The sequence below is a fragment of the Entelurus aequoreus genome, linkage group LG08, assembly GCF_033978785.1.
Source record: "Entelurus aequoreus isolate RoL-2023_Sb linkage group LG08, RoL_Eaeq_v1.1, whole genome shotgun sequence".
Classification (NCBI taxonomy): Eukaryota; Metazoa; Chordata; class Actinopteri; order Syngnathiformes; family Syngnathidae; genus Entelurus; species Entelurus aequoreus.
Genome location: NC_084738.1, coordinates 41,224,564 through 41,427,063, shown reverse-complemented (window position 1 = coordinate 41,427,063; position 202,500 = coordinate 41,224,564). Strand labels below are relative to the sequence as shown.

The 202,500-nt window shown below is 39.9% G+C and overlaps 11 protein-coding genes, 1 long non-coding RNA gene and 2 pseudogenes across 19 annotated transcripts in view; 6 read left to right on the top strand and 8 right to left on the bottom strand.

Moving 5' to 3' along the window:
- Positions 1-2,969: 2,969 nt before the first annotated feature.
- Positions 2,970-6,795, bottom strand: vps72a (vacuolar protein sorting 72 homolog a). The gene is made up of 6 exons (XM_062055012.1): positions 6,420-6,795; positions 5,319-5,471; positions 5,109-5,235; positions 4,566-4,742; positions 3,683-3,827; positions 2,970-3,538 (listed from the first exon to the last, which is right to left on the bottom strand). Exons 1-6 carry the CDS (start codon positions 6,534-6,536, stop codon positions 3,151-3,153), a joined length of 1,107 nt encoding a protein of 368 aa, XP_061910996.1. The 5' UTR covers positions 6,537-6,795; the 3' UTR covers positions 2,970-3,150.
- Positions 6,796-8,796: 2,001 nt separating this feature from the next.
- Positions 8,797-14,009, bottom strand: LOC133655896 (leucine-rich repeat and immunoglobulin-like domain-containing nogo receptor-interacting protein 1). 2 transcript variants are annotated; one of them, XM_062056500.1, is made up of 2 exons: positions 13,489-14,009; positions 8,797-11,938 (listed from the first exon to the last, which is right to left on the bottom strand). In XM_062056500.1, the coding sequence occupies exon 2, from the start codon at positions 11,927-11,929 to the stop codon at positions 10,097-10,099; it is 1,833 nt and encodes a 610-aa protein (XP_061912484.1). In that variant the 5' UTR covers positions 11,930-11,938; positions 13,489-14,009; the 3' UTR covers positions 8,797-10,096. The 2 variants fall into 2 exon arrangements, with proteins under 2 accessions (XP_061912484.1, XP_061912485.1); XM_062056501.1 differs by having other exon boundaries at positions 8,797-11,935.
- Positions 14,010-20,678: 6,669 nt separating this feature from the next.
- On the top strand, positions 20,679-26,335 carry LOC133656393 (cathepsin K-like; annotated as a pseudogene).
- Positions 26,336-29,694: 3,359 nt separating this feature from the next.
- LOC133655897 (procathepsin L-like) lies at positions 29,695-32,722 on the top strand. The gene is made up of 8 exons (XM_062056502.1): positions 29,695-29,827; positions 29,887-30,014; positions 30,923-31,045; positions 31,105-31,257; positions 31,316-31,540; positions 32,109-32,274; positions 32,346-32,448; positions 32,507-32,722. Exons 2-8 carry the CDS (start codon positions 29,895-29,897, stop codon positions 32,604-32,606), a joined length of 990 nt encoding a protein of 329 aa, XP_061912486.1. The 5' UTR covers positions 29,695-29,827; positions 29,887-29,894; the 3' UTR covers positions 32,607-32,722.
- A 2,307-nt stretch (positions 32,723-35,029) lies between these two features.
- Positions 35,030-64,070, bottom strand: LOC133655895 (synaptic vesicle glycoprotein 2A-like). The gene is made up of 13 exons (XM_062056499.1): positions 63,941-64,070; positions 52,845-53,542; positions 50,301-50,481; positions 50,079-50,230; positions 49,863-49,996; positions 49,684-49,773; positions 47,743-47,850; positions 47,374-47,462; positions 47,085-47,249; positions 46,872-47,005; positions 45,154-45,360; positions 44,876-45,035; positions 35,030-37,456 (listed from the first exon to the last, which is right to left on the bottom strand). The coding sequence occupies exons 2-13, from the start codon at positions 53,458-53,460 to the stop codon at positions 37,273-37,275; spliced, it is 2,220 nt and encodes a 739-aa protein (XP_061912483.1). The 5' UTR covers positions 53,461-53,542; positions 63,941-64,070; the 3' UTR covers positions 35,030-37,272.
- Positions 64,071-65,533: 1,463 nt separating this feature from the next.
- sf3b4 (splicing factor 3b, subunit 4) lies at positions 65,534-75,341 on the bottom strand. Its single transcript, XM_062055011.1, has 6 exons — positions 75,209-75,341; positions 72,006-72,134; positions 66,369-66,908; positions 66,162-66,320; positions 65,933-66,088; positions 65,534-65,859 (listed from the first exon to the last, which is right to left on the bottom strand). Exons 1-6 carry the CDS (start codon positions 75,240-75,242, stop codon positions 65,687-65,689), a joined length of 1,191 nt encoding a protein of 396 aa, XP_061910995.1. The 5' UTR covers positions 75,243-75,341; the 3' UTR covers positions 65,534-65,686.
- A 4,337-nt stretch (positions 75,342-79,678) lies between these two features.
- lix1l (limb and CNS expressed 1 like) lies at positions 79,679-93,317 on the bottom strand. The gene is made up of 6 exons (XM_062056498.1): positions 92,773-93,317; positions 85,145-85,308; positions 84,911-85,051; positions 82,918-83,013; positions 81,571-81,648; positions 79,679-81,084 (listed from the first exon to the last, which is right to left on the bottom strand). The coding sequence occupies exons 1-6, from the start codon at positions 93,119-93,121 to the stop codon at positions 80,833-80,835; spliced, it is 1,080 nt and encodes a 359-aa protein (XP_061912482.1). The 5' UTR covers positions 93,122-93,317; the 3' UTR covers positions 79,679-80,832.
- Positions 93,318-101,123: 7,806 nt separating this feature from the next.
- Positions 101,124-103,819, top strand: LOC133655892 (type-4 ice-structuring protein LS-12-like). The gene is made up of 4 exons (XM_062056497.1): positions 101,124-101,208; positions 102,398-102,469; positions 102,547-102,673; positions 103,466-103,819. Exons 2-4 carry the CDS (start codon positions 102,421-102,423, stop codon positions 103,677-103,679), a joined length of 390 nt encoding a protein of 129 aa, XP_061912481.1. The 5' UTR covers positions 101,124-101,208; positions 102,398-102,420; the 3' UTR covers positions 103,680-103,819.
- Positions 103,820-103,821: 2 nt separating this feature from the next.
- On the bottom strand, positions 103,822-127,833 carry LOC133655891 (polyadenylate-binding protein 1A-like). Of its 3 annotated transcripts, none has more exons than XR_009827061.1 (15): positions 127,423-127,833; positions 120,237-120,430; positions 120,046-120,161; positions 117,954-118,093; positions 117,781-117,875; positions 117,569-117,706; positions 116,233-116,328; positions 115,825-116,173; positions 111,908-111,994; positions 108,767-108,877; positions 108,554-108,696; positions 108,403-108,487; positions 108,069-108,173; positions 104,266-104,341; positions 103,822-104,179 (listed from the first exon to the last, which is right to left on the bottom strand). XR_009827061.1 is itself a non-coding variant. In XM_062056494.1 (15 exons), exons 1-14 carry the CDS (start codon positions 127,646-127,648, stop codon positions 104,276-104,278), a joined length of 1,977 nt encoding a protein of 658 aa, XP_061912478.1. In that variant the 5' UTR covers positions 127,649-127,833; the 3' UTR covers positions 103,822-104,179; positions 104,266-104,275. The 3 variants fall into 3 exon arrangements, 2 of the variants coding, with proteins under 2 accessions (XP_061912478.1, XP_061912479.1); XM_062056494.1 differs by having other exon boundaries at positions 108,069-108,199; XM_062056495.1 differs by lacking the exon at positions 111,908-111,994 and having other exon boundaries at positions 108,069-108,199.
- Positions 107,122-108,923, top strand: LOC133655893 (uncharacterized). The gene is made up of 3 exons (XR_009827062.1): positions 107,122-107,207; positions 108,062-108,208; positions 108,430-108,923. It is a non-coding gene; the product is annotated as an uncharacterized LOC133655893 (long non-coding RNA).
- A 6,792-nt stretch (positions 127,834-134,625) lies between the features above and the next one.
- On the top strand, positions 134,626-135,767 carry LOC133655890 (transcriptional activator protein Pur-alpha-like; annotated as a pseudogene).
- Positions 135,768-136,108: 341 nt separating this feature from the next.
- LOC133655889 (14-3-3 protein beta/alpha-1-like) lies at positions 136,109-158,526 on the bottom strand. 3 transcript variants are annotated; one of them, XM_062056492.1, is made up of 6 exons: positions 158,379-158,526; positions 152,672-152,983; positions 147,376-147,499; positions 143,485-143,648; positions 140,610-140,705; positions 136,109-137,409 (listed from the first exon to the last, which is right to left on the bottom strand). In XM_062056492.1, exons 2-6 carry the CDS (start codon positions 152,966-152,968, stop codon positions 137,281-137,283), a joined length of 810 nt encoding a protein of 269 aa, XP_061912476.1. In that variant the 5' UTR covers positions 152,969-152,983; positions 158,379-158,526; the 3' UTR covers positions 136,109-137,280. The 3 variants fall into 3 exon arrangements, with proteins under 3 accessions (XP_061912476.1, XP_061912475.1, XP_061912477.1); XM_062056491.1 differs by lacking the exon at positions 158,379-158,526 and adding an exon at positions 158,180-158,325; XM_062056493.1 differs by lacking the exon at positions 158,379-158,526 and adding an exon at positions 157,777-157,816.
- Positions 158,527-171,031: 12,505 nt separating this feature from the next.
- On the bottom strand, positions 171,032-176,909 carry znf706 (zinc finger protein 706). 2 transcript variants are annotated; one of them, XM_062055010.1, is made up of 3 exons: positions 176,753-176,909; positions 174,253-174,401; positions 171,032-171,865 (listed from the first exon to the last, which is right to left on the bottom strand). In XM_062055010.1, the coding sequence occupies exons 2-3, from the start codon at positions 174,388-174,390 to the stop codon at positions 171,770-171,772; spliced, it is 234 nt and encodes a 77-aa protein (XP_061910994.1). In that variant the 5' UTR covers positions 174,391-174,401; positions 176,753-176,909; the 3' UTR covers positions 171,032-171,769. The 2 variants fall into 2 exon arrangements, with proteins under 2 accessions (XP_061910994.1, XP_061910993.1); XM_062055009.1 differs by having other exon boundaries at positions 174,253-174,490; positions 176,753-176,840.
- Positions 176,910-189,066: 12,157 nt separating this feature from the next.
- grhl2b (grainyhead-like transcription factor 2b) overlaps positions 189,067-202,500 on the top strand; it is a 39,331-nt gene continuing 25,897 nt past the window's right edge. Inside the window, exons 1-6 of one of the 2 annotated variants that reach the window (XM_062055007.1) lie at positions 189,067-189,247; positions 199,443-199,632; positions 199,808-199,875; positions 199,950-200,346; positions 201,520-201,578; positions 201,678-201,834. In XM_062055007.1, the coding sequence (XP_061910991.1) occupies positions 189,228-189,247; positions 199,443-199,632; positions 199,808-199,875; positions 199,950-200,346; positions 201,520-201,578; positions 201,678-201,834 (891 nt within the window). In that variant the 5' untranslated portion in view covers positions 189,067-189,227. The remainder of the gene's footprint in view (positions 189,248-199,442; positions 199,633-199,807; positions 199,876-199,949; positions 200,347-201,519; positions 201,579-201,677; positions 201,835-202,500) is intronic. The other variant, XM_062055008.1, reaches the window with a different exon arrangement.

The window sequence follows — 202,500 nt, the reverse complement described above, 5'->3', positions numbered from 1 at the left end:
GACTCCTTCAGTTGCTGTACCCAATGCTTGGCGCAGGAGGAGGGAAAAGAAGATCCCAAACAGGGTGGGCGCCAGCACGCATCCCTGCTTGACACCACAGCAGATTTTGAAGGGGTCTGATGTGGACCCATCGAACTGGATGGTGCCATGCATGTCGGTGTGGAAGGACTGGAGGATGCAAAGGAGTTTGGGGGGGACAGCCTATTTGTTTAACCAGCTGAAAGAGGCCACTACTGCTCACAAGGTCGAAAGTTTTCGTTAGGTCAATAAATGCCATGTAGAGTGGTTTTCTCTGCTCTCTACACTTCTCCTGCAGCTGTCTCAAAGAGAAAATCATGTCAGTGGTAGACCTTCCTGCTCTGAACCCTGCCTGAGATTCTGGGTATATTTTCTCAGCGAGAACCTGGAGTCTATTCAGTGTAACTCTGGCAAAGAGTTTACCGGTAGTGCTGAGTAGAGAGATACCACGGTAGTTGTTACAATCACTCCTGTCTCCCTTATTCTGGTACAGGCTTATGATGGTAGCATCCCTCATGTCCTGTGGGACAGCACCTTCCCTTCAGCACAGACAGAGGAGCTTGTGAAGTTTGTCGAGGAGAGCAGGCTTTCCACACTTGAGGATTTCAGCTGCGATTCCGTCACTGCCAGGTGATTTACCGCATGCTAGGCTGTAAATCGCTTTGCTATGAAGCCACGCTGTTGTAACACGTGGCTTGGCATTGTCTTGCTGTAACAAGCAGGGGCGTCCATGATAACGTTGCTTGGATGGCAACATATGTTGCTCCAAAACCTGTATGTACCTTTCAGCATTAATGGTGCCTTCACAGATGTGTAAGTTACCCATGCCTTGGGCACTAATACACCCCCATACCATCACAGATGCTGGCTTTTGAACTTTGTGCCTATAACAATCCGGATGGTTCTTTTCCTCTTTGTTCCAGCGGACACAACGTCCACAGTTTCCAAAAACAATTTGAAATGTGGACTCGTCAGACCACAGAACACTTTTCCACTTTGCATCAGTACATCTTAGATGAGCTTGGGTCTGGCGAAGCTGGCGGCATTTCTGGGTGTTGTTGATAAATGGCTTTCGCTTTGCATAGTAGAGTTTTAAATTGCACTAACAGATGTAGCGACGAACTGTAGTTACTGACAGTGGTTTTCTGAAGTGTTCCTGAGCCCATATGGTGATATCCTTACACACTGATGTCGCTTTTTGATGCAATACCGCCTGAGGGATCCAAAGTCTGTAATATCATCGCTTACGTGCAGTGATTTCTCCAGATTCTCTGAACCTTTTAATGATGTTACGGACCGTAGATGGTGAAATCCCTAAATTCCTTGCAATAGTTCGTTGAGAAATTATGTTCTTAAACGCATTTTTTCACAAAGTTGTGACCCTCGCCCCATCCTTGTTTGTGAATGATGGAACATTTCATGGAAGCTGCTTTTATACCCAATCATGGCACCCACCTGTTCCCAATCAGCCGGTTCACCTGTGGGATGTTCCAAATAAGTGTTTCCCAGTCTTTTTTGCCACTTATGTCAGATTTTTTTGAAACATGTTGCAGGCATCAAATTCTAAATGAGCTAATATTTACAAAAAAATGTGTTTTCCAGTTCGAACGTTAAGTATCTTGTCTTTGCAGTCTATTCAATTGAATTTAGTTGAAAAGGATTTGCAAATCATTGTATTCTGTTTTTATTTACGATTTACACAACGTGCCAACTTCACTGGTTTTGGGGTTTGTACAAAATGTATCATAGTGCCCCCCTCACCCCTACGCAAGATCTATCCAACTGGCGGCCCGGGGGCCGAATGACGCTATACCGGACCCCTGAGTTCAGTTCAAAACTAGGGAGACAAACATTTTTGCAGCAAATTCCTAAAAACACTAGTGTTCCTGTTGTATACACAAACTTGTATTGACATTTTAACCTATAGCAAACACTGGGGTTCAATTTTGATTTACATAACTGAGGCGTTTCTCAAGGCATCCCTTTGAGTCCTCTCCGTTATGACAGTTACAATTGTTTTTGTAATGTGATTTATGTAATTAAGGTGTCGCTGGAGCTTGTTTACTTCAGATGCAGTCAGGCTCAGTAGTCCTTTGTTCAACTTCTTTGCTGGTTCCATTTCAGGTCCTCTATTTTTTCATCATTTGGGCTATACAACTGGTTCAGTTCAAAAAACTTGTGAGAGACTCACATTTTTGCAGAAGGTCATTACAAACCTCACAGCACACCTGTAACTCTGACAAAATAAATCAGACAAAAATCAAATGTCCACTGTAAATTCTTCGGAATATACAAAAAAAGAATAAGAGTGAAGGCAGAAGTCCGGCCCATCGGTCCTTAGCGTTCTGCAAATGTGGCCCCCAAAACATTTTTAGTTGAATATCCCTGCCCGACACCAATTTTTTTATGTATCTGAATGTCGCCCTAAGTGGAAACAGTTTTGACACCCTCAGTACTAAGGGCAAAGGGTAGCAATTAGAATCAGCAGATGGTGCTGTTTTTTCCTTTATACTTCATGTGTTTGTTATGTTCCTGCACAGCGCAATATATAACAATTTAACCTTTAATGCTCTATTCAACATGTGTCTATTCGTTACTGGTGACAACATACTGATTTTGCTAGATATAAAAGTTATAAGATCTCAGAGCAAAGCTGTGATGAACTGTGACAAGACGCTCTACTCGGGACCATAAAGGTGTAAGTGTTGGTCAACACGACTGCAGACACTTTGAATAAACCTTGGTTTTGTTTTGAATTTCCCAGAACATTTTTATGTAACAGACGCAGGCCGTTGGTCATTCTTTAAGGGGTCAAAGGTACTGTATTGGGTAAAATAGTCTATCATTTGTCAGTTATTTACCTACAGAATCAATGAAAGCAATTAAAACAAACCCAAGTTATGAAATGATAAAGAGGTTCAACACATACACTAAATATAAATTATTTGGCGTTTTATTTGTTTTAGAAATGTCATATTTTCACAATACAAAAGAGCAGTTTATTGAAAGAAAACCACAAAAAAAGTCCAAAAGCATTTTTTAATCCACTCTATGTGGATTTGCAGTTCTAGAAATCAATCTACAGAATGACGGGGGCAATTCCACTAAGTCCCGATTAGTGTGTACCAGCGTCTACGTAGCAACCGCGCCGTGCTTGACCGCCACCTTGTGGCGCGCGCCTCTTGTAGCCGAGTCGTGCCCAGTCGTCCCTCCCGACATGTTGGGAAAGCCGTGAGCGGCCACGTATTTACGGTACGCCTCCCGGATGATGCGGAAGGCTCGCGAGTTGGCGTAAGGGATGTCGGTGACCGGGTCACGGTACAGCGCCGCCTTGTGGGTGACGGGGCAGATTTCCTGCACGGGTACCTGAGGGGCCGCCTGGGCGCTGCGCGGGAAGGCGGCATCGAAGGCTTCGTCGTCGCTGAATGTCACATAGGTGCGCGAGCAGAGGCCGCCGGCGGGCTGCTGGGAAGGCGTGGCGGGATTCGCCGGAGCGGTCTGCGGGACATCCTGGTCCAACCTGAGGAGTAATTCCACAGTCAGCTTACATAAGCAGTAACAACACAATATTTCCTATGACATGGAAAGGATTAAACCAGGCTAGATTGTTTTTGCTGAACAGATTACACAAACAGTTCAAAGGTAAGACAAACTGCAAACATACCCTTCGACGTCGACGTTCTCCTCTTTGGGTAGCGATGGCGAGACGAGGGGCATGAGGACGGAATGGTAACGGACGGTCGGGCCCTCGAAGCGACGCTTCTTGTGTACTTGTTTCTTCTTGTCCGCTTCCAGGCGCTCGTAGTTTTCTACACCCAGAATCACATTTAAAAGCCTTAAAGCTGAGGGGTCCAATCTATTCTTGGACAAAAGATGCTAAAACCAATTCACTGTATGTCAATGTATGCTAAGCTAGCAGGACAAAACATCGTCATCTTAGCTTGGTGTTATAAAAAAAGCGAAATAGTGTAATATCTACCGTATTTTTCGGAGTATAAGTCGCACCGGCCGAAAATGCATAATAAAGAAGGAAAAAAACATATATAAGTCGCACTGGAGTATAAGTCGCATTTTTGGGGGAAATTTATTTGATAAACCCAACAGCAAGAATAGACATTTGAAAGGCAATTTAAAATAAATAAAGAATAGTGAACAACAGGCTGAATAAGTGTACGTTATATGACGCATAAATATCCAACTGAGAACGTGCCCGGTATGTTAACGTAACATATTATGGTAAGAGTCATTCAAATAACTATAACATATAGAACATGCTATACGTTTACCAAACAATCTGTCACTACTAATCGCTAAATCCAATGAAATCTTATACGTCTAGTCTCTTACATGAATGAGCTAAATAATATTATTTGATATTTTACGGTAATGTGTTAATAATTTCACACATAAGTCGCTCCTGAGTATAAGTCGCACCCCCGGCCAAACTATGAAAAAAACTGCGACTTATAGTCCGAAAAATACGGTAATATAATTCATTATTACTGAAAATGGCCGCCGGGCCTCGCATGTGAAAACAATACTGATACCCAGTGATCGAATGTTGAGTTCGGCGGTGATCTTGGCCTCGGCCAGCAGCTCCTCTTGGGTCAGAGGTCGGTCTCGATGGGCCCCTCTCCTGCGCCGAGGGGCGTCCTGGCGTTCCTGCAGGCGCAGATTAGTTTTCCGGGTGTGTTCGCTGGTGGACTGTCGCACGGACTTCCGGGCTAGAAGAGACACAAAGACGGCGTCACTTGTTGGGTGCGTTTCAATTGGCGCATTAATGGTGAGCGCGCAGCGATGGTGCCCAACAACGATCAACAGCACCTTCTTGGCTATGTAGCGGAAAGGGAGGGATAATTCAAGTGGATGCAATTCACAATTAAAAAGAAGAGAAGAGGAAGATATTGCATTTCCAATAAGCGCAGCACAAGTTATGAATTTTGGACAACACTACACTGCCCACAATCACACCCTCAGGAGCTAAGTGGACAGTGTATGCAAAAGTACAAGTACAGATGATGTGTTAAAATGTGTTCATAGTAACACAACAGGGGGGATTATGCATCTGTGGTAAAATGTTGCAATCATACGTTCGCATAGGTCTTGAAATTCTTGAGGAAGTCTTCGTTTGAGCTCCACTTTGGTTTTCTCCGCTTTCTTCGTCTCCTCTGAGGGTCTTTTTGGCTTAGGCTTAGGCTTTGCAACTTTGACAGGTTCCTTCGCAGCGAACACACAGGAAAAACAGCCATTAAAAAGAAGCTACAAAATGAAGCCAAATAGAAATAAAACCAATGAAGTACTTTATATGCTTTAGTAACCACACGACTTTTCCTCCGAGGCGCGTCTTCCTCCTGGTCGCTGTCTGGCTCGTCCCCTTCGTCTATGTCAAAATCGCTGTCCACCTCATCCTCTGTGTCTGAATGTTCTCCGTGGTACTCGTCATCTCCCGATTCCTGGAGAGGAAAAAATGAGCTAGTTTAGCTTCAAAGTACAGTGCCCAACAAAAGCAAACACTATAATATATATATATATATATATATAGGGGACGGCGTGGCGAAGTTGGTAGAGTGGCCGTGCCAGCAATCGGGGGGTTGCTGGTTACTGGGGTTCAATCCCCACCTTCTACCATCCTAGTCACATCCGTTGTGTCCTTGGGCAAGACACTTCACCCTTGCTCCTGATGGCTGCTGGTTAGCGACTTGCATGGCAGCTCCCTCCATCAATGTGTGAATGTGTGTGTGAATGGGTGAATGTGGAAATACTGTCAAAGCGCTTTGAGTACCTTGAAGGTAGAAAAGCGCTATACAAGTATAACCCATTTATCATTTATTTATAATTTATAATGATCCAACTGATCGCTAAGCAAACGCAACAGGGAAATGCTGCAAATTATGAATTCAACGTTGTTCTGTAAATTTACAGCATTTCTCCCATGCAGTTGTTTCAGATTACAATGTGCTTTGTTTTCTTAACTGTATCAAAGTGTTGGGAAACATATGCATGATCTAAGGCAGAGGTCTGCAACCTATACTATCAAAAGGGACATTGTACAGTTTATTTCTCTAAAAAAAAAAAAAAAAAACTATAGAGCCGCAAAACGTAACAGTTTATAAACTTTTTAAATATGTTCAACTTTTTATTTTACAGAAAAAGCAGTCTGTCCAACTCTTTTTTCTTTTCTTTACTGCAAGCATTCACGGTTAGCCTACCCAAGGGGTTCATATTTCACATTATAATCAGTATTGTTATCGTATCCAAATAAAGCAATTTTCTATACCTACTTGAACCGTTGCTAGGTAATTGCAAAATAATTACATTTCAAACCATATGATATGCATTTAGAAAATAGCCTGATGCTGGCTTTCCACCTCAATATACAGAAATGAAGCGATGAAACTTACATCGTTAAATCCTCCATAAGTGGTCTTGTAGAACTCGTCTTCCTCTTCTGCGTCCAGCAGCTTTGACATGCGATTCCCCGCAGTCTTCCTGGGCTCTCGGTGAACTGCTAGACTCATCTTATTATTATTAGCTTGGTAATGCTAACAACCGGCTGCCTAGCGGTACGCGAACGTCAAGAAAAGTGTGTTTATTACAAAGTCTGACCATAAAATTATTGTTTTCACTTTTACCAAATAATAAATCCCAAACAGAAAAATATGCCACTATGCTGCGTTTTAGTTACTAATCTCATACAAAAACGACGCTCGTTGTCTAACACTAGCCGCACTTTGAAGTTTTTTTCCGGGTTAGCGTATCAACTTCCGGCAAAAGCTATTTTCAAAATAAAGTGACATTCCGGGTTAGCGTATCAACTTCCGGCAAAACCTATCTTCAAAATAAAGTGACAGTCAACTCAGACCTACCAATGCTATGAACTTATGCCCAGCCACCCATCCATCTTCTACCGCTTGTCCCGGTCGCGGGGGGTACTGTAACCCATCCTATAATTGTTTTAATTGTTAATAATAATGATAATATTGTTCGTATACGTATACTAAAACGTTTTTGATTGAGAATTGTATTAGTAGATTGCACAGTACAGTACATATTCCGTACAATTGACCCCTAAATGGTAACACCTAGGGATGTCCGATAATGGCTTTTTGCCGATATCCGATATTCCGATATTGACCAACTCTTAATTACCGATACCGATATCAACCGATACCGATATCAACCGATACCGATATATACAGTCGTGGAATTAACACATTATTAAGCCTAATTTGGACAACCAGGTATGGTGAAGATGAGGTCCTGTTTAAAAAAAATTAATAAAATAAAATAAGATAAATAAATTAAAAACATTTTCTTGAATAAAAAAGAAAGTAAAACAATATAAAAACAGTTGCATAGAAACTAGTAATTAATGAAAATGAGTCAAATTAACTGTTAAAGGTTAGTACTATTAGTGGACCAGCAGCACACACAATTATGTGTGCTTACGGACTGTATCCCTTGCAGACTGTATTGATATATATTAATATATAATGTAGGAACCAGAATATTAATAACAGAAAGAAACAACCCTTTTGTGCGAATGAGTGTAAATGGGGGAGGGAGGTTTTTTGGGTTGGTGAACTAAATGTAAGTGTATCTTGTGTTTTTTATGTTGATTTAATTTAAAAAATATATATATATATTTTTAAACGATACCGATAATTTAAAAAACGATACAGATAATTTCCGCTATTACATTTTAAAGTATTTATCGGCCGATAATATCGGCAGGCCACATCTCTAGTAACACCCGAATACGTTTTTCAACTTGTTTAAGTCCACGTTCATCAATTAGTGAGACGTGAGAATTCATATTTGTCTCTAGTGTATGACGGAGCTTTATCTTCATTTTGGAAATCTAAGCTCAATACGTATTTTTATCCTTAGTATAAAATACTACACGGTCTAGCTCCATCCTATCTTGCTGATTGTATTGTACCATATGTCCCGGCAAGAAATCTGCGTTCAAATAACTGCGGCTTATTAGTGATTGATTGATTGATTGAGACTTTTATTAGTAGATTGCCCAGTACAGTACATATTCCGTACAATTGACCACTAAATGGTAACACCCGAATAAGTTTTTCAACTTGTTTAAGTCGGGGTCCACGTTCATCAATTCATGGTATAAATATATACTATCAGCATAGTACAGTCATCACACAAGTTAATCATCAGAGTATATACATTGAATTATTTACATTATTTACAATCCGGGGGTGGGATGTGGAGGGGGTTGGGACGGGGATGGACGGACGGGGACGGGGGACGGGGGCGGGGTTAGGTTTGGTTGATATCAGCACTTCAGTCATCAACAATTATATCATCTGAGAAATGGACATTGAAACAGTGTAGGTCTCACTTGGTAGTTTATGTACAGCGAGCAGTGAACAGTGATTCCCAGGCAAAGATTCAGTGACCACAGATGACGCGCTAGCTGTCCAAAGTCGGGACCCAGGGTGGACCACTCATCTGTGCATCAGTTAGGGACGACCCTGCGCTGCTGACTAGATCCACTATGGACTGGACTCTCACACTATTATGCTAGATCCACTCAACGTCCATTGCACCGGTCACCCAGGGGGGGTCCCCACATCTGCGGTCCCCTCCAAGGTTTCTCATTGTCATCCCATTGGGTTGAGTTTTTTCTTGCCCTGATGTGGTATCTGAGCCGAGGATGTCGTTGTGGCTTGTACAGCCCTTTGAGACACTCGTGATTTAGGGCTATTTAAGTAAACTTTGATTGATTGATTGAATACAGAACCACACAATAAACTGAGTGTACAGTACTTTATTTAATGAAAACATAAAACAAATAAAAATACAATAAAATTATGTGGAATCAAGATCAAACGTGCCAAAAGAACCTTAATATAAGGTTGAATGCATATTTTCTCTCGACATGCTGCTGACATGCGGCAGTTTGTCAGTAAAGTGAACATAAAATCTGTCCTAAATAAGTTTGTTTGCAGTTCACTCTGCATCATATCATTTAGGTCACATGCGTCAAATTCAAGGCCCGGGGGCCAAATCTGGCCCACCACATCATTGTATATAGCTCACAAATGCCTGGAAATAATATAGGTCAATAAAGTACCATATATTTTCTTACTAAATTTATTAATACTTTCCATTTTGAAAAAAAAAAATGTACAGCTTGAAATTACATACATTTTATACTTTAATGCAGCTGAGATAGGCTCCAGCACCCCCCGCCACCCCAAAAGGGACAAGCGGTAGAAAATGGATGGATGGATTGATGGATGATTCATGGACCATATTATTGCAACAAATATTATCATTTAGTCAAAAATAAATACTGATTTCAAAGCATGTTATTCATCAAATTGTAAAAATTTACCATATATATTTTTTAATAATCAGGGTTTTTAACCCCTATTTACTGTAGGTTGAAAAAGCCTATCGCTGTTTTTTATGGTAAAATTGAAATGACAGGGTCTGAGCTGCCAGATTGTTTTTTTTAAACGAAAGATTTACAGTTGTTGTTTTAAGAATGTATTACTGTAAATGGAAGAACAGTAGCCCAGTTTTTTACAATAAAAATCGGCAGCCCATTTGCCGGATTTCAACATAAAAGTGGGTCGTTTTTCCATTTCCAGTAATATGTTGTAAAAACACCATACATTTTACAGTAAAATTCTGACAACTAAGCTGCAAGTTTCTTATTGTAAAAAAAAAACAGTAGTACTGTTTTCCCATTTACCAAAATATGTTGTAAAAGTCACTGTATCCATCCATCCATCCATTTTCTACCGCGTGTCCCTTTCGGGGTAGCGGGGGGTCGCTGGAGCCTATCTCAGCTGCATATTTTACAGCAAAATTCTGGTGACTAAATTGCCAGTTGTTTACTGTAAAATCTACAGATTGTTTTTTTTTATAGTTTACATAAAAATACATATGCTAATCAAATGCATAGGAAAATTCATGATGGCAGTCATACATGCGATGTGGCGCTCATTGAAAACGAGTTTGACACCCTTGATTTAAGTAATACAAATGTATGCAAATATCGCCTAATGTTTTATTGTGCAACTTTTTTAAATCACTGAATTGTTTACATCAGTTTCATGGTAAACTTGCTGGTCTCCATGTAGTTGCCTGCGCTGCCATCTCTGCTCACCACGGCGCTGCGTGGCACGTACGCAATGGTGGCAGTGTGCTTCCTCTGCCCTTTGCCCTTATACCACAAGAACATGAAGACGAAGCACAAGCTCACCGAGCCAAAAAACGAAAGTAAGCCGATGGACGCCGCTATGAGCAGCGTCTTGACATCGATCGGGAGTTCCTGCGAGCCGCTCGCATCCCCGGGAGAGGTGGACGGAAAGGCCAGCCAGCTTTTAAGATGAAAAGGGTTGGGGGATGAGGAGAAACCTCGAACGTGGAGGGTGACAGGCCACGTGTCGTTTCCCGCCACGTTGGATGCCACGCAGCAGTAAGTGCCGCTGTCCTGAGGCTGAGCAAAGCGAACCTCCAGCGAGCCATTAGCGAGCGCACGTATCCTGCCCACTTCGCCGAAAACTCTTCGCTGTGGGCTCAACCAGGTGACAGATGGCGCGGGGTCACCTTCCGCACTGCAATAGAAAAGCACCGTGTGGCCCTGATCCGCCCTCACCTGCTGGAGTTGGCGTCTTTGGATGCGAGGCGGCCGGCACGTGAGCAGGGTTTCCGCTTCGGCGCACTCCAGGAAATTACGCCAACCCCACGAGCGGAGAGCGCTGCTGCACACCGGAGAGCGTCCGCCGAAGCTCAGTGAAGAGCGACGGCGGACGAGCCACAGCAGGCGGCAGTCGCAGGAAAGGGGGTTGGCGTCCAGGCCGAGATGTTGCAGGCCGTGCGGGGAATGAAAGACGCCCTCCTGTAGCGTGCTCAGGAGGTTTCCGGACACATTGAGGAGGTTCAGGTGCGTCAAACGAGCAAAAGCCATGAGTTGAATGTGCAGAAGACGTCCTCCGACGAGGTGGAGCTCTTGGAGCCTGGGGAGCTCGCCGAGTTGGTTGGCGTGGATGTAAGTGATGGGGTTATAGGACAGGTCAAGGTGGACCAGATAGACCAGATGATGCAAAGGGACATAAGGGACAGCGCTGAGGTTGCATTTTCTAATCGTGAGGGATGTCAAATTGAGGCCGACGAGGCTGTTTGCTGACAGCGCCTCCAGTCTGGGCCAATCCGTGACGACAAGCTGCTTGAGTTGCGCCAAGCCAATGAAAGCGTAGCTCGGCAGCGAGCTAGAGTCGAAACGCTGCAAATATAAACTTGTCAGCCCACCAACGTGTGCCAGCGCCTCTGTGGGCACAGAAGTCACGTTGCAAGCGTCTAGGTAGAGCTGGCGAAGGCCGCTTAGGCCGGCGAAAGCCTGGCGAGAGATGAAGACCAGGTCGTTTTGCAGAGCTTGGATCACACGCAGCCGCGCTACGCCTCTGAAAGTGAAATCAAGGAAGCCCAGGAGCTCATTGCTGCTCACGTCTAGCAGCTGCAGCTCCGACAAGCCGGAAAAAGCTCCAACTGGAAGGATCTTTAAGAGGTTACGAGCCAGGCGCAGATTGACGAGGCTTCTCAAACCAATGAAAGCGTCCACCTGGATGTACGCCAGCAGGTTGTCACTCAAATCCAAGTCTAAAAGTCGAGTCAGGGATCGGAAGCGCTGAGGCGCCAAAATCCTGATGGCGTTGTGGCTCATGTTCAGCTGGTTGGCGTCAGAAGGGAGAGTCTCGGGAACAGTGCTGAGGCCGCCGTAGGAGCAGTTGACCCGCCGTGTGGTCACGTCGCAGACGCATAAGTGGGGACAAGATGGCGACAGTGGAGGCGGAGCTTCTGACGTTAACGCCATGCCGGCTGCCAACATGCAGAAAGCCCCCAAACGCAGTCTGTGACGGCGAGCTGCCTGCATGGGAGACTGCTGGCGAGAAAGAGTAAATATTGGAAATAATTATCAGAAAATAGCAGCCCACAGCAAAGTCAAAATATTATAATAATTCAAACATTAAATTATTTCAAAACATAGCATTAAAACAAATAATACTTTTCCCCTTGTGTATTTATTGCAGTGCACTTCTACACCAGTGTAAATGCAGTAGTCTAAAAAAAATACATTTCAATCCACAGTCTCATTTACAAATATTTGAGTGGGAAATTATTTTTAAATATTATTATTACATATCATTATAAAGGGACTGGCTGCTTGTGTAAAGGAAAGAGCCCTGGAAGATCTCGATGACATGAAAGATTGAATAACAGCTCAACACGGTGGATCGCGACATCCTCAAGCGCGTTTTGGAGGAATTCTCATATAATCTTGATGTTGTACGTACAACACTTGTGTTCAAGCTAGGTTTTCTATTGTTTTTCATTTTTGAAATATCGAGTGATAATTTTGGCGTATTCTTTTTTAATCACGTGTACTTTCCCCCTTATTAATCTAGTGCAGTTCTACACCAGTGTAAATAGTCTAAAATTAATAATCTATTTAAATTAACAAACCAATTTAAAAACATTTAAAAATATAATTTTGACATTTAATTATAGTGGTAAAATAATGTTTCCGTTTGTGTAATTAGGTTCTACACTGGTGTAAAAATATTTTAAAAAGGATACATTTAAATTATTGAACCCGTTAAAAATATTTAAAGTGAAATTATTTTATTGTAATAATTGTAAAACATATCATATTATCTATTGAAGTATTATAAATAAATAGTTAATACTTCCCTCTTTGTGTAATGCAGAGCAATTGTTCACCAGTGAAAATAGTCTAAAAATAATTAACAAACCCATTTGGAAATATTTGAACATGAAATTCATTTAAAATATGATTACATAATATTGCAGTTATAAAATAATATCATATTTTTCCACTTGTGTAATTAAGTTCTACACCAGTGTTAAAATATTCCCCCAAAATGATACATTCTATATTTTAAAATTGAACTATTTTTGTATTTAATTCAAAAAGTGTTATGATTATAATAATAATAATAATTATTGATATTATTATCATTATAATTAGTATTATTGTCAATATTATTATTGTTATTATTAACTACAGTATAGTAAGTTAAAATTAATAAAATTAATAAGATGATAGTTTGTCTACTTGTGTAAAGAAGTTGTACAATATATTCTAAAAAATAATCATACATTTAAAGAATATTCCAAAATTATTCTTAAATATAATTGTTAAATATTATTATTAAATTATTACAACTGGTTTCCACTGGTGTAATAAAGTAAAACTAATTGAAACAGTGTGATGCTGTGCAATGTAAATTATACAAATATTAATATCCTAGTAATTGACAAAAACATGTCCAAATGTTCAATGTAAATATTATTAAATACTGTATTTTTTCACAATTGATAATGTAACCAAAACATTACAAATTCCGGTGTGCATTATAATCTGTAAAAAAGCACAAAATAATAACATTAAAAAAAGAAGCAAATTCTCACTTTTTATATGACAGGAAGTAGCTTTTCATAACCAGACAGCAGTTTGACAAGGATCTTGGTCCAACAAACATAGAAGAACTGAAACACAGAAATCTCATTATGTTTTAATAATTTCCTACAAACAAATTAGAAAGTCAGTCACCTGTTTTTCTTTTTGGATTTCTTCTAACACACCAAAAATCCCATATACAGTAACATCAAATATTAAATTAAAATAGCTTCCATATACTGTATAATTATTAATAAAAGGTTATTAATAGTAATTTATTCAGCACGTCAGCTTGAGGTAGAATCTCAGGTGAAGCATGGAAAATCACAACATTGCAGTTTTTTTGTTTACCAAAAAGTGATGTCATCTTAATTATTTGGCTATTTCTTACATGCTGACATGGTGCAGGATGCAACACAATATGGCCTGAATTATTTTTTTGCACTAAAATTCAGTCAATATGGTCATCTGTTGCATTAAATTTGATCATTTTATCTAATGCTGCAGAAATCCCTCTTAAGAGTAAAGAGGCACAGGCGTAGCCAACAATCATTTGAAAGCAAACCTGTCGGAAAATAAGACTTGTGACTCACCAGTTGTCATGCTCTGTCATTGTCACTGCTCCTTTTCTGGATTCAAAAATATGACATTTAGAAGGTGATATTTTCTTTCAACAAAGTTGAGCCACACAAAAAGGACCACGGACAGGATGTTTCAGGTCGCATTGGCGTCCTCATGGCAACAACGACGGCGGTGAGAACCTGGAGCAGGGTGCATGCTGGGGGATTATATGTGTTGCCTGGTGGCCTCGGTCCAAGGCTGAATGCGAGGAGGCAGGCGCAGGTCAGCCAAGTGCTGGGAGGCAGATGGAACAGAGAATCACCACGTTTGCACTTTTCTGCAAAAGCAGGAAGTGCTTTTTCAGCTTTATGATGCTGTACGAAGGGGCGATTTTCACCGAAAGCAAAAAACACTGCTTTGAATTTCGAAGTGCGGAAAAACATTTCCTGTAACTGCACTTGGCCCCGTGATGAGGTGGCGACTTGTCCAGGGTGTACCCCGCCTTCCGCCCGTATGCAGCTGAGATAGGCTCCAGCGACCCCCCGCGACTTTGAAAGGGACAAGCGGTAGAAAATGGATGGGATGGATGTAACTGCACTTTTGTTCAGATCTGCACCAATGTTTTAGTGTTTTTAAGCTTGACACCACACCTCGCCCTTCTACAAAGTTTGTCAAACTGCAGTAACTCATTTTCTGTGTAGTCCTGCTCTAACACAAACAAACTGGGAAGAAAACATCATGTAATTATCACTTAGTAGTTCACTAATGATCAAATCATCTTCCCAAAGGGCTGCTAAAAACATGCTTGTCCATCGTTTTAATCATGATTGATGTTGAGTGTGTTGCATCGAGGTTCTGAATGGTTGCTGTACATGTGTCGTCACCACGGAAGTAGAGAGACGGCGCCGAGTCAGGAACTCGGCCATCTGCTACCTCCGGGGGACCCGAGCTCATCAGCCGCTTTACGTCCAAGTCCGGCACATTGCGTAACAATAGCTGTCTTTATACTTTCATTTTTGGGGCGTTGCTGTGGTGACAGCCGGGATAGTTCCAGGTAGCTGTGAGCACACATGACTATATTTAGCTGGCCTTGCATGACAGCATTATAACACATTGAGCCCAGGAAGTGTACAATACTTGAGGTTAATTTTACATAATAAGCACTAACCGGCTGTTTGTTTTCCACAAAAAACCAATTTCTTTGTGCCTCTTCCACCTTCAGATTCTATTTTGGACGTCTGCAAAGTGGTTACAAAGTGGATTCACATGAAAGTTCATGATGTACTGAAAAGGAGAAGGACAATCAATAAGAAGCTTGTTTCATTTACCATGACAACAAAATAATCGAAAACTGGACTCCAACCAGGTAGATTGTTTTTTTTTTTCATTAGCATTTTATATTTGTTCTGTCAACAACACTTTACTCAGGCAAAAGAGTCTTCTAAAGTGTCTTCTTTTAAAGTTGGCAGCTGAAATTATAGCTGAACCACTGACTCACATTTTTAACCTTACTCTAATTTCAAATGAAATCCCCTTGGATTGGAAATCTGCCTTTGTAATCCCCCTATTAAAAGGAGGTGACACATGTAATCTAAATAATTACAGACCGATCTCTAAACTCTCTGTTCTGGCAAAAGTGCTTGAATCCCTTATCAGTGAACAGATAAAAGACTTTTTGGACACCAACTTTATTCTGTCACCATTTCAGTCAGGTTTTCGCAAAAATCACAGTACTGTTACTGCTGCTATGAAGTTTATAAATGATGTAACTGAAGCTGTTGACAAGAAGCAGTGTTGTCTGTCCCTCTTCATTGACTTTTCAAAGGCATTTGATACTGTTGATCATGTAATTTTAATCAGCTATTGGTTTTTCTCAGCAAGCAGTTGGATGGTTTGCAAATTATCTCACAAGTAGAACTCAGGCTGTTCAGATAGAAGGTTCCTCCTCGGACGTACTGCAAGTGAAAAAGGGTGTCCCTCAAGGTTCTGTGTTGGGCCCTTTATTATTCACTATTTACATAAATAATCTTGGACAGAATATTCCGAACTCAACTTTCCATTTCTATGCTGAGGATACTGTCATTTACTGCACAGCACCCACTCCTGCTGAGGCCTTTAAATATCTACAATATGGCTTTGACAGAGTACAAGAACAACTTTGCTATCTTCAACTGGTTTTAAATGCAGAGAAAACAACGTGTATGTTCTTTACCACATCAAAAACTGTAAGATCAGCACTGTGTGAAAACATTTTAACAAGAAATGGGCAACAAATTATGTTAGTATCTGCTTTTAAAAATTTAGGATTTTTAATTGATGACCACTTGAGTTTTAAGGAGCACATTCAGTATGTTGTAAAAAATCTGAAACTTTTACTGGGATTTTATTATAGAAACAAGTCTTGCTTTTCTTTTACTGTGAAACAGAAATTGGTGGAAACAACCTTTTTACCTGTTATTGACTATGGAGATGTGTTGTACATGAATGCTACTGGTGGTTGTCTCCACAAGCTGGATAGTGTATACCACGGGGCACTGAGATCCATCACCAACTGTGCTCCCCTTACTCACCATTGTGTGTTATACTCAATGGTTAACTGGACATCTTTATGCGCTCCACGCCTCAATCATTGGTATGTTTTCATCTACAAAACCATTCTGGGTATCACTCCATCTTATCTATCTTGTCTTTTAACAAAGAAACAAGGAAGTCACAATCTTCGTTCAATGAAAGTTCTGCAATTTGTCGTCCCCAAAGTAAGAACTGAACTGGGCAAGAAAGCATTTAGGTTTTCAGCACCAAAGGCTTGGAATAACCTACAATCGAATATTCAACTTCAAACCCTTGTTACATTGAATAAGTTTTTAGCTTCTGTGAAAGGACTGCAGTCTACCTTGTCTGTATGCACATGTGTCATGTGAGCAAGTTGTAATGTTGTAAATTTGATGTTTTATGTGTTGTTTACTGTTTTTAATATAACCTTGCTGCTGCCCTCTTGGCCAGGTCTCCCTTGGAAAAGAGATCTTTGATCTCAATGGGATTTTTACCTGGTTAAATAAAGGCTAAAAAAATACAAATAAATTCTACAGCTGTAGTTTGGTTTAAACAGGAAGATTTAGAAACAGTAGTCAGCTGTGTTCAAACTACAAACAAATTGAATTTCACTTTCAATTAATCAGGGATAGCTAGCCCCTTGAGAAGCAGCATCTTGTTTTCGAGGGGGTCACAAAAATGAACAAAATGTTACGGCGCACGCGCAGTCTGCTTCTCCCTCCTCTGCGGGAGCACCTAGAGGCTCCGCTGTGAGCTCCTGCAAGACACGCCCCCGCGCTTGCCACGCCCACGCTTCGCCGCAGCCGGAGACAATCTGCAATCAGCGCACCTGGACCTGATGAGAGGGAGCTGAATAAAGGACCAGTGGACCCAAGGATCCTGGTGGGACCTTAGTTTCTCAATGGTGTACAGTAAGCCTACTCTAGCTTGACGCTCTTTGTTTTCCCTCTGCGTTTTCCCTCCGTGCCTGACTTCCTTGTTTGTCCTCCCTCAGTGCCCTCCCGAGTTTTGCCCTTGGTGATTCTTCCGTTGTTTTCCCCTGTGGACTTTGGATTGCCTTCCTGGATCCTTGAACCTCGCCCAGACACGGACCTTGTCACTCCTCTACTGCCCTGGACCACCTGCCTGCCCCACGGACTGCCTCGTTCCTTCACTCGCAACACTTTGTAACACACACCTCAGCTAACTACACACATAGACTCACACACACACACACACTTGGGTTTTGACACTCTCCATTTCCTTAGTTTAGTTTATTAGTTAGTATTGTTTATTATTATTATATATGTATATATATTGACTATATATATATAATAAATTATTGAACATTACTGCCTCCTGGTTTCTGAGCCGACATCTCCCCTCTGTTAAACCATAACACAAAACTGTTATGGAAAATTCAACATAAGTATCAATGTTGTTCAACTCATACAGGTATATATGTATTTTTGTCATTTTCAGATATGGATTTTTCAAGATTTTTAGAATAAAAATATTTTTATTTTTTTTGCTTTATGTTTAGCCATAATATTTGATGTATAAATTATTTGAACTGGATACATTTGAACTACATCATATGTTGCTTAACATGATGCAGCATATTGTATTTGAGGGGGTCACAAAAACCACAAAAATGATAAAAAACATTTTTTTTAAAATAACACGAGGTTCAAATACAAACATGTATCTCCAAATTATGACATTTTTAGAGATAGGTTTTTTGAAAAACAAAAATGCTTTTTCATTTTAATTGTTACCATAAAATTTGTTGTCTAAATGCTTTTACAGGATACATTTAAAATATATCATACATAGCTTTTAGCGTAATACAGAATCCTGTTTGAGGGTGTCACAAAAACGAACAAAATTATTCAAAATAAGGATCAATGTTGTTCAAATAAAAACATGTCTCTTCAAATATTGTCATTTTTAGAAATATATTTTTCACACAAAAAATATTACACATTTAAAGGTTTGCCATAAGCTGTTGTGTCTAAATGCTTTTAAAGGCCTACTGAAATGAAATGTTTTTATTTAAACGGGTATAGCAGATCCATTCTATGTGTCATACTTGATCATTTTGCGATATTGCCATATTTTTGCTGAAAGGATTTAGTAGAGAACAACGACGATAAAGGTCGCAACTTTTGGTCGCTGATAAAAAAAAGCCTTGCCTATACCGGAAGTAGCGTGACGTCACCGGAGGAAGGACTCCTCACATTTTCCCATTGTTTACAATGCAGCGAGAGAGATTCGGACCGAGAAAGCGACGATTACCCCATTAATTTGAGCGAGGATGAAAGATTTGTGGATGAGGAAAGTGAGAGTGAAGGACTACAGTGCAGTGCAGGACGTATCTTTTTTTCGCTCTGACCGTAACTTGGGTACAAGGGTTCATTGGATTCAACACTTTCTCCTTTTTCTATTGTGGATCACGGATTTGTATTTAAAACCACCTCGGATACTATATCCTCTTGAAAATGAGAGTCGAGAACGCGAAATGGACATTCACAGTGACTTTTATCTCCACGACAATACATCGGAGAAGCTCTTTAGCTACTGAGCTAATGTGATAGCATCGGGCTCAAAGGCAGATAGAAACAAAATAAATAAATCCCTGACTGGAAGGACAGACAGAAGATCAACAATACTATTAAACCATGGACATGTAAATACACGGTTAATAATTCCCAGCTTGGCGAAGCTTAACAATGCTGTTGCTAACGATGCCATTGAAGCTAACTTAGCAACGGGACCTCACAGAGCTATGATAAAAACATTAGCGCTCCATCTACGCCAGCCAGCCCTCATCTGCTCATCAACACCCGTGCTCACCTGCGTTCCAGCGATCGACGGAGGGACGAAGGACTTCACCCGATCATCCGTGCGGTCGGCGGCTAGCGTCGGCTAGCACGTCTGCTATCCAAGTCAAAGTCCTCCTGGTTGTGTTGCTACAGCCAGCCGCTAATACACAGATCCCACCTACAACTTTCTTCTTTGCAGTCTTCATTGTTCATTAAACAAATTGCAAAAGATTCACCAACACAGATGTCCAGAATACTGTGGAATTTTGAGATGAAAACAGAGCTTTTTTGTATTGGATTCAATGGGGTACCAATACTTCCGTTTCAACGATTGATGCCGCGCACATACGTCATCATATATAGACGTTTTCAATCGGAAGTTTAGCGGGAAATTTAAAATTGCACTTTATAAGTTAACCCGGCCGTATTGGCATGTGTTGCAATGTTAAGATTTCATCATTGATATATAAACTATCAGACTGCGTGGTCGGTAGTAGTGGGTTTCAGTAGGCCTTTAACTTGATCAATTTTAAATATATCATATATAGCTTAGCATGATGCAGCATCCTGTTTTTGAGGGGGTCAAAAAACACAAAAATTAACAAATCAATTATAAAACGTTCAACATTAGTATAATGTAACCTTTAAAGATAGATAATTAAATGAAAAAAAGTTTTTTAGAAGATTTAAAAAAAAAAAAAATGTAGTTCACTTTAAGTTTTGCCATAAAATTTGATGTCTAAATGCTTTTAACTGGATACATTATAGCCAAGCATGATACACCAAGTCACGATGGTCACAATATGAGGCAGATGATGCAGCAAATTGCTTTTCGACGAGGTCACAAAAACATAAAATTCAACAAAATTATCCAAAAATATACATCAATATCAATGATCAAATAAAAGACTTATACCACCAAATGTTGTCACTTTCAGAGATAGTTTTTTCAAAGAAAAGAAAAATCATATTTGGATGTTTTAATGGATCCATTTTAAATATAGACTTGTCCAGGGTGTACCCAACCTTCCACCCGAATGCAGCTGGGATAGGCTCCAGCTACCCCCGCGACCCCAAAAGGGACAAGCGGTAGAAAATAGATGGCATTTTAAATCTATGATATAAAGCTTAAAATGATGAAATAATAACAATGATCAAACAAAAAAAAAAAGTAAAACTAATTTGTGAAAATAAACACATTTTTGTGATGATTACTACTAAAACCAAGTAATTACTTTTTTTTTTTTGGTGTCAATTCAGAACCTCAAAGCAGGAAATAAGACATGACTACGCCAAAGTAATTTGATATAGAAATGTAACTTTTGTGTGTTTGTTGCAGGATGCGTATTCTTTGCACTGTGCTTTTTTCGGGCCTCCTGGTCCTTAGCTGCTCTCCTTCATCTTTAAAACACATGTGGCTAAAGTGGACCTTCCGCGATGAAAAGGTTAATCAGAACCAGGTAAGATTATGTCCTGGGGTTGAATAGTGTGTCTAGCGTGCTTGAAAGTCTCTCTTATTGTTTTGCTTTTTAGACCGAGGCAGCCTTCAGGAGAGCCGTATGGGAGAAGAACGTGGAAGGGGTGCTGAGACACAACTAGGACGTTTTGATGGGTAAACAGAACTTCACCCTGGGACTGAACCACCGAGCAGACGTGGTTAGTTTCATAACTAAAGAACACTGACCTCTAGTGGGGGAAGGTGGTTCAAGCAGACAGAAATCCTCCACCATGACGCGTTTCTCTCTTGCTAAGACAGCAGTGGTCAACAGGAAGCTGAATGGTTTAAAGATGGAGGAGACGTTAAAGCCCGCCAGGCCCTAACGTTGCCTCGCAGTGTGGACTGGCGGACTTAACCAGGGCTCATGCGGGTCATGCTGGGCGCTTTGGGCGCCCTGCAAGGCCAGATGAAGACGAAGACGGGGGTCCTGGTGCCGCTCAGCCCGCAGAACCTAGTGGACTGCAGCAGCGGCGACGTCACTAATGCTTACAGATACATTGTACGAAACCGCGGCGTCGACTCGGAGTGCTTCTCCCCGTACGAGCACCAGGTCATCATCACAGTGCATACACTTTGTTCTGTACCTAACGATTTGATCCAATTCCTGGGGTGACGATTTGATTCAGAATCGATTGTCGATTCAACACCGCTTGTCCCTTCTGGGGTCGCAGGCGGAAGGCGGGGTACACCCTGGACAAGTCGCCACCTCATCGCAGGGCCAACACAGATAGACAGACAACATTCACACTCACATTCACACACTAGGGACCATTTTTAATGTTGCCAATCAACCTATCCCCAGGTGCATGTCTTTGGAAGTGGGAGGAAGCCGGAGTACCCGGAGGTAACCCACCAAGTCACAGGGAGAACATGCAAACTCCATACAGAAAGATCCCGAGGCCATGGATCGAACCCAGGACCTTCGTATTGTGAGGCACACGCACTAACCCCCGTACCACAGTGATGCCCTCGATTCAACACGACTCTCGCAATGTATTATTTGGTATAGTATTTATAATGAAACTATTTTAAAACAGACTACAGGTTAGAAAAGCTCCTTCTGGTTGCTTTGAGATGGCCTAAAACATATTTTTTTAAACTGAGTCTTATAAAATCCATCCATCCATTGTCTACCCGAGTCCCTTTTGGGGTCGCGGGGGGTGCTGGAGGCAAACTCAGCTGCATTCGGGCGGAAGGCGGGGTGCACCCTGGACAAGTCGCCACCTCATCGCAGGGCCAACACAGATAGACAGACAACATTCACACTCACATTCACACACTAGGGACCATTTAGTGTTGCCAAACAACCTATCCCCAGGTGCATGTTTTTGGCGGTAGGAGGAAGCCGGAGTATCGGGAGGGAACCCACGCAGTCACGGGGAGAACATGCAAACTCCACACAGAAAGATCCCGAGCCCGGGATTGAACTCAGGACTACTCAGGACCTTCGTATTGTGAGGCACATGCACTAACCCCTGTCCCGCCGTGCTGCCTGTCTTATAAAATAAATGTATTATTTATGTATTTTTTTAATTGATTTTTGAAAATTATAAATCAATTTAGAATCGGGATGAATAAGAATCGCGATTCGGATGTGAATCAATCTTTTTGTGTACCCCTACTCTGTACTATTATTAAGCATATAACACATGTGTACCTAATGAATATATGCTAAATTACACACATGAAGCTAGAAAACATGTTTTGCTTGGACTCAGCAGGTGTCGGGAGTGAAATCTACATGTTTGCACCTAACAGATGCAGCGTGATTGCATGAATTATGTGCATATTGAAGTACCTTAAGCTACGCATTCATACGAGATGTATGGATTTATGCATGGTCACTAATATGGAAATGATATTGGTACCAGCAGGATGGGCCGTGTCGCTATAATGTAAGGGGAAAGGCGGGCCGCTGCTCTAGCTTCCGTGTGCTCCCACAAGGGGGACGAGGCGGCGCTGCAGACCACCGTGGGGCCCGTAGCCGTGGCTGTGAACGCCATGCTGTCGTATTTCCATCTCTACATGGGAGGTGAGAATGACGGACAGATTGGGAATGTTTACTGTGAAAATCAGCCATATATTAATAAACCGTTTTCATACCTTTAACACTTCAGAATATTTTTTCAGAGTCTAATAAGTGGAATGAATGAATGAAGTGACTATAATGCTGAATACGACATCACATTACAATGCAACTATGCCCCCTAGTGGCTGTGATTAGTATAGCGGATGACATCGGCAATTAGTTTCTGTCGCTTTTGATTGTCTTGTAAAAAATGTCCTCTATCTTAAACAAAATGTGTTTGCACTCACAAAAATGCTTAAAATGTTGCTTACGTTTCACCTTTTTCATATCACACAGCAGCATTTTTTGGAAAACCATAATACCAGAGTCGTGCAGTCTACCAAAGCTAAAAACCGCCGTGACTTTTTTTTTTACCACTATCCGATATACTGATATGTACAGACCTTCATTTGCGATACCACTATTAATCGATATTGCTATACATACAGATCAGCTCTTCTCTCAAACTAAAGTCAGGTCACATCATGTCATGTCATAAATGAACACATTATGCTTCTTTTACTGTGATGTCCCTCAATGCATTTCACAAATAAACTCCGTTTGCGAAAAATATATTAAAAAATTGAATTACTAAGGGTGTCCTGATACAACTTTTCACTTCCCATTTGATATTGATATCTGAGCCTAGGCCGACGCCAATATCAATCCGATACGATATTAGCACGACTCATACGTACTTTGTTGTGTGGAATGTTAAAAAAGGCTTAAAGTGAAATTAGTCAAACGGATAACAATGGAAGGTATGAAAACACTAACCTATTTTTATTAACCATCTGAAATGGACTTATGCTGTCTTTAAGTTGAAGTGGTGTGGTGATTGTTTGTATGGCGACACCTAATGCTCACAATAATTTATCAAGTTAAGCTCATGACGCAGTAAGTTAAACGATGCGGACACGCTTGTTACTGGATACTTTTCAATACACTTCTGCCTTCTGCCCTATCTGTAAGTTATATGCAACTATAATTATTTGATAGTTGTTTATATTGTTTTAGACTGCAAAATTGTTCAACTAAGGACACATATTACGTATGTCTAGCTATTGTGTGCTTAGCTGTTGTGTAGCTGCTCCTAGTAGCCTACAGCCTACCATGTTTATCTTTTGTAAATGACTTCACTAAAATGCAATTAAAGACCAAGAGTGTGTGCTTATTGGAGGACATTTAGATGTTAGCTGACTGTCCAGTTTTGCACAAGTAAATGCGCTGCAGGACTGCTTGTATCGGAGATTATATCGGAGACTTTACATGCATAGAATAGAATAGAATAGAATAGAATAGAATAGAATAGAAATGCATAGTTTCTTTTGCGACTCTCGGGCTGATATTTAAAGGGGAACTGCACTTTCTGGGGAATTTTGCCTATTGTTCACAATCATTATGAGAGACAAGAATAGGGATGATACTCGAAACCGGTTTTCCCGGTTGTTCGATAAGAAAATAACCGAGTCCTCGGACTCGAATCCCTTTTTGAGAACAGGTACCCGTTATCGAGACCACTATAGTAAAGAAAAGAGTTGGTTCTTTATTCGAATCCCTCGTAACGAATCCCGTCCCGACCAGACATGCTCCGTGTGACATCACAATAAATCAGTCATGTAGCTCAGTCATTAGGCGCAGATAGCGAAAGCAGGAAAACAATGGACGGGAAAAAGCGCTCCAAGGTGTAATAAAGTTCAAAACAAAAGGTATAATCCAATGAATAACTTTACTGAGAGATTTGAGCAGGGTACAAACTCATGAAGAACACTTTTACGACCCACCGGAAACATAGCAACCAGGCTAGCAACGCACCTCCTTTACGGCAGCTGGCGCAACGTTCTTAAAGCAACCGCAGCACATACATATATATACAACACATCTCCCTTTTTTAACTTTTGTTTTTCACACTGTATATGTGTTGTCTGTCTAATTATAAATAATGCAGACGAGGCGTGTTGGCTGAGTTCTTGACGTTTACTTTCACGGGTGACGACATGCAACAACACTTTTCAGGGCTACCGCGCATGCTCGTCACTCCCGTTGCATGATGGGTAGTGTAGTTGTTATATTCCCTAGCTCGTAACATCTTTCCCCCTATAAAGAAATAATGTTAACTCAATAAAGTGTATTTCTTTTTTTAGCTTTAACTTTTCATTTTTTGGCATTGTAACCACATTTGCAAACAACTTTTTTCTTCATAGAATTTTCTTTCTTTCTTTAAAGTGCAAAAATGTCAAAGCATCATAAACATAGCAGCAGAATTGCACTTTTTGGAGAGCTGTATTATTTCCAGTTTTGTGCCCAAGGGACTGATTTTATTTAACACTATATTATTATTTATACACCTATAGTGATAACAGAGACAGGTTGTTTTTGTGTTACTGTATATATTTTTTTTATTTTATTTTTTTAGGGGGGTAACATTCAATATTTATTTATTTATTAGATTAAATTGTTTTCTTATATAATAAAAGTGAGCTTTTGTTAAACCAAATATTGTGTGTTTTTTTCCATATACAACAACCTATCTGGACTCGATAAGAGAATCGATAAGGAATCGGTTCGATAAGAGGATTCGATAATAGACTCGAACTCGATAATTTCTTATCAAACATCATCCCTAGACAAGAACACACATGTCTTTTTTGGGGGATTTTAAAGATGCTTAAAAAAACGCTTGCAAGATTGGGAGTCACTGTTGTAGCCTTCAAAGCCCTCTAAAACAATTTCAAAACCTTCCATCAACGTTTGATGTGACACTGCAAATCTATATATATAATGTAGTCACAGACACGATCATAACAATATGTAATATGTTCAATATTTACTGTATTTTGGTCATTTTATGCACAGTCGGAACTAATTATTCGGGTAAATGGTAAACGGGTTATACTTGTATAGCATTTTCTACCTTCAAGGTACTCAAAGCGCTTTGACACTATTTCCACATTCACACACACCTTCACACACTGATAACAGGAGCTGCCATGCAAGCCGCTAACCACGACCCATCAGGAGCAAGGTTGAAATGTCTAGCTCAAGGACACAACGGACGTGACTAGGTTGGTTGAAGCTGGGGATCGAACCAGGAACCCTCAGGTTGCTGGCTCAGTCACTCTCCCAACTGCGCCACGCCGTCGGGGCATTAATTTCCATTTTCATAGCAGCACACTTCTGACTTCCGGCTGAAAAAATGTTCCTACTTCCTGAATCAAATGCCAGTGTGTTTTCTAAACATGGCACACTTGGTATCAGACAACGAAAACTACTATTTTTTGACACATGAGGATTTAGTACCTTATCTGTTTCAAACTAAAGATACGGAGGATGAACTGCTGGTTATAGAAGCGAGCACGAAGAAGAGGCTGTAACTTTGGAGCAGACGGAAGCCGAGAGAGTGCGACATGGTCACGCTGCAAATGTGGAACTTTTGAGCCAAGCTATACCAAATTAATGGAGTGTCAAATTCCACAGGAAACGTCCCCTGCCAGCTTGACCAAACGGACCATCGAGTGAGACACTATTATATTGATCATGATACATCTAAATCTAGATCTAAAAAATATTTAAAATTTGATACTAAAAATATATATAGTATCTCTGCCTAAAGTGGCAAGCAAAAATCATCGTCTTTTTATAATGCAGTGCATCATGGCACTACAGCAGTGATTCTCATACTGTGATACAGCTACCACTAGTGGCAAAGTCGTGTAAAACGAGAGTATGGCCCACTAAACAACAGGCGCCATGACTGCTACCGACGATGTGGGCAATTGCTATCGTTTTAAAACCAAAATGATACGTCTATATATTGTTCTAAACATACTCCAGCTCATAAACTTAGAATAAAACATGCTTTTATTTTGTGAAAGTATAATTTTGCATCCGTATATGCCGCACTCTGCTGCTACATTCCTGCAATGTTTCGTGACCAGCAGGCACTCTAACATCCATCCATCCATTTCCTACCGCTTATTAGCTGGAGCCTATCTCAGCTACAATCGGGCGGAAGGCGGGGTACACCCTGGACAAGTCGCCACCTCATCACAGGGCGGCACTCATGTAAAAAAATACACAGAACGACCAACAAATACAACTTATTAGCTTCCTATTGCCAAGAGCTTCATTACCTTTCAACAATCACAAAGAAATTATGACATTTGTGTGAAGTACCGTATTTTTCGGAGTATAAGTCGCTCCGGAGTATAAGTCGCACCGGCCGAAAATGCATAATAAAGAAGGAAAAAAACATATATAATTCGCACTGGAGTATAAGTCGCATTTTTTTGGGAAATTTATTTGATAAATCCCAACACCAAGAATAGACATTTGAAAGGCAATTTAAAATAAATAAAGAATAGTGAACAACAGGCTGAATAAGTGTACGTTATATGACACATAAATAACCAACTGAGAACGTGACTGGTATGTTAACGTAACATATTATGGTAAGAATCATTCAAATAACTATAACATATAGAACATGCTATACGTTTACCAAACAATCTGTCACTCCTAATCGCTAAATCCCATAAAATCTTATAAGTCTAGTCTCTTACGTGAATGAGCTAAATAATATTATTTGATATTTTAAGGTAATGTGTTAATAATTTCACACATAAGTCGCTCCTGAGTATAAGTCGCACCCCCGGCCAAACTATGAAAAAAACTGCGACTTATAGTCCGAAAAATACGGTATGTTAACTGATAGGTTGATTGGCAACACTAAATTGGCCCTAGTGTGTGAATGTGAGTGTGAATGTTTTCTGTCTATCTGTGTTGGCCCTGCGATGAGGTGGCGACTTGTCCAGGGTGTACCCCGCCTTCCGCCCGAATGCAGCTGAGATAGGCTCCAGCACCCAATGTATTTGTAATCATTGTATGTAACACGATTTTTGAAGATATTCATGATGGCAATCGTCTCTAATTGAGCTTGCAGACAATGAATGTTGTCTGTCTATCTGTGTTGGCCCTGCGATGAGGTGGCGACTTGTCCAGGGTGTACCCCGCCTACCGCCCGGATGTAGCTGGATAGGCTCAAGCGACCCCCCACGACCCCGACAGGGACAAGCGGTAGAAAATGGATGGATGGATGGATGGATGTAACACTCATTATGTATTATTCTAACTGATCTTTCCTTTTTGTAACATGTATTTTTGTAATTATTTCCACATATTTCTGCACAAAAAATTAGATATGGTAACACTGGCGAGCAGTGGAGAATATGGAGGGAATTTTGGTCCAGAACATATTTTGCTTTATTAATTATTGACATACTTCTTGCTACTTCATGTTGTATATTTTTCATGAGATTTCCAGGTGTTTTGTTATCTATTATGACACCCAAAATGTTTTTTTTTTTAATCTTTCAATGTCTGTCTATTTGTATTTGTGTTTGCCTTTCTCTTCTAGTGCTACCAAATTGCATTAGGGTATTTTAGTTTTACTGAGATTCAAAGATCTCACACATCTCATTAATGTATTAGATTAGATTAGATTTAATGTGTTCTGTTATTATTTGTATTAGCTTCTGTGTGTTGTCTCTTGAACAAAACGCAGATGTTGTATCGTGTGTTTACCTGGCACAAGACGCTGTAATTGGTGGCTGCCCAATGTTAGCAGACCTTCACTTCCCATACTTGTCTTCTTTCAGGGTTGTGGGGAAAACTATGTAAAAGCTTTCCACAATTCTCGCAGGTGGGACAGCCCCATGCCGCACAACACAGCATTAATACACGTCGAAAAACTAACAAGGAAGCGCCGCAAACACATCAGCTCAAAGTTAGTAGCAGTCATGGCACCCTGTAGTCACTTGAGTGTATTTTGACCAATCATTGAGGAGATCGTCTGAAACCAAGTTAGCCATACTTTCTTCATACAAACTCCGCTTCTAGTGTGGCACGCGGGCTCCATTTAGTAGTACGCCAAAGAATCACTTTATTAAAGTACAGTGTTTTATTTTCCTAAATTTAAACACAGTGTTACTGTTCAAAATGTGTGTTATGTTACAGTGGCCAAAATATTGAATATACTTTTTAAATAAAATCACTGCCTTGTTTTTAATGAATACTTAGGCCTACTACGCTACTGTACATTAATGTTGTCATTATGGTGGTACTTGGAGAGCCAAGTTTTTTCTGAGGTGGAACTTGGTAAAAAAAAAAAAATGGTTGGGAACCACTGCACTTCATTATTTGACAATGTCAGAACAGTATAAATTTGTATTGAATCAAATATATTACTTTAAATATACATACTTAATGCAATTTTTCCATCTATTTTAAAACAAATTAATTTAAAAATGTTTATGTTTTAGGAAGTGCTGTCAAATGAATATTTTTTTAGTCAGAATAATCACATTTTGAATTTGGATTAATCATGATTAATCAAAGTATTATTTGTTTACATAATTTAAATCAACCTAAAAATTACCCTAGTGTGTGAATGTGAGTTTGAATGTTGTCTATCTGTTTTGGCCCTGCGATCAGCTGGCAACTTAAAAAAAACACCTCAATATTTGGACACAAATGCAAACTTTTTTGTGATTAATCATGAGTTAACTTGTTATTTTTATTATGTTATTTGTTTTCTGTGTGTAATATTTGGACCTCATTTTGGATTAAAAGTAGAACATGCATGTGAGAAACAAAACAATTATAGACATATTGTTCAGCACATACCTCAAAAGTGAGCATGATTGTTTATATTCGTTTGGCTCTTTCCTGTACAAGCCAATAAGAAGAGCGAGCTGTGATGATGTCATCAGCCTTTTATTGTCTGCAGGTGTGCAAAGCAGCCAATAAGATAAAAAGGAGGGACTGCTGTCTATAGTCAGTGTGCAGGTTTGCTGTCCTCTATTCAGGTGAGCAGTCGTTTATGCAGTTGTGTTAGACTCTTACCTTTACAAGTTTTGTTTTGCAGATCTAGAAATGTTTCGGAGCCTGCTGCTCGCCATCTTGTGGGGATTGGTAGAGGCCGACATCAGTCCGGCTCTGAATGACCACTGGGAGCTATGGAAGACAACGCACAATAAGGTTTACTTCCATCAGGTACTGTACTCCATGTGTTTTCATGTCTTTAAAAGATATGTAGCTGTTTGCCCAAGCCGAACTACGGTTTCTCCAAAGCCCAATAGTAAGATTGCTTGAATCAAATCTAAGAATGCTTAAAATTTACCTCTATCTCAAAAATTGAAAATTTGTTTTACCTAGGTAGAGGCAAACCTAGCATGGACACTTAACTGTCAGTGGTAGTACCAGCATTTTGTAAAAAGGGTGAGGTGATAGATGAAAGGTAAAAATACACTAAATCAATTTGTGGCAGCATATGAGAAACAAGTTTCACTGTTGCATCTGATTGCATATAATTGGTGCATTCAGGGACCCTCAGTTCAAGTTGGAAGCAGGTTTTAATGACCGTGGGAGGCTTAACCCCCAGAAGTTGCACTGATAATGTACTGTTATTCATAGTATCCACTGATTATGAATTGGACAATCCTACATTTAAAGGAAAACTTGGATTTTAAATTTAAGTAAATGACTGCTTTAAGAATTTATTCAAATTATTTGGTTGCAATTATATGGAATTTGTTGGCATTTTTTTTGTAAACCAAATATTTATGGTATTTAGATGTTAATCCCTCTTTTTTAAGTCAAAAACCCAAATGTGGATTTAGTTTTCAAATGATTGTTTCAAACAAATTCTTGCAATACTTGAGTGCATATAAATATGGGGGGAGGGGCAATGTTTGGTGATTCGCAACGTATACAATGTGGAGTGGGACAGGGCACAGTAAAGCTACAATGCTAACATTACATTGCAACATAATGCTGATGGGTAGTTTGTGCCAAGTGCTACTTTAATGTGAAGCAAAGCCTGCTCTTTTACTGGCCCATTTTTGGTCCTCATACAGAGTTTAGGAACACTACGGTTGAAATATAAGTTGCTGTGTTTGCAGCTAGAAGAGTCTGGTCGCAGGCAGATCTGGGAAGAGAACCTGCAGATGATAAACGTGCACAACTTGGAAACCTCCCTGGGCTTGCACACCTTCGAGTTGGCCATGAACCACTTGGGAGACCTGGTGAGTGGACAACCTTAGCATGCTCCACAATATACTCCCATGTTTGTGCCATATTGCAGACCAGAGAGGAGATTAGCGGCACCTTCACCGGCACCATCATTCCCTCAGATCTGGAAAGATATCGTTTTAACTTTAACTGGGACAAACGCAATCTGTTGCCGTCCTCATTGGACTGGAGGGAAAAGGGCCTGGTGACTGAGGTCAAAATGCAGGTAAGTGCCAGTGAAAGTCTCTTATTGGTAATGTACAAAAAAACAAACTCCCCTGCAGGGTTCTTGTGGTTCCTGCTGGGCCTTCAGTGCCGTGGGAGCTCTGGAGGGTCAACTGAAGAAGACAACGGGGGTCCTTAAGTCGTTGAGTCCTCAGAACCTGGTGGATTGTTCATTCGACTACGGCAACCACGGGTGCCATGGCGGCTTCATGGCAAACGCTTTTAATTATGTCAACCAGAACCAAGGCATCGACTCAGATGAGGCCTATCCTTATGTCGCAAAGGTGAACCCAACAATTTTATAATGCTTGTCCCCCTCGATCGTGGGGGGCCGGAGCCTATCCCAGCTGCCAATTACATTTATTTAGTAGGGGTGCATAAAAATCATGAAGCTTATTCATCCCAAGTTTAAAAAATACTTTTTCATAAAGAATAAATCTAAGCTATATTAGGCCATCTCCATGCAACCAGAAGCTTTCTAACCAGTTCTAGTTTCTTTATAATTATACTAATATATGTGCAAATTGGGTGCCCAAAGATTCACACTATTTCATATAATTGGGGGAAAATGTGTAAATTCAAACATGGGCATCTTTTTATGAAATACAATTAGTTTCCCTTCGCAATGAGGTGATCTTTTCTCAATGTATTTATCCCTATCAAAGCTGTATTTTTATTTTTTTTTCACATTTTAAAAATTGCAAATTTGGGTTTTTTTCCCCTTTTTTTTAAAAGTCTATGATGTAAAAATAAATTTAGACTATGGATGCATGGTTTATTTTCCCTTTTTTATAGTAGCAATATTTAGTATTTGTTAAAGGTTGCAATAATGGAATTTTAAATGTTTTTCAGCCTGGTGAGTGCAGGTATAAGCCGCAGGATCGTGCTGCCAACTGCTCAGGTTATGTGTATGTCCCAAAGGGGAATGAAAAGGCACTAAAAATGGCTGTGGCCACTATTGGGCCAGTTTCCGTCGCCGTGGATGCCTCACGACCTAAATTCCATTTCTACCGCCATGGTAAGTTGAGTAATATGCATGTCAAATTGGCTTAACATTTTTTTTGGGGGGGATGGGGGGGGTTTATCTAGGTGTGTACCAGGACATTATGTGCTCACACAAGATCAACCATGGCGTGCTAGCTGTGGGCTATGGCACAGAAAAAGGAAGCGACTATTGGCTGGTTAAAAACAGGTATATTTTAAGGTTTCAAGGTTAAATATTTTACTTAATTTTTTTTTTTTAATTTCAGTTGGGGCCTCCGTTATGGTGACGAGGGCTACATTAAGATGGCTCGCAACAAAAAAAACCAGTGTGGCATTGCACTGTATGCTTGTTTTCCGGTCATGTGAATGCTAAAGTCCAGAATTTTATTCAATTTCTAAATGGCCCTTGCTGGCCACAGTTCGTCTTGATACACAATGAAGTCAATGTTTTTCTAAAATAAAGTATTTGTATTGCCACTGAAGTATTTACATTATTGGATTTTTCTTTTCATTCCTGACAAGCTACAATACACTTAATGTTCACAAATGCATGCTTCATTCAAAGAGCGCACATGCTGTCTGGCTACTGTCATTATCTACATAAATATGCAGCTGCATCTACCTTCAAGCCTGCCAAAAGTGTTTTGGTACATTTAAGTTCAAAAATTCCCCTTAAAAATAACCCGATTCCTCACTAAACTTGTGAGGAATGTCAACAGGACTTGTTATAGTGAAGAATAATTTAATTGGAGACTTTCTTGTGGATGTACCAATTTGACCGACTTCTGCAGGACTAAGACAGCGCTGGAACATTTGTAACCAGTTAATTTTAAAAGCACAACTTAAAATTTTACATCTGACGAGATTAACTGGATACATAAATTACTGTACTCGTCATAAGCCCAGGTAAACTTGAGTGTGGTAAAAATTCTAAACTTCAGGTATTTTATTGGTACTATGGCAGTTGTGCTAAATTTTCAACTTAAAATTGCATTGGCACATGCACCCTTCTCTCCAATTACACCAGAGGAAGTTATTCCTGCAGAAGTGTGATAACTGCTGTAAATTAGCGCTACATTTCTTGCTGGCTTCCCAAACCGTTGGCATTAAGTACAAGACTGCTTACTGTATTTTTTTTGGACCATTAGGCGTAGTGTTGAGTGGGTCTATTTCCATATTAAAGGGGTCATTTGTTTCAGCATTTAAAACACTTGTGGTCTACCTACATAACATGTAATGGTGGTTCTTTGATCAAAATGTTGCATAGAATGTTTTACATACCTTCAAGCAGCTTTCTGACACTTCAGGATGCGCAGTTTTGTGGGTGGTCTTATTTACTTGGTTCCACTTCTTCCTGTCATTTTTGTTGTACCGGTAGTTTTTAGTGCATCCATAGCGAGTCTACTGACAGATGTTAAAACTGCACACAGATTTGTATTAGAAATGGCAACAGCGGAGGATGACAGAAAAGGAGCTTATTGACTACAGTGCGGACTACAATAGACGTGTGCAAAAATTTTAGATTCGAGATCCCAAATCCACATCAAGAACCAATATGTAGGAAAAGTTGGTTTTGCATAACTGGTCGAAACAAAAAGCCCAATGTCTCCTAAAAGGTGCCATTTCGGGGTCATTTTACACAACATAATCCTCGAATGTTGCAGCTCAGTTCATTTGACTCCGGTAGCCATAATGTGTCGACAATCCAAGCGGTGTGGCTTTGTAGCTTACCAAAGTCATACACCATTTTGACAGATTTTTGAGCGCCGTGTGTAATGTTCTATATTCTCATTGAAACTAATATTTGGGCTGGCTAGCGTCCTTTATTGAACAGGCATCAACTTGCAGTCCACATGTCTCATGTGTGACTGTCATCTACTGATCCCATTTATTATACCATGTACCAAATAAAATTGGTTTAAGGGCTGTAAGCACAACCAGAATTATTACGTACATCCGGCGCACTGTCGAATTTTGAGAAAATGAAAGGACTTTAAGTGTGCCTTGTAGTCCGAAAAATACAGTATTTACATTCCAAACAGTACGGCGTCAGATGGATCTTTTACTAGAGCCTTCGATGGCTTGCGTGCGATGTCAAAGGAACTGGCGTCCCAATCAGGTATTTCAAACTGGGTGGATCATTGGCTTAATCGACTGTTTGGGAAATAGAAGCATATTAATTGTTACGGTATTGATGAGTTGTGTCACGGTATCCACGCTTTTAGCCCTATGTGTCTGTTCGTAGCATCCGATCTTCATGTATTACTGCGGCGATACAAATTAAATTACTGAATTCACCACCTTACCAAATGATACAACTTGTTAATCCCGCCGGGTATGTAGAGTTGTGCCACCCTTCCACAGGAGCTGATGGGTGGACTGTACGCCGAGTACGGACGTAACTTCCAGGCCCTCCCTATGTCCATCTCTGGGACACCCCCTGACAGCGGTTTCCTCTGGTCTCTCTGGAAACCATTAGCTACTTTTGTTTGGAGTCTGTGGTCACCTCCAGCCTCGTCCGTTCTCAATACCACCCCTGCCTGATCTGTTTGTGGAGGCACCCGCTTACAGTATGTACGCAATCAACAGACTTCTGCAGGAGTAAGACCAACACTGTAAGATTTACCTGTGACCTGTTTTAAATACATTTTATAAATCTTACAGAGGACCCCGACCTCGGACTGTTGAACATCCTTCACAACATGAAAGTGACTCACACTTTAAATTTGCACATAAAATAATTACAGTACCTTGTTTTTTTTCCCCATGACGAATATATTCTCAATACCCAGAGTCAAATAGTGAATTTACCAACAATTTCATTTTTGCAAACAAAGACAACACACCACAAAGTTTTGTACACACTTTTTTTTTCTCATTTGCCAAACAGTTTTCCTGAATTTTCCACAAATTTCAAACTTGCACATACAGTACAAACATCTATTTTTTACACAGTTTACATAGATTTTTTTTTAACTTACATTTAAAGTCGTTTTTGTTCAACTAAAGATGGGAAAACAAAAATAGTCCAACTCTGCATTATTTCAGTTTGTCCAGATTTGGAACTTTCTGGCATCATGGATTTGTCCTCGTGTCCATTTTAAGACGGAAAAAGTCCTCCATCCTTTGATCTGATTGGAAAAAACTGACTTCAATTCGACTCCAAACGATAGGGACCCATTTGATAGATTTACATATACAATATATGTTTATTCTTCTACACATAACATTTAATAGTTTCCAAAGGGCACTCTTTAGATGACTTTCATGTTTAGGCTTATTGCCCCAATCAAAGATGGCCGACAGGCAAATTTCTTACCATCGCTATTACGTTACTCTTGTAATATGTATAGATATGTGTATGTTTGAAAAATAAATATAACAAAGGAGCACAGTCACCATTTTCAGAACACATATTCAACATTTCACCATTTAACCCCACTTTTTAATCAAGAACAACCACTGCAAGCAACGAATCGTTGTAGTCGTCAGACAATGAAAAACATGGCTTTTTAAAAGACACAAACTGGCTGGCATACAAGGACGTCCAAAAAGGTCAGACAATACGACACAAACATGCGTCACGCACGATGGCTTGACTTCAATTAAGAGTCAAGTCGTTTGTAAATTGAGGATTTTTCTTCTTTCCTTTTTTTAAATAACCCGGAAGAGCACCCCATGAGTCTCTGAATTCCCATGTTTAACTGCCACGCTGCATATATAAGGTGTGTTTCTCAACGTAAGCAGACAAAAAACAAGTTAAAAAATATGTGCCGAATGTTTTTAACGAAAACAGTTTCTAAAATATGGGTATTTATGTCGTCATTTATACTAATTTTTGCAAGGGAAACGCACATTCAAGTTGTTAGCCTTGCTTGCTTAAGCATACAAACCTGAAATAAGGGTAAGCAGCTAACAGTCAAAGTTGTGGATTTTATTAGAACATTTCTTTTAGATACATTTCCGAATTTAACACACTGGTTGTCTATTTTTGCATTATTTGCTTTACCCTCCGGTGTTTTAGTGGTTTCTCACTTAAAGCTAAAATCTGCTTGAAGCTAAGCTAACAGCTGCTTATGCTAGGCAAACTCCAAACACACAATGCATTCGTTGATTGTCTGCAAACAAACCAATAGTAAACATTATGGGGAATTATAATGCATATAAAGTATGAACCTAAATGTGTCTTTTAGTTGGCGTTGTTGGGACTTCTAACGTCCAGTTTTGTGCCTCATTACCTAATCAATAACCACACTTACATTGGTCTGTTTGTGCTTATGAGTATAATGGAGTTATAGCGCTAAAACAAAAGCATTGATCGTTTTAAAACAGCAGAACGTACGATTCAATTATGTAAACATAAGTGAAGCACTCACCTGCGGATCCTTATTGTCTAAATAGTGTAAACTCTGCTGATGCTGCTCGGTACATTCTGCTCTCCAAAACCAGAAGCTATCAATGTAATATATATATATTTTTTTAACGTTTAAATCTTGGAATGATGCAAGTTTTCCAACACACACACACACCCACGAACGCTCTTGCACTTAAAAAAAAAAAAGGCAACTCAACCGTCAACACGGGATTGAAGAAAAATGCCCAGCAGAGGGCGCTGTGCGGAGACACACAGGGAGGGCGGGACTAAGGTGTCCCCATTTTACATTGAACAGGAGAATCCTGGGAAATGTTTTTGAGGAGGAGATTAACGCAATTAAGACAAATGTGAGCAAAACTAATGAAATAACATGAAACAAAGCAGCCAGGCCATGAAAGAAGAAACGCACTTGGCGATGCTTCCTATAGGAGAATGGCTTGTTTTCTGTGCACCTGCGTGCTCTCCTGTCGATCACAATGACGTCATCCACATTTCAGAGGATTCTAGGCTTGACATTAAAAAAGAAAAAGAAAGGGGAGTTTGTGTGTGTGGTTGTTTGGGAGTGCGAGAGACAGGCGGCGCTGAAGCTCTGAAGGGATGAGGCCTCCCCCCCTCTGCAGGTGTCACGCCCTCGCACCGAGCTTTGGACGCCGGCTTCTACTGCAGCACCTGGCCCCGTGTTTCGGGCAACTTTGTGGCGAGGAAACTACCTGCGGCCAGGGCGCCGGCGGCGAAGAGGATGGGCACGGCCTTGGTGATGCCCACGAAGGACTGGAAGATGCTTATGCCCAGGACGGCTGCCAGTTTACACAGGGCGTTCAGAAAGCCAAAGGCCGTGGTCCTTGAAAGCAACACAACACAAAAACAGTCAAACTATTTGAACATGAAAATGTTACTTTAAAAATTGGACGCAAGTAGAAAATAGTATTTACTGTATTTGTATTACATTTTTTATACAATTTAGTAATGTTGCATGAGGCTTTGCCAATCAGTGACAACGAAACTCAACAGCGCGCTCTGATTGGTTAGTCTCATTTAGTGGTCAATTCTACTATAGTATTTATATGTATCCGGCAAGGACAAATCACAGATGGAAAAAATCCTCAGTGCCGAACTCTGTAGCATTTGCACCTGGCTCGCTGACAACAAGCTATCCATAAACTTAGGTAAAACGGAATCCATCCTATTTGGGTCCCAAATCAACCTTAAGAAAGTCAGTGACTTCACTATTAAAGTGGGTGACATTGTTATCACCAGGAAAGATGAGGTCACCTACCTAGGTTCCATTCTGGAGGCTAATCTTTCCTGTGATAAAATGGCAACCAAGGTAATCAAAAAGGTCAACCAACGAACGAGATTTCTCTACAGAATCTCCTCTCTGGTCAACAAAAGCACCATGAATATTCTAGCGGGAACTCTCATTCAACCCTTTTTCGACTACGCATGCACCTCCTGGTACCCCAGCACCTCCAAAACCCTCAAATCAAGACTCCAAACATCCCAGAACAAGCTAGTCAGGTTACTCCTAGACCTCCACCCCAGATCACACCTCACTCCTACCCACTTCTCCAAAGTGGGCTGGCTCAGGGTGGAGGACAGAGTAAAACAACTTGCACTGAGCCTTGTCTATAAAATTCGCTACACCTCCATGATACCGAAGTACATGTCAAACTACTTCCAGAACATAAATGACCGCCATAACCACAACACAACACCACAAACCACGTCAAACCCAGATTCCGATCTAACAAAGGTCTTAACTCATTCTCCTTCTATGCCACATCAATATGGAATGCACTCCCAACAGGTGTAAAAGAAAGTGCATCTCTATCCTCCTTCAAAACCTCACAAAAGAACACCTCCAGGCAGCTACAACCCTAGCCTAACACCCTCCCCCCACCACATCCCACCTCCCCGGATTGTAAATAATCAAATGTCAATAATCAAATGTATATACTTGTTCTTATGCTTTCTGAGCTCACTATGGTCACTGCTCGCTGTACATATCCTACCAAGTGAGAATGTCCATTTCTCAGATGATATAATTGTTGATGACTGAAGTATGCTTATAGCAACCCAACCTAACCCCCCCGTCCCAACCCCCTCCACATCCCACCCCCATATTGTAAATAATGTAAATAATTCAATGTATATACTCTGATGATTAACTTGTGTGATGACTGTATTATGCTGATAGTATATATTTGTACCATGAATTGCTTAACGTGGACCCTGACTTAAACAACTTGAGAAACTTATTCAGGTGTTACCATTTAGTGGTCAATTGTACGGAATATGTACTGTACTGTGCAATCTACTAATAAAAGTTTCAATCAATCAATCAATCAATCAATATTTTTTTGTTCATTTAGCTAGTTTTGTGGTTGAAAATGCTTTAAATATAGGTAAAATATGCTTTACAAAAATTCAGCAATAAAGTGAAGCCGCAAACTTACAATAGCAATTTAACTGTAACACATTTAATAACAATATACAGGTATATCAATAATACTCTATATTTATCATATTTAAAAATACAGCAATTAGTAAAGGTGAAGCGTCCATGAGCGAGAGGGCCGTTAGACAAAAGCATTTTTACAATAATAATCATATTTTTCATGATTCAATTGAAATACCATACATTTATAAAAGTTATATATATAAGTTACATCAGAAATATGATGTGTATTTGAGAAAATGTTACACTAATGCATTTGTATGATAATATTGAATTGCAACTATCTTATATCTAGAGGGAGCAGTCTGATGGTCACCAGAGCACCAGTCTAATCTTGTAACATCGCAATCTTGTTTACGTATGCAGTACCAATGGGGTATATAGCTATAGAATGATACCCTTATGGATACCATCTGATGTCTACTGGCGCACTGTATGCTGTGTTATGTGGACTTTGATAAAAACTGCTGCACTTTATATACTTCTGCACTTTAAATGAAGCTGCTTTTCAATTACAGCAAGGTGGTCTTGCCGCTGGGCCTTAGGCCTGTCGCACCTCTACCGGTGCCTGTGGTGGACTGTGCATGGCAGGGACGTCCTCTTCCCTGAGGCAGGCCTAAACCTGACCGCATACCAGAAAAGGTTTTGCTGCAGGGTCTTCAGCTGGGGACCACCTCTCATTGATGTTTCGCCCCTTAGCCCAGAACATCTCCCGGTGGCGGGGCAGTGAACAGGGACGTCTCCCTGACACCCCCTGCAGCAAAACCTACTTGGATGTTGCTCCCCAAGCCTTGTCGTGTCGTTTGAGCCAGAGCCAGTGGCTAGATTTCTCTGCTGCTTCTGAAAGCTCCTTGATGGATCTGCTCAGGGTGGCTCCACGTAGTCCCAGGTCCTTGAGCAGGTGTGGTGTTGTTCTGCCCACAAAGCCTCTGGCTCCCACTTCCACCGGATACAGTCTCACCCTCCATCCACTTTCTCTGAACTCCGTGACCAGGTCTGCATACTTTGCCTTCTTTCTCTCGTAGGCAGCTTCCAGTCCCTCCTCCCATGGCACTGTCAGCTCAATCAGTGCTACTGACTTCAGAGCTGCAGACCACAGCACCACATCTGGTCTTAAGGTGGTGCTGCATATCTCCTGTGGGAACTGGAGCTGCCTACCCAGGTCCACTTCCATCTTCCACGCCGCCCCTGGTGTTAATAGTTTGGCGGGTGGTCTCTTGCTGGAATGTGTCGCAGGTTCCCCCTGCCTTAGGAAGTGGATCCTGCATTGGCTTTCTGCTGAACTCTGGTTGTTTGCCTCGTGCCGACTTTTCTCTAGCACCTCTGCCAGCTTGCTGAGCACTTGGTTGTGCCGCCATCTGAGCCGACCCTGTGTCAGCGCCATTTTGCAGCCTGACAGAACATGCTGGAGTGAGGCATTGATGGTCCCGCAGAGGTCGCAGGATTGCTCTGTTCCAAGCCATTGGTGGAGGTTTTTAGGGCTTGGGAGGGTGTCATATGTTGCCCTGATGAGGAAACTGAGCCGAGCCTGTGGCAGTTTCCAGAAATCTGCCCAGCTGATTGCTCGGTTCGATACACCCTCCCAAGTTGTCCACCTCCCCTGCTGCCCCTGTGCCACAGACCTTACTCTGAGCTCCTCCTGCTCAATCCTGGTGACCTCAGCAACAACAAGGTCCTTCCTCTCTTTCCTGCCTGCCTTGGACCATAGGATGGGTGGATTGCTCCATCCAAGGCCTGCCCGGCCTGTCTGGACCATGCCCACGACTTCTTGATGTTGCAGTCTCCCCATCGCCTTCTGGACCTCCTCCTTGGCCTTCCACTTCCTTCCAGTCTCAACTCGGGCATTTGCATCCGCCACTGCCCTGTCAGAAGAGTCCCTTAGCTCCATCACCAGCCTTGCCTTCTCCTGCCTGTAGCCCAGGGTGATAGATTTCAGGGGTAGCTGGAGTGAGTTCCATCCATACAGGCCAGCAGCTGAGAAGCACCGTGGCAGGCCAAGCCATTTTCGGATGAAAGAGTTGGCTTTTGCTTCCATCCGGCTTACGGCTGATGACGTGACTTCGCACAGCTTCAGAGGCCACATCATCCTTGGGTACAGGGTGAAGTGATAACACCACACCTTGTACTTCCCAGGTAGCTGGCTTGCATCAATCTTGGACAGGCCCTCTGAAAGCTGCTGGTGGATGATTTTTCCCATGTCCTTGTCTGAGAGACCAGGTGTATAGAGTCTTCCCAGGCTACGGATGGGCTGATCCACGATGCGTGGAATGTCTTCTCCGCTGATGGTGAAGGTGACTCTGTCGTTTCTCTTCCCCTTTCGCATTGAGAGGCTCCTTGACTTCTGAGGCTTGAACTTCATCCTGGCCCAGGTGATCAGCTCATTCAGCCTCTTAAGTAGCCTGGATGTGCATGGGGCGGTTCGTAGCAGGCAGGTGATGTCGTCCATATAGCTCCTTAGAGGCGGGAGACTCTGGCCTGCGGGCAGCCGGACACCACCCACCACCTGCCTTGCCCCGATCAGGATGACCTCGAAAGCTGCCACAAATAGGATGGGGGAAATGGAGCATCCCATTGCGATCCCTAGCTCCAGCTGTTGCCAGCCAGTGGTCACCTTCTTCAGTGCAAAGCACATGTGCATGTCCTGGAAGTAGATCTTGATCATGGTCCTGATGTTATCTGGGATGTAGAAGAATTCCATGGCTTAGTCTACGAGCAGGTGTGGCACTGACCCATAGGCATTTGCTAGATCTAACCATATGACGTGCAGATCTTTCTTCTCCCTCTTAGTGGTCTGGATCCGTTCCCAAATCATAGAAGCATGCTCTACGCAGCCAGGAAAACCTGGAATCCCGGCTTTCTGGCAGCTGGTGTCAATGCAGTTGTTCTCCGTGAGGTAGGTAGTCATTCTTCTTGCCATCACAGAAAAGAAGACTTTTCCCTCCACATTCAGTAGGGCTATGCTCCTGAACTGCTCGATGGTCTTAGCGTTCTGTTGTTTGGGAATAGAAACTGCCACTGCCCTCTGCCATTCGGATGGTATGGTCTGCTTAGTCCAGGCAATTCTCATCAGGGTCCATAACAGCTTCAACACTCCTGGGCAGTTCTTGTACAGCCTGTACGGTATTCGGTTCGGGCCTGGTGTTGAAGCAGATCTTGCCCGCTGGATCACCTGCCTGACCTTGCTGAGCTTGGGTGGTGATGTATCAAACAGGGCTGATGGTTCTGAGGGTCTGGGCACATACCCTGGGGAGCCTAGCGGGTTGTTCCTTGCTGGGTCACTATACTGAGTGCGGATGTGCTCCTCCAGTTCTTCTTTGGAGATATCCAGGGTTCCACTTGTCTTCTCCTCAAGGAGCCCGCGTGCATGCCGGAATGGGTTCCTGAAGAAACTTGACCTTTCTTTCTCTTTCCTTTTTCTCTGTTTTCTGATACGTTCTGCCCTCCGGAGGTTAGCGAGGCGTCTTCTGATCTCATCCCAGAGAGCTTTCAGGCCCTCCTTCTCAGACTCCTCTGCCTTCCTCCAACGCTTGCGGAGCTGCCTTCTGTTTGCCACCAAGTCATCAATCTCTTTCTCCCTCCTGCTCTTTGGTCTTATTGTGGCCTCTCTGATGGTCACCTCGCCATACCTGTTGCTGCATTCTTCATAGAGGATTTCCGCAAACAGGTTTAGCTTGGCTACCACTGACCCGCGCAGCGCATTTTGCAGCAGCCCGCTGAGATGTTCATCCAACTTTCTCCACTCCTCTGTCTCGTTGGCCTTCGGCCACTTGATCTTGTTCCTTCGGAGTGGGTTCTTCAGGTTCCTGGCTCTTTGACTTGACTCTATTCTTGGGTCGCTTGGGGGTGCTACTGGGTTCACTTCTTGGGGCTTGTCGACATCCCTTTCTTCTTCCTCCCTCCTTTCCTCCTGCTCTACCTCTGCAACATTGGCACTGTGGTTGTCTACCCGGCCTTGGATCCCATTTGTCTGACCTGCCCTTATCGGGGCAGTGCAAGGTTGCATCAGACTCCCACCACCACACTTCATCTTTCCCATGTGGATGTGGAGTCCCCTTAAAGTTGTTGTTTTCTCCCAGCCGCACCCACACTTCCTTGGGATCTTCTCTTTTGCCGATATCCTTGCGGTCGTTACCGTGTGATCCGTCCTTGTTGGCCCTTCTTCCATCCCGCCTCTCGGAGGGCCTTCGGGTTGTTTTCTCTGTTTTGTCTTCGTAGTAGGTTTTGGGTGTCTTCCTCTTGGAAAACTAGAGGGTAGGGTTACTAGCCCGCCTCTCCCGGTGCAGTCTATCCTGCTGCCACCAGTCTCTCCTGGTTGTCCTCCAGTCTTCCCTGGACTCCAACTGCTCTATTCACAGTAGCCACTGTCTCCAGAAATGCATTTCAATTAATATACTGTAACTCGACCGCCCACTGATTTGTAACTCACATACTCTCTATGTATTGTACTTGTATTTTAAATTGCTTATCATTATGTAATTTTAATATTGTTGTGTATTTTCAATCCTGTGTAATTTAAAGGCCTACTGAAACCCACTACTACCGACCACGCAGTCTGATAGTTTATATATCAATGATGAAATCTTAACATTGCAACACATGCCAATACGGCCGGGTTAACTTATAAAGTGCAATTTTAAAATTCCCGCGAAACTTCCGGTTGAAAACGTCTATGTATGATGATGTATGTGCGTGACGTCAATGGTTGAAACGGAAGTATTCGGACACCATTGTATCCATTAGAAAAAGCTTTGTTTTCATCGCAAAATTACACAGTATTCTGGACATCTGTGTTGGTGAATCTTTTGCAATTTGTTTAATGAACAATGAAGACTGCAAATTCAAAAAATACATTTTGTAAAAATTTTTTAATGATTTTAAACAATTTGTTTTATATACAAATAATAAATAAAGACCTATACAAATGTATATAAAGTTGATACATACAGTACATGCATACACAAATATGTAATTTATTACTGATAAACAAAATATAATGACAAATATATTGAAATCGAAACTATACTGTTATCCTACAAAATAGTGTATATAGTTAAGCAGTATATTGTGATACTTTACAAAAAATGCTTTCCTTTTGTCTGAAAGATAGAGCTAATAATATCATGTACTGCAATAACATTATACTGTATTAAAATATTTGTGTAACATTTGCAAATAAATTGTTTATTAGAGGTGAGTCCTTTATTTGAGATTTTTTAAATAAAAATACATTTTACAAATAATTTTGATTATTATCAGATTATTAGTATTATATACAGTACATATATATATAAAGTTAAAGTACCAATAATTGTCACACAAACACGAGGTGTGGCGAAATTATTCTCTGCATTTGACCCATCACCCTTGATCACCCCCTGGGAGGTGAGGGGAGCAGTGAGCAGCAGCAGTGAGCAGCAGCAGTGGCCGCGCCCGGGAATCATTTTTGGTGATTTATCCCCCATTTCCAACCCTTGATGCTGAGTGCCAAGCAGGGATGTAATGGGTCACATTTTTATAGTCTTTGGTATGACTCACAACCTACCGATCTCAGGGCGGACATACATATATATACATATATATATATAGACAATGCGCTACACTCACGTATTGAGCACTGTTTGTATACATGTATGTATGTATATACAAACACGCGTATACAATGTATTATGAATCAACAATGATTAAAAAAAATAAATGTATTGAAAAATATATTCAAATCTAGAATAGACCCTATTTTTAAAAAGGATATTGCATATAGTTAAGCAGTATATTGAGATATTTTACAAAAAAAATAGTGCTTACCTTTTGTCTGAGGGGTAGAGCTCCACCGTTATGACATCCAGAGCATTCCATGAAGCGATGCTGATGCCGCCAAAGAGGCACAAGAGGGCTATCATCCCCGACTCGCTGTTTCCAAACATCAGGAAGAAGCAGCTAACACACGATATGACGCTGGACCCCGCTATGTTTATGCATGTGTGTGTGTGTTTGTGTGTGTGTGTGTGTGTGTGCAGAAGGGAGAAGACAATTAGCGCTGTAGACGGTGATAAAAGACTGATTGGATGCAGCAATCGGCCTACCCAGCATTCTTAGACGGCCTATTTTGTCCATCAGCAGAGCCGAGACGATGTTGCCGGGCAGGACGGCCAGTGTGCCGAGGAAGTTGACGAAGTAGATCATGTAGGCGTTGTTGAAGTCGTCGCTGAAGTCCAGCATGCAGCCCTCCTTGTTGTGGAGGAAGGTGCTGTTCACCAGCTTGCAGTCCACAAGCCTGTACTTGAACAAGTCTAAAAGACATTTCACAACATATCATAGCAATCTGGGGACACCTTACAATCACGCCCACTGGTGGTTGTGAGCAGCATAACGTGCTGCTATTCCATATTCATGTTCACTGTCGTTTTATATTTGCACTTCAACAGAGATCTGACAACTTAATTTTGTTTTCCCCATATTTTCATGTGAAAATGACAATGAATTACCTTTAACCTTAATATATAATCATAGCAATATGATTGGAAGTGAATAAAGACATTCTATAAATTGTACTTGTTGACGCACTGTTTACTCAAATACTGTAGTGGCCTCCACTGGAAAAGAGTGTTTGCTTCAATTCATATTCGGAGCTTTGTCCACTTTAATTAAAATAAACATCTCATCTCACTGCATTCTAGAATGAATTAATTGAATACATAATCAGTAAATGACAAAGAAATTCATTGACATAACATTTACTAAAATACACATTATATAATAATAATTCTCTTTTCACTTATATGTATTATTATCCTTATCATATATTATTAAATATTACTATAAAATACATTAATCGGAATTAAAGGCCTTATATAATAACAACTTTTAAGAATATATTTTGGACGATTATATTTACATTATTAATATTAATACTTACTAACAATGCTAATTGTTATTTTCTATTCCAATTGTAATTAGTAATATTATTAATTATTTTTATTTCAATAATCATTGTTATTGTAATTATTTTCTACTCCATTTATTATTATTGTTACTATTATTATTTTTGATATTATTATTACTATCATTTTCGTCTTCAATTATTATTAGTATAATTGTCATAATAATTATTATAATGGTCGGCTTCGTCCTCCCCAGAAATTCATATTATTATTTTCTACTTCAATTAATAATTTTTTTTTTTACTCCAAGTATCATTATTATTGTAATTATTTCCTACACCAGTTATTATTATTTTTGTTATCATGTCCTATTCCATTTTTGTTTCTACTCCAATTATTATTATTATGATTATTACTGTAATTATTTTCTACCCCAATTCTTGTTCTTCTTATTTTTTTCCTTCAATCATTAATATTGTTATTATTTTCTACTCCAATTATTATTACTATTATTATTAATATTAAAGGGTTACTTCTAATAGTGCCTCTTGTTTTTTGGAATTGATTGAATGAGTTAAGTCAAAAGTTGTTTGACTAAATACAAGATTTTGCCCAAAACATTCCAAATTTTTTACATAAAGCTTTAAAAATGTTGATTGTATTTTTTATTAGAATATTTGTTGATACTCTATCATGCCAAGTATCATTTTGATTCAAGTAAAAAGTCACCATTCGTTGAGCAAATTGCCATCTACCACTCGATGTCATCAAAAAAGGCTTCAATGGTGTGTTTATGTTGGCATGGTAACGCCTCTGGCAGCACTAGTAACCCTGGGTTACTGATAACAGACATCTCCACGGCGACCAGCTGGCCGAAAGTCTACTTCAAGCTGATTTAAATCCATAAATAGAGCAGTTACCTGTGTTGTAAAACAGGCTGGCGATGAAGGTGCAGTTCCTGAAGATGGTGTGCGTTGATGTGATGTCCTCAAAGTAGCATTCTTCAAAGATGGAGTCCTCAAACACCATAGACTTCATCTTTAGATAGAGGAACCTGAGGTAAAGAGCAGATGTATACTTGATCAGGTGCGTGTTCGATTGTGGCGCTCCTATGTCGCGTTGACGTCACCCACTTGTCGTTAAAGTAGTAGCCTTCGCGGTGCACTTGGTTTTCCAGGGTGAAGTTAAAGGTGACGTGCTCGACACGCTCCTTGCTGAAGGTCTTAGTGCGGGACTCGTACTCCTGCTTCTGGATGTATTTGATCATGTCGGGGAACCACACGGTCAGGCCGTAGTAGCTGCAAACAGGCGTTAGGACGATCCATACACACACAACACGCTGGTATACAACATCAATCAGAACGCATAAGTGGTATCGATACCACTGCTGTATCGATACTGTAATTGTTAGTTTGTGTTTACCTGAATGACATGGTGAACCAAACAGCCATGAGCATGAAAGTGGTCCGTTTGTATTCCGGGGTGAAGCAGGCAACAATATTATTCCGAATCTGCAATCACATTTTTTGTTTTAATCAACGTTTTTAAGGCTACATCTCCACAAAATACACATCAAAACCATAACCAGGGGCGGTCATGTGCATGTCAAAGCAACAGGTGGAACTCTAACCCTAGGTCATGTAACCAATCAGAAGCAAGAGGTAGATAAAATGCCTCTTGTGGTGTGAATTAAAAAAAATACATCCAGAGGTTGCTTACAGCCACAAATGCTAATGCCAATGTTTTTCAATGGCTCCTTTACAGTAATCAATCACTTTGACTTCTGCTCACCTGCTGGGAGAGGCTCTTGATTTTAAGTCTGTAGCGTTGCCAGACGGGCGTGTCGGTGCCACTGTCCACTAACTCATCCATCTGTTTCACCGTCTTGATGGTGGTGACCTAGGTGGAAAAGAAGGCTTCAATTAACAACCTAAATATCTATTTTTCTCTATTTCTACACTGCGTGCACAAAAATGGGACCAAAAAAACCTACTCAGAAAAGTCAAAATTGTCTTTCACAGAGAGGCACCACTCAACACCATTGCAAATATATTAGTAGCAATGTCTTTGTTATTTTCACTTTGAAAGATAAAAACAAGCGAGATGAGATTTTATTTATGTAGTTGCCTGATAACGGTACATGCTAATAGGCGTCTGTAACTGATAATCATCCACACTAATAACAATGGACACTATTAGGTGCCCAGTCATGGTGCCCACTAATGGGTGCCCAACTATTATAAACACAAATGGGTGCCCAACTATTATAAACACAAATGGGTGCCCAACTATTATAAACACAAATGGGTACCCAACTATTATAAACAAAAATGGGTACCCAACTATTATAAACATAAATAGATGCCCAACTATTATAAACACAAATGGGTACCCAACTATTATAAACAAAAATGGGTACCCAACTATTATAAACATAAATAGATGCCCAACTATTATAAACACATAATGTATATAAGTACCCAACTATAATAAACACATACTGTATAAAAGTACCAAACTATTATAAATACAAATAGGTACCCAACTATTAAACACAAAAAGATACCCAACTATTATAAACACATAAATAAGCACCCAACTATTATAAACACATCAATAAGTACCCAACTATTATAAACACATCAATAAGTACCCAACTATTATAAACACATCAATACGTACCCAACTATTATGAACACATCAATAAGTACCCAACTATTTTAAACACATCAGTAAGTACCCAACTATTATAACCATATCAATAAGTACCCAGCTATTATAAACACATCAATAAGTACCCAACTATTATAAACACATCAATAAGCACCCAACTATTATAAACACATAAATAAGCGCCCAACTATTATAAACACATAAATAAGCACCCAACTATTATAAACACATAAATAAGTACCCAACTATTATAAACATAAATAGGTGCCCAACTATTATAAACACAAATAGGTACCCAATTAATATAAACATAAATAGGCGCCTAATAATGGTGCACATGTATAAGTTAGGTACCTGATAATCATACATGTAAATAGGTGCCCAATTATTATATACATTAATAGGTGCACAATATTGGTGCACACTTACAGGTGCATAATAATTATAGAGGCCCAAAGATGCTGCACACTAATAGGTGTATGACATCTAGAGGGGCCCAATAATGGTGCATACTAAGAGGAACATGATAATTATAGGGGCCCAATAATAGTGCATACTAAGAGGAACATGATAATCATAGGGGCCCAATAATGGTGCATACTAAGAGGTACATGATAATTATAGGGACCCAATAATGGTGCATACTAAGAGGAACATGATAATTATAGGGGCCCAATAATAGTGCATACTAAGAGGAACATGATAATTATAGGGGCCCAATAATAGTGCATACTAAGAGGAACATGATAATTATAGGGGCCCAATAATGGTGCATACTAAGAGGTACATGATAATTATAGGGACCCAATAATGGTGCATACTAAGAGGAACATGATAATTATAGGGGCCCAATAATGGTGCATACTAAGAGGTACATGATAATTATACGGGCCCAATAATGGTGCAGGGTAAGATATTCTCCTAAGAAAGGCAAAGATTTCCCATCACTTCATCTTTGATTGTTAATAACATATTGGACTGACAGAGAAGATAGTAGTTGTTCCACATACGAAGGAATGATCACCAACACAAATGTAACTATCATGTTTGTGTACTCACAGTGAAGACTTTTTCCGGGTGTCCCTTGGCTCTCATGTTGGTGTCGTGAACTTGCTTCAGAATCATCCAGCCTTCATCGTGTTTTCCATTCTGTCAGGAAAGAAAAGACGTGTGATTCTCTCACTTTTCAAGTCTTACGTGTAATATGTTGTTGTTGTTAGCGCCTTATGTCAGCTGACCTCCAGGTAGAAGCGTGGGCTCTCTGGCATGGCGCTGAGGGCAGCGATGGCGGCTACGGAGGGGAAGGCACACACTAATACGAACACACGCCAGCTGTGGAACTGATAGGCCGAGCCCATTTGGAAGCTCCATCCTGACAGAACAGAACAAAACACAATCATTATTTGCAATGAGCATCTTAGTATAACTTGCATTCCTCAATGAGCTCAACCGACCATAGTGAGGGATGATGGCCCAGGCCATGGCCGACGCGTAAATCCCACCGATCATCCAGAACATGCAGAGCCAACTGAGGTGCTCGCCTCGCTTCTCTTGTGACAGAAACTCGGAGTAGTAGGAGAAGACGATGGGGATGGAGCCTCCGATGCTGCAGAGAAGGGACAAGACGTGACCCTTACCTGCTTTTTTCTTCAAGATTTTTTGGGGTTGATAATTACCCAACACCTGACAGGAGCCTGCAGAAGAGGAAGGTGCTGTATCCTTGCACGAAGGACGAGAAGAAAGAGAAGATGCTGTTGATGGACAGGGAGATGAGGAGAGACTGTCGGCGGCCGATGCGGTCGGCCAGAGCTCCCCAGAGGAACGCCCCCACCATCATGCCGAAATACACAATCAGACCTGAGAGACAACACAACACACTAGTATGCAGTTTGGTGCAGCATCTAATGATCAAAGAAATACTTGTACCGTACATAAATAATGCAATTCAAATAATTATATTTAGAAATGCAATTCAAATACTTATTTTGTTTAAAAAAATGTTGACCTCGATTGCATAATTTCCACTATAATATTATAAATATTATATTATGATAATATATTCTAAATAGGTTTAAAACAGTCTGCTATTGTAACATTCATGCTATTACTATCAAAAATTGGGTGTTTATGTTATGTTTGTCATTGTGGACCAATTCAAATTTGCTAATGCGAATTGTTATTTTATATTCCATATTACTTGTATTCCAATAATTATTGTTATTGTAATTATTTTCTACTCCATTTATTATTATTGTTACTATTGTTATTATTTATATTATTATCATTATCATTTTCATCTTCGATTATTATTAGTATAATTATCATAATAATCATTACAATCATTATTTTCTAATATATTTTTTTTTTTACTCCAAGTATCATTATTATTGTAATTATTTTCTACACCAGTTATTATTTTTGTAATCATGTCCTATTACGTTTGTTTTTCTACTACAATTATTATTATCATTATTATTATTGTAACAATTTTCTACTACAATTCTTGTTCTTCTTCTTATTATTATTTTCCTTCAATTATTAATATTGTTATTATTTTTTTCTCCAATTATTATTACTATTATTATTATTATTATAATAATAATAATAATTATTATTATTATTAAAGGGTTACTTCTAATAGTGCCTCTTGTTCTTTGGAATTGATTGAATGAGTTAAGTCACAAGTTTGTGCAAATTTGGTGCAAAACCAGATAAAGATGCACCTCCGTAACATTTGTTTTCCATGTTTCCCATTCCATCTCATATTTACATACAAATGGAGCCATATGCATCCTAATTTCAAACATTTGATCGTTTTTTCCTCTAATGGGTTTAAAAATGTCTGCCATAGTAACATTCATAATATTGATGCTAAATTTTGATGGACACTGTCAATCAAGTTGCCATTAAATGTTTCAATTTATTAATTTGATAAATCACTTATTTTGTGAAGATATTTAATCAATATGTTAAAATATACTCTAAGGTTTCTCATTGTCATCCCATTGGGTTGAGTTTTTCCTCGCCCTGATGTGGGATCTGAGCCGAGGATGTCGTTGTGGCTTGTGCAGCCCTTTGAGACACTCGTGATTTAGGGCTATTAAAGTAAACTTTGATTGATTGATTGATTGATTGAAATAAAGAAATTGAATTATCTAAATAAAAAGTAGAAAGTAATACTAGAATAATAGAATAATATTGCCAAAGTGTGTGTTTATGTTATGTTTATTATTGTGGAACTATTTCAATTTGGTGCAAACCCGGATAAAGGTGTGCTTCTGTAACATTTTTCATCCTTTATCAATAATTTCTCCTCATCTCTGGGTGCAAATGCAGCTATTTGTTGTTGCTGTTTCTAATATTTTAAGCAAATCATAGTGTTGCAATATTGCCAATATAATAATACAAATAGGTCTGCCATAATATTATTAATAATGTCAAAAAGGGTAACTAAAATACTAGAAACACCCATTCATACACCAATAAATGTATTATTATTCATTTATAAAATAACATATTTTGTATTAAAAAAATATATATATATATATATATATATATATATATATATATATATATATATATATATATATATACAAACAATAATTTGTTCAAACAATGGGTTTATTTGTGTAAATAAATAGAATGAGCTTGTCAAATTGTGTGTATGTTATGTTTGTCATTGCGGACCAATTCATTTTTGGTGCAAAACCGGATAAATGTGCGCTTCTCTAACTTTTTTTGCCATTTTTTTCAGATTTATTCTCACCTTTACATACACATGTAACCATATGCACCCTATATTTAAACATTTGTTAGTTTGGCCTTGGTGGAAGTCTGTCTGTCCTCTAATGGGGTTGAAAATGACTGCCATAGTAACATTGAAATTATTAATGCTATAATTTGAGGCACACTGTCACTCAAGTTGCCATGAAATAATTTGAATTATTAATTTGTGGGAAAAAAAAAAAGTAAAAATAAATATATATTATAATAATGGTAATAACAGGATAATAAAGTAATATTGACTAATTGTGTATCTATGTTATGTTTATGATTGTGGACTTATTCAAATTTGGTGCAAAACCGGATAAAGGTGAGTTTCTGTGACTTTATTTTTAATTTGCCATTTTCCCTACTTTCTCGTCATATATATGTACAAATACAATTTGTTGGTCCTCCATTAAAGACAAAATAAGTGATTCAGGCGTGTGTGAACATACCCAGCATGCTCTTGTTGGGTTCAGACAGACACATGTCCTTCTCAGCGCTGGGGAGGACAAAGCCGACCACAAAGATCTCCACGCCGTCGGCCATCAGCGCCAGGCCCAGCACAAAGTAAAGGGTCCACTGGAACTTTCCGTGTCCGCACTCCTGCAGGATGGTCTCGTACTGCTGGGCCAGCTCCTCCTGGTCTTTCCTCCTCTGCGCCTCCGACACGCCGATGTCTTGGAACTGCTGAGCGCCGGCCGCCACCGAGCCGGGCCCGCCTGCCAGGCTGCCCTTGCCCGAGTCGGCCCTGGGAATGCCCTGGTACTCGCCCTCATAGATCTCGTCGTCCTCGTCGTGGCCCTCGGTGGAGTCGCTGTGGCCGCCCTCGTCGTCCTCGTTGGCCGCTTGGCTGTCGCCGCGGTAGTAGCCGCCGCCGTCCTGGCCGCCCTGCGCCGGGTAGTCGTCATCGTCGTCCTCCTCGAAGCGGCTGTAGGAGCGCCGGCTGTACTCGTCGTTCATGCGGTCCACCGAGCGGCCCACCTTCTTGGAGGCCTGGCGCTTGACCTCCTTGGCGATGTCTTTGGCACCTTTGATGAAGGCGGTCCGGTTCTGATAGCCGTCCTCCATCTTGCGAGGTTAGGAGATGAACCGATTTGAGGATTCTGGCCACCTGGATCTTCTGTCTGACGGGTGAATCCCTCACAGAATCCTTGGGAAGACGATAAAGATTACAGCCTCGATCAGATATTGATATTGCATACAAGCAAAAAATCGGCTTAGATCAGCTTGTATCTAAAATATCCGATATAAGCACACATTGGTCTTTTCTTATATTTTATTTATGTCATTTACAAAAGGTAAACATAGTTGGCTAAAGGCTACTAGGAGCTACACAACAGCCAAGCACACAATAGCACACAAGCTAAACATACGTAATAAGTGTCCTTAATTAAACAATATTGCCACGTTTGTTGTTATGAACAAGTATCAAAATAGATAAACTGTAATAAGTATTAGAAAGTATCCAGTAACAAACGTGTCTGCATCATTAAATTTACAGCGCCATGAGCTTAAGGTCACAAATTATTGTGAACACCGGGTGTCGCCGAAAAACTAAATTACCAAATAATAATTAACTTGGAATTTCATGGCTGCAACACGTGCCAAAGTAGTTGGGAAAGGGCATGTTCACCACTGTGTTACATGGCCTTTCCTTTTAACAACACTCAGTAAACGTTTGGGAACTGAGGAGACACATTTTTTAAGCTTCTCAGGTGGAATTCTTTCCCATTCTTGCTTGATGTACAGCTTAAGTTGTTCAACAGTCCGGGGGTCTCCGTTGTGGTATTTTAGGCTTCATAATGCGCCACACATTTTCAATGGGAGACAGGTCTGGACTACAGGCAGGCCAGTGTAGTACCCGCACTCTTTTACTATGAAGCCACGCTGATGTAACATGTGGCTTGGCATTGTCTTGCTGAAATAAGCAGGGGCGTCCATGGTAACGTTGCTTGGATGGCAACATATGTTGCCATCCAAGTATGTACCTTTCAGCATTAATGGCGCCTTCACAAATGTGTAAGTTACCCATGTCTTGGGCACTAATACACCCCCATACCATCACAGATGCTGGCTTTTCAACTTTGCGCCTATAACAATCCGGATGGTTCTTTTCCTCTTCGGTCCGGAGGACACGACGTCCACAGTTTCCAAAAACAATTTGAAATGTGGACTCGTCAGACCACAGAACACTTTTCCACTTTGTATCAGTCCATTTTAGATGAGCTCAGGCCCAGCGAAGCCGACTGCGTTTCTGGGTGTTGTTGATAAACGGTTTTCGCCTTGCATAGGAGAGTTTTAACTTGCACTTAAAGATGTAGCGACCAACTGTAGTTACTGACAGTGGGTTTTTGAAGTGTTCCTGAGCCCATGTGGTGATATCCTTTACACACTGATGTTGCTTGTTGATGCAGTACAGCCTGAGGGATCGAAGGTCACAGGCTTAGCTGCTTACATGCAGTGATTTCTCCAGATTCTCTGAACCCTTTGATGATATTACGGAGCGTAGATGGTGAAATCCCTAAATTCCTTGCAATAGCTGGTTGAGAAAGGTTTTTCTTAAACTGTTCAACAATTTGCTCACGCATTTGTTGACAAAGTGGTGACCCTCACCCCATCCTTGTTTGTGAATGACTGAGCATTTCATGGAATCTACTTTTATACCCAATCATGGCACCCACCTGTTCCCAATTTGCCTGTTCACCTGTGGGATGTTCCAAATAAGTGTTTGATGAGCATTCCTCAACTTTATCAGTATTTATTGCCACCTTTCCCAACTTCTTTGTCACGTGTTGCTGGCATCAAATTCTAAAGTTAATGATTATTTGCACAAAAAAAATGTTTATCAGTTTGAACATCAAATATGTTGTCTTTGTAGCATATTCAACTGAATATGGGTTGAAAATGATTTGCAAATCATTGTATTCCGTTTATATTTACATCTAACACAATTTCCCAGCTCATATGGAAACGGGCTTTGTAACATTTCACACCACAAAATAATAAAAGTCTGTGATATTATTTGTGCTGATATCGAATCCGATTGATATCAGTATCGGCCAATACTTAAGATTGTATTATCGGTACCGTGTCGCAAGTGATACATTTACAAGGGACACATTTACAAAAGGTAAACATGGTAGGCTACATACTAGGTGCTAGCAGCTACACAACAGCTAAGCACACAATAGCACACAAGCTACACATACGTAATAAGTGTCCTTAATTGAACAATATTGCCACATTTGTTAATATAAACAAGTATCAAAATAAATATACTGTAATATTGCCCGTATCTGGGCTCTGTACCGAGGATGTCGTTGTGGCTTGTACAGCCCTTTGAGACACTTGTGATTTAGGGCTATATAAATAAACATTGATTGATTGACATTGATTGATAATAAGTATTAAAAAGTATCCAGTAACAAACGTGTCTGCATCATTCGATTTACAGCACCATGAGCTTAAGGTCACAAATGATTGTGAACACTTGTCGCCAAAAAACAAAATGACCACTACACTTCAATTTAAAGACAGCTAGTTAGTGTTTTTCGTACCTACCGTTGCTGTCTGAGTTATTTGACTTGATCCAACCTTTTATAACATTCCACACCACAAAATAATACAAGTATGTGATATCATTTGTGCTGATATCAAATCCGATTAATATCAGTATCGGCCAATACTTAAGGTTGTATCATCGGTATTTTTAAGATTAAAGATTAAAGTACCAATGATTGTCACACACACACTAGATGTGGTGAAATGTGTCCTCTGCATTTGACCCATCCCCTTGGGGAGCAGTGGGCAGCAGCGGCGCCGCGCCCGGGAATCATTTTGGTGATTTAACCCCCAACTCCAACCCTTGATGCTGAGTGCCAAGCAGGGAGGGAATGGGTCGTATCAGAAGTGATCAAATGTTGTATCGGGACACATTTACAAAAGGTAAACATGGTAGGCTATATACTAGGCGCTAGCAGCTACACAACAGCTAAGCACACAGGATAGACATATGTAATTAGTGTCCTTAATTGAACAATATTGCGGTAAAACACCACATTTGTCAATAAAAACAAGTTTAAAACACTGATAGTTACATATTACTTACACATGCCACGTCTCAGTAACAAACGTGTCTGCATCATGGACCATACTGCGTCATGAGCTTAAGGTCATGATTTACCAGCAATGGAAGGCAAATGAGCCAGGTGTTTCCGTCCTGGCTGCTCAATACAATATGGCGACCACATTAGTAAATACATTTTTTGTTAACCTATGTTTACACGTGTATGGCTGTTGAGAATGTAATAATAAATGATGAATGATAAATGGGTTATACTTGTATAGCGCTTTTCTACCTTCAAGGTACTCAAAGTGCTTTGACAGTATTTCCACATTCACCCATTCACTCACACATTCACACACTGATGGCGGGAGCTGCCATGCAAGGCGCTAACCAGCAGCCATCAGGAGCAAGGGTGAAGTGTCTTGCCCAAGGACACAACAGACGTGACTAGGATGGTAGAAGGTGGGGGATTGAAACCCAATAACCAGCAACACTCTGATTGCTGGCACGGCCACTCTACCAACTTCGCCACGCCGTATATATAATATAATAATAATAATAGTACCAAAGAAAAAAAACACACCCTTTTACTGTTTCGTCATACATCCGCAAATCTTCCAAGATTTTTTTCTTTGCTTCTTCTTTTTTTTTTTTGCAAAATAAGATGAAAAATGTCATATTAATAACCGTAGCCTTGTACAGTACAGCACTGTACTGTACGCACGTCTCTGTCCAGGCTGCTCAGTACACGATGGTGACCATAATGTACACTGCCAGAAAGTCATCAGTATTTGGTGGTAACGTACTGTAAGTGTCCGTCACTTCTTTTTACACTTGAATGACAGCTCAAATGGTCCCTGAAAAGTCCTGGACAGTTAGTTAAAGGTGACGGTTTAACCCTGGAACTGACCACATCTATATTTCCTGTGGAAGAAGATGTTCTGCCGTTGAGGCAGACTGAGGATAAATGTGTGCAGATTTGGAGTTTTGGCCGTGAAGGACTGCGTGAAAAGCTCCCAGCTAAGCGAGCGCTGACGTTGTTTACCCACCACCAACAAATGGAGGCACAGGACGCTGAAACAAGTCAGGCGTGAAATTGAGAAAAGTGATTTAGTCGCCGCCTGCAAACCCAACAAGCAGCATTCATGGCTTGGCTTTATGTGTAATGTTTGTGCTGCAGTGTCTTTCCTTGTTTTGGTCCTTGAGGGCCACCGTACTCATGCATGGAAAGTGTTGTGCTTGTCATTAAACCCCTGAACGCTGCAGCAAACACCTGCAGTTAATCACTTCCTGGGTTTGGCCAAAGGTGATTGGCTTAATCTGGCCCATGAATGACATCAGACATCAATCACAGCAGCCCACTCCTGTCATGTAGAGCAGTGTTTTTCAACCACTGTGCCGCGGCACACTAGTGTGCCGTGAGATACAGTCTGGTGTGCCGTGGGAGATTATGGAATTTCACCTATTTGGGTTAAAAATATTTTTGGCAAACCAGTAATAATAATCTGCAAATGTGCCTTTGTTGAGTGTTGGTGCTGTCTAGAGCTCGGCAGAGTAACCGTGTAATACTCTTCCATATCAGTAGGTGGCAGCAGGTAGCTAATTGCTTTGTAGATGTCAGGAACATGGTTTGTCGTGATCACAATATGCAGACGACAACGTGCAGTTAAAAAGGTGTCTAATGCTTAAACTAAAATTAAACAAAATGCAGGTTAGGGAAGGCTATGCAAGACGAAACTACTACTGAACTGGTTGCAAAGTAAACAAAAACAGAATGCTGGACGACAGCAAAGACTTACAGCGTGTGGAGCAGATGGCGTCCACAAAGTACATACGAACATGACATGACAATCAACAATGTCCCTGCAAAAGAAGGATAGCGACAACTTAAATAGCCTTGATTGCTAAAACAAAGCAGGTGCAGGGAATAGAGCTCAAGGAAGACATGAAACTTCTACAGGAAAATACCAACAAAACAGGAAAGGCCACCAAAATAGGAGCGCAAGACAAGAACTAAAACACTACACACAGGAAGACACCAAAAAACTCCAAATAAGTCATGGCGTGATGTGACAGTACTTTGAGACGAGAGCTTTAGTCATGCACATACTTGCCAACCTTGAGACCTCCGAATTTGGGAGATGGGGGGTTGAGGTGGGGGGTGGGCAGGGGGGACGAGGTTTGGTGGTAGCGTGGGTGTATATTGTAGCGTCCCGGAAGAGTTAGTGCTGCAAGGGGTTCTGGGTATTTCTTCTGTTGTGTTTATGTTGTGTTATGGTGCGGATGTTCTCCCGAAATGTGTTTGTCATTCTTGTTTGGTGTGGGTTCACAGTGTGGCGCATATTTGTAACAGTGTTAAAGTTGTTTATACGGTCATCCTCAGTGTGACCTGTATGGCTGTTGACCAAGTATGCCTTGCATTCACTTGTGTGTGTGTGAAAGCCGCATATATTATGTGACTGGGCCGGCACGCTGTGTGTATGGAGGAAAAGCGGACGTGACGACAGGTTGTAAAGGACGCTAAAGGCAGTGCCTTTAAGGCACGCCCCCAATATTGTTGTCCGGGTGGAAATCGGGAGAAATTCGGGAGAATGGTTGCCCCGGGAGATTTTCGGGATGGGCACTGAAATTCGGGAGTCTCCCGGAAAAATCGTGAGGATTGGCAAGTATGGTCATGCACGGTTGGTTATGGTTTGAATTCTTATCCAACACTAACGAGAACAACTTTTTATTGTCAATATCAGCTGCTGAGTTTCATTTTTTAATGTTTTCTGCTGGTGGTGTGCCTCCACATTTTTTCAATGAACAAAATATGCCTTGGCTCAAAAAGGTTGAAAAATACTAGTCAAAGATCCTCTATATTATAGAGGATCTTTGACTAGTGTTTTTGTTTTTTTGCAGTAAGTTCTAAAAAACCGCAGCGCACCCCTGCAATATAGAGCATCTTTGACTGGTGTTTTTTTTAGTACGTTTTTAAAAAAACAGCAAAGGACTCCTGTCTTATAGAGAATCTTTAACAAATGTTTTTACAGCAGGTCCTTAAAAACAACAGCGCACTCCTGTCATGTAAAAGATATTTGACTTGAGGTTGTTTTTTTTCAGAAAGTTGTTTTTTTTAAAGCAGTGCGCTCCTTTAATAGCGAGGATCTTTGACTTTTGTTCTAAAAAACAGCAGAGCACTCCTGCCACAGTGTTTTTAGTAATTTTAAAAAAAACAGAGCACTCCTGCCATTTAGAGGATCTTTGACTAGTGTTTTTGCAGTAGGTCCTTAAAAAAAACAGAGCGCCCCTGTCATATAGAGGAGTGGTCCCCAACCACTGGGCCGCGGCCCAGTACTGGTCCGTGAATTGATTGGTACCGGGCCGCACAAGAAATTAAAAAAATTTAAATATTTATTAAATCAACATAAAAAACACAAGATACACTTACAATTAGTGCACCAACCCAATAAACCTCCCTCCCCCATTCACACTCATTCACACAAAAGGGTTGTTTTTTTCTGTTATGAATATTCTGGTTCCTACATTATACATCAATATAGGTCAATACAGTCTGCAAGGATTACAGTCCGTAAGCACACGATTGGATTTTTTTATGACAAAAAACCGGTCCGCAGCTACAAAAAGGTTGGGGACCACTGCTATGGAGGATCTTTGGCCTGTGTTTTTTGCAGTAAATCCTTAGAAACAGCAGAGTGCTTCTGTCATTGAAAGGATCTTTCAGTAGCATTTTTTTTTGTCCAGTAAGTTCTGCATCCTCTCGTCATAGGGAGGTTCTTGAGCGGGTTTTTTGCAATATGTTCTTAAACACAACAGAGTGCTTCTGTCACAGACAGGATCTTTGACTCACATTTTTTTGACATAGGTTCTTGCAGTGTGCTCCTGTCATATAGAGAATCTTTGGCCTGTGTTTTTGGAGTAGGTATTTGGAAAAAAAGACAACACTCCTGTAGTATAGAGGATTTTTACTAGTTTTTGCAGTAGATTTTTAAAACATTAGAGCACTCCTGTCATTCGGAAGATTTTTTTTAAATAATAGGTTATTTTAAAACACAGAGCACTCCTGTCATATAAAGGATCTTTTCCCAGTGTTTTGGCAGTAGGGCCTTGAAAATAGCAGTGCGCTTCTGTCAGATAAAGGATCTTTGACTAGTTTTTTTCCTCAGTAAGTTCTCAAAAACAGCAGTGCACTCCTGTTATATAGAGAATATTTGGTCATTATTTTAGCAGTAGGTCTTTGAAAACAGCAGAGTGCACCTGTCAGATAGGGGATCTTTGACAAACTTTTTTTTGCAGTATATTTTTCTAAAGCAGTTGTATGGAAGGATCTTTGGCCTGCCTTTTTTGCAGTAGGTCCTTACAAAATAGCTGAGCGCTCCTGTCATGTAGAGGATCTTTGACTAGAGGTTGGGTTTTTTTTGCAGTATTTCTTTATGTAACTGAGCGCTCTTGTCATTTACAGGATATTTGTCTAGAATTTTTTTAAAGCAGGTCCTTAAAACAGCAGAGGGCTCCTGTCATATTGAGGATCTTTGATTAGCGTTTTCTTTTTGCGGTAGGTTATCAAAAACAGCACAGTGCTCCTATCATATAGAGGATTTCAGCATTTTTTTTCAGTATGTTCCAAAAAAAAAACAGCAAAGCGTTCCTGTCATGTAGACTTTGACGAGCATTTTTCTTTTCAGCAGGTCGTCAAAAAGGGGCCGGGTCCTCCTGCCATATTGAGGATTTTTTATGTAACTGAGCGCTCTTGTCATGTACAAGATATATGTCTAGAATTTTTTTGCAGCAGGTCCTTAAAACAGCAGAGGGCTCCTGTCATATTGAGGATCAATCAATCAATGTTTTTTTATATAGCCCTAAATCACAAGTGTCTCAAAGGGCTGCACAAGCCACAACGACATCCTCGGTACAGAGCCCACATATTGAGGATCTTTGATTAGCGTTTTCTTTTTGCGGTAGGTTATCAAAAACAGCTGCGTGCTCCTATCACATAGAGGATTTCAGCATTTTTTTCAGTATGTTCCAAAAAAATAGCAGAGCGTTCTTGTTGTGCAGAGGATCTTTGACGAGCATTTTTCTTTTCAGCAGGTCCTCAAAAAGGGCAGGGTCCGCCTGCCATATTGAGGATCTTTGATGAACATTTTTTTCTGGAGCTGGTCCTTCCAAAACAGCTGAGCGCTGCTGTGATATAGAGGATCTTTGACTAGAGGTTTTTTTTATTTTTGCAGTATTTTTTATGTAACCGAGCGCTCTTGTCATGTACAGGATACTTGTCTAGAATTTTTTTGCAGCAGGTCCTTAAAACAGCAAAGGGCTCCTGTCATATTGAGGATCTTTGATTAGCGTTTTCTTTTAGCGGTAGGTTATCAAAAACAGCAGAGTGCTCCTATCACATGGAGGATCTTTGGTCAGCATTTTTTTTCAGTATGTTCCAAAAAAAACAGCAAAGCATTCTTGTTATGTAGAGGATCTTTGACGAGCATTTTTCTTTTCAGTAGGTCCTCAAAAAGGGCAGGGTGCTCCTGCCATATTGAGGATCTTTGATGAACATTTTTTTTCTGCAGCTGGTCCTTCCAAAACAGCTGAGCGCTCCTGTGATATAGAGGATCTTTGACTAGGTTTTTTTTTATTTTTTTGCAGTATTTTTTATGTAACTGAGCGCTCTTGTCTTGTACAGGATATTTGTCTAGAATTTTTTTACAGCAGGTCCTTAAAACAGCAGAGGGCTCCTGTCATATTGAGGATCTTTGATTAGAGTTTTCTTTTTGTGGTAGGTTATCAAAAACAGCAGAGTGCTCCTATCATATAGAGGATTTCAGTATTTTTTTTCAGTATGTTCCAACAAAAACAGCAGAGCGTTCTTGTCATGTAGAGGATCTTTGACGAGCATTTTTCTTTTCAGCAGGTCCTCAAAAAGGGCAGGGTCCTCCTGCCATATTGAGGATCTTTGATGAACTATTTTTTTGAAATCAACATAAAAAACACAATATATACATTCTATATCAATATAGATCAATACAGTTTGCAGGGATACAGTCCGTAAGCACACATGATTGTATTTATTTATGTTAAATACACCCCCCCCCCCCCCCCCCCCACCGGTCCGTGGGACAAATTTTTAAGCGTTGACCGGTCCGCAGCTACAAAAAGGTTGGGGACCACTGATATAGAGGATCTTTGACTAGAGTTTATCAAAAACAGCAGAGTGCTCCTATCACATAGAGGATTTCAGCATTTTTTTTCAGTATGTTCCAAAAAAATAGCAGAGCGTTCTTGTTGTGCAGAGGATCTTTGACGAGCATTTTTCTTTTCAGCAGGTCCTCAAAAAGGGGAGGGTCCGCCTACCATATTGAGGATCTTTGATGAACTTTTTTTTTGTTGTTGCAACAATTCCTTCCAAAACAGCGGAGCACTCTTGTCATGTTGAGGATCTTTGATTAACGTTTTTTTTTTTTTGAGGTATAAAAAAAGCAGAGCGCTCCTATCATATAGAGAATCTTTGGCCAGCATTTTTTTCCAGTAAGTTCCTAAAAACAGCAAAATGTTCTTGTCAAATAGAAGATGTTTGACTCACATGTTTGCAGTGTATATATATTTTTTAAAACAGCAGAACACTAATTGTCAGAGGATCTTAGTCAATATTTTTGTCAGTAGGTCTTAAGCTGATTGCCTATGCGGAGGATCTTTGACTAGCGTTTTGTTTTATGGTATAGGTCTTCAAAAATAGCGGGGATGTTGTCACATACTTGGTCCTTTGACTTGCGTTTTATTTTTGCAGTCGACCCTTATAAACGGCACAGCCCTCCCGATGTATAGAGGATCTTTGACTGGCGTCTTTTCAGTAGCTTGTAGATCGTGTTATGTGAGGACATACAACACTGTTTGTGTGTGTAAAATGACACCAATGATCAGATCATAGAGTACAGTAATATGTCTCCTAATGTAATGAAGCAGGTGTGCGCGCTTTTCTTCTATTTCCTCCAACACTGCAGGAGCGACTCTGAAAGGATAATTGATCAATAATGAGCAACAGCTGAGTTTGCTCCATCATATTTGCATGTGCATTGTGTGTGTGTGGCAGGCAGGCAGCGCAGGTGCAAGAGTCATATTGTGCAAATGAAGCCTCCATAATGTCTCTCTGCTCCCGGGAAGGGGGAAAAAAGGCCGAGCATCGCAAACACACACATATATATATATATATATATTTTTTTTTCATGTGCAACACACACGCAGGTGGAAATAATGTGTGTGTGTGTGTGTGGCTATAAGAGCTAAATCCAGCTTGTCACGATCTGAATGAGAAGGCAGGCCCAACACACACACACAGGAAAACAAATGGTGCGTTAATTGTTGCATGGAAAAGAACACACCCATCGTCTCTCCTCCCCCCATTTGACGTGCGGGTGAAACGTCAATCAAGATACGGAAAAGAGGCGCCATGATTGGCAATATTGATATTTGGTAAATATGACGACTCACCCCGTGAAGCCTGCGACGTCTCAGCCCTGGTGAGGATGAGGATGGTGGCGGTGAGGAGGAGGCTGTTGCTGTGAAGCGAGTGATGATGCTGTGGAGAAGCCCACGCCTTCCACACACACACACACACACAGTCATCACGACCGTGCCTCCCCCCTCCCCCTCTTGACGCACACATTGTCGTTACATGCATCCCTTTTTTTTGTTTCCGTTACATATTGCGAGGCAAACGTCGTCACGTGATCACACGATCGACCGCACAGTCGCGCCAAATACGTGTGGACACGCACGTGCGGGCACACCTGACTCCCGTTGCCATGGCGACCACTCGCCGCACCAGTCCGACTAGAAGCTACAAGTGCCACGGCGGGGCGAGGTGATAAAGTGCAATGTAACTGTCACATGACGTCATTGCGCGTCACGTGTGAAGATGCAAATGAGAAGCTGGTGGATCCACCTGCTTGCTAACTGAACAGATTGCCAGATAAATATAATTGGCATTTGAATTGAGCAGTTATTACTATAGTACAGTTCTCAAACTGTGGTACGCCGAATAATTGCTTTTAATTTTGGCATATTCAAACACTTCGCTTGGAAAGGAGCCAGCTTAGGTGGTTCGGGCATCTCGTGCGGATGCCTCACGAGCATCTCCCTAGGGAGGTCCTCGTTGCACGTCCCACTGGGAGGAGGCCCCGCGGCAGGCCAAGGACCAGATGGGGGGATTACATCTCCTCTCTGGCCTGGGAACGCTTTGGGATCAGGATTCCCCAGGAGGAAGTCGCAAATGTTGCTCTGGAGAGGGAAGTCTGTGGGTCTTTGCTGGAGCTGCTGTCCCCGCGACCCGATTCCGGATAAGCGGTTGAAGATGGATGGATATTCAAACACAGTGTTACTGTTCAAACTGTGTGTAATGCTACAATTGTAAATATACTTATTAAATAAAACATCTGCCTTGTTTTTCATGAATACTTAGGCTGACTATGCTACTGTATTTTAATGTTGGTGATTTATGGGCAGTGCTCTGTGAAAAAAGTTTTGGGAACCACTGCTAAAGTACAACCCTGCAGGGTAGACCCCCACGACGTATCCACAGGGCATTTATTGTAGGTTTTAAAAATGTCCCAACGTTAAGAAAGTTGATAGAAAAATGCTGGTAAAAACCAGAGAAATCTGAACATGAAACATGAACTAATATAAATGTCAGCAGCAAACAAAATTGACCACAACTGGTAGAAAATTCTCACCAAGCTTGTTAATGACTAAAGTTATGGTTGGATCCAAAACTAAATTTTAAAAGATGTACAAGCATCACTTTATGATTTTGACAATTATTTATACTATACTTGATGCTGTTTAAATACTAACTTGTCATATTTTTAACCAATCAGAATCCGGAAATAGTTCAGTTTGTGTCAAATATTGTCTAAAACATTTTTTTTTTTAAAAACAGTTTACCAGTTAAATATTTCAAAGCTAAAATAAATAACCTAAGCTGCAAAGACATATTTTGCTCAAAACGTTTCAAACAGAAATTTTCCTTCAAGTAAATCGGAAAAAAAATACTTACCTGTGTGGTTTTAAGACGTGTAGCAAACGTGTACTAAAGATTTTATTCATCAGCGGTCTTTCATCTGTACAGTGACCCCGTAATACAAAGGCATCATTAAAATAAGCAACCTTACAAACTTGTTTTGATGTTTTCTTAAAAAAAAAAAAAAAGGAGGGATTTTTTTTGTAATATGTTAGGAATTAGGGTGGCATGGGTGCTCCTAAAGGAACCCGGGGCGGGGCAACGGGCGGCCTTGGCGGCATGAGGGGAGCTCTCTGGAAGCCAAAGGGAGGAGGGCGAGGGGGAGCGGCGCCGTAGCCTGGCGGGGGCATGGGAGGAGGGGGTCCTCTCATACCGGGGGGCACGGGGTGACCTAAAAGTGGCACAGAGAAAAATAATGTAAACTGTATAAAGTAAAAGACAGCGAGGAGTGGACGGTTGCGTACCCATGGGTGGTCCATAGGGGGCCCGGTGTGGCATGCCCATGGGCGGTGGGGGCATGCCGGGAGGTGGCGGTGCACGGCCTTGATTTGAGCCTGGAGGTGCTGGAGGTGGCGGCCCCATGCCAGGAGGCGCTGGAGGGGGCATTGGCATCTGCAGACCTAAGGGACACTGCAAGTGTTACACGTGCAAACATCACCATGGTAACACATTTCATACATGCTGAACATGTACCTGCATGCATGGCGCCGGGGAAGGGGGGCGGTCCGGGTGGATGCACGCCTTGTGGGCCTCCATGGTGCATCCCCATGTTGGGCGGCATGGAAGGCATGGACCCAGGAGGTGGCATGGGAGGGAATGCTCCAGGGGGGGGCATCCCTGCACGGAAAGAGGCTGCGGTCATGTTTAATAAGGAGCAACTTGATTACATAAGGCTTTTACCTGCAATCATCCCGGGCCCCATTGAGGTCAGGACCGGCGGCGGGACAGCCTGCGGCGGAGGGGCATCGGCGAACAGCTGATGAGGTCTGTCCGCCTGCGAGAGCGGGTTCTGGGCTGCGAGGAGTCGCTCAGCGGCAGAGCCGTGGCGCTCTCCTTTGGAGTCCTTTTTGAAGGCGTAGGACACGGTGATGGGCCTGTTGCACAGGTACTGGCCATTCATGGCCTCGATGGAGGCGTCTGACGCGTCGAAGCTGGCAAAATTGATGAAGGCGTAGCCCTTGGAGTTGCCCGTGTCGGGGTCGCGCATGATCTTGGGCGTCTGGAGGATGACACCGAACGCACTGAACGTGTCGTAGAGGAGCTTCTCGTCAATCTCCGGGTCCAGGTTGCCAATGAAGATGTTGGCGCCCACATCCAGGTTTTTATTGTGCGCCGACGCCTTATTGACTCGGATGGGTTTGCCATAGAGTTTAATCATGTTCATGATTTTGATGGCGTAGTCTGCATCTTCTTCACTAAGGAACTCCACAAAGCCATACCCTGAAACATGCAAAGATTGTCGTATCAGCTGCCAATTACATCTCATAGTAGTGATGGGCGGAATGGCCTAAAACAGGGGTGTCCAAACTATGCCACTGGCCTGCGATACATCACAAGTTTAACAAGAAGATTGGCCCACAGCCTGTTTTTGCCTGAAGTTGGTCCCCTGTGGATTTAAAGTACCAGTAAATGAAAAAACATGTTGACTTTATATGCTTAATTGTGGTTTATTGTATCTATTATACATATCCAATTCTATTTGAAATCCAAAAAGTACAGCAGAAACACCACAAAATGCCACAGTTTCAGACGGCCATTTTGAATATTCCGCTCCGAATGTCTTTGGCAATTTCCGTAAATTCGGGGTGGGATGACGTCACGATGGGAACGCTTCTGCTCTCTAAACATATCAGCAGATCAGTCATATTGGAGATGAGCAAACATTCATTATTTTTTTCATTTTTTCATTATTTATTTCAGGCAATGACATAAAAAAGTACAAAGTTGACAACACATAATAACATAAAAAATTAATATAGTGCAAAAGGTAATGTATAGTATGTAATTCATGATTGTCCAGTTTTGCCTAAAAGGAAGTGGGAAGAAGATAATTTATTGAATCCCACCCCCAGTTCTCCATTCAGTGATTATTCACATGAGTTTCACTGTTACTTTGTTCAAGGATTATAATACAGATGTTGTATCATAGTGGCATTACCACAGGTAACAATAATTATTACACTGTAACAATAATTTGTATCAACAATGTAGGAATAATGAATACACCAACAATGGTAATAGACAACATAGCAATAATAGTAATAGGCAATATAGCACCTACTCAGTGGCCTAGTGGTTAGTGTCCACCCTGAGATCGGTAGGTTGTGAGTTCAAACCCCGGCCGAGTCATACCAAAGACTATAAAAAAATGGGACCCATTACCTCCCTGCTTGGCACTCAGCATCAAGGGTTGGAATTGGGCGTTAAATCACCAAAATGATTCCCGGGCGCGGCACCGCTGCTGCCCGCTGCTCCCCTCACCTCCCAGGGGGTGAACAAGGGGATGGGTCAAATGCAGAGGACAAATTTCACCACACCTAGTGTGTGTGTGTGACAATCATTGGTACTTTAACTTTTAACTTAACAATAATGGTAAGGAAACATTGAGCACATGTTAACACTTTGAGAGAGAGTACAACAGCAGGTCAAATTAAAGACCCTCATCTCTATATTTGAACCAGACCCCATGTTTGTATAATAGTTTAAATCGATTAATAGTTTGGCATGCTTGTGTTGTAAGTCCAGTTTGTTCCATAGTTTTACTCCGCATACAGACACACAAACACGTTTACGAGTGGTTTGAGCTCTCGGCAATGAGAAATATCCAAAGCCTCTCAAGTTATTAGTTAGTTAGTTACATTGGAAAGAGATGTTCTTTTTTTATGCATTCTACGACACACATAAATAAATAAAAAGTCTGCTAAGAGGAGTCAATGGGGGGCTCTCCGTTTTGCCCGCAAAACTCTCTAAATAACCATACAAAACTCTATTTACATGACCTGAATATTGACCAAATATTAGCAATATTGTTAATATAAGCGCTAACGCAGACAAACTATTTTTAGCGGCGCATTGAATAACAGAGCGCTAACTCCGCTGCTCCATCGTATCTCTGCTTGCCAAAATTATTCTAAATTATAAATCATGACTTTCATCTGGATAATAGAACGATTCATCCATAAATATAGTAGTGGTTCATCTGTGCCAATCAATTTATACTCGGACATGGGGATAAACGCACAACCACCGAAGACTTGTGTCTGCAGGAAGCAACTTTTCCGTTTAAAATTTTGTGTGGATTATGATTAATTCTTCATCTAAATGGGAACATATGAACACATCAGTCATCATTGCAGTAAGAGCAGCGATCGTTTTATTTTGTAGTTTGTATTTCACTAAAGCTGCACCTGTTTAGCACACAAACTTATAAAACTTGTAGCCAATCCTCCTAATTTTCCAGCAAAAAAACATAAGGTAGATTATCATTTGTCCCAAAGTAATCGTTAGCTTTCCCAAAGTCTGCATGATTAGCATTGTTGTTGATGGGGAAGGGATCTGTGGTTCCTACCTCTATGTGACGTATCACGTGACTGACTGGCTTGCTCATTATCTCTCAAAATGCCACTGGAATCTCTGTGAGATTGATACTGTTTTGATCATATCTATTTAATCGTAAACTTTGCAAGTCTTTTGGTGTTATAAATTATATATATATATATGTAGCTTCAATATACAGCCAATCTGTTTTTCCACTCTACTGGTACTTTAGTCAAAGTGATCTTGCCGCCGTCTTTTGGACAAAGGTAGAATCGGTAATTAACAACCAAGAGTTTCATTTGGAAACATACTGAGCACAGCATCAATATATAAGGCTCAATCCAAACAACTTTTCTCACTCAGTGTAAATTGACTTTAACCAACAAATAAAGTCAACTCAAGGTCGCATATAATACACCTCATGCAGTGCTCATAGAACTTTGTGGACTATATAAAACTGATTCAAGCACTAAATATAATTTAAAATTACAAATATATAAATTCACTCCAGTGCTTGATGGGTGATATGCAAAACACTTTGACATTTCTGATTGATTACAAAACTTTAAGGAGGTCGTCAGGGAAGTAAACAAGGCAGGAGACAAACTTTCACATACTGTTAATATTCAACGGTTTATCGTTTATCTTCATACTGCATTGTCATCACAGTCTGATGTGGTGGGGTTGTTAAAGTAGTTGAAGTTATGTGACTGACGAGTCTACTGACGGATATAAGTTAGAACTTTACGCTACTTTATATTAGAAATGTCAACAGCGGAGGATGAATGCCACATAACAAGAAGATTAAAAAAGAAGCGTATCGACGGACTACAATGGTGGACGCTCGTAAATTTTCAGGATTTATGCAAATCAGCAGGTACCAGAAAATAAGAAAAGTTGTTTTTGCATAATATTGCGAAACAAAAAGGCAGGTAATATGTCTGCTGACGGGTGCCATTTTGCGGTCCTTATACACACACCATAGCAAAACTCGTACGTCTGACTACGGTAGCCGTAATGCGACGACAATCCATCAAGCGGTGCGGCTTCATAGCAAGTCGTACAAAAACATTTTGACATATTTTTGAGCGCTGTGTGTAATGTTCTATATTCTCATTGGAACATTTAAAGTTTTGGTGCTGCTTACTAGCACCATATTTCAGTTTACACGTATCTCTTATGTGTGACTACCATCTACCTAGACACTTACCATGTACCAAACAAAATAGCTTTGAGGTTGGTAAGCACAACCAGAATTATTCCGTACATTTGGCGCACCAGGTTATAAGGCGCACTTGTCCATTTTTGAGAAAATGAAGGGATTTTAAGTGCGCCTTATAGTTCGAAAAATGCGGTAAATAAAATGAAAAATTTTGATCTAACCACTGTAGTATCAACCATACACTGATACTAGAGTTGTGCAATAGACTATACATATAATAGGATATCGTTCTATCATGATCATGCATGTTGATGACACACAGCAGTGTCTTGCAAATTTGACAGCGAAAAGCAAACGGATGCGTCAACGCAATGTAGCATTCTAGCTAGCGGCTAAACATGTATTTATTATATTATGTTGTTCTAGCGATTGTTTATAAACTCAGGAAATGAGTCCCTGAACACAGTAGAGCTTCAAAGGCAAACACCAAAGGAATAGATCATGTTACTTGGTGCCATCTTAGAAGTATTCTAGCTGCTCCACTGCTAATGTTAGCATACACGTTAGCATGTATATTCATCATACATTCAAATGTCAGCTCTTCAACATTCAAACCATTTAAACATTCAAACTATTAGTACATCCGTTCTACGTTCCATTAGCATTTTAGTTCATCATTGGAACATTCACATGCAATTTCTACAGAAATTGCTTCATCAAGTTGATAATGTTAGACCGCCATCCTGTGTGTTTGTCTTATTATAATTGTGATAAAAATGTATTTATTATTCGACGATCTTGAAAATGTTAAGTATAGGCTTTGGTATGACCAATTTCTTGTGATCGGGCATGTGACTTCTTCCCGGAAGTGAAATGAAGCAGTGATAAACCAATCCAAGATGGCTGTTGTGTAGCAAGCAGTGCACAAACTATGTGAGTATGCAAGGGGCCTACATCTTCCTGCAAAAAGCAGATAAGAGCAAAAACTAACTATGCAATGGAACAGATCCCTATACTTTGTCATCTTATATCAAGGATTATCCGCATTATATCAATTATCCATTTCAGTGAAAAAACATGAGATTTTATTTGTAAGCCATATCGCCCAGGGCAAACTGGATGGAGTGTGTGCTACTTTTTTTGTCGTCTTTTGTAAACTCGTGCACTATTACGCCATACTTGATTACCTCTTGAGGAACTCTGAAAAAACTTTTACCCTTTTCGAGATTTTAACAGTTCGTACAGTCATAAAAACCGCAAGCGTAGGGGCATTTTTCTTGGCAAAAGGCAAAATGGCGCAGAGTACTCGTTGAGAACAGACCACTACGCACATTTAATAAACCGGACGTGACGTCATTAAAATCCAAGCAACAGTGTCAGAACTAATAACCAAAATTGTACTATTGCCCAAATGTAAATATCCAAACAGAAAAACAACTGCTTATTACATTTAACATATGTATAAATACAACATGTTAAAACAGAAACAGAAAATTAGCGTGTAGAATAAAAATAGCTTTAACAAAATGATACTACCAGTATCGATGCAATATGTTACCGCATATGTCAGCAGCTTAGGAGCCTTTGTAACCTGCTTTGAAAAGGTTATTTTAGCATTTACATACAAAATAAATATTGAATCTATCGTTATCATGGAAGGCTGCAATATATAATCAAAATATAGATTTTAGGCCATATCACCCGCCCATCCTTAACAGATCTTATACTTGGTATTGTTACTGTTGATATTTGCATCGATCCACCCGCGGCCATCGTCGGCCAAATGTATATCGTTTATATGGTGCAACCTTATCTTGTATAAGTAAATATCAACTTACCTTGGTGTTGTCCTGTCACCCTGTCTTTAGGCATGTGTGTGTTGACAACAGGACCAGCCTGCAAAAAAAGCTCCCATAATAACGGCTCTGACACCTTCTCATCCAGGCCACCCACATACACCGTGGCATCTGCGCAAATAAAAAAACACACACACCAAAAGTCAACTAAAGCAGCCACGCACAACGTTTTTGAGCCCGTATGCTTTTGTCTCTCTGAAAAACATGTGGTGCAGAGCCCATTCTAATCCAATTCCACCATCATTTAAAAAACAAAGGCAAAATATGAAATGATAATACTTACGGCTAGGCCGATAAAACGATATCAATGTATATCGCTATACACACGTAATTTATATCAATATATTTTGGTCGAAAGAAATTGAATAGAATGAAGCATAGTTGGTAGCATTATCAAAGGCACTCGCGAGGAAAGGGTCAGTCAGCAATGGGAGGGACACGCTTAACAGCCAATCATGGAACAGTATCATCTATTAAGTTTAGTTTTGCCATCTTGCTGTTTATTTTCTGCATGTAGTGAGTAGAAAAACTAAAAATGAGTGCTGCAAAGAGCGGATAAATTGTCGATAAAACAGGAAGTCCCCTCAACAGTGTGGCCGTTTTTTGGAATTTTTTCAAACGGATCGTAGTCCTTCACTGCACTCACCTTTTCTCCTAATCCCTCACCCGTTCCCTATTCAAATGTATGGAAACCGGTAGGAGCTAATGTGCAGAACTGTATAGATAAAATAAATAACTAAATATAACAAATGTGCCACTTTAAAATAATAATTTCATCCAATTATATTTGATTTATTATTACTGCATAACATAAATTCATTTTCATACTTGAATAAGAATAACAGACCAAATTAAATGTTACATAGCCATAACTTCCTAACAGTTAACCTGTATAAAAAAAAAAAATTCTCGGGTTTCTCGCTGTTTATATTTTCACACTTTGCACTATTTTGTTACATTTTATTAAGCATTTCTTACAAAGTCGTTGTTCTTGCAGCTTAATTTAAATAGCTTATTGTTGCCGTGGCGAAGTTGGTAGAGTGGCCGTGCCAGCAATCGGACGGTTGCTGGTTACTGGGGTTCAATCCCCACCTTCTACCATCCTAGTCACGCCCGTTGTGTCTTTGGGCAAGACACTTCACCCTTGCTCCTGATGGGTGCTGGTAGCGCCTTGCATGGCAGCTCCCTCCATCAGTGTGTGAATGTGTGTGTGAATGGGTGAATGTGGAAATACTGTCAAAGCGCTTTGAGTACCTTGAAGGTAGAAAAGCGCTATACAAGTATAACCCATTTATCATTATTTATTGTTAAGTGTTTAATGTGATTTTAGAATTGTGTTTACATTGATTGTTTTCCATGGTTGTGTCGACTTTTCCTTACCCTTTCTGCTTTGATAGCTTTATCAATTGATATTGCCAAAAGTATTTGGCCACCTGCCTTGACTCACATATGAACTTGAAGCGCCATCCCATTCCTAACCCATAGGGTTCAATATGATGTCGGTCCATCTTTTGCAGCTAATGCAGCTTCAAGTCTTCTGGGAACGGAGTGTGTTAATAGAAATTTACCACCATTCTTCCAAAAGCGCATTGGTGAGGGCACACAATGTTGGTCGAGAAGGCCTGGCTTTCAGTCTCCGTTCTAATTAATTCCAAAGGTGTTCTATCGGGTTCAGGTCAGGACTCTGTGTAGGCCAGTCAAGTTCATCTACACCACACTCTGTCATCCATGTCTTTATGGACCTTGCTTTGTGCACTGGTGCACAGTCATGTTGGAAGAGGAAGGGGTCCGCTCCACACTGTTCCCACAAGGTTGGGAGCATGGAATTGTCCAAAATGTTTTGGTATCCTGGAGCATTCAAAGTTCCTTTCACTGGAACTAAGGGGCCAAGCCCAACTCCGGAAAAACAACCCCACAGCATAATTCCTCCTCCACCAAATTTCACACTCGGCACAATGCAGTCCGAAATGTATCGTTCTCCAGGCAACCTCCAAACCCAGACTCGTCCATCAGATTGCCAGATGGAAAAGTGTGATTCATCACTCCAGAGGACGCGTCTCCACTGCTTTGGAGTCCAGTGACGACGTGCTTTACACCACTGCATCCAACACTTTGCATTGGACTTGGTGATGTATGGCTTGGATGCAGCTGCTCGGCCCTGGAAACCTATTACGTAAAGCTCTCTGTGTACTGTATGTGGGCTAATTGGAAGGTCACAAGAAGTTTGGAGCTCTGTAGCAACTGAGTGTGCAGAAAGTCGGCGACCTCTTTGCACTATGCGCTTCAGCATCCGCTGACCCCTCTCTGTCAGTTTACGTGACCTACCACTTCGTAGCTGAGTTGATGTTGTTCCCAAACTCTTCCATTTTCTTATAATAAAGCCGGCAGTTGACTTTGGAATATTTAGGAGCGAGGAAATTTCACGACTGGATTTGTTGCACAGGTGGCATCCTATGACAGTTCCACGCTGGAAGTCACTGAGCTCCTGAGAGCGGCCCATTCTTTCACAAATGTTTGTAGAAACAGTCTCCATGCCTAAGTGCTTGATTTTATACACCTGTGGCCGAGCCAAGTGATTAGGACACCTGATTCTCATCATTCGGATGGGTGGCCAAATATTTTTGGCAAATAGTGTACTTTTTTTCCTGGTCCATAGTTTCCATAAGTCATAAGAAAATATCAGTGATTATCAATATCGACCACTATAACAAAACGTATATCGTGATACAGGTTTCAGGCATATCGCCCGGCACTAATAACACTGTAAAACACAAAATATATGCTGACTCGACCAACTGCAAAGAGAGGATTGTCTCTCTTGCTTTGCCGTAGTTTTGCTCACTTCCATTTACAAGCACTTTTAGCCTGCTAAGCTAACAGTATCCACTAGCAAAATGCATGTGTTGCGTCCAAATATGCGAACATCAATAAAAAGAATAACGAGGGTAGTTATGCATAAGCACAACAAATAGACACGAACATATTAGACCGCTAACAAGAGTTGTTTAGATATTATATAGTGTTAAGAAAAATTAGCGGCGAGCAGCTAAGCTAACGACTCCGGCATGTGTTTGCGCGTGACCAATTATTAGCGAAGCAGGAAGCCAAAAAAGAGTCTGAATGGCAGTCAACATTACAAACATTGAGGGAAGATAACAAATACAGGCACTGAACAATAGCATTACCTTGGTTTCTTTCGGAAATCGGTCCCGCTGCCATGTTGAATGAACAACGGTGGGATGCCGTTTGGAAAGAAGCCCCGCCTCTTCCGGTGTCGTAGGCGGAAGTTGGAAATCGCTTTTTATTTTTGCCACTTAGTTTAAGGCGAAACCGAAATTCTCACTTTAGTTTAATGATTTCAAGTTATGATAACATCTTGGAATATTGTAAAAGTAGAAAAGCCCTTAACTATCTTTGTTGGAAGAATTTAAGTTGTTTTAAATAAGCCCACTTTTATATATTTGTGTGAATGCTCCATATATATGTACATGCAAATGTTGTTTTAGACCAAAATGTATCTATTTATTGTGTGTGTAGTGGATTGTCCGAAGCTTAAGCAGGCAACAAAAGTAGTTTAGTACAACAAATTTATTTACCCATTATCAGAAGTGCAGGTTGAATTAAGTTGTCCGTGCAAGCAGACACAATGTACTCCAGAGCACACAAGACACACACAAGCCAAAATCACCCACGAGTTCCGGTCTTCTGCCATTTTTTATGTCTGTTGTGCGTCATCGTTCCTTATCGAGTGCGTCAATGTCTTGTTTTGCTTTTCCTATCTGTTCCATAACAACTTGAATCCTTTAGACAGTCAACACATTCTATAGACAGGTTGGCACGACTTAATATTCACTTTTGTCCCACAACTGGTCCATTCAATGGCACAAAAATACAAGAGTATTGAAAATGAGCGGACATTCTTAAAAGACAAGAAATATAGGTCAAAAGGTCAGAAATTCTACTACAGTGGATGCCACAAAGAATTCACATATATGTTGTTCTATTTACTATTATTGTGTGAATGTCAATACATTCACACAATAAGATTCTAAGCCAAAAGTGTATCAACCTATTGTTGTGTGAAAGCCTTGTAATTTATTGATTGTTTGATTGAAACTTGTATTAGTAGATTGCACAGTACAGTACATATTCCGTACAATTGACCACTAAATGGTAACACCCGTATAAGTTTTTCAACTTGTTTACCAGTTCATGGTAATTCATTATGGGCCTGCTGCTATGCAAGCACCCATTCACTCCATATAATTATTGCTTGGATAGGCTCCAGCACCCCCCGCGATCCTGAGAGGGACAAGCGGTAGAAAATGGATGGATGGATTGGTGGACTTCACAGTTTATAAACTGCCACCGTCTGTAAAATCCGCTACACCTCCCTGATACCTAAGTACATGTCAAACTACTTCCTTAACGTAAATGACCGCCATAACCACAACACCAGAGGGAGCTCCACTAACCATGTTAAACCCAGATTCCGATCTAACAAAGGTCTTAACTCATCCTCCTTCTATGCCACATCAATATGGAATGCACTCCCAACAGGTGTAAAAGAAAGGGCATCTCTATCCTCCTTCAAAACCGCACTAAAACAACACCTACAGTCAACTTCAACCTTTGACTAACACCCTCCCCCCACCACATCCCACCTCCCCGGATTGTAAATAATCAAATGTATATACTTGTTCTTATGCTTTCTGAACTCACTTTGTTCACTGCTCGCTGTACATATCCTACCAAGTGAGACCTACACTGTTCCAATGTCCATTTCTCTGATGATGCAATTGTTGATGACTGAAGTGCTGATATGAACACCCCCCCCCCCGGATTGTAAATAATGTAAATAATTCAATGTATATACTCTGATGATTAACTTGTGTGATGACTGTATTATGCTGATAGTATATATTTGTACCATGAATTGGTTTACGTGGACCCCGACTTAAAGAAATTGAAAACCTTATTCGGGTGTTACCATTTAGTGGTCAATTGTACAGAATATGTACTGTACTGTGCAATCTACTAATAAAAGTTTCAATCAATCAATCAAAACGGGCCTGCTGCTGTGCAAGTGCCTATTCACATGCTGCAAAGCCACAGTGAAGAGAAGACATTAGCATGCTAATGTTTTTTGCAAACTTTTTTTTTAGCTAATCTTGTATTTTACATCTAAAAAATTATGAATTTTGATACTTAGCAAAAGTATGCTAGCTATTCCAGTTACCATGCTAATTTTAGCATGCTAACATTTTATGCAAGCATTTTGGCTGATATTGTACTTTTTAACCTGATAAACATGGATATTGTTACTTGCTGCCATCTTAAATAAATGTTAACTATTCCACTGTGATTGTTAGTATAAAATGTTGGGATGCTAGCATTATAGCAATTTTTGTACATTTTAACTTAATGATAACTAATTGTGTTATTTGGCGCCATGCTAGAAGTATGCTTGCTGGTCCCCTGTTAGTATGCTAACTTTTATGCCAGCATTTTAGCTAATGGCATATATTTAGAGCAGTGGTTCTTAACCTGGGTTCGATCGAACCCTAGGGGTTCGGTGAGTCGGGCTCAGGGGTTCGGCTGAGGTCAAAACACAACCGACTCATCGTGTAAATAAAAACTTCTCCCTATCGGTGTATTACGGATACGGTAACAGCAGAAGTCACACTGATTTGCAGGTGTGTAATTTGTTGTGAGTTTTTGCACTGTGTTGGTTTTGTTGTTTGAACAAGGTGATGTTCATGCACGGTTCATTTTATGCACCAGTAAAAAAACATGGTAACACTTTAGTATGGGGAACATATTCACCATTAATTAGTTGCTTATTAACATGCAAATTAGTAACATATTGGCTCTTAACTAGTCATTATTAAGTACTTATTAATGCCTTATTCAGCATGGCCTTATTATAACCCTAACCCTCGCCCTAACCCTCTAACCCTAACCAAATAACTCTAAATTAAGTCTTTGTTACTTAGAATATGTTCCCCATACTAAAGTGTTACCAAAAACATATAACTTTGTCTTGAATTTGAAAAAAAAGGAGGGTTCGGTGAATGTGCATATGAAACTGGTGGGGTTCGGTACCTCCAACAAGGTTAAGAACCACTGATTTAGAGCAAAAATTCATAGATGATGTTACTTTGTAACATCTTGCGTTATGCTAACTATTCTAACTATACCAACAGTTAGCATTTCAAGATTCATAATACATCTCAGTACAGCATCAGCTCTTCAGCTCTCAAACCATTTTTGACCTTTAAACTTTTTCAACTTTCAAACAGTTTCTACATTCCATTAGAATTTCAGTTCAGCATCAGCTCTTCAACATTCAAATTGTTTCAACACTTAATCTATACTTACGTCCATCTTACATGCCATCTGCTTTTCAGTTCAGCTACATTCACATATATAAATAAATAAAAAAAAAATAAATTTAAAAAAAAAAAAAAAAAAAAATATATATATATATATATATATATATATATATATATATATATATATATATATATATATATATATATATATATATATATATATATATATATATATATACACACACACACATATATATACATACATTTGTATTGTTTCTTTTTTTTTTGTTTGTTTATATAAAGATGTTTGTTCTGCCCTGAGCCAGTGTTTGAGTCATTGTTCCCATTCGGACTTTTTAAACGACGGACACACTGTTCAGAAAAGCAACAACAATGATGCAGTCTACACGTTTTAGCTGCGACACGAAAACTTGGTCAGATCTTTGTAAATTATTGTGTATGTACATATTTTGTTTGTTCTGGATTGAAATCGCGGACTTGGTAATGTCTTATGTATTCGTGTTTGGGTTGTTTTGCGTCTGACGATCAAAGCTTGTTAGTACTTACAGTATTAAATTTGACCAAAAGAGGGCGACATTCGCTACACCTGGGGTTTGCTCGTGTTAAGTCACATTCATTTGTATGCAATGTTTGCTGGATGTTGTTTTATATGCAGACACGTATGTAGTTTAGTGTGTGAATGTATTGACACTAAACCAATTTTATTTATGTAAAATACATAATGGACATCGTACTTTTTGTAATGTTTAGCTTATGTTTATAGTTTCAGTCTTTCAAAGTCAACTGAAGAAATATAAAGAAAAAAAAACTGAGGAAATAAAATAATAATACATCAACAAAACTTCTGGAGCTTCTGTTCTTTTATGCTGCAGCCTCCCACGCTGGAGGTGAGTAGCGAGGCCAAAATAATGTTGACTGCTCAACGTAGTTAATGTTTGAAATATTGTAATATAAGTGCCTTAATTTGTCTGGAAATGCTCAATATGTACTGTTTGTGCTCTATTGCTCAGTAAAAAAATTCATTTAGTTGCAACATACCTCTTAAGTCCACATTATTTCTAATACATTCTATAATGAATGTTTTTCAACAATTTGCATCAAGATCGTAAAATAATTCCTTTTTAGAATATAAAGTACTTTATTGATCCCTGGGGGAAATTCAGCACTACATTACATTTCGGGTTTGGTCATTTGATCATGATTTTACATCCTATGTGCAAGGTTTTCTAATGGCCTTTACTCAAAATTCAAATCACTCTTGTACTTACATGAAAGCACTCAGATGTGTAAACATGTATAATTTTATTTATTATATAAATCTACTAAATGTATAAACATTGAATACAAAACACTCATAAAAATACACACAATGACCTGGATACGTTCTTTACAAACACCAAAATACTGTTTGGATAAGATGACGTAATAGAAATACTATGCACCCAAGGCAAAATGTTTTGTGTTAAAAGCCCTCAATATAAGGATCACACATGAATGTATTTCTCAGAAAGATGGCTTATGTTTAAAAAAAAAAGACATACAATAGTAAAGTCATGGGAATGAAAGGCAGGCCCGGGATATAAACAGAGCTGCCAAATTGAGGTTAAAGTGAGCATTACAGCACATGAATGGTCTATTGTTCACGGCGCCATTTGAACTTCGAAGCGTTTTGCTATGGTGACCAAATGACTTGCAGGCATATTTCAACTGCTGCTCCTCAGTAACATTGGATTCAACTGAATAGTGGCACGGTTTTATTAAAGGAAATGGGAGGGGAAAAGGGATTCAAGCAAGTACGCCTGCTACCATGTTTGTAAAGGCACCATTATAAACACCATATAAAGATTGAGCATTTACTGTGCTTTTTGCTCTTTTTTTAAAATATGCATTTCTGCATTAATCCAACTTTGAAGCCTGCTGCTGTTCAACCAGCAATACTCATGCCCACATCAACTCATTCAACAAAACAGTCCAAACAAGCAAGGAAATGTGGGTTCATCACATTTAGAGCATTGAAGCGCTACAGCTCTGTTACACTGCCGCGTGTGTTGTGTTGACTTAATTGACTCGCACGTGACGCACTTGCTCAAAGCAAACAAGTCAAATAAAAACCTTGTGACCGGAGAAGTCAACAGTCTAAATTGCTGGAACAACATGTTTTTAGGTCCTTCGGTGGACTGGGAAAACGTACATTCTGATGCACACACCCATATTATGATGCACAATCCTGCGCATTTCTCTTCCACGCTAATAAAAAACACAGAAATGAGCACTAAATAGTTTTGATGGCCTCGCACATTCCCAGATGAAAAAGCAGCTGTGAGGCAAGACAACATGTAAACTCCAGCCAGCTGGTGCGGCAATTTGACAAGGAAAAAAAAGCGCATTTTGTAATGACGAGGCACCAAAAAGGTAACAAGCAATCGTGGCTTTTTTGGCGGCAGGAGGCGTTTTTAGTGCGCGGGCAGCGTGGCGGCGTTAGCGGCGTTGAGCTGGCCCACAGCTAACATCAGGATGTCCTTCTTCTCCTTGTAGAAGCGCAGCTCTCGCCCGGCCAGCCTGGCCTCCTCCAGCTCGCGCTCGGTGGACGCCAGCTCCTGGGCGATGGTGCTGGCTACACTCTGCTCCCGGTTCACCCAGTCGGCCGCCATCTGGGTGCGCATGTCGTCATCCAGCGCCCGGTGGGAGTAGTGAGCAAGCACTTCCTGCGAGGCGAGACAAAGGTTTTTGTGAGGTTTTTCTGTGTGACTGAGGACTTTATTTACACCATAAAATCATCAGCTAAATACAAATAAAAAAATTACAAAGACACATTTGTTATTTAAAATTTCAAAGTATTATTACAAAATAATTACATATTAAACAATATTGTTATAAACAATCTTAAAAAATATATAATAAAAAATCATGTGTATATGAATATAAAAGAAAATACTTTACTGTGAATTGAGAATTATTTATAAATACGTAATTCAACCAATTTGAATTTAAACTTAATTATTTATGAAAATATAAAATATGTTGTTATAAAAAAAATTTCCAAGAATGATTTACCCAAACTAATTTAACTTGAACGGCAACATGTGTGAGAAGAGATGTTTTGTGTGTGGGAAAAACCCTCAAACCGCTAAGCACGGCGCTACAGCGTGACGATTGAAACCATGTGTCTTGTTTAAGACGGGATACGCTACCTGACGGGAACACTGGCGTTCCCTCATGGCTTTCAGGCTTCCGTTCCAGTGGAGGAGCTGGAAAACTGTCATCAGCTCCTGAAACACGCACAGAGAGGAAAAGGTTGAGTGTAAAGCCTAACGACACATGCATGTAAATGGTAAATGGGTTGTACTTGTATAGCGCTTTTCTACCTTTCTAAGGAACTCAAAGCGCTTTGACACTATTTCCACATTCACCCATTCACACACACACACACATTCACACACTGAATGTGCAAGTGAACGCACCGTATGTGCGTATTGTATCTAATGGAGAGGATTCCAGCTTGGATTCTCCGTATGTATGGATGTTCTCAGTCATCCAGGTCATTATAATTTCTTCATATTATTTTGGCCTGGATTCGCAGTCCATTTTCTCTTTGTAGCTTTGATGTAAGCTACCTCGCTACATGAGTTTAAAAATAGCTACGCTACAGTAATCGCTACTTGTTCAAAAACTAGTGAAGCTATAGCCAAGCTACTGGGAATTGTAGTTAAGCTACGTAGCTTTGCCACATGTAGCTTGTTACTGCCCAGCACTGCCCACCCCCTACCCTCCAAACTCATCCTACCCGAATTGCTCAGTTATTTGCCTTAATTCCCCATTTTATTTATTTCAAAATATTAAGTTCTTATCATACATTTACATCATGGTGATTACGACTATAATTTTCTATTTTTATACATACACAAACTTTTACTTATTTTTGTGATTCATGTCTGTTACAAGTTTGAAAAGATTTGTGTAGCCTCTGGGCTGACATGTTTATACACCTGTCATTTGCAGTGATTATTAAGATTTTTTTACCATTTATTTTTATTTCTAACTTGATATTTATTTTACCATTGTATTGTCCTTAACACTGTACAAGCTATCTACTGTCTTTTTTAAACACCTACTTTCTTACATTGCCTTTCGTTCATCACTGCTTCGTCTATTATCAGTTACATTTTTTAAATCTTAAAACATCTTTATTTACCCTTTAATTTTGTGCAAACATATTTAATAATGCACTTTTTTAAATCATATGCGCCTTTTTTTGTTTTTTATTTTTATATTTTAATTAGATTTTATTATTATTCTTATCTTTCCTATATCATAGCATCTTATTCATTGTACAATCTCTAGTTTCTCTACAATTTATGTGAATGTACAACCCTGTTTTGCCCTTTTGCTTTTGCCAGAGAAACTATGGTGCACCAAAAGGGTCAAAATCCTCAATACTACACCTGTAGATGATCCATAATAGCAGCTAAAGGGATTAGCAAACCATTTCATGTGCATAAATAACATTCACATGTTCTTTTTGTTTTTGTATAACTGACCTGAAACTCCAGCATTGATTTTCCTTTGTTGGATTCCAACATGAAGCGGAACGCCCCAATTCCTGTGTTTGGATTGTCAGCCTCCTCTCGATTTCCCTGTGAGAGACGGCACACTGTTGATGTGACATCGCTGCTAAATATCACTGAACAAGTCACGTTCATAAAGATGCTACGTCATACAACTGATCACACCGATTATGTTAGTGTTGTATTGTTGCTTGCTGCAAAAAATAAGGTAGTTTATCAAGGCAGGACCGAGTTTATTTGCTTCTGTTTTTCTGGAAGGACAGAATGAACTTTTTGTGGGTGGCTTTATTACTACTTCCCCTATCATGAGATTATGCGCAAATTCCTGAGATCTCGTAAAAGTCAGCGCTATTTCGCTGCACGACAGAGCTGCAACAGAACGGCGGTGGGGATTGCATGGCGGTGCCCTCCTGCTGTGAAGCCGGTCCGCGGTCGTTTCACATTCAGTGGAAATTCAGGGGAAGTTGCACCCACAGTGGGGACGACAATGGATGTGAACCATGTCTGAAAGATGTGACAATGTGAAAGTGGATACTTGATTTGTAACGTGATCCAAGATGGCTAATGCAACGCCCTATGGTTGTTATTATTTTGGTTGAAAGGATTACTTTTTCAGCTGATTATGAAGCCCTAACCCTAACTTATGCAGTATTTTTTTTTTCTGATTTCAGTGTTACGTTTTCTCTCCAGCTTCACTTCCGTTTTAGACACACTTCTCTTCTGTCGTCACCACTGTGGGCATGTCTAAGTGGATGAGACTTAGACTTAGGCTCAATTCGAATACCCCTCCTCAGCCCTTGTTTTTGCCCTCTTCTTGGTTTTGCGCATTTACGTCAACCAAAAAGGGCGAAGTACCTCCCTCCGAGCGAAGTTAGCTCGCAGACCTCACCACACGATCAAGTGCGAGGAAAAAGATGGCAGATCAGAAACCCAGAGAAGCGTACAAATCTAAGTAATAAGCATAATTAATTATTTTCATAATTAATGACACTGGTGGTTTAGTCAGACTTCAAAGCTTTGCTACTGCACATAAATATTGGCTTTGAACGCAAATACACAATTAAAACACATTTTACATACCACATACCGACAGCACTTGCATAATTCGCCAAAACGTTGTCTTCCAAACAGTCTTCTTAATAAAGACAGGCGAAAAAAATAAAAAGAGGACAAGCAAAGCTGTACATCGCATGTGACGGCATCTTGAAAGTAAACAAACATTTATTGCACCTGCCTTACGTCACTGCTGGCAAACGGCGACTCGATCGACGTCCGTATGCATAGAGAAGTATTGGCAATACTCCGCCATGGTACTAGATGCTAGAGCCAAGGGCGAGTCACAAGTAAGAGAGGGGAGGCGGAAGAGGGACAATTCGAAATTAGGTTTAAAGTGGGCGCGACTTACGAGTGTCTGCGGCCGCAGCTAGATGTATTTGGCCACACCACGAAAGCAACCTGACTCGATCAATACGCATTGTTTTAAAGTTAAAGTACCAATGATTTTCACACACACACTAGGTATGGTGAAATTATTATCTGCATTTGACCCATCACCCTTGATCACCCCCTGGGAGGTGAGGGGAGCAGTGAGCAGTAGCGGTGGCCACATCATTTTTGGTGATTTAACCCCCAATTCCAACCCTAGATGCTGAGTGTCAAGCAGGGAGGTAATGGGTCCCATTTTTATAGTCTTTGGTATGACTCGGCCGGGGTTTGAACTCACGACCTACTGATCTTAGGGCGTTAGCGCTTTTATAGGGACATCGAAAAAAATTACCACTTTAGCGAGAAAAATTGGGGAATTCTACTGGTTGCTACGTGTCATATAACAGATCACATTCTTATGCTGTGTTGTTAGCAGGTCTTCCAAAGCATTTTCCCCTTAACCCATAGGTGGGGCCACTATAAAAGAGAACTGCCAATATGATGTATCTGAGCATGCAGTGAGACGGCTTCACTCAATTACGTTGAAGGATGCCAAAGCCTCGCTGACGCTCTTCTCGATGAATTCGTCTGTGATGCGTCGGGATGGGTGTTCGTTAAAAACAGAGTTCATGAGGGCGATCTTGGCTGCGCTGCGCCTGGCTTCAGCCTTGGTGGGACAGAACTGTTAAGAGAGAAAAAAAAGTATGAGAGTTGGACTTCAAGTGTTTGCCCATGAAACAAGGGGCCGAGTTAAGCATTAGTGCAGATGTCATACTTGGAAGCTTCCGAAGCAGCTGCCTCCCGGGAGGCTCACGTAGCAGATATACGGCGGACTGTTGGACGGCACCATTTCGTAAACAACCAGCGCTCCGTTGCGTAAGTCAGCGCCTCGGCTAAGCTTCATCTGCCAGAACTCCTGCAGGGCCTCCACCACGTTGACTGCAGGAACAGGAGAGAAGCTTCATGGAGGGTGGAGCATGTACACGTTTATTGAACAGGCAGCAAAAAAAGAGCCAAAGTGGTTTTGGACGGGTCCAGTGAGGCGATAGCGGCCAACGTGGGCGGCCTGCTTCTGAGCTTGGCTGAGTAAACATTTGTGTTCTCCCACAGTAAATCATGACGCAGCGACCGATTCTTTATTGACTTGGCCTTAGGATGATCAGCCACATCCGAGTTCTTCAGGTTATTAAGGATTCCAGACTATGCCAGTAGATTTCATTCTGCACAGTTCATTATGCACCGCAAACTACAATAATGAGCATATTGTTGACTGAATACTACCTCTCTGACATCAGTGACAACTGTAGTGTTTCAAATACATCAAAAATATATTCACTGCAAAGCTTACCTACAATCATAATATTGTTATTGTTTGATTCAAGCAAAACTATGGAGGTTAATTTGTGTCTTTATTACAAAAATGTTTTTGGAAACGGCATTAATGTACCTCACTTTTTTGCGTATACATTTTGTTTGTTGCTTCTTTTTTTTTTAAACAACCAATATTTCTGCACTGAATTTTCAAACACTGAATTTTCAAACACTGTATCTAAACACATTCATTTTTTAAACATTCATTTTGCTCACAATATTTATTCAATGAAATTGTCAGCAAAAAACAGTTTAGTACAGAAATATTTGTTGCTCTTAGTTAAAAATATATAGTATATATTTCTGCAGTGCTTTTTTACCCCGATTTTGTAGACTCAAATTATGCTGACAATTTAATTGGATAAAAATTTGGGTGTCTAAAAAATCTGTGTAAAAAGTGTAAAAAATTTGGTGCAGAAATATTCCTTCCTTTTGTTGAAGCAACCAATATTCTGCACTGCATCTTTTTCTGCACTGATTTTTTTACACAGAATTTTAAAACATTGTATTTTAACAAACGGAATTTTTTACCACATAGACTTTGCTCACATTTTATTTTATGAAATTGTTTGCATAATTTGATGTAAAAAATGCAGTTTTCAAAATTCAAACACAAAAAATTCAGTTACATAAATTCAGTATTCAAAAAAGCTTTTGTAATAAAGACACAAATTAACCTCACAAATCAAAATATATGTGCACAAATCATCTATAATTTCATATTATTGAACCTTAAAAACACTCACTACTTACACCATTGGATACACGCACAAATAAAGATGTCCCAATACACAAGATGTATCCAAAAATCTCCCTTTACAACTGTAATAACGCCCTGTTGTGATGGAATTTGTCAGTATTTGTACAATGGCTGTAGTTTGTACAATAATGGTTTGACTGATTTGATTTAAATTTACTCAGGAGGGTTAAAACAGTTCTTACAACACTGTAAGGCACAATAATAATGAACACATTGTTCTAATTAATTTAAAAGAATGTCTCTGTGAGGCCCAGTGTTTTCATTTTAAACAGGTGGCCTGTAAGTAAAGAGCATTGTGTACAGAAATTATTTATTCAGAAGATAACAAAGTATATAGGCTTTATATCATGGAATCTTAAAAACATGTTTTCCAAGCCCAAATCTATTGAATTCACTCGTCACAACATTAGCCACACTTCTCTGCTTTTGCTTTTTTTCTATTTTGACCTTGTTTTGCTGCACAGGTCAAAAATAGCTCTACGCCACTACCAAACAGAATGATTAAGGAACATATTGTTTAAATTAAAACAGATCATTGATATTATTGTCAAGCACAGTGTGTTCATTTTAAACATGGCCAGGATGCATGTAAAGAGAGTTGGCTGCATGAATACAATGATTTACTATTAAGCTATGCTTTCATATTACACTTTAAACAAGGTGTTTTTGCAAAGTAGTGCACCATTACCCTAAATACAGTCGCTCCTTCAAATATCACAGCTCTACTAGATTGCAGATTCACATTTTTTAAATGCATATTCTACATATTTTACATTTAAATTAAAGGGGCTTTTTTCATGATTTACACAGATACAGAGAGGGCGCTAACTTTCCCATGTATTTTACAAAGTATATCCCACCCTCATAACCCTTTGAGACACTTGTGATTTAGGGCTATATAAATAAACATTGATTGATTGATTGATTGATAACAACATGACTACAACTTGTTCATTGCTTCTCTTGGACTGCTTGTGTATGTGTGCACGTGCCAGCGCATATGCCTTGGTGAGACCGGGTGAGTGACAGCCGTAAAAAAACAATCATTTTATTCTGGCCGGTAAATTTTTTTATTAACTAAACTTTGTAGTTGTGAAAAATATAGACAATGTTCAAACATATGTGTTCTGTTAAACCAATAATGGTAACATTAGCTAGCCGGTGTTATATGTTTTTGCTTTGAAAAAATGGTACTGTGAAGAAGTTGCAAACAGCCACTTTAAGTGTTAAATTAAGTCTTATTTATGTTTATATGTATTACAATGCAGTATTTCTTATTCTCTATCATGTTGTGGCAAACGCTAAAAAATATTCACCCTTCGGGACTGCTGCTTCTGGGTTAAGGGTAAGCAATGCTAACAGCGGCTAAATAAATGTGTCCCTATTTCTATCTTTGCCGCGTCAACCAAGTTGTCCAATTTTTGGTAGAACAACTTTTTGATGCACTTCATCTTTAATGCCTGCCTTTGACTGGCGCAAGCAATTTCAAAAGACAAGACAAGACTCGATGTGACTCAGAGCACCATTATTGCCAACAAGACTGCTATCAGCAGCTGTCTTTGCAATGCGACATGGAGATTAACTCATGAAGGTTCACTTCATCAATGACAACCGCTTTGACGGGATCGATGTGGAATGACAGTGCAGACGCACAATGCTAACACGGAATGCTAACAACACAGCTAATGATCGTAGCTCCATATACTGTCAAGTTGACCAAGTTTTTGCAAAAAACACACGTTCGTATCTTCAGCGATCAAAGCCCAGTTAGACTTAGAGAAGTTACCCAGGATGTGACAAAGTATTTCCATGGTGTGGCCGTGTCTTAGTGGCAATGGCGCTTGGAGGATCCTCCGATCTACAAGTGAGTACTGTAATCTACAGCAGAACACACGCAAGGGTACTTAGTACATTGGGTGTAGGTCAGTTGATCTCTAAACTTTTTCACCAAGTACCACCTCAGAAAAGAACGTGTCTCTCCAAGTACTACCATAATGACCAACATTAAAATACAGTAGCGTAGTAGTATCAATTATAAAACAAGGCAGGTTTTATTTAACAAGTATATATATATATTTTTTGGCCCCTGTAACATTACACACAGTTCAAACAGTAACACTGTGTTTGAATATAGGATAACAAACCACTGTACTTTAATCGAGTGATTCTTTGGCATACCACTAGTGGTACACGTAGCACAGTTTAAGAATCGCTGGTGTAGGTGACTAAAAGGGTGTTAGTTCATGTTTAGGCGGATTTATAATGTAAAAAAAAACATGTATTTGGAATGTCGTAAACTGTTTCAATGGTCTACCATTTCAAATATTAATTTTATTAATAATCCTACTTTGCGGAAATGTGTTTATCGCGATCATGGCTGGAACCAATTAGCTGCAATAGACAAGGGACGATTGTATACTAAAAACGCTCGCCCGTCCAAACATTAAGTACACTTACACACTGCAATTCACAAAATGTACCTAAAAACGCTGCCTTTACAAGTAAAATAATCAAGCGTGACCCGACCCAATATTGATATCAGCAAAAAAACAATGTCAGATAAAAGCTCCGATATAAGGAGTCCTGCAGTGCGTCCAAAAAGCACACGAGGTTGGTCTTTTCTTGTATTTTAGTCATTTTCAACAGGTTAACATGGTAAGCTATAGGCTACTTGTAGCTAACAGCTACACAACAGCTAAGCACACGAAAGCACACAAGCTTTACATACGTAATAAGTATCCTTAGTTGAACATTATTGCCTTTTATCGTTAATATAAACAAGTATCAAATCATTTGTTGCATATCACTTACAGATAGTCTCTTGAGGCAGAAGCATATTAAAAAGTATCTAGTAACAAAAGTGTCCACATCATTCATCCATTTTCAACCGCTTGTCCCTAATGGGGTCGCAGGGGGTGCTGGAGCTTATCCCAGCTGCACATGGGCGGAAGGTGGGGTACACCCTGGACAAGTCGCCACCTCATCGCAGGGCCAACACAGATAGACAGAAAACATTCACGTTCACACACTAGGGCCAATTTAGTGTTGCCAATCAACCTATCCCCAGGTGCATGTCTTTAGAGGTGAGAGGAAGCCGGAACACACGCAGTCACATGCAAACTCCACACAGAAATATCCCGAGCCCAAGATTGAACCCAGGACCTTCGTATTGTGAGGCACACGTACTAACCCCTGTACCACCGTGCTGCCCTCAACTGACCCTAATTTAATTAATTATTGTGACCACTAAGCTTCACCAAAACAAACTTCAAAAGCATTGTCATAGGTTAGAGTTTTTCATATCTACCTGCATGAATTCATTTGATGAAGCGTTTTCTAACATTCCACACTATACAATAATAAAAGTATGTACTGATATCGTATTGGATTAATATTGTTTTCGGCCAATACTGTAGGCTCCAATATTTGTATCAGATGTAAAAAAGTTCTAAAAATGCTGTTTTAATTTACAATACAGTTACATACAAACCCCGTTTCCATATGAGTTGGGAAATTGTGTTAGATGTAAATATAAACGGAATACAATGATTTGCAAATCATTTTCAACCCATATTCAGTTGAATATGCTACAAAGACAACATATTTGATGTTCAAACTGATAAACATTTTTTTTGCAAATAATCATTAACTTTAGAATTTGATGCCAGCAACACGTGACAAAGAAGTTGGGAAAGGTGGCAATAAATACTGATAAAGTTGAGGAATGCTCATCAAACACTTATTTGGAACATCCCACAGGTGAACAGGCAAATTGGGAACAGGTGGGTGCCATGATTGGGTATGAAAGTAGATTCCATGAAATGCTCAGTCATTCACAAACAAGGATGGGGCGAGGGTCACCACTTTGTCAACAAATGCGTGAGCAAATTGTTGAACAGTTTAAGAAAAACCTTTCTCAACCAGCTATTGCAAGGAATTTAGGGATTTCACCATCTACGGTCCGTAATATCATCAAAAGGTTCAGAGAATCTGGAGAAATCACTGCACGTAAGCAGCTAAGCCTGTGACCTTCGATCCCTCAGGCTGTACTGCATCAACAAGCGACATCTGTGTGTAAAGGATATCACCACATGGGCTCAGGTACACTTCAGAAACCCACTGTCAGTAACTACAGTTGGTCGCTACATCTGTAAGTGCAAGTTAAAACTCTCCTATGCAAGGCGAAAACCGTTTATCAACAACACCCAGAAACGCCGTCGGTTTCGCTGGGCCTGAGCTCATCTAAGATGGACTGATACAAAGTGGAAAAGGGTTCTGTGGTCTGACGAGTCCCCATTTCAAATTGTTTTTGGAAACTGTGGACGTCGTGTCCTCCGTACCAAAGAGGAAAAGAACCATCTGGATATAGGCGCAAAGTTGAAAAGCCAGCATCTGTGATGGTATGGGGGTGTATTAGCATACTTGCCAACCATGAGACCTCCAATATCGGGAGGTGGGGGGTAGGGGTGGGGTGGGGGGCTTGGTCGGGGGTGGGTGGTTGGGGGCGGGGGGCGTGGTTGGGGGCGTGGTTATTTACAGCTAGAATTGACCAACTCGAGTATTTCATATATGTATATATATATATATATATATATATATGAAATACTTGACTTTCAGTGAATTCTAGCTATATATATATATATATATATATATATATATATATATATATATATATATATATATATATATATATATATATATATATATATATATATATATATATATATATATGAAATACTTGACTTTCAGTGAATTCTATATATATATATATATATATATATATATATATATATATATATATATATTTTATTTACATATAAATAAAATAATTACTTGAATTTCAGTGTTCCGGTGGCTATCCATTAGATGGCAGTATTGTCCTGTTTAACTTCTCCGTTCATGATGAGTATATCATTTCGGCCACGTGTTCAATGGAGAAGTCTGTTCTACAAAATTTACAGGCAACATACACCTTCCCCTTCGAACTGTCCTGGATGAACCGAAATTCTTGTTTCCATTCGTTTTGGAACTTGCAAGCGTATTTCTTCATCTTGCTCGTCGACGGCGTCGCCATGTCTGTAATTTCCTCGTTCTTCTGCTTCGTCTCCTTGTTGTGTGCGCAGTTGTGCACTCTACTCTCAAAAAGCCCTAGATGTTATGACGTCATTGGGCAGGCAAGCTGTTTATATTGTGGGAAAGCGGACGTGAGAACAGGCTGTCCCCACTCAGTCTCAGGTCCGCATTGAGCTGGAGGGGGCGTGGCCTCAAGCTCCGGCTGAATACCGGGAGTTTGTCGGGAGAAAATCTCTGCCGGGAGGTTGTCCCACGCGTTACATCAACTTGGCTTCATAGTAAAAGAGTGCAGGTACTAGACTGGCCTGCCTGTAGTCCAGACCTGTCTCCCATTGAAAATGTGTGGCACATTATGAAGCCTAAAATATCACAACGTAGACCCCCGGACTGTTGAACAACTTAAGCTGTACATCAAGCAAGAATGGGAAAGAATTCCACCTGAGAAGCTTAAAAAATGTGTCTCCTCAGTTCCCAAATGTTTACTGAGTGTTGTTAAAAGGAAAGGCCATGTAACAGTGGTGAACATGCCCTTTCCCAACTACTTTGGCACATGTTGCAGCCATGAAATTCTAAGTTAATTATTATTTGCAACAAAAAAAAAAGTTTATGACTTTGAACATCAAATATCTTGTCTTTGTATTGCATTCAATTGAATATGGGTTGAAAAGGATTTGCAAATCATTGTATTCCGTTTATATTTACATCTAACACAATTTCCCAACTCATATGGAAACGGGGTTTGTACATTGCAGGGCAGAAGTGCACTGCATATTTGCATTGATTTTACCTATAAAATAGAGTTGAATTTTAGCAGTGTATAGTGTTTTTTAGTTGTTTACCTACACATTTGTCTTGTATTAATGCACTTTTGCCACCTCAAAGTCAATGTACTGTTTGTGCAGTGCCAGTAGTTAGCAAAGTTGTTTGAAATGAAATAAATGTCCACTGATCTTTAATGTAATCCCTTCTTATAAGATTTGGTACAGTACTTAATCCTCTAATGAATTGTACTGAAGCAAATGTTACACTAAGCATTGAGATGTGCTGTGATTCAACTTTTTTAGAGTGCGACGAAAACATGAGCATAGTTTGATGCAAGACGTGAAGGAATGTTGCTCATGTTTATGATCCATTTCCAAACAACAGACGGCGCCGTTAAAAGTGTATAAAAATGTCGGTGAATTAAAAAAGGTTCTTACCTCTCCCGTAGCCCTGAGTGTGTTTGGCAAAGCTGCGGACCACAGCCTCCACCGCCTCCTTCAGCACCGCCGGGTTCCCAGGGTTGCATTGGCCGGGGACGGAGGGACCCAGGCCGGCTCCAACTCCGGCGACTCCGCCGTAGAGGCTGTGGAGCTGCAGCGGCGGCGGCGGAGGCGGAGGCCCCGAGGAGACAGCGAGGGAAGCCGGGGAGGACAGGAGCGGCGGGATAGGCACCGTAACGCCGGGCCGGAGGGACGACGAGCGGAGGGTCCCTGTCGGCCCGGAACCGAAGCCGATGCCCGGTTGGAGCCTGTGATTCATGCGGATGTTGAGGACGTGAGAATCCATTGTCCAAAAGCGACGTTTGGAAGTCTTCGTCCGGTTGGGTTCGGAACAAAGTAAAGAGCGGGTTGGTTCTGGATTAAGAAAGTCCAGAATTTAAGACCATTTAGGTGGGTTTTGTCAGTCTGGACCCACAGCTGTACTTGTCCGTTGTTCTGGGCTGCATCCTCTCTGGACTGCCATATGCTGCCTTTAAGGACACTCGTTAAATACACTTCATCACCACAGCTTTGCTTAAATTTATTTTGCAATTTGAACCAAAAAACAACACAATAATATCACACACAGCATTTAACTATCTGTATATTTTGTGTTACAATAAATAAACACACGTTAAACCAAATTAGCTCCGAACGGTGAGTTTTCACAATTCAGATTTTTACAAAGAACCTGAAGGCAGCAGTGGAAGGCATAAATATTAGGCCAAAGAAATTTGAGCCTCCTCCTTGTGTTCCTTTCAGTCTGGCCCCTTACACACAGAACAACTCAAATTGTCATTAATTCCTCTCCAAAAAGCCAGTTTGCGTCAGAATTCATCAAGATAAAAGGTGATCAACCCACAAGACTACGCATGAGCACCGGCCGAATTAGGGATGGAGAAAAGAGAGGAAATGGAACATAAAGTTTTTTTTTTTTTACCCTCTTTCTTCCTCCCCTCTCTCATTTCTTGTGTAAATCTTCTTTTTGTAATCTGGGAAGAAGCCAGAGGAGGAAAAAATTGAACATTGCTTTGAAAAGTAGATCCAGATTGCAGTAAACACACAACCTATCAGAATATTGTTTTTGTTACTAGCCACAAATATGCAAATTATTGCCTTACAGGACATTTTCTTCAATTGTTTTTGTGCAAATATTCAAAAGTATGAAATAAAAACTTTGTTTATGTGGTAGTGGTTTAAGAATAACAAATGTTATAAAATAACCCACTGTGAACCCTTCGCAAGGTCAATCATTAAAATGTTTCAAAGGTTTGCTCATGCCTTTGAATGAGATCATGTGTGTATGTTAGAAAACAAGCCATAATGAGTTGATGAGTGTATAATAAACAAGTTTTCTGCAGGCAGGGGCGCCGAAAAGGGGGGGTAAAGGAGACTGATTCTAGGGGCCCATGATGGAGGGGGGCCCAGAGAGGCCCCTAATGATGATGACATTATAATACAGGGGGCCCTGTAAAGATTCTTTTCATGGGGCCCAAAATCCCTAGTGGCGCCCCTGTCTGCAGGTTTGGTTATAATACTTCAGTGTCTTTTCCTGATAATTTGCCATCCAGCCCAGTGATGAACAAATGCTGAAACTTAAGGGGAAAAAGGCTGCACATTTCCACATCTGGCTTTGATCGAGGGCTTCTAGAATACAAAAGGGAGGCCATTGTTGTTTTATGTACGAGCACACATGGTCTCCTGACGTTGGAAATATGCGTTTATATCATCTCGGGGCTCGGGGCCACGGTGTGATTGAGGATTAATGACTTTACTGCAAGCTATAAAGATAGCCTGACTGCATGCAAAGCAAAGGTATAAAGGTTTGCATCCACATAGCCTCAGCAGGTCTGTCGCAATGGCACATGTGTAAAGTCAACACTGTTTTTTGAAGTGAAGGTATATTTGATCAACTATGGTCCTGCAGTATATGCAAAAAAAAAGATTTCAAAGTTCCAAAGAGTAGACCTAATGGATAGGCTTTAGAGTAGAGTGGACCGAAAGAGAGTATTATAAAATCAATGAAAATGATAAAAGAATATAGTCGTGGTCAAAAGTTTACATACACTTGTAAATAACATAATGTAATGGCTGTCTTGAGTTTCCAATACTTTCTACAACTCTTATTTTTTTGTGATAGAGTGATTGGAGCACATACTTGTTGGTCACAAAAAACACTGGTTCTTTTATGAATTTATTATGGGTCTACTGAAAATGTGACCAAATCTGCTGGGTCAGAAGTATACATACAGCAATGTTAATATTTGGTTACATGTCCCTTGGCAAGTTTCACTGCTATAAGGCGCTTTTGGTAGCCATCCACAAGCTTCTGGCAAGCTTCTGGTTGAATTTTTGACCACTCCTCTTGACAAAATTGGTGCAGTTCAGCTAAATTTGGTGGTTTTCTGACATTGACTTGTTTCTTCAGCATTATCCACAAGTTTAAGTCAGGACTTTGGGAAGGCCATTCTAAAACCTTAATTCTAACCTGATTTAGCCATTCCTTTACCACTTTTGACATGTGTTTGAGGCCATTGTCCTGTTGGGCTGATTTTAGGTTGCCCTGAAGAATTTGGAGGTAATCCTCCTTTTTTGTTGTCCCATTTACTCTCTGCAAAGCACCAGTTCCATTGGCAGCAAAACAGGCCCAGAGCATACTACCACCACCATGCTTGATGGTAGGCTTCGTGTTCATGGGATTAAATGACTTCACCTATTCTCCTCCGAACATATTACTGGGTCTTGCGGCCAAACAGCAACATTTTTGTTTCATCTGACATTACATGGACAAAGATAAGACCTTCTGGAGGAAAATTATGTGGTCTGTTTTGCTGCCAATGGAACTGGTGCTTTACAGAGAGTAAAAAAAAAAGAGGATTACCTCCAAATTCTTTAGGACAACCTAAAATCATCAGCCCAGAGGTTGGGTCTTGGGCGCAGTTGGGTGTTCCAACAGGACAATGACCCCAAACACACGTCAAAAGTGGTAAAGGAATGGCTAAATCAGGCTAGAAATAAAGTTTTATAATGGCCTTCCCAAAGTCCTGACTTAAAAGTGTGGACAATGCTGAAGAAACAAGTCCATGTCAGAAAACCAACAAATTTAGCTGAACTGCATCAATTTTGTCAAGAGGAGTGGCCAAAAATTCAACCATCAGCTTGCCAGAATCTTGTGGATGGCTACCAAAAGCGCTTTATTGCAGTGAAACTTGCCAAGGGACATGTAACCAAATATTAACATTGCTGTATGTATACTTTTGACCCAGCAGATTTGGTCACATTTTCAGTAGACCCATAATAAATTCATAAAAGAACCAAACTTCATGAATGTTTTTTGTGACCAACAAGTATGCGCTCCAATCACTCTATCACAATAAAATAAGAGTTGTAGAAATTATTGGAAACTCAAGACAGCCGTGACATTATGTTCTTTACAACTTGTGTATGTAAACTTTTAACCACGACTGTATATTTGAATATAAAATATATGCAAAATAGTAAAACCCAAACTAAAGCTAACAAAAATGTGTAGAAATCACACACTAGTAAAGAGGCTATTTACAACCTTTGCATAAATTCCTCGATGGCACCAACTTCCAATGTGTTGTAAACATACTCTTCCAGCTTTTTGTACATGATGATGTACATGATACCCGTATGCAACACACACGCACGCGCATTAGCTTTAATGATAGCGATTTAGCAAAATTTTGCAACTAACGTTAACCATAATTAAATGTACCGTACCTGTATATTCTATAACAGGGGTCACCAACCTTTTTGAAACCAAGAGCTACTTCTTGGGTACTGGTTAATGCGAAGGGCTACCAGTTTGATACACACTTAAATAAATTGCCAGAAATAGCCAATTTACTCAATTTACCTTTAACTCTATGTTATTATTAATAATTAATGATATTTACACTTAATTGAACGGTTTAAAAGAGGAGAAAACACGAAAAAAATGACAATTCAATTTTGAAACATAGTTTATCTTCAATTTCGACTCTTTAAAATTCAAAATTCAACCGGAAAAAAAAGAAGAGAAAAACTAGCTAATTCGAATCTTTTTGAAAAAATTAAAAAAACAATTTATGGAACATCATTAGTAATTTTTCCTGATTAAGATTAATTTTAGAATTTTGATGACATGTTTTAAATAGGTTAAAATCCAATCTGCACTTTGTTAGAATATATAACAAATTGGACCTAGCTATATTTCTAACCAAGACAAATCATTATTTCTTCTAGATTTTCCAGAACAAAAATGTAAAAAAAAATTCAAAAGACTTTGAAATAAGATTTAAATTTGATTCTACAGATTTTCTACATTTGCCAGAATAATTTTTTTGAATTTTAATCATAATAAGTTTGAAGAAATATTTCACAAATATTCTTCGTCGAAAAACAGAAGCTAAAATGAAGAATTAAATTAAAATGTATTTATTATTCTTTACAATAAAAAAACAAATTTACTTGAACATTGATTTAAATTGTCAGGAAAGAAGAGGAAGGAATTTAAAAGGTAAAAAGGTATAGGTGTTTAAAAATCCTAAAATCATTTTTAAGGTTGTATTTTTTCTCTAAAATTGTCTTTCTGAAAGTTATAAGAAGCAAAGTAAAAAATTTAATGAATTTATTTACACAAGTGAAGACCAAGTCTTTAAAATATTTTCTTGGATTTTCAAATTCTATTTGAGTTTTGTCCCTCTTAGAATTAAAAATGTCGGGCAAAGCGAGACCAGCTTGCTAGTAAATAAATACAATTTAAAAAATAGAGGAAGCTCACTGGTAAGTGCTGCTATTTGAGCTATTTTTAGAAGAGGCCGCCGGGCTACTCATCTGGTCCTAACGGGCTACCTGGTGCCCGCGGGCACCGCGTTGGTGACCCCTGTTCTATAATAACATGACTGCAAATTGTTAGTTGCTTCTCTTGGACTGCTTTTGTACTGCATGTACTGTGCATGTGTCGAGACAGCGGTGAGTGACAAGCCTGAATGCCAACCAAATTCCTTGACCAAAAGCATTTTTTAAAATACAATTGTAAGTAAAATAACTACATGTTATTTATTAAGTGCTTTTCACAGATATAAATCACAAAGTCCATCCATCCATTTTCTACCGCTTATGGGGTTGCAGGGGTTGCTGAAACCTATCTCAGCTGCATTCGGGCGGTCGGCGAGGTACACCCTTGACAAATGCAGAGAGTCATTTCATCACACCTAGTGTGTGTGTGACTATTAGTGGAACTTTGCCAAGATGCCACCTCATCACAGGGCCAACACAGATAGACAGACAACACTCACATTCACACACCAGAGCCAATTTTTTAGTGTTGCCAATCAACTTATCCCCAGGTGCATGTCTTTGGAGGTGGGAGGAAGCGGGAGTACCCGGAAGGAACTCACGCAGTCAAGGGGAGAACATTCAAACTCCACACAGAAAGATCCCAAGCCCAGCATCGAACCCAGGATCTTCGTATTGTGAGACACACGCACTAACCCCTCTCCCACCGTGCTAACCCTAAACCACAAAGTGATGCACAAATTACAGGGACATTAAAACAACAATTAAATTAAAACAGTTAAAAAGTCCATCAACTAAAAGCTGTTCTAAAAAGTGAAGTCTTCAAATGCTTTTTAAAAGAGTCAACACAGCCAAGCTCATGGAGAGTCTGGGGGATACAGCTAAGGTTTTAAAATGAGTTTTTGGGATCTTTAAGAGACCCTGGCCTGAAGGCAGAGGGCTGCGCCCTGAAGTGTAGGGGCACAACAAATCAGCGCTATACTTAGGGAACCCTACACCATGCAACACATGGAAAGTCAGGACTAAAATCTTATATGCAGAATTTGACTGAAAGTCAACAAAGACTGGATAGAATGGGGGTAACGTGGGCGGTTCTAGGTGCAATAGGCAAAGGTCTGGCAGTCGCATTTTGTACAATTTGAAGTCTATTTAGAGTTGACTTGTTGAAACAAGTGAAAACACAACTACAATAGTCATTGCAAGACCAGATGAACAGAGGATGATCATTTCGAGATCTGATTTTAACAACAAATTTCTCACTTTAGAGAATTTTTTTAAGTGATAAAAACCGTTTTTGGTCAGTCCAAAGACACTGACTGATCAATCACAACCCCAGGTTTCTGAGGCTGGTTTTAACAGATGCACCCAGAGCACCAAGGGAGTTCTTGATCAGGGGGGATCTTTTTATCGGGAGAAATTTCAGAGTTTCCGTTCAGTCTAATGTATCTGAAGGAAATTCAAAGAACCGGTTTTTGATACAGGATACACATTCCAATAATTCTGATTACAAAGTGAAACTCTCAAAAATTGAAGGAGCAATGGAGTTGAATATCATCTGAATAGATATGATACGAAACATTTTTAAAATTGCGGATCAACCGACCAAGAAGCATCAAGTTCATCATAAAAGCAACATTAAAAGCTATTCCAATTGTAAAAAAGATAAACATATACTCTTTAAAAAAAAAAAAGTATTATGATTTCAAATTAAGCTATCCATCAACTCATATGTAAAAAAAAATAATCAAATGCATAAGCTAGGTGGGTCTTACACATTTTCCAGGCCAAGAGCCCCCAAATTGATTGAAAATTGTGATTGTGTTTTATTGATTGATTGTGTTTTGATAAACTCATCCTAAGGTACTTTGTTATTGTGCAATACTACAATATATGAGAAATACAGTACAGCAGCTGGCAACCTGCGAACTAACTCATAATCACCAACTCGTAGCTAATTCCTACAGCTGTCAACTAGAGCACTAATTGCCAGCTGGAAACTAGCACGTTATTCAATAGCTGGTAGCTAACGCAGCTAATCGCTAGATGTCTACTGCCCTGATCATTAGCTACCTTAAATATTAACATGAATATATATAATAATGATTTATTTTAGTTTTAATTGTTTAAACATGTAAGGTACATGGATAGCATGGATGGATGGATGGATTATACATTAATATTCAGATACATTTATTGTTACAAGCAGCTCTCTGAAGGCAGTCAAAAGTGTGATGTGGCCCATAATATAAACGAGTTTGACATCCCTCAGCTGGCCGATGGTGTTTGCGGTATATTTTTTGGAGTAAAAATTTAACTGCGCAAGTTGCAAACAGCCGCTTTAAGAAACAATAATGAAAATGTAATTGTACATTTTACTGTGTAGGATGAATTGATCATTTTAAAATGCCTTTAATATGAAATGTACATACATACATATATAAATATCCATACACACATATTATATATATATATATATATATATATATATATATATATATATATATATATATATATATATATATATATATATATATATATATATATATCAAATAGTCAATTAAATAATTGATTTAAAGTAAGAAAACACAAAAGGTGAACGATAAAGAACACTAAATCACAAAATTGAAGATTAAAAGCAGATTTAATATATATTATTTTTTAAATAAATATTTTTTAATAATTGATTAATGTTAAAAGTAAATTGAGTTTTATTAGTATAGAAAGCAGTCGAATAATTAATTTGCAATCAAAAAACAGTAATAACAAAATCAGTTTTGTGAAATCCTAGATTAAAAGCAGATTTAACATGCAGTATATTATTTGCAATAATATATTCATTTTCCTAAATATGTTATTATTAATAATAATAATAACAAATGTAAATGAAGTTTTATTAGTACTATTGAGTAATTGATTTAAAGTCAACAACACACAAAAGGTAATACAAATACTAAATCAGCATTATATAATTTTAGATGAAAAGTAGATTTAATATGAATCATTTTTAAATTGAATGATTATTTTTTTCAATAAAATATATGTTTTACTGTTATCATTAATTAATGTAAATGCAATTTTACAAAGTCGGATTAAAAATAAAATACTATAATTAAAAATTATTTTACAGAAAAAAAAATGTTTTAATCAGCATTGGTAAACAGATAATATTACTGCACTACTACAAAAATATATATAATAGGGTTTATGCAGCACTAAAGGCATACTGTGCTTTGGACTGGATTAAGGGTATCAGGAAATGACATAATGTGTTTTGTCAGGAAGCTGATGTGGAAGGATCAAAAGTTCCCTACGCGAGGCCTCAATGTCATCGTTCTCTTATTAGTCATCGTGTTTGGTTTAATCAGCATGATAAGAAAAAACACACAGCGACACACTTGGACTTTGATTCACTTTGTCCAAGTGGCAGTAAGAGCAGCAAGGGTCACCACAACATCCAATCACTTTTTGGCTTTTTTATCTGGTCCAATTACAATCCTTTGTACAGCCTGCTGCCCCTCTGTGGGACTATAAGAAGTGTCTGAGCCCTGCAGGGAGCCACCATCCGGTCCAAATCATCCTGCACTACAGGTATGTACCATGGAAAACGATTTTAACACTAATGTGTACGTTCTGCTTGACTGTTTTCTTTTTCAATACATTGCCTAGTTTTAATGGCAATTGTATGAAACTTTACTACCGATATTTGTTATTTGCAAGGTCTATAAACTATGAGATTTTCATTTATGCTTTCACTCTTTAACCTCAGAACCAATTTGGTACCACTGAGTCTCATTTTAACCAGATATTTTTGATATTCTCTTTATTTGATGAAAGGACCGTTTTTGGACTTAAGTGTACTTTTTTTTTTTAAACAATCCTGCCTTGTTGCAAAAATAATGAAAATATACAGAGTCAATTCTAGAGTATAGCAACAAATGATTTGGGGGGAAAATGCCACGTCTTTAGTGTTTAGGGTTCAGGGGTTCTTGTGACAAAAAGGCCATAAAAAATATGAATACTATATTGTATCTTTGTTTTTTGAAAATATTTGATGCGCTAAAAGTAAAAAAAACGAAAGACCTTATAGTTTAAATGTTTCTTAACTTTGTGAAAGGGACTGTGTTAGGACTTATGGGTGAAACGTGTACAAGTTTTTCAACAAACTCACACTTGGTAATAGTGTAATTTTAAAAATGCCTAAAAATGTTATTTGAATTTGTCAAGGATTCCAGTTAAAATATTCTACTTTGCAACACATTAATTAATTTATTTATTTTTGCACATTTCCTGTTTTTTTCATTCTAAAAAAATACGTCATAAAACATTCTGAAATAAATATTAGAAATGCACATTATTTGCAAAATACATTCATTGTTAAAATTAAAAAATGTATTCATTACATATTCAAATGATGCTGCTAAAATACTGCAACTTTACAAAATTGCACAATGATTTGAATTGTACATTTATTTTTACTATGTAACTTTAACCTTATGTATTTATCTTGTGTAATTTTAATTGTGGATGCTAAATGTGCCTTAAAAGGACTACGAATGAGCATGGTGCTAAATCTGGTGCAGCCATCTTTTTAATTTAACTTCACATTGTCTTTTAAACAAATACAAATAGAAAGTATATAACGGTAAATCAATGATTAAGTCCAGGATTTTGTTGGGTGAAAGTGAAAACATTTTTTTATTTTTTTATTAGTTATAATATGGGCCATTTTGGGTCTAAAGGGTAAAAAGTGAAGCTGTTTTTTTTCTTTGTTTTTTAGGTCGTCCTCACCAGTCTGCAACCATGAAATTCTCCATCATCGCCGCTTTTGTTGTATTCGCACTGGCTCAAGGTACATTGTCACCTTTTCAAGATACACGCTCTTATGTAATACAAAAATACTTACCCACGGTGCCCACCGTGCTACAGGAAGCCTTGCACAGGACCCTGCAGCCGAGCTCCAGAAGATCAGCGAGTATTTTGAGAACATGAAGAACAAGATGACAGAGGAGCTAACCACCTTCATGCGCACCCAGGACCTGGGCAACCAAGCTCAGTGAGTACATATAAACTTTTGTCACATATTAGATACCTGCACAATCAAAATATCACTTTTAAGATAATGCTTAATATGTTTAATATTGATTTTTGTCACATATTAGATACCTGCACAATCAAAATATCACTTAAGATAATGCTTAATTTGTTTAATAGCGAATTTAGTTAATAGTAAATCATGCTGAATTCTTCATATTTCGTAAAAAGGGGGTAATTACAACTACAACTCGATGCCTACAAACATTTGGGGTGCACACAATGTAAAAACGAATGGAGTGCAGTACTCACATGCAACCAGCAGAGGCACTGTTCATTCAGTCTCCACTAGTTCCTACTTGAAAAAGCATTTGTTACAAATTATCTATATCACACATCAGTGCACAAATACAACAATGTTGTTTTCTGCAATTTAAAATCTCAACTGGTTGTAGGAACTGAGGTAAAATATGTGCAGTACTTACATGAAACCAGCATAGAGACTTTTAAAAAACAGCTCATATATTTTCCGTTACAAATCTAATGTCAAAATAAACAAATAATTTTCAAAGTAACACATTGAAAAAAAAAAGATTCTGCCATTTAAATATAATCAACATTTCAGAAATTGTTAATCTTCTGCAAACACAAAACATTTTCTGCCATTCAAAATAAATAAAATTAGTTTATATATTCGATGCCCATCCCTAACAATTAAAAAAAAAATACAGAGCAATTTATATATACTAAGATATGTTATTAAGAAAGTGATTTAGTTTAGACGTGATACATACCGATATCTTCCACCCTGCAGGACCTTCCTGGAGGAGCAGAAGACCCAGTTCGAGCCCATGGTCGCCAAAATCCAGGAGCAGCTGAAGTCGGTCGTCACCAACGTTGAGGGGCAGATCCAGCCAATGGCCGCCAACGTGCAGGCCCAGATCCAACCCATGGTGCAGAAGTTCCAGGAGCAGATGGAGGCCATCCTCAAGCAGCTGACCGACCAGACCAAGGCTATCACCAACTAAAGAAGCCCTCGTCCTATTTTCCTCCATCATGGACTGACTTTTTTTGTGGCGTTTGGACTTTGCGTCTATTGTGACGCCTGGCTGAGAATAACTGGCCTGTGGTGCGTTTCATCTTTGCATCAATAAAAAGTTGAAACATACTTTCTACTGTTTCTATTTGTGAGGTTGTGAGGTCAACCATCAAACAAGCAAACACATTTGCAGAACCTTTACTTTAGTAAACCTTTCACCCCACCCCAAAAACAGCTCAAGTGTTAAAAATAAAAAATATATACAAAAACAACACATTTTGTCTAAATAAATAAAAAATATATTCTACAGCTATTTCAATGGTTTAAATTTGATCTGACAACCATCAATATTGATCAACCTATTCTCATATTTTATGGTAATTTTTTTATATTTTATGGTGGTTTTGACTATTCTGTGATGTTTTACTCATGTTATGATCAGATTCTTCTCGCAGTCAGTTCGCTGTAACTCCTGGAGCTCGTCGTATCCTAAAGAATGGGTAATACCAAAACATGGAAAGCATGAAATAATAAACACAGCTGCTTTAATAGCCAGCTAGACAGCAGCACTTTACCTCAGATCCGTCAGTAGGTCTTTCGGGTCAACTCCTTGGCCTGGTGGGCCTCAAGCACCGCCACGGCCTCGCCCACCTGACAGGAAAATAACACATTTTTACACTTTTTCAGGGGTATTAGTCGAATCATATTCTACATTTTGGTCATCGATTTCCATTAATTTCAAGTTATCTTTTGTGAAGGTCTGGTGTTTGATCACCAAGGGTAGTATGACATCAATACAAGCATGATTAGATTAATATTTTTCAGTTCTTTTATGGTCGTGATTATGAATCTGTTTTTTGTTGTTGTTGCAAAACAACACCAGTTCACAGGTGCATACTTTCCCATGAAGGACAAATGAAGTATTAGGCTTTTATTATGACAAATATAAAAGAGCCAACTGAATAATTAAAATGTAAAATGACCTAAAATGTGACATTTATTAAAATAATAAATTAATGAAATTGTAATACAATCATAAATAATTATATTCAGGCTATTAATTAATTTTTTCATGACCTGTTTCGGACCTTTCAAAAACAGACAAAAAAACATTTAAAAATACATCAATGAAATGTTGTAGATTTTACAAATTGAATGACTTTTTCTTTTATATTTTTTTAATGCTGCAGCGCATTGCATGTAAAGGAACCTGTCAAGACACCCATCAAGATGTGGCGGGCGGGACGACTGATCTGATTTAATGCAGGGCAACGTAAGCCACGCAGACCACAAATGCCTTTTACAAAAATAAAAAAGTTCAATACATTGATTTCAGAGCCCCATTTGATACATTACTATTAAAATACTATTAATCATATGTTGCAATATTTTTCAAGGTTTTTTTGGCCATATTTTGTTGTGTTTCCTCCATTATACATGATTTTTACTACGAAGGTTTTTAATTATTTTATTTAAAGTTTTACAATTTCCATTTTGTACCCATGGGTACCCCAAAGCCAAACTGATTATTTTGGGTACATATTTTTTGAATTTAATTTGCTTGAATATTTTAAACAACTTCAGCCCTAAATAAAAATTCCAAACCCTTTTTTTCGTATTTTGTTAAATATTTAACCTTTTGAAGGCCACATGATGTCACAGTTCTCAATTAGTGTAAATTTGCACAAAATTTGTGATTTTGCTAATTTAACCTGTGACATGATCTGATCAAAATGTAAAAAAAACTTAGCATGTTTGATATTTTTTGTTTAGGACTGAAGTTTATTAGAAATTTGAGCAAAAACCTTTATTGTTAATTCTGGACTATAATCTGCTACTTTTTTCCTATGCATTGCACCCTGTGGAATATAAAACTGTGTGGCTATTTTATGGATTTTTCTTCGCTGACTGAAGTAATGCAAATAGTACGGCTGCGAATCTTTGGGTGTCCCACGATTCGATTCAATATCGATTCTTGGGGTCACGATTCGATTCAAAATCGATTTTTTCGATTCAACGCGATTCTCGATTCAAAAACGATTTTTTTCCCGATTCAAAACAATTCTCTATTCATTCAATACATAAGATTTCAGCAGGGTCCACCCCAGTCTGCTGACATGCAAGCAGAGTAGTAGATTTTTGTAAAAAGCTTTTATAATTGTAAAGGACAATGTTTTATCAACTGATTGCAATAATGTAAATTTGTTTTAACTATTAAATGAACCAAAAATATGACTTGTTTTATCTTTGTGAAAAAAATGGACACAGTGTGTTGTCAAGCTTATGAGATGTGATGCAAGTGTAAGCCACTGTGACACTATTGTTCTTTTTTTTTTTTTTTTTTTATAAATGTCTAATGATAATGTGAAGTGAAGTGAATTACATTTTATATAGCGCTTTTTCTCAAGTGACTCAAAGCGCTTTACATTGTGAAACCCAATATCTAAGTTACATTTAAACCAGTGTGGGTGGCACTGGGAGCAGGTGGGTAAAGTGTTTTGCCCAAGGACACAGCGGCAGTGACTAGGATGGCGGTAGCGGGAATCGAACCTGCAACCCTCAAGTTGCTGGCACGGCCGCTCTACCAACCGAGCTATAATGTCAATGAGGGATTTTTAATCACTGCTATGTTGAAATTGTAACTAATATTGATACTGTTGTTGATAATATTAATTTTTGTTTCACTACTTTTGGTTTGTTTTGTGTCATGTTTGTGTCTCCTCTCAATTGCTCTGTTTATTGCAGTTCTGAGTGTTGCTGGGTCGGGTTTGGTTTTGGAATTGGATTGCATTGTTATGGTATTGCTGTGTATTATTTTGTTAGATTGATTAATTAAAAAAATAAAAATAAAAAAAATAAAACAAATAGAATAAAAATATATATATATATCGTTTAAAAAAAAAGGACAATCGATTCTGAATCGCACAACGTGAGGATCGCGATTCGAATTCGAATCTATTTTTTCCCACACCCCTAGCAAATACCTTTCATAAAACACGAGCAAAAACACTCAACAACACAAACAAAGACACTGAGCAGGTGTGTTGTTGTTTGTGCTATGGCGCCATCTTTTGGACGAGTTCACTCACTGCAGGTACTGCGGGTTGAACGTTTACAGTATTTCCTTTTAGTGCTTTCAACCTGAAGTACCGTTCCGTCGTCTATAGCGTTTCTATTCATATGGATTCTTCAATCATCATTCCAAGCAACTTTCTAAGTTTTACAATATAACTAAAACCATTCATACTTACTAAAAACTGTCTCGTGTGATGTCTGTAGGAGTGTTTTCATGCATGTGCTATCGTAATGTAATTAAGCGAGTGTCGTTAGCCTTAGCTAATATGCTAACACGTTTACGAATGTCTGTTAGTATTATTAACTTACAATGGCATTATTTTTTTATTGTTTCAGTTTCACAAATTCCAGAGTAAATCCACCAAGACGTCCTTGTTGTAACATGACGATGCTGGAGGTTGTCTTTCCAGGAAGCGGCGGAACGACAGGAAGCAGCTCGCAGGTAAGAATCATTTATTCTTCAAATAAACAATAGAAGTGTGCATATAGCACCGGAAGCTAACGGGATAGCTACCCAGGAAAAACTAAGGCAGAACTTAGCGCAATAAACACAAGGAATACGTAACAGTTGCATGAGAGCAAACAAAAGCACCAGGATGAGTGAGGCAAAAAGGCAGGACTAAATAGCTCTCGGATTAGTGCCCGGCAGCAGGTGAGCGTGCCGAACACTAATCAGAAGCAGGTGAAACTAGTCAGCACCCATGGTAACCAAAACACAAACCCAGGGGTACTCAAGACAGCAACTGAGGGAGTTCAAAACTAAACAGAACATGATACAGGCAACGGATCATAACACTTGTGGTATTACTGAGTCTGTTCAGCTGATTGGAGAGCTAGTTTTCGCAGTTAGTGGGTTCATGACAATGATTTCTGTTTTGTTTGATCAGCCGTTTTACTGCCATGTTACAGGCACCGTTTGGCAACAATTAAGATATCTAAATAAACATTTAAAAAATCTTTTGTGTGAATAACTCATTTCACAACATATATATCTGTGTCTAATAGTCCGGTGCAGCTAATATGTGGAAATATATTTTTTCATCTAAAATTTAGTGGCTGCAGCTTTTTTGTGTGCTCAATAGTCCGGAAAATAAGTAAACAAAAAAAAACCAATCCAAGATGTTTTTACACACTTTAAAAACTTTTATGTCCAGTTAGGCTTTGAGGATGATGAAAAACTGTCCTTTTTGAAACATTTTGAAACATTCTATTGAGCGATGAGGATGTGTGACATTTAAACAAAGATTAAGAGGTACTCTCTCTACATCTTGATTGGTTATCGGGAATTGGGAGAAGCGCTGACCTTTGAGCGGAGAGACTCGGGGGATTCCAGCATGTGGAGCAGCTCAGAGTTGTCGATTTCCAGCAGCATGCCGGTGATCTTCCCTGCCAGGTGTTGATACATGTTCTGTATGAGTGGGAATAAACACTCACCTGTCACAGGTAAGCAGGTAAAAACTTGTTAAATGTAAATAGGTAGTATATTGCATAACACAGCAGCAACAGAACCAATGTTGTAATAGCAGCTTGTTGAGTTCCACGTTCGTTAGATCACCTTATTGAGTCACATGGAAGGGTCAAAATATTTGAAGTGGCTTTCAACCACGATAATATTTTTTTTTTAATTGTAGTCTTACCCAGCATCTGCTTCTGCTCCAATGCAGGCGCAGCAGCCAGCACGGTTGCAGTCAAAGGCTTCTGCACCTGAGCGTGGACGGCGGGCTGAGAGAGAGACAAGATAGTCAGAAAACCCACACAAGGAGGCGGCCAATGTGCTCCTTTTAACACCTGCTGCGCCGACGTCGCCCCTTGCGGTTGAACATGTTGCACGTGATCCTGAGGGCTGCGGGCGGCTGCGGGGTACTTGTACTGAGGGATGCCATACAAGGGGGTGACTGGTGTGGTGGGCCGCGGGCTGAGAGTCTGAGTTCCTGCCAGGACACGAAATGCATTCAGGCTCAGGTTGTGCGCACTGTGATCAACGATGAATGCTGGACTGACCTACACGCTGGCTGGCCATGATACGAGGCACCTGGGAGGCAGGGCGTAGGCTGTTAAAGGCCGGGGGGCTTGGTGCGGAGGGGCGCATGGCACCAGGGTGGTTCTGGTAGTCTGCGCAAGCACACAATCAGCAATTCATCATATTAGCTGTTGTTTTGCTGGATTGCCAATTTCTATCAACAAGCTATTGAAATGTGGTGCAAATCTGGTTAAAAGGTGTGTGCAGTAAGATTTTTGTCTGACTTTGTCTTTATTGTCCACTTGTGTTGGGGGCAAGTGGTGCAGTGACTCCACTACCTGTGCGTAGGGATGGGTATCTTTTACATTTGAACCAAATCAATCTTTTAAAAATGGCTGGAGCTAAAACGGTGCTTAAACCGTTAGAAAACATGCACATATTTATAAAAAACAAAACAAAAAAACAATGCTTTCTCAATATAATTGTGACATTGAAGTAACTGGAATACTTCAATTACATGAATTTAATAGCCGGTGCTAAAACAGTGCTCAAAGTGAAACATGCACATTTTTGTAATACAACAATGTTTTTTTTTGATAAAGTTGTGTGACATTCAAGTTAAACCGACTACCAATTTGAATTCTTAAATTACACACATGTAATTAAATAATGCATTCAAACATAAGAAATAAAATGAAAAACAAATTCTGAAAATGATTGCATCAAAACAGAAACTTGGAGAACATGCAACTTAGTTGTTTCATAATGTTGATGCTCATAACTACAGGGATGTTATGTTCTGTTAAACTGCCATCATCATCATGTCATTACTCAATCTGTATTTTTCTTGTGTGGACCATTGACTTTCGGCAGAGGACGGCACGGTACCACTGTTAGCACCTGTTTGCAATTATAATTTCCATCCATCCATCCATTTTCTCCCACTTATTCCCTTCGGGGTCGCGGGGGACGCTGGAGCCTATATCAGCTACAATCGGGCGGAAGGCGGGGTACACCCTGGACAAGTCGCCACCTGTCCCTTCATTTATACCTGGCGATCACTCCAGGTGCGTATTGGCATACTTGCCAACCTTGAGACCTCCGATTCCGGGAGGTGGGGGGTGGGGGTGGGGTGGGGCGTGGTCGGGGGCGGGCCGGGGGGGCGTGGTTAAGGGGGGAGGAGTATATTTACAGCTAGAATTCACCAACTCGAGTATTTCATATATATTTCATATATATTTCATGTATATGTATGAAATACTTGACTTTCAGTGAATTCTAGCTATATATATATACTGTATATATATATATATATATATACTGTATATATATATATATATTTATTTTATTATACATATAAATAAAATAAATACTTGAATTTCAGTGTCCCGCAGGCTATCCAGTAGATGGCAGTATTGTCCTGTTTAAGAGTGTCACAACATTGCTGTTTACGCCCGACAAACTGCTTTACGGTAGACGAAAACGTGACTGCTGTTGTTGTGTGTTGTTACCGCGCTGGGAGGATATTAATGAAACTGCCTAACAATAAACCCACATAAGAAACCAAGAACTCGCCCTCGATCATTCTACAGTTATAATGTGATTGGGCAGGCACGCTATTTATATCGTGGGAAAGCGGACGTGAAACGGACTGTCGCCGCTGTCCCCACTCAGGTCCGCATGGAGCTGGAGGGGGCGTGGCCTCCAGCTCCGGCTGAATTCCGGGAGATTTTCGGGAGAAAATTTATTCCGGGAGGTTTTCGGGAGAGGCGCTGAATTCCGGGAGACTCCCAGGAAAATCCGGGAGGGTTGGCAAGTATGGTATTGGTGAAGTCCCAGTCAGAGCTACTTCATGCTACAGTGCTACTAAGGTATTTTTCCCCTCATTCCTCTGCTCACTAAGGCTAACACATTTAACGTGGTACCGCCTGGTTGCGAAGACCGACCCTCTTCCTAGGTATTGATTTTTCTGGTTCTTTTTTCTATTACAATTTTGTCACGCGGCTGCGTGTTTCCTTTTTATATGCCTTCGAGCAATAAAAGACTGTAAATCGCCTTACACCTGGATCTCCCTTTTTGCACCTAGGAACTTATTTTTGAAAAGTGAAAGGTAACACTTTACAGAACGCACCTGCCTTCAACGTGAGTTCCGCAGAAGATGATCCATTGGCTAAGGCTCTCCCCGCTCACGGCAGGATGCTCACAGAACACGAGCAGACCTTGAGGGACCTCACGGGAGCATCCCTCTCTCAAAACATGAGTGACTTGTTCTCCTGGGTGGGCTCTGCCACCACCTCAGCAGGTGAGTTCGATGCCCATGCTGCTCATCTGGATGCTCCAGCATCACAACTTCCCCTCGGTCAGATGAGGGAACCCAGCATACCTCCCCCGGCTTGCTTTTTAAACTTGTTTTTGACTACCCCACCAGAAGTCGACTAATGTCTCTCCGTCCAGGAGCGACCTTCATAGCAGATCATTCTGTGACGTTTAAAATACTCGTCACTGAGAGTGGGTGGGGCGAAGTGGCGCTCAAAAGCGCTTTTCATGCCAGCCTCAGTCCCCGCATGAAGGACGAGTTTTGGCTTTCCAAAGACGACATGCAATCCTTGGAGGAGCTGATCGCCTTGACCATCCGGCTGGATGGTCGTATTCGGGAACAGATGATGAAACGTTGCGCTGAGGATGGCAACACCCAGCACTACCCACGTTTGAGGCAAAACGCGTCACCCCCTCCACACACCGATGTTATGACGACCCTGCCGGCGAAGAAGAGGCGATGCAGCTGGGAGGGAGCCGACTGACTTCATCTCCGCCTCTACTGTGGAGGGGCCGACCACACCATCGCACAGTGTCCTCTCTGGCCAGGAGGCCACCAGTCTTTCAGCCGGAGCCCGGTGTTCCTGGGTATCTCCTCTCCTGATCCAGACTACAGATTAAAGGTACTCTGGCCTGGGCTGGGGAGGTAATTCCTATGGAGGCACTTACTGACTCTGGGGCAGATGATTCATTCATTAATGTTAATCTTGTCAAACAATTTCAATACCGATGTCCAATATCAATGGTTCCAAAGAAGTTATTTCCCTCGATGGGCGTCACCTGGCACAAGTTGCCCGTCAGACCATTAACGTCACATTACATTTAACAGGCAACCATCAGGAAACTATATGCTTTTTTGGCATTACCTTTCGCTGTGCCCCTTTTGTGTTGGCTCTTAGCTGGCTTAAGAGACATTGCCCCCATATTGATTGGTCTAAACCAGCAATCCTGAACTGGAGAGAAACACTGTTTACATGCTGCTAAAACACACACACATACTACTTCTGGTCCTTCCCAACCCTCTACCCCAAGGACAATGATTTGTCTGCTGTTCCGCCTGATTATCACGATTCGCGGGAGGTGTTTAGTAAGAAAAGGGCACTTCCATTACCCCTCACAGTCCGTAATGACTGTAAAATTGACCTTATGCCCGGAGCTGCACTTCCCACTACACGCCTTTTTAATTTTTCTCCACTCGAGGATTATATTTCAGAGTCCCTGGCAGCAGGTCTTATTTGGCCGTCATCTTTCCCGCTTAGTGCGGGCTTTTTTTTGTTGACAAGAAGGATAAATCGCTTTGACTTTGCGTGGATTACCGCGACCTTAATGGCATTACCATTAAGAATAAGTATTCTCTTCCGCTGATAACATTCTGCCTTTACACCCCTCCACTCCGCCACAATGTTTTCCAAACTCGACCTACAACCTCGATCTTCCTTTTTGCACTTTGAAACTTATTTTTGAAAAGTGAAAGGTAACACTTAACGGGGTTTGCAAAGACAACCTCACTCGCCATTGGTGCATAACAAGGAGTACTGTGTTGTGCACTGGCGGTGTTATGAGGGCTGTTGTTGGCGTGTTAAGGTCGGCAATTAAGTTAAAAAAGATCGTCAGACTCGTGTGTTTCTTCAAATATTTGTTATTATCAATTTTTACATACATGCATAGCATACGGAAGCATCGCTACATTATTTACAAGACGTTACCTGTACATATATCAAAGCCAAGCACTTGTTGCTGAGTCTGAATTCATTTAGCACCGGAATGAAGCAAAAATAACGACTACTTTTTTCGGCCTGGTTACTTACTACTGTTTCCATAATAGCACTGGTGCTGATGTAACAGGGTTTCGGAACTCATCTTGTAATGGAAAACATTTATGTACCTTTGTATGTCTATTACAAACTGCAGTATTACTGTGAAAAGCATATTCTGTGAAAAGTACATTCTGACCAGTTGTTTTCCGCATGATTCACTGTGAAACTATCTTTTCTCCCTTCTCGTTGTTTGACTTCTTCATTCTAGTTAACAGCGCACCATTGTCTAAACCAGGGGTGGGCAATTAATTTTTACCGGGGATCGCATGAGCAACCCGAGCACTGCTGGAGGGCCACACCGACAATATTTCAATTAAATTTTGCTCAAATTATTTTTGATATACCGTAAGATTGATAATAATAATAATATTTTCATTTAACCTAACTTATCTTTATACAAAAGCAGATGGCTTTTGATGGTTTTATTTTTAACACTTTCTTACACAACACTTCCTGATGTATATTACAATACAAAAATTTCAATTTCTGTCACTTTATCCTGCATCCTTTGTTGTGAACGTAGCACGCCTGTAAGGTGATTGGCGAAGAAGGAGGAAGCGTTGCTGTTGCGGAAATGAGGAGTGAGGATTGGTTTTCCTTTTGGAAAGAACGAGATAATTTGAGCTGTGTTAGTATAGCATGCTCAATAAAAGTTTAAAAAGTGCATCAGACTTGGTGTGCACTTCTTCTGGACGCTACAATTGATGTCAGAAGTGGGATGAAATGCCTCCCAGTTCGCCTTGCCATCAAACCTGGGAGTCTTCATTGGGGGCGGAATTCCCCCCGTGGCAAGCAGCGTGGCTGCACCTGTAAACGCTCTCTCTCTCTCTCTCTCTCTCTCTCTCTCTCTCTCTCTCTCTCTCTCTCTCTCTCTCTCTTGCGGCGAGCTCCTCACGTGGCACGTACCTCCCGATGACGTAGCACACAAGCAGTGCAGTATGCGCAAAGTTTTACTTCTGCCACCAATTGTAGCGTCCAGAAGAAGTGCACATCAAGTCTGACGCTCTTTTTAAACTTTTATTGAGCAAGCTATACTAACACAGCTCAACATATCTCGTTCCTTCCACATGCACGTCTCCTCACTCCTCATTTACGCAACTCAAGAAGACAACATCTACTTCAGCAGGTCGTTACATTATATTCTTTAAACACAACGTGTGTACCACAAATAAACACACGGCTTTACCTTTACTTGGCAGTCCATGTCTTGTTGAAAACACGCCATTCGTCATCAACTTTTCTCTTTTTAGCGTCTCGGGGATAACCGGGCATCACTTGTCGCTGTGCGCCTTCCCTCACAGGACATACGCACATATAACACTTTTCAAAATAAAAGCAGCACAATTGTATTGCACGCACGACAAAGATGTTTTTTTTACATTTATTTTGTAATTTGAGATTGCCGCTACGCGCACGAGCATACGTCCACACGGAAGTAATACAAATAACGCTTTTCAAGACAAAAGCAGCACCGTTGTATTGCACACTCGAAATAGATGCTTTTTTAAATTTATTTTGTAATTTATAATTGGCCTCACGCGGGCGGGACAGGGACGTACAAAGGGCCGGATGCGGCTCGCGGGCCGCACAATGCCCAGGTCTGCTCTAAACGGTCGGTACTTCCGCTGTTGTTGTGTCATATGCTCTCTTCCCCTCCCAAACTGTGCTTTCTCTCCCCTCCCATCCAGTATTCAGTGTAAACAATGCACCCCTCCCTTGGGACACACACTCTCTCTAATGCTTGTCATGTGTGACTTATGTCTATTGAGCAGGTTGAGCCATTCAATACATCTGAGAAAGACTATTTTGTTTTGACTACTTGATTAAAAAATTTCCAATACAAACTGAACTTGTATACAGTGAAACATAAATTTAAAAACATGCTTATTGTACCAAGTTTTCAATTTAAGAATCAGATTGAATAAAAATAGGGCTTGTTGTACGAACCTTGTCTCAGTGTACAAAGTTTTCATTCATCCATTGTGTGCCTCGCAGCACAGCCATTTTGTGCCCGGTAGCACATCCATTGTGGGAGGGCCGGTTGCTCTCAGTGCTCATTGTCACTTTAGCAGTGCTGCTGTACTTTGCGTGCTTTTTACAGCATTCTTATGAGTCTCAAGAAAGCCACACAAAGAATGTGTGGTTTAAAAAAATTCCGGAACAGAACCAGTATCACCTGCGTTGTACGACGCTGCTCCCTCCCATCCCATTTTCTTTTGCTGCACGCCAAAAAGATCACCCGACAAGGTAAGATGGATTTCTTGTTTTTTCCTAATCGTTGTAGTGATCTGGCTGTTCAAGGAGTTTTGTGATTTTAAGCTGTGAGTGCACCACAGGCATAGTGACAATGTGTGTGTGTGTGTGTGTGTGTGTGTGTGTGTGTGTGTGTGTGTGTGTGTGTGTGTGTGTGTGTGTGTGTGTGTGTGTGTGTGTGTGTGTGTGTGTGTGTGTGTGTGTGTGTGTGTGTGTGTGTGTGTGTGTGTGTGTGTGTGTGTGTGTGTGTGTGCGTGTGTGTGTGTGTGTGTGTGTTTGTGTGCGTGTGTTAGCAGAGCACCGCTAGTTAGTTGTTGTTTTAGTTTTGTTATTAAATAGAAAGTTGATCCATCAATCCTCTTTGTTATGTTATTTTGATTTACAGTATATACAACGCTTTATTTTGCATTCAAAGTGTGCACATTTTTACTAAAATGTGGACTTTTGTCAAGGCTGGAACCCGTTATTCATATTTATAGTTTCTTATGGAGAAATTTGCTTCAATATACAAACTATTCGATTTACGAACCCTGTTCAAGAACTAATTAAGTTCGTAAATCACAGTTCCACTATACTCTAATGTGCATTACTGCCATCTACAGGATGTGAATGGCAATCCCATTACTGGTAGCGGTGTATAAAGACTTAGCATAATCTGTTTTGAAGGATGTAAAAGAGGCGACCGATTGATTTTCTCTGTGTGTGTGACTTACCTGGAGTGGTCCAGCGTGGGCTCGGGCAAAGCTGGGTCATCTGGGCGGCGGCTGGAAAGTAAGGAGCGCGGCTTTGCGGCTGTGCTATCTGCGTCGCAATGTAGTAGCCAGCGCCCGGCATTGCCTGGTAGGGGTTGATGACCTGGCCGGACCGCACACTGGCCATGCGCCGCATGTACTGGTTGCTGAGATACACCTGGCGCTCCTCTTTCCGCTGGGCCAGCGCCACGTACAGCTGCTGGGTGCCCAACATGCGCCCGCTCATTTCCGCCACCGCCTTGCTGGCCTCTTCCGGGGAGGAGAAGCAGACGAAGCCGAAGCCTCTGCTGTGTCCGCCGTCCGTCATCACCTGAGAGGAAAGCGATTAGTCAGCAATTATTTACAACAGGGCGGTCAAGAGGAGGTTACCTTGGCGCTAGTTATAATACCAAATGGCGCAAACTCTTTTCGCAGGCGGTCGTCGTCGATGCCATCGTCGAGGTTCTTCACATATAAGTTAACGCCCTGCAAGGTTAAACCATCAATTTGACAATTCAATACAAGAGCTAGAGTTGGGCGATACTGCCAATTTTGATCCGATGTCAAGTATATATTGTTGCCAGTCTTAATGATACTGACACATTTTACTTGCTACCCTGTGTTGTTATTGTAAACTTCTCATTTGATCTAATGTCATTAAAATACTGTATAATCTACCTGTTTGCTACTTTCATATTTTTTTTCTTTTAAAACATTTTTGTTAATTATTCTTATTGATATATTCATTTTATTTTGTTTCACTTTTTTTATTTGATATGTTGTTATTTTTTTATATTTTATTTTAAGGGGAGATGTAGGTTGAGGGTGATACCACGATAAAAAAAATGTTTTAAACATAACTTCAGTTCATCTATACGCTTTGTTGTACTGCATTATTGATCCTCAGTAAAGCACTTAAAAAAAGAAAAACCTTATTTGTGAACAATTTAACAATGGAAGGATTATATAATATTGTGAATTTCCCACCATTATTATACACACATGTTTGAGCAAAGTAAAGTCATTAGTGCAATAACACAAACTACTACTACTGGCTCTCATTCAGATCATTTGGCTTTTTGCACAAAAATATAAACACAAACATAGAAGACAACTGAAAAATACCAATCTAATCAGGCTTGTATCAATTTGATGCCGATACAACCCTTGGTATCCATTCTGTGGACATTTGAATGGATGAGCACATCCGTATCAAAAACGAGACCTTTACAAAAGTTAACTTGAAATGCATGGAAAACGAGGACCAAAATGTACAATATGATTAAATTAATACCTCTGAGAAAGACGTAAAAAAGGTCTATGTTAAAATATATAATCATCAATATAATTACCAGAATATTTTTAATTTACTTACTATAAATGAATGTAGTTGTTGCAAACTTGTAAAGAGTAACATTTTGCTATGTAACATCCATATATCCCCAAGACCAACTTTCAAAAAAAAGAGGCCCCTGCTAGAATACTTTAATGGAGGTGCAGCAGCTTGGCAGAATAAAGAAAAGAAAAAAAAAACAGTTGTTCAATCTTGCTAAGTTATTTCAGGTATGGTTAAAGACAAAATTAATACACTTTTAAGTAAACAACAGTAGGCCAAGAAATAATTGTTTTTCAAGGAATAAAAGAAGCACTGGACTGAATTGTGGGAGGAAGACTTTGGAAACACCTGCACTACTAACAGGTAAAGAGAGAGAAGCGATGGACCTACTTGGTAGCGGGAGAAGCGCTCTTGCTTCATCTGTTCAAAATTACTCTGCAGCTCAGCCTCACGCTCCATCTTCTTCTGGGCGCGGTTGACATAGATCGTCCTGCCGTGCAACTCCTTCCCGTTCATCTCATCCACTGCCTGATAAACGGCACATGGTGACTTATAATAATAATAATAATGGGTGGTCATATCCATAATAAAACCAAACTCACCCTCTGGGCATCCTCGTGCCTCTCGAAGCTGACAAAGCCGAATCCGCGACACAACCCGCTCTCGTCCCTCATGATGCGGACGCTGGCTATGCTTCCTGGGCGATACAATAGATGGTATCATTAAAGTCCGCGAGGGCCCGGGGCAGTTTGGACTTGCACAGGACCTAACTGACCATATCTATTGAAAAAGGCCCTCAGCTTCCTCTCATCCACGTCTTCACCAAAGTTTTTAACGTAAACATTTGTAAATTCTTTGGCTCGGGTGGCGAGCTCGGCCTTACGCTCTTTGAGGGATTTGAAGTGGCCCACAAATCTGTTTGATAGACAAGGAAAAATGAACACAGGTGCAGCTCAATAAATTTAAACATACTTTAAAGGTAAATTATTAAAGTATAGTATTTTTTAATCGTTTTGATGATAGCTTAGAGCAGTGGTTCTTAACCTGGGTTCGATCGAACCCTAGGGGTTCGGTGAGTCGGCCTCAGGGGTTCGGCAGAGCCTCTGCCGCGGAGGTCAAGACACACCCGACTCATCTTGTAAACAAAACTTCTCCCTGTCGGCGTATTATGGATACCCCCAAACAATGTTCCCTCTAATTTTCCATACAAACACAAAAACTCCTTGAGCATTCAGTGGAGCACATGTGAGCGACGTCAGACGTGCACATGCACTGTGGTCACACCTGCAACACACCTGTCCCAAACCTGACTAAATAACAAGTTCGCGGTATAGCTCGGTTGGTAGAGTGGCCGTGCCAGCAACTTAAGGGTTCCAGGTTCGATCCCAGCTTCTGCCATCCTAGTCACTGCCGTTGTGTCCTTGGGCAAGACACTTTACCCACCTGCTCCCAGTGCCACCCACACTGGTTTAAATATAACTTAGATATTGGGTTTCACTATGTGAAGCGCTTTGAGTCACTAGAGAAAAAGCGCTATATAAATATAATTCACTTCACAATTCACTTCAATGTTTTATTGTTATAATCAAATGACAGCAGTCATTTCCATGAGATTATTTTCTAATATAAGTGTTTTGGCTCACTTACAATGACTATTAGATAATGTTTTTCATGAGCTGTGTACTAGTATTATATGTCTGGGTGTGGGGTCCTGCTTTGGAAATAATGTGTACCCCTTTCTGATATCGCATTTAGTTCCCACTAAAACATTCACATTTTGCACAATGAGATGTAAACATGGGATCATGTGTACATTCCTGTAACTTTGTTTGTAAAATATACCTTTATTAGTATTTCTTTAATATAATAACATCATTTTATGATTACGGTTCAGGTTCGGTGAATGCACATATGAAACTGGTGGGGTTCGGTACCTCCAACAAGGTTAAGAACCACTGGCTTAGAGCTACTAAAACCCCAAAATTCAATAAGGTCCAGTACAGTAACAGAACATGTAAACAACTGTCCAAAAAAGTGAACTATTGTAAATCCTTGTTTATTGCTGTTAATTGATTCCGGGCCTGACCGTGGCAGATACATGTCTGAAGTACGAATTACTAATCAGAAATCAAATATTTTCATAACTAGAGCATAAAAAAACGTTTTATGATCTTCTAAACACAGTTGTTACTTGTTAAACATTATGACAGCCCACTAAACATGAACTAACACCAACATACTTTTCAGTGGCCACAATACAATACACTGTAAAAAAAAAAAGAAAAAGTTGAGAAAACGCAAATTTTCAAGGCAACATGATGCAACAAGATTTTTGCGTTTTCTCAAATTTTGACTACTATTGTTGACTTAACTAAGATTTACAAGTTGAGATAAGAGTTATGTGACAGATGACATATGACATGTGACATGACATAACTCTTCTCAACTTGTGACATATGACATATGTAACATATGACATAACTCTTATCTCAACTTGTAAATTTAGTTAAGTCAACAATAGTAGGCAAAAGTTGAGAAAACACAAAAATCTTGTTAAATCATGTTGCCTTGAAAATTTGCGTTTTCTCAACTTTTCTTTTTTACAGTGTATACATATACAGGATTTGGAATCATTGTATTCTGTTTTTATTTACGATTTCCACAACGTGCCATCTTCGCAGAGCATGTACTGTTTTATCCAAATAGAGATCTATAGCTTTTTTTCTCTGTCCCTGCACGTAGTTCCAGAAAAGTAGAAGGTATTTTTGCTGCAAAGGGAGTACCTACTCCCAAAGTTCAAACCCTTTTGTCTATTTATGGAGTTACTTATCAGCAAAGAGAGCCGAAACTAAATAAACACAACTTACACTTTTCGGTCCTTGAGCAGCTTGCCGTTCATTTCCACAATAGCTCTCTCGGCCGACTCCTGAGTCTCAAAGTGCACAAAGCCGTAGCCTTTAGAGCCGTTCTCATCACACACCACCTTGGGGAGGGAAGACATCAGCGTGCACGCAACAAGTACTGCATTTTGAACAACATGGTGTGGTATTGTTTGTACCTTGCCAGACAGGATGTTGCCAAAAAAGGAAAAGATGTCGTACAGGACATTGTTGTCTATGGACTTGTCCAGGTTCTTGACAAAGATGTTGCCCACGCCACTCTTCCTCAGCGAGGGGTCCCGCTGCCACCACATTATGCGCATGGGCTTCCCCTTTATCAGGTCAAAGTTCATGGTGTCCAGTGCATGTTCGGCTGTAAAAATAAGATACAATTAATAAATAAAAAATGCCTTTTTTCATGTGTTGAGTGTGTATGGTAAATGGTAAATGGGTTATACTTGTAAAACGCTTTTCTACCTTCAAGGTACTCAAAGCGCATTGACACTATTTCCACATTCACCCATTTACACACACATTCACACACTGATGGCAGGGGCTGCCATGCAAGGCGCTAACCACAACCCATCAGGAGCAAAGGACACAACGGACGTGACGAGGTTGGTAGAAGCTGGGGATCGAACCAGGAACCCTCAGGTTGCTGGCACGGCCACTCTCACAACTGCACCATGCAGTCCTATTTGTGCGCCCCCTATGGCTTGTGGAAGACATGCTAACATACATGTAATAGTTGTATCATGATTACACTAATGAGCAATGACTTATGAGAAATGATTGTACATTTATTTTCATGACAGCCATGTTTTTTAGCCAATATTTACCACGAGTAACAAACAAGTCAGTTTGGTTAAAAATCGTTGAGTGCCTAAACCAGAGGTGTCAAACTCATTTTTATTGGGGGCCATATTGCAATTGTGGCTACCCTTTGGAGGGCCACATGTATATGTGAATATATATGAATAAAAATTTATAATGGCCTCGTTACACAATTTGCATAGGAAACTCATTGATTAAGTTTTTTTTATTTTTACTAACAGATTGATGGATAACTTGCTTTGCTAGTTGCAGGATCAGATAATAAAAATGTCAACAACATATCGATTGGATGCAGAAAATGTTTGTCAAAATGGAAAAAATAGTACATGCATTTTGTCAAACTTAAATTTTTTTTATTAAATCAACATAAAAAACACAATATATATATTATATATCAATATAGATCAATACAGTCTGCAGGGATACAGTCCGTAAGCACACATGATTGTGTTTCTTTATGACAAAAAAGTAAAAAAATAAGAAATAAAAAAAATACCATAACACCCCCCCGGTCCGTGGGACAAATTTTCAAGCGTTGACCGGTCCGCAGCTACAAAAAGGTTGGGGACCACTGACCTAAATGACGTGGCGGGCCACATAAATGAATGCAGTATATCACATAAACTCATGCGGGGGGCCACATAAAATGAAGTAGGGTATCACATAAAATGTAGGAAGGCTACATAAAATAATGCGGCAGGCTACTTTAAATCATGTGGCAGACTAGATGTGGCCCCCGGGCCTTGAGTTTGACACCTGTGGCCTAAACAAAGACTCTCATTTGTTACTGACTGTTTTTTTTGTATCAAGTACGACTAAAACCATGACCCTACGGTACCAATGAAAGTTGCAAAAAAAAGCAAACACGACTGACAAAAGTTCAAGACGTCCGTGTGGCTTTCTCTCTGCTCATCATTGCCTTTGCCAACAAGCCTTCAGCAAAGATAAAAGTGATACTCAATGTTCCATTCATCATTTATATGCATTTTTTTTTTGTACTGAAATGTAGTATGACTCTTGAAATGCTAAATGTTGGTATAGCTAGAAGAGTTAGCATACTTCCAAGAGGGTACAAAGTAGGGGTGTGGGAAAAAAATAGATTCAAATTCGAATCGCAATTCTCACGTTGTGCGATTCAGAATCGATTCTCTTTTTTTTTTAAATCCATTTTTTATTTTTTATTTTTTTAATTAATCAATCCAACAAAACAATACACAGTAACACCATAACAATGCCATCCAATTCCAAAACCAAACCTGACACAGCAACACTCAGAACTGCAATAAACAGAGCAATTGAGAGGAGACACAAACACGACACAGAACAAACCAAAAGTAGTGAAACAAAAATTAATATTATCAACAACAGTATCAATATTAGTTACAATTTCAACATAGCAGTGATTAAAAATCCCTCATTGACATTATCGTTACATATTTATAAAAAATATAAAAAAAATTAACAATAGTGTCACAGTGGCTTACACTTGCATCACATCTCATAAGCTTGACAACACACTGTGTCCAATATTTTCACAAAGATAAAATAAAACATATTTTTGGTTCATTTAATAGTTAAAACAAATTTACATTATTGCAATCAGTTGATAAAACATTGTCCTTTACAATTATAAAAGCTTTTTACAAAAATATACTACTCTGCTTGCATGTCATCAGACTGGGGTAGATCCTGCTGAAATCCTATGTATTGAATGAATAGAGAATTGTTTTGAATCGGGAAAAAAAATCGTTTTTGAATCGAGAATCGTGTTGAATTGAAAAAAAAATCGATTTTGAATAAAATCGTGACCCAAGAATCAATATTGAATCGAATCGTGGGACACCCAAAGATTCCCAGCCCTAGTACAAAGTAACAAGAGTCCATGATTATTAGCTCTAAATGTATACAATTAGCTAAAATGCTAGTATACAAAGTTAAGCATGTTAACAGGGCAAAGCTAGCATACTTCTAAAATGGTGGCAAGTAACAAAATCAATCTTCTTTTGATTAAAGAGTAAAGTTAGCTAAAATGCTAGCATGCGAGTGTGAATGTTGTCTGTCTATCTGTGTTGGCCCTGTGATGAGGTGGCGACTTGTCCAGGGTGTACCCGGCCTTCCGCCCGAATGCAGCTGAGATAGGCTTCAGCACCCCCCGACCCCAAGAGGGACAAGCGGTAGAAAATGGATGGATAGATAATTGAATATTAAGAGTATGTGAAAGTTGGACTCCTACCTTGTTTACTTCCGTGACAACCTCCTTTAAGTTTTGCAATCAATCAGAAATATCCAGCGGCCAAATAGTGTTTTGCATTGTAGTTCTGATCTTTTTTTATGGTGCATAGATGTTTTTTTTTATAATATCCACAAATGGTATTATATTGTGTTGTGTGACCATGTCTGTTGGCATTTTGTGTTGGTTCGATTTTCACCATGACTAGCAAAGGTTGTTAGCATTGGGTCATACAAGTAAATGCTGCACTTGTTTGATTCAATGCACAATAAGTGGTCATATAGATCTGAATAATTCATGTTGTCCACAGCACGGCGACTAAGCAGATTTTAGATTAACTTAAATTTGATTGAAATCTCCCTGCTGCCAGATTCCATACGTTTAAACCAGGGGTGTCAAACTCATTTTAGATCGGGGGCCACATGGAGAAAAATCTACTCCCAAGTGGGCCGGACTGGTAAAATCACGGCACGATAACTTAAAAATAAAGACAACTTCAGATTGTTTTCTTTGTTTAAAAATAGAACAAGCACATTCTGAAATTGTACAAATGTTGTTGGGGGTTTTTACACTTACATGTTGCGGTTAATAGTATTCTACCTTTATTTGTCGTTATTTATACTTTCTGAAAAAATTATGTGATAATGTTCATCAGTCAACTCATTGGTGTTCATTTTCAATATATCAAGATGAAATAACATCAAAATCAAATTACAGGATGTTATTTATGTAGTTTGCTCATTTTCCTCAACTGATGTACTAACATGTGGTTTATTTTTTTTACATATGCAGCATCATCTACAAAGATACAAATAATTGCTATTGTGACATCTAGTGGACACATTTAGAACAGCAGTTTCTTTCATTCAAAAATTTCGGCTCATTTTTATACTTAGCAAACTCATCCCGCGGGCCGGATAAAACGTGTTCGCGGGCATGATCCGAGAGTTGCTACTCACACACACAATCTAAATATGGACAGATATTTTTTTAACACAGACAAATCGTAATACGGACTGATAACAGCTTCAACGTGATACCCTTAAATGTGTATGTGCTGTACTTTTCTCCTTATTCTTCGATGTGTGTGTTTGTGGGTGTGTATAGCCCACTCCTTTGTAACCGCTCCTTAAAATGGAGCAAGCTTGCCGTTTGAACTCCAGGGGGCCCCAAGGGCCAACACACACACAACACACACAAAAACACACACTCACATTCTTGTATTTGTTACCTTCTTGACCTCCGAAAAATGCCTACCTCTTTAGGACCACCCTTTCTAGATATATAAAGATGTGTATTTACAACATTATTAATATATACATACTATGCAAATATAGAAAAGCTTGTTGATTGAGTTGAAATTTCATAAGAAAAAGGTCCCAATTTCACAAGAAAAAATTAGGATTTTGGCAGTGTTATGATAAAAGTCGTAATTTTACTCAATGCAAGTCAAAATTCTACAAGAAAACTGAACATTTGTGCAATATTATGATAAGTCGGAATTTTACTCAATAACAGTCGCAATTTTACAAGAAAAAGCTTACATTTTTGGCCATTTTATGAAAACAGTTGTAATGTTACTCGACAAAAGTCACAATTTTATAAGAAAACTTTTGCCATTATTTTTATTTATTATAATATTGCCAAAAACATTTTACGGAATTTTACTCGGCTAAATTATGACAAAATTTTACTCAAAAAATAACACTATTTTACAAAACAACAACAAAATGGCAATATTGTGATTAAGGTCAGAATTGTATATGACAAATGTTGCCATTTTGGGTTAAAAAGTTATAATTTTACATAAACAGGTAATAATTTTACGAGAAAATATTGCAATATTACAGAAACAGAAAGAATATGAGAAATTGTTTCCAACTTTATAAGAAAGAAGTCAACACTGTGAGAAAAGGACTGCTTTTAGTTATTTATTTATTTTTTAAATTTTTTGTTTGTAATTGGTTTTCAATCTTCATTATTTACTTCAAGTTATTTCAGTATGTCTCTATATAAAAAAAAAAATTGTTTAAATTAATTTTAATCATTTTCTTACACACACTTCTTATAACATGTTGGCCAGAGGTGGAGCACTTCAAATTTGTACACACACTTGTTATTTCGTATGTTAACTAGAGGGGGAGCACTTTTAAAACCGACAGTCAATTTGAAAAATCCCTCCTTTTTGGGACCACCATAATTTTGATAGATTTCACCACCAGGGGTGCAAATGAGCTCTCTATTTTTTAATTTTTGTAATGTGCTTAAGGCCGATGACAAACGAGTCACAGACCACAGATGGCCCCTGTGCCGCACTTTGGACAACCCAGCTGTAAAAGCTAACTGTTAATGGCCACTATAGTAAGTCTGAGTACCGTAGTGTATTTATTCATCCTATGGTCACATATGTGACGCGCGTTGTCTTACGTCAGCACCAGAAGTCGTAAAATCAGCTGTTCACCTGGCGAGTTCTTTAGCTGCCGTCTTGTTTTGTCATATATTGCTGCCTTTGCACCTGTCAATGTTTACTTTTGTATGCACATTAAATCAACCAAAAATCCTGACTTTGGGGCAATGTTCACGGACTCTAGTATTTGGCTCTCTATTAGATGCAAGAGTTTTCCGTATTGGGACCATGATTTCGGTCCTAACATGTTCACCGGTCCTCATATGGAAGGTATTTTTCCTTGTTGATGTCTCAAGAAGGGTAGAAATACAACACACACACACACACACACAAATTAACACGCACAGATTGAGATATGCGTTTGCAATATTCCTTCCATATTTGACACTTTGGTGAGCTAGTCAAAAGCACCCGGTTGGAGGCCCCTGCATGATATAGAGCAGGGGTGTAAAACGTACGGCCGCGGGCCGGATCATGCCCGCGAACAGGTTTTATCCGGCCCGCGGGATGAGTTTGCTAAGTATAAAATGAACCCGAAATTTTTGAATGAAAGAAACAGCTATTAAATGTGTCCACTAGATGTCGAAATAGCAATTATTTGTATCTTTTTAGATTATGCTACATATGTAAAAAATTAACCACAGGATGTTAGTAAATCAGTCGAGAAAAATGATCAAACTACATTAGAGATGTCCGATAATATCGGCCTGCCGATATTATCGGCCGATAAATGCTTTAAAATGTAATATCGGAAATTATCGGTATCAGTTTTTTTATTATCGGTTTCTTTTTTTTTCTTTTTCTTTTAAAAAAAAATTAAATCAACATAAAAAACACAAGATACACTTACAATTAGTGCACCAACCCAAAAACCTCCCTCCCCCATTTACACTCATTCACACTCATTCACACAAAAGGGTTGTTTCTTTCTGTTATTAATATTCTGGTTCCTACATTATATATCAATATATATCAATACAGTCTGCAAGGGATACAGTCCGTAAGCACACATGATTGTGCGTGCTGCTGGTCCACTAATAGTACTAACCTTTAACAGTTCATTTTACTCCTTTTCATTAATTACTAGTTTCTATGTAACTGTTTTTATATTGCTTTACTTTCTTTTTTATTCAAGAAAATGTTTTTAATTTATTTATCTTATTTTATTTGATTAATTAAAAAAAGGACCTTATTTTCACCATACCTGGTTGTCCAAATTAGGCATAATAATGTGTTAATTCCACGACTGTATATATCGGTATCGGTTCATATCGGTATCGGTAATTAAAGAGTTGGACAATATCGGAATATCGGATATCGGCAAAAAGCCACTATCGGACATCCCTAAACTACATGAATAACAATGTAATTGATTTTGATATCTTTTTTTTTTATCTTGAAAAATGATCAAACTACATGAATAACAATGTAATTTGATTTTGATATCATTTTTTATCTTGCTAGATTGAAAATAAACACCATTGAGTTGACTGATGAACATTATCACATAATTTCTTCAGAACGTATAAATAATATAGATTACTATTAACAGCAACATGTAAGTGTAAAAAAAAAAAAAATTAGGATTTGTACAATTTCAGAATGTGATCGTTCTATTTTTAAACAAAGAAAATCATTTGAAGTTGTCTTTATTTTGAAGTTATCGTGCAGTGATTTTACCAGTCCGGCCCTCTTGGGAGTAGATTTTTCTCCATGTGGCCCCGATCTAAAATGACTTTGACACCCCTGATCTAGGAAAAAAAATTGCAGTTTTTTTTCTAAGCTATATGGACTGTTTTGATGTCAAAAGTGGCATAAATGGAGGTTTAATTGACGAGGCAATGTTTATTATTTGGGGATTTTGTTTTAAATACAAAAGATGGGTGTCATTTACCGTCTGCAAGCTGCTGGAAGTTAACGCAGGCGTAGCCCAGGGAGCGGCCGGTCATCATGTCCCGACACACCCGGATGGACAGGATGACCCCGACGCGGCTCAGCCTCTCATAGAGCATGGCCTCGGTCACGTCCAGGTGCAGGTCGCCCACGTACAGCGCGGCCATATACCTTTCTCTCTCTTTTTCTTTTTTCAAAATAAAATCCCCTCCTCCGAGCCCCCACATCAACGAGGCGATCTATATACGCCGGTTCGCCCCGGGAAGGTCGCGCCGGCAGTTCCAAACCGATCCCCGGCGGGCCGGTACGAGTGCAGGATGATCACTTTCACCGTAACTTGGTCAAAATGTCTCATGTGTGCCGCCTCGACAAATTCAAACCAGAATAATAAACGAGCGGACGTGAACGCATCGCCATCGATGGGCGCTCAATTGGCGCTTTATTACAAGTAGTCATGTCCCATCATCAGAGGAATGTGCGTCAGGAGGCGGACACGTCACGTCGCGTTTGTGTTTTTTAAAAGGCGACTGACGCGTTTTGCGACGATAACACTATATAGTTTACAGAAACATGCATGCATGGCTTGTATAAAGACACACCCGACACAACTTTAAGCATGTATGCATAATCCTAACATTCTACTCTAACTTTTTATTGGGGCCCGAAGTCGAATTTCATTTGGAGGCCCCTACTTCTGCCCATTACAACATTTTTTTTCACTCTTGTTTTATTTGTCAACCGATTTTTATACAGTCGTCCCTCGTTTTGAATTTCCACAACGTCTAGGAATCATTCATTATAAATAAAATATTTTCATTGCTTTTATTGATTGATTGATTAAAACTTTTGCACAGTGAAGTACATATTCCGTACAATTCACCACTAAATGGTAACACCCGAATAAGTTTTTCAACTTGTTTAAGTCGGGGTCCACTTAAATTGATTCATGATACAGATATATACTATCATATATATATACTATCATCATAATACAGTCATCACACAAGATAATCACATTGAATTATTTACATTATTTACAATACAGGGTGTGAGGGGGTGGGGGGGTGGGGGGGAGGTTAGGTTTGGTTGTTATCATCAGTCATCAACAATTGAGAACAGAGAAATGGATATTGGAACAGTGTAGGTCTGACTTGGTAGGATATGGACAGCAAGTAGTGGACAGAGAGAGAGAGAGAGAGAGAGAGAGAGAGAGGGAGAGAGAGATCAGAAGGCATAAGAAAAAGTATCTGCATTTGATTGTTTACATTTGATTATTAACAATCTGGGGAGGGTGTTAGTTTAGGGTTGTAGTTGCCTGGAGGTGAACTTTTAGTGCGGTTTTGAAGGAGGATAGAGATGCCCTTTCTTTTATACCTGTTGGGAGCGCATTCCACATTGATGTGGCATAGAAAGAGAATGAGTTAAGACCTTTGGTAGATCGGAATCTGGGTTTAACGTGGTTAGGAATCATTCATTATAAATAAAATATTTTCATTGCTAGAGCATAAACAACTGTTTATGACCTTCTAAAGATGTTTGTCAAGCTAATGAAAGCCCGAGACCACATGTTTTCAACAGGAGCCCACCCAATGACCTTAAACCGGGGGTCAGCAACTCGCGGCTCTTTAGTGCCGCCCTAGTGGCTCCCTGGAGCATTTTTAAAAAAGGATTGAAAATGCAGTTCTGTTCAGTTCAGTTTCAGTTTATTTGGAACATGCATACTCAATACAATGTAATGCATCACACAGTTCCAGTTGTTTCATTACAGCACATCCGAGAAGGAGTAGGAAGAAGAAGAGCTTATTTAATCCTACCCCATTTTCATACCATGGCAATTTTATCCAATTTCCTTGTTCTCTGTGACAGAACAGTGAACTAATAAATAATACATAAATAATATACCATAGTAAACATACACATATTAAATACATACATAATCTTTGTCTCAATAAATAAAAGGGTTAAAGATGTTCATCATAAATCTTGTTCTGTGTATTTTGTGAACACTTGTAGTTTGAACAGTCTCTTGAAGTGAATCATATTGGTGCTTTGTTGGATTTCTTTGGTCAATCCGTTCCATAATTCCATAAGTTTTAAGTGTTGTACGAGCATACAGATGTTTTAAATTGGGATTTTCCTCTAAGGTTATATTTCTCCTCTTTTGTTGAGAAGAATTGTTGTACATTCTTGGGTAGCAGGTAATAGTTTGCTTTATACATCATTTTAGCTGTTTGCAAATGCACCAAATCGTTGAATTTCATAATTGTGATTTAATAAATAAAGGGTTTTTATGTTCTTTATATCCAACATTATGTATTATTCTAATGTTTTTTGTAACAGAGTTAGTGAATGAAGCACACATTTGTAATTAGTACTCCATATTTCTATACAATAACTCAGATATGGTAACACTAGTGAGTAGTAGAGAATATGAAATGTTTTTTGGTCTAGAAAATGTTTTGCTTTATTCATTATTGACATGTTTCTTGCTACTTTGTTATATATGTTTTACATGAGTTTTCCAATTCATTTTATCATCTATTATTACACCCAAAAATGTGTTTTATTTTACCCTTTCAATATTTACTCCGTCTATCAAGAAAATGGAAAAAGACGGGGGGGAGGGGGGGGGGGATAATTTTGTTTGAGGACAAACACAACACAAACCCTCCCAATTGTTAGAAAGTTTAATATGTTTAATATGTTTGTGTGTGTGCTTCACTGATGAGAGTATTTGGTGAACATCGTTTTGTCCTACTGATTTCGGCCGTTCTTGAACTCACCATAGAGTGGACTGTGACGCAACAGTATGTTTACATGTGAAATCTTCCACTGCTCTCTTTGTCTCATTTTGTCCACCAAAAGTTGTATGCTGTGCGTGAATGCACAAAGGTGAGAGTTGGTGATGTCATTGACTTGTTGGAGTGCTAACCAGGCATATTTGGTCAGTGCATGACTGCAAGCGAATCAATGCTAACATGCTATTTAGGCTAGCTGTATGTACATATTACATCATTATGCCTCATTTGTAGGTATATTTGAGCTAATTTAATATCCTTTACTTGTATCCTCTTTGTACATAATTTAGTTTTGCATGTCACATGACACATTATCTGCATGTAATATTGGCTGGATTTCAGATAGTTTGCGTGCCATTTCAACATTTCTGTCTACGAAGATTTGCTTCAACCTGCGACACATAGTCATTTTGATAGTAGGCTATTATAGCTAAAATAGACACTTACGTCATGTGTTGCCTTCATTATAACACTTATATAAGGATTCTCATTTTTTGTGGCTCCAGACAGATTTGTTTTTTGTATTTTTGGTCCAATATGTCTCTGACAACATTTTGGGTTGCCGACCCCTGACCTGGTCTATAATAAGTCAGGCTCAAGAAGATTTAGAATAGACATGTGGTTAGTTTCTAACGCACTGCAAGACAATGTTACAGTTAAAATTCTCTTCACTCCTTTGACTGATCGTAGGGCTATGCAGATTCACATCTCTCTTCATGCGTTTCACAATTGTCCAAAAAACTCATACTGGAAACTTAATAGTTCGGTTTTATGTCATGAAGCAGTTAAAATGAGGATTAAAGAACTGATACAACTTTTTTGGAATAAAACCAAGGCCCAAAAAATGTATGGTAGTAATTGGGAACTCCTTAAATATGAGGTAGGTACATTTATTAGAAAATATTGCAGTAATCTAGCTAGGAAAAAGCGATCTGAGGAAGAAAATGTGATTCCTATCATTACTGCATTTTTCTCTATATGTCCAGTTAATATGTCAGCAGAAGAAAAAGAAAGGCTCTTAGAAAGCCAAAATAAATTAGACAAATTATATCAATCGAAAGTAGAAGGAGCCTTTGTAAGATCTAGGAAACAATGGTTAGAGGAAGGTGAACACAATTCCGTATATTTCTTTCGTTTAGAAAAATCGCAGGCTCAAAACAACACCATTGATCAACTGAAAATAAACGATATGGTTTGCAATGATGCAAAAGAGATTGCAAATTATGGTTCTCAATTTTACAATAAACGATACAATAGTCAGTACTGTGAAAGTGATGCTGTTTCGTTTATGGATGCCTTAACTGAAACTAAATCAATCAGCACAGCTGACCAAGAATTCTGTGACCGTCCAATCTGTCTCAAGGAAGTAGTGGAATCAATTAATAGCTTAAAAAAATAACAAATCGTGGATGGTATTACATCTGAATTCTATAAAATATTTTCAGAAGAGCTCGCTCCCTTCTTACTGAAAGTATTCTATGAAAATATTGATAAAGGTGTCTAGGGTTGTATGGTATACCAGTATTAGTATGGTACCGCGATACTAATGAATCATATTCGGTACTATACCGCCTCGGAAAAGTACTGGTCCCCCCGCCCCTCCGCAGTCGGCAGTGTTGTAGCTACTTGTAAATCACTAATCCTCGCCTCGTGGCGAAAAATAAAGTACGTTTCTTACAAGTATCATCCCTGCAGGATGAGGAATAGCTAAACATGTTTCACTACACACCGTGGACCACCGGCGTCAAAATGTAAACAAACGCCATTGGTGGATCTACACCTAACATGCACTGTAATGATACCAAGTACAGAAGGGTATCTAGTCGATATTGCTATAATTACGTCGATATATTTTGGCATCACAATATCTTCTTTCGTTTAAAAAAAATGTATATTATGTTTATAAACTCAGGAAATATGTTCCTGGACACATGAGGACTTTGAATATGACCAAGGATATTCATCCTCTGCTCAAAAGACCTAACCTCGATCCTGACCTCATGGTAAACTACCCTCCGGTGTCCCACCTTCTGTTTATTTTTAAAATCCTCGAAAAGATTGTTGCACTGCAGCTAAATGAACACTAAGTCTCTAACAATGTCTGTGAACCCTTTCAATCTGGTTTCAGGGCAAATCACTCTACGGAGACAGCCCTCACAAAAATGACTAATGATCTATTGCTAACGATGGATGCTGATGCGTCATCCATGTTGCTGCTTCTTGATCTTGGCGCTGCTTTCGATACCGTCGGTCATAATATTTTATTAGAGCGTATCAAAACCCGTATTGGTATGTCAGACTTAGCCTTGTCTTGGTTTAACTCTTATCTTACTGACAGGATGCAGTGCGTCTCCCATAACAATGTGAGATCGGACTATGTTAAGGTAACGTGTGGAGTTCCCCAGGGTTCAGTTCTTGGCCCTGCACTCTGTAGTATTTACATGCTGCCGCTAGGTGACATCATACGCAAATACGGTGTTAGCTTTCACTGTTATGCTGATGACACCCAACTCTACATGCCCCTAAAGCTGACCAACACGCCGGATTGTAGTCACCTGGAGGCGTGTCTTAATGAAATTAAACATTGGATGTCCGCATTAAAAGATTACAGTTGGTAGGAAATGCGGCTGCTAGACTTTTGACAAGAACAAGAAAGTTTGATCATATTACGCCTATACTGGCTCACCTGCACTGGCTTCCTGTGCACTTAAGATGTGACTATAAGGTTTTACTACTTACGTATAAAATACTACACGGCCTAGCTCCAGCCTCTCTTGCCGATTGTATTGTACCATATGTCCCGGCAAGAAATCTGCGTTCAAAGAACTCCGGCTTATTAGTGATTCCCAGAGCCCAAAAAAAGTCTGCGGGCTATAGAGCGTTTTCTATTCGGGCTACAGTTCTCTGGAATGCCCTCCCGGTTACAACAATTACAGATGCTACCTCAGTAGAAGTCCCATCTTAAAACTCATTTGTATACTCTAGCCTTTAAATAGACACCCTTTTTAGACTAGTTGATCCTGAAACTACTTGGTATCGGATTGATACCCAATTGTGTGGTATGATCCAAAACTAATGTAAAGTGTCCAAACAACAGAAGAATAAGTGATTATTACATTTTAACAGAAGTGTAGATAGAACATTTTAAAAGAGAAAGTAAGTAAATATTAACAGTAAATGAACAAGTAGATTATTAATTCATTTTCTACCACTTGTCCTTAATAATTTTGACAAAATAATAGAAGGATAAATGACACAAATGTTACTGCATATGTCAGCAGACTAATTAGGAGTCTTTGTTTGTTTACTTACTACTAAAAGACAAGTTGTCTAGTATGTTCACTATTTTATTTAAGGACAAACTTGCAATAAAAACTGGCGGTTACCTCCAAAGTTTCTCATTGCATCCCATTGGGTTGAGTTTTTTCTTTCCCTGATGTGGGATCTGAGCCGAGGATGTCGTTGTGGCTTGTGCAGCCCTTTGAGACACTTGTGATTAAGGGCTATATAAATAAACTTTGATTGATTATTCCAAAATGATTGTGTGTCTGTCTCTCATGTAATTGCGCTCTGGAATAATGTTGTGAATGACATCTGCTGGGTCAAAACGTGGTCTCTTCAGCTATTTACTTACCAATAAAGTCAAAGAGACTTCTTTCAAAATCATTCATGTTTATCACACTGTAAAGACTGTGATGGTTAGATACAAGAAGGACATTGATGTTACCTGCACCTTATGTAACATGCATCCAGAGACTGTTTACCACCTGTTTGGGACTTGTGAAAGCCATCGATCACTATGGCAGGGCAACTGTCCTTTCATCCTGGACAATATTCAGGACAAATTTGTGCTTTGTTTTAAAGATGTGCTATTGGATACAAACAGTATGGGAAAAAATTTGAAAAGGAATTTTACATTTGCAACCTCATTATACTATTGGCTAAGTTTTATATTCATAAATGTAAATTTCTCAATACCCGACCTGTCTTTTGTGCCTTTAAAAAAAAGAATTGGAACTTTACTTTAAAACGCTTTCTACTTCTAACAACAAAAAAGCTATGAAAACTGTGATGCTGTGCTCCAAATTTGGACTATTTACGGAACTTGTGTGAGCTCATGACTTTACACATTGCTACATATATATTTTGCATTGTACTGGAGTTTACAACCCCCTGGCGCTGTATTGTCCTATGGGTGAGGGCCGACATCCGGGCAACTGAGCTACATACGGGTTCTTCGAACCATAGCAACCAGACTGGCGTTGAAAACAAACCGTTGCCATTACTCTTTAACCTGTCGACCTACGCTGGTTAAACCCGTCATTCTGCCTCCAAAATGCCAAAAAACTGTGTTGTTTTTGGTTGTGCTAACCACAACTGGAAACAGGGAAAACAACGGTTGTATTTTGTTCTGCCAAAGCGTGATAAAAGCCCACAGAGACGAGACAAATGGCTCGCCGCTTTACACCGGGAAAACGAGGACGGTTCTCACTGGAGTCCCCCAAAGTCGGCAGGCAGGCAGCATCATGGCGGACAGAGACAGTGGAAGTGAGCAGGGAGGAGCAGCCACGGGCCCAGGCTTCGGTTCCATGCACGCTACAGCAGGAGCTAGGGACGGGCTCGGCTTCCGGCCTCCAGCATGAGACGCAGGAGCTGGCGTCCAAGCGAGTTGACATCCAAAACAAACGCTTCTACTTGGACGTCAAGCAGAACGCCAAAGGCCGCTTCTTGAAGATAGCCGAAGTCGGGGCCAGTGGCAACAAGAGCCGCCTCACGCTGTTTATGTCGGTGGCGGTCGAGTTCCACGACTACTTGGGGGACTTCATCGAACACTACGATGACCAGCAACCCGGGCATGGTGCAGGATGAGCCGCGGCGGGCCCTGAAAAGCGAGTTCCTAGTGCGGGAGAATCGGAAGTACTACATGGACCTGAAAGGGAACCAGCGGGGACGGTTCTTGAGGATCCGGCAGACCGTGAACAGGGGGCCCGGCTTGGGGTCAGACCATCGCGCTCCCGGCGCAGGGACTTATTGAGTTCCGCGACGCTTTGGCCAAACTTATTGACGATTACGGCGTGGACGAGGAGCCCGCGGAGCTGCCGGAGGGCTCGTCGATGACTGTGGACAACAAGCGCTTCTTCGACGTGGGCTCCAACATATACAGCGTGTTCACACAAAGTTGTTGATAACTTCCGCGTCTCTTTCTTAGTAGCGCGCAGGCTAAGCTAACTAGCAAGCTAAGCTAAGCCTGAGAAGCTTTAAAGTTCACTGAGACGAGTCTGACGCAAATAATACATTTTCGTTTTTTCACACGATATGCGAATAAGTAAAAATGCGTAAATGAAGGATTTAATGCCGACTTCCAAGCCACAACGCTCATTAAATGCTTTTTCTGTCAATGCTGTGTTCGCTGTGAGCTGGTTTGTTTTCAACGAATTCCCGGTTGCTAGGGGATTGGTAGGCGGAAGTGACGTAGGTCCGCCCTTACCCATAGTCCTTTTTTTTCATATTCTTTAGTATTATTACTCTCTGTATTTGCTTTTGTTTTCTTTCCAATGCCGGTAGTCTCTCATCTTTCTATTAAAAACACGCAACTAGTACTGGGTAGAATGTAGTAGTAACACGTAGTATAAATATAAGCGATTACCAAAGTTTAATTTGAACAAAAGTCAGAAAAGTCATGGGCTGAATTGACCGCCAGAGGGCGGTGTCGCTGTTTTAAAATGGAGGCCCGTCAGTGTCAACACTGCCTAGTACTTTAGGCTCCAATACATTTATAATACTCTATTAATTTATTGCTATTTAGCACTACACTTTGAATCAGTTCCCCATTTTAAATGTTGTAAACAATTGCTAAACCGAAAAGAAGACACACCCAGCCCAACTTGGTTGGATTTAATGTTTTAATTAATCTCACATGAAAGCACATAACCAAATAACATACTTAAAGAGTGCCACTTGCAAAATGTTTAGAATCCTGCATCCCATCTTTTTTTTTTGTCAAACCACCACGATTATAAGAAACCAGCACTGTTTTGTGTCGACTAAATGGTCAAAATGTCGCTTCCTAGTTTTGACTTAATTTAAATTAACATCAACTTTTTTTCTTTGCACAAAAGGACGGCAAATGTTTCACCTGGTTCAAGCTAAATCTTAAGCAAAAAAATAAAAAATAAAAATCAGTATGTGCCACTTTTGAAGCACGTCTACCTCTCACACCATACTACTGAAAACCATACATCCCCGGGGTAAATTACATACACGAAAAGCAAATACAAAAACACTTGAATAGAAAAAGTAGAAAGCCACATAAAAGCACATGGCAAAAAGTTTCCTCCGCACTGCTGGAGGGATTAAAGGTCTAAAAAAAAAGTTACAGTATCAAGCGGTTTGTTGTTGGTTCCTAATGGACAAAAGCAGAAATATTCATTCACACCTTAGCGACGCTCATAGAAGCCACTGAGCCGTGACACAAGTACCTTCCGTAAAAAGAGGACTTTACCACGTGGTGTGGGATGATAACAGCACCCTTTTGTTTACTCCCGTCAATAACTAAACCCAAAATTTTAGCGAGAATCTGACCACGGTGACCATTTATTTGTTCTGTCTTGGTTGAAGTGTTTTTTTGACCCAAGTGTCACAAATGTTCTGTTCAAGTAAAAACATACAAAGTATCAAAATATAGTCAAGAGATTTTTGTCCTGTCATGGTGGCCAGCTTGCTACCATAAACAAGGGACTGATTTGGACCAAAAAAGGAGGGAATACATTGGGACTAAAGCATACGAAAATTCGAATGAAAAAAAACATCCATTGGTTGACACATTGAGTAAAAAAAAACATATTTGTATAAATCATATGCAGAGGTGTTGTTACGTTGCACAATGATTCTGCACACAAACTGTAGTCTACACTGTGAGTGGAGCGTAAACATACTTGTGTGTGCATGTACGTGCACGCACGCACACACATACATAAAACCGCGCACACAACTTAGGCTGGTGAGAGGTAACAAAAACAAAAAAAAACTTGTAAATTTATTTTTCTTGAATCTTCCAGAGTTCAGTTCTTGTCGGCCGCAGCCGCCGGAGCCGCTGCCTCTTGCGCCGGCGCCGCCGCCTCTTGCGCCGGTTCTGCCTCTGTCTCCGCCTCCTCGCCCTCGGCATCGCCTTGGTTGTCTGACATCCACAGCTGCAATAAGGAGGCACAGGTAGCCAGCATTAGCGCGGAGTCAGAGGCGCCTCGGGGGTCAAATACGGCTAGAGACCCAGGAAACGGGACATTGCTCCGAGCCACTCCTTGTACACTCACTCACACGACACACCCTATTTTCTCATGAGTCACAAACTTCTCGGTGAGCAACGCTTTAATGACTTCTATTCCATGTAAATGGCCTAGACAGGATGATGTAAGCTAATGTCACAACAAATACTCCTTAGCAACAACACCACAGGTAACACGATGAGCGCGCTAGCTGCTGGAGCTGGCACCGCTAATGGCTAGCCAGCGCTTAGTGCGTTAGAAAGTGAGCAGTATCACATTCCATGAGTTTATTAAAGTGTTTTTTCTGATCAAATACATCAGGAGTTTATCAATAAAAGCGGTAATCGTACTGCATATTTGAAGTTTGAATTTGAACTGAAAGCTTTGTTTACATTAGAGATGGACCGATTGTTGGCGCCGACATTTGACATTTTGACGTTTATTGTGTCTATATTGGTATCGGTCCTTTTTTCCCTCTCTTCAACTACATTAGCAGACACAATATATACACGTTATACCGGTAGAGGATTTCTGCAGGTATCAGTAGATCTAATTTAATGCAACTTAAAACAAATGTAATGCCCATGTCCTACTGCAGATTGTTATTATATAAAGTCAAAAGCATGCAATTGTTTTCAGACAAAATTGTAAGCATTTGACAATGATAACATTGAATAGTTGAAAAGTTTACATTTACTGTGGCTAAATTTAGCACTAGTTATCATTATACATGTTAATATAATGAAAGTAACACTTTCAAATGCAATAAACATTATTCATTACTGTAGTATTTGTAACCATTGTAATTAGAAGGTCAATAACTTAATTATCCTAAATAGGAAAACAAACATCAAAATAAAATGGAACATCTTGAACTGCAGTTCGGAATTGGAAAAACTGGGTCAGGTGGTTTGTTTTATTGTCTTTTTTGTTGCTAATTGCAAATGTGTGAATTTTTTTTATACCTATGGACATTGATTTATTGCTTTTTAATGCCATTTATGGCCTCAATTTTCGCAAAATCCATTTAATAACATAATGCTATGAAATGACCTGTGGAAACCCTGCCAGTATTTAAAAAATAATTAGTGAAGTAGATGGTAATAACCACTACTTAAGCATCAGCCCGTTTGCCCTGCATGAGAAAAGTTGCCTTTTTTCACTGCAGCTCTCAAATAATTGTGATGATCATTTTGGCCATAATTGTGCAGCCCTACTGTGGAGTATAGCAATGCAGTATCATGCAACAGGGTAAGCTAATGTTTACAAGTGTGGCTTTTGTTTGTGGACATTTTAGCTGTTGTAGCATGTTGGCAATTGTTAACAAGATATTTTATCCAAGTTGAGACTGTGGAGTATAAATTAGTGTGCCATACAGAGCTAAGGCACAGCGGTAATCTCGGAATGTATTTTTTTTTGTTGATAAATAACATCATGACTAAAGTATGTAAACATTTTGTCCAAGAAGAGATTGAGGGCAAAACAGAAACAGTTAAGCATAATATTATACCTAAGGCACAGAAACAGAGTGAGCTCAAGTTGGCATGTGTGGGTTTTGTTTTGGTGAACATTTTATCAGTTGTTGAATGCTCGCAATAATAATGACACATTTTATTTGAGGGGAGGCTGCGCAGCAAAGTTGAAACTGTGGAGTATAATACTGTACCATTCAGAGCTAGAAAACAGCGGTCAACTTACAAAGTGTGTTGTTTTTTGGATGAATTACAGTACATCCTGATTACAGTTTGTAAACATTTTATCGAAGAGGAGATTGAAGGCAAAACAGAAACTGTTAAGTATAATAATGCATTTGGCCAGAGCTAAGGCACAAGAACTGTGAAAGCTACGGTTTATACGTGTGGGGTTCTTTTGTGGACATTTTAGCCGTTGTTGTAAGCTGGCTATAGTAATGAGACATTTTATCCGAGAGGAGACTGTGCAGCAAAGTGGAGATTGTGGAGTAGAATATTGTACCATGTAAAAATAGGGCACAGCAGCCAATTTAGAATGTTTTTTTTCTTGTTAAAAAACATTCTGACTACAGTCTGAAAACATTTTTTATTCAAGAGGAAATTGAGGGCAAAACAGACATTGTTTAGAATATTACTGCATTTGCCCAGAGCCAAGGCACAGCAATTGGGTAAGCGAAAGTTTGCATGTGTGGGTTTTGTGGGTTTTTCAGCCGTTTTGCATGCTTGTTATGAGACATTCTATCTGAGAGGAAACGGCAAAAAAGTGGAGACTGTGGAATATAACACTGTACCATCGGGAGATAAGGCACAGCGGTCAACTTAGAATGTGTGTTGCTTTTTTACTGTTGTTTTTTTATAAATAACATTCTGACTACAGTATGGAAACATTTGATCCAAGAGGAGATTGAGGGCAAAACACAGACTGTTGAATACTGCATTTGGTCAGAGCTAAGGCAGAGAAATGGGAAAGCTCAAATTTAAGCATGCGTTTTCCCCCCAGGTCATTATTCTAGTATGTTACCTTCAAGGTACTCAAAGCGCTTTGACACTATTTCCACATTCACCCATTCACACACTGATGGCGGGAGCTGCCATACAAGGCCCTAACCACGACCCATCAGGAGCAAGAGTGAAGTGTTTTGCTCAAGGACACAACGGACGTGACTAGGTTGGTAGAAGCTGGGGATCGAACCAGGAACCCTCAGGTTGCAGGCAAGGCCACGCCCACAACCGTGCCACGCCGTGTTGGAGACATGTTTTTTTTTTTAAATTGAGACCGAAGGCAAAGAGCAGCGAAGTGGAACCTGAGGTGCGTAACAACAACAGGAACTATCCATTCATTTTCTACCGCTTGTCCCTTTCGGAGTTGCAGGGGGTGCTGTAGCCTATCTCAGCTGCATTCGGGCAGAAGGCAGTGTACACTCTGGACAAGTCGCCACCTCATCACAGGGCCAAACACAGATAGAGAGACAACATTCACACTCACATTCAAACACTAGGGCCAATTTAGTGTTTCCAATCAACTAGACATAGAATAATTGCTGTATTTGAATACCTTTGTTTAAATACTTTGGTCATGACAAGTAATGTCACCGCTATAAAAAGGCAGCACACGCATGAAGGGGCAACGTGAACTAAAAAGTTAAAAAAACTCACGTTGAGATTGTCACGGAGCAGCTGCATGATCAAGGTGCTGTCTTTGTAGGATTCGCTGTTGAGCGAGTCCAGCATGGCGATGGCCTCATCGAAAGCCTGAAGGGAAAAAGACAAGTCAGTGAGTATCTACTAGGGGTGTGGGAAAAAATCGATTCGAATTTGAATCGCGATTCTCACGTTGTGCGATTCAGAATCGATTCTCATTTTTTAAAAATCGATTTTTTTTTTGTAAATTTATTTGTAATATATATATTTTTTTTTAAGTTAATCAATCCAAGAAAACAATACACAGCAATACCATAACAATGCAATCCAATTCCAAAACCAAACCCGACCCAGCAACACTCAGAACCTCAATAAACAGAGCAATTGAGAGGAGACACAAACACGACACAGAACACACCAAAAGTAGTGAAACAAAAATGAATATTATCAACAACAGTATCAATATTAGTTACAATTTCCACATAGCAGTGATTAAAAATCCCTCATTGACATTATCATTAGACATTTATAAAAAATAAAAAAAAGAATAGTGTCACAGTGGCTTACACTTGCATCGCATCTCATAAGCTTGACAACACACTGTGTCCAATATTTTCACAAAGATAAAATAAGTCATATTTTTGGTTCATTTAATAGTTAAAACAAATTTACATTATTGCAATCAGTTGATAAAACATTGTCCTTTACAATTATAAAAGCTTTTGACAAAAATCTACTACTCTGCTTGCATGTCAGCAGACTGGGATAGATCCTGCTGAAATCCTATGTATTGAAATGTTTTGAATCGGGAAAAAATCGGTTTTGAATCGAGAATTGTGTTGAATTGAAAAAAAAAAAATTTTTTAATCGAATCGTGACCCCAAGAATCAATATTGATTCGAATCGTGGGACACCCAAAGATTCACAGCCCTAGTATCTACCAGAGGTGTGGACTCGAGTCACATGACTTGGACTCGAGTCAGACTCGAGTCACATGACTTGGACTCGAGTCAGACTCGAGTCATGAATTTGATGACTTTAGACTCGACTTGACAAAATGTAAAGAGACTTGCAACTCGACTTGGACTTGAACATCAATGACTTGTGACTTCACTTGGACTTGAGCCTTTTGACTTGACAAGACTTGCTACTTTCCCCAAAACCCAACGATTAAAAAGTTATTCGGGAGCGCTCCGTATCTTCCAAAGTGTACGCGTGTGTGTCTGTCAGGGAGTGTGCGCTCTCTCAGCGTGTGTGTCTGTCAGTACAACAGCCAATCAAATTAGATCCACATTGTTTTCATCCCACAGCATTCATCCAATCAAATTGCAGAACAACCAACGAAGAATAGCTCTCAAACAACGCGCCAGTGAGGAAAAATTACGTCAAATATAGTTTCGTTCGGGTATTAAAACTACGACTTGGTCAACAAAAAACGAATTGCAACAACTTCCAACTTCGTTCGACATTTGAAGTTGCAAACAGAACGGTAAGTTTTGAATGTAAGCTAACGTTTATTGGCTAAGTAACGTGACTTTTATTTGCTGTGTATTTAAATCAGTGAGGCTGTAAACTCACTGCTAACGTTATAACCATAGACATCTTATAAGGGTACGCAGCATCGACCGCTACTGCCTACTGGCGCAGACGAGACGCTGGGCCGCCATCTTGGAGTGGTGATCCTCTCCACTCAGTGCAATTCATTTGGCAGGAGCAATGAACTGTCAGCGCATTTAATTCATTGTACCTCACTGAATACCACTGATTTTCACGCGCTTTTTTGTCATACGTGTAGTTATGATAAAGGACACATGTTTTGGCGTGTTTTATTATTAATAGTTTAACAGTAATAAAATATTATTATATGCTATAAGTGACCAGACGTCCGAGATCAAAACTGGGAATATAATACCAGAGAAGGGGGGAAAAACAGTTATTTTTAAGTTGAAGAAACAATATGATTAGGTTATATAAACATGCGTATATTCTACATAAACAATGTATGAATACATTAGATATCTATATATCTTATAGACTGTATCTCTGTTGCTGCAGCAGCAGAGTTTATTATGTCTTGACACTTTGTATTGATATTTTGTATTACATTCTTCCCTTAAATGATCATGTTTACAGTGATTGTTTTATATGTATTTTTTATGTATGTCGCTTTGGATAAAAACCTCTGCCAAATACTTTAACACAGTGGTCCCCAACCACCGGGCCGCGGTCCGGTACCGGTCCGTGGATCGATTGGTACCGGGCCGCACAAGAAATAAAAAAATTAAAAAAATTATTACTTTTTTTTATTTTTATTAAATCAACATAAAAAACACAAGATACACTTACAATTAGTGCACCAACCCCAAAAACCTCCCTCCCCCATTTACACTCATTCACACTCATTCGCACAAAAGGGTTGTTTCTTTCTGTTATTAATATTTTTGGTTCCTACATTATATATCATTATAGATCAATACAGTCTGCAGGGATACAGTCCCTGCAATTTTAAATGCACTTGTTTTAATAAATAAATACAGCGTTTTAAAAGCATACACAATCTGTGTAAATATATTAGTCTGTGGTTAAAAGGACTTGAAAGGACTCGAAACTTAAAATGCAGGACTTGGGACTTGACTTGAGACTTTCCAGTCTTGACTTTGGACTTGACTTGGGACTTGCCTGTCTTGACTCGGGACTTGACTCGAGACTTGAGGGCAAAGACTTGAGACTTACTTGTGACTTGCAAAACAATGACTTGGTCTCACCTCTGGTATCTACTGACGCCATCGCTTCATCACAACACTGCATTACAGCGAAATGTCTTTACTTTGTGGCCTTTATCCACAGGACTGCTTTAATTAGTCTTGTTGTGGTGGGAGGGGAGCTGTACCTTTTTGGCGAGATCGCAGGCCTGGTTTGGTGAGTTGACAATCTCGTAGTAGAAGACGGAGAAGTTGAGAGCAAGGCCGAGACGAATAGGATGAGTAGCATCCATTTCTTTGTAGCTGATGTCCAAGGCCTGTTGGTAGGCCTTTTGCGAGTTTTGGATGATGTCTGTGCAAAGGAGGGGGGACAAAATACATCTAAATAAAACACTCCGATATAAATGATTTTAGCCCACATGTGTCTATAAAATGCATGATTTATGTATCTTTTCAAATGATTCCAGAAGCATATTTGTTGTTCTTTATTGTACAGTAGGTAATGTTGTATTTTTGCCTCATTCCTGTGAGAATCCTGTGTGTGACTGAAGCATTGAGGAGTGGGACTATCCAGGACTAGCTGCACTGTGCTCAAACAACATACAGGTCGCGTCTGTGAGCAGATAATACTGTATCATCTCTTTCTGTTTTGGACTTACTAGTCTTTGGTATGACTCGGCCAGGGTTTGAACTCACAACCTCCCAGTCTCAGGGCGGACACTCTAACCACAAGACCACTGAGCTGGTGATTAGTCAACTAATCGGATTATAAAGCATATTTTGTGGCACTAATTTAGCCATTGGCTTTTAAATACAGCTTGAAATATTTTTAGGTGTGTGCTAACTAGCAATAAAGATGACAACTTCATTCATAAATATTGATGCTGTACTGCTCATTAGGCTGTTACGAAATAACTACCGTAAATTTCCGACTATAAGCCGCAACTTTTTTCCTACACTTTGGACCCTGCGTCTTATAAAACCAAGCAGCTAATTCATGGATTTTTCTTCGCTGACAGCATAATAAAAATAAGACAATAAATAACCAAGCAAAAACACTGAAAAGGTGTTTTTTGTTTGTGCTATGGTGCCATCTGTTGGACGAATTTGCATACTGCAGGTGCTGCAGTGTCCTTCCATTTAGCGTATTTTTCGGACTATAAGTTGCTCCAGAGTATACGTAGCACCGGCCGAAAATGCACAATAAAGAAGGAAAAAAACATATATACGTCGCACTGGAGTATAAGTCGCATTTTTGGGGGAAATTTATTTGATAAAATCCAACACCAAGAATAGACATTTGAAAGGCAATTTAAAATAAAGAATAGTGAACAACAGGCTGAATAAGTGTACGCCATATGACCCACAAATAACCAACTGAGAACGTGCCTGGTATGTTAACGCAACACATCATGGCAAGAGTCATTCAAATAACTATAAGATATAGAACATGCTATACGTTTACCAAACAATCTGTCACTCCCGATCGCTAAATCCGATGAAATCTTCCTCCCCGGTGTCACCTCTGGTATGTCCTTATTGCTGCATATTTCACTACGTCCAGCTTGTAATCTGCAGTATATGATTTCCTTTTCGGTGCCATTTTTGTTCAGTCTTTCTCAGTTTTTATAAGTTACCGCCAATGTTGATGTGATCCATTTTAATAGCTACGGCAGTAGCATATAGCAGTTGGCTTCCCATGACCCACAATGCACTTCTGCCATGACCCTCCCCCGCCGAATTCTTATTGGTTGACGTGTGAGTGACGATTGCTGACGTGTGTGTGACGATTGCTGCCATTTGCTTCGTCTCTTACGCGAATGAGATAAATAATATTATTTGATATTTTACGGTAATGTGTTAATAATTTCACACATAAGTCGCTCCGGAGTATATGTCGCACCCACGGCCAAACTATGAAAATAATGTGATTTATAATCCGGAAAATACGGTAGTGCTTTCAACAACCAAAAGTAGAGTGCCGTTCAGTCTTCTAATCATCCATAGCGTTTCTACTCAATCTTCATTTCTCCAAGCGACTTTTGTAAATTTTACAATATAACAAACAATTCTTCCTTACTCAACCATACCATGCGTGATGTGTGTAAGAGTGTTTTCATGCATATTTGTATGTGCTGTCGTAATGTAAGGAAGCTAGCGTTGTTGGCATTAGCTAATATGCTAACATGTTTACAAGGGTCTGTATTAGTATTATTAACTTACAATGGCATTCTTTTTGTATTGTTTCAGTTTCACAAAGTCCTCAGTAAACTCACCAAGACGTCACCGTGGAGATATTGAGTCAGTTTAGCTAAAAGAAAATAGCATTTTGTGATGATGTGTTGTTGAGTGGTACTGTATATAGACGGTATATAGACAGGTATATTGTCCTTTGAGGACATTTTGGTATAGTTATTGATCCAATAACCTTAAATGTGCCAATCTCTTTTTAACTTTACCGGACTGAAATGTTGCTGGTGTAACTAGGCTAAAATAAGGGGTTAAAGCAACTTTCACACAACTTTGTCTCTGCTAGCGAGCTAACAAGCTAACTACCGTAAATTCCATACTATAAGCTGCTACTTTTTTTTCTACGCTTTGAACCCTGTGGCTTATAAAACGGTGCAGCTAATTTATGGATCTTTTTCCAAGCAAAAACACTGAAAGAGTGTTTTGTTTGAGCTATTGCGCCATCTTTTGGAAAAGTTAGCTCATTGCAGGTTCTGCAGTGCTCCTTTGTTTAGAGCTTTGAGCCGGAAGTACATTTGCTCTTCTTTCTTCCAAGTCGTCCATAGCATTTTTCCTCAAAATTATTCTTCATTTATCACTCTAAGCTAAGTTTGTAAGTTTTATAGTACAAACTAAAACAATTATTTCTTGCTAAACCATCCCATGTGTGATGTCTGTAGGAGTGTTTTCTTGTATATTTGTACATGCCATCGTAATGTAATGAAGCTAGCGCCGTTAGCATTAGCTAACATGCTAACATATCTGAGAGTGTCTGTGTTAGTATTAACTCACAATAGCATTCTGTTTTTTATTGTTTCAGTTTCACAAATTCCTCAGTAAATTCACCAAGACGTCACCGTGGAGTTATTTGGTCTGTTTAGCTGATTGGGGAGCGAGCTTTTGCAGCTAATGGGTTTATGACGATGATTTCTGTTTTGTCTGATCATTCGTTTTACTACCGTGTTAAAGACACCATTTGGAAACATTTAAGGTATGTAAATAGACTTTTACAAAATCTTTTTGTATAAATAATTCATTTCACAACATAAATATCTGCAGCTTGTAAATCAGTACAGCTAATATATGGAAAAATATATTTTCATTCTAAATTTAGTGGGTGCGGCTTATTTACACTCAATCAATCAATCAATGTTTATTTATATAGCCCTAAATCACAAGTGTCTCAAAGGGCTGCACAAGCCACAACGACATCCTCGGTACAGAGCCCACATATCTATAGTCTCTATAGTCTGGAAAATATGGTACCTTACTGAGGAGAGTCAGAGACTGCATACGCCAAGTGTCCGACATGCTTGCGCTTTAAATGCGTTCTCATCGTAGACGCACTCCTATGAAAAGTAAGCTTGACTTCCTATTGCTCGGCAGTCACTGGTCACACAGACATGTGTTTGTTATTTTCTATCCGGAAAAATAACGAGCAATGACGTCACCAACTATTATCAGCAAATGAATTGGTCGGCGACAAATTTTATAATTGATTTTTCTTAGCAACGTCAACGAAAGTTTGCATTAAAGACTAGTTACTGTGATTTTAAACACAATGTATTGTTTTTCATGGAAAAGCAAGGCGCATCCCTCGGACGCCAGGAGAGTGAGTTGACTGAGTCCTCTCAGATAATTAAGCGTCAGGGATGTATGACGCAGACTTTGCAATATCGCTGTATACTAGATGTACATCTAATTGATTTTAACATCTTTAATGAACAAAATGTATCAAAGTGGCCTTGCGCCTTGTTCCATTTTTTGGTATACGGCCCTCACTGAAAAAAGTTTGGAACCCCCCAGCTGTATGTGGTTAAAAAAAACAAAAACTGAAATGTGTCACTCACTCTCCTTGTCCTCCCCAGAGGCCACCTCAGCCAGGTAACGGAAGTAGTCGCCCTTCATCTTCAGGTAAAATACCTTGCTGTCAGCAGGCGTGGTTTCGCAAATCAGGTGATTTTCGAGCAGGTCCTGCAAGGGGCATGAATGTGAGTTTTAAGTCAGTGATGCCTTTTGTGGTTCACAGGTTGCTGAAACAGCGACGGCAAGATAAGTAGGAAGAGATAAGTCAAAAAATAGATTGTTAGGGAAAGCTTTAGTCAAAACTAAGCTGATTTTTTTCAGATTAAAGACAAATGAATAAATACAATTTACAACTACTGAGTACGTTTCTTATACAATAAAGTTAGCCACCATACTCCACTAGCTATTGTGTTATGCAGCATTCCTAAGTACTGGAATTATTTCTAGGAAAACCTGTGGGCCTACTATAAAGCATACCTTTTCATTCTTTATTCTTATCTCTTTAAGCCTCTTAGTTGGACAGTTATGGGTAATTTTCTGTCTTTTCATGCATTTCTCAGTGGCGAGTCTTCAAAGTTGCTGCAATATTAAGCAATGACTGTGCTAAGTAAATAGAGGAAGACAACGCTGTACAATTTTCACACCGGCACATGCTCATACTGTGGAAATGAAGTTATTTTTATAACATTTATTTTGTTTAATCAGTGCACTTTCTTTTTTCTATGTTTTTTTATTTAGTTTTTTGTGATGAGATCTGAGGAGTTAGTTGGGACCCCGAAAACCTTCACTACACTAATTTTCATGGTCAATAGTTTGCTTGTTCTCCCTGTGACTGCGTGGGTTCTCTCCGGGTACCTCGGCTTCCTCCAACCTCCAAATATATGCACCTGGAGATAGGCTGTTTGGCAACACGTAATTGGCCCTAGTGTGTGAATGTCAGTGTGAATGCTTTTCTCTCTGTGTTGGCCCTGCGATGAGGTGGCGACTTGTCCAGGGTGTACCCTGCCTTCCACTCAAATGCAGCTGCGATAGGCCTCAGCCCCCCCGCGACCCCAAGAGGACCAAGCAATGGTGGATGGATGGATGCATAGGTGTCAAACTCAAGTAACTCAACTCAATATGGCTGAGAGCTTTACTAAATGTCCAAATAAGTATGTCCACCTCGCTGTGACGTCATGACGTAGCGAGACTGCAAAACCTTGCTAAGAGAGGCATCAAAAACTGCGTGCAAGCTTATGCCAAAATGCATGAACCTCATGATGCTTTGGCATTGTTTAACCTGACAGCCAACACTAACACCATTTAGAAGTCAAAAAAGACAAACATCATCATAGGTCCTCTTTAAAACTGCAAAATTGTTGAGACTTAATCAACAGCGCCTATGCTGATTGTTGCAAAATAGTGCACGCCCTTTGTGGTTCATTATGGGATTGATCTTTTTTTAAGCTATTGTTTAATACGCCCATGAAGTCACATACTTCCTACATAACAATGCACCATTTGGAAGAGGCTGCCTATATGAATAAAATAACTGGACACCCAATTTACTTGTAAAAAAAGTATTAAAACAAGCTTCTATTTTCTTTGGAGTTTCAAACATGGGCGCTTGTGGCTTCACCCGCCTCTTAACAGAGACTTCATGGGCGAGGCGCAGAAGTTGCGGTTAAAATTGTAAAAACAATAATTCACTTGCTGTCCTGGGTTGTCTTTTATTTTAAAAAAGAAAAATGAAAAAGGTAGTGATTTGCTTAATGGTGGTTCCCATTGGAGAGCGAGCCACAACACATCCAGTTCTTCTTAACACATCTGTGGCAAACCAGAAGTGCTGCCACAAAGCATGGAGAGGCTGCATAATTTAAAGTATACGTCTGTGTCTATAAATAGCTGAGCCTGTAACTACAGTTTACACTGGATGTCCTCATAGAAACAAACAACCCTTTAATAAGCAGCTATATCTTCAAAAACCACCCACCTTACCGGGACTTATTTTTTTATTTACAGACATAATTTATATTACATTAATGTTTATTTTGTTAATATCAAGAGTCTGTTCTGCAAAAAGGTAATCCCTTGTAGTATAGAGCTTATGTATAAGGACCCACAGTTAAAATATACATCATAAATTATACAAAATACAGTACAATACAATTCATTTCAAAATGTACCTACCCAATACTCATTTACAATTTCATACCAACCTACCAACAGGTTTACATTTACAAAGATGGAAGCTTTTATTCCACCAAATCAGTTTCAATATCTTATTATTCAAATTTGAATAAAAAGTTGGATCTTGAAGATTTTCCATTATCATATCTTGCATACAGGGGTCAAAACCAACATTAAGCGACCAATGTGAAATCCTCAGCCATGAGGGGTGTGCTAAATAGACTTGTGCGGCCGCGATTAGGTGACGGCATCTTTTTAGTCCACGCGCTGTTTTACTGTTGACCATCCTCTCAAACGGCTCATTGTAATTCATCTCCACACCAGTCTGTGTGCTGTCCTTTCCCCAAAAAAGTCTCCCCTCACTGTTGTCATATAAAAAAATTAGGGTGGAAGGCGAGTCAGGATTAAGTACAGTGTTGTTGACTGAAAGCACATGACAAAAGAGTGGTCGGTACACTTTTTAGAACTTCACTGGCTTCTTATAACCACAATGCACACACAGGATTTGTTGAAGATGCACCCACAGAAAAAGAAAACAACCTAGGTAAAATAATAAAATGGCGAGCTCATCTTTGCTGTTTATTAAAGGGGCGGTTAGAAAATATTGACGCTGATGCCTAGAGAGCACTAATTTCTCAATGTGTTTTAAGCATTATATCACACCCTCTTACGGTTTTTAGTATGTAATGACACATGCATTACATTTGTTTGTTAGCTAATGATAACAATTTGGCTAACTAACGTCAGCTATCATTTGAAGTACAGTATATTCTATTGTAACAACTAGGGATGTGCCTATCGATCGACCACCAACTAGTATCAGATGATTTTTTTGAAGTATGTGATTGTAATTGTCGATTAATGCCTTTTAAGGCCGATCACAAATGCATATATACTCTAATATCTGGCTAGTATTCTATTTATTTTTGTTAGTCCCCCAGCTGACAAGCTAGCAGCCAATTATGGGTCTCCATACAAAGTGTGGCGTCGCTCCCCTGAGTTGATAATAACCTTCAGTACGGCAAATAAACGGCATTTATTAATATCTTATTATCAAGTATTAGGAAAAAGCTAAATGTTTTACACACAGAGCAAGCAGGAGCAGGCATGCCAAAACCTAATCACCCTCATTACGGGAAATAAAATGCAGTACTTAGTATCTTATTTATCGTTATCACCTATCTGCAGGACGAGGCTAAACATGCTACACAATGAGAGCAAGCATGAGCATAAAGGCTAATAGCTAAGCTAACCGTGAAGCTAGTTTCAATCAACAGAAAAAATAAGTGTTTAGTTAAGTTTAAGAAGTGTCAGAGAATAGGTCCCTGGACACATAAGGACTTTGAGGGCAAAAAGGATTTCAATGAGTAGTAATTGGTAGTTTTTGATTTCGTTAAGCTATTGTGTAGTATTGACTTTGTTTTGCTCAAACAATTGTATGTAATAAAATAAAGAAATAGTTTAAATAGTGCGTTGGTATTGTTAAATTGTCAATAGCATTTACCATTAAGAAAAGGAAAACTTTACAGTTAATACATGTGATCGGTATTGGTATCAGCCGATCTCACTTATGGTTGATCAGTATCGGAATTGGAACATCACTAGTTACAAGCATCCCCGCCATTAGTTTGCTTAGCACATGTCATAAAATCCGACTAAAATATCTGGCCTTACTCACTAGCTTACATCTAGAGATAGACATAATTTTGTTTTAAAACCATAGAGAAGTATGAAGTGAGTGTAAGGAACAGTGCTAAGAAGAGATGGATGATATTTATTGGATTAAAGATAGAAATAATTAGAAAAATGTCCAAGCGTGTCACCAACTTCGCAAAAAAATTTGGCCGCATTACTGCTTCCTGCACCGTACTGCAGCAGAATGAGTCGCTAGCCAAGAATGTTAAAATAATATCTAAACGGCTAACAATGATCCTTGAAAATATGGAAAAGCTGATGATGGTGTATTTGAATGAGAAGCAAGGAGATACCGTAAAAGTCCACTGTTTAGGGTAAATGCTATAGGGTTGTGAAAGATTAACCGAATCGACCGGATATATGGTTTGACAAATGAGAGATTTGGCTGCGTCAGCCACCTCAAATCGATAAGAATCAGCTTTGAAACTTTAGATTAGTATAGAAACATAGACCGGGTATCGCGCAAACTTAAAAATCAATTCACATTTTTGTTTTTCAAACAACATGAGAGGCAGGGCTGCCCGCAAAAAGATTTACACGCTTGCAACGTTAGCTTACATGGCTGAAGATGAGCATGGATACATGGACCAAGTGTTGCGCAAAACTAGCAATCCATTGGAAGTTATCTTTAAAAAAATGCGAAAGTCAGAGCTGCACGCAAAATGATTACCCCAGATTTTCACCACATATGCAACGGCTGCTGAACGGCAACACCGCAGAGCATCTCCAAGGTTCGCCGTCCATCAATACCCACCACTTGCATGACAACCATTTTATTATCGTATTTGTAGCAATAGCAATAACGACATCCCTGACGAGCATTGTACACACACTTCTCATTCAACTCCTGCTAACCACTCCCCTGCTTCCGCTGCCCTTATTATGTCCCCAAATAGCTGTGAAAACACGATTCTTTGATTTTGGACCTCCAAAAATCAGCATGTCCTCATTCATTGTGTCAACAAGGTGAAATTACGTCTGAAAACCTTTGACAAGTTGACTTCAGGTCTGTCCCTGCCCATAAGGACGTTTCACAGTGTAAAATACTAGCCGCCTTGAAAGCTAAATATTTTATTTTGAAAGTAAACCAGATAATTTATTTTGTATTTGTAAGTGACATTCTACCGCACAATCTGTTATTTTGTTGTGTAAAAAAAGAATGAATCCATCAACAAATGGTAACTATAGAATTTAATCGTTTATACACCGTATGAATCGTTTGTACACTAAATAAAATCTTATCGAATAATTCCCTTTTTTTAAATATAGCGTTTTTGAATTGTATTGTAACCCATGTTTTTAGATGCCTTATCGAATCGCCCATCACAAAGATGCACAACACTAGTAAATGCTGTACATTATTACTACATTATTTTATAAAACTACTGAAGTTGTTTGTACCATATTGTATTTTTGTACTAAGTTTATTTTTCTGGAATAATTCTAAAAAAATGTGTTGTAAGTGGCACTACTAACCAAGACTTCCTTGCAGATGTCATTGAGCTCCTTCTCGATCTTCTCCCTGTACTCCTTGGCCAGGGCCGTCTTGTTGTTGTCCTCAGACTTCTGCTCCAGGCTGGACATCACCCGCCACGAGGACCTCCGGGCGCCCACCACGTTCTTATAGGCCACCGAGAGCAGGTTGCGCTCTTCATTGCTCAGCCCGCTTTTGCCCTGCTCCGTCACGACCTTCATGGCGGCTGCCATGTCGTCATAGCGCTCAGCCTGCTCGGCCAGTTTGGCCTTCTGTACCTGCTCTTCCTTGTCTGCCATGGCTCCTTGCGTGGGCTGCCGGCAAGGAGGAGGAAGGAAGGACGAAGGAGAAAGGGGCGGGGGGACGGGACGGGACAAAACAAAACAAAGGAGACAGGAGAAGGATTAGGGAGACAGGAGAGAGTGTTGGGGAAGAGGGGGAAGGGCAAGGCAGATATGATCATAGGAGAACAACTACAAATTAAGACTAAAATAGGCATTGTCATTAAGACAGCAATACCTTAAAAAATTATCTATGCTTTATTTCTGCCTTTTTTAACTTGTTTATGAGGGCATGCTTTTTAACTGACCACAAACAGACATGAAACATACTGGCAAGTATTTAAATACAATTCTTGATATTTTGGTGTTAGAGTAGAAAGCCTCATGTTCTTTCAGCTAGCACACCAACTCCATGCAAATGCTATTAAAGCTATTAAAATATGCAGGTTACGTGTAACAGTAATCAATCATCACAATGTTCTACATCATAATGTGACAAAGAACAACATGTGGACAATGAGACAAATTAAGCAGCTAAATCTAATCTGTCTAGATATAAATGAATGTGAAATAGCCAACAATATTCAACCGTTTTAATGTATTACCGCCTGACATAAAGAAAAAGCACTAATACACCCAGCATATAGAACATGAGCAAATACAAGTGATTCCCTAGCTGAAATAAACAATCAACCATTAGAATATCCCATCCTAACATGACAAAGAAAAAAAGCACCAAAACACATTCAAACTGGGCAAAAAAAGATACACTGGGGAGCTACAAATAAGACATTTTGGCTTCTTCAGTCACAATTCATTAGCCTAGCACTCAATAAATCACAGGGATATTCAACTGCTTTTGTAGTTTTTATTATCATTCTTATATAAGCTTGTCAAAATACTTACTATTGGCATTCATTCTGTCACCATACAGTATATAGACCAGTGGTTCTCACACTTTTTTCACCATGTTCCACCTCAGAAAAAAACTTTGCTCTCAAAGTACAACATAACGACCAACATTAAAATACAGTAGCGTAGTAGGCCTAAATATTTATTAAAAACAAAGTACACATTTTATTTAATACGTATATTGAATCTTTCTGGCCACTGAAACGACAGAGTTTGAACAGTAACACTGTGTTTGAATATTCAACGAGTGGCTTTGGCGTACCACGAAACGGAGCTCAACAGTTTGACAATCACTGGTATAGACAAACAACCAGCCATGCATTTTAGGTTAATCAAGGTTTATGCCGTTTTTGTTTCCTGGAATGTAAAAAAATGCTCAAAATAACCACAATATATCAACATTTGTTACCTTAATTGCTATGGTTATTTTTTCAGCAAATTTTTATGGGTAGCAAATTTTTCCTGAACACGCCCTGCCCACCACAAGTTCAGTTCAAAACTTGGGCGAGACTAACATCTTTGCAGCAAATTAAATGAAAGAACACTAAAGCGCTCCTGTTGTTTAGAGTTGTAATTCCTTAACAAATAATCACTTGATTAAAATAGTGTTTTATTTTCCTATTTTCAAACACTGTGTTATTGTTCAAACTGTGTATAATGTTACAGTGGCCAAAAATATGAAGTATACTAGTTGAATAAAACATCTGCCTTGTTTTCAGTGAACACTTAGGCCTACTGCGCTACTGTATTTTATTGTTGGTCATTATGGTGGTACTTGGACAGCCAATAGTTTTCTCAGGTGGTATTTGATGAAAAAGGTTTGAAAAACACTGGTATAGAGGAACTGGTACCACATTGGTAAACCCTTGCATTGACATTTTAACTCTGCTGGACACTTGTATTAAGCATAATGGAGCTATTTTTTTCTGAAATGTGTAACAGGCCTCGAAATTTAACTTTTTAAGGTCAAGGCAAGTGTTGCCTTAAAGGAGGGCTCATATTTTAGGACACCAAGGCAAACATTTTTCGAGGCAATATATATATACACAAAAATTTCGGTTCGGTACGTACCTCGGTTTAGAGGTCACGGTTCGGTTAATTTTCGATACAGTAAGAAAACAACAAAATATACAATTTTTGATTATTTATTTACCAAATTTGTAAACAATGGCTTTATCCTTTTAACATTGGGAACACTATAATAATTATGCCCACGTTAATCAACATTATACTGCCTCAAGTTGTTGCTCAGATTAAATAGAATGACAAAACTTTTCTTTTACATATAAAAAGTGCAACATTAAACAGTTTCAAGACAACTCATCATGCTTAATTTATTACAGCATTTGGGAAGCCTGTAGTTGATTTATTATGTAAATGTTATATTTTTATCAACATGTGATAGTAGGGACCCTGCCATTCAAAACTAGGCTGCTGCATTACTAATGATTAATGTAACTATAGCTGAAAAAATGGTACAATAGCAATAGGAGACACTATTCATCCCTGAACACCATGTAACAATAATGTAACTGCTTTATGATGCAGTTACATTATTATATCAACTATCAGAGACAGAAACTCTTCATTTAACATAATGTCCTTTTTTGCTGCTTCAACACAGCTCAATCAACACAGAAAAAGGTAAAGTGAAATAACAGACCGACAGGGCTTTGCTGTGCACACAAACACACTGCAAAATGAGCTAACGTAATTAGCCTTCACCTCAAGCCAGGACTGCGAGCGAGCCGAGCTGCCTTTTATATTTCTAGAAGGTCAACGGGCTCATAGTGATGTTACTAGTAGTTGACTGGGAGCTGTTTATTATAATTTGGGGAGAGTCCGCTGCCTGATGCTTACCTGCTAAACGCTAAGTACTGACTACATGCGCTCTGAATATGCACTGCTGATGGGCTGTTACCGCTCTGAATATGCACTGATGATTGGCTGTTACCGCTCTGTTTGTAACCAATCAGATGGTTGTGTGGGTGGGACAATGCTGGGTGCTGTGTAGAGTACTGACAGAAACAGAGGCAGAAGGAAGCGGAGGCGGCTACTTAATATGTTTGTGTGGAAACTCGTTCGGTACACCTCCGAACCGAACCAAAACCCCCGTAACGAAACGGTTCAAAACAAATACACGTACCGTTACACCCCTAATATATATATATATATATATATATATATATATATATATATATATATATATATATATATATATATATAGATTAAAAAATAGTGTTCATGTATGAGATCTAGGGCTGCCAATTATGGCCAAAGTAAAAATTAAGATTATTGTTATCAATATTGAAATCATGATTACTGATTGTTAGGTAAAGCAGTGTTGGGGTGTGAACGTAATACCATCATGTCATTTGTAATGTCTAATAAAAAAAAGACTATAGTTAAACGTTATCCATATATTTATAGACAAATATTAAGTTTTTTATTCTTTAATAACATCAACTTGTCAGCTTTTTGTCATTACATGATACATTTATCTCTATTTTTACATTTTGATAGAGAGAGTTTGTTTTTTTTAAGTGATGTACATTTATATGTACATGTAGATCAGGACACATCCATTAAGAGTTTGAGCAGAAATATGTCGGATAGGAATTAACTATACACAATAAAACATTAACAAAACGATGTGTCACATGAATGATTTTTGAAGTAACACCTTAGTGACATGAAAAAAACTATGTAAAAAAAACCTTGTGTTTACTTTTTGATATAAAAATAAAACACAAAGCAGTTTGGTTAATGAAGATGAAGTCTAATAAACAAGCGTTGTTCTTCTCCAATGCCTCCCTAGTGTTTCAGTACAACAGTTTGGCCAACAAAAAAAAACCCCCGGAGTGATCCCTCTCACATCGAATACACAATCTTCACAGCCTGCGTTCAATTCGATGAGATGACTAAACATTTTAGCCAGTATTGATGTTATTTGAACACTGATACAGTTTGCAGTTAAATAAAGGAGGACTGAACATCCCAGTCAAACTAAAGACTTTATAAACAAGTTGTGACAACGTTCACGACACATCGCCTGCTGCAAAACATCAAATAGTTTTCTTCTTCGCTTTATACTTTTAGTGTGGGGACAAGTGCGTCTGTCTCCAATATTGTCCACACCTGTCTCCATCTAAACACAGCAGTGCACTCTTAAACGCACCGCGGGAAGCGAGGGAAAATGACGTTAAACCAAGAGCTTGGCTCCGTTTACTCTGAGGGGAAATCTCTGCAGCAAAGTCGGTGTCGTTGGTCTGCCATGATTATCAAGTCAAACGCTACCAGTAAATAAATGACGTTTTTTCGTTAATTAAAAAATTAAACTGTATTACTAACTATCGCAAATTATCATTATACCGTTTACTGTTACAGCCCTCGTCCATTAACAAGTAAAAAGTCAAAGGCGGTCACGGCACATTCTTGACGCAAATGTTGGTAAATTTTTTGGGCATTACGGCAAAAGACGAGGGCGGTCGCGGCACTTGCCGTGGTTAAATTCGAGCCCTGGTGTAACTCTGACAAAAGACCAAAAACCAGAGAATGCTGGTTCTCAAAACTGAAATAATAGTGAAGGGTCCTAAGAAGAATTTAGTTGACGAACCCTGCACAAGGAAGTCCACTTCAAATGGCAGTATGAATAATAGGTACAAAAATTTAAAATGTGACGCCCCCTCCCCTTGTCTCCATCCATCCATTTTTCTACCCCTTGTCCCTTTCAGGGTCGCGGGGGGTGCTGGAGCCTATCCCAGCTGCATTCGGGCGGAAGGCGGGGTACACCCTGGCCAAGTCGCCACCTCATCGTAGGGCCAACACAGATAGACAGACAACATTTACACTCTGCAGTCTTTAAAATACCTCAAATTCGCGTTGAAGCGCATCAAGAATAAATGTCGTCTTACCGTGAGAACTGGCGGTGTTATACAACGATTATATTAAAAGGCAAAATGGCACTATTTATGTGTCTGAGTCACACTCACCTGCGCCCTTCTGTGGAATGTCGGCTAACCCGGTTGTAAGTGACACACACCTGCGCAGAAAAGGGACCTAACCCGACCCTGGACGAGTATGGAATGTAATATTGTAGTATTGACATGACGAGGTGTTTAAACGTGACAATTTGGTTCTGTTAATGACCTCCATTGGCGCGGAAAACGAACGACTAGCTTACATGTTCGCTAGTGAACGCCCTTTTTTTTTGCTTCCTGGAAAACAAGGACAAACATGTCCCCTAGCTAGGTGGAAGTGTGCATTTAAGGTCGCTTCGTAGGTTGCACGGCAGCCTCGCAAAAGCCGACGGCGTACTTTGTAAGGGGCTGGTGAGGAAAGGTGGCTCGAATGCGGTAGCCGCCGAACAATGACTGAGCGTCGGCGCATCACCATTCAAACCACGGAGTCCTCCTTTATCGCGCTTCCCCTTCGCCGGAAAGCTACCTTTACGAGCCCTTCGTCGATTAAAAAAAAAACCGAGCAAGCGTCGGGTCCTTTTAGCTAATAAACTGACCTGTGGTGAATGGTTCAAACAGCGCTGCTCCTGAGTCCCCGGCCGCACAGCTGACGATGGCTCCCACTCATCCACGGGGTTTCCCTCCAATCAAAGCCACAGCAGCAGGGTCGCTCTGGGACGATGACGTCATGATCCAGTTGCTAGGGTAACTGCAGCAGGAAAAAATGGCGAGGCTGAGCACTTGATATAGCATATTTCCACCATTTATTTCCTTGAATACCCCTCCCCCTTCATGCAAGTCGACATATTTAAAGTAAGGTAAATCATTGTTGGCCAGTTAACTCACAGGTTGCTATGGAAACCTTGTTTGTTTAGGGGTCACCAGTAAACATCAGTGTATATTCAACTGCAGACTACTTCAAATGTACATACTAAAATAATATACAAAAATATGCTTTTTAAAGCATAATACTGTAATCCCTCATTTAATGTTAATAGGTTTCGGGCTTGGGCGTGTAAGAGTTATTCATTATAAAATCCAATCTTTCCATAGATAGAGTATAAAAACCTGTTTACTAGCTTCTAAATACCATTTTTAACTATATGAGAGCCCTCTAGACATTAAATAATACCCCTATGGTCACCGCTACACTCATTTTATTCAATATAGTATCTGCCTGACGCTGATACTGAACAGTGCGCTGTGATTGGTTTGCTCTCATATTGTGGCCAATACTACTGTATAGTGTTGTCCCGATACCAATATTTTGGTACCAAAATGTATTGCAACACTTTGATACCTTTCAAAATAAAGGGGACCGCAAATAATTGTCAGTATTGGCTTTATTTGAACAGAAAATCTTATGGTACATTAAACATACATTTCTTATTTTACTCAAAGATCAATTTTAGAACAGAGATACTACAAAGCATACATTAGTCATACTTAAAGACCTCCTGTCTTTAGGGACGTATTTCCTGAGGTTATGTATATATTTTTTTTAAATGACAAAAGATTAGTGATAATAAAAACACATTGATGTAATCGTAGTATTCAATCAATCAATCAATCAATGTTTATTTATATAGCCCTAAATCACAAGTGTCTCAAAGGGCTGTACAAGCCACAACGACATCCTCGGTACAGAGCCCACATACGGGCAAGGAAAAACTCACCCCAGTGGGACGTCGGTGAATGACTATGAGAAACCTTGGAGAGGACCGCATATGTGGGTAACCCCCCCCCTCTAGGGGAGACCGAAAGCAACGGATGTCGAGTGGGTCTGACATAACATTGTGAAAGTCCAGTCCACAGTGGATCCAACACATCAGCGGGAGTCCAGTCCACAGCGGGGCCAACAGGAAACCATCCCGAGCGGAGACGGGTCAGCAGCGCAGAGATGTCCCCAACCGATGCACAGGCTAGTGGTCCACCCGGGGTCCCGGCTCTGGACAGCCAGCACTTCATCCATGGCCACCGGACCTATGCAACTCCCCCTCGCAAGGGACAGGGGAGAAGAGGAGAGAAGAAAAGAAACGGCAGATCAACTGGTCTAAAAAAGGGGGGGTCTATTTAAAGGCTAGATTATACAAATGAGTTTTAAGATGGGACTTAAATGCTTCTACTGAGGTAGCATCTCTAACTGTTACCGGGAGGGCATTCCAGAGTACTGGAGCCCGAATAGAAAACGCTCTATAGCCCGCAGACTTTTTTTTGGCTCTGGGAATCACTAATAAGCCGGAGTTCTTTGAACGCAGATTTCTTGTCGGGACATATGGTACAATACAATCGGCGAGATAGGCTGGAGCTAAACCGTGTAATATTTTATACGTAAGTAGTAAAACCTTAAAGTCGCATCTTAAGTGCACAGGAAGCCAGTGCAAGTGAGCCAGTATAGGCGTAATATGATCAAACTTTCTTGTTTTTGTCAAAAGCCTTGCAGCCGCATTTTGTACCAACTGTAATCTTTTAATGCTAGACATAGGGAGGCCCGAAAATAATACGTTACAGTAATCGAGACGAGACGTAACGAACGCATGAATAATGATCTCAGCGTCGCTAGTGGACAAGATGGAACGAATTTTAGCGATATTACGGAGATGAAAGAAGGCCGTTTTAGTAACACTCTTAATGTGTGACTCAAACGAGAGAGTTGGGTCGAAGATAATACCCAGATTCTTTACCGAGTCTCCTTGTTTAATTGTTTGGTTGTCAAATGTTAAGGTGGTATTATTAAATAGATGTTGGTGTCTAGCAGGACCGATAATCAGCATTTCCGTTTTCTTAGCGTTGAGTTGCAAAAAGTTAGCGGACATCCATTGTTTAATTTCATTAAGACACGCCTCCAGCTGACTACAGTCCGGCGTGTTGGTCAGCTTTAGGGGCATGTAGAGTTGAGTGTCATCAGCATAACAGTGAAAGCTAACACCGTACTTGCGTATGATGTCACCCAGCGGCAGCATGTAAATACTAAAGAGTGCAGGGCCAAGAACCGAACCCTGGGGAACTCCGCACGTTACCTTGACATAGTCCGAGGTCACATTGTTATGGGAGACGCACTGCATCCTGTCAGTAAGATAAGAGTTAAACCAAGACAAGGCTAAGTCTGACATACCAATACGTGTTTTGATACGCTCTAATAAAATATTATGATCGACGGTATCGAAAGCGGCGCTAAGATCAAGAAGCAGCAACATAGATGACGCATCAGAATCCATCGTTAGCAATAGATCATTAGTCATTTTTGCGAGGGCTGTCTCCGTAGAGTGATTTGCCCTGAAACCGGATTGAAAAGGTTCACAGAGATTGTTAGTCACTAAGTGTTCATTTAGCTGCTGTGCAACAGTTTTTTCGAGAATTTTGGAAATAAACGGAAGGTGGGAGACCGGTCGGTAGTTTACCATGAGGTCAGGATCGAGGTTAGGTCTTTTGAGCAGAGGATGAATAACCGCTTTTTTGAATGCTAGGGGAACAGTGCCGGAGGAAAGTGATAAGTTTATAATATTTAACACTGATGGACCTAATAATACAAACAGTTCCTTGATAAGTTTCCCAGGAAGTGGGTCAAGTAAACATGTTGTTTGTTTTATCCCACTTACACGCTGTAATAATTCCTCTAATGTTATTTCATCAAAAATAGAGAGACTATTTTGGAGGGCAGTGTCCGTCGTATATACAGTCGTATTTGTGTTAATAGAGCCCAGTTGTAGCTGGGATGCGTTGTCTTTAATCTCCTTTCTAATGAGTTCAATTTTCTTATTAAAGAAATTCATAAAATCATCTGCCGAGTGGGTGGAGCTACTGGGAGGAGTCCCTTGTTGGGTTAGCGATGCTACTGTACTAAACAGAAATTTAGGATCGTTTTTGTTGAGGCGGATGAGATTTGAGTAGTATTTAGCTTTAGCTAAGGTAAGCATGCGTTTATAAGTTATTAAACTATCACTCCATGCTTGATGGAAAACCTCAAGTTTAGTCGCGCGCCATTTGCGTTCCAGTTTTCTACATGATAATTTATGAGCTCTAATTTCTTCTGTAAACCATGGGGTGCGCCTTTTAGGGGCCCTTTTTTGCTTTAGCGGTGCTATACTATCAATAATTTCGCGCAAGGCATCGTCAAAGTTGTTAGTGAGTTTATCAATAGAGCCAACATAATTTGGGAATGGTGCTATTACCGAAGGCAGTAGGTCAGCAAGAGTCATCGTTGTGGCAGCATTAATGTTGCGGCCGCTATAGCAGTTATTATTATTATTAGCTTGTTGACAAAGAGTCAAAACTTCAAATTTTATAAGGTAATGATCGGACATTACTTTAGTATATGGAAGTATCATAACTTTGGAGGTGGTGACACCCCTGACAAGCACTAGATCTATTGTATTACCGTTGCGATGCGTGGGTTCATGTATTATTTGTGTAAGACCACAGCTATCAATTATGGTTTGGAGCGCCACGCACTGAGGGTCCGATGGGGTATTCATATGGATATTAAAGTCCCCCATTATGATTATATTGTCGGCGTGCGTCACTAGATCAGCAACGAACTCTGAGAATTCACTGATAAAGTCCGAATAGGGCCCAGGGGGGCGGTAGATAACAGCCAGGTCGAGAGGTAGCGGTGTGACAGACCTCATAGTAAGCACCTCAAACGATTTATATTTATTATTTAGGTTAGGGGTAAGGTTGAAATTTTCATTGTATATTAGTGCGACACCCCCTCCCCTTTTAAGAGGGCGGGCAACATGCGCATTCGTATAGTTAGGAGGAGATGCCTCATTGAGCGCAAAAAATTCGTCCGGTTTGAGCCAGGTTTCGCTAAGACCAATGACGTTAAGATTGTTGTCTCTAATGACCTCATTAACCAATAACGCCTTGGGAGACAATGATCTTATGTTTAAAAAGCCCATATTATAGGTATTGGGCTGTTTTGACGAGTTTTTGTTAAGATTATCCGTAGTGGCAATATTAACAATGTTGCGTTTATTATGCGTAGTGCACTTTAAATAGTTTCGACCATATCTAGGAATTGATATGACGGGAATTTTCCGATTGTTTGCTTGGTGCTGCAATAGACTGGACATATCATAATTTGCCACCTCAGTAGAATGCATGTCCACCTCTGACACAGACACAACAGAAAAAACATTATGTGAATTGTGTATTATTCTAAGAGAATTGCTATGCGTACATGGATTATCCAGCCTGGCGCTGGCTAGTTCTAGCTTAACTGACTCCTCACCCGGACTAACAGACATTGTAATTGCCTGTGACCGGGCTTGCTCTAGTGTAGTCAGTCAAGTGAGACTTAAATAGTAGTCTATGTTTCTAGACAGGATGATGGCGCCTTCCTGGTTAGGGTGAAGGCCGTCTCTCATCAGCAAGCCTGGTTTGCCCCAGAAAGAGGGCCAGTTATCAATAAACGTTAGTCCCTGCGTCCTACAGTAGCTAGCCAACCACTTGTTAAGCGAGACTAATCTGCTATATCTCTCATCATTGCCTCTCGCAGGCAGGGGGCCAGAGACAATTACTCGATGCCTGGACATCTTTCTGGCGAGATCACAAGTCCTGGCTATGTTTCTCTTTGTAATCTCTGACTGTCTCATTCTAGTGTCATTGGAGCCAACGTGTACAACTATATTCGCATAATTAGTGGTGCGATTAGCCTGTCGTACGTGTTTACTAGGCCTGTTGCGAGTTAGCTCCCTAAGATTAGCTTCAATGTCAGGTGCTCTGGCCCCGGGGATACACTTTATTGTGGCTGGTTTGCTAAGCTTTATGTTTCGGGTGATGGAGTCCCCTATAACTAAGGTGTGGTGCCCGGTAGACTGGGGTGTAGGACTAGCTAAAGAGCTAAATCTATTATGCGTCTCAACCGGTACACCGTAGCTTGTAGGCCGCTTAGGACTGCTACAAGCTGGGCTAGTTAGCTCGCTACAGCTAACGCTAGCAGATGTGTCCGCAACATCTAAAGTTACGACATTACTCTGCTCTAACTGGCGGACACGGCCCTCTAGCAGAGCCAACCTCTCCGTGAGTATGGTGCAAGACGCGCAGGAAGCCATTACTCACAGTGTTTTCTGTCACCGAGTGAAGTTCCTGCTGTCCTCAGGGAAGTGGTCGCGGTCTGTAGGAGTAGCTTCTTACTGACCGGCGCTGCCTTTCTCCGCGCTAGCTTAGCAGTATTGACTTTATACAGTTCTTGTACTTAGTTGGTACTGTTGCAGTTAATACTTGTATAGATCAAAGATTTTTTTATACTCAAGAGCGCTAGCATGCTGTTAGCGGTTAGCTATTGTATCCTCTTACAGTGTGTAGCATAGCATGTTTATCTATTCCTCATCCACAGCTAAAACACTGTGGAGGGACGTTACCCACTAGCTAGCTGGCTAGCGAGGACCCTGCAGTGCATTAATAAAGCTTTTGTTCTCTTGTCACTGTTAAATTTGCGGGGCATTAACATGCATTATCAATAGAGATGTCCGATAATGGCTTTTTTGCCGATATCCGATATTCTGATATTGTCCAACTCTTTATTACCGATTCCAATATCAACCGATACCGATATATACAGTCGTGGAATTAACACATTATTATGCCTAATTTTGTTGTGATGCCCCGCTGGATGCATTAAACAATGTAACAAGGTTTTCCAAATTAAATCAACTCAAGTTATGGAAAAAATGCCAACATGGGACTGCCATATTTATTATTGAAGTCACAAAGTGCATTATTGTTTTTAACATACCTCAAAACAGCAGCTTGGAATTTGGGACATGCCCTCCCTGATAGAGCATGAGGAGGTTGAGGTGGGCGGGGTTTGGAGGGGGCGGGGTTGAGGGGGTGGGGGTGGGGGGTAAGGATAGCGGTGGGTGTATATTGTAGCGTCCCGGAAGAGTTAGTGCTGCAAGGGGTTCTTCTGGGTATTTGTTCTGTTGTGTTTATGTTGTGTTACGGTGGGGATGTTCTCCCGAAATGTGTTTGTCATTCTTGTTTGGTGTGGGTTCACAGTGTGGCGCATATTTGTAACAGTGTTAAAGTTGTTTATACGGCTACCCTCAGTGTAACCTGTATGGCTGTTGACCAAGTATGCCATGCATTCACTTGTGTGTGTGAAAAGCCGTAGATATTATGTGATTGGGCCGGCACGCAAAGGCAGTACCTTTAAGGCTTATTGGCGCTCTGTACTACTCCCTATGTCCGCGTACCACTCCGTACAGCAGCGTTTTAAAAAGTCATACATTTTACTTTTTGAAACCGATACCGATAATTTCCGATATTTCATTTTAAAGCATTTATCGACCGATAATATCGGACATCTCTAATTATCATGATATAACACCAGTATTAAAAGTTCTATCGTCAGAAAATGTATATCATTTATATCGTCCGTATCGCCCAACGCAACACCGCTTGCAGGGCGGCGCTTCAGTGTTTATAGCTTCACCTTTATCATTAGTTTCAAATACATCCATTCTTGCTCTTTTGTCTCCACACTGTTTCCACTTGTAAGTGCTCTGTGTGTGTGTGTGTTGACGCACATGCTCCTCGGGTCATTTTATGCCATGAAAAAAAAATTATGGGCATGAAAAAAAAAGTAACGTTATTTATCAAAGACAGTATAGCGCCTGTTTTTTTAAAATTCATTAGTAGGGCAGTACTTTATTAGTACCGATATACCTTACAACCCCTCTACTGTAGTATTGGTATTGTTAGTTCGTTTAACCATTTTTATGCTTAAAAAATGCTTATTTTAAGCAAAAAAAACCATAGAATATGCTTAAAAAACATTTAGAAAGTACCCCTATCTGACAGGAGCACTTTCCTGTTCTTCAGCACATACTACAAAAATACAAATGAAAGCTCTTCTAAGTGACAGAAGCGCGGTTAAATATGTCACAGAAAGGATGCTTTCATAGTTAGGCTGGTATGCGGTGATGTCATTCATCTGACCTTTGACCCCAACACATAAAAACAAGCATAAGCTGCTTAAACATGTTCTATAGGTCACACTGCTCATGCTTAGGCACTATTTTTCATGAATACAATACAGCACACTTTTTAGCAAACATGGTAGCTATCTGACACCTTATCTGATATCACATTGCTTTTGCACTTGTGTCTTAACAAGAAAAACAGGATGAGTGGGTCAGACATTTTTTGTATGTATAAAAAAACAATCACAACAAAACCCTAAAATATTTATGTTGCATGAGGTCATGCCACAAAGTGAGCATCAGAGGGTTAACTTTGTTTTCCTGCGTCTTTAACTTAAAAAAAAATGCAACAGATTCTTTTGCGACATCTTGTGTTGTTGTCTTTTCTATCAAAGTCAAGTTTTTATTCTTTGTTTTTTTTTATGGTGGCGAACTTCTTTTCACACGTGTATAACAAGTCAGAATGTAAAAACAAATGAGAAGATGACACTTGTTAAAAGTCGAACACGTTTAAAAAAAATCACATTTACATTTGCAAGACAATTAAAGTGAAAGTCCTAATATTAACAGTGGTTAACTTCTTTTTACACGTTTATATGTACAAACGTACCAACCGAAGTCCGTCGGTACAACCAAGGACCAATCCATATAAAATCAATAAGTACCACATCTCGATACCTTTGTTGCCCGTAATGTCATTTCCGGCTGCGTATTTATTAGCGGATTCAGCCGGACCGCCTATAGTTAATGTCGCAATTTTCCATACCCACAAAAGCAGGAAAAAGGCCCTTAAAAGTACAGTAAAGCTGCACTTTTAGCTCAATAGTAATATACATTGGATATGCCATAAACATGCAACTGATTAGCATTGGCGATTTTACATGCCAATTTCAACACCTTTAAATTTACACTATTTACAATACAAACACTTGGTAGGTCACTCACAACAAAATACAAGACTGGTACATTCAACTTAATTGCTAGTGGTTAGAGTGTACGCCCTGAGATCGGTAGGTTGTGAGTTCATACCAAAGACTATAAAAATGGGACCCGTTACCTCCCTGCTTGGCACTCAGCATCAAGGGTCGGAATTGGGGGTTAAATCACCAAAAATGATTCCCGGGCGTGGCACCACTGCTGCCCACTGTTCCCCTCACCCCCCAGGGGGTGAACAAGGGGATGGGTCAAATGCAGAGGACAAATTTCACCACACTTAGTGTGTGTGTGACAATCATTGGTACTTTAACTTAACTTAACTTAATTGCAAAGACTACTTCATGATTATGGCAACACACTAAGAACAAACTATAATTAAAGCTAGGAGAAGTGTTGAATGGGCCCTCGCCCCTTTGCACCATGAGGTTCACGCTTGCGATCATGTCCCACCCTACACCCTGACCCACCCTTAAAAATTTCAGGAAGATCGGCGCATCTGTGAGGAAGTTATGACTGTTCTATTTTCCACCACAAGTGGACAACGTTGGCACCACTGCAGCAATGTAGTTGCGTCCCACCCAATACTCCTGCCCACCATCAAAAGTTACAGGAAGATTGGAGAATGTGGAAGGAAGTTATTACTGTTATAGTTTTTCACCACAAGATGGCGATAATGGCGCCAAAATAGTCATGCATTTGAGTCCCACCCAACACCCCGACCCACCATCTAAAATTTCAGGAAGATCGGAGGAAGCTAAGGAAGCTATTACAGTTAGAATTTTCCAAAACAAGGGGGCGATAAAGGCGCCGCAGTACTTATGCAGTTGCGTCCTATCCAACACCCCCACTCATCATCAAAAATTTCAGGAAAATTGGGGTATGTCGAAGGAAGTTATGACTTATAATTTTCCACCACAAGGTGGTGATATTGGCACCACTGCAGTATGACCCGTTTTGGAAGACGAAAACCAAGATGGCCGACTTCTTGTTTGTTTTTAGGTATGGGTGCCTGAGACTTTTATGTACGTCCCGTCATGATAGACATCTCCTGCGATATTCGTGTTGATATGTGAAACTAGCAGGAGGGGCTAATTTTTTATAACTTTAAAGGCGGCACTAAAGAGCCAATTTTGAAATGTCATTTTCAGCACCCGAAAAATATAACATTTTCGCCCTATTTGACGCCAGGCGCTTGCAAAATGTGGGGACATTTCGTGCCATGTTACAGGAACTCAAAAATGCGTCCAATTGTATAGAATTAAAAACACAGCACTCTTAATAGGGCCCTTGCGGGGCTTGTTTAGGCCCTAATCAATGTTATTTACTTGCAAATGAGACTCCGAAGTGTAGAAAAAGATACAACCACTGGAGAGCACAGTTATCATTATCAGCTCAGAGTTAAATATTAAATTAACATTTATTTTCCAATGAACACACACTAGTACCTTATATATGTAGTATAACATTGGTAGTAATTGTATTGACTGCAGAAAGTGCCTCCATGTCGTAGCCTTCATTATTAAAGTTTGGAGTTGAGTGTCTTTGCGTCTGAAAATCGACAGGGGTTAGCTTATTTTTACACTTGCAGGGTATCAACTAGAGATAATGGCTTTTTTGCCGATGTCCGATATTGTCCAACTCTTAATTACCGATTCCGATATCAACCGATACCGATATATACAGTCGTGGAATTAACACACTATTATGCCTAATTTTGTTGTGATGCCCCGCTGGATGCATTAAACAATGTAACAAGGTTTTCCAAAATAAATCAACTCAAGTTATGGAAAAAAATGCCAACACGGCACTGCCATATTTATTATTGAAGTCACAAAGTGCATTCTTTTTTTAAACATGCCTCAAAACAGCAGCTTGGAATTTGGGACATGCTCTCCCTGAGAAAGCATGAGGAGGTTGAGGTGGGGGTGTAGGGGGTAGCGGGGGTGTATATTGTAGCGTCCGGGAAGAGTTAGTGCTGCAAGGGGTTCTGGGTATTTGTTATGTTGTGTTTATGTTGTGTTACGGTGCGGATGTTCTCCCGAAATGTGTTTGTCATTCTTGTTTGGTGTGGATTCACAGTGTGGCGCATATTTGTACCAGTGTTAAAGTTGTTTATACGGTCACCCTCAGTGTGACCTGTACGGCTGTTGACCAAGTATGCCTTGCATTCACTTGTGTGTGTGAAAAGCCCTAGTTATGTGACTGGGCCGGCACGCAAAGGCAGTGCCTTTCAGGTTAATTGGCGCTCTGTACTTCTCCCTACGTCCGTGTACACAGTGGCGTTTTAAAGTCATTAATTGTACTTTTTAAAACCGATACCGATAATTTTGAAACCGATACCGATAATTTCCGATATTACATTTTAAAGCATTTATCGGCAGTCCGATATTATCGGACATCCCTACTGTCAACATGTGACGTGGTGGCGACAGCTCGACTCTGGAACAGATCATTGCTTTTTATTTTCGATTATGTAAGAACTATTGGATTTAAATGATTATCAATAAAAACGAATTATTTGTATTGTTTAGACCATTATTAAGATAGGATCATGTGAAATAGATGCATTAGACACACATAGGAAGTGTAGATTAGTGTGTGTGTGTGTTAGATTAGGATAAAGCACACAGACGTGTCCATTAAAAAGGACCTGCAAGTGATTGCTTACAAGGTTGAGACACGTTATAGACAATGTTTTCATCAGGGTGTGTTTATCCCGGGCATTTTGGGTGGGGTTTCAAGTTCCTCCAAGTTTGGAGTGAATTTGCTTGGCCTGACTTAAAACCTTTCAAGTTAATTCCAAACGGACCGTAAATGAGGTTGGAGTTTTGCAGCAGATTCTGGAAATAGATGACCTACAGCTGCTGGGAATTCATTAATTCTTTCACCTCATTAAGACTGCTAATTTCATTTTACTCCCCCACCCCGCATCCCGCATTTTCAGTTGAGACACCTTTTGAAACAATGAGTCAAATGTTTTGTTTTTCCCTGGTAAGAAAAAAAGGATAATTGAAGCACCATGCAGTGACTACTTCCAACCATCCAGCAGCAACCAGCTATATTGTATTAAGACAAAAACAAGCTTATTATTAACTTGCTTTAAATGTGAACACAAGTGAGAGGAAGGGTTTCAGACAGGAAAAACGGTGTTCATCAGACATGCACATGTTGCACTTTCCTGAGGCATTTTCTGCTCATCAGCTGTTTATTTTACTTATGAAATTAAATGTTAAAAAAAACATTTAAATTAATTTGTTTTAATAAAAATGTACTTGAATTAAATCATTGTCATTATTTATATTAATTTAGTTCACATTTATTCATATAGTTCTTTAATGATTTAACAGCGCCTCTACTGGTTAAAACAAGCAGTGCATTCTATTTTGACTCAAGACATGATCCGGCATCTATCCATCCATTTTCTACTGCTTATTCCCTTTGAGGTCGCGGGGGGCGCTGGAGCCTATCTCAGCTACAATCGGGCGGAAGGCGGGTTACACCCTGGACAAGTCGCCACCTCATCGCAGGGCCAACACAGATAGACCGACAACATGATCATCACATTCCCACACTAGGGCCAATTTAGTGTTGCCAATCAACCTATCCCCAGGTGCATGTCTTTGGAGGTGGGAGGAAGCCGGAGTACCCGGAGGGAACCTACGCAGTCACGGGGAGAACATGCAAACTCCACACAGAAAGATCCCGAGGCCGGGATTGAACTCACCACTACTCAGGACCTTCGTATTGTGAGGCAGACGCACTAACCCCTCTTCCACCGTGCTGCCCGCATGATCAAGCAATTCCGCACAATAAATCCATTCTTAAGGACATATTGATCGATTACTATGACAGTGTTGGACATCAGTTGATGGACCAGATGTATTTTTCTTTTTTTTTTAGTATATTTGCCTTTTATTTTCCAACAGTACTAATAAGTGTACCATTGGTCGATTAAATTGATAGATTATTAAAGGGGAACTGCACTTATTTCTAGAATTTTGCCTATCATTCACAATCATTATGAGAGACAAAAACACAATTCTTTTTAGGATTTTAAAGACAAAAAAAAAATGTCTTCTTGTCTCATAATGATTGTGAACAAAAGGCAAAATTCCCCCCAAAAATAGCAGCTCCCCATTAAGCAATATATTACATGGACAATTGCATATTTCAGAGTGAAGAAAAGGCTTAATGGTTACTTTACAGCAGGGACAATACAAAAACACCCATTTTAATACATAAGGTCATTATTCTTTACATATTTATGATGGACAGCTGAGGCCACTAAATCTGAATATCCCATTGTTGAGAATATATGGGGACCAGGTCAAGGACAAGAAGCAGACTTACCACAAAGTAAAATTTAATAAAACTCTATAATACATCAGTGAGCATACTTTCCAGTTCCTGACACTTGCTGCAAATTGTTAATCTTGCATTTTTTCATTCATTAAGTAGCAGCCTGGCCGGCACGTTTTTAGATGAGCCAACATGAAGATTAACTGGATAAAAAAAACCGGAATACAGTGTTAACAAACGTGTGTGGACTGTAAAGATTGCGAGCCCTCACACAGCCAAATGTCATTGAATGCATAACTACAACAGATAAATGTCCGCAATTATCGCCCTGATTACAACTAGGAATAAAAATGTATGTGCCTGCCAAACCCCCCCAGCCCTCTCCCAGCCCAGGTGAGAAGTAGCGTTAAAAAAAAACAAAAAACAAAAAAATTAGTTAAAAATCACATAATCAAACAAACAAACAGATGGCTCAGAATTATATAATCAACATTATTAATGTGCACAACACATCAGAGCAGTGACGGATCGCTGGGATTGTTCATGGACCTCACAAACGCGTGCGGACACACACGCATGCAAGAAATTAAACACAGACCTTTTGGCTCCATCACACGCACACAAACAAAGTAGCAGGACTCAATGTGTGAAAGCAAACCATAAAGACGACTTCTTCATGTTGGCGATGGGACTACGATGCGACGGGACCAAGACGAGTGCAGAGCTGGTAGAGGACCATGAGGAAGCCATTTAGGTGTGGGAAAAGAGGAGGTGAGAGAGGTTCCTCATGCCTCCACTCCCTCCAGCTCAGGGGGAAGAGGGGATTTCGGGTGCTTGCTCTCGAAATGCTGCTTGAAGGTTTTAGGGTCAGGCATCTGGGACTGAAAAGAGAACCACAGCCACATTTGAATTAATGAAATTAGAGGCTTTGTAATAATTTATCAGAATTGAGCAACAATATTGGAAACGCTAAGGAAAGACTTTAATATATGTGTGGTGCGATTCTTCAACGATGATGTAAATTATCAAGTTAATTGCGATTAGGGATGTTATTTAAAATTAAAAGTGTGTGACGGATAAAATCTATTGTTATTTCTGGTGGACGTTGTGACGTCCTAATCTCTTCAGCGGTCCTTGAACGCACTGTAAAATCACCTCGGTCTCGTAATCCTCCGAGTAGAGAACGATCACTCTATCCTGAGAGCACAGCTTGTAGGTTTGATGTGCGCAATTAAATAGCTTAGTTGCTCAGACAGGAATGTGTTTGTATAAGCTTATATTGGGGTATGTTGTTTCCACAAGGGGAAATATGTTAATGTCTTTTGCTTTCCTGTTAGCATTTAAGCTAGCACCAGTCAGTACGTGAGTTTATCAAAGTGCAATTATCAGTCAAGGTTTTTCGATCATTTTGATAAAAACTGTAATACTAACCTTCGGGAGGTTTATCTAGGGCTGGGCGATATGGCTGAAAACTATCACAATATAGTTTTTTTTATATTGGTCGATATCGATAATTATTGATGTTTTTTATGACCTATGACCAAGAGAAAAATATAATACATGTTAACATTTTTAATTCAAATGCAACCTTCCTCTGATTATAACCTATTCATGCAGAAAGTAAATGAAATATCAATACAAGCATGGAAAACAATCAGTCAATGTAAACAAAATTCTAAAATTACAATTAACACTTAAAATAACCTCTTAAGGTAAAAAAATAAGGGATATGTAAGAAATGCCTAATAAAGTGTAACAACATGGTGCAAAGTGTGAACATGTAAACTTAGAGAAACCTGAGAAGAACAAGTATTTGCAGGTTTAGTGCCATTAAGTAACATTAAGCAGTAATTATTATTCAAATATTAGACCAAATTATTATTTTCTAAAATAGCACCTTTGTTATATTGTATTTATTTTAGTTACACAGTCCTGCACTTTAGTTCCTACCTGTTTCTGTACATCCAAATAGGGAACAGACGTGTGTTGGTAAGAAAAGATGAGCGCGGTGAAGGACGATGATCCGTTTGAAAAAAATCCAAAAAACTGCCATAATGAGGAGGTGACTTTTTGTTTTATCCACAAATTTTTTGTTCTCTGCAGCACTCATTTTTAATTTATTTCACCCTGTACAGAACATTCACAGCAAGATTGTGCAACCATAATTGATGGTTGATACTGTTACGCAATTGGTTGTTTAGGGTGTCCCTCACATTTCACGTACACTTCCTGTTTGGCTGGCTTACCAGACTGCGAGTGGCTTTGGTCAGGCAACCAACCAAGCTTCATACTTTTTCGACCCAAAAAATATATATTTATCGAAAGTTTTATCAAACGCATTTTATATTGATACGATTACAAGACTATTGCGATATATTTATATCTTTTTATCGGCCCAGAGATCCTATTGTTACATGCCTAATGCAAATACATCACATTATTTTAGTAAATAAAACAGACTACATCTGTTCAAGTCTGTTAAATACAATAAGTTACTTTATAAAGCTACTTTTTGTTGCGGGCTACTTCATCTTTTTAGGTGAGATTAAAAGAGAGATTAAATAATTACAAATCCTAATTAATTTCAAATTTTTTTAATCGCTTGACAGTACTTGTGAATATGTCGACGTTACTTAGCTTGCGTTAAAAAAATGGTTCTTGCTCAAGACTGGTACACACAAATATGTTCTATACCTTAGGAGATGTCTTATCTGTCACAGACCCCACACAAACGTGATTTAAAAGAGTGGGCGTATCGATACAAAAGATTGATACTAGCGTGGTGGGATCAAAACTTGTGCCATAGTTTCTCTTTTATACGTCAAATTACTCGATTTTCCTCAGAGTTCATGCGACTGCAGTCAGTCTCTTCTAGTCTGTCAGAGCAAACAGCGTTATTTTTCACAAATATGTGTGTCATGTTAGTTATTTCAGTGATTTTGTTCACATTTTAAAATTAATATTTTGTGGTTATTTTTTTGTTATTTTGCAATAGTGCCTTTATTCAAAAGACAGTGTGTAGTATTACCGAAAAGGGATAATTTATATACTATTATATTGTTTTAAATTGTTGAATTTAGTTGTAAAAAGTTTACATTTGTTTCCTGTGATCTCATAATCAACAAACTACAGGGCAAATTCACAAAACGATTTAATGATGACATTTCAAGTCGGTTGGCGGTCTTTGGTCGGAAGGGGAAAATGGGGAAAAAAATTCTATTGGCCTCGTGTGTGTCTCCATGTGTGGATCCTGCTTTAGAAAGCTCACCTTGCACACATCGCAGGTGAAGACGAGCGCCGCCTTGGCCGCCGTCTTCTGATCGTGACCCTTGCCCTTCTTCTTAATCTCAGCCTGCTTCTTGGCGTTCTTCTGCTGCGACTGGATCTTCTGGTGTCCACGGGCCATCCTGGACGAGTCTGGGACAAAGAAGTACCAGGGCAGGGTCGTGATGCTTTTAAATGGACAGTGGAACCTGCTTGTTGCATGGCTGACTGACACCAACATACTGTAGGCATTGATTGATTGAAACTTTCATTAGTAGATTGCACAGTACAGTACATATTCCGTACAATTGACCACTAAATGGTAACACCCAAATAAGTTTTTCAACTTGTTTAAGTCAGGGTCAACGTTAATCAATTCATGGTACAAATATATACTATCAGCATAATACAGTCATCACACAAGTTAATCATCAGAGTATATATATACATTGAATTATTTACATTATTTGCAATCTGGGGGGTGGGATGTGGAGGGGGTTGGGACGGGGGAGGATTAGGTTGGGTTGCTATCAGCATACTTCAATCATCAACAATTATATCATCTGAGAAATGGACATTGTAACAGTGTAGGTCTCACTTGGTAGGATATGTACAGCGAGCGGTGACCATAGTGAGCTCAGAAAGCATAAGAACAAGTATATACATTTGATTATTTACATTTGATTATTTACAATCCGGGGAGGTGGGATGTGGAGGGCGGCGGGGGTTAGGCTAGGGTTGTAGCTGCTTGGAGTTGTTCTTTTAGTGAGGTTTTGAAAGAGGATAGAGATGCATTTTCTTTTACACCTGTTGGGAGTGCATTCCATATTGATGTGGCATAGAAGGAGAATGAGTTAAGACCTTTGTTAGATCGGAATCTGGGTTTGACGTGGTTTTTGGAGTTCCCCCTGGTGTTGTGGTTATGGCGGTCATTTACATTCTGGAAGTAGTTTGACATGTACTTCGGTATCAGGGAGGTGTAGCGAATTTTATAGACTAAGCTCAGTGCAAGTTGTTTTACTCTGTCCTCCACCCTGAGCCAGCCCACTTTGGAGAAGTGGGTAGGAGTGAGGTGTGATCTGGGGTGGAGGTCTAGGAGTAACCTGACTAGCTTGTTCTGGGATGTTTGGAGTCTTGATTTGAGGGTTTTGGAGGTGCTGGGGTACCAGGAGGAGCATGTGTAGTCGAAAAAGGGTTGAATGAGAGTTCCCGCTGGAATCTTCATGGTGCTTGTTGACCAGAGAGGAGATTCTGTAGAGAAATCTTGTTCGTTGGTTGACCTTTTTGATTACCTTGGTTGCCATTTTATCACAGGAAAGATTAGCCTCTAGAATGGAACCTAGGTAGGTGACCTCATCTTACCTGGTGATAACAATGTCACCCACTTTAATAGTGAAGTCACTGACTTTCTTAAGGTTGATTTGGGACCCAAATAGGATGGATTCCATTTTACCTAAGTGTATGGATAGCTTATTGTCAGCGAGCCAGGTGCAAATTCTACAGAGTTCGGCGCTGAGGATTTTTTCCACCTGTGATTTGTCCTTGCCGGATACCAGCAGGGCCGAGTCATCCGCAAACAAGAACAAGGGGGGGGGGGGGGGGGGGGGGGGGGCGCGATGCCGTTCACCTCTATCACCTGTTTCCTCCCCTCCAAGTAAGATTGCATCCAGCTCGATGAGGTTTTATCAAATCCGATTGCTTTAAGCTTATCCAGTTGTTGACATAGCCAATATTCAGATTGTTCTTTTAACATATATTCTTGAGTCAGCAATTCTTGAGTATTGTGCATAATAACTTTAGCGAAACAGTACAACACATGTCGATATTTACAAAACCATTTTCATTTTTCGTATAATGAATACCCCTTAAAGTCTCAAGCAGGCGCTTTTAAAAATGAATAATCACAACATGTTGGATCGGAATTTGATTAGTTGTTCGACATAGACGGGTTGGGGACATAACTAGTTTCATTTTAACAAGCGTTTACTTTCCCCGAATTATTTTTACTCACTTAATTAGCGACTTTTATAGAGTCCACAATTGTTAGCCAGGGATGCATAAAGCACACATACTTGCAACAACAAATGTAAGTAGTTTAGTTGTCCTGTTTTGTCACAATCGTGACGTTTAAGTGTTGTGTAGATAAACAACTAGACGAACTAGTTAGTTGGAGAGATGCTATGTTGTTTAGCATTTAGCCACACTCCCCCGAGCTAACACCAAATGACGGTCGATAGCCACGAGTTATCCAGAACGGTTAAATCTAAACAAGAGCACGTCGTCAAACTGTTGACTAGTTAGATGTGACTTTGGTCAATGTTGACATTAAACAACAATATAGCAGCAGGTGAACATCTGTAGTAGCGTGGATTAGCATTTAATGCTAGCAGTCAATGTTAGCTAACCCTCTGATGTGCCTATTCAGATTAAAACTTCATGTTTTTAGCCTATCTAGCACGCCACCGTATATTGCAGCGTAATGCAATGTCAAAAAGACAACTTACCTCCTAAACGTAACGACAATAAAAAAAACGTGTAGTTTCCACGAAGCTCCAAAAAACGTGACAGCTGCTACAATCTCACCGTTGACGTCACTGTTAGGTTTAAAGACTGTCGTGAACAGAAGCACGTCTGTATTTTAGTACTCATTAATTGTGTGTGAAAGTGAAAGCAAGTATTTATTCGTGAGCAGCATCAGCTGTCTTTAAAACATAATATTTCAAATAAAGTATTTTTCTGACTAATATATTTAAAATATTGCTAGAACTTTGTGCTTTATGTTTATACATGAATTTCCGAGCAAACCTTAAGTAGCCATATGAATCGAATGAAGTTGGCAACGTTGCCCCCAAGCGGCAAAAAGTGGCCAGTACATATTTCCCCAGTTAAATACTTAAAATACCATCCATCCATTCATTTTCTACCGCGTGTCCCGTTCGGGGTTGCAGGGGGTGCTGGAGCCTATCTCAGCTGCATTCGGGCGGTAGGCGGGGTACACCCTGGACAAGTCGCCACCTCATCACAGGGCCAACACAGATAGACAGACAACATTCACACTCACGTTCACACACTAGGGCCAATTTAGTGTTGTCAATCAACCAACGTTGAAAAATGTTTAATTGTAAATCACTATCAAAACCCCTTGCAAACAGTGTTTTATCATTTTTATGTATTTTTTTCTCTAAATAATGGTGGTAAAAAATATAATTGTTATTATTAATACCCGTGTCATTTCTCCAGCTATCGCTAGAGGGCCAACTGCTGTATGGAAGTGCCTGTGAACAGAATGTAGAACTTAATTGCTATTGTTATAAAACAACAAAGCTTTTTGGGCTTGGGGGACAACGCGAGAGAGGTCACAAGTGAACCACACACTATAAAGATATAATACAGGGATAAAATAATTCTAAATTGGAAAATGTTGCGTAATAGTTGCCACAAAACTGGGAGTTGTTTCACATCGCTGTTAGATACTAAAAATGTAATTATAACTAATATAGCTTTCATGGGCTAACAAAGTAAGTAATCGTGTCATGGAGAAACCCTATCGTTGTGAGAAAAGTATGTCCTCATCCCTCTCTTGTCTTTTTTTCTTCCCCCATCATAAGAAAAAGAGACAAGCCTTTTGTGAATGGGAGAAGTGTGAGAGGAGGCAGGGTGGCGGTGGTAACATCTCTCCAGAGAGAAGAGGATGCGATTATTCTTTCAGAAGAAGAAGAAAAATGCGTTGCTCAAGTCGCCCCCCTAATGCAAACCCACGCCCTGCAGCGCCTGCAGGTTTTTGTTGTGCAGGGACTTGCTCGCTTAGGTGGGGTTTGGTTTTGTAGTGCCTAGGGGGGGCTTTTGTGTGAAAGCACATCTTCCAGGTGTCAGCTATTGGATAGCAGGGGAGAATATTATCTTCCTGATGCCTGAGGGTTTTACCTGGCATTGTTTTTTTTACTGACATGAAAAGTGCTAGGATTCCCAAAATGTGCCTGAACACAGCTGCCATGACCTCTTGTTGAAGCAAGAGGAAGCTGCCTCTCACCTTCCTCCTCTGTCACTTCCCTCTATTTGATCCCACCCCTCGCTTTCCCAGTTTCCCTTCCCTCCGAACCGACTGGTTTTGCCACAGTCCGCGTCCACCGCCGTGCAGTGACAGGCCACAATGTTGCCAGACCAGTCGGGCCGCAAACAAGCTCTGACAACGCAGTCACAACACAACCGCATGCTGCTGCTGCTGCTGCTACCTCTGGTCATGTGACTGGGAGGGTATTTCTGGGGCACCTGGTTTAAATTAGTCACTATGACCATGAAAGCTAACTGCATAAGTACATTATGCACTGTATTATATTGATGGGTGCTTGCATGTGTTCTTAGTTTATCCAATCTGGCCTCATTTCAGCTGTCAAGTGGGAAAAAAAGCCAAATGTTCGCAATCCACTGCTGGGTCCAATAAAAACTACGTTCACAAAATGCCCATTTTAACACAAGAAAGTATACATATTTATGACGGATAGCCACTAAATCTGTGTGTGGATAAACCTGATAATCAACTGAGAGGATACATGTACAAAACCCAAAACCAGTGAAGTTGGCATGTTGTGTAAAACGTAAATAAAAACAGAATACAATGATTTGCAAATCCTTTTCAACCTATATTCAATTGAATAAACTGCAAAGACAAGATACTGACCGTTCGAACTGGTAAACTTTGTTATTTTTTGCAAATATTAGCTCATCTGGAATTTGATGCCTGCAACATGTTTCAAAAAAGCTGGCATAAGTGGCAAAAAAGACTGAGAAAGTTGAGGAATGCTCATCAAACACTTATTTGGAACATCCCACAGGTGAACAGGCTAATTGGGAACAGGTGGGTGCCATGATGGGGTATAAAAGCAGTTTCCATGAAATGCTCAGTCATACTTGAAAATTATATGCTAATAAAACAAGATATCAGAACTGGACAGCAATTATCATAAACAGCTAATTTTATGATATTAAAACAAAAAATATATATATTATCAAAAACAATTAATATTTATTAACACGCAAAACATTTCTGAAAATTGGTACAGTTGAGTACAGGTATCGATTCACAGGTACCGGGAATTGACTTGTTACCGTATTGGTTCAAATATGAACGGTACCCATCTCTAACTAGCGGGTATTAATTAATGTCAAATCAAACGATGCCATATTTTGATACCTTTGTTACACATGATGTCACGCCCAGTTGCAGTTGATGCAGCGGCTCAAACAATCGGCTGAGAAAAGCAGCACTCAGGCAGACTCAGCCAGACTAGTTAATGTTGCAACAAAGCTAGAAGCAGGTGCTCAAAAGTGCAGTGACCCCTGATTTCCAAAGGACGCGTCATGGCCGACGGACTCTTTCCATTTTTATTCAAGTAAATGTGTTTGTTTCCCCCGCCATGGACTAAATATACACAGAGCTTCTATTTTTGCCGTTCGCCGCAACATGGTGGATCAATTCAGCTAAAATCTGCTTGTGTTGGACAGGAAGTCATGCACAAACACAAAATAAATTATCCAGTTTACTTTCAAGTGTGAATGTTGTCTGTCTATCTGTGTTGGCCCTGCGATGAGGTGGCGACTTGTCCAGGGTGTACCTCGCCTTCCGCCCAATTGTAGCTGAGATAGGATCCAGCGCCCCCCCTCGCGACCCCGAAGGGAATAAGCGGTAGAAAATGGATGGATGGACTTTCAAAATAAAATAGTTCGTCTTCAAGGTGGATTGTATTTTACATGTTCAGACGTCCTAATAGGCAGGGATGGACATGAAATCAAATGGTCAAAGGTTTTTTTAGACATAATTTCACTTTGTTGACACAAATGCGGATTCTGGTTTTGGAATGAAAACAACAATTAAGATGCCCGTTACAATCAAACAGCTATTGTGGTATAAATGCAATACTTACAGTATAAATACTTTGTAGGGCACAACAAAAGACTAGACTGGCACATTCAGGTTCATGGCAAAGATTCCTTCTTGACAAGGCAACACAACATAGTATACACTACTGCCATCGAAAATCTGTGATTTGAAACTGAATGCAAAGTCTACTACATAATACTCGCACATGAGACTTAGAAGTGTAAGAAAACAAGATATAACTACTGGACAACTTGTCATAATCAGCTTATTGTTAAATGTTAAATTCAATATACTTTTTATTAAATATTTATTAACATTAAAACACACACAAGTACAGACAATCGATAATGTTGCGTACCGGTATGAATTCCCAGGCACGGGGAATTGGCTCCATATCTGTTCAAATGTGAAAAGGAATGATGGCAAAAGATTCAGGATCCAAAGCATACCACATCACGTCTCTAACATGGTAAAAACTGCAGCAATCTAACTTTTTTTTGTAAACATTGAGGCAAAGTAATATTAAAAGAACACCTTGTGATCCAAAGTATAAAACACATCTCCCAACTTTTAGTGGAACTGGCTAATATCCTTTGCATCATGAGCTGTTTATGTCTGAAGACTCCTAGTGGGGATTTTTTCCACCATGTGTGATGTGGTATACCTTGGATCGTCAATGTCCCTGGAATACATACGTATGTTAGGTTAATCCCCAGGTTAGGTGCGCTGGGGATAACTTTCCATAATTTTTGATGTGATATTGTCATGATCTCACATGACAGTTTGAACTTCATTATTAGTTTCCTCAGTTTCTGTATTTATTTCCTCTCCAGCGCTCTTATTTTTGTTTTACATTTCCTGTTTGCCTCTACCACTTCCCTTGTCTGAGCGCTGGCTCCCGTACCTGTCCCTGATTGGAAATCAGGATGCTTTTCACTCTGGACTGGGCTGGATCATTGACTTTGTTTGCTTCCGTGCTACACTATTTATTTTTGTGAATAAATACATTTTATCTGGACTTTGCCTGTCGTCTCTGCATTCTGGGGTCGAGACCAACAACACCCAATCTAGACCGTGACATATGTATTGGTGTCCCTTATGTACATAAAATATATTAGGTTCGGTGAAGACCCTAAACTGACTTTAGTGTTGGCAAAAACATACATGTGAGGTCCATTTTCAACCATGTTTGATTTTAAATTTTTGTTTCATCTGACCACAGAACTTTCCTCCAGAAGGTCTTATCTTTGTCCATGTGATGTCAGATGAAATAACAATTGAGCTGTTTGGCCACAATACCCAGCAATATGTTTGGAGGAGAAAAGGTGAGGCCTTTAATCCCAGGAACACCAGGCCTACCGTCAAGCATGGTGGTAGTAGTATTATGCTCTGTGCCTGTTATGCTGCCAATGGAACTGGTGCTTTACAGAAAGTAAATGGGACAATGGAAAAGGAGGATTACCTCCAAATTCTTCAGGACAACCTAAAATCATCAGCCCGGTGGTTGGGTCTTGGGCGCAGTTGGGTGTTCCGACAGGACAATAACCCCAAACACACGTCAAAAGTGGTAAAGGGATGGCTAAATCAGGCTAGAATTAAGGTTTTAGAATGGCCTTCCCAAAGTCCTGACTTAAACGTGTGGACAATGCTGAAGAAACAAGTCCATGTCAGAATACCAACAAATTTAGCTGAACTGCACCAATTTTGTCAAGAGGAGTGGTCAAAAATTCAACCAGAAGCTTGCCAGAAGATTGTGGATGGCTACCAAGAGCGCCTTATTGCAGTGAAACTTGCAAACTCCCCTTTAGTTAGGATAGGCTCCAGTGAGTGAATGAGTGGACCAATGAATGACTATCTACAGGAAGAAAACAAAACCCATAAATTGTTCAGTATCTCAAAACTTGCTCTGTCCATTTGAAGGACAAGTCGTCCAATCCTACCATGTCTGCACTCGTCTGGAGTTCCTGGAGCTTCCAAACAGGCTGAGTCCAAAACCGGGACCAAGTCTCAACAAGCGGTTTCTCTCCTACTGGGAAAAAAATAACAAAAAAAACGTCTGGTATGTAGGTTTTTTTTTCTCCCTCACACAGACACATGGGAATTCTGCATCTCTTGGCAGCTGACGTCTCGTCGTGCCCATGCCTGCTTCCCGTACGGTAAGCCGCCTTCGCAACATTTCAACTGTCACACGGCGCGCATTCCTGCTGGGAAATGCTCAAAAGCTGTCAATAAACACACAAAACTTGGAATCTGTTCATTGATTTATCTGTTTATAATATTACAATTTTCATGCCTTCCTCCCTGTGTGAAGGAAAATGACACTACCTGTATTTATCCAGCACACACACACCTACTCACAAACACAACACAACACAACACAACAAGAAGGCCCAGGTGCTGTGGAAACCAAATGAGGCAAAGCAGGCTAGTAGGGACACACACACTCACACACACACAAAAACACACACACACACACGCACACGCACACACACACGCACGCACACACACTGATGATGACATCGCTGACGGTTAAACTGAAGCAACTTAAAAAGATTTCCATAAACGATCACCCAGAGGCTTTCACATGCAAATTTTTTTGCAAACAACTTTGTCGTTGCAAGCATTGTACTATCCGAAGAGTTTTTGTTGTTGCTTTTGCAAAAAACACCAGCTCTGCGACATATGGAATTTTAAGTACAAAGATAGCAGTCAGTGGTCAATTTATTCTATTAGCTACCTGTCCTCGCAAGCGCTCTATTGATTTTGAATGACCATTAAACACAAGGCAATATCTGCAACAATAAAAATAGTCCTAAATTAATACCCTTGTATATTTTCAACAAAAATAACTAACATGAATAAATACATATATTTATACATAAATAATTAAAAAATTGTAAATTTTGTGTGCAAAAAGTTAACTCCAAATAATATTATTTAATAAAATGTCAAAAATAAAACTTTTTACAGCTTATTTAACATAATGTGTATAATTTAACTCTTAATATCAATACTAAATTTGGAAGAAAAAAAACCCTATGTAAGCTACCTTTTATCTACATCACTTTCAATAAAGAATACTTGCACTTGTATAATGAAATTTTGATTAAAATAGTAGTTTTTACCGCTTATTCAACATAATGTATAACTTCACTGTTAATAACAATACTAAATTGTGCAAATAAACCTAGCTACCTATTATCTACTAATTATTTTACATTATTTTAAAAAGAAATGTTTGCACTTGTACAATAAACTTTCAATTAAAAATAGTAGTTTTTACAGCCTATTTAACATAATGTGTAACTACACTGTTAATAAGAATACTAAATTGTGCAAATAAACCTATATAAGCTACCTTCTATCTACTAATTATCTGACATAATAAAAAAAAAATGTTTGCACTTTTAATGATTAACTTTCAATTAAAAATAGTTCTTTTTACAGCTTATTTGACATAATGTAATAATAATAATATATTGTGCAAATAAACCTACACTATATAAGCTACCCATTATTTATTAACTATATCTGACATGACATATTTTTTTATAAAAATGTTTGCACTTGTATAATAAACTCTCAATTAAAAATGTTTGTTTTTACAGATTTTTTAACATATTGTATAACTTTTTACTGTTAATAACAATACCAACAGGCGGTGTGGAGGTAAAAAAAACAAATGTATTAGCACAGCACAAAAACAAAAACTAGTGCAACTAGGGAGTGCACAAAAAGTAAACACCTCAGAAGCATAGCCGCTTAACAATTAAAGTTCAAAAGAACCGGGATGGTGTAAAGCATCCTGATTGGCAACCACGGACAGGTGTGTCCCGATTGCCAATCAGACGCTCAGGCAAGAGGAATGTCAGGAAATGAAAACACACGGGAAGTGGAAAGGAGAAAACAAGAGCGCTGGAGCAAAAATAACACCAAGCAAAAGAAAATAATCAATCAATCAATCAATGTTTATTTATATAGCCCTAAATCACAAGTGTCTCAAATGAAGAACACAAGTCCAAAATTGTCATGGAGATCAACTTAAATGTTAATAATAATACAACATTTTGACAATAATCCTATGTATAGTACATATTATTTAAAAACTGTCTGGCACTAAGGCAATAAAAGAAATTGCAAAAAATAAATATAAATAAAATACAAATAAAACTTTACTTTTGTCTATTTAATACTTATAATAATTACATTGTTGTATAAGGTGATATAATTCAAATTGGTTGATATTTTTTAAACAATTAAAGTTATCTAAACATTATATTTGCACTAAATCTGACCGGTACAGGCAATTTAAAATTGCGTACAGTATGTTCGGTGTTGTCCATAATAGTCATTATTTATATGTAGATTTATATTTATATTAGCGCTGTCAAAAATAAGGTAATTCATGTGATTATTAACAAAAAAATATTGCATTAATCAAGTACAAACACAGATTTATTTTGACTGTACATGTTCCTAAATCTTATGGTTACCTGGAAGGTGTGTGTAACGTATACTGTCAGTGATCAGATCAATTCATACGTCAGTGCCAGTCCGAGTCCATGGTTCTCGCCCGGAAAAGGGTGAAGTGCCATCTCCGGGTTGCGGAGGAGATCTTGCCCCAAGTGGAGGAGTTCAAGTACCTCGGAGTCTTTTTCACGAGTGAGGGAAGAGTGGATCGTGAGATCGACAGGCGGATCGGTGCGGCGTCTTCAGTAATGCGGACGCTGTATCGATCCGTTGTGGTGAAGAAGGAGCTGAGCCGGAAGGCAAAGCTCTCAATTTACCGGTCGATCTACGTTCCCGTCCTCACCTATGGTCATGAGCTTTGGGTTATGACCAAAAGGACAAGATCACGGGTACAAGCGGCCGAAATTAGTTTCTTCCGCCGGGTAACAGGGCTCTCCCTTAGAGATAGGGTGAGAAACTCTGTCATCCGGGAGGAGCTCAAAGTAAAACCGCTGCTCCTCCACATTGAGAGGAGCCAGATGAGGTGGTTCGGGCATCTGGTCAGGATGCCACCCGAACGCCTCCCTAGAGAGGTGTTTCACGTCCGACCGGTAGGAGGCCACGGGGAAGAGCCAGGACACATTGGGAAGACTATCTCTCCCGGCTGGCCTGGGAATGCCTCGGGATCCCCTGGGAGGAGCTGGACGAAGTGGCTGGGGAGAGGGATGTCTAGGCTTCCCTGCTTAGGCTGCTGCCCCCGCGACCCGACCTCGGATAAGCGGAAGAAGATGGATGGATGGATGGAGTGCAAAGATGAGTGAGGAGACTCTGACTGGTGTGCTCGCTGGCAAATTTCACTCAAAAAAATAAATCCTGATGGGACTTTAGATAAATCTGTTACCAAGTTTTGAGAACATATATAATTCCGTCAATCAATGACCATTTTTTATACAGCCCTTAAAGGTGCTGTTTGTAACTTTCTCACAGTAGCATTTTTTCAAAGCCAAAAATTTAACAAGAACACAAGCAATTTTAAATTTCCGGGGAAATATCTGCTGATAACGTCTTGGTATGATGACGCTGCGGATGTGACGTCACGAGTCAGACAGGACATTTTAGTCCAGCACCGCGGCCAGCTTAAAGTCGTCAGTTTTCATCGCAAAATTCCACATGATTCTGGACATCTGTGTTGGCGAATCTGTTGCAATTTGTTCATTGCATTATGGAGAAAGAAGCTGAGCAAGCAAAGAAGAAAGTTGTCGTTGCGAAGCGGAGTATTTTGCGAGGGAAGTCAGCAACACAACACAGCCGGTGTTTCATTGTTTACATTCCCGAAAGATGCAGTCAAGATCGAAGAACTCGGACAACAGAGACTCTTACCAGGAGGACTTTGACTTCGATACACAGACGCCTGTAGAGAACTGGGACAACACAGACTCTTACCAGGATTACTTTGATTTGGATACACAGACGCAGACGTGGTACTGTGAGTACGCAGCTGCGCTTCCAAACATTTGATCGCTAGCCCGTACGTACGTGTCACGTACGTAACTTTGGGTAAATATATAAGCTTTATGAACCTTGGGTTAGGTGAACGGTCCTTTGGGCTGAGTGAGTGTGTGTGTTGTGCAGGTGTTTGAATTGTATTGGCGGGTTATATGGACGGGAGCTAGGAGCTAGGAGCTAATTTGTGGCATATTAAATATAAGCCTGGTTGTGTTGTGGCTAATAGAGTATATATATGTCTTGTGTTTATTTACTGTTGTAGTCATTCCCAGCTGAATATAAGGTCCCACCCGCCTCTCACAGCATCTTCCCTATCTGAATCGCTTCCACTCCCCACTAGTCCTTCACTTGCACTTTCCTCATCCACAAATCTTTCATCCTCGCTCAAATTAATGGGGAAATCGTCGCTTTCTCGGTCCGAATCTCTCTCACTCCTGGCCGCCATCACTGTAAACAATAGGGAACTTTGCGGAAATGTTCAACTGACTACGTCATGCTACTTCCGGTAGGGGCAAGGCTTTTTTTTGTCAGATACCAAAAGTTGCCATCTTTATCGTCGTTGTTCTCTACTAAATCCTTTCAGCAAAAATATGGCAATATCGTGAAATATCAAGTATGACACATAGAATAGATCTGCTATCCCCGTTTAAATAAAAACAAATAATTTCAGTAGGCCTTTAAGTGCACAGGAAGCCAGTGCAGGTGAGCCAGTATAGGTGTATATATATATATATATATATATATATATATATATATATATATATATATATATATATATATATATATATATATATATATATATATATATATATAGGCGTAATATGATCAAACTTTCTTGTTCTTGTCAAAAGTCTAGCAGCCAACTGTAGTCTTTTAATGATAGACACAGGGAGGCCCGAAAATAACACGTTACAGTAATCGAGACGAGATGTAAGGAACGCATGAATAATGATCTCAGCGTCGCTGTTGGACAAAATGGAACACATGTTTGCGATATTACGGAGATGAAAGAAGGCCGTTTTAGTAACACTCTTAATGTGTGACTCAAACGAGAGAGTTGGGTCAAAGATAATACCCAAATTCTTTACCGAGTCAATCCATCCATCCATTTTTCTACCGCTTTTCCCTTTTGGGGTTGCAGGGGGTGCTGAAACCTATCTCAGCTGCATTCGGGCGGAAGATATAATCACAGGGCCAACACAGATAGACAGACAACATTCACACTCACATTCACACACTAGGGTCAATTTAGTGTTGCCAATCAACCTATCCCCAGGTGCATGTTTTTGGAGGTGGGAGGAAGCCGGAGTACCTGGAGGGAACCCACGCAGTCACGGGGAGAACATGCAAACTCCACACAGAAAGATCCTGAGCCCGGGATTGAACTCAGGACCTTCGAGTCGCTTTGTGTAATTGTTTGGTAAAATAAAACATCGGAAAAAAATTCCTCGATGATATTCTGACAATGAAATTGCATCTGTGTCCAAATATAGCCAAATCAGGATTAATCCAAATTCAAAAGTGTGATGTCTCTGGTCAAAAAATAATGATTTGACAGCACTAATTTATATACATTTGTACAAAAATGGCTAGAATATTCCATTTTTTTGCAACAGTTTTTAATCCACCGTAGCTTCCCTGTTATTGTTACTTTATTTTTTATCAGGTGATAAAATCCAAAAATAGTTCATTTTGTGTGCAAAATTACCCATCCATCTATCCATCCATCTTCCTTCGCCTATCCGAGGTCGGGTCGCGGGGGCAGCAGTCTAAGCAGGGAAGCCCAAACTTCCCTCTCCCCAGCCACTTCGTCCAGCTCCTCCCGGGGGATCCCGAGGCGTTCCCAGGCCAGCCGGGAGAGATAGTCTTCCCAATGTGTCCTGGGTCTTCCCCGTGGCCTCCTACCGGTCGGACGTGCCCGAAACACCTCTCTAGGGAGGCGTTCGGGTGGCATCCTGATCAGATGCCCGGACAACCTCATCTGGCTCCTCTCGATGTGGAGGAGCAGCGGCTTTACTTTGAGCTCCCCCCGGATGACCAAGCTTCTCACCCTATCTCTAAGGGAGAGCCCCGCCACCCGTCGGAGGAAACTCATTTCGGCCGCTTGTACCCGTGATCTTGTCCTTTCGGTCATGACCCAAAGCTCATGACCATAGGTGAGGACGGGAACGTAGATCGACCGGTAAATTGAGAGCTTTGCCTTCCGGCTCAGCTCCTTCTTCACCACAACGGATCGATACAGCGTCCGCATTACTGAAGACGCCGCACCGATCCGCCTGTTGATCTCACGATCCACTCTTCCCTCACTCGTGCAAAATTACCAGAATGTGCAATTTGGAATATGGCATATATGCATTTTTTTTCATATGGTTCTTATTTTTGTGCAAAATGTCAGATTACTTGATAGATGTGCAATTTTTGTTACAAAAATGTGCATCTTCGGCACCATTTACAGATACTGATGCATTGCTGCCACAGACCAGGGTCACATTGGCATCAACATGAGAAGACAACACGATGCGAGCTGGGATTGTATAGGAAGCAAACATGCACTTTATTTGCAGATGGAGGTAGATCCCAAACATTGGGATCTCCTCACACAATGGCTTCATTAAGGGGACAAAGCCATTGTGTCAACTAATGACAGGCCTCCTCCCTGCCTTCGGTCTGATAACACACACTCATATACACACAAGGAGCAGTTTAAAGAGGGGCGGGGTTATTAACTACCTTGCCTGGGCCACCAGCCAATCAGGAGGCAGGTCCGCGCGGTGGCGAGCCAATCAGCGGTGACCTCACCTTCTGTGAAAGAATGTTTCCAATCCAAGCGTTTAACGCCAAATACAAACATCACATTGCTCGGCCTGCTTATAAATCATCTTTAAGTGGTTGAAAAAGTGCATGCGATCGGAGTGATAGGACGGGAGTAAAAAAATAATAAAAAAACACACACACAAACGCGGCCTTTACCTGCGGAGTTGGCGCGGAAAAGAGGAGAGGGAGGGGGCAGGACAGGAGGGGGGTTGCGACAACAAAAAAAAAGTCGATTTACCTGTACACCAACTTCTGGCAACTCGCTCCCTCTTATCACCTGCTCCGACTTGAAAGTCCAGTTCCACCAGGCAGAAGCGTAGAGGAGGCGAAATATGTCACAGGAGGGAGACAAGTAAGTGATCGCGCCCGCGGAGACGATCTTTGACACTATGGACCGTATGGGGATCGACTTTTCTGGCTTTTTGGATTGATTTGGCGGGGGGAGAGGGGGAGGCGAAGAAATGTGGAAAAGTCAGGTTGCATTTAAGGAATTGAGTTGCTGATTATTGTGGTCGCATCCCTTCGTGGGTCACGCGTGATGCGGGGACACGAACGAGGGAGGGCAATTCGCCATTTTTCAGGAAAAAGGAAATACCTTCACGAATGCATGGCGTGGATCTATTTTGCATTTGCACTCCATATGTACTCTAAAAGTGACTGCTGTGTAAACATGATGGGGACTATACCAAATAGCAAACGAGGTGCGGTTAAAAGTTATTTTTGTGCAATGTGTGAGCAAATAAATATGCTTGAATGTAATTATTTGGCCATAGAATTCATGTTTTAACAACATGGGAGTTGATGTTGCATGCAGACGTCATCCTGCAACAGGTGCCTCGCACTGGTGATAGAAAATGCCCATCTGCTCATTCCATCAGCTAGTGTGGAGGGTCAAATAGTTACCATGGTTACCAAGATAAGGTCTCAGGAAGAGATGTGTGCATGGAGACACAAAGTCTGTAAGGTAAAACACAGGATGTGTCAACAGTGTCATCGCTTATTTAAACGTGCAACACTTGCAGTCTGAATCGTTGTGCTTTAAAGCGCCATTCCTGTAACGGCAGGCGCACAAAAAGGCCCCGGGGCGGGCTACGGTGTTATCCAAAGGCGTACTTCTAACGCAGTATGCTGATATCGCTGGATGTGTGGCATGGTTGACACGTCCCCATCCTCGTTGGCCACGCTCGGAGACTATGTTGTGACAACAACGAGTGTTTAACTGCTCTGTGATCTGCGCCAAACACAACGTATACACTAAAGAGGGAGGGGCCGACCCACATGTTTACACGCATGTACACAAACACACTTACACTATCTCACTAAAGTGAGTACAGCCCTCATAGTTTCGCAGGTGTGCTAAAGTACGGCAACACAAGTGAGTAGCAAGGTAAATGGAGTCTGGCCTAGGGCTGGGCGATATGGCCTTTTATTAATATCTCGAAATTTAAGGCCATGTCACGATACACGATATATCTCTCGATATTTTGCCTTAGCCTTGAATTAACACTTGATGCATATAATCACAGCAGAATGATGATTCTATGTGTCTACATTAAAACAATCTTGTTCATACTGCATTAATATATGCTCATTTTAAACTTTCATGCAGAGAGGGAAATCACAACTAAGTCAATTTAGCAAAACTGTATTTATTGAACAGTTATTAAGCAGTGGCACAAACATTCATGTCATTTCCAAAACAGAAAGTGCAAGATTGTCAGAGACATTTTAAAACAAGCTATTAGTGCACTTTTGCGCATGATGTCACTAAGATGACATATCAAAACAACACTAAATTAAAGTGCACTTTTTGTACCGAACACCACTACAATAGTTTAAAACAAATAAAGTGCACTTTTGTGCATGATGTCACACAAGATATTTCAATAACTGTCAAATAAAAATGAGCTGAATAATAGGAAATCAAATAGTGTATGTCCTTCGCTATGTGGTAGGTTCCTGCGGACGTTATCTCCTTCTGTTGTTGACTATTTTTTTCATACGGTGTTGATGTGGAAATTGTTGCTTGGGCATTTTGTGGGTGTGGCACCGGCCGAGATGTTGACATGCGGAGTTTCAAGCACTCCTTATTCTCTAGCGGGTGACTTTTCAAATGATGCTACACATTAGCAGTGCTGCTACTTTTTGTAGCAAAGCTTTTGTCGCATAATTGTTCAACATATTCCTGCTTGAAGCCAAACCACCGCCAGACGATGGACCCCGTGCTGTTTTTCTTGGGAATTAATTCTTCCTTCATTTGTTACCAGATTCGCACCTTCTCATATTACCACTCGCACTTCTCCGCTAGCATCACTGCTAATGTTACCATGCCGCTACCTCTCTGCTCCGCGAGGGCGCATGACGTTGCACATGTGACAGTATGTGACGTATGTAAGAAGGTGCGCTTGTTTTATGTCTCTGTGAGAAGGAGAGACTAGAAAGAGTGAAAAACACCTGTAGTGTAATGCCCGCAGCTAAAAGCAACTGCGTGAGAACGTATACCCGAATATCCCGATATAGTCATTTTCTATATCGCACAGAGACAAACCCGCGATATATCGAGTATATTCGATATATCGCCTAGCCCTAGTCTGGCCTACAGTTAGGCACGGTGATGATAGCGTGCACGAGTGCTGCCGGCACTGGAAGAGCTGCGGTTCATTGAGGCGTAACATGAATTCCAACATTCTACATTCTTATACCTACTATCGCTATCGTGGTACTTAGTGGGCTAAATCTGGGGCCCTCTGTACTTTATTTCTGTACAAGCTGTACACTGACTACTCTCAAGGATGTCTAGTTTACTTCCCATTGCTGGGTTGCAATCCGGGTTTTAGGTGGCGGGCAAAAGTTCCATTAGGCTCCTGTTTATTTACATGTATTAGTGTAGATTTGGGGGTATTTTGAAAGGTTGAGGGGCGAATATACGAGCTATCATAAAATATATTGAAATGGAATAGCGTGGATTAATACACTCTTAAAGGCCTACTGAAACCCACTACTACCGACCACGCAGTCTGATAGTTTATATATCAATGATGAAATCTTAACATTGCAACACATGCCAATACGGCCGGGTTAACTTATAAAGTGCAATTTTAAATTTCCCGCGAAACTTCCGGTTGAAAACGTCTATGTATGATGACGTTTGCGCGTGACGTCAATGGTTGAAGCGGAAGTATTCGGACACATTGTATCTCAAAACAAACAGCTCTGTTTTCATCGCAAAATTCCACAGTATTCTGGACATCTGTGTTGGTGAATCTTTTGCAATTTTTTTAATGAACAATGGAGACTGCAAAGAAGAAAGCTGTAGGTGGGATTGGTGTATTAGCGGCTGGCTGCAGCAACAGAACCAGGAGGACTTTGAGTTGGATAGCAGACGCGCTATCCGATGCTAGCCGCCGACCGCATCGATGATCGGGTGAAGTCCTTCGTCGCGCCGTCGATCGCTGGAACGCAGGTGAGCACGGGTGTTGATGAGCAGACAAGGGCTGGTCCAGTGTTTGGTTCGGTGTCTCCTGATAGTAGTATTATTGATCTGCTGTTTATCCTTCCAGTCAGGGGCTTATTTCTTTTGTTTCTATCTGCATTTAAGCACGATGCTATCACGTTAGCTCCGTAGCTAAAGTGCTTCACCGATGTATTGTCGTGGAGATAAAAGTCACTGTGAATGTCCATTTCGTGTTCTCGACTCTCATTTTCAAGAAGATATAGTATCCGAGGTGGTTTAAAATACAAATCCATGATCCACAATAGAAAAAGGAGAGAGTGTGGAATCCAATGAGCCCTTGTACCTAAGTTACGGTCAGAGCGAAAAAAGATACGTCCTGCACTGCACTCTAGTCCTTCACTCTCACGTTCCTCATCCACGAATCTTTCATCCTGGCTCAAATTAATGGGGTAATCGTCGCTTTCTTGGTCCGAATCGCTCTCGCTGCTGGTGTAAACAATGGGGAAATGTGAGGAGCCTTTCAACCTGCGACGTCACACTACTTCCGGTACAGGCAAGGCTTTTTTTTATCAGCGACCAAAAGTGGCGAACTTTATCGTCGATGTTCCCTGCTAAATCCTTTCAGCAAAAATATGTCAATATCGCAAAATGATCAAGTATGACACATAGAATGGATCTGCTATCCCCATTTAAATAAAAAAATCCATCATCATCATCGAAGTCGACTGTTGAAGTTACTACTGAACCGCACTTCCTTCGACACTCACCAGGATTTAAAGTAGAAAAGATTGGAGGCACATCACATCTTTACATCTTGAGAGGTTTAAACATTAAGCATTAATCTGTGAAAAACAATGTTAGACTAATTCATAAGTAACGTATTTGATTGACATTAACAAGTGCTGTATAAGTTGTGTTCACCTGACGTCACGTCCGGTTCCTTTAAGTGTGTGAGACTCGAAATGGTGGGCCAGTGAGCATCTGCTGGGCGGGATTTTTCCTTTCTCGAAGAAAAATGCTCTATGCTTGCATTGTTTTAGGCTGTTTGGAACCGTTCAAAATGAATAAACGTTTCTTCAGTTCCCCGAGAGGTGATCAAGAATGGCGTAAGAGTGCAACTTTTTACGAAAAATGACAAGAAAAATCGCACGCACTCCAGTCCAAGGGATCAGAGTCGAAAAAAACACAAGTTTTCAGTGATCACTTCTTTAAAGGTTTATTCAACTTACCTCCGTAAGTTAAATAAACTCCTAACTTACCTTTTAGTGTTAGACAGGCCTCCTCTCTTCCTGTTTTTAAATCGCTCTTAAAAACACACTTTTATTCCATGGCCTTTAACACTCTGTGATCTCCATCCTGCTATGGCGTCCCATAATGCACCTGCTGTGAACCTGTTTCTATTTTTTATTTTTTATCTTTTTATTTTTTTTATCGTGCTCTGTTTGTGTTGTGTTTGCTCGTTTTTTTTGTGTTATCTTTTAACCTGCCTATTGTACAGCACTTTGGCTACCCCTGTGGTAAATTTTAAATGTGCTTTATAAATAAAGTTGATTTGACTTGATATACTTTTAAAATTTAGTATTTCCAATTTAAGTATTACCTTGATATTATTTGTATTTTATCTTGTTTGGGAGTTATTAAAATGCGTTTTTGCTAAAAGTGTTTTGTAAAGCACCAACTTAGTGAGTCTAAATATAAGAAAGCAAATGTGAGCAAAACATAAAAGAGCTTTTACCAAAGGCTACAATCATAAATGAAGCTTTCAGCACATACACAATGTTGCCATTGACAGTTATATTTTGATAAAGACAGGGAAAACATGCTTACTCGTAACAATGCGTGCAACAACAACAAGGCAACAAACATGGCCGAAACTTACAATGCAATGCAGTTACAGTGAGCGGTAGCCGCGAAGTTAAATCATGAAATGCAACCTTACCCGAGCAAAAACGATGCATGATTTATCCGGGAGAGTCTTGATACCAATTTCCTTGACCCAGCCACGTACAAAGAAGTTGTAGACCACCATGCTTTTCCAAGTTGTCATCTGTTTTGTCGTGTTGAATGATGTCTGGAGCACCAGATGGTTCGACATGTCTGGGACAACTTGGCAATGGGGCTTCACACGTCATCGTTTCCGGCTCCTACCCGAAATAAAGCAAGCCTCGATACGCGCTTCACGGAAATGCCCCCTCCATTACTCGACACACGCCTCGAATCCTCGGCACATTTGGTCCCATCACAACTTGGAACAGCAGGGCAAAGCGGCATTTTTTTACCTCAAACTCTTCACTTACTAACGCGTTTCCTACTTTATTTATCACTAGGCTCGAGCTCGTTTTGCCCTCCATTTGCATTACACCGCAACGAAGCAGGGAAATTACAAAAGCACGTCGAGGGAAATGGCTCTCAAACATGCCGCTTTCATTTGGACATTCCTCGTGTCTGCAGCAATCACTTTGTAAAAGGTTGGTTTGAACATTTGGTTAATATGAGAAACTTTCCGTGATGTAATTGAATTAATTCTTTACTACATAGCTAGGGTTTTGAGAGAAGAATTAAGTATAAACTAGGACAAGACCTCATTATTTTGTGTTCTTTTAAGTTATGTTAAGTTTGCTATGCCTAAATATAACTACGAGGACCTCTGATTGTAGAAACAAACTAACGTCATGTTAAGTTCCAGTAATAAATATTGTGATTGTTGGTCCACTATACCTTATTTCCGTTGTTGATTTTCAAAGCAAAAACTAAAAGCTTAGTTGTGGCAGCAAAGCCAAGTGCTTTATTCTATGTGGATCATCTTTAGTGCTATTTGTTAGCATCAAGAAAATATCCTTAACAGTATTAATGAACTAGATTAATACATTTATTCAAGGCCCAACAGCATACTAAATCTTGATATCGCTAAATATTGTTGAAAACCAAACATTGCAAAAGGGGCATCAACAGACAAAATATGAAATTCACACCATTAAAACAACTGCAGACATGAATTGTAAATGACAGCGAAATGGTTGTACCAGCTGAAAATCAACTGCAAAAACTATCCATTTTTCTTATTAGCATCACGAGCACAGCAATACGGCACTCGTTATTGTCAATCAAGTACTTTACTTACCAATATTGACTTTCATGGATTAATGCTTGATTTGTGGACCCCTCCATTTGTAAAGTTAAAGTTAAAAGTACCAATGATTGTCACACACACTAGGTGTGGTGAAATTTGTCCTTTGCATTTGACCCATCCCCATGTTCACCCACTGGGAGGTGAGGGGAGCAGTGGGCCGCGCCCGGGAATCATTTTTGGTGATTTAACCCCCAATTCCAACCCTTGATGCTGAGTGCCAAGCAGGCAGGTAATGGGTCCCATTTTTTTGTCTTTGGTATGACTCGGCTGCGGTCACTCACAAGTCACAACCTACCGATCTCAGGGCAGACACTCTAACCACTAGGCCACTGAGTAGTAAAGACATGGTGTGCTTCCAATCTTATTTTTTTAAAACCCTTGCCAGTGTCAAAGGAAGTGCAGTCGAGCAGTAACTAAAACTGTCAAATTCAGTGATCATAAATGTTTTTTAAATCTTCCGAAAATTATTTGTCTTAAAGCAGCACTAAGTAACTTTTTAACCTTCATTAAATATTTTCATAACTTTTGGGATGATACATGGACTTACAACTAGTTGAATGACACCTCTGCCATGGCCTGGGGGGGTCTGTAACATTTTCACTGGCACTTAGCAATTATGAGGAGGATGGCAGGAATCCTGCCACACAAAAAAGTACAAATGTACTGACTTGCTTTACGGCATACGTCACTCCCCATTTGCCTATTCGTTAAAAAGAGAGAAGTCGATGCGAACGCCTGCGTGCTGCCAGAAAACAACAAGAAGAAGAAGACCTACGTGCAATTACTGCTATCATGGCAGAAGCTACAACACAACCAAAGACACGAAAACCTTTGAGGAGACAAAAAAGGATAGTCAGGATCAACATTGTCCCGGTTTTCACTTGTGAGCTCAAAGACGAGGGGTTTCAGACTAATGCTGCCTTGCCTCTGCTCCTGCTAAACTAGTAACTGACTTCCGATGCTCAAATCAAAATAATAATGCCAATGTTAGATATCGGAAATTTGCGTGGTAGCAATAAATAGCCACCAGCGTGATAGTTTCACTGCTGCTTCCTTCGAAAAAAAATCTCCCGCCGGTCTTTCTTTGCTTTTGACCTGTATCCGCCCCGATACATTTTTGGTAGTACATCAAGATCAAAATGAACCAGAACTGAAAGTTCTTAAGAGGGGCTTTAAGTGACTATACATCCACACCATCCTACTTTAATATTTGTTCATGATAGCTTGTATATTTGCGCCTAAACCTTTCAAAATTCGCTCAAATCTGCCCTTATGCACGTAAATACACAGGAACAAAATGAGACTCTTGCCTCCACCTGAAACCCGGAAGTGCCTCTAGATCACATGATTGCAACCCAGCAATTCAACATCATTCCGGCACCCGAGTACAGTTCAAAACTTGGGAGATCAAGTGCAGCACATTCCTAAAAACACTGGAGTGCTCCTTTTGCAAACATATAACCCTGGGGTCCAAACCTGTGATTTACATAACTGAGGTGTTCCTCAAAGCGCCCTTTTAAGTCCTCCGCTTTCAGGTAGTTATTTTTCGTAATATGATTTATGCAACGAAGGTGTTGCTGTAATTTTTTTACTTCAGATGCAGTCAGCAGTCATTTGATCAATCAATCAATCAATGTTTATGTTTACTTATATAGCCCTAAATCACAAGTGTCTCAAAGGGCTGCACAAGCCACAACGACATCCTCGGCTCAGATCCCACATCGGGGCAAGAAAAAACTCAACCCAATGGGATAACAATGAGAAACCTTGGAGGGGACCGCAGATGTGGGGACCCCCCTGGGTGACCGGTGCAATGGACGTCGAGTGGATCTAGCATAATATTGTGAGAGTCCAGTCCATAGTGGATCTAACATAATAGTGAGAGTCCAGTCCATAGTGGGGCCAGCAGGAGATCATCTTGAGTGGAGACAGGTCAGCAGCGCAGAGACGTCCCTAACTGATGCACAGATGAGTGGTCCACCCTGGGTCCCGACTTTGGACAGCTAGCGCGTCATCTGTGGTCACCGAATCTGTGTCCCCTCTTCCCCAAAAGGAGAGGGGGGCACAGCAGAAAAGAAACAGCAGATCAACTGGTCTAAAAGGGGGGTCTATTTAAAGGCTAGAGTATACAAATTAGTTTTAAGATGGGACTTAAATGCTTCTACTGAGGTAGCATCTCTCGGCTACTGAGGTAGCATCTCTAACATTTACCGGGAGGGCATTCCATAGTACTGGAGCCCGAATAGAAAACGCTCTATAGCCCGCAGACTTTTTTGGGCTCTGGGAATCACTAATAAGTTGTAGTTCTTCGAACCCAGATCTCTTGCCGGGACATATGGTACAATACAATCAGCAAGATAGGATGGAGCTAGACCGTGTAGTATTTTATACGTAAGTAGTAAAACCTTAAAGTCGCATCTTAGGTGCACAGGAAGCCAGTGCAAGTGAGCCAGTATAGGCGTAATATGATCAAACTTTCTTGTTCTTGTCAAAAGTCTAGCAGCCGCATTTTGTACCAACTGTAATCTTTTAATGCTAGAAATAGGGAGACCCGAAAATAATATGTTACAGTAATCGAGACGAGACGTAACGAACGCATGAATGATGATCTCAGCGTCGCTAGTGGACAAAATGGAACAAATTGTAGAGATACTACATAGATGAAAGAAGGCTGTTTTAGTAACACTCTTAATGTGTGACTCAAACGAGAGAGTTGGGTCGAAGATAATACCCAGATTCTTTACCGAGTCGCCTTGTGTAATTGTTTGGTTGTCAAATGTTAAGGTGGTATTAAATAAATGTCGCAGTCTAGCAGGACCGATAATCAGCATTTACGTTTTCTTAGTGTTGAGTTGCAAAAAGTTAGCGGACATCTGTTGTTTAATTTCATTAAGACACACCTCCAGCTGACTACAATCCGGCGTGTTGGTCAGCTTTAGGGGCATGTAGAGTTGAGTGTCATCAGCATAACAGTGAAAGCCAACATTGTATTTGCGTATGATATCACCTAGCGGCAGCATGTAGATGCTGAAGAGTGCAGGGCCAAGAACTGAACCCGGGGGAACTCCACACGTTACCTTAACATAGTCCGAGGTCACATTGTTATGGGAGACACACTGCATCCTGTCAGTAAGATAAGAGTTAAACCAAGACAAGGCTAAGTCTGACATACCAATACATGTTTTGATATGTTCTAATAAAATTTTATGATTGACGGTATCGAAAGCAGCGCTAAGATCTAGAAGCAGCAACATGGATGACGCATCAGAATCCATCGTTAGCAATAGATCATTAGTCATTTTTGCGAGGGCTGTCTCCGTAGAGTGATCTGCCCTGAAACCGTACTGAAAAGGTTCACAGAGAGTGTTAGATGCTAAGTGTTCATTTAGCTGCTGTGCAACAATTTTTTCAAGGATTTTCGAAATAAACGGAAGGTGGGAAACCGGCCGGTAGTTTACCATGAAGTCAGTATCGAGGTTAGGTCTTTTGAGCAAAGGATGAATAACCGCTTTTTTTAATGCTAGGCGAACAGTGCCAGAGAAATGTCTTTACTTGTACTAGTGGTGTTCCTCAAGGTTCTATTTTAGGTCCCCTCTTTTACATCATTTTGGGCAGTTAAACAAACTTGTGTTTTACAGCAGATTCCTAAAAATACCAGAATGCTGTCATAGAGATGATTTTTGACCATTTTTCTGTCTCCTGCTTAAAAAAAGAGTGTTTCTGTAACTCCGATAAAACAAATAGACCAAAATCAAATGTCTACTGTAGAAGATGAATAAACAAAATAAGATTAATAGCAAGGGTATGAGTTCGGCCCCAAAAACAGTTTAGTTCAATGTCCCTGTCCTACAGCATTGTCCTTTATGGGGATATAATAAAACCACCTGCTGAAATGCGTGTGGTGTACTCACTTTTGTCCGATACTGGACAGCTTTAAAGTTTTGGCTGTGTGCGTCTCAACAGCAAGCGTCTGGTGGTGGTGGTACCCAACGAGAACTCCTTCCCGACGGTGCGGCGGGCCTACACCAGCGAGGATGAGGCGTGGCGGACGTACCTGGAGAACCCGCTGACGGCCGCCACCAAGGCCATGATGAGCATCAACGGCGACGAGGACAGCGCCAACGCCCTGGGCCTTCTCTACGACTACTACAAGGTAACTTCCTGCTGCTGTAGAACTTCACCCTAACCACAGGTTTTAGGTTCTAGAACGGTAGGAAAAATACCCAAATAATTACAAGTGTGGTGTATTGTAGTACACTATTTCTGACAATTTGTCTTCAGAAGAATGATAATATACATTCACTAATGTTCCCCTTGATGCCTTCCAGGTCCCCAAAGATAAGAGAGTCCTATCTGCTTCCAAAGTTGTAGAAATAACAGACGAACAGGAAAAAAGGTCAGCAAATAAACACACAAAGCAATGCTAGTGTTTTGTTGTAACGTCACAGCTAACGCAATGTGTTTATCCAGGACTACTTTGCCTAGCGGTGGTGATGTGCAGACCTTGGACAACCGCGTCCAGGTCCTCAAGACCGTCCCCGTCAACTTGTCGCTCAACACGGAGCAACCCGACGCCAAACGCGAGCAGTTTGCCGGGGAAGGAGGCGCGGCCTCTGTGGCCCTGGTGAAGGCAGAGGCGTACGCCCCGGTCTACATGGCCGGCGCCGGACTGCACTACCGCACAGACGGGGAGGAGCCGGCAAGGGTGGTCTACGAGCAGGGCCCCTACGAGGTGACCACCGTCAGTCACAGCGCCTACGCGAAGGAGGACCAGCAGAGTCCGCCGGACAGCCCCTTTGACGAGGACAGGGACGCGGTGGGAAGACTGATGATTGTTTTTGTTAACGGAGTACAGGATGCTTCAAATGTAATGTTTTTTTTTCTTTAATTGTGCAGAAACTGCTGTTAAGATCTTTAAATACATAACATTTTCTATCAAAACAAAGTACATACTGATACTACTATAACTACTAACTAGTGCTGTCAAATTATTAATTTTTTTAAAAGTCAAATTAATCACACTTTAGCATTTGGAATAATCATAATTAATTTGGATTAATCATGATTAATTAGGATTAACTCGCTTGCACAATTTAAATTTAATATTTAGACATAAATGCAATTTTATTGTCAGAATGTCATACAGGAACATTTTTAGGTGCATTACTTGAATGCACGTCATCTATTTGCAAAAAACTTGGTAACCTTTTAATTTAAAGTCTTGTCTCGGTTTATTTAGAAACAAAATTTGCCAGCAAGCACAACAGAAGGTGTAGCAACTCCGCGCCGCCTTGAAGGTAACCATTCACGGTTAAGGTAAAGAAGCATGTGCAAACAAAGTAAATTGTGTGATTAATCTGCATATATAGATGAAAAATAGGATAATTGTTTGTAATTAATCACATTTGTTAACTTATATAATTTTTGACAGCCCTACTTACTAACCTAATTTTTTCAAAGGCATCTTTGAGGACATTCTAGGTAAAAAAAATAAAATGCCCAAAAGCTGTTATACATATATTCTTAAAAATGCAGTTAATTTAAAAAATATTAATTGTTTAATCAGGACAGTGCACATTGATGGATTTACAGATTGTTACTCATTTACATCTGATCTCCATCTTATTGAAATGTTGCACTCAGAAATGTTGATTTAAACTACTGTTAATTGTTTATTCATAACAACTAGGAAATGCTCTAACTATTACAATAAAACAATAATCATATTGTGGGCAGCTTAAATGAATGAAATGCAAAAAAAAGTAATATACATAACACTGCATGTACAAGGTAAAGTCATCTCCCTTTGCTATTATTAATCACAACTGTGTTTGAATACAGCGTCATACAATCAGTTTTAATGTGATATCAAATGTTTAGCTTATATCCATATAAATAGGTAATTATAACAACTGTAAAGTACTGAGAAAGTCTCAAATGTGTTTGAATTTGACCTGAATGTAGAAAAAGCTGTATAACAATGTGTGGACAGTTCCTTTTTTGGGCTAAAAGACCTTCCCCTCCCTGTGTTTTTCCACAGAAGTACCACACGCCTTCTTCTCTAGCTTCAGACGACTTTTTATTCCAGCAGGAGAGAGTGTAAGTCACCACGCAGTATGCAAATATAAAAGAGTGTTTTTGTGTGTGTGTGTGTGTTTACACTATGTTTGACAATCTGTTTTTTTGTGCGTGGAGCAGTGACAGCTTCCAGTACACGCTGGACGCCACGCGCTCGCTGCGCCAGAAGCAGGGCGAGGGCCCCATGACGTACCTGAACAAGGGCCAGTTCTACGCCGTGACGCTCAACGAGCTCAGCACCAACAAGCGCCTGCGTCACCCTATTAGCAAAGTTCGGGTGAGCGCCATCTCTCTTTGAATAGGCTTTTACATAATTTAGCATGGTCACCTTTAATCTTTTACCTTTGTGTAGTGACATTGCATGAAATAATTCCAGTTTACAGTACATTTCTCCATTTCCAGTTCAAAACCTGATGCTTTACTTGTACCACAGCTAGCAATTGCCAAAAACATAAATGCTAACTTCCTTAGCATTGTGCTGTATTCTCCTGGTCTGAGTTGCAATAAAGAGGGTCAAATGAAGAACTAGAGCACAGACTTCTGCCAAGGCCAAAAGTAAAAACATTTTTTAATTTGAGACTTATTGTTTGTTGGACCGTTTGTTTGTTAGCTAGCAGGCTACTTACTGTTATCTGCAGTATACTCACATCCACATTTGAACTGGGACTACACCAGTTATTTACAACTTGTGGCCTGGGGGCCAATGAATGACACCATGCAGGTCATTGAGTTAAGTTCAAAACTTGGGAGACTAACATTCAGGCAGCAAATTCCTAAAAACATTAAAGTGCTTGTGTTGTAAAGTTAAAGTACCACTGATAGTCAGACACACAAGGCGTGGTGAAATTAACCTCTGCATTTGACCCATCCCCTTGTTCCACCCCCCTGGGAGGTGAGGGGAGCAGTGAGCAGCAGCGTTGGCCGCGCTCAGGAATAATTTTGG

Bases quoted from the DNA above. Each gene is read 5' to 3' on its own strand.
- vps72a (XM_062055012.1), bottom strand. From the start codon at position 6,536: ATGAGTCTAGCAGTTCACCGAGAGCCCAGGAAGACTGCGGGGAATCGC. The intron at 5,472-6,419 runs GTAAGTTTCATC...TTTCCTCTCCAG, and splicing joins CTTATGGAGGATTTAACGAT to GAATCGGGAGATGACGAGTA. The intron at 5,236-5,318 runs GTACTTCATTGG...TTCGCTGCGAAG, and splicing joins TGGTTACTAAAGCATATAAA to GAACCTGTCAAAGTTGCAAA.
- LOC133655896 (XM_062056500.1), bottom strand. From the start codon at position 11,929: ATGCAGGCAGCTCGCCGTCACAGACTGCGTTTGGGGGCTTTCTGCATG.
- LOC133655897 (XM_062056502.1), top strand. From the start codon at position 29,895: ATGTTTCGGAGCCTGCTGCTCGCCATCTTGTGGGGATTGGTAGAGGCC. The intron at 31,046-31,104 runs GTGAGTGGACAA...GCCATATTGCAG, and splicing joins TGAACCACTTGGGAGACCTG to ACCAGAGAGGAGATTAGCGG. The intron at 32,275-32,345 runs GTAAGTTGAGTA...GGGTTTATCTAG, and splicing joins ATTCCATTTCTACCGCCATG to GTGTGTACCAGGACATTATG.
- LOC133655895 (XM_062056499.1), bottom strand. From the start codon at position 53,460: ATGGAGGACGGCTATCAGAACCGGACCGCCTTCATCAAAGGTGCCAAA. The intron at 47,250-47,373 runs GTAAACACAAAC...GCCTGTTTGCAG, and splicing joins TGGTTCACCATGTCATTCAG to CTACTACGGCCTGACCGTGT. The intron at 47,006-47,084 runs GTGGGTGACGTC...TCTTTACCTCAG, and splicing joins GGCTACTACTTTAACGACAA to GTTCCTCTATCTAAAGATGA.
- sf3b4 (XM_062055011.1), bottom strand. From the start codon at position 75,242: ATGGCAGCGGGACCGATTTCCGAAAGAAACCAAG. The intron at 66,321-66,368 runs GTAAAAGCCTTA...ACATGACCGCAG, and splicing joins GGGGCCCGGGATGATTGCAG to CCTCTTTCCGTGCAGGGATG. The intron at 65,860-65,932 runs GTACGCAACCGT...TGCCACTTTTAG, and splicing joins CCCCTATGGACCACCCATGG to GTCACCCCGTGCCCCCCGGT.
- lix1l (XM_062056498.1), bottom strand. From the start codon at position 93,121: ATGGATTCTCACGTCCTCAACATCCGCATGAATCACAGGCTCCAACCG. The intron at 85,052-85,144 runs GTATGACATCTG...CTCTCTTAACAG, and splicing joins GCTGCTTCGGAAGCTTCCAA to TTCTGTCCCACCAAGGCTGA. The intron at 81,649-82,917 runs GTCAGTTATACA...TGCGTGTTTCAG, and splicing joins AATCAATGCTGGAGTTTCAG to GAGCTGATGACAGTTTTCCA.
- LOC133655892 (XM_062056497.1), top strand. From the start codon at position 102,421: ATGAAATTCTCCATCATCGCCGCTTTTGTTGTATTCGCACTGGCTCAA. The intron at 102,470-102,546 runs GTACATTGTCAC...ACCGTGCTACAG, and splicing joins TGTATTCGCACTGGCTCAAG to GAAGCCTTGCACAGGACCCT. The intron at 102,674-103,465 runs GTGAGTACATAT...TCCACCCTGCAG, and splicing joins GACCTGGGCAACCAAGCTCA to GACCTTCCTGGAGGAGCAGA.
- LOC133655891 (XM_062056494.1), bottom strand. From the start codon at position 127,648: ATGTGGGGGCTCGGAGGAGGGGATTTTATTTTGAAAAAAGAAAAAGAG. The intron at 111,995-115,824 runs GTAAGTCACACA...GTTTCTCTCCAG, and splicing joins CCCACGCTGGACCACTCCAG to TTCAGGATTGCTGGTTTAGA. The intron at 108,697-108,766 runs GTCAGTCCAGCA...GTGTCCTGGCAG, and splicing joins CATGGCCAGCCAGCGTGTAG to GAACTCAGACTCTCAGCCCG.
- LOC133655889 (XM_062056491.1), bottom strand. From the start codon at position 158,257: ATGGTGATGCGCCGACGCTCAGTCATTGTTCGGCGGCTACCGCATTCG. The intron at 143,649-147,375 runs GTGAGTGACACA...TCCTTTGCACAG, and splicing joins CTCTGGGGAGGACAAGGAGA to ACATCATCCAAAACTCGCAA. The intron at 137,410-140,609 runs GTGAGTTTTTTT...TCCTTATTGCAG, and splicing joins TGCTCCGTGACAATCTCAAC to CTGTGGATGTCAGACAACCA.
- znf706 (XM_062055009.1), bottom strand. From the start codon at position 174,489: ATGTTGGTGTCAGTCAGCCATGCAACAAGCAGGTTCCACTGTCCATTT. The intron at 171,866-174,252 runs GTGAGCTTTCTA...TTCTCTTTTCAG, and splicing joins TCACCTGCGATGTGTGCAAG to TCCCAGATGCCTGACCCTAA.